At 41.6% G+C, this 266,988-nt stretch overlaps 1 protein-coding gene and 1 long non-coding RNA gene across 15 annotated transcripts; one reads left to right on the forward strand and one right to left on the reverse strand.

The window, feature by feature from the left end:
* Positions 1–411: 411 nt before the first annotated feature.
* TAFA4 (TAFA chemokine like family member 4) lies at positions 412–210,957 on the forward strand. 8 transcript variants are annotated; one of them, XM_043886373.1, is made up of 6 exons: positions 412–1,882; positions 81,673–81,808; positions 86,702–86,817; positions 176,410–176,565; positions 195,188–195,312; positions 209,825–210,957. In XM_043886373.1, the coding sequence occupies exons 2-6, from the start codon at positions 81,795–81,797 to the stop codon at positions 209,834–209,836; spliced, it is 423 nt and encodes a 140-aa protein (XP_043742308.1). In that variant the 5' UTR covers positions 412–1,882; positions 81,673–81,794; the 3' UTR covers positions 209,837–210,957. The 8 variants fall into 8 exon arrangements, with proteins under 8 accessions (XP_043742308.1, XP_043742307.1, XP_043742309.1 ...); XM_043886372.1 differs by lacking the exon at positions 412–1,882 and adding an exon at positions 35,456–35,641; XM_043886374.1 differs by lacking the exon at positions 412–1,882 and adding an exon at positions 35,456–35,600.
* LOC122682967 lies at positions 185,050–198,113 on the reverse strand. Of its 7 annotated transcripts, XR_006337577.1 has the most exons (10): positions 197,418–198,113; positions 196,337–196,446; positions 196,129–196,225; positions 195,111–195,278; positions 194,748–195,008; positions 194,287–194,419; positions 193,545–193,702; positions 192,623–193,114; positions 190,289–190,672; positions 186,405–190,194 (listed from the first exon to the last, which is right to left on the reverse strand). It is a non-coding gene; the product is annotated as an uncharacterized LOC122682967 (long non-coding RNA). The 7 variants fall into 7 exon arrangements; XR_006337580.1 differs by lacking the exons at positions 186,405–190,194; positions 197,418–198,113 and adding an exon at positions 185,050–186,360 and having other exon boundaries at positions 196,337–197,411; XR_006337579.1 differs by lacking the exon at positions 197,418–198,113 and having other exon boundaries at positions 192,623–192,709; positions 196,337–197,411.
* Positions 210,958–266,988: the final 56,031 nt, after the last annotated feature.

The following is a 266,988-nucleotide window of genomic DNA, read 5'->3' on the forward strand; positions in this document are numbered from 1 at the left end:
TGAGACATGGAGCCCAGATGGGATTTTCGTTCTGCCTGGCAGGTGTCTATGCAAATAAGCTGCCTTTCAGAAATTGCTGGGTAATACTATCATATTGACTTTGTACTAGATTATATGCTCTTGGATAGTCATACTTTTGCAATTCAAATAGCAGTCTGTTGAAAAGAGTTTTATGATGGCTGCTACTTGGTGCAGGCAATAAATCTGGGGGACCAGGAATAAAAGTAATAGGCAGAAAGAGGCGCCCATTCTTTTACAGCTATGCTTGAGACTGGTGAGAAGGGCCAATAGCTGGGAAGCATCTTACAGTCTCCTTTTGTCTTTTTGCTGCTGCTGCTTTAGTTCTTTTTTCTTCTTCTTCCTCATATTTTTCCCCCTCTGCCCCCACCCCACCCCAAATATTAGCATTTATAAGTTTGCTTCTGGGGGTCTTCCCTGGTGGTCCAGTGGTTAAGAATCCGCCTTGCAATGCAGGGGATGCAGGTTCGATATCTGGTCCGGGAGCTGAGATCCCACCTGCCATAGAGCAACTAAGTCTGCGTGCCCCACAACTATTGAGCCTGCGCAGTACAGCCCTAGCGCTGCAACTACTGAGCTTGCGCCCTGGAGCGAGGACCCACAACTACTGAGCCTGCGCTCTGGAGCCACAAACCACAACTACTGTGACTGCATGTGCAACTGCTTAAGAACACATTCCCGTGCTCCACCAAGAGAAGCCACTGCCAGAAGGCCGAGCACCACAACTAAGGACTAGCCCCCACTCGCCGTAACTAGAGAAAAAGCCCACACGCAGCAATGAAGAGCCTGCAGGCTGCAAGGACCCAGGGCAGCGCCTACACCCCCTCTAAACGTCTGCACTCTTGGTGAAAGTAAAGACCGCCGGTCAAGAACCCTACAGAAAGGTTTGGACTTGTTGGTTCCTAGTGAACACAGGACCCGGGGACAACATCTACTTCCCCGGCTCAGTTGAGACTTTCTGAGATTGCCCCTCCCCCCGCATGATGTCGGGCAAGTGCAAACACATGAAGTCTTAGGACAAAAAGCAGCTTTGCAGAGCCATGATGAGGAGCAGGGTGGCAGAGCGGTGGAAGGGACGGGCTCTGACCTACCACTGACTACCCCAACGACCTAGGGCAAGCCACTGACACTCGGGGAGCCTCAGTTTTCTCATCTGTGAATGGACACTACTTAGGGGACCAACCTGAAGGTTGTTGTGAGGCTGTATTTGGTCCTTGTATCTGCAGGGCACTTCGTGGCACAAACAGCTGTGAGGATAGAGGAGCCTGATCTTAATCAGGTAATCACGCAGGTGAGGGTGTGTAAGGATAACCAGTGGGGCTGCCTGGGAAGGGGAGGAACTTGTAACCAAGAGATGCCGTGCCCTGGGGCAAGAGGGAAGGTTCCTCGCAGGCAAAAAATAAGGTAGCACACCTTGGGTCTGGCACACGGGATGGCCTCCTAAGCTGGGAGAGGAGCTGGGAGGTGGAAGAAGGAGAATAGGAGGCAGATGACGCAGACCCACAGGAAGCCTGGGTCCTCGGCCGTGAGCACGGGAGAATCCTCCACGTGATACAACTTGAGCCTGAAAGACCCTGAGGACAGTGGCCGCTGAGGTCTGCTTGATTCAGTGATGGACTGACAGTCCTATGAGGTGGAACAGCTCCTAGAGACCAAGCGGGCTTCAGACAGAAGTTGTAGAGGCTCCAGGGCTATCAGACTTGAACTTAGCTTCCCACTGAGTGGTTTTGTCAGCATCACCTGAGAACCTCAGCAACGGCAAAGGCCTGACTGCCAGCCTGCCTTCTCCTGGCCACAGGATTCTCAGCTATCTGCGTCCAAACTTCGCTTCTGCCCCTTCAGTCTGTGATTAAACGGGCAAAAGGTACGTGATGTATGCAAATATATGCAGATATGAATATGTAAGCCCAAGGATCAATTATGTAAAGTGGCCAAAGGGTCGCTCTGCCAGGAGGGAGAGCCTGGGCCTCACTCTAACATCTTTTTGCAAAATGTGTGCCTTCTGAATGCTGGGGAGGTGGGGATTCGTTTGTTTGCTAAAAGTGTTTAAGAACGGGTTGAAACTTCAAGAAATCCTAGTGTAGCTCAGAGTTTTCAATTATGTAGGAAAATGACTACTAGGAAGGTGGGGAGGGGAAATCAAATGTTGTGGTCTGTGGGTAGGTTGGAAAAGAATTTCCAGACTTGAGGCGGCATAAGAGGAGACTAGAGTTTGTTAGAGTGGGAGACGCTGTTAGGGCAGTGGGCCAGCTGGTGGGAGAGCCGACCCCTTTTGTGGGCCAGTAGCCAATTCTATAGCCTCAAGACAAAAAATTCCTACTGGAAGAGTGGCATTAGGTGATTGGTTAGGATGCTATAGGGTGGTAATAGGATGGATATTTTACCTAATATGGGTTCAGTGAAGTGGCTGGTTTAGATCCCCAGGCTCATGGCAACAGTTGCTATGGGGCTTGGTCAGTTCTGGAGATTTTTTGTCCTGTGACCTTGGTATGGGGCTCCACACCAAAGCTGTGTTTATTTTATTTTTTAAAAGAAATAAAGTGAATTGCTGTCTGTTGGAGGGAGAGGGGAACTTGAGGCAGGTGTTATTTATGATGTGATCGTTCAGGGGCACATGATTGAGAAGGGCTCTGCCTGAACTAGGGTTTGTCTCAGTGAAGCTCCAAGCCTGCTCCTCCCCCCACTGCTTTTTAAATTGAAGTATAGTGGCTGTATAATAATATGTTTCAGGTGTACAGCCTAGGGATTCACAGTTTAAAAGTTATATTCCAAAAAAGGAGTTGCATTCCATTTACAGTTGTTATAAAATATTGACTGGATTCCCCATGTTGTACAGAATATCCTGGCAGCTTGTTTATTTTATACATAGTAGTTTGTGCCTCTGAATTCCCTACCCCCAGCTTACCCCCTCCCCACCTCCTTCTCCCCACTGGTAATGGCTCTTTGGTTGCCTCATATGTGTGAGTCTGTTTTGTTTTTGTTACATTCATTAGTTCTATTCTCTAGATTTCACATATAAAGGATATGATACAGTGTTTGTCTTTCTGTGTCTGACTTATTTTAGTAAATGTAATACCCTCCAAGTCCATCCATGTTGTTGCAAATGGAAAAACTTCTTTTTTATGGTTGAGTGGTATTCTGCCTCTGCTTTAAACGTTCACCTGTCATTGGACAGTTAGCTGGCTTCCATGTCTTGGCTCTTCTAACTAATGCTGCTGTGAACATTGGAGTGTGTAGATCTTTTCGAATTAATGCTTTTATTTACTTTGGAGATATACTCAGGAGTGGAATTGCTGGGTCATATGGTAGTTTGAGTTTTAATTTTATGGAAAAATCTCCATGTTGTTTTGTACTGTGGCTGTATCAATTTACATTCGCACCAGTAATCAATGAGGGTTCTCTTTTCACCATGTTCTTGCCAACATTTGTTGTTTTTGGTATTTTTAATGACAGTCATTCTGACACTCATGAGATGATAGCTCATTGTGGTTTTGATTTGCATTTCCCTGATGATTAGTGACGTGGAACATTTTTTCATGTGCTTGTTGGCCATCTGTATGTCATCTTTGGAAAAATGACTGTTGAGATCTCCTGCCCATCTTTTAATTGAGTTGTTTGTTTTTTTGATGTCAAGTTGTATGAGCTCTTGATAAATTTTGGATGCACGTGTGTGTGCTAAGTCGCTTCAGTTGTGTCTGACTCTTTGCGACCCCATAGGCTGTAGCCTGCCAGGCTCCTCTCTCCGTGGGATTCTCCCAGAAAGAAAACAGGAGTGGGTGGCTGTGCCCTCCTCCAGGGGATCTTCCTGACCCATGGATTGAACCCACGTCTCTTATATCTCCTGAATGGGCAGGCAGGTTCTTTACCACTAAGTATCATTTGCAAATAATAGAGAAACTAGAGATTTGTCTCAGTGAAGATCCAAGCCTGTCTTTTATACATAGAAAAAGGTTCTTTACACGAATGAGAAGTACCTAATGCATTACTGCCTATGTGGCTGGTGACTTTTGTCAATATTCAGCATTTTGTCCACCTGCCCCCAACATCACCAGGGGCTCCCGTCAAGTCTGCTCAATGGGTCTGCAGGCCTTCAGAAGGTGCTCCTTGGCCAGGAAGTGGCAGTCTGAACGTGGGTTGCAAAAGAATTTCCAAACACAGTATTGCAGAAAGGAATGAGTTTATTAAGAACAAAGGGCAGAGGTAATGTGGGGGCTGCAAGCACAGCGGGCTGACCTCCTGTCAGCCTTGGGAGAGCCAACAGTTTTCCTGGGTTAGTAGCCAATTTTTATAGCCTCGAGACGAAGAACGTTCTTGCTGGAAGGGTGGCATTAAGTGATTGATTGTGGCATTGTAGGGTGAGTAAAGGGGTGGGCATTTTTGCCTAATTTGGGATTAGGAAACTGGCTGGTATGAATCAGCAACTGGGGGCTTTTGGCAACGGTTGCAATGGGGCCCCGTCAGTTCTGGAGCCGACCTTGGCTCTGGGCTCCACTTCTGCGTCCTTGGGGCAGGACTGCATAGCAGGGTTTAGATTTGGCCCACCCCAGTGATACAGGGGTGTATGATGATACTGTAAGAGCCGAGAGTAACTTGGGAACATGCACTGAACCCGTGCTGAGGACAGCACCCACATGGTTTTGATCTGGTTGCCTTGCTTGTCTCTGAGTTAGAGAAACTGAATTTTTGAATTGAATGCAGTAGCAGAAAATAGTGATCAAGTCAGAGAAAAGAGAAAAAACAAAACCCTTTCCAAGCAAGAAAGCAAAACACTATTCGGAACGGACTGTTTTGCTGCAGTCATGTTAAAATGTGGAGTTGTGTATGTTTTTAATTGAGAAATGTAGAACATGCCCCACCACCCTGACTGACAGGCTGACATTTCCCATGTCCTTGGTCCTCACCCCACCCTTCCCTCCACTCCTAAACCCTCATCCCCATCTTCAGCCAGTCCCCACACCTGACCTCACCCTCCTAGTTTGATCCACTATGGAAAGAGTGGCAGTGTTATTTATCACCCTGAAAAATGCTACATGGAGCCCAAGGGTTGTTTGTGATGGTCATGTCAGTGGGAACAATTCATTATTCCATCAACCACTTGGCATGTCAGTCAATGAAAAAATATGTGCTTTAGAAGTGACAGCTCAAAATAGTCTTTTCAGCAATTGGCATGCCAGGATCTTGATAGTATAATGAATTATTCTTTAAACCTATCATTTCATGCCATCAATTTGGCCATGTAGACTTTACCTTTTTTGAAGGGGGGGAGGCCAGGACTGAATTATAGAAGTTATCTAAAATAACAAGTTAAATAACTTTGTAACCTGGGAAGCAAAGATTGGAGTTTTGAGAAGTGGAATTAGAAAGAATGTTCCTTGGGGAAGATAGGTAAACACAATTACAACTAATAAACATGTAAGAAAAGTTCACTGAGGTTCTATGAGTCTTGGGCATGAAAAAATAGTTCATTCTCATTGACCACTGAAATTTTATCCTCGTTTTCCATAATAAGGCACCAAGAAACTGAGATTATTAATTATTCTGTGTGCAGCTTGATATATGTTCGCTGAGCAGTATATTTAGTTCCTGCTTATTTAGGAGATGTGGCTATCTTGGATTGAATTTTGAGTTCCGTCAGAAGGTCGGTTTTTCCCAGTTAATCTCCATACATAGATTTCTTTTCCCACACTTGATGTATGGTTTTTCTTATACTCCTGTGGCTAATTAATTCCATTCCCATTCTCAAGTCTGAGCTCTTCAAAGGTTTGCACCCATCTCTTCTCCTCTGAGTATTTTGAAACCAGGACTGAGAACTTGCACAGCTTGCTGGCTTTTTGGAAAATGTTTAGGACCTTGGCATGTATTTTGGGTGACTTCTGAACGTGGCACACAGCATGTCGAGGTTTCAGCTGGTCAAATTGCTTTCATCCTAAAATGTCAGCTTTATTTCTAGGAGCAGCAGCTGCCACAGACTTTTTCCCCCCCCTCAGATATCTCCACTGAATTGCTTGATGTGTCAATGGTTATTTTCCGTTCTGTTAAATAATGCCAGTTGCTCCAGCGATGGTCATTTTAATACCGTCACAAAATAACAAGCAGTGTCAATTTGTTTTCAAGATTGGGTCTTAATTGTTCACCATTGTTTGAAAATAGAGAACAGCCTCATTAATCCACTGCTGAATATTAAGCATTTCATTAAAATATTGCCTGGAAAGGAGAGTTACTTCAAATCCCCTTCACGTGTCCTTCACGGCCAGCAAAATGATCTATTCTGCATTTTTAACTCTCAACCCAGAGAAAAATTGGGGCATCTGTGACCTTTTAATTTGTGCTTCAAAGAAAACATTTCTTAATGTTATGTAATAAATCAATCATTACTTGCTTAATAATCTTAATGCATGTCTTTGAAGTCAGCAACCCACAAGAGAGGCTGGGATTTTTAAAAATTGACAACTCTCTGGTCATTTGATGTAAACCGTGTTTTATTGATCAGCTGTGGAACAGTATCAACTGCATGTAAAAAGCATGTGATCATGGGGGACAATGAAAAATGAAGACTATTTTATTTATGTGTATGTGTAAATGTATATGCATATTTATATATAGTCTCTGAAGTACATAGGAAATGTGACTTACTATTTTAGTATTTGAAATTATACTAACTCCCCTTAAGCCTTTCTTATCTTTGTACAAGTGCATCCTAACATAAACATGATTTGTGTATTTCTTGGTTTCTATAATCTTGAAAGTTTTTGTAACCATATTTTCTATGTATTCTAGAAAGCAGTTGTTTAAAATGCAAGTTTACCCACATTCCCTCAATCCTCTTTAGTCTATTTGCCTTGATTTCCCTTGTTATCTAAAGAATTTTTCAGTTCAGGCATTCCTAAACTTAGAAATCATGTCCTTGGTACTTGTTATTAATGCTCTGCTTATCATACCAAAAAAGGAAACCCAACCTTGGATTTTTGTTTCATTTTGTAGATGAGCTTCAGATAACGCAGTTGTAGATCCGCGGCTTCTTTAATGACTAACTGCTGAATTATAGGTTTCCTGATTTGAAGTGTATTTAGAAAAAGCAACAAAATGCAATTAATCTGATAGTAATAGGAACAGAAGTTAATATTGGCCTGAAGCTAGACTGCTCATTGTAAACATCTAGCCTGCATAATTGACAGTCACAGAGGCTCACTTCTGGCTCCTAAAATGTCCTCTCATTACTGCCTGCACAGCCCAGCTTGACCCCATTCTTCTGCAGAGAGTTCTGCCCAGACATTCCCAAGCTCCTGCGCTGCTCACTGACGCGTCAGCGGCTGTGCCTGTCTCTGAGCTTTCACGGCTCTCTCATTGCCCTGGCCCCGTGAGCCCCTGAAGGGGAGTGGCAGAGGGCACGCCTGGGTTCATGACCTTAACTCAAGGCTCCCAGCTCTGAACCTGAGTAAGACGTTGACCCCAGGGGCCACCCTTGAGGCACGCTTACCTTGAGAGGTGGCTATAAGGATGAGCAGGTAATGCCTGACTCCAGAGAGCTCTGACACCCCCAAAAGGGAGGGAAGATTCACTGCAGTGTTTCACTGTTTTTTTTGGGTGGGGCGGCACTTCCCACTCACAGCTCCCAGCCTTGAGTTGGGATGTTGTTACCAGTCACAAGGTACCTCTTCCCCGTTCTCTCTGCTCCTTTCCACATTACCTTTTCCATCATTTCTGTTCAATAATTAATACTGCAAGGCTTTTCTTTATTGAAACAGTGCTCCCAAAAGGTTTTTTAATCTTCTTTTATCTGAACTCTTGAAAGATGTTTAGACAGAATGTTTTTTTTTCCTTAATGTATTAACCACTATTTTTATTTCTTTTTTGTTTATGTGGCTACTAAGGTTGATTGCAGAAATATATACAGATAGGGAAAAGTCACTTAAAGGAAACCACAATATTTATTAATCCAGATCTAGGCTATACACATAATACCAAGGTGCACACACAATTCAAACACAGACACAAATTGTACACACACAGGTTTGTAGATAAAACTTTATTTGTGCTAAGCCAGTGCTGCGATTCGTGGGGTCACAAAGAGTCAGACAGAACTGAATGACTGAACTGAACAAATATATACATATTCATGGTATGTATATTTTTGGATAACCTATTATTTGCTAACAATAGGAGTTAAAGGCCACCTCCTCAGTACCAGAAAAGTATTTACATCACCATTTTTAATGTCTGCAGTTAATTTCATTAAGCTGATCTCATGTCATTGAGCAGCGAGACTCTTTCTAGCTATTGAATATTATCAAAGAAAAAAGTTGCTGTGCCTTGAATAGCCTTACACATACATCTTTATACATATATCCAACTGTTTCCTTAGGATAATTTCCAAGATATAGCGCTGCTTAATGTCAGGACATGCACATTTTTAGAGGTATCATTTAGGTTGCCATTTCCTCTTCCCGGGGATCTTGCTGACCCAGGAATCGAACCACAGTTTCCTGTGCCTCCTGCACCGGCAGGCAGATTCTTGTACCACTGGGCCACCTGGGAAGCCCCCAGAGATTTGATTACATCCTGATGAATTTCCATCCAGAAATGTGGCACTTTTCATAGAACCCTTCCGCAGATATCTAAGTATGCCACTAGCCTACATATTTCCAACACTGAATATTATAAGTTGGCAGAAGTGTCTGTAGGTGGAGTTTTAGAAGAGCTTTTACAGAAAAACACTGAGAAAAGAAAACATATTGTATCAATCTGTGTTTAATATATTGAGACAATTCTGGGCACTGTGGTTAGGAAGATGAGTTGCATTCCTGATGCTGTGAGAAGGATCATGGCCGAACAGACAGTATCTCCAGTTCTGGAGAGCTGGACCACACACCAGGAACTATTTTTTTTTGATTGAATAGACCCAACAAGGAGCAGTGACGAACACTATTTAGACAGCCCAAGAGGCTGTCACTTCTCAAACTAGGTTAAGTTAAAAAAAAGGCTACACAGGTTAATTAAAAGATAACACTGGACATAGCACCTGGGTAATTGTTTCTTCCACTGAGACAAGTATGTAATGAATATTACAGAGGTCTGGGGAAAAAAAATAAACTTGTGTGACAAAGATGAGACTCTTGTACCTAAAGCTCGAGTGCTCTTTCTGTATCCCCATATTAGGTATTTATAAGCCTGGATGCATAATAGAACTTTTTAAAATTACCTACAAACGCTGAATGGCTATCCTGGTCATTAGGTTTGGGTTGTGTTTAATTGTATGAAATAGATGACAATTACAAAACCCTTTTTATTTGATAAGTTTCAAATACATGCAGAAGTAGAGTTGAGCGATGAATGCCCACATACTCGTGACCCACTTACAATGATCATCAATTCATGGCCACTCTTGTTTCACGTACACCCTACCTCCTTTGGCACTGAATTATTTTGAAGTAAATTGTGACATCGTATCATTTTAGTCATAAATATTTCAGTGTATAAAAAGGTAATCTGTGTGATGGGTCTTAATCAATTAAGTTTTCCAAGTTAGCATTATGAGAATATCTTTGTAAAATACTGATTGTACAGCCTCCACAAGATGACTTCTCTGAGCCTCAGATTCCTGTTCTGTAAAAGGGATACCAATAATACTCAGATATGGTGGTGGTATTGTGAGGATCATGGAAGATACTCAAGATAACATAACATCAAAGTGATGGAAAACTGTTAACTCATCATCATTGCCATTGTCATCACTGGAATTCAGATTTTATAGGCAGGAGACATACGGGAGCTTTGAAAAGCTGAGTGATGATATGTAAGAAACTGCTAGGAAAGGAGATGGTGGAAAATGTGGCAAGTATATCAGAAAAAAAGCAAGGAAACTTGGAGATATATGAAGGAGATAAGCAGGAGGAGCCAGTAGCCCAGGCATGTGGGACGGTGAGGGTATGGGTCTTCTGACCTCTGTGACCACAGGATCCATTTCTTGGAACCAGGATATAAACTTGGAAAAGAGAAACATCAGTGGAAGTTGAGGAGGAGACAGAGAACTTGGGTTTTAAAATGTTAAATTCTATTAAAGGTCATACCATATTATTAATAATAAATACTATTACAGTGTAGAAGTTGAGCTATATATGGAAATAATTTTTTTAAGTCTTGGATAATGGGTCCCTACTTTCCAGAAATGATTGATATTGCAAATTTCTAAGTAACAATGCATGCAAGTCATATCATGGAATTTATGTTGGGGAGATTTGATTGACTCTCTAGCATTGGAAGATCCCCTGGAGGAGGGCATGGCAACCCACTCCAGTGTTCTTGCCTGGAGAATTCCAGGCACAGAGGAGCCTGATGGGCTACAGTCCTTAGGGTCTCAAAGAGTAGGACACAACTGAGCAACTAACACACACTTTTGCTAGCAATGGCACTTATCAAATGAAGATGGTGGAATGATTCCCTAGATACTTTTGAAATTTGGGATCAAAGGTGACTATCTCCACTCTTCTATTCCTCGAACATTAATTTTTTTGACTAATATTGATCATGATCTAATTTCTTCATCAGAAAAATAGCATACAGAATAATTTCACAATACAGTATCTCCAGATGATAGAGTTTATTTATGTATATTTATAAGTTATTTTAACTTTAATGTATATTTGTAAGTTATTTTAATTGTTATGCCTTAGAAATGACTTTAGGCAAACTGAAAACCCTTGCTTTTTTCAGAACTTACCTATCCTGTCTCTCATTCCCAAAGAATTGAATAGCCACAGAGATATGTTGATGAATGAACCCCAATAAAGGAGTTAATGGCCGATATGGTGTTAATTGGGGCTGCTACTCTTAGAGACCATTTGCAGTTGACAGAGTCTCCAGATGCCTTGGCTGGGAGGAACAGATAATGGAACCTGTTGTGTTTGCAGTGCCAGTGAGAGAAATATTTGGGGGCAGGATGGCATTCGGTGTCTTCACATCGAATCGCACAAGAATAAAATTTGTAAATCACGTTAAAGAGTGTGGATTTTATCCTTAACTGGGTGCCTCCCAGTGAAAATGGAAAATGACATAATTGTAGTTGGATTTTAGAACGGTCAGTCTGTATTGTTTGGAAGCAAGTGGCTTCGGGGAGCGGGGAGGGGGGAGCGGGCAGGGGAAATAGGAGAGAAGTATAGATAGGATACTACCTACACTGGCAGTGAGGATGGAGTAGAGTGAGGATGAACTGGGAGAGTGGCTGTGAGGGTGGAGGGAAGTGGGCTCTTAAGTGTGAGAATCCATAGACCTTGATTGTCAACTGAATGAAGAAAATGTGGGTCAGCCCCCTCGGGTTGGTGAGTAAAGCAGCTTTGGATCCTCCATCCCCAGCCGACAGCTGAATTATCACAGAGCGAGCCCTGGGAGCCCGTTGAGTGCCGCACGGAACAAAGAATCGCTTAGCTACACTCCCCCCACCCCAGTCCTGTCTCTCTAAATTGTGAGGTGCTATGCGATGTTTACTGCTTTAAGCCACGTGTGTTGGGGTTGTTCATTCGGCATTAGAAAACTGGAAGGGTTATCTGTGCCACACTCCCTCGTAATCCAGCTTTGAAACACGATATGCTCATCTGAGTGTTCTCTTAAGCCAAAGGGACCTACACACCAGACGAAAAACTGTTTTCATCTGTGTATGAAGGATGGTAATACCGGCCATCCCTTCTTTTCAGAGTTATTTTACGGCCCAAGTAAGATAATATATGTGAATGTACGTCATACATTATAAAGCCCTCGACAAATATAGATGAATTTAGATAGAATTGGAAAGCACTCTATCAATATAGCTAAATAGATTTTTATTATGGAAAGAAAGGTTTAAACTGATATCACAAACGTTAAAAACAGTATTAAATATTCAATGCTACTGACTGTACTTATAATTTGAAGTTCCGTAAGGATCATCAGCAAGACTTTGACTTTCCATAAATTGATCTAGAAGCTTTTTATCTAGTTCTCTTTGTCTGTTTAGTATTTTGGTTCTTTGTCAAAGGATGGGAGTTGATTTTCAGCTCTTCTTTCATCTTGTGTTGGTCTAAAAAGGCCTTATTTACTTAAGGAAATTGAGCAGATCCGTCTTGGTGGAGAACAGGGACTAGGATTGGATCCAAATTGATACCCAGGAGTAAGAGGCTTCCTTAGATGGCTTGCTACTAGCTACTGCCGACTTGCTTTTAAACTTTGTCACGTTACCTCTTCAATAAATTGAATTACCGAATTATCATCAGTTGCTCAGCAATCTGGTGATCTGGTACCAGTTTTCTTCAGGGTAATTGAACTATTTGTGTAATTTAAATTAACACCAATCTTGAAATTTTTCCATCACGATGACTTTGAGAAAGCGGGTGGATGAGGGTTCTAATTAAATTGTGATCCTTAATAGATACACAGGGAAGGATGCTTTCCCAGGTTTATCTTTAGTTCTTTGACACATGCCTATAATAGCCAATTCAAAGTAAAAGCCCCAAAAAAAGTCAGATGTGAGGTGGGATCATCTGGGTTGTTCTTGTAGACTACAGTGTCTTAATATTGGCACTACTGACCATCTGGGGATGGATAATTATTTCCAGGGTCGGGGGGTGGGGAAGCTATGCTGTCTCTTGTAGGATGTTCAACAGCATCCCTGGCCGCTGCCCATTTAGATGCTTTAGTCATTCCAACCCTCAACTCAGTTGTGAAAACCAAGAATGTATACAGATATTGCCAAAGTCTCCTAGGGGCCCAGTTACCCCCTTTTCTTTTGAGAACCATTGCTAGAGATGATAAAGTCTATTTCTCCTAGTAGGAAGGAAAAATATTTTGTCCCAAACTCTTCTCTACCTCTCATCCCATCTCCCTAGCCCCAGGCCACAGCTTTGTGCATCACATACATTTCTTGTTGAATCAGCTCATCTCCAGGGGTGCTTTCCCTGGGCAGTGATCTCATGTTTATCTCCTTGATGTTTGACAATGGACTGCTCTTCATCAGACCCGCTTGGAAACTGACATCCACATTTGAAGGTGATTTTTTTTTTTAAAGAAGTCATCCTTTAAAAGGTCATAAAACACTTGGCATTAGTTTCTTAGAGTGTGTGATGAATATTTGAATACTTAAAAATGTAGCCAGGCAGCAAGGAGATGATTTAATGTTGTAAATAAATCTCTTTGTGGGATTTAATGTGCAAAAATGGACAGCAATGGCTTTAAAAAATCATTCCCCAAATGATGGGATCTATACAATGGTGCTCTCTGTATGTTGAATCCATATCTGGAGACAGTGTTCATTGTATCTTTCTTAGATATTGGAGGAAGACACTAAGATTACTTTCTCTCTTGGGACCTCTATATCTTTTTCTCAAAAGGAGAAGCCCATAAGGTCAGCTTTCTGGGAAACAGTACTGATATCAGATCCCTGCAGAATGTACTGTCCATTGCACTAATTGAATTCCAATAGATAATAGTCACAAATGATAACACAGAAGTAGTGATAATGATCAAAGAGTTGTATATGTGTTAATCTTCTAATAACCCTGTGAGTTGATTGTGGAGTTAATCAACAACTATGGTCCCCTTGGCCACATTTGGCTGCTGCTATTTTTGTAATGAGAACTAAGAACATTATTTCTATTTTTTTAAGTGATTGAAACAAACAAAGAAAATCAAAGGATGAAGAATATTTCTTGACTCCCTAAAATTATGAGATTCGCATTTCAGTGTCCACGCATAAAGTTTTATTGAGATGTAGCCATGCCCACTCATTTGCGTATTGTCTGGGACTGCTTTGACAGAGCTGAGCAATTGTGACAGAGACCACACCACCCACAACGCCTAAAGGACTTAGCATCCAGCCCTGGATGGATAAAGCTGGCTGACCCTTGATGTGATTATGCCATTACTGCCCTAGTTTTATAGAGGTGGAGGCAGAAGTACAGAGAATAAGTCATTTGTTTAAAGTCATGTGTCAATAATGTGACAGAGCCAGAAATTTGAAGTTGAATACTCTGGTACCATGTGTGGTGACAGTAAAATTTGCCAGGAAAAAACACTTTTTTTTTTTCCGTTTTTTAATATTCATTTTATATTGGACTGTAGTTGATTTACAATGTTGTATATTTCAAGTACACAGCAAAGTGATTCAGTTATACATATATCTATTCTTTTTCAAATTCTTTTCCCATTTAGGATATTACAGAATACTGAGCAGAGTTCCTGCACCATACAGTAGGTCCTTACTGATTATCTATTTTAAATAGAGTATATATGAGCGTCCTGGTGGCTCAGACAGTAAAGAATCTGCCTGCAGTACAGGAGACCTGGGTTCGATCCCTGGGTCAGGAAGATCCCTGGAGGAGGGCATGGCAACCCCCTCCAGTATTCTTGCCTGGAGAATCCCCATGGACAGAGGAGCCTGGTGGGCTATAGTCCATGGGGTCGCAAAGAGTTGGACCCGACTGAAGTGACTTGGCACACACACGGTGCATATGTCAATCCCCAACTCCCAATCCCTCTCCCCACCAACCTTTCCCCTTTGGTAGCCCGGAATCATCATTTTAAACACACTAGCAGAAAGAACTTCCCATAATTCAGCTCTTTCTTATTACACTTTGCAGTCCATTCATACTTGATTTTTGTATGTAGGTCTCCAAGCAGCAATTCCTGAATGAAGTAAAGAGCGTTTTGTACTCCTTAGGCTGCACTCGTACAATATTCTCTTCAGCCTTTCTAAGAATGGGTGTTTGTACATTTCCTTTCAAGCAGCGGGATTCCTGCCATACAAGGAAGCACCCCTAAGGGGCAGAGTCCTGAGGTCTGGAAATCTAGGTGGGTAACTGATTTTCTGCTACACAGAAATTCTTGCGGAGGGAGGAAATGTCAAGGGCAGAAGGAGGGTTTCTAGGTCTGAGGTAACTGAAGTTTAAATGTCTATGTAGAATAGTTAGGAACTTAAAAAAAACAAAAAAGAATCTCATCTGTCTGGCCCAGAATTGGCCTTGCTTCATTCAATTTCTCCATTTCAAAAGATGAAAGGCTGCATCGTCTGCCAGGATTTAGCGTCCAGTCCCAGGGCATCATTGTGTTTCTAATCTGATGTTGAGGCCATGATGCCATCCCCTCTGCCTGCCGGTCAAGATCCTTTCCTTGTTTTTTTTTGTTAGATTGTTAAAAGGCCCTAGACATGGATCAGTTTCAGACAGCTTTTGGCTCCACAGGGAACCAGCTCACAGGTCTTTGGTTTTATTTTATTCCTTTTGGATTTTAGAGCAGACTTCATTCGTAGTAGCAGAGAGCTATAATCATTCTCATTTTAAAAATACAGCCACACACTCACAAATTAAGAGTGGGAGATGTTCTAGATCTTGACTGAAGTGATGGTTCTGTGACTGCATATACTTATCAAAGTGCATCCAAATGTATACTAAAGATCTGACCTTCTTAACTGCAACCAAAAGGGCATTAGGGGCTTCCCTGGTGGCTCAGATGGTAAAAGAACCTGCCTGCGATGTAGGAGACCCCGGTTTGATCCCTGGGTGGGAAAGATTCTCTGGAGTAGGAAATGGCAACCCATTCCAGTATTCTTGCCTGGAGAATTCCATGGGCAGAGGAGCCTAGAGGGTTACACAGTCCTTGGGGTTGTGAAGAGTAGGACACAGCTGAATGCCTAACACTTTGAAAAGGGCATTGGAGGGAAAATATAATATGGAAAAGATTTTTTTAAAAAGTGAGAATAGTTAATTAGAGCACCTGTGTGAGGCTGGGTAAACCCAGAATTACTCTCTAGTAATCACTTCTAATTCTTCAGATTTCCTGAATCCCAGATCAAGGTATGTCCTTGCGGGAGGCTTAAATTCATTTCCTCTAATTTGTGTTCTGCATGCCTTTGAAGGTAATCATTCTAAGGCTAGATAAGGATAACTGATATTTATCCCTATAAATAGTCAGTGTCAGAAAGGTAATCTTTATCTTTGAATCTCTTTATTATGCCACATTGGATTTACAATTAAATAAAGATACAAAATCTACTTGGGATGAAGGGCAGTGGGTGTATTTAGTGCTTATTTCCTCCAGCTTGTGAGAAAAGTGAGGTGTAAAGATGAGAAATATGACTTTAAAATAAAAAGTCTTTGGGTGGAATCATTTATCATGCCTCCGATACAGATATCCAGCCTTAGATATAAATATTTCAGGATCAAGATGCTTTCATCTCTCTCTGCCTTGCAAGAAGGGAAGATTGGAAACAATCTTCCTTAAAGTAAGCAGCTTTAATGATTGTTTCTAAATCAACTGAACTGTGTTGAAAAAAAAAAAAAAGAAGCTGTAAGAATCCTATAATCCCTAGTTTAGTTGTAATGAAATTGTCCAGGCTAAGAAGGGAACAGATGGATTCTGATTAATTTCTACTAAAACCAGCAAGTATTAGCCTCAATATTCTTTATAAACTTATCAGGGTAAATGTTATATAGTCATAAGAGGATGGAGGAAAAAGAGATATAAAATATAAATGAACTTATAACTGGGTTATGAATAGTTAAGGGGGGTATGCTTAAAAACACCATCTTTAGCAACATATCAAAATGGAGATTCATTGAATCAGGGTTTTCAGAGACCTTTTCAGATTTAATTCCTTAAAAAATAGTTATGTTGTTTTTCCCAAGAGAGGATTCATGTCTCTAAGTATCCAGCAAAGAGGCCCATTGCATATTATGGGCTTAACAGTAAGAAGAATGCAAACAGGATTCAGAGAGGAGAGAAGTTGTGCCTCGGATTCGCCATTTATGATTCCAGGATGATAATTGAAAACAAAGATGAACTTTACCAAGACATAATTTGGAATGAACTTAGATAGTTCAGTTGCCACAGTTCATTAGTTTTATGGTTGATATTTAGGATGCTGAGGGGTAGAATCTTAGCTTCCCCTGTCTTTTTTGGGACCTCCTCACTCCTCCAATCTGTCAAAGGAGATGCAGAGAGATCCAGAGGCTTAAGCTTTAAGTCTGGCATCCACTTGAAACTAGAACTGAAAATTAAAAGAGGCAAAGCGAATCTGAGGTGGCATTGGTCCCACATTCCCATAAGGTGTGAAGTATTTACCTCCAGCAGAAAAATCAATCACTTGGTCTTAGATTTAAAAATCCATCTGCTGTCTAGATTTGTCTCCTACCTATCATCAATTTACATTGTCCACTTCTCTCCCTGCTGGGCTGAGAGGTGGCCATAGGTTGTGAGCCGTCTAAGGAAATAGAATCCTAACTAAAACTTTAAACATTGTCAATACCTAACTAATGATCGATGACCAACAAAAGGCAATACACATCATCCCCAAAACTTGGAGTTCTCATTTAAAGACAACACAAAACCAGCTCTAACTTTGCTCTGTAGTATTAGGAGCAGAATGGGATCTTTCTGAGAACATACAGAAAAAAAATCTCTCCTTCACAGCTACTGAGTGATATATTTACATACAGAAACATGAGGTTTATTAATAAAGTCTCTGGTGGTTGTGTCATCAGCTACTGGAATGTGGTGAGTAGTAAATGAATTTGGAATTAATTCGACACTAGATACTCCATTTCTTTCTGTTATTATCTTGTCATCATAGCTATGACTTGAAAATAGGATCTGCTTAGGGACAAAGACACTGGTTTGCTATAATAAAAGCAGACTGTTTGGGAAATTTGACCCTAGGATCATGATTTTAACTTGATAGTAGCCTATCTACCTGGGAGCTTCTGTCCATCTTCTGCCTGCTAGGTCTGTAGGTAGAAGAGACTCCGCCTTCAGAGTCCTGGCAGAAAACGACAATGACCAACTTTTGCATGAAATAAACAGGAAGCTCCGGGCCTGGGGCCTATGAAAATGGAGCCCATGAAAATGCTTTGATTTCTTTTAAAACCAAGAGGGAAAAAGTGGCTATAATCCAGCTAGATTATATTCATCTTTATATCAGTGCTGTCATAAACTAAAAAAATAACTGTAGTAGTAATTGTAATAGTTTTTTTATGGAGGAAGGATTCACAAAGGTGGAAATGCCAGGGGCCCATAAATGTCATTTTGTGGACCTGGAAACACTCAAAGGTTTTCCACTGTAGAGAACAAGATGAAGGGGCTGTTTGCAAAGGTGTGGTTTAGATCAAGAAAACCTGCCAGGGGGAGTGAAGCATTCAAGGACTAGTAACCTTGAGTTATTAGTAACCATGATAACCATCAAGGACAAGTAACCACCATCACCCTGGGGCCTGAATTAACACATTGGCAGGTGGTGACTATTGGCCAAACCCAGCTAGAAGCCAAAGGAAAAAGTAACCCAGAGGCCATTCCACATAGGTCAGCATCATGGGACATAGAGCTAGACAGACAAGAGCAGAAAATAGACCAGAGTTGGGGAGCTGGGGTTGTCAACAAAGAAGAACCAATACCAGGACTCATATTCCAACCACTTTCTATCTCAAGAATATTGAAGTGGGTGTAACCTCTGCCTTTGTATAACATTGATAGGATCCATGTGTGAATTACAGAAAAAAGGAACTTATTTTCTGCTTCAAAAAGAAAGAAACAGATTTGAAAGGCTACTACCCCATCAAGTGACCCCAGCGTTTCTTGCTCACTTGCTGTAACTGGAAGCAGCTGTCTTTAGAGTTCTCCTCTGTTTGCAATAAGGGCTCAATCTCCTTTTCCAGTCCAGCGAGGGGGCAGTTTGGAGAACTGGCCAAGGAAAGACTTTTGAATCAGACTGTGCCTGGCCTCGTTTGGTGACTGAATAGCTATCTGACCTCCCTGTGCCTCAGTTTCTTTATCTGTAAAAATAGGACACTTGTGATACATGCTTCATAAGGTGGTAGGGAAAATTAAATGAAGTGATAGGAGCGAATATTATGAGCCAAACACTATTCTGAGTGCTTTATGTATGTTAATTCATGCAACCAAACAGAGAAAAGCAGAGATACAAGCATAAAGAGAGGCATTTGTGATGCTATTCTTTGGGTCTCAGGATATAGCTGTGCTTGAAACTCAGCTGCCACTGGACTTTTCATATATGTGAATCAACAAATATTCTCTAAATTTGGGGAGGAGTTCTAAGTCGCTGAAATGGAGTTTTTGTCACTTGCAACCAAAGCAGTTCCAACAAAGTAGATACTGTATACATATGTATGTGTATCCATAGGGGCTTCTCCAGTGGCTCAACAGGTGTAGGATATGCCTGCACTGCAAGAGACACGAGAGCCACAGGTTTGATCCCTCGGTTGGGAAGATCCCCTGGAGGAGGAAATGGCAACCAACTCCAGTATTCTTGCCTGGAAAATCCCATGGACAGAGGAGCCTGGCGGGTTACAGTCCAAAGTATGACAAAAAGTCACACACGACTGAGTGACTATGCACACACACACAAATCTATGTATATAGTGTGTTTATATAGAGATAAATATATATTCATTAGCTGAATAAATCAAGGAAGAGAAATGATAGAGTTCATGTGCGTTGTCTCTAAACTTTGGCAGATGTTGCTGTCAGTAATCTTCCATAAGAGAACTGATGAAAATGGCCTTCTATTTATTCAGTACCTATGGTGCCAGGCCACTGTGTGTACCTTATTTGAAATAGTTCTCATAGGTACTCTACGAGGGCATTATTAAAACCATACCCATTTTATGGGGGAAAATGCAAAGAACCAGAGACCTGAAATAACTTTATCAAAGTCAATTCGCTGATGGGTTGATTGAGCTAGGATTCAAACCTAAAGCCCTTGCTCTTTTCTCATAGAAGGCTGCCTCCCCGATTTGCATTCAGCATGCAGTGAGGGATGGGTTTGAGCCAGGGTGGTTTCTGCCATCTTCTCGTTGCATCAGAGAAGGCGGGGATAACCACAGCACAGGGTAAAGGATGATGGGGTGAGAATTGTGGTGAAGAACAGATTCATGATGATAAATGAACACCATGCATCCTCTCTGAAAAGGCAACTCTCTCTCCTACAGAGTAGCTGAACCAGTAGAGGCTTTCCTCCACCTGTTGCCCACCCTGTGTGTGCATTAACAGCAAAGCTCTCTGTTGTTTATTTCTGCGGCAAACCATCTTACTGTGTTATGTGTTTTGGCAACAATAGAAGAGTCTGAAGTGGTACTCACTGGCCCAGATCCAGAAGCTAATTCCTTTCTAATGATTTCTATGCGTTAGCAATCTTCCTGCTCTTATTGAAACAAAAAGCCCATCCTAATGGTGGATGGAGATGAGTGGGTGGCTGGGGGGTGGTGGTGGATGGTAGTTCCCAGGCCCAGAGCCTGTGGCCCCTTGGTTCCCCCAGAGTGGCCCTGGGGTAGGGATTGGGGGGCTGATGAATCTTGAAGCCCACTCTGGCAGGCTTCAGCCTCTGAAAGATTCAGTCCTTCTCATGTCCTGCTCATCAGGAATGAAGAATGGAGAAACAGATTCCTCTAAGCCCAAGAGATGAGAATCTTGGATTACAAAGGATTGCCCGTCAGACTTGCTCTGATTTTCCTCAGCATCAAATATTTTCTCCTTCTTCTGTATTTCTTCACTTTAAGAGGGCACTCATTATATTTTTCTCTACTATTTTCTCCTAATAATTATTTCCCTCTCTTTCTAATATAAAGCCATTATATTCTAGAGCACTAAAAAAAGAAAATACTCCTAATTCCATCATCTGAAGAGAATAAATTTTAACATTTGTACTCTCTTCCTTTATTAAAAAAAGATATTTCATTTTCTAGTTAAAAGCTTGTGACTTAAGAGGACAGTGCCCTTTAAGAGGACTCTTTATATTTGGGGTGGCTAGTGTATAGTAGATGCTGTGAAACGTTTGCTGAATCTAGCTGGTTGAGATGAACACAGGTCCAGGATTGATTCTTATCTTGTTAAAATTTTTTTTCCAATTAGTCACCTCAAAGTTGCCTGGAAAGGTCATCAGTCAACGTAGACTGATGAGGAAAGAAGTTTCTTTAACAACTGAGGTTCCTGCACATCTTAGCCCTCTGGGTCTTTTCTTCTGACTCCTTTCTGTCTGCCTACTTTTGTTGTTGTTGTTGTTTCTAGAACTTTATTGAGATAGAGTTCATATACCATAAAATTCAACTACTTAAAGTGCTTTCAGCTTATTGACAAGAGTTATGCAACCATCACCACTACTTATTTGTAGAACGTTTTCATTCCCTAAAAGGAAACTATCCATTTAGCAGTCACTTGCTATATCCCATTCCCTCAGCCCTTGGCTACTGACCTACTTTCTCTTTCTATGATTTACCTGTTCTGAACACTTCAGACAAACAGAATCATACAGTATGTAGACTTCTGTGACTGGCTGGTTTCGTTTGATAATAAACTCAAGCAGTGTTCTAAAGATTCATCTGTGTTAGAGCATGTATCAGTACTTCATTCCTTTTCATTTTGCTCTGCTTGCATTTTCCTGTCGATTGACTGTTCCCCGTCTCTGAGAACTCTCCCCCTAACGGTGTGTGTGTGTTTACCATATGTGTATAGATGCTCTCTGCTCCTTGGTACTTGCCTTCTTGACCCAGGCAGTGTCAGGTGTAATGTTTCCCTTTGCTCCAGACTCCAAGGATCAAGTAACAACCATCTTAGAGTTTGCCGGACTGTAAGAAACTCTGTTTATCCCAAGTTTATGTAAGGTACATTTACACACTTACATGTCTAACTATTGCTGCTGCTGTTGAGTTGCTAAGTCTTGTCCGACTCTTTGTGAGCACGCCAGGCTTCCCCATCCTCCTTTATCTCCCACAGTTTGCTCAAGTTCATGGCCGTTGAGTCGGTGATGCTATCAATCTAGTCAGTGCTAGTTGGTCTATTAGAAAGCAAGTATGTTTGAAGGTAGCAGTCTTAGAGAGAGACAGACTGGCATATACAGAACAGTTCCCTAGGACTAGACAGGCAGTCAGGAAATGTAAAATAAAATTTATAGATGAGTCTGTTGAATTTTGTTTTAAAAAAATTATGAACTTGCAAGAGTTTAATTATCTGGAGGAAGGATTGGTGCCAACCAAATTTTAGAAAATAGAAAAGTTATATGATGTTCTAAATTGTGCTCATTTTCTAGGTATTACTAGAACCAGAGAAATTGGTTCAAGGTTTACCTGAAGCTTTAAAGTCTAGCTGTCAAATCAGTGAGTGTCAATTACCTCAACAGATGCTGCCAATTGTTATCACTTAATATTAATGGTGAAAGTGAGGTGAAAGTCGCTCGGTCGTGTCCAACTCTTTGCAACCCCATAGACTATACAGTCCATGGAATTCTCCAGGCCAGAATACTGCAGTGGGTAGCCTTTCCCTTCTCCAGGGGATCTTGCCAACCCAGGGACCAAACCCACGTTTCCCACATTTTAGGCAGATTCTCTACCAGCTGAGCCACCAGGGAAGCCCAAGAATACTGGAGTGGGTAGCCTATCCCTTCTCCAGGGGATCTTCCCGACCCAGGATTCGAACCGGGGTCTCCTGCATTGCAGGCGGGTTCTTTACCAACTGAGCTACTAGGGAAGCCCAATGTTAATGGTAGTGAAGTGGATCTCTGTGATGGTGGGATAATTCTTCCTTAGGAGATCTGTCTCTGAGTACAATTGAGTTGTTTTCGTTTTGTATTTCAGAGGTCTCAGATATTTCTGTTACCTAATCAGCTCATCGCCTTTTTCCCTCTGCATATTATTAAGGCATTCATTAGCCTTCAGTGGCACTGTAGAAGTTGGCTTTGGTTTAAAATTGTGCCCATGGTAGAAGGAATGTTTCTACAAACCACTTAAAACATTATTAAGCTGTACTCTTTTTTCCCCCTCAGAATTTATTTAATCTCATTAGACCTAAAAAATGGCTAAGCAGTGGGTAGCATTTTCATTTTTTGTGTGAATCAAAACATGAAAAAGAATGCAAGCATTAAGAAGTAATGAACATTGGCTGCACTCTGTATTCTAACTGTTTCGAGTTATAGCAATGTAAAATACTTAGATGTCATTGTCTCAGATACTTATGATGGGGTTGTTTTTCCTCCATAAGAAATTAATCAGTCATAAATCTGTGTTAGAGTATAACTGAAAGTAAAAACAGACTGTACCAGCATAATTTGGCTTCAGGGATAAAAAGGAAGCAGATGTTGGAATTAGCATCTTTAAATATTATCCCTCTAAGTCAACACTGTGAGATGAGATTGGTTGTGAAATTTTGCATGGAAAGTGGTAGATTCAGTCATCCACAGTCTCATGGCCTTGCCTATGTTTTGGGACCTCTGGAATCCACTGTACTCAGAGACAGAACCCATAATCAAGAATTATCCTAATGTCCTCGTGCTCACAAAATTGCACTTCATCCGTGAATGTGGGACATACTGATCTTCTCTGGATTATTTCAGTTTTGGCTGTATACGTGTTGCCACTGTGAGCAGTAATAAAATCCCAGGGCTCAGGTGATACAGTGTTGCTCAGTATTGCCTTGGGCAAGTCATTTAACTTCCATGAATATTAGTTTTCATATCAGTAAAAAGGAACAGTTGGAAGCTGCCTTGCATACTTGGCAAAGTGGGAAGCACTGTAGAAAGGTAACAGCACTAGTGGAATAAGGTAAATTTTAAAGCAGCAAATTATGACTTAAACCAGTGCAGAAGTAAGTATTATAGATGTAGCCCTCATTTTCCCTGTCCAGAACATTCCTTAGGAATTTATCCTAAGAAAACAAAGGAATATATGGAGATGTTCATCAGAGCATTACCAATGACGGTGAAATAGTAGGAGTAATCTAAATGTCCAGAAATAGGGGATGGCTAATTAGGTTATATAATGAGCATGTTAAGGATGCTATACCTCTAAGAAAATCCACGTTTAAAAAAAAAAAGTGCCAATTACAAAACATATGGTAATATGGCCTCACCTTTGGGTTATGTGGAAATACATATATGTGTATGAAACTGTGTGTAGACAGAACTTGAATAATAATGATTTCTGAGTGCATAGAGTATAGATGATTTTAGGGATCAGTGACTTTGTGTATTCTTACAATTTTCTGTATAAAGAACAAATGACTTTTTTAATTAGAAAGATATGTATGTGTATGTATGTGGAATCTCTCTCTTTCTCTTTCCCTCCTTCATTGGTTCTCAACCAGGAACGATTTCTCTCCTCTTCCCTAGTAGAATTTTGGCAATGTCTGGACTTATTTTTGGCAGTCAAAACTTGGAGGAACTACCTGCTTCTAGTAGCTGGAGGCCAAGATTCCTGCTCAACATCCTACAGTGAAGTAGCCCCCACAACAAGTAATTTTCCAGCCAAAATGCCAACAGCAACAAGATTGAGGAGCTCTGTGAATTTCTATTCTAGGTCAGACGTTTGGTCAACCTCACACAACTCAGGGGCTGCTGTCCGCAGTGGTCTTTCTCGGTAACACTCACCCTCATCTGACTTTCTTTTTAAACTATCTTCTCTTCCATCCAGCCTGTGGAATCTGTACTTCATCTGAAAACCAGAGGGGAGGCTATTTTTTCCCCAGTCTATTGTTCAGAGTATGCTGTGGCTTTTTGATATTCAAAACCCTGGCTTTGGAGGCTCAGAAACCCTTTTAAAGCTATTATGTCTGGCATGGGTTTCAGCGGCATGTTTTGAAACTCACAAGCTATGGTTTTATCTCTTTGTTCTCCAAGTTTTGCTTTGGTATATTTTTCCCTAGGGTTGTAAGCATATTGTCTAGCTGCTTGAATTTGTTATGGGTGAGGCTGGAGAGTCATAGAGTAAAAGGAAGCAAAGGGGATATTTTAAAAATCATCTCAGCACATTTATTTATTCCTCAAAATTTATGTCACAGTGTGCTAATAACCTTACAAAATAAAGCACTGACATGACGAATCATAATTTATTTTGTGTCTTTTTAAAAAAATCCTATTAAAATGCTAGAATAGCCTAAATTTACCAGGGGCAAAATCAACTTGGTATGCAACCTTGTTTATCAAGATAGGGTGGAAGAATGGCCTTGGATGTCTCCATATTCAACCTGACACCCAGTCCTTGATATTCTGCTTCATTTTCTGCCGTTCTGGCCCTTCAGGCCTGTGCTGATTTGCAAGGTTTATTTAGAAATTCATGTGTAAAAGCGAGATTGTCTTGAATTTTTCAGACTGGACAAAATGTGAGGATGAAGCCACTTAAGCATTGACCGAGTCTTTAAAAACAAATGATTTGAAGTCCCTTTCATCTTATGGTGTCTAGAAGCAAGATCACTGCCATCTCCCCTAAATCTGCATGTGTGCATGTGTGCATATGTGGTACATAGACGTGTCGTTGCAGTGGCTTGTCTTGTGGAGCACAGATCCTAGGGCACATGGGCTCAGTAGTTGCAGCTCCCGGGCTCTAGAGTCAGACTCAGTAATTGTGGCACTTGGGTTTAGTTGCCTCATGGCATGTGGGATCTTCCTGGACCAGGGATCAAAGCCATGTCCTCTGCATTGGCAGGTGGATTCTTTACCACTGGACCACTAGAGAAGTCCCCTTCTGTGGCTTTCATGAGTATCACTTGGAGTCCAAGTAGATGACTGCCAAATCCAGGTCTCCAGGCCAGATCTTTCCCTGCTGCTCAAGGTTCTGAAGCAGCTTGGAGCAGGGGTAAACATTCTCAACCCAGACATTCTCTAGATTGACAGATCACATTAAAAAAAAATCCAATAGTTTCAATGAACTTCGGGTTTTCATCTTTAAAATGGAGAGAATAGAGACTTTCTAATGGAGTTGCTATAATGGGGAAATGGGATCGAGTGAGTAAAAGCACGAACTGTGTTAGCCAGTTCTTACCTCATACCACAAAAATTTCAGGCACTGGCATTCACAGTAAACTGAGAAATGCAACTCCCTGAATGTCCTTTCTGAGGTGATGTGGTCTCAGAGTCAGTGTTTCTCCCTGATCTCCAGTTTCTGTAGGCTGGCTTCTTTATAACTTCAACTGCACGTTGCCTATAATTGTCTGTCACGTCATTTAGTCCAACTGCCCCAGCTAAAGACTCAGTCTATTGGGCTCCCATTTTCAAATTTCAGGGAAAAAGCCTGTAGGCCCATGCTCCTTTTCTAGCCAAGCCGCACAAGTCAGATGGATGGCTAGTTCCTGGTTTAGGAGTCCAGTCTAATCTATAATTATTAGCTGTTGTTATATGGGTCAGTCCACCAAGGCATTGGATAGGGCAGAGTCCTGCTTGGACATTAGTTTTTATTATCCTCTATTGGAGGAATTTATAATATGATTAAGGTGGGAGTGCTATCTTCTCTGCCCAAACTGGGCATGTAGATGAGCTTATGAAGTGAGTGGGACAAGATTTCTTTAATTAGAAGCCGAAAAAGAATTCTTGTTGCGTTTAGATTCATTTGGCTGATTTTAAAAATATGGTGAGAACTGTTGAAGGACTTCTTCCCTGCCTTTGGGAAGAAGCCTCCTTTTGGTTGGAAAGAATGATGTCAATTCATGCAAAAACAAACAACAAACAAAAAAAAAAGTGAAGAAATGGGGAATACCTAGGAACAAATTCATGCACTCAGTGAGCATGTGTGTGCTCAGTCATGTTTGATCGTTGTGACCACATGGACTGTAGCCCGCCATGTCCTCTGTCTGTGAAATTTTATAGGCAAGAATACTGGAGTAGGTAGCCATGTCCTCCTCCAGGGAATCTTCCTGGCCCAGAGATTGAACCCCTGTCTCCTGTGTCTCCTGCACCGGCAGATGGATTCTTTATCACTGTGCTCTCCCTTGAGTGCTAGTATCCAATAACGCTTCTGCAATGTCTTAGTTATATAAAGAGGCAGTTCCCCCTTTCAGCCTATTGTCAGTTTGTGTTGAGTTTCTGTCACTTGCAATTAAGGGTTCTGGCTAGTATGGTTTCTCTGAAGGGGTTGTTTGGCAGGCAGGCAAATATCCAGTCCTTTACTTTCTTGAAATCCATGGGATTTGAGATCTGATAGATTAGGCTTCCCTGGTGGGTAAATCCCTGATCAAGAGTCAAATGTCAGATGTCCAAGTGAAGCCCTTTAAATCCTGCTTTAACTTTCATGACATTTTACTAAATAATGCTCTCTTAAGGTAGAGGCAAAATCTCGTCCAAAAATTAAAGTCAACTGGCATGTGGTTTTTGTTGCATGTATTAAAATAGGGCAGATACAAAGAAACTTGGAATAAAACCCAATACTTATTTTCCTGCCTTGCCCCAGACTTTGCACTAGGTCTCAAAGAGAGTAAAAGGGACAGATGAGGACTGGAAATGTAATCATTGTTTCCACTGTGAGTTTGCTACGGTAACAATTTGCATGATACACACTCAGCGGGCTTCCAACCTAAGCACCAGAGACAGCTGACCATCTTTCATTCTTCACCACCATCCTCCTCTAGATTTATTAGTCTTTTCAGAAGCTGAGTTGGTAAATGGGGAAGGAAAAGATTCTTAGAACATGTCATTGCTCAGTGTATTGTGGGATGGCTGCCTCTGAGTTACAGAGTTAGAAAGGGAGAACATGAACTCGTGGTGGAACATAAAGGTGACTTTTTTGTTGCTGTGTCTCTCAGCTGTGTCCAGCTCTTTGCAAAACCATGGACTGCAGCACGCCAGGCTTTCCTGCCCTTCACATCTCCTGGAGCTTGGTCAAGCTCATGTCCATTGAGTCGATGATGTCATCCAACCATCTTCTCCTCTGCTGTCCCCTTCTCCTCCTGCCTTCAATCTTCCCCAGCATCAGGGTCTTTTCCAATGACTATAAAACCTGTATTTCCTGATAATATCATTCTCATCAGCCTGTCATTGGTCAAGCATTTCTGCCAATAGAATCACTCCTATTTTTATAAACATCAGCTCTCTTCCTGGTTTTTTTGGGTCTCACCTTCTTGATTTTCACCAAATGCCTAAATTACTGTTATCATAATCTTTTCTTCAACTGGAATCACCTTTTAATTTAACCTCATTATCAATAACAATTTCATGAAAATCACAGATTTGATACTATCATTTATCTATTTTCATAATATACATTAAAATAAGTTACAGATACTAAAAGAAACCTTCCATATTTTAGCTAAAATTATTGTATACACCATCTTTGGAATGGAAGCCACATTTTAGAAGAAAATTGGATTACTATATTATTTCTAATCTTATTGCCTGTATATGTTACAAATATGGAAGGGGTGACAGAAGCTTTATACCTCGATATCATTAGTAGACTTCATAAAGACACTTGTTAGAGAGTCTAGTTGAGAATCAGTAAATTCTGATGGAGCAGGGAAGTTAGAGAAACAATAATTTCTTGTTTGTATCTTTCTCTCCTGCTAGACTGGCAGCCCTGTGAGGACTGAGTCTGTGTCTTATTTTGTTCACTGATGTATCTGAGTAGGTAGCAGAGAGCCTATCACATAGTAGAAACTCAGTAAGTATTTGTTGGGGAAAGAGTATAAACTGAATAACAGACTCCATCAGGTCATCATGGTATTCTTTCGTTAAGGTTTTTGAGGTCAGGGATTATGAATGTCCTTTTTTTTTTAATTTGGCTGCATGGGATTTATTTAGTTGTGGCATGCGGGATGTCTAGTTGTGACATGGCAATGCTTAGCTGGCAGCATGTGGGATAGAGTTCCCCAACCAGGGATTTGTCCCGGGCCCCTTGCATTGGGAGCATGGAGTCTTCGCAGCTGGACCAGCAGATTAAGTCCCGTGAGTGTCTTTTAAACAGCATCTTGAGTGCCTGGTACAATGTCTAGCACACATGCAAAGATGAAAACAATTTTTTTTGTTGTTGTTTTGTGAAAGTGTGTTTAGTCTAAGTCTGTTAAGTTGTGATACAAATAGAATCACATTGTAAGCTTTTCATTTTTTCCATTTTCAGTTGATTTAGGAAAATTTCCACGAGATTTGAAAAATGTTTTTAATTGTGGTTAAATACACATAAAGTGAAATTTCCTCACCACCATTTTTAAGGGCACAGTTGGGTGACATTAACTCCCTTCGCACTGGTGCACATCCATCTCTGCCATCTGTCCCCACACACTTCTCTTCTTGCAGAGCTGAAACTCTGTACCCATTAAACACAAACTCTTTTCTCCCCACCACCTCTCCACACCATTCTACTTTCTGTTTCTATAAATTTGGCTGCTCTAGGTACCTCACATGCAAGACATTATACAGCTCTTGTCTTTTTGTTAGTGGTTTATGTCACTTAGCGTGATGTCCTCAAGGTTCATCCTTGTAGCGTTTGTAGCAATTTCCTTCCCTTTAAAGGCTGGGTGACGCTACATGGTATATCTGGGCTACGTTTTGTTTATCCATTCATGGACACTTACTTGGGTTGCTTCTCCCTGTTGTGCATAATGGTGATGTGAACACGCAGATACAAATACATCTTTGACAAAGCTTTATATGAATTAATAAAAGAATCAATGAAAGAATGAATTAAGGGATGACAGCAGCAGTCTTCTGCGTCACTAGGGAGGAGTAAGACCCTACTGGGAGATGCTGGGTGGAAGGGACGAGAAGAAGAAAGGGTCCCAGAAGGAGCCTTATTTCTCTGGTGACTCTCCCTGAGGCTGGTCCTACTAGAAATGAGCTCACAGTGCTCCATGCACCAGCTCTTGTGTGATCTCTCGAGATGCTTTCCCACTGTGGTTTCATAAATCCTTCTTATGCTGATTTGCCCTGAAGTGCTCTGCCCAGGGCATAAATTATTGAAGCAGTTGTGCTCAGCAAAGGGGAAGATAGGGAGACCTACCTGAGCCTTCCAAAGTGAAGACCAGACACCTTGTCTGAGTTCCAGCAGTTCAGAACAAGCCTGACCACACCATCCCAGGCAGGAAGTCATGCAACTGCCAGAACGGCCACCCGCTTCCTTAATGTGGCAGGGGAATCGAGGATCCAAGGAGGCGTACCTCTCATCTCTTCACCTCTGCAAGTTCCCCAGGCTTTCTCACTGACCAGGACTGGGAATGGAAGGCGATTCACAAAGACCAGCTGAAGCCATTTTTAGGTCTTCACTCTCAGGCAAAAGGATGTGTTAGTATCTGTGCAAAGAGTCTCAGAGCTAGCATCACACACTGTACACTGCTTTGGGGCTGGCAGGGGGCACGATGTTCCCTACGAGTTGAGTGAGGGGAGGGACTCCCTTTGTGCTCGGGAGCTGTCAGCATGTGTGATACGGATGTCTGTCAAAGTAGACTGATGTCTAAGAAGCTTGACTCCCATTTCCTCAGAGGATGCTGAAAAACAGACAGGCTGAAAACAAAAAGTGTATCTGTCGTTTCATTTATCAAAGTTCTTGCAGTTCCCGGTTTGAAGCCAGGGAAAGCAAAGCAAATATCTGGTTAGAAAAGTGAACTTGAAAGCTCAAGGGCTGGTGTGTAAAAAAAAAAAAAAGTTAGAAAACAGTGCTATGAAAATCTTAAAGACAAAAGCAAAAGAATAGACAAATGCTTTTTGCTTTCAGCTCACCCACCCTAGTAGTGCAAGCCTTCTAGGGAAAGAGACCAGCTTGAGCTCTAAGTCTGCCATTTAATAGTGGTTTCAGCCCTGGGCCTATTACTTCATTTTTTTGAGCCCCAGTTTTCTCATTTGTGAAGAGGATGTCATAGAATTTCCCTTGTAGCGTGGTGGGGATAATAATCCATGAGATGCGCTTAGCAGAGTGAGCCACACACAAGCCTCTGATTAATATTAGCTGTTACTCTTATTAGTCTCCTAAGTAAAAATTGCCTTCAAAGTACATGAGCATTACAAAAGCTGAAAACTGAAGCTTCCCTTGATAATCAGAGGATTTTATAAATAGGCCTTGGAGAGTCGGAATGTTATTTTGAAGGCACAGTCACTCATCAGTGTATTGATTAAGCACTAGGACATTCCCCAGTTGTATTCTGGATGTTAGACAAATGAGAAAAATAAACACAGCGTCCTAGTCATGTGATGTCACTACCTGCAAACACAGAGGCACATCCTGGGATGTTTTGTGAGAGTGTGTGAGCATCTAAAACCTGTTGGCATGACCTCCCCAGGTTTTTACAGAAGAAAATTAACACCTTGGCCCCATTTTTATGAGGAAGACATTAATTTTGTACAACCTCAAGGGATGCAGCATGGGTAGCAAAGAGAGAAAGGAAGGGTGTTAAGAAATGGATGGCAAGGATATTTCCTTACAAGAGGAGTTGTGGTCACAGGTTAAGAGTCTGCCTGCCAGGGCAGGGAACATGGGTTTGATTCTTTTCCAGAAAGATCCCACATGCCCCAGAGCAACTAAGCCTGTGTCACAACTACTGAGCCGGTGCTCTAGAAGAGCCTGTGCTCCACAACAAGAGAAACGAATGCAATGAGAAGCCCGTGCACTGCAATCAGAGAGTAGCCCCTGCTTGCTGCAACTGGAGAAAGCCCAAGCCCAGTAATGAAGATTCAGTGCAGCCAAAAATAAAAATAAATAAAATTCAAAAAGAAATGAGCAATTGTTATCTCCGCCTGGAACTGTTTTTGCCAGATCTTTGCTTGGATGGTCTTCTGTTATGGAAGTCTTTGTCTCAAGTGTCACCCCCTCATAGGACCCTTCCCTGGGCAGTCATTGGAAATTAAACCCATCCTCCCATCCCTTTATTCCTCTAGCCTTACTGTCTTGTCTTTTAAGCATTTATTCTGGTCTGAAATTAGCTTGTTTATATGTTTGTTGATTTGTTTACCATTTGACTCTCTCCATAATGATGTCACCTGGGAGCAAGGACCACATCCATCTTATTTGTTACTGTATCTCACTGCCTGACATATACTAGGCATTTGATAAATAGATGAGAAATGATTGAATAATTGGGCCTTTAAAAAAAAAACAACTTTGGCTTTTTAAAAAACATAATTTGTCTTTTCTTGTGGTGATTTGGTTGGTAAATCTCATCTCAGATCATCTTGGCTTCTTGCTATATTACACAAAAGGCATCATCGGTCATTGGAAATTTATAATGAGTCACTTAAACTGTAGCATCCTACCTTAGAAACATACTTTTGTTAGTTAGTCCTGCTGTAACAAAGTGCTACATTGGGTAGCCTAAACAACACAAATTTATTATCTCACTGTTCTGAAGGTAGTCATTTGAGGTCAAGAAGTTGGTCAAGTTGGTTCCCTCCGAGGGCTCAAAGCAAAATAATCTGTTCCACGCCTCTCTCTTCTGCTGGAGGTTTGTCCGCAATCTTTGGCATTGCTTGCCTTGTAAAACCATCATCCCATCTCTGTGTTCACCTTCATCTGGTGCTTTCTCTTTGCATCTATCTCCAAGTTTCCCCATTTTATAAGGATACTAGTCATATTGTATTACCTAATCACCTCATTTTATTTTTTTTTCATTTATTTTTATTAGTTGGATTTTTATTAGTTGGAGGCTAATTACTTTACAATATTGAAGTGGGTTTTGTCATACATTGACATGAATCAGCCATGGAGTTACATGTATTCCCCATCCCGATCCCCCCTCCCACCTCCCTCTCCACCTGATTCCTCTGCGTCTTCCCAGTGCACCAGGCCCGAGCACTTGTCTCATGCATCCAGCCTGGGCTGGTGATCTGTTTCGCTATAGATAATATACATGTTTCGATGCTGTTCTTTCAAAACATCCCACCCTCGCCTTCTCCCACAGAGTCCAAAAGTCTGTTCTGTACATCTGTGTCTCTTTTTCTGTTTTGCATATAGGGTTATCATTACCATCTTTCTAAATTCTGTATATATGTGTTAGTATACTGTATTGGTCTTTATCTTTCTGGCTTACTTCACTCTGTATAATGGGCTCCAGTTTCATCCATCTCATTAGAACGAATTCAAATGAATTCTTTTTAATGGCTGAGTAATATTCCATGGTGTATATGTACCACAGCTCCCTTATCCATTCGTCTGCTGATGGGCATCTAGGTTGCTTCCATGTCCTGGCTATTATAAACAGTGCTGCGATGAACATTGGGGTGCACGTGTCTCTTTCAGATCTGGTTTCCTCAGTGTGTATGCCCAGAAGTGGGATTGCTGGGTCATATGGCAGTTCTATTTCCAGTTTTTAAAGAAATCTCCACGCTGTTCTCCATAGTGACTGTACTAGTTTGCATTCCCACCAACAGTGTAAGAGGGTTCCCCTTTCTCCACACCCTCTCCAGCATTTATTGCTTGTAGACTTTTGGATAGCAGCCATCCTGACTGGTGTGTAATGGTACCTCATTGTGGTTTTGATTTGCATTTCTCTGATAATGAGTGATGTTGAGCATCTTTTCATGTGTTTGTTAGCCATCTGTATGTCTTCTTTGGAGAAATGTCTGTTTAGTTCTCTGGCCCATTTTTTGATTGGGTCATTTATTTTTCTGGAGTTGAGCTGCAGGAGTTGCTTGTATATTTTTGAGATTAATCCTTTGTCTGTTGCTTCATTTGCTATTATTTTCTCCCAATCTGAGGGCTGTCTTTTCACCTTGCTTATAGTTTCCTTTGTTGGTAATCACCTCATTTTAATTTGATTACTTTTGTAAAGAACTTTCTCCAAGTAAGGTCGCATTCCAAGGTACTGGGGGTTAGGACATTAGTGTTTGAAACCCCTAACAATCCTGAGCATCCAGGATGGAAAAATATGATAGTGGGTTGAGCCACATAAAATTGCTTACATGTTTTTCCTCTACCAGACAAGAAAACTTCAGTTCAGGGAAACTTGGACGTATGAAATACAGGAGGGCTTAAATAAACACACAGACCCATGCCAGAACCATGCTTAGCACACATGGCTGGCTTAGTGCTCAGTCGATCAGTATTTGGTGATTGAATGGCTGTAGAGTTCTTCAAAACGACTTTCACCCTCAGCTCTTCCAAGTCTTTGTCCCCATATTGCCGTCTCAGTGAAAACCAGCCTGATTCCTACATTTTGAATCATGACCTCTCGGTGCTCACTTCCCTTTCTGCACTTTATTTCTCTCGGTTGCACACCTTCTACCATACTCCGGACTTCACTTATGTATGGTGTTTATTGCTGTCTCCCCTCACTAGAAGGTATGCTCTATGAGGGCAGGAATTTTTACTGTTTCATTTACTTCTGTTATGTCTGTATATACCAGCACTAGACCCAGAGTATGCCATCAGTTTCACTGAGTGAATGAATGAATGAATGCCATCAGGAGAATTCTGGCATCTCTTGGCATGTAGTTTCAGGTTTTCCTTGGATCTGCCCTTGACCTTCATAGAATCTCAGCACTGAGGAACTCCTCAGAGATCAAGTTTCTGTCTCTGATACTTGAATTCCCTTTTAGACTGATGACAACTTAGTAATAATCTTGGCTTACAGAGCCCCCAACTCCAGGAGTGAAAGAACAAAGGATTGAAAAAGTTAAATGATACATAAAATAATACGGCATGATGACTGTCTCGTAGAACAAAGGAATGGGAGCAGAGGCAGGAGGCTTGTAGTGGCACAAGCAGTAGGCTCAGAGAAGGGCAAATATAATCTGGTGTACATCTGGGGCAAAATGATGCATAATGATCACTGCAGGGTGAAAGGACCAGAGGATGATAAGGCAAACCAATGACAGTGAACAGCACAGTGATTTAGAACAATGTTTCTCAAACTTTATGCAGATACCAGTCACCTGGGGATCTTGTTAAAATGAAGATGCTGTTTCAGGGTGGGGTCTGAAAGTCTTCATTCTTAACAAGTTCTCAGGGGATGCATCTCCAGGATTGCACTTTGAATATCAAAGAACGTGGATTCTGCAACCAGACTTCCAAGGTTCAAATTACACAGTGACCACTGATTAACTGTGTGATCTTCAGTAAATTATGTAATGTCTCTGTTTTCTGGTGTATAAAATGAAGATCAGATGAGGTATTCTCTGTAAAATGAATACTGTGTAAATATTAAGTCATGGATTGTGACTGTCACTTGGGGACGGGAGAAGGAAGAGGATTTGGTGTGGGATTCCAGGCAAAGAAGCCTTAGCGGTACTTTCATGATTTTTTAAAATAGTGTTCAGGTGATCACTGTGCAGATTTCCCTCCTTTTCCTTGCAAGCAAGTTACAAAAGAAGGTGGATTAATTATGCATGTGCTATGCTGAGGGCGGTTAAGGACAACTGTTTGCAAGCTGCCTTGGGTCCTCCGATGGAGAAACCATGTGAGGGGATTGTTACAACTGGGAGCTGAGCCCTAAATTCCTCTCTGATGCAGGGCTCCACGAGGCGCTCAGCTCTTCAGAAGGAAGAGCTTTCCCTAGCACCTGCTGAGTGATGGCCACAGCGAGGCGCTAGGGAGAGGTGCGCGGAGTCCGACGCTGGGAGCACCCGGACGGAGCGGTAGTGCAGGCGGGGTAGAGGGCCGACCCACGTGGACCACCAGGCGGGCGGGGGCGGGGGCAGCCAACCGGCCTGGCCAATCACCGTGACCCGCGGCGGCCCTGCCCCTCCCAGTGGGCTAGCTAGCCTGGCTCTGCTGCACTGCTGGCCGCGCGCCGCCCTGGACGGGGCGCACCGAGGCTGTGGCCAGACCCCAGGAGTGGAGTCGCAGCTGCTGCTTCCGCAGACGTTTGTTCTCCAGATGCAGTTTCGGACTTGTCTTCGGAGAGACTTGGGAGTTTCCTTTGAAAGCGAGCATGTGGAGGTGATGGGCCTCTGTGGGGATGTCTGCGGGGAGGCGGCACGGTGAGCGTCCTCTGGCTCGGATGCGGAGGGAAATCTGTGTGTCGCTCTGCACGCGCAGTTTCAGACTTGGCTGCCGGCTTTAGCTGAGTGAGGAAGGTTGTAAGGGCAAGGGGGAGGCGGGAAGATGGGCTTGGGGTGACTTGGGACCGTTTGCTCACGGTCTGTCTCCGGGGCAGCAGCTGCCTCCTCCCGCTCATCCTGGCGCTCTGGACTGCGGGAGTGACCTCCTGTGAGGAGGCTGCCGTGCACCCCGAAGTTGGAAGCGGCGCTAGGAAGCGGGGTGTGTGTGTGGCAAGCTTCCAACTTCAGCGTTTGTGTCTGTCCCTCAGAGATCCCGAGGGTGCTCCGTGAATGGCTGCGAGGTCACTTGATGGATTGGTATGTAGAGGCAGAGGGCGAACTGGCCGTGAGTCCTTGTTTTGAAGAAGTCCTTAGGTCTGAGGCGATATCTTGATAGGAGCCTGAAGGAGAGAGCGGGTTAGCCTACAGCTGATCTCCTGTTTGCCCGGCTCTTGCTGGGAAGATGCTGCGTGATCCGGGGCGCAACTTGCAGCTGTGAGCGCGAAGCTTCCCACTCAAGGGGAGAAGCGTAGCGGGTCTAGAAGTACCATCCCTTCCCACGTTAGGTATCTAGCATTTGTCCACCAAGCCGGCGCACTTGAATTTCTTCCTGTCTTTTTCAGTGTCGTCCCCGGTTGCTTCGTTTGCTCTGTCAGTCAGCCCCTGGAAGGGAGGGCATCTTTAACCTTAATGCATGTTCTCTTTCTCGGGGGACGATGAAGTGGAACGCCCGATAACCCGCTCCTAGGGAGACAACCCAGGCCAGACACTGTGCTACTGGTGTGTTTTCCGCCTGAATCAGCGTCATTTAACGTTTGGGATTTCCACGGACCCCCGTGAGAACCTTAGCTAGGCTCTGAAGCAGCTCCTCAGCCAGATGTGTATACACGAGTTCATGGTTATTCGCTGAAACCTACCCCTGTGCTCACCCCCTACACAGGATTTTAGGACCCCCTTTGAGGAAGCGTCTGTATCCGTGTCCTCGGTTCCTCTTTAACTTTTCAACCGCCGTCCCTAGGCTGATGTGATGTGACAAGTGACCCTGGAGCGTGGGAACGGAGACGTTCAAAGCCGTGGTCTGATTCTTTCCGTAATATCCGTGGTCTGGGGATTCAACAACCTGAAGCCCGCACCTGCAGACCCAGATGCCCAAATTGGTCCACGACGATGGTTCAGGTTCCTGGTCAGACTTGCCCTCCTTCCAGGCCACTTGCTGAGGGACAATGAGTTTGTGTGTCTGAGTCCTGTTCAGGCAGGACCCGGGTTTCAAAGGAAACAGAAAAAGGCTAAAATAATTTAAGAACATCCATTTCCTGATGTAATCTGTGTTTTGCACTCAGTCATCTGAGGACAGATGTGTGACTTGGAGAATTCTTCAACAGCTCACTGTGGGTTTTTACAATGAGGAGCATTTCTGCTGTTTGTGGTTGTGAATCAGTGTGTAAGCCCAGCGTTGCCTTTGGATTGGAAATACAGATCTTAATAAGGCGGTATGAGAGCAGTGTTCAGAATCATTATGACTAATGATGACTTATGTCCTCCCAAACTGACCGTGTGAGTGGACATTGCTCATTTGTGCAAAAAGCTTTCTTCATCTGTGTAGGCATTTCCTGATCAATATTCTCATGTCCGAAAAATGGATTTCAAGATTTTCTTCCTCAGTTCTTCTCATTTTTCAGCTTTAGATGACTTTGTTTTCCCACTGTACCATCTTAACTCCCCTTTGACACTTTGAAATGTATTACAAGGTTGTAAGTCATGATTTGATGTGGCCGGTTTTCTCTGTTAAAAGATAAGAAAATTGCTCTTACCAGATAAGCAGTGGCTGCCAGTTCACTTATTTTTGAATGGCTAATTTTTTTTTCTTCTCCCACAAACATGCACACAAAAACCCTACAAATATCTCAACTTGATCACTGAATGTTTTTTTCATTTGAGGCAACTTTTCCATATATCTGGTTCTAGAATTTTCTGAGTCACTTAAATTTCAATATTCATTTTTTGACTCCTTTTAGAGATGTGTTTTGTTTGATGACCTAGTTCCATTTAATCACACACAGACACAGAGATTCTTTATCCCCTTACCTACTTTTCAGTGGCACATAGCCTTTCTCTAATAGCTGCTTTTATTATCTGCACAGTTCATTTGTTGGTACACTTAAATTAATACTTTGTTATGTAAATGATGTGTTGGTGTATATGGTATTAAAACTGCATTCAATGGAGATTGACCCTTGGGTATGACATCATCACCAGCCAATCCGCTATCTGATTTGAACATGCATTGACAAAAGTCACATTATCATATTCAGCAAGGGTTTCTATATTGCCTGTGATGAATCAGAAAAAGAGGGAAGTTCTTTGGTTCTTCCTCTCAATTAGCTGCCCAGTTGGAGAGTTTTGGGGATTTGTACACTAAGAAGCTTAGCTTAATAATAAAATTCTCAGATTGCAGTTTTATAGATCTCTTTAGAATTTGCATAAGTACATTTTCCCCCATTTGCTTTCTTCTTTGGAAATTTTTCACCCTGCATTTTGGCTCTGTTTTTTTTGTTTTTTTTTTTTTTTACTGATGGAGAGACATCATAGTAAATGGACTAACCTTTTTTTTTTTTTTTTTAAATAGGTGGAACATCTAGGTGATGGACTCACTTGTTTGCATACATGTATACTTTTCATCAAGTGTTGCGTATGAATCTGCTAGGATTATCAGTGTACCTACAAATCTTGAAGTCAATCATAAATGACTGGGAGAGCAAATAGTGTTCTTCATTCTAATTTGTCAAACAGATTCAGGATTGAGGGTAGGGGGACAGGCAGTAGAAAAAGATGTCTCTGAAGGGGTTGGTGAAACAATTTTGGCTACCTTAATGACTTCATAATCATTTGTTTTGAAAACACTATTAGAAAGAGCTCAGATCCTTCCTAGGCAGCCCTTATATAAATAGGCTTGAATGGGTGTGTGGAGTTTGGTTTTACAATAATAGCCAACTCACTTTGTGAACTCTGGCAACCCGCTGCTCACAGCGTAAAATTAACTTTGACTTCCCATGTTTTTAATATCTATTGAAAAAATAAAAGTAACTCTTTCTGTTTTGCAGTAGCCATTCAAGTTAAATCTACTTTCCTCCATAAAGTCAGTTAAGAGGGTTCTTGGGTTTTGTTTTTAACATAAATTTAACTGTGCAGTGTGGTTTAAGGGGAAATTCAAAGGCAAGCAGGATTTTGAACTTGTGAAGTATCTGAGTTCCATTTTCCAGAAGATCAAAAGTAGGAGATGTTGTGACTTGGATCCACTGTGGGCTTAGAACTCCCGAATCCTTACTCCTAGCCCACTGTGCTTTCTGGTGAAAAGCTGCCAGGAATGGCTTTAGTAATGTGCTGGGACCCACATTTTAGCTGTCTCCGTGGAGGGAGGACTACTTCCACTTCTTCCATTGTTGAGTCTTAGTTACAACGTTAAGTTTGTTGAACCCGACTCAGAGATTTGATAACTGTATGCAGCAGTTAGCTTGGGTCACTTCCTGGTAGCTTAGTATTGTAATTATAAAAGAGACATTTAACAGAGAGATGATGGTGGAGGAGGAGTGGGTAAGGTGACTCAGTTTGGACCTATCTGAGGTCCTATTTGGACCTATTTGGACCCTGAGCACAGGGAAAGACAAGGATGATAAAATGATGCTGAGGCATCGCTTCAGGTCTGAGAGCTCAGAACATTGATTTATTGTGTGATAATCTGTTCCTTCATACTTTGCACTTTCTAGCTGCTGTGCAGCCAAACCGATAATTTGGAATAATACTCTTTTTTAAGTATGATCATGAATATTGATAATGGCATCTTACCTTTGTTGAACACTTAGTGTGTACCAGGTATAGGGTTAATAAATGCCTTTCTCTGTATGGATGAACTACTGATTTTCAAAGAGTCATTCATGTAAAACCACATTGACTCTTTCCTTGGCATTCTTTTTAATTCAAAAGATGTCAGGATCATGCAGTAGCAAGTTATTAGCATGAGCATAAATAATTTTCATTCAGAAATACAGCAGTGTCAGATGTTAGGGAATTCTTGTTAATACAATGCCAAATAAAAGGAATATGGTGTATTTAGAAAGATAGTAAAGATGTGGCTAATTTGTTTCATTTTAAGAGATTGTTCATAGTATTGTTAGTGCAGAAGAGTAGCATAATCCCTTTTAGAAAGATAGGAAGATATGTTTATATTTCTTTTAAAGAGAGAACAGTGGGATTCTTTTAAAATAAAAATACGCATTGCAGAAAAAATAGTCTATGTTGGCTTTGTTAGCACTGTAAATTCATTCCAAACTAGATACTGGTCAAACATTTCTGCGGCATTTCAGTTGTCTTAACTAAAAGTGGAACTGTCAAAAACTAGCATTGCTTTTATGATTAGTTTTTTGATGACCATTAATTATGTCTGCTTGAATTCTCTTAGTTTTACATCTGTGTTGTGTATCCTAAAGTTTTCTCTGAAAATTTATGGTTTTATTCCTCTATTTAATTTCATATTATCCTATGCTTTAATGAATCATTAAAATATTGGCATGTCCTTGTTATAACAAAGGTACTTCCTTGTCCATCACCTAAAACCTCAGACTATAGACACAGCTCCTCAGATAATCAAGGAAGTTTTCCAGCAAGGAAGAAACTGAAATCATCTAGGGCAGTGGTTCTCAACTGGGGGGCAGTTTTGCCCCCTCAGGGACATTTGGCTATGTCTGGAGTCATCTTTGGTGTTCCATATTGGGGTGGGGTTATGTGGGTCTCTAGAAAGTAGAGGCCACGGATACTGCTCAGCATCCTATAATGCACAACATGGCCTCTGCAGCAGAGAACACTCTAGCCCAAAATGTCAAGAGTGCTGGGGTTGAGAAACCCTGCTGAAGTACAATTTTCTGGGCCCAGCATCTTGAAATGGCTTATCCAGTGTCCCCAGCTCACTGTTACTGGCAGGGAACCTAGATCTCTAAATGCAAACCCAGGATTCTTTTAATCACTCTAGGCTTCCCTTTCATACAGTTCTCTCTCTGTTTCTCTCTAATACGTTTATAAAGATAATACATGTTTGGGGTAGAAAATTTACATACTATAGAAGGGTATAAAGTGGAAAGAAAAAGGAACCCAATTCTGCCATTGAAATAGTTCCTTTTCATATTGCAGTAAATGTATTTCCAATTCCCTCCTCCTGCTTTTCTCCACATACAGACATTTAGACCAAATCACTTTAGATAAATGGGGTCATCCCTCATATAAATTGTGTCCTGGTTTGTTTACTTGGCAAAGGTCTCCTGGAGGGTCCTTGGTGAATCCACTGCTGGGGAAGGAGTCTGATAGGCATGTGGTTGGGCGATTTCCCCAACAGTGGAGACCTCCGTGCACTGTAACGGTTTTACACACAATCGTAGGGGACCCGTGTGTGCTTTGCAGCCATTCTCAGAAGGACGATGAATCAGTGAAAAGAGCTGATCTGTGTGTATGCCATTCTTTTTCATGGCTGTATCTTAGTCTATTTAAAAATTCATTTTAAAATGCATTCCTCTTTGCCAAAGGCAGCAAGTTTCATGATATTAATATTAGAATAAGTCCTTGAGTTCTACCTTTTTCTTTCCTGACGTCTAGTTTGAGATTTAAAGCACCTTGAAAGCAAAAAAAAAAAAAATGTGTGTGTGTGTGTATATATATATGTGTGTGTGTGTGTGTGTATACATATATACATACATATATACACCTCCAAAGAGGTGTTTAATTGGGGCCATCCAAAGAAAATATTATTGGGGTGAATTCTCTGAATGTATCAGTGGGGACAAGAAGTCACTGGGGCCTGGTGATCTTGCTGTCTTCGTTACTATTTAAATCATTTGGCAGCTCTTCCAGAAGCAGCCAGATTGTAATGTAAACATCTGTTACCTTTTCTCTGCTTTCAGAACTGATTATGCAACCGGGCTTCACATCAGAGACCCACAGCTTTCTTCATCTGTATTCCTGGATTAATTCCTTCTCTCTCTCTCTCACACGGACACATCCACAGACTCAAATCAAAAGAGCCATAAAATTGGTTACCAGGGGCTCAGTCCTCCCAGGATAAAACTCCTATCATCTTTGTGTTCTGTCCTGCTCTTTGCAGACTGTCGGGTCAGCTCAGGAGCGCAGAGCTCCATTAGCCAAGCTGGAGAACGACTGTGAGTCTGTCCCCTGGTACCTCTCATTCTCCATGTGTGCTGAATTCCCACCACCTCAAAGTCTGGGGGTGATGCTCGGCTAAGGAAGTTTGGGAAACTAGCAGGTTAATATTTAAACATCCCCAATAAGGGCACATAGGGCTAAGAGTGATGTACAAGGGGTGTGCAAGGAAACATTTACATGGAGTTGAACATTTGATAGTAAATGTCTCTTTCACTAGTTTCTGCTGGTATTTGCCACATTTACATTAAGGGATGGTTGAACTATTTTCTTTGTTGGCCTTTTAAAAAATGATAGTAGCAACAATGACTATCATTTGCTAAATAAGGATATTGCTGGCTACTGCATCAAGCATTTACAAAAATTGTGTTAAAATACAAATAATAGAAGTTTACCTATTTAATACCATTGAACTGTATGCTTTGAAATGTGTAAGTCCATTCACGTTGTTGAGCAGCCGTCCACCACCATCCCTCCTCAGAACTCTGTTCATCTTGGAAAACTGAGACTCTGTACTCAGTAAACAACATCTCTGCATTTCCCCTCCCTCCCGCCCCTGGAAGTTACCATTCTGTTTTGTATCTTTACAAATAGAGCTACTCTAGAATCCTACAATGTCCTTCTGTGACTGCCTCAGTTCACTTAGCATGATGTCTTCAAGGCTCACAGGTGCTGTAGTATGTGTCAGAATTTCCCGACTGTTTAAGTTTGGATACTCTTCTCCTGTGTATATACCCCACATTTTGTTTACCCTTTCATCCATCCAGGGACGCTTGGGTAGTGTCCACCTTTTGGTTATTGTGAATAAAGGTTATGCACCTGGGTGTACACATATCTGTTGGAATCTTTGCTTTCATTTCTTTTGGGTAAATACTCAGAAGTGGAGTGCCTAGGTCATATAGTAATTCTATTTTAAATTTTTTGAAGACCTGCCATCCTGTTTTCCATAGAGAATGTATCCTTTTACTGCTCTGAGAATTTTGATGCACTGTCTCATTTAATTCCCGTACACCAGTACCCGCCCCCCCCACCTCCCGCCACACACACCAAGCCCTCCAAGGTAGCCGTAGTCATCGTCCCCATCCTGTGCATGAGAAAAGTAAGGCATGTTGGCAGGAAGCCACACTGGTGGCTTGTGAAAGAGCCAAGGTTTGAACCCAGCAGGACAGTAGAGCCAATCTCTCACTAGAGTATCCATTTTTCCAATTGAGGAAAGATTGGCTGGACTGCTCCTGCATGGGGCCCAGGGATGGGAGGTGGGGGCAGCTAAGAACGGAGTAAGAAAGACGCTGATTCCAAAGAGAAGCTGTGAAGGTCCTCATCCTGCCACACGGAGGAGTTTGATTGAGGCGTGGATCAGATGCTCATTGAGAAATTGATCTTTGATCAGAATAACCAGAGGGCAGTAAATACACACCGTGGTTATTTTGGCTGCAAATAGTGGTGTTGCTTCCAGTCCTCTGGTGGTTAGTAACCGTGCAGCCCATGTTTCTAAAAATGCCACGCCAATTTCATTCCTTGCTGGAGGTGGGGGGTGGTAGTGGGTTAAGACAGTACAAGGAAATGATCAAGTAATCCTTAAGCTGGCTCTGAGTGATTACCGTATTTTTACTTTACAGAGACAGTGGGCAGAGGACTTGGGCATTCCGCCCCCCTGCCCCCGCCACCAAAAGCACAGCTTAATGAAGTGACTGCAAAAGAAAGCACGTATAGTCACTTTAGAGAATTAACAATTGATCAGTTTTGTGGTACCTGCGTCCTTTATAAGCACCCCATGTTTATTCATTATTGTGATCACACAGCGTAAGCGGCCTGGCTTGATGTGATGAGCCAAAGCAAGATGCGAAGACATTTAAATATACTTGAAATTAAAGTCTGCACAAATAGGTATCTGAAGGGATATTCTAATTTGATTCTAAAGGCCTAGAAATAAGCCTCCATCTGGGGGTGGGGGTGGGGGTGAATCCTTCTGGAATCCTAAATCAGATGTGTGTAGTTCAAATATTTCTGAACCATAGCATAAATAGACATGAACTTACAAGTGGTTGACTACATCCATATATGAGTTGCACTGCCTTCGTTTACTGAGAAGTAAGTGACAAGGGAAGATGAATATTGGGTTCATGCTGATTATAGTTTTTAAATTTTTTGTCCTCTGCAAATCTTGGATTTTTAAAAAGTCTATTTCATATTATCACTCTTGCTTGGTGATACCCTCCATTCTGGTATGATTGCAGTTCTTAATATTATTACTTGGACCAGTGCTTAAGAATCACCTGGCACAGTTCAGTCGCTCAGTCATGTCTGACTCTTTGCGACCCCGTGAACTGCAGCACACCAGGCCTCCCTGTCTATCACCAACTCCTGGAGTCCACCCAAACTCATATTCATCGAGTTGGTGATGCCATCCAACCATCTCATCCTCTGTCGTCTCCTTTTCCTCCTGCCCTCAATCTTTCCCAGCATCAGGGTCTTTTCCAATGAGTCAGCTCTTCGCATCAGGTGGCCAAAGAATCACCTGGAGGACTTTGTTAAAATACAGATTCCCATGTGCTTGTTCAGTGAGTCTGGGCTGGAGCCTGATAATGTTCACTTCTGACAAGTCCCCATAGAGCCCCTCAGACCATACTTGACTTAGCACTTCTTTTTATAGCTCATCTTTTGATTTAAAATTTTTAATATGAAAATTTTTAGAAAAGGGACTGTGTTATTAGGTGGTAGGTTTTTTTTTTGTTTTTTTTTTTTTTTTAGGTGGTAGGTTTTATGTTTTGTAATACATTGATGTTTGTCTAAATAGAATGATTCTGGAGATGAATTTAAATTCCTGGGCCCAAAATACAAATTAGATGTTGGTTAGATAGGTGTTATAGGTGAGAAACTGATACTGATTATGTCTGTAAGTTTCCTTTAGAGCATAAGATGCATTTTCTGTGGCTGAGAACTTTTCTTAAAATTAATTAATTTATTTTAATTGGAGGATAGTTACTTTACAATATTGTGGTGGTTTTTGCCATGCATCAACATGAATCAGCCACGGGTGCATGTGTCCCCCTATCCTAAACCCCTAAACCACCCTCCCACAAGAATCCATTGTTTAAATGGATGGTGAGGAAATTTTGTTGTGTGGAGCACATAGCATGCATATTGCCTCTTTCTGTCATTGGACTGATGTCTGTATTGACTAGGGAAAATGTGGCTTCTAAGTACATATACTTCTGAGTCTGATTTAAATTGTAAGCCTGTCTGCAGGTGACATACATGAATTTCGTCTCTGTATAGTTAAGACTCAGCAGATGTTAAAAGCTGATGTGGATTTAAGATTTCATCCATTCTGGGGATAATTGAAGGTTCAGTCAGGACCAGAAGACGGAGATGGAGATGGAGTTATGGGACTTGAGGGGATATGGAAAGTTTTTGCACAGATGCCTGGCTTCTTGTGTTCTCCTACCACTTGGAGGAATAACTTATCTCCTGTGTTTGCTGAAGTGAAAAGCTTTTGGTAGATTTGACTTTTGTCTTGCACTGTTAAAAAAAAATGTGAAGTTTGCAAACTGAAGTCTCTTCTGAATAAAAGACAAATGAGAGGAGGTTGATTTTTAGAAAATCTTCAGTCTTTTTTTTTTAATTGGGGTTTTATGAATTTTTTTTTTCAGAGATAGCTCAACTTACAGAAACTTGTGGCTGTTGGCAGGAAGGGAAGAACTGGCAACCACCAAGAAGAGGGGTCAAGGTCATTTAATCTCCTCTGTCTCGAGAGCTGTGTTTTAATTGCATAGCTAGTTTGTGGAATGGCGTTGGTTTCTTCGAGGCTGTGGCACATTGCATGTGGCTAGGTTTGTACTAACATTTTCTTGGGACCCATCAGTCACTGTTGTCCCTTTGACTGGTTTTTACTTTGGTCATCTCTGCCCAACTGTCAAGATGCTATGGCTCTCCTCCCTGGCTGCCTGCCACTGTGCCCTTCGTCCCCTCCAGCACTCAACTCCAGACAGTTAGAAGATGAGGCTTCTGAGCTGAAAGGCAGCTGAGGGCATGACGGAAGATAGCTTACATGGAAGATTAAATGGTAGAAGCATCCAAACAACAAAATTACCTGATTTTTTTTTTTTTAAAGAACAAATATCCACTTAGGAAAAAACATGGCATTTGGTTTACTGTAGAGCCTGGTGCATGTAGATATATTCTCTGCTGGCTGAGAATGGCTGGTTGGTCAGTGTTATAACTGCTAGCGTTGAACCTCATGGACAAGGGTGACATCAGTTGTAATATAGGATCATAGCGACCTTGTGGGAGTCCCGCTGGTTAACTCACAAGTTCTGAAACAGTAAAAGCAAAATTAGAATAAAATGAAAGGTTCATTTCAGTTCAGTCGCTCAGTCATGTCCAACTCTTTGTGACCGCATGGACTGCAGCACGCCAGGCTTCCCTGTCCATCACCAATTCCCGGAGCTTGTTCAAACTCACGTCTATCCAGTCGGTAATGCCATCCAACCATCTCATCCTCTGTCATCTCCTTCTCCTCCCGCCTTCAATCTTTCCCAGCGTCAGGGTCTTTTCCAATGAGTCAGTTCGTTGCATCAGGTGGCCAAAGTATTGGAGTTTCAGCTTTAGCATCAGTCCTTCCAATGAACACTCAGGACTGATTTCCTTTAGGATGGATTGGTTGGATCTCCTTGCAGTCCAAGCGACTCTCAAGAGTCTTCTCTGAAACCAAAGTTCAGAAGCATCAATTCTTTGATGCTCAGCTTTCTTGATAGTCCAACTCTCACATCCATATATGACTACTGAAAAAACCATAGTTTTGACTAGCCAGACCTTTGTTGGCAAAGTAATGTCTCTGCTTTTTAATATGCTATCTAGGTTGGTCATAGCATTTCTTCCAAGGAGCAAGCATCTTTTAATTTCATGGCTGCAGTCACCATCTGCAGTGATTTTGAAGCCCAAGAAAATAGTCTGTCACTGTTTCCATTGTTTTTCCATGTTTTTCCCATGGAGTGATAGGACCGGATGCCATGATCTTAGCTTTTTGAATGTTGAGTTTTAAGTCAGCTTTTTCACTCCTCTTTCACTTTCATCAGGAGGCTTTTTAGTTCTTCACTTTCTGCCATGAAGGTGGTGTCATCTGCGTTTCTGAGGTTATTGATATTTCTCCCAGCAATCTTGATTCCAGCTTGTGCTTCATCCAGCCTGGCATTTTGCATGATATACTCTGCATATAAGTTAAATTAAGAAAGGTGACAATATACAGCCTTGACTTACTTCTTTCCCAATTTGGATGAAAGGTACAGATCACATTTAATTATCTCTCTAACCCCCTTCTATTCTTCACTCCTCAAATTTTATAAAGAGTTTGGCTTATATTTTTCTGCACATATTTATAATATTTAGTATGCTCTATCCAAATGTGAAGAGAAAGAATGTACTGATCACGTCTCAGAAGACTCTCTGTAACCATTTTAAGTTGATTTGTCAATGCTCACTGATCAACAGAAGTAAGAGGCCTACCTGGCATTTAATTTGATTTAAAGTTTAAAATGCAGAAACATCAAAATATAGTAATTTGCTGTATTTATGTTATTTACATTGTATGTGTTTTAAAAAATATCATATGTGTGTGACTGTTTATTTTTTATTTTGCTTAAAAAGTAACATACAATAATTTGTGTCTTTCACTTACTGTTGTCTTCCAGGTCTACCTATATTGATACATTCGTAGTGCTTGTCCATTTCTTAATTTACTTCTTAAAATTTTATTTTTGGCTGTTCTAGGTCTTCATTGCTGTACCCTAGCTGCGGAGAGAGCTGGAGAGTTGTAGTCCATAGGCTTCTCATTGCAGTGGCTTCTCTTGTTGTGGGGCATGGGCTCTAGGGGCTAAGTAGTTGTGGCTCATGGGCTTAGCTGTCCCATGGTATGTGGGATCTTCCTGGAACAGGGATCCAATTGGCATTCCTTGGCATTGCAAGGTAGATTCTCAGTCACTGGACTACCAATAAAGCCACTTGTCCATTTATTTAACTGCCATTAATGTTCACTTATGAATCTACTGCATTTTAATTAGCCATTCTCGTACAGACAGGCATTCATATTTCCCCCATTTTTTTCTATTACAGTGAGTATAATGAGAATATCATTGAGCAAATTTGTACCTGACACCGAGACCCAGTGTTTACTGTTGAAAGCCCTCTCATAATTACACATCTCTTTGTAGCCATGTGTATGTGTTTTTCTGGAGTGGAAGTGGAATTGCTGGATCAGAGGATGTTTTAGAGCATCAAGTTGCTTAAGAATGCATCTGGAAAATGTGGGGATGCAGAACACCCCATTCATTATTGTGTTCTCTTGGAATCAAGATGTTCAAACTCCAGAAGAAGTCAGGTCCTGGACTTTCTAGATGAACAGTCTTTTAATTTCCAATAGAACTTTCTGTGATGAGGAAGAGTGTTTTAAAATCCATGCTTTCAGCTCTTATAGCCACTAAGTGACCACTGAGCACTTGAAACGTAGCTATTGTGACCAAGAATCTGAATTTTAAGTTTTACTTCATTTTAATTAATTTAACTTTAAATTGAAATAGCCACATCTGTTTAGAGACTCACGTTTTAGACAGTTACAAGTAGGAGGTACTCACCATCCAGGGAGTACAGTTACTGTTTTACTTTTCAGTGCCAGAATGTTTTAGAAAGTGACTCATGCAGAGGTGGAAATGTAGTCTGTTTTGTTAAATAAGAGGCTTAAGACGTGTTAACTGAAAATAAACAGATAAATAATCTAATGAAAGCTAGATGCTGCTGTTAAGATTTATTGGGCACTTTTTCCCCTCGTTTAGAGACTTGTCTGCTCTACGTGGTTGGGCTGCCTGGTGGGAGCTGTGCAGTTCTGTTGGGGCAGTTCTTTGTAAAGTGAATTGATGGCTATGTAAATACAGCCATTAACCTTAAGCACCTCGGACAGCTCCTTGGGCGCGGCAGCTCTCTTGCCCTTGAAAATGTCAGTTGATGGATGTCAAGATATAAAAAAAATTTTTTTTTCCTTTTCCTCTAACTGGTTGAAGCAGTGGTCCTTGCATGTCACAGCTAAAGGAACCAGTGAAATTGAGGGCCTACTAGATGTAAATATGGTAACAGGGGCTGGGAACTCTTTTCTTGCAGAGGGTTATTTTAAAGGCTTACTCTCAGTATGAGAAGTAGGACTGTGTATTTGTATGTACGTCTTATTTTTAAAAATACACAAACCAATGTTAAAGGAAATTTATGGAAAACCTTGTCTTAAAGCAAATGATGTTTTATACTTCTGGAATTTTTATGTATTTTAAAACTAGGCATACTTTGCCATCAAAACGATACCTTCTTTTCCTTCTCTTGGAAGATAGATTTTGAAATAGATTGAGTGGGGGTGATGGAGACAGACAGATTTTAGATAAGAGTCCCATGTTGAAAATGTATTTGTTTGCAGGAAAAGCCAAAGTTGTATTAGAGGTAGTGGCGAAACATGATGATTACCAATGTCTTGATTTTCTGTCTGATCTCATCTGAGCCCTTGCCCCCTTGCTTGCTTTCCAGTAATGACACTGGCCATCCCATCTTTTCCCTAGAATGCACTAAACTTATTACTTCTTCAGTGGCTCTGTACTTGCCTTGGAATGTACATCCTCTGTTAGTTTTCCTTTTCTTTCCTGATTGGCTCCTTCTCACCCTTCAAGTCTCATATGTTCCCTCGAGTACTTATGTCTTTTACCTACTCGAACCAACAGTGATCTGCCCTGTATAAAGCAGTGGTGGGCGTTTCCGGTTGTTACTATGTGGAAATCCTTGAAAAGCTGCAGCTCTGTGTCAAAACGCATTGTCGTTACTCCTGAAGTTCTGCCAGAGGCCACGTTCCTTCTGCCAAGTTGTAGTGATCTTCCATAAGGCTGGGCATTGGAGTGAAAACTCAGAGGTGTTGAATTCAGTTTAGGTTTCTGCCATCTCATTCCATGTTACATAAATGCCATCGTTTCTCTGAACTCTTAGTCTTTTTTGCATTGATACACAGGGGTATGTCAGCAGTAGAGGGCTTTAGTTCTTCTCTTGGGTTCAGTAAGCTACATATACATATGGTTTTTTTTTTTTTTTTTCTTTTTCGAGATACATATACATATGGTTTTATCTATAAATATCACAGGAGGCAAAGCCCTAAAAGTTTAAACTGTAAAATACTTTGGTCTCATGATAAGTGCAATTGAGGTACTATTTATGCCTGAAGTCTTTTTATTATGTTAACAAGATAAGGAAGTATGTGATACTGACCAGTCTGAGAAGAAATACAGATAGTGGTGAATGTTACCTTCTAGGGTGCTGAAATGCAGTCTTCTGGGAGGTTCCCTGAAGTGATGAAAGGCAGCATGTTGGAGACTCTTCATTTCTTTCATTTATTTGATCCTTGATGGTCATCCACACAAAGTGCACATATACAATACAGGCTTATGGAAGAGATGCTACTTGCCTTTATCTTTCCACCTCCCTTCATAATGGAACCCTGATTTCTAGCCAGGCACCTGCTGTGTGGAACCAAGACCAGATTTTAACAACCTCTCTCATGGTGTGAAATAAATGTAGAAACACTGGGTGGTGTTTCTGGGGTGTGTTCCTAAAATCGAGAAGGGAACCCTTCTTGGATATCTTAAATCCTAGAAAGTGAAGTAATGGTTGATCCTGCAGCAGCCATCTTGGACTGTAAGGTGACTTTGAGAATGAAAGGCAGATGGCTGAAGAGAAAAATGGAAGTAGCCTGAGACCCTGCTATGTGGAGCTGAGCTACCTGCCCTGGCCTGCCTACCATTTGATGAAATTTTTGTAAAGGAGCAAGCCTGTACTTTTTAATGTCATTGTTCCATGCAGTGAGATGAAATGATACAAGTGCAATGCAGTGACAAGTGAGGTTAGAACTTCCCTGAATGAGTTCATTATGTGGTAGAAGAGTTTATAGTCTGTCAGTCCAGAATATGGGTTTCCCTGGTGGCTCTGTGGTAAAGAATCCACCTGGCCGTGCAGGAGATGCAGGTTCGCTCCCAGATCCAGGAAGATCCCCTGAAGGGGGAAATGGCAACTCACTCCAGTATTCCTGCTTGGAAAACCCCACAGACAGAGGAGCCTGGAGGGCTACAGTCCATGGGGTCACAAAGAGTCTGATATGACTTAGCGACTGAACAACAACAGCAAATCCAGAACACCCTTTCAAGTTATGTGTAGACCTAGCTTTAGTTCTTGAAAACCCATTGAAGGGAAGGCTACACTGTGCAACAGATTTGGAATGAAAGGAGTGAATACTACACAGGTGGATCCTGAAAACCATTTCTAGCAGAGCCACTCAGAGATAACTCTATGGTTTGGGGGCAAGAAGTGAAGAAAACAGCCAAGGCTATTAAAGGCCATCAGAGGCTTCTCCAAATTGCACATATTGAAGTTAGTTACAGCTCATTCTCAAATAAATTGAAGCCTGACCCATTTGATGCATTTTGACAGGAAATGTGTATTTACTGCCTGAAATGAGTCCAGTTGCTGAGCCACAGTATTTCATAAATGATTAACATTAGACAGAGGCAGTAGAAACCTCATGCCTTTTCATAAATAGCATTCCACAAGAAAGAATTTTTCACAATCGCAAGGTTTTTACCCTGTTTCCAAAAGGACAAATTCACCCTGGTAGATTTTGAACTTGTCTGTCATAAAAGAGTTCCTGCTTTCACGCATGGAGGGATAGTCACTTAAAATCTAAGGACATGAGCAGATACATTCAGTGTATCTTGATCAATTCAATATTTATTGAATGAGGATAGGACTTTATAAGTTTCTTCCTTTCTCCGTGTATTTCTCACATGCTTATTTTGTATAAGGTGGTAGGTGTGATTCTTGATTTTAATATGGATTTCATATTCAGTGAGCTTTCAGTGTAGTAAGGGAGATTGAGTTGTAGTGGAGCTAGAAGGAAGGATATTCCATGTGGAAGAAATAGGCCTTTTGAAAGTTCAGAGGTGGGAAAATTCATGTTCCATCACCCTTTCTCAGTTACTCTTTCTTATCAGCCAATTAGCACCTCAGTTATTTTCTATTGGTGCTGTTCCAACAACAGTGTTAAATGTTTATACTTTGAAGATACACTAGTGGCTTGAAAAAAAAAAGGTCTGTAGAGTTGGTTGGTTTTTAAGTAAGAACTAACCTGAGGGCAGAGTAAACATTCTGGAAAAAAAAATGGCCACTTACACAAGAAACTAGCTTCTAATATTAGCTCCTGATACGTTGAGATTGCATTGTCTTTTGTGGCTAGGATCTTCTGATAATACTCTAGCTGTCATTGGATCAGACCTTAGAGTTTAGACACACACTGTGGGCTTTATAAACTCAGGATTTGGTGCCAAGAATCTTATCATATTGGGTGTTCGAGGACAGCGTCTGAGTGAGGAAAGATTAGGAAAGTAGGTAACTTTATGGGCAACATCAGTGGCAAAGATGGAAATTAGCTGCTAGAGCCAGGATCCACCAACTTTTTCTGTACATGGCCATATAGTAAATATTTTAGGCTTTGTGGGTCATGTGGTCTGTGTTACAACTTTTCAACTCTGTTGTTGCAGCAGGAACAGAGCCAGAGACAATATATAAATGAGTGAGCAAGGCTATGTTCCAATAACATCCTATTTGTGAACATTAAAATTTGAATTTCATACGACTTTCACATGTCAAGAAATATTATCCTTTAGATTTCCCTCAACTATTTAAAAATGTAAAAAACCATTCTTAGTTTTGGGGTTTTAAAAAACAGACAGTGGGCTGGATTTGGTCCCTGGGTGTAGTTTCTTTGTTTTTTTTCATTCTAGGCTAGAATAAAGGTTCTTTTGACTTTCCTCTTTAGCTAAGGTGTGTGCTGCTCATAGTTTAGTGATTTCCAAATTTCAGTCTTTTGCATACTGCCTTTGAGCGGTTTGTTTTGTTTTACCATATTTCCCCATATTTTTATTGAAACAGACATGTCCATTCTCATCTAAACAGTAACAGTAATGAAATAGTCTAAATGCATCCATGTTTGAATATTAATTACTAAAATGGAATATAATATCATATTACATACCATACTGACTCAGTACTTTTTAATTTTTAAAAATTGAGGTGCTGCTTCTAATAAAGTACCCAAAGCTTAACCATTAGAACTTAGTGAATTTGCACAGATGTACTCCTGGGTGGCACCCCACAGGCCTGCAAGCCTTGGAGTTGCCCAGCCCCTGAGGAAAGAGCCCAGAGACAGTGACAGAGACATCAGTAGCTTATTGGACAGGGGATCTTTAGCAGAAGGTCCTGGAGTAACACTCCATCATTGACAGCAGATGGCAGGCAGGGCATGGCTCCAGTTTACTGAAGAGGAGGAGGCTAACATTTATAGAGGGAATTGACATCAGGTTAGCTCACTAGTTAGCAGGGAAACTAGCAGCTGGGGCAGGGGCAGCATGCAAGCAGTTACTGATGAAGCCCTATAATTCAGGGTGTTGGATAGTCATGTGAATGAAACAAGGCCTGGTTGAGCAGGAGCAGGAAATGTACAGAGAGCAAGAGAGCAGCCATCTTGAATGGCCTGACCATATACATACACTCTCATGAAAACAGTATTCAGAAAGACTGCAAAATTCCAGCTCCCAGGTGGGTCCCTTGTATCGCCTTCTACTCATACCCAGCCCCTCTTAGGTGACCTCTAGTTCACTTCTGCCAGCAGAGCTTAGTTGTCTCTCTCCTATAGCTTTGTGTGAACAGAAATGTACAGCTTGTATTCCTTCCTGTCTGAGTTGTTTGGTGCGCCTCATGTCTGCTGGTGCATGTAGGGGTAGCTCTTTATTGCTGTGTAGTATTTTGTTGTATGAACAAATCACTCTACTCATCCATTCTAGTGTTGAGCATACAGGCTTCTTCTAGCCTATGCTTTAGGCTGCTGTGAACTCTCATCATGTTTTTGGTTGACACACACACTTCTTTCTGTTGCATATACTCATGTTTTTCAGACTGATTGTTTGAACCAGGGCTATTTCTTGGCAGGATTGTTATAAAAGTAAAACACAGTTAACACTTAAATAACAGAAATTTTCTTTAACTAATCTGTACCAAGTTTTTAAGTAGAGTTATAGAAGGAAATGGCAACCCACTCCAGTATTCTTGCCTGGAAAATCCCATGGATAGAGGAGCCTGGCGGGCTACAGTCCATGGGGTCGCAAAGAGTCGGACATGACTGAGCGACTTCACCTTCAATATATAATGTTGCATTAGATTTAGTTGTACAACATAATGAATGGGTATTTGTATATGTTGTAAACTGATCCCCACAATTCTCCTTACTGTACATGCATCCCTCGCTACACGGGTACAGATACTTTCTTATGATAAGATCTTTGAAGTTTGAATCTCTCAGCATTTCCAAAAATGCAACACAGTGTAATTAACTCTAGTCACCATGTTGGACGTCACATTCCCATGACTTACTTATTTTGGACGAGCCGAGCTTTCTTTTTCAGGCTTCACAGGTAGCTCTATTGGTAAAGAATCTACCTGCCAATGCAAGAGACTTGGGTTCGATCCCTGGGTTGAGAAGATCCCCTGGAGAAGGAAATGGCAACCCATTTCAGTATCCTTGCCTGGAGAATTCCATGGACAGAGGGGCCTGGTAGTCCATGGGTCACAAAGAGTTGGACATGACTTAGTGACTGAGCACACACAATGCTTAAATCACACTTACGCTGTGTGAAATGCTATTCTGCAGCCACTGGATTTATCAGCCCCTCTTGCTGGGGTGAGTAGGGTTGTTGTCTGTGTTTTACAGGAAGCTAAGGAACAGAGTGATGAAGCATTTGGCCAGGGTCACCAGCTGGTAACTTAGAGAGCTTGAATTTATTTCTGTCTCTTTTGGTCTTCCCATCTCAGTCTGTCTCTCATTGAGAAAGTTTTTCAAGCATTGATCAGATTAATTACACCGATTTTTTCCCCAAACGTAGGAACTACCATGTGTCGGACCCTGTGCCAGAGACAGGGTAAGTGAGGAACAGTATTGCAAGTTGATCTCCAGCAGCTCACAATTTGAGCTGGAATTTGAAACCAGGTGTGACTCCAAGGGCTTTGCCTTTAATGATTCTGCTAAGTAAAACAAGCTTCCTTTTGGCCAGTTTTTCCCTGTCCTTTCCAGCGCCTCTCCCCATCTCTTCCTGGGCTCTTTGCTGCCCCCACTGGCCATGCTGTGTCCTGCAGGCCCCTTGTTCTCTTCCTGGTTGGCCAGCTATTGTTTTGCAAACCCACCTAGCCACCACATGTGACAGGGGCAGAACTGGACAGTCTTTAGAAATCTGGGCTCTGGTGTCACTTGCCTGGATTTAAACCTTGGCTTCAGTTGTAACTCTCTGTGCAACCCTTTCAGGTGTCCTTGTCCATAAAATGGAGAAAATATCACCTGAGCAGTATGTGGGAAATGTGTATACAGCTCACAGCACAGAGTTTGACACACAGGAAGTTTTCATTAGCAAGGATCAGCTATTGTGTTTATTGCTATTTATTTTGGTTGTTGTTATTCAACATGTGTGTCATTAGGGCTGTGTCAAATGCATGGGCAGCTGAAAGCCTTCCCATATTAATTCCTCTAGGACAGACAATTCCTTAATAACCCCAAGAGTTGATCTTTAGTAGGATAACCTGGCTGGGGAGATATTTGGGGGCAGGGTTCCCTTCCCCACTGCCTTTGATCATGCCTTTGCCAGCAGCCAGCCAGCCTGCGTTAATACCTTGAACCTCCAAAGTGAGCTCCACAAGTGGTTTAACATCCATTTTAACATCCACACAGAGGAAAATACCTGACAACTCTTTCCTTTCAGTTTTGTTAATCTCTAGCGGTTTTCTGAAGCCCAGAGAGGGTTTCCATAGGGCTTTCCAATTTTCAGGGTTTTAACAGAAGAACAGTGAGTTTGAGCTCTTGGGGCTTAAAGGGACAGCCAGGAATCCCAGAGCACTTGAACGGGAGCCAGCAGCACCTTGGTCCTCCTGTTTTCAGCTCAGCCCGTTGTTAATTCTCTCTGAATGCAGCGGCACACACACAGATGAGGAAGGTTGATTAATGGCATCCTGCTTGCTTGCTCATCTGGTCCCAAACACTTTGAAAATGCAGTGGGAAGAGGGTGGGGGAAACCAGGGGTGTTCACTGTGCAGAAAAAAAGAAATACCCAGTATAGTGTTGAATGTCCCATTTTGCACTGATGCTGCTGTTTTGCATTTAATTAGTGGCCAGTCGTTAAGTCAGGCATGTAACATTTTAGTTGTGTCCTTGAGCGGCTACAGTCTTTTAATCACAGGCCCCCTGCCCCACTTCTTTTGATGTACTATTCTGCAGGCAAATAAAAAGACCCATATTTGATTCCACGGGACTGGTAAAAGTAGAAGGGGGGTTTGGGTTTGTAGGTCTTTCCTGATGTTTCATGATTAAAGGGGCCCTGGCAGGTGAAGAGAAAGAAATTGGCTTGTGTAACCCTTTAGGAGAAGGTTTCTCTTTAATGTCTCTGGAAGTGGAAAACAGACGATGGGGAAAATAATAGAATGGCAATAATGGAATAAAGGTGCAGGAAATATTCTGTGAGCCTGGACCAAAAGAATGAACGAGAAGGATCAGTGATTCACCCAAACGTAGCGGATGAAACATTGATCCAAGGGAGCTTACCAGGAGGGGACTGATGCCTCCGAGGTGAGGTGCAGAGAATTGAAATGATTTCACGGAGCTTGGGCTGATGAGTTGGGTGCTAGAGCCCTTCATGTGGGTAAGAAATGTATTACTACTAATAAGGGTTTTGAGCCAGGATAGCCCTATCTGCTGACACATACATCCCAACATACAGACACCCTCTCCAGGAAGGTTTGCGGCATTTTATTTTTCTGTTTCACCTTGTTAGACATACTGTATATACATCAAGCCATCTTCCTTCCCTCTCCCCCTCTTGCTACCCCCCGAGATTACAGGTATTTCTGGGTCTCGCCTCTTTATTGGTCCTCTGGTTTATTTACAAGTCATGCAGTGGGTGGTGGTGTCCAGCATATAGAAGACTTTCAAATATTTGTGGAGCAGATGATTTGTTTGAGGGATTCTCCTCTGTTAGAGACGTCCTCCATATTAGGGAATCCTCTTCTGAGGGTCTGGCTTCCAGTTGCTGTTTGGTATATATGTGTGTGTCTGCACGACCTGTGTGACCTCTCTCTCAGCTTGTTTCTCCCACTGTGAAACAAAGTTGATCATTTCCATCACCTAGGGTGAATGTGAGGGACACGTGACCTCACATAGGGACCTCGTCCGGCACTGTGTCCCACACATGATGCCTCCCCTTTCCTTTTTACTCTCTCAGTCCAAAATCTACAGGGAATGTTCTTCTTAAAAAAAAAAGAGAAGAGGAACATTAAGTTCTAATGGACAACAAGCTCTCAGTTGTTGATGTTTTCTCTTTATTTTATGAGAAGATGATAGAGGTGTGGGTGAAAGCAGCAAGAAATGTCCAAATGCAGGCTTCTATAGGAAAAAAGAAAAAGGATTGTAGAGGATTAATCTTTGCAGTTCATTGTATTGATTGGCTTGGCATAATTGCTCATCTCTCAAACATCATCTGCCTCTTTGCTCTCGGCAGCAAGCTGCTAGGAATATGAACAGTGCCCTTACTGGGTTTTGAGGTTACCGTTATTGAAATGTAAATTGTGTGGGAGAGAGAGATATGGAGTTTGACCCTCTTTTTGGGAATGTGAAATTAAACTGAGCCAATATTTCAGGCCAGATCTATCATCAAATCTTTTTTGCATGCTTAGTAACTTAATGGGAGGTAAGAGGATGTTCACCAAACAAGTAAGTACGAAGCATTAAGTTACCCTTTTAATGATGTTTTATTAGGACAAACCTATGAGGTTTGGACAATGAAATCTGATTACACGTGGGATTTGGTGCTTAATTAAGTGTGTAAAACAAAACTCATAGATAGTCAGAATTGCTCTCTGAAAAATCCTGTAAGATATTTTTGTGTCAAGAGGAGTATCTCCATGGAGAAGTCTGGGCATTCAAATATATTGAATAAATGAATGTTGAGTGAATTCTGCTTAGAACTATCAAAGTTCTATAGATGGGTGATGGGTTGAGAGGTCTTAAGTATTTCTCTGGCTTAAAGGGTTGCCTTGCTTCTCTTTTAATCTTAAGCCTCTTTAACCTAAATCTATCCTACTAGATTTGTTGTTGTGAGGTTTAAACAGTATCATGGAGACAAATCTGACCTTGGTTACATTCTAAAGTGAGTTTGTATAGTATATGTGTCTGTAATGACTCCATTGTGCTCGTAGGGCCTCATTTTTATAGAGGTCAAGCTGCTGTGTGCTGAGTGACCTGCCAAGGTCATTGTCACAGACATTAGGTTGTCCCACAGGATCGCCACCTCCTAGTGTTCACACCTTTCTATAGTGGCCTCCTCTTGAGTGTGGGCAGGACTTGATTTGATTCTAACCAGTGGGATCCAGCAGAGGTGATGGGGTGTCACCCATTGTGATTATGTTACTTTATGTAAACTGTTTGCTAGCAAACTCTCTTTAATGCCTTGGATATATAAATGGAATGTTGGGGAAGCAGTGTGGCAGAGAAATACACATGACCTTAAGGAGCTGAAGGCACTCAGCCTGAGAGGCGGCAGACAGTCCGGAGGCTGTCAGTCCTGCAACCACAAGGACGGAGGAATGAATGCTGCCAACAGCCATGCGAGTGGAAAGAGGGTTCTTCCCCAGTCGAGGAGAACCCAGCCCTGGTTGACATCTTGATTAAGCTTCATGATACTCTAAGCAAAGCACCCAGCTAACCTGTGCCCAGACTCATAGCTTGAAGAAACTATGAGATAAAAAGTGTGTGCTGTTTGAAGTCACTAAGAAAACTCACATGTAGAAATCCGTTATACAGCCATAGGTGTCTGATTAGTCCCACAAATAGCGAGTGTCAGGACTTAACGCAGTTTCATCTGATGATAGACGTGAGGCTCGTAGCAGATCTGGAAGGACCTCATATGCTCCGGCTGCCTTTTGGTGGATGTCTGGCTCTTGCATGATGTCCCTGGAGGTGGTCAGCCAGCTCCTGTGGGACTCCTCCTGAATGCAGGAATTAATTGTCTTTTGAAGCATTTGTATTCCATTTGGATTGCTTTCTATTTTGATTGATTGATTGCTTTACTTAAGAGAAGTATTTCCTGAGAGCTTCCTTGGTGCCAGGCAGGGTGCTAGGCGCTGGAGGTGGGTTCAGTGGCCACAGGTTCTGACGTTGTCATCCTTATTAAACACTTATTTCTACACAGCCATGAATTTTATCTTACTCTGATTTCTGTGTGTCCTAGTTTTGTCCAATGGACTCCAAAGAATATTTCTAATCCCTTTTCCATGAGACTGCACTTCAGAGATTAAACACAGTTGTCATTTTGGCCCCCTGAGTATTTTTTTCAGGGTTGTTAACCTCCCAGTCTGTTCTACCATTTGACATATGGCTCTGTTTAAGGTTCTGCAGCCTAATACGGTAGCCAGGGGCCATAAGTGCCTACATAAATTTGAATTAATTAGAATTAAGTAAAACTCAAAAAAAATTCCGTTCCTCAAGCTATATGAGCCACATATCAAGAGCTCAGTAAGCCACATGTGGGTAGTCACTACCGCACTGGAGAAAGTCAAAGTGTGAGTTGCTCAGTCATGTCTGACTCTTTGTGACCCCATGGACTGTAGCCCACCAGGCTCCTCTGTCCATGGAATCTTCCAGGTAAGAATACTGGAGTGGGTAGCCATTCCCTTCTCCAGGGGATCTTTCTGGCCCACGGATTGAACCTGGGTCTCCTGTATTGCAGGCAGATTCTTTACCACATGAGCCACCAGGGAAGTTGGAATAGAACATTTCTTCAAGGCAGAAAGTGGTCTGGGTCAGGGCTGGGCTAGAATTCCTTCTCCATCCTGAGCGTAGATGCTGAATGAACCCTGGCATTCTCACACTGAACTGAGTACTATAATGTCTTTTGTTCTGTTACAACTAAGAGTACAACTGAACTATATGTTTTTCTGATTGTAAATGATATACTTTTACTAATGAAACATAAGATCAAAGTAATAATTTTAGCAGCCATTTTGTATTCCTCGTTTTTAATTCAGAACCCATAAGACATTTATGAGCAGTCTCTGCCCGGGTGATATGAGAGAGCAGTGTTTCTTTTTTTTTTTTTTTCCTGTAGTGTAGTTTGTCTACTTCTATTTTTAGACCCAAGCTTCATATTTAGCATTTACCTCTGGAGAATGTAATTTTGTTAGATTTCAACGAATTGGAATTTCAAATGTATTGGAATTTTTTTCAGTTTTGCTTCAAACGTTTCAGAATCGTTGTTATCCTTCCAAGCTTCAGTTCACCCCCAGATTTGACTGGAATGCCAGCAACATTGGCATCCAAGTTATTGATAAGAAAGATGAACAGGATGGGACTTTGGATGGAGCCCAATGGCATAACATTAGAGGCTGCAGTCTAAATTGACATAGATATAATTAAGCAGAGGAAAACTTTGAGCTGTTCAACCCACTTACTTTCATTATGTCTAGCCTATAATTCTTTATTTTTACACTGGAATTTTATGAAAAACCTGGTCAGAGTATCTTGCAGATTTCTGAATTTTATGACCCTTCCAGGCTCTTTTTGTTATAAATTTAAAAAAAAATGAAGTATAGTTGATTTACAGTGTTGTGTTAGTTTCAGGTATATAGCAAAGTGATTTAGCTACACATATATATTCTTTTTCAAATTCTTTATCATTTTAGGTAATTACAAGATAATGAATATAGTTCCCTGTGCTATGTAGTAGGTCCTTATTGTTTACTTATTTTTCATAGTGTGTGTATGTTAATCCCCAATTCCTAATTTATCCCTCTTGCCCCTCCTTTCCTATTCCGTAAGTTTTGTAACTGTCTCTTGATTGTCAGTTTCTGTGAGGATGGCGAAGGGGAATGAGCATTGTCTGGTATTAATTATTCTTAGTGAATCCATGCACATTCCAAGTAATCCTCACTGTTCCCTGTCCCCCCACCCCCCACCCCATGTTGCTAATGGCATCTGAAGAATTTCAGTTGTGAGATTCGCAGATGCTTACTCAGTTATCATTGGCAGAACCTCTGTTTTCCTTCCCTTTCATTCGCTGGTATGTTTCCTCTTCTCCAATGTTCTTCAGAGTTTGCCAGCGATGTTTTTGCCACCTCCCATCTCATGCCGTCAGTGGCATGGAGTTTCATTCATCAGGGCCAGGAAGCTCGGACTCATTCGGAGAAGGGGCAGGCAGTCTGACAATTTCTGCACTTGTTTTGAACCTCAATCCCCTCTGACCAGTGTCCCCTGTACTCTTTATGGAAAGCATCTCATCCCTCTTGACAGAACACGGACGCAGAGTGGAGGTTGGGTAATTACGCCTGCTGTCACCGTGAGCATTGCAGCACCCCCTCTGTGCGGGAGACCGATGTCTTGGTGGTGTTCTCCTTGCCCTGAGTGTAACAGAAATAGCCCTTTTGTTGTGCTGCACATTTTCTGCTGGGCTCAGCTCATTCCAGCCTTTTGCCTTCCTGACACTCATATCAGAGGCTCGAAGATTTTTCATTTGAGGATCGAGGCATTCTCCAAAGCAGATGACTTGAAAGAATCCAGCTGGATAGAAAGGTATTATATTGAGAATGGCAGTTGGTGCATATCTTTGCCTCCACCTTCAATTTGAATAATGAGCATTAATTTCTTGGACCACTTTGGATATTAGTGGAGGATCAGTTTCTCTAAACTTTCTCTCCCTTCGCTCTCTTTTTTCCCATCTCGTTAAATCACTCAGACAGTAAAAACAATCTGCCTGCAGTACAGGAAACCCGGGTTCGATCCCTGGGTGGGGAAGATCCCCTGGAGAAGGAAATGGTAACCCACATCAGTATTCTTGCCTGGAGAATTCTATGGACAGAGGAACCTGGTGGGCTACAGTCCATGACGTCACAGAGTCAGACATGACTGAGCAATTCACAGTTTCACTTTCAGATCACTTTATTGAGACCCTTTTCTGGTGGGTGTAATATACTCTGGGGAGTGGTTTTCAGATGGCTGTCAGTTCTCATGAGACACGGGGTTTTCTTTATAGGCAGGCTTCCAACACATTTGATGTGCTGCCACCATGGCAAGTCAGCCGTGAGGTGCCCGCGGAGTTAAAGTCCTAGAGTTCATGGTTAGGAGACGGACTCTGGAGTCAGACCCTGACTGGTTCAAATCCCATCTTCCCTAATAGTCTTTATGATCCTGGTCAGATGATTAACCTTGTTGCATTTGAATTTCCTCTAAGGAGGTCCCTACCTCAGAAGACTGTTTTGAGACTCAAATGAGTTCATGTATAGAACAAGTTTTCAGTACTACATTTGGCACATGAAAAAGAAGTCAAAGTCGACTCTGGCCCCATGGAATGTAGCCCGCCAGGCTTCTCTGTCTATGGGATTTCCCAGGCAAGAATGTTGGAGTGGGTTGTCATTCCCTTCTCCAGGGGATCTTCCTGACACAGGGATTGAACCCAGGTCTCCCCTGTATTCCAGGCAGATTCTTTACTGAGCCGCCAGGGAAACCCATAGTTAATGCTAAATAGAAGCTCTCTAATGGAAGCAGTTAGGATTTGCATACTGAATCTTTCAAGACTAAAAGTCTCCAAATAATTGAAATTAGAGGGCAGTCAGGTGGCATGATCTTGAATTCTAATGCCCAGAGAGGGACACATGAAATCAGTACCTGGTGTTTTGTTATGTCCATCAATGTATCATCAGCCAGGACAAGAGAAAGGAAAGGAGATGCAAAGCTGGCTTGGCCACTTTGAGGAAGGACAACCTATCCTCTGATGTGCGTCGAGCCCGCCACCTGCTTCCTTATCTGGCTGACTATGTACACAGAAGGTTACTTCAGTTCAAGATACGGAGCCCCACTGCTCCTCATCCCCTGTTCTTAAGATGGGAAAGTACTTCTTTATGGTTTGCTTTTGTTCTTTTCTTTCCCAAAGCCCTGGGACCATAGGCCCTTGGGGACTTCCTCGTGGGTTCAAGCCTGATTGATGCTGTGAAGCTCCAAGTTCAGTGATCTGTGGATGGAAAGGTGGAGAGGAAAATTAGAAAAAGGAAAAGAGAAAAGAAACACTTTGGTATGGTTGGAAGTCTGCCTAAAGAGAGGGTCCTGTGTGTTGTCTAAAATTCGTTACCATCTGAAAACAGGTTTGCTTTGCAAACAATTGGCTTCCTCTCCGAGGGAGGAAATCTCTTGGCTGAATAAATGCTCTCCTCCACCCACCCAGTGGAAGGATGCACTGACTTGAGCTCTGATGGGCTTCTTTGCACCTCAGGGCCTTTGCCCCTGCTGTGCCCTCTGTTTAGAAGCTCTTCTTTGCCTGTCCCAAGGTAGATGCCTCATCTTTCAGGCTCTTAAGTCAGAATGACATTTCCTGGCTCTCCTTGCTGACTTATCCTCTCTGCCTTCTCCCCTCTCCTCCTCATCCTTTCTCCTGTCATTTCTGTCAGTATCTGAGATACCCAAGTTTCAGATGGCTACTATCTGAATACAAGGTGGAGGAGGACACAGACCTCACCTGTCCTGTTTATTGCTAGGTGTCCATATCTGGAGACAGTGCCTAGCACGTAGCTGGGGCTCAAAAATAGTTGGTGAGTGAGTGGGTTTTAAATTTTCATGCAGACATAGGTGAGTGAGATTAAAAGGTGCAAACTTTCAGTTACAAAATAGATGTCACCGGTATGAAATATACAGTGTGGGGCATACAGTCAATAACTACATCATACTTTTGTACGGTGATGTACTGTAGCTAGACTTGTGATCATTTAAAATTGTGTGTTGTCGTTCAGTCACTCGGTTCAGCCCATGTGACCTCATGGGCTACAGCATGCCAGTTTTCCCCATCCTTCATCATCCCCCAAGTTTGCTCAAATTCATGTCCGTTGAGTTGGTGATGCTATCTAACCATCTCATCCTCTGCCGCTCCCTCCTCCTTCTGCCTTCAATCTTTCCAAGCATCAAGGTCTATCAAAGTACCATGTTGTCTACCAGAAACTAACATAGTGTTGTAAGTTAGTTGTAATTCAGAAAAGTACAAACTCAGAGAAAAAGAGGACAGGTTTGTGGTTACCAGAGGCAGGGATTAGGGAGGAGGGGAGTGTTGGAGGGAGGTAGCCAAAAGGCACAGACTTACAGTTGTAAGATAAATAAGTACTAGGGACATATAATCCCATGGACAGAGGAGCCTGGTAGGCTACAGTTCATGGGGTTGCAAAGAGCCGGCCATGACTGAGCAACTTCACTTTCACTTTCATTTTCAGGAATGTAATGTACAACATGATACACAGACTTTTCACTGCTGTACGTTATATCTGGAAGTTGTTAAGAGAGTAAAGTTTTAATAGCTCTCATCTCAGGAAAATATATTTTTTTTCTTTCTGTAATGTTGTATCTATATGAGATGGTGTATGTTCACTAAACTGTGCTCACCATTTCATGATGTCTGTAAGTCAGAACATTGTGATGTAAACTCTACATGTGTGTGGTGTCATATGTCAATTCTATCTCAATAAAACTGGAGGAAAGAAAGTTAATGCAGGGGAAGCTACTCCAGGAGAAAAAGGCTGACATCCCACCTTCACTCCGGGTAGCAGGTAGCTCTGGGACCTTATGTCCTAACACTCAGCTCCCGCAAGTTGCAAAGGACCGTCTGAGCAGGTGGAGAGGTGGATCAGTGTGGAGATGCGGACACGAGGTACCAGCGAGAACAAGTAGCTCATGCTCTGTCCCTGGCATTCGCTCAGCATCTTTTCCACCTTTGTCGTGGGGCCTTCTCTGATGTGATGATGTATAAGCAGAAGTAGCCCAGGAGAACTGGGGCATGGATGCCTCCGATGGAAAGCTGAAGTGTCAATGCCCCCACCCTCTGCTTGGGTGGATGATTCTGGGAGTGATTCCCTTGGCTTCTTGGGAGGCTCTGGGGAACCTAGCTGCCCTTACTCCTTCAGTGACCTCAGTCACGTGCTCTCACCTTATGTCCTCGTCTCAGGCTCTGCTTTGGAAAGAACCCACCGGAAGACCCCATTCACACTGATAGCTTCACTTCCTTGTTGCCTGCCCTCTGTCAGAGCCTGCACAGATATTTACAACCTTTTATGAAAGTCTCGATGAATGTTTGCCTGGGAATGTGTTTTATCTCTTTCAGGCTGACAAGGGTCTCTTGGACTTCTGAGACTTGTTATCCTAGAAACCTAGAAGCTTTATAGTTGTTCACTCTGCTAGCCCCTCAACTCTCCCAGTTCCTTTCCTGAAGACACAGTCATGAGATCCAGCTCACTGTTGCTTTCCCATGCGTATTTATAGCACTGGCTTTTAGATGGTGGGCCAACTTTTGAGTTGCTTGCTTTGAAATAGACTTTCTGAAGGACTTTTGGAGATAATGAGGCCATTTCTACACTGGCAAGTTGGAATATGTTACAGATAGTGGTTGCAAGAAGTACTTGAAACGATGGTGCTGTCTATACAGGGCAAATCATTTTTTTTTTTTTTAACCTTCCCCAGATTATTCTGCAACTGTTACCTGGTGCTTTTGTGACTGGTTTATGTCCTATATGGAAGTCATTGCATCATCTGTCAGTTTTCTTCGAGACTTCTGAGGCAGTACCGGAAGAACTGATGGGTGAAAGGTTTGGCTTATGTAGGGTGGTGGTGGGGAAAAGCGACAAGGCAAATGTGATACAGCACATTGAACTTAGAGTTTTGCCAGCTCCTACGATGGAAAGCCTGTAAGCTCTTCTTTGCCGTGGGTTCCCTGGGAGGCAAAGAAGAGGTTAAGCCAGGGGATCCTGTCTCAAAACAATGTCTTAAAACACGGAAAACAAAGTTCATAGGATCACAGAAGAAGTCAGTTCTACAGAAATGTAGTGATCGACACATTAAAATTGTTCATGACACACAGCAGGCATGCTTCTGTAGGAACGCATGCAACAGCACGATCTCCAGGCAGATCTATTAACCCTAGAATTATAAGGTGTGATGGACACGTTTTGAGGTATTTGCAACAGACCGTCGTGTGACTTGAAAATACCTGTGCTTTCGGCTTGTGATCAAGTCCTAGGAACTGCTAAATACCCCTCTGGTTTGTTGCAGACCTTTATAATTGAAGGGAATAATGAGGCTCAGGTAGGAGTAAGTAAAAATGAAGATGTCATTTTCCCCCCTCATCCCAGGTCATAGACCCCAAATTCTCTCCAAGGACCCCTGATTCAGAAGCCCTGCTCTCCGGATGGCAGGTGCTTTATGGTCTGTGCCAAAGCTCTTGTTTGCCAGGTGAGTGGTGGTCTTTTGCTTTAGCATCTGCCTCGTGTGTTGGCTGAAGGAAGACATCGCCCAGCACCGTGCCTGCTGCTCTTACAGGTCAGGTGAATGTTAAGGACGAGAGTGATGATGCTGGCTTCTTATCTCTCAGGATTCTGGTCTCTGCCTTTTTTTTTTTTTTTGGTTCCTTTCATCTATTATAGAAATGGCCATTGATTGGGAGAACCAATGGTGTCTGAAATTACTTATTAGATGGAAAATACTTTAGAAAGGGATTTTACTAACTTGGTTTGTCAGGTTTTCCCTGCTGATTGCTACTGTGCAGAATGTCGTAGAGTGAAGAGGCCAGCCTGCATCTTGTTTTCCTTCCCCCCACCCCTTTTATGGCTGCACTGCACAATTTGTGGGATCCTAGTTCCCCGACCAGGGATCGAACCCATAACCCCTACAGTGGAAGTACCAAGTCCCAACCACTGGACCTCTGGGGAATCCTCTACTTTTTGTTTTGGTGTTGTGTTTTTGTATCCAATAAACTTCTCTTTATTGTTGTTTAGTTGCTAAATTGTGTTGGACTCTTTGTGATCCCATGGACTGTAGCCTGCCAGGCTCCTCTGTCCATGGGATTTCCCAAGCAAGAACACTTGAGTGGGTTGCCATTTCCTTCTTCAGGGGATCTTCCCGACCCTGGGATTGAACCTGTGCCTCCTGCATTACAGGTGGATTCTTTACTGTTGAACCACGAGGGAAGCCCAAGCTTCTCATACCCATATATAAAAATATATAAGAACAAGGGAAGAATATTACAAGAGAAAGCCCCAAAGACAAGATTATAACTGGAATGTGCATACACAAAGTGAGCTGTCTAGGTATTGACCCAAAGAAATGATGGTGGGGGTAAAAGGGAGGGAGGGGTGAATGCCTGGTTCTAGACATTGGAAAAGTGTGCCTCACTTGAATCCCCCAGTAACCTGAGAAGTTATTTTTTAAATCCATATTCAAGATGAAGAACCTGAGGTTAGGAAAGGTTGAATGATTTGCCCATTGAAAGGCTATGAAGGGGTGCAGATGGGAACTCAAGGTTTGGGATGGTGAGACATCTGTCCACCTTCCAGTGGGGTCCCCCTGCTTTTAGTAGAGCGGCTGAAGTGAGCTTTTGCAGTTTGTTTCAGATTTTACATATGAAGAACATGGTTCCTGGAACTTCCTTGGCAGTCTAGTGGTTAAAGAGTTTGCCTTCCAACCCAGAGGATGTAAGTTCCATCCCTGGTCGGGGAGCTAAGATCCCACATGTCTCCTGGCCAAACAAACAAAACATGAAACAGAAACAATATTGTAACAAATTCAATAAAGACTTAAAAAAAATCTTAAAAAAAAGAAAAACATTGTTCCTTCAGGAACCCAGCCCCATCACATGACACTTTGTGCAGTGGTGGGAATGTTCTGTAAATTTGACTTCACTTAAGTTCATTTAAACTTTAGTGACCTCACATGGCTAGCAGTTACCAAATGGACAGTGCAGACAGAGTGGCTCTTGCGTTAGAAGGCTTGGGTGGGGAACCCAGCTCTATCACTGATTAGGTTTGCCACCTGGACAAGATAATTCCTAGAGGTTCAGTTTCCCTATCTATGAAGTGGGATAGTTCTCTTTGGATTCAATTAAAAATTCATTCCAGCAAGGTCAAACAAAGATGAAAACTGTTATTGTTTTTTGAAAAGTTATAGCCATTCTTGAGAAACCCAGGAGAAGGGAAGAAGGCAAGCCAAGGAAAGGCTAAAAACAGAATGACTTTCAGGGTCATGATCACGCTCTCCTGGGTCATGTCTACTCTTGGCACATCACGGGCTTTCTTTGTCCCCGCTGTAGGTGATGAGAGAAGCCTGACCACTCCCAACCTCCAAATGTGTGTCTCCCTCCTTTAGCAGCCTGTTCTAGAATGATCAGCTGTCTCTCGGTCTCCATTCTAAGTTCCAGGACAGGAAAGTTCTCTCGGCTCATGTTAGAATTCTATTGTTTCTGCTCCCTTGGCCCCAGTTACCAAAAATACTTTGGCATTGACTATAATTGATGGGTTTTCAGGGAACTCTGTCATTTTAATTAAAGGATGAAGGTCCTATAGGTCACAAAGATAGATCTGCAGCTTTGTGCATTTTTATGTTAAGCAGCAGGTGATGGTAATCTTTATTTTCACCCACATTTCTCCCTTCTGAGGGTGAAGAGTGCATTTGATACCTTAAGGGCCTAAGCTCGTCCCTGGAAAGAGAAATCATTCTTGTTCACCGCCTGTGTTTTTCTGCTTTAAAAGTCTGCTAATGTGTGTGTTGTGTCTCTTGTGATTGGAATTATGGGATCATGACCTAATATTTCATTATATGAGTGTCCTTGCTGCCAGAATGTTTCCCCGATGCCCAAATGAAGCATGATCAGTGAATTCTTACGTGGAAATGTGAATGCAACATAGAAATGTCTTAGAACTCAGGTTCTGACGACGGTGCATCACATCTGGCTCCTTGTGGGCTGTGTCTTTTTTTAGAGCCAGAATAAGAGGAATGGCCTCACAGACCTTTTCTAAGTCAGTGATGTCAAACCATAGGAGGAGCTTAAGATAGCTGCTATGAAAACGAAAAGATTTTTCCAGATGAGGAAAAAAAATAATCCAGAATCTATTGTCTGTAGATAACAACTTGTGACGACACCTAGAAGCCTGAATTTTGCTTTTAAACTTCATAATAGATTTTATTTAACCCACCGTATCTAACATACTATCAATTCAACAAGTAATGGATACTAAAAGTTACTAATGAGGGGCTTCTTTTTTGGTTTCAAATGTTTATGATTCTGTGTGGTTTTTTGTACTTAAAGTGCGCATTAGGTCAGATGGTAAATTTTTCCCTGGAAATGTTTGCTAGGCATTTCATTTATTCTGTAGTGTTTACATAAGAAAAAGTGGATACGTGACTGAAATTATGGGACCTTCCTCCAATATGGCCAGTTGTTAGGAGGACTCTTTCTTAGCAGCTCCAGTATTGAAATGGGAGACACTCTGGGTTGGACTTTCTGTACCGTGAAAATTCGAGTCTTGAAACAGCCTTGGCTAACTCCTTTCCACTCCAAGCCCTGTCTCTGGCGTCCCAGACCTTTTTCTATTCTACCTTCCCCTTTCCTCCCATACAGGACTCTACCTGTTTCGTTTGGAACCCTGGGCCCACTACTTACTTGCCTTGTGCTCATGGGTAAGTAGAATTACTTTCATTCCCCCCTGTTGGAGATTTAAAACAAAATGAAGTAAAACCGCCCTGTGGGTTGTTCTGAGGGTTCTATGAGATGGGAAGTGATGGTGTCTGTTCTAATGTTAGCCTTGGTGTACCCAGCGCTCAATTCTTATCTCTCTGTCAGATTCCTTGATTCTCTTCTTTAGACTTAAGATACCAAATAGATAAGACTTTCTAGTGTTCTATAGGTCCTGTGAGCACTTTTCTGGATTCTTAGATTATATATTATATATGTGTTAGTTTCTCGGCTGTGTCCGACTCTTTGCGACCCTGTGGACTAAGTAGCTCACCAAGGCTCCTCTGTCCATAGAATTTTCCAAGCAAGAGTACTGGAGTGGGTGGCCATTCCCTTCTCCAGGGGATCTTCCCAACCCAGGGGTCAAACCCAGGTCTCCTGCATTTCAGGCAGATTCTTTGCCATTTGAACTACCTGGGAAGTCCATGAATGTAATATCAGAAGGAGTGATTGGTTATGAGTACTACTGGCTAGGACTGATCTTTGTTAAACATGTGTTCTTGGGTCCCTTCCCCTCCCATCCTTTATCATCTTGTCTTCTGAGTCCCTTGACTGCACTCACTTCTCTGACCTGCAGGCACTAAAGCTTATTTCTCACATTCTTACTCACCTTAAACCAAACCTTATGTCCGTTGTCCTGTTTGCTCAGACCCTGCAATCTACCAGGAAATTCATCAGTGAATCCCAAAGTGATTTACCGCCTGTTAGTTTCTATGCTGTGGAAGTCTTGGTAACATTTTTCATTTTATTATTTTGAAATAATGCTTTTCCCTGAGGTAACCATGCCATGGTGGAAATTTTGAGTTTTGGTCTGGTAAGTAGAATGGGTTGAAAAAAGGGAATTACAGGAAGAGACAGTTAGAACATGTTGGACCTGTTAGAGCATATGGTGTCTTGTTTATATATTCATGTATTTGTATCTGTCTCCATCAAAGCAGATTTGAGAAAACTTATACAAATATTTTATGAAATCGGACATAAAGGGAAGATAAGGACAACTAAGCAGAAGGTTTGCCTATGATATGCTTGGTGAACGGTCCTCTTCACTTACTAAAGGTGGACTCTAAATTTGACTCTGAGCTTCCTAGTAACCAAAGTGAAGAGTAAAAACAATGGATTATAGGATGTACAATTGCATAGATAAAAACTAGTATTCTTGGTACCGAGACCTGAGACTTGAACCTTGCACGTTAATTCAGTAGTTTGACTGCACATGGAGTGTCTAAGATACCCAGCAGTGAATGTGAGCAAAACTGTTCCTAAAGAGGCCTGACCTCATTATTGCTCTGTTCTCCAGACATCTGGCCAGATTCATTCTCTTGTATTTCTAGGTTGAGACCTTAGTCTGCAGTAATCTCTCATTTTTCTACTTTTGCTCCCCAGAGGGCCTTCTCCACCCAGCAGCTTGAGAGCTCTTGTGCAAACCTAAACCATCTCCCAATTCTCTCCTGCTTACAGCTCTCACATTCCATTTGGAACCAAATCCCAACTCCACGCTGTTAACTGCAAGCTCACTTGTGATCTGCTCCTGGGACCTCCCTGATGTCACCCTCTACCCTCTTTGCCCTCTCACTGTCCTCCAGCGCCTCTGCTTCTGACCACAGCCAGCTTGTTTTGACTTTAGACTCCTACAAGGCAGAGCTGTTTCTCTTCCTGGAACACTCTTCCTCCAGAAGTCACAGTCTATCATTTGTCATCATGTCAAGATGACCTTCTCAGAGAGGCCTTCCCTAAGCACCCGGTCCATGGAGCCTCTCTTCCTCCAAACGCAGCCGGTTTCTGTTACACTATTGACTGTTGTTTTCTCTGTCATACTTAATCTGAACCCACAGTTACCTTCCAATGAAGATTCATTGGAAGGACTGATGCTGAAGCTGAAGCTCCAATACTTTGGCCACCTGATGCAAAGAGGTCTCATTAGAAAAGACCCTGATGCTGGAAAAGATTGAAGGCAGGAAGGAGAAGGGGATGACAGAGGATGAGCTGGTTGGATGGCATCCCTGACTCAATGAACTTGAGTTTGAGCAAGTTCTGGGAGATGGTGAAGGACAGGGAAGCCTGGTGTGCTGCAGTCCATGGGGTCGCAAAGAGTCAGATACGACTGAGTGAACAACAAGAACAGTTCTGTTATTCATACTTGTTTACCTGTCTGTCTGTCTCCCCACACTATAGTGCAAACCCCAAGGTACCCGGGACCTTGTTCATCTTCCATGCCCGGCACCCCACACACGACCTGGTCCAAGAATTGATCAAAAACTACTTGTTTAAGGAGTCATGACGAGGTGACCCATTGAGTGTGGGATAGGACCTGGGAGACTGCTGACTTGTTCTTTGTGACTTCCGCATGGGGTCCGCCCACCACACCTACCTCCTCTCCCTTCCCCCTTTCTCTGTGTGGTTTCCTTTAGTGACCCTTTCTTCTCTGCCACCAGATCAAATGAGGACAAGACAAAACAAACTCGCACACATGTGCAGATCTTTTCCCCTCAGCAATGACCAACCAACCAAACCAAATTTTTAAAATTCCTGAACACCTCTTTACTCTTTTCCCCAAACATTCCTTTTTTACTCCTGTGTGTTGTTATCTCTTCTAGGAAGTCTTCCTGGATTGCAGCAGTCCTCAGTGATCTTATTCTTCTGTTTTCATTATTCCAAGAGACAATAGTAAATTTTTTTTTAACTTTTTATTTTGTTGGAGTATAGCTGATTGACAATGTTGTGATCATTTTAGGTGAATAGCAAAGGGACTCAGCCATACATAGACATGTATCCATTCTCCCCCAAACCCCTCCCATCCAGGCTGCCTCATAACATTGAGCACAATTCGCTATGCTATACAGTAGGTCCTTGTTGGTTATCCATTTTAAATACAGCAGTGTGTACATGTCCATCCCAAACTCCCTGTCCTTTTCCCCCATCCTTCTCCCTTATCCACCATAAGTTCATTCTATAAATCTGTGTATCTGTTTCTGCTTTGTAAATAAGTTCATATGTATAATTTCTTTTTTTTTAACTTGGACAAAATATTTTATTCATTTTAACTATGACTTCAGTTATGATTGTTCCCAGCAGGATTTGTATATGTGTAAATAGTCATATAATACAATCTTTGAAAAAATGAGATAGGTGATCTCGTTATGTTATTATTTTTTTTAATCTTAAAAAAAATTTATTTATTTGGTTGTCCTGGGTCTTTTTTTTTTTTTTTAAGAGTAATACATTCATCATTTTTATTTTTTTCCCCAATTATTTTTATTAGTTGGAGGCTAGTTACTTTACAGTATTGTAGTGGTTTTTGCCATACATTGACATGAATCAGCCATGGATTTACATGTGTTCCCCATCCTGATCCCCCCTCCCGCCTCCCTCCCCATCCCATCCCTCTGGGTCTTCCCAGTGCACCAGCCCCGTGCACTTGTCTCATGCATCCAGCCTGGGCTGGCGATCTGTTTCACACTTGATAATATACATGTTTTGATGCTGTTCTTTTTAGAGTCCACATGTAAGGGTTGTCATACAATATTTTCTCTTTCTCTTTCTTACATCACTCAGTATGGACAATCTCTACGTCCATCCAAAGACAATGGCAAATATTATTGACCTGCTCTCTTGGTTGCCCCATGTATGTCTTTTGCAATTGGTTTGTCATTTTTGGATAGACAGGAATTAGTTTTATTCTTGATTTCCCTAAGCATATCCTAGTATTAAGCCAGAACTCAGTAGGCTTTTGTATATATAAGCTGAATGTTTAGAGTATCTTTAAGTAGCTTGGAGAGCTTTGATAGATGATATCATGGATTTGTGTTATAAAAGCAACAGGGAGAACCAATAAATATTGAATCTCATTAGACTTGTGTTTATTATGTGTAGTTTTCTGCATAAATAATTACCATTTCATTTAGAAGCTTTTTACCATATTTTGATTTGACTTTTTTGTGATGCAATTTAAATTGCTCTTTAACTTATTTAGTATCTTATGCTTCTTTTAGTTTGGTTTGCATACTGTTTTTAAATGACTTTATTAAAACATGAAAACATGCACTTATAATAAAATATCCATTATAAATCCGGTAACATGTTAGCACTTTCAGAAGACTTCCCTTTTTGCCACAAGAGGGCACTGTTGTCAAACAAAAGATGAATTTTTAAGGTTGGAAATTTAATAATGGTTCTGATAAAGCTTTTACGAAGCATTTATCTCACTAATGGATTAAAATGGTCAATATTGCCTGCGATGGGCATTGTCTTGCTGTGCAACCCTTTCAAAGTTGAATTTACTGTGTAGATATATTCATGAGCTGTGTGTTATCAATAGCTGAATCTTACCATGTTTTCCCTACAATGCTGTGAGTCATAGTCATAGCTGGTGGTTGAACATACATTGGTAATTGTGTCATTGAACTATATTAGTTTACAGGTGAGGAATTAGGAAAGCATAGAAGTGAGATGACCATTCATTTGGGAGTGAAACTAAAGACTTTATTCATTTATTGAACAAAATGTATTTAACACCCGTGGTGTGCAGAGTATTATGTTAGGGGTTAGCATAAAAGTGAAGTAAGATAACACTGCCTCCGCTCAAGAGGGTTGCATTCAGTTTGTAAATGGCCAGCTCTGACCTGAGCAATATAACTATTGAATAGTCATGGAATTCTATTTTTGCATTCTATTATATACAGCTTAGGGCTTCCCTGGTGGCTCAGCTGGTAAAGAATCTGCCTGTAATGGGTTCGATCCCTGGGTTGGGAAGATCCCCTGGAGAAGGGAATGGCTACCCACTCCAGGGTTGCAAAGAGTTGGACGCAACTGAGCGACTTTCACTTTCATTATATATAACTTGCTTTATTTTTTTATAATATAACGTAGAAGTTAGATCATATCACACAAAAACTTTTTAAATAAAAGTTCAGGTGCTTGGCAACTTGTGAGTCGCCTCCAAAATATTATGTTAGTTATTTATTATGCTAAATAAAATCCTTAGACACTGTTTTGATGCTTTGAAAAATGAGAAACGGGAGGAAAATTTCCAATTAAAAACTGGTCCAATTAAAAGAAACCCTTAGACATAAGGATAATTGGGCCTTGAGAGATTTATGGCTAAATTGCCATTACCGCTCACATTAGTTCAGCCCCAGACCTGGGCAGTTTCACTTGGACAACAAGCTGTGGAATTGTGTTGAGTGTCCCTGAATTTGGTGAGTGCGTTTTATATTTTATGTCACTTGCGGGTTTGTTTTCTGTGTCTTGTATAGACTGACTCTCAATGGACCATCGTCACTTAGTGATGATTGCTTTTGGACAGTCCATAGTCACTTGTAGGCTAGAGTTTTTCTTCACTCACAAAGGCACTGGCCGTACTTCCATTAGAAAGGACCACGTCACTGCATGGAAATAAAGATGCTGCATGGTTGTAAGGAATTTCTCAGTTCTTACAGTGATAGAGTGTGAACCTTATGAGATCACAGTGTGTCTATTTAATTTGTTTAAATCATCTCTGACCAGAAGGGCCCTTTTGAAGAACTCTACCACCTAATTTAAACAAGATGGTATTGGCAACACTTGAAATTAAAATGCCACGTGTAAAATTTTACACAATTCTGTACCAGACACAGCTATTGTCTTTAATGACTCACTTAGAACCTTTTGAGTTCTAAACATGTTTATAGCATGTTGTACGATGAAGTAAGTTCCTCATTGATATTTTTAGGCAGCAGTAGAAAAGCAACTTAATGGCATGAGTATACTGCACTTTGACAGAGAAACCTGTCCTCTTGAACGTGTGACAGTAAGCATGCTCTAAATTACAAAGTAATTCCACGCATCATGTGATAGTTATAAGTGAGAGCTCAGCTGAGGCTTTAGCCGAGTATCAGGGCTTGAAATACATTCATAAAAGTGTCGATAACCTATTAAGTTATCGAGCCTTTTAAATATAAAATGTTCATTAATACTTGTCTTGTTCCTGCGTAAATTTGTCAAGAGAGAGGTTGCACTTGGTTTGCATACTTTTGTGGAAAAGCGGTTTGAGAATTTTCTAGAAGACAAATCAGTGTGCTTGTATTATATAAACAACTAGAAATGGAAACATACTTCCTCCTCTCTGTCTAAAGGAATGATTAATTATTTCATGGAGACAACTTCTCTTTCAAAATTTCCATTGGTTGTGAGACAAAATTCTTGCTTAATGGGAACCATGTTTTTAACCCCCTTTCCACTCATAAAACTCTGTTTTATTCGTCCAAAACTCAGGTTGCTAGTTTCACCTCTGGAGGATAGAGGTGAAATTTCTCACCTCTCTCATCTTCTACCTTGACTGGTTTGAAATTAGTGTGAAAAAATGATTTAATGTGATGTTTAAACTTGTTTAAGGGTGTCACCGGTTACATCATTAGCTGGAAAAATTAGTCCTACTTGTTCCCTGATACCCAAGGGGCTGAGAACCACAGTTACCAGGTCATCCCAGTAGATCCCACTCCAGGAGGTCAGCTGCACTAATGGGGAATCTGAAAATAGCTCATTATTCAAGCATCCATACTCTGCTGGTGAAGCAAGATGGGGCTTGGAAGCCTCCTAGATGAGTGGGCAGGCAGGAAAGGGCAATGGTGCGAGAGTGTCTATTTGGTTTTTCAGTGAGAATCTACCTTGCTGTACTGTCAAAAATTGCTTCTGGATTTCTTGGCAGGAAATGAGCCTACGTGGATGCACAGACAGAATTCCACTTTGGTTTGTGTCAGTGCTGAATTCCGTCATAGAAATTGACAGAAGTCATTTAGGCTTATGTTCTGGCTCTGCTCTGTTTTCACCCAAGTGTCTTTGAGGAGTTCTGATCTAAAGTGTGGTTGTTTTTCCATCTGTTTGAAAAATGGCAGCTTAAGTGCTCACAGTCTTCAGAATTCTTGCATGTTTGGTCTTAATTTGGAAAGTGACCTTAAGCCTTGAATAAACCTGTAGTAAGACAGAACCCTGCAGCAAGTCAGAATCACTGTTATTCACCAGCTTTTCAGAGATGAGGCAAAAATTATTTAGGGGTTAATAAAAAATAACAGAGGCTCCAAGCCAGGATCTGGTCCTCATTCAGTCCAGTCGTCTACTCATGTGGGTCCACAGACAAAATTTTTACTTTGAGCTTGATGACCATTGTCTTGAATTCCTGAAGGCAGAGTTATTTTCAGTCTATTTAAAAAAGCATGAAAAGGACTAATACTCTTTGAAAATATGTTGATAAGAATTGAAACAGTAGATTCGTCGGTGCTAGATGGCTTGCATTTGAATCATGGCTTAGCCACTTTCTAGCTGAGCGACCTCGGGCAAACCCCTTGACGTATCTGTGTCTCACTGTCTTCATCTGCATAGCAGGATAGAAATAAATCCTACTTTTAAGTGAGTTATTATTTTAAGGTACTTGCACCATGAATGAACCATAGTAGACACTATGAACGTGCTATTTTTTCTCATTGAATACATTTTTAATTAATAAGAGAAGTTAGGAGCACATAGTATCAATCTCCTATACTTCTATACAACTGATAGACTTTTGACCAAAACAACACATCGAATAGCAACAGTTTTTCAATATTATTGAATGTTATATTCTATTAAATGTCCTTGAAGATATTTTAGTTACATGAGAATATTGTATGAACAGGTTGAGAAATGGTAAACCAGTATGACATTTTTAAAGTAATAGCAAAAGAATACACCCAAATGTGTTTACAGAAGGTGCTTCTATGAAAGTGCTTTTTAAATAAAAACAAATGAACTTCCTCTGGGGTCTTCAGTGAGTATTAAGAGAGTCAGATGAGCCAGAACATTTCAACTATCAACTCCTCTTATGGTTTAAGAATGGTAATAAGTTCTGAATCATTTTAGTATATGTGATAAACTGGTCTTTTTAGTGAACATCTATTGTCTTACTTTGATATGATTTCTGACATAATGAAAAGTTGGAGGAATAGTACAAAGAATTCCTAGATGCATCAGCTGCTTACATTTTGTTCATTTGTTTCTGTGTTCATTCATGCATTCGCTTTTCCTTCCTTCCTTTCCTCTTCTCTCTTTCCTCTCAGAATCATTTGACAGTAAGTTCGAGACAGTTGCCCCTTTATTCTTAAATATCTCAGGGTATATTTTAATAACAGGAACATTCTCTTAACTAATTTAATATTGATATGACACCGTAGTGTAATCTATAGGCTATATTCAGAAATTGTTATTTGTCCCAGTAATGTCCTTTGTAGATAAATGTGTGTATATATATGTGTGTATGTGTGTGATTGTGCATGTGGTTCATTTGAGAATGACTATGCATGTGTATTTTTTCAGATCTAAGATGCAACATAGGATCACCATTTCATTTGTTTGCCGTGTATCATTCCTTAATTTGGAACAATTCCTAAGATTATTTTGGTCTTTCATAACCTTGACAGTTTTTAAGGAGCATTTACTTTGCAGAAAGTCTCTCACGTTTGAGCTAGTCAAACGTTTGGCATTTTTCCTCGTGATTAGGTCTAGGTTTAAGGTCATTGTGTATGGTGGTTTTAAAAGGAATGTGGTATTTCATCACTGTAGAGTTTTAGAATGAAAAGATAAGAACGTGATGCTGCATAAACTGCCATCTGTGGAGTGAGGTGGGTATAGCAAAACTGACGTAAGAGATATTCTGAGGGTGCTTATCTACAAGTCAATACCTGTATCCCCCAAAATAATCCTTTTAAGGAATTCACTCTGCTAATAGTGGAGGCAGGTAGATCGAGAGAAAAGAAAGGCAGAACCTCACTATGTCCTTGATAAGAAATCAGGTGTAGACCGACTTCTTTCTTGGGTACAACAGAAATAAATTAAACATCTGAAGAATGGTCTCCTCTGCCTGGGAAGCTCAAAGTTTTTTGGTGCCAGGAAACATGAACAGGCATCCTGCTCTTTTGTAGAAGAGTGACTGTCTCCACATAAGACCAGTGTGTAAGGTGAAAGATGAAAAATGTAACCCAGCACGCAAATGCTGTTTTTTTTTTTTCTCATTTCAACAGTGACCAGACACATTTAAAATTGTTCTTAGTCTAAATATGGCAATGTCATTCATCATCGTAAACACCCAGACTCTTTAAAAATGAATGACTTTTTTAAAGTTTGAATATTTTTATTTTAGTATTATATAATATAATAATATTGTATCAATAAGTAATAATATACTTACTGAAGTATTGCTGATTTACAATGCTGTGTTAATTTCTGCTGTATAACAAATTGATTCAGTTATGTGTGTATGTGTATTTACACACACACAGAATATATATTCTTTTTTAGATTCTTTTCCATTATGGTTTATCACAGGAGATTGGATATAGTTCTCTGTGCTGTATAGTAGGGCTTCCCTGGTGGCTCAGATGGTCAAGAATCCGCCTGCAATTCAGGAGACCCAGGTTCGATCTCTGGGTTGGGAAGATCCCCTGGCGAAGGGATAGACTACTCACTCCAGAATTCTTGCCTGGTGAATCCCATGGACAGAGGAGGAGGAGGAGGGGACGACAGAAGATGAGATGGTTGGATGGCATCACCGAGTCGATGGGCATGAGTTTGGGCCAACGCCGGGAGTTGGTGATGGACAGGGAGGCCTGGCGTGCTGCAATTCATGGGGTCGCAAAGAGTCAGACACGACTGAGCGACTGAACTGAACTGAACTGAGGAAAAGGAAGGGCTTAAAGTGGAATGATAGAAAAGACTGTGCCATTGTTGGAAAACAACCTAGAGGGAAGTAGAGTGACTGGAAACTCATGCTTTTGGTGTTGTGCACAAAAGCACCGATGGTCTTGAATGTACTAAAGTTCAGAAATGACAGGAAGGAGTTAATCCTTTTAAACAAGTGCCTAGGGTACACTCAGGGAAAATCTGACTGAATGAGTTACTGCTCAGCCTAAAATTAAACTCCTGGCTTTTTGTCTAGCATGTGAACTATTGGATCACATTTGTTTTCACTGATGGATCCTTTTTTTTTTTTTTAACGAATTGAAAAGAGAATCCCCAGTGGTTCCCTTTATGTGAAGAAAACAAGATAAATATTAGCTAGGAAAGGTCATTTTGGTTTCCAGTATGTGGGGGAGTTCATTAGGATGGGTTCTGGTAAATTACACTGTGTATTTCTTTCCGATAACAGAAGGTCATGTTGTGCCCTTGGGTGGATATCAGGACAAACATACTTAATAAAGTTGGAGGATCTGGGAGATGAACATTATCCAGTGATTTCTTTTCCAAGTATCTTACGTTTATACAGTTACTCAAAGCTGCTTCTCTCTCCTAGAGCTAATCACTCACAGCCTCCTCTGTGTCTCCTGTGGCCCCAAAAGGATGGATCTCAAGCCTGTCACCTAAAGAGGCCTCTAGACAAACATCTGTAATTACATCTAGGGCATCCAAAGAAGAGAAAACTATCAGTTGTATTTTGTGGTGCATTTGCAGTGGGTTCAACAGGATTCGATAGTGATTAGACTGTGGAGCAAGGATCTTTTGTAAAAATAATTTTATTTATTTTTGGCTATGCTAGGTCGTCATTGCTTCGCAGGCTTTTCTCTAGTTGCGGCTAGTTGGGAAGACTACACGTTAGTGGTGAGGCACAGGCTTCTCACTGCAGTGGCTTCTCTTGTTGGGGGGCACAGGCTCTAGGAAGCGCAAACTTCACGGGTGCTTTGACTCTGGAGCACAGGCCCAATAGTTGTGGCACACAGGCTTGGTTGCTCCATGGCATGTGGGAATCTTCCCTGACCTGGGATCGAACACGTGTCTCCTGCATTGGCAGATGTTTTCTTTATCACTTAACCAGCTGGGAAGCCCACAAGGATCATTTGTATGTCACATTTGCAGCTTAAAGATTTAGTGTTGCCCATCATTATTTCTCTTTGATCTCCATCCCTTGGAGGGATGTACTTAACTCAGTAATGTTAAAAATGGGTAGTTTCATGTTCCTTTTTTTTTTTTTAATGTCTTTTGCTTTGGAGCTATCTGAATCCTTCTTGAAAAATGTTTTCATTAAGTAGAAATGAAGGTTTGTGCATTAAAGGAGCATGTTGAATCTCAGTTATGGTGTTAAAAAGTGTTTTTTGTATTGTTGTGTGTTTTATGTTGGAAAAATTTTTGCCTTCTGTATCCCATCAGCATTTTTCAAAAAGCATCCTTGCAAATTTTTTTATACCTGTGTTAGTGAATGAGAGAAAGTTGCTCAGTCGTGTCTGACTCTTTGCGACCCCATGGACTGTAGCCCACTTGGCTTCTCTATCTGTGGAATTATCCAGGCAAGAATATTGGAGTAGGAAACCATTCCTTTTTCCAGGGAATCTTCTCAACCTGGGGATCAGACCTGGGTCTCCTGCATTATAGGTGGATTCTTTACCATCTGAGCTACTAGGGAAGCCTGTATATATAAAGCCCATTCATTAAAAAGCAATTTATTTATTTTAATTGGGGGATAATTACTTTACAATATTGTGGTTGTTTTTGCCACACATCAACATGAATCAGCCATGGGTACACATGTGTCCCCCGTTATAGATTATTATATAATATTGAGTCTAATTCCTTGTGCTATACACTAGGTTCTTCTTGGTTATCTATTTTATACATAGTGGTGTGTCCTGCAAATTGTTTATCATCATCAGATTTATGTCACAGAACATTGAAACTTAGGTCTGCATGCTAGCTTTTCCACTGCTCTGTGAACTTGGGCAGGTTGTGGAACTCTTGAGATTGGAGTATCTTCAATTTCATTTTCATCCCGTGGTTGATGAGAGAGTGAAATTTTGCATCATGAATGGTTTGGTACCCTCTGTCAACTTGATCATGCCTTTGCTGCAGAGGGAACTTCTACTTTAAAATTGTATTCTGTTAACTACTGTGTGGCTAATTAATAAGTGCAGAACTCTGTATTTCCTGCCTTCCCTCCATCCCCATCTATTAGGACACTTTACAAATGTGGAGTGTTTGTCTACCACTTGCCTGAAAACACAGTTGTAAAAAAAAAAAAAAAATTGCTTCTGAAAACCTGTATCATCTCAACATTAAAATGCTAATGGCTTCCTGTCTTTTTTGTATTTTAAATAGGTCTATGAAGTTAAGATAATTTTTTGGAACTGTCGAAATGGTTGGTCCTTGCTACCAATGGGAACTTGGAGTCACTCTGAAATCCATCCTGGAATAACCGTGTTTGACTGGAACCAAATTTTATGAAGTCTCCAAGGTAAAATGATTTTAGCACATACCTAGAGATGGTATCTTTATGAAGCATAAAAAATTTAGGCAGATGGAATATCTTAGAATTGATGACCCTTTATAAAAGCTTTATTTTGTGTTGGATTTTTGGAAATATGGAGAATTTTTAAAAAATTAGCTCTGATCTTTGAAATTATTTCAGTTGATAAAGCAGTTGGCTATTCAACAGGGCCAAAGGTGATATTTTTAAGATAAACTAATTCTGTTTTACATTTGGACAAAAATGTTCAATGTAGGAGAAATTGAAGTATCACAGTAGGTATGAAAGTGAAAAGTGAAAATGTTAGTCACTCATTTGTGTCCTATTCTTTGTGACCCCATGGACTGTAGCCCACCAGGCTCCTCTATCTGTGGAATTCTCCAGGCAAGAATGCTGGAATGGGTTGCCATGCCCTTCTCAAAGGGATCTTCCCAACCCAGAGATCAGATTTGGGTCTCCTTCACTGCAGGCAGATTCTTTACTGTCTGAGTCACCACAGTAAGTGTAGTAGGTGAGACATCTTTTTACTGGGGCTCTGGATTATTGAATGAGATGAAGAATCATTGCTAAGGAGCTGCCCACCTAGCCATAGGCATTTCTTCAGGGAATCATAGCTGTTGTTAAGTCAATACTTGTTCTAGGCAATACTTGTTCTCAAACTCACCCCAGACCCTGATACATAGAATTTTCCATGAAGAAGAAGTCAGATCAGGGATGATCACCCGAGATTTGGAACAGGGGCCCATGAGACTTTTGATTTCGGGTTTGTTTTTGGAATCCAACCAGGAGAACAGAAGCCATCCTAGAGCAGAAGAACAGGGAATTGAATTCAGGAAACTGATTACATGTGTGTGGGAGAGTCAGAGAGGTTAAGCAGAAGACACAAAGGCAGCCATAGATGAGCAACAGCAGGCAACAGCTCCTGCCATCCTGAGGCTGGTGGGACAGAGGAAGGCAGTCCTGCTGGCCAGTGGCCTTGGTGGGAAAGGGCCTTCCGTGGGAGCTGGAGCCATAGTGGGCCCTTCGGGGGGAAGTTGACACCATGGAGGAGAAGTGGCCACTCCGTTGACCCTGCCAAGACAGAGAAGGTGGGAAAAAAATACCATGGCCTTTTCCTTCCACTCTGCAGGCTCTAACTAAGTCAGGTAGGAGCCAGATCATTCAGGAGCCTGGGGAATGCAGTATAGAGGTGTCACCCAGTGGAAGTGGAAAGAATGGTGCTGAGGGCAAAGCAGGCCCAGGCTGGGTTAGGGTTTATATTTGAAGTCTCTTCCCATCACATTTTAATGAGCATGATGCCCTGCCCAGCATCCCCTTCAGGAATGAAGGATTCATGCCCTCAACTGTCAGAAGCATTGCAGAAGATGACCTATAGCATTTTTGAATTGTCCGCAATCCAAAGAGCCTCCTTGCCTGAGATGAAAAGTTTTTCCTGATGTTCAGGTGTAAAGGCCTGACCCCTCACTACAGTTTGGGACCATGGAGAAGGGACATCTCAGCTGTGTAGTTCAGGCACTCACTCATGTCTGACTCTTTGCAGCCTCATGGACTACAGCATGCCAGGCTTCCCTGTCCTTCACCATTTCCTGGAGTTTGCACAAACTCATGTTCATTAAGTCCGTGATGCCATCAAACCATCTCATCCTCTGTTGTCCCCTTCTCCTCCTGCCTTCAAGCTCACCCAGCATCAAGGTCTTTTCTAGTGAGTCAGTTCTTCGCATCAGGTGGCCAGAGTATTCTGGAACTTCTGCATCAGTCCTTCCATTGAATATTCAGGGTTGATTTTCTTTAGGATTGACTGGTTTGATCTGCTTTGAAACTCTCCAGAGGGTTATCTGAGGTCTCTCCCTCTTTCTGTCTTTCCTTCTTCTTGTCCCTCCCCTTCCACAGGTGATACTCCCTAGAACACTCCTTAAGTCACCCGCTGATCATCAATTTGTCTTAGAGTTGACTTCCTATGGTACCCAGGGTTTGGGACTCAGATCATCTCAGACATACTCTCCCAGTTTGGTTAACTCCATCGAGACAGGTTTAGGACTTGCAGTGACTGATAAACACATGGAAACTGAACTTCACTGGTAAATTAGGTGGGACAGATTATAGCTCATCTGATAGACTTCATCTGAATTTGGAGACTCTAAATCAGGTGGAACACTGTGGTTAGAGGCTGAGGAGCCAGCCCATGAAGCAGGAAGAAGTGGAGGATAGAACAGTGAAGAGGCCTTTGGAGACCTATTGTTTTAAACTGTTCAGTTTGGCAGTGTTTATTACACAACAGTAGAAAGCTAGTACTCCATTCATCTGATTCCTTAAAATTTTCCTTTTCTGGGCCACTAATTGCTACAAACCAGAAGTTAGGGTACCCAAATCCAGTTTGCAAATGTGTTTTGTTTGATCTCTACTCTGTTTTTAAAACAAGTGGAATCCCTTGCTGACTCAAAGTGTGCAGACAGTGTATCAGAAAGCAGCTTCTCTTGAAAAGTCATTCCTGGCATTCCCTTGGAGCAGCTGCCCCTAGACAGGACTCTACCTTTCCTACTGCTCTCCGGAGCCTTGGGCCCAGCCAGCCTACACTTTTATTGGGAGAGATTTGAAATTTTGACCCTTGGGTAAGACTAAGCCTTTGTGACAGTTAGATCAATAATGGATATTGGAGTTAACAACTGGAATTTTAAAACATAGGAAAGGGGACAGAGCACCTCATTCAAAAACTCAGCATATATAGAATTCTGAACCTCCATACTTGCCCTGTTGAGTAATAAATTAACAATCAATTTCCTGAAGTGAAGATGTAATTACATACTGGCACCTCAAGCTCACATAGACTCACACATATTCTTTGCCACCTTTTGAGCTGATTCCAGGGTTTCTACCCACCGTGCATGGAGGCTGAGGCGGGGGAGACGGAGGACATGCTTTGCAAAATTAAGGTGCATGCAGGTCTTTCAAAGCAGAGGCATCTAGTGTTTTTGTCAGTTTCAAGTGCTCGGAATTTCCAAGGCCAAGGGCAAAATGATGTCAAGCTTCAAAGCTTGACATCACTTTTGCCACCATGGTCTTCAAAGATAATCTTAGAATCTTGTATTACTGTGGCTGTTTCAGAGTTACACTGAGTCTCAAATCAGTGGCAATACAAGATCTTTCAACAGGATCTATGTGACTACTTTGTGAGAGGCCAGTGCCTGCTCCTGGGAGTGTGGTGTGGCCACCAGATCCCCAAGGCTGCATTTCCTCTTGATCACGGAGTCAGGGTTCTGGTTGAGACCCTGCGGGGTTGGCAGTCATGGGCTTGTTAGGCCCTTCCTTCAGGATTTCCTCAGAAGCTTTGCCTGTTGTGTTACTCAGACAGGAATCCACGGGCCATGTCTTTATCATCTGCCCATGAGTGTCTATACATCTTGTATATGAAAAGGGAGTTCCTTTGATCCTCTGTGGTGGATCTATTATCCTTGAAGCCAGTCTGAACCCAGTGTATCTGGAGTTTCAAATGCCCAGAGCTTGGACTTTCACTTGAAAAAGTTAATTAAAAAAAAGAGCAAAGTATTGTAAAGTAATTAGCCTCCAATTAAAATGAATAAATTTATTAAAAAAATAAAGTTAATCTAGTGCTATCTGAGATCAGAAAAGCAGAAAGTTAGGGAGGGAAGTAGAATGCATATTAGCTATTTTCTTTTTATTTACTTATTTTGGAAAGGGTAGTGTTTTAGAATAGACCACACAGCCACATTTGTAAACTGAATTGTCTTTGAGCAACTGTTTGGATACTGTCCATTCATATGAAGTGAAGTATATTTTCCCAGTTTTTATTGAGATGTAATTGATTCATAACACTGTGTCTATTTAAGGTGTGCATTGTATTGATCCAGTATGGTTATCAATTGCAAAATGATTCCCACCATAGTATCGGCTACCACCTTCTTACTGTTGCATAGTTACTGTTTCTTTCTTGTGATGAGAACATTTAAGATCTACCCTCTTAGCAACATTCAAGTATATGGGACAATGTTATTAGATTAGCTATAATCACCATGCTGAACATTAGATCCCCAAACTTGTTAATCATGTCACTGGGAGATTTGACCTTTGACTAATACCTCCCTATTTCCCTCACCCTCAACCCTTGGTGACCGCTATGCTACTTAATCTGTTTCTCAGAATTTGTCTTTTTTAGATTCTACATCAAGTGAGATTATGCAGTATTTGTCTTGATCTGACTATTTCACTTAGCAATAATGCCCTGAAGGTCCATCTAAAATTTTGTTTATGGCAAGATTTCCTTCATCCTCATTGTTTGATAATATTCCATCTTTATCCATTTATCTATTGACATCTATATGAAGTTGTTTATATACTTATCAGTACTTGCCCATGTTCTCATCAAACTCTGAGATTGGATTAATAAACTATTCAGCCAGTATTCTAGGCCAAAGGGCATTAATATGCAGTGAGAGAAACCAGGGGGAAGTTCTCAGGCCTGGTGTGTGAATTTCTGTGGTTTCTTTCACATGCAGAAACCACATATCTTTTATTTGAATCCTGCTTAAAGTATGTCGCTTTTTAAATTTTGTGCTGTAAAATAGCATATAACCCCCATGTTCTATCAGGGCCACTCAGGCTATGCTCTAGGGGTTCATAAATAGACTTCTCACTGAGGCATGTAGTTAACTTGAAAAACTTTTAATTATAAAAGGCGTGTATTGAGAACTGAGTGAACGCCCAGTGTGTGTAGGGTTCGCCTGGCCTCCAGTCTCTTTGGTGAGGTAGGGGTAGGGGTGCATTGCCCAGCATCTTCCCCTGCTCTCCACACCTTCTAAGGACGGCGTTGGCTCAGGGTCTCTCTCCACCCATCCATCGCTGACTTGCTTCCTGCTTTCCCTCCAGGATGGGAGCCTGTACCAGGTCCGTCTTGCTGTCTCACTGGCTCTTCCTGGCCTACGTGTTGATGGTGTGCTGTAAGCTCCTGTCCGCCTCCAGCCAGCACCTCCGGGGACACACAGGTAAGCCCTTTAAACTCGTCCTGCCCCACTGAGATCAATTAATAAAATCCTTGCAAACGTCAAAGCCCACATTTCAGGCACAGGTAATTGACAAGAGCCTTGGATGGTGTGTAAATAACCAGAGGAAGCATGAAATACAGCAGGGTAAAGCAGTTTGATGGTTTGATGCTTAAAGGGACTTGTTCTAGATATCTTTTAAAGATTTCTCCAGGTTTTCCTTTTCCTTTCCTAAGTACACTTCCATTCTTTGGAAGTGATTTTTCTCAGAGAATCGTGGAAACCCAGCAGCATTTTATGCTTATATATTCCAGCTTCCTTTGAAGGCAGAACATCTTTATTGATAAACTTGAATGAACACTGAAGGCAGTTTGCACATAATAGGGTTCTTTTAGGAAAAGATGGCGAATGATTTAAAAAGAAGAAAGAAAGGAAAAAAAAATGTGCCATATGACCCAGCAATCCCACTTCTGGGCATACACACTGAGGAAACCAGATCTGAAAGGGACACGTGCACCCCAATGTTCATCGCAGCACTGTTTATAATAGCCAGGACATGGAAGCAACCTAGATGCCCATCAGCAGATGAATGGATAAGGAAGCTGTGGTACATATACATCATGGAATATTACTCAGCCATTAAAAAGAATTCATTTGAACCAGTCCTAATGAGATGGATGAAACTGGAGCCCCTTATACAGAGTGAAGTAAGCCAGAAAGATAAAGAACATTACAGCATACTAACACATATATATGGAATTTAGAAAGATGGTAACGATAACCCTATATGCAAAACAGAAAAAGAGACACAGAAATACAGAACAGACTTTTGAACTCTGTGGGAGAAGGTGAGGGTGGGATGTTTTGAAAGAACAGCATGTATATTATCTATGGTGAAACAGGTCACCAGCCCAGGTGGGATGCATGAGACAAGTGCTCCGGCCTGGTGCACTGGGAAGACCCAGAGGAATCGGATGGAGAGGGAGGTGGGAGGGGGGATCGGGATGGGGAATACATGTAACTGCATGGCTGATTCATGTCAATGTATGACAAAACCCACTGAAATGTGAAGTAATTAGCCTCCAACTAATAAAAAAAAAAAAAAAGAACCCGCCTGCCAATGCAGGAGACTCAGGAGACCTGGGTTCGATCCTGGGTTGGGAAGATCTCCTGGAGAAGGAAATGGTTACCCACTCCAGTATTCTTGCCTGGAGAATCCCATGGACAGAGGAGCCTGGTGGGCTACAGGGCATGGGGTTACAAAGAGTCAGACACGACTGAAGCGACTTAGGATGCATATGTATACTAAAATAGATATTGTTTAGTTTGTGTGTGCTTTTGAATTTTATATAAATGGAATCATTCTATACATTAAAAAAAAAAATGTGGTGGTAACTTTTGCACAGGACCTAAAATAGAACGTGTGTGAAGTCTTAGAGATGCGTTTTGATACTTTCTAGTGAGACCCATGTCTGTCCTTCGCTTATTTCTAAAGACAGATCAAAATAATCAGTTAAGTATCTCTGTGTGTATTATGTGTTTGTCTTCACCTTTCCCCTTTACATCTACATTTAAAGTGATGCAGATTTGAAAACTCCCCAGTGAATTGTGTTTGCTGAATAATTCCTATTTGTCAGCAAACTCGTTGCTAAACAATTAATTTACTGTCAATGCTTCAGTGATTGGAGGTGTGGCAGCAGCAGGCTTGTTCTGAGTTTTTAGTGGAAGAGTGAAGCTTGAACCCTAAATCGTGTATGTGTCAGAATTGTAAAGTCTGTGTCTGAGAAAGTGTGCTGGTCACATAGCCTTATTCTCAGATATACAGCAGGTCAACATTTCGCCTTAGTTATTCTGATAATTTAGGACTAAGACTTAACTTTAGGCTGAAGTTTTTAAACTCTCTCACAATTCAATTTTCCTTAAGCGACAGTTTCAAGAAGACAAGAAAAACAATTATTGCAATTTTAATAAATCAGTGTAAAATCGATACCATTTGACTGCTGTGAAAGTGCCCAGGGCTAGTTGGTTATTGTGCTGTGTATCTTTGGGTGAGCTTCCTCTCAGGAATAGGGTATTTGAAGTCATCGGTCTTACCCGTTTAATACGCATCTCTTTTCTTGGGTTGCAGGTAGAGAGTCAGTGTAGTACAGAACCAGAACATTTCAGTGGGGCGGGTTAGCCCTAGCACATTCCAGACTTCTCAAAACTGGGTTTGAGATTGTGATCAACAGTGATTAAACCTGAGGGAAACAGGGGCCATGACGGACGCTTCACTTCTTCATCTTTGTGTGGCAATCCTCATTTCATACCATAACCTTTTAAATTTGGAAAAGGTGAGACCATAAGGTGTCTGTGTGAACGTGAAGTTGCGTTCGGTAATGTATTATACGTGAGCAAAAAAAAAAAAGAAATCTGAATTAAATCTAAATTAAGATTAAAATCGTGAACACAAGAGATGCAGTATTTTCCATATAAGCCAAGACTCAACTGTAACAGGGAGGGTAAGAAGTCTGAACAAAGCCTTCAAAAGTTTTGCTTAAGAAATGAAATTTTCATCATGGATTTCTTTCAGTGATTTTATTTGGATTTTTGGTCTTTGGTTTCTCTTTGACTTTTGGGGGATTCTTCCTGATTTTGTTTTTGGAATTTAAGTACCTATCATCCCTCATTGTTTTAAATTTATTTATTTTTAATTGGAGGATAATTGCTTGGCAATGTTCTGTTGGTTTCTACCCTACATCAACACGAATCAGCCATAAGTATACATACATCCTTCCTTCTTGAACCTCCCTCCCACCTTCCACTCCATCCCATCCCTCTAGGTTGTCCCAAAGCATCGAGTTGAGCTTCTTGTGTCGTACAACAAATGACCACTGGCTATCTATTTTACATGTGGTAGTGTATATGTTTCCACGCTAGACTCTTAATTCATCCACCTTCTCCTTCCCCCACTGAGTCCACACATCTCTATGTCTGTGTTGCCTTGGCCGCCCTGTAGGTGGGTTCATCAGTGCCATCTTTCTAGATTCCATAGATACATCTCGCCCCTCATCTCGGTAACCATCAAAGCAGTCAGGATGGCTCCTGCCCACGGGGAGCTCTGTCCTCTCCCTGGGGCTGCAGGCTGTATGTGAAGAGCCATCTTTGCAGAAGTACAGGTGAGCTTTGTTTTATCGCTCTTGGCTTCTTTCTTACACTTTACTGTTTTTTTTTTTTTTAACAAATCAAATGTTTGTGGCAACCTTTGATCCAGTAGGCCTGTCGGCTCCATTTTTTCCCAGCTGTGTTTGCTGTCTTTGTGGGTCTGTGTCGTAGTTTGGTAATCCTTACACTTTTTCAAACTTTTCCACTATTTATTTATTATGGTCTGTCTGACCTGTGATCTTTGATGTGGCCATTGCAAAAAGATTATGACTTGATGAAGGCTCAGATGATGGTTAGTGTTTGTAGCAATGAAGTATTTTAAAATTAAGGGATGTGAATTCTATTTTAGACATAATGCTTTTGCACACTTACTAGACTACAGTAACATCACTTTTATATGCACTGGGGAACTGAAAAAACTCACGTGTCTTGAGTTATCGTGATATTCACTTTATTGCAGTGGTCTGGAATCACACTGGCAAAGTCCCTGTGATCTGCCCATACCCTTTGTTTAACCGTAGTTGAAGGCTCCTGAATCCTACTGTGAAGTCTTACTTAAGCTGTGTCCTTGATGCCTGGAATATAATGGGTGCTAAATGAATATTTATTAATAGGCTGATTTTACCCATTTGTCACCATGGAATCAGTTATGTAATTTTCTGCTGGTGCTAAAAATTCCAGACAGTAACAGGCAGGTGTGAAAAAATATCCTGTTAACTTTTTGTTGATTATTAGGGTTCTCCAGAGAAACAGAACCAATGAGATATATATACATACACATGTTGTTGTTTAGTTGCTCAGTCGGGGAGTGTCCTGCATCCTCTGACAACCTAATTAAGGTTTTAATACTGGGAGTTTCCTGGTGGTCCAGCGGTTGAGTCTGAGATTCCTCTGTAGGGGGCACGGGGTCTATCCCTAGTCTGGGAACTAAGATCCCACATGCTGTGCAGTGCAGCCAGAGAGAGAGAAAGATTTTAGTAGTGCCAAGCACACTCCAAAACTTCTGAACTTAAGCTTACAGGAGCAGTCGTAGTAGGATAACTCCCCTTTCCCCACACCCTCATCAACTCTGGGTGCTATCAGATCTCACTGATGTGTGAATATGGTAATGAAAACTACTGTCAGATTATTGTGACTTGCAGCTCTTTGCAGACTCTGTGCTGGGGGACCATTTGTTTTCCTTGTGCTGTCCTATCCGTTATCTGTTTTTGTCTTGGCTGTATTGTTTACTTGTCGATTTGTGAGAGTTCTTTATAAACTGAGGACCCAAGTACCTGGACTATCATTTCCTTGTATCTTCCTGCTTTTTCTTTGCCCACGATTCTAGCGAGGCTGTGTATTCTAGTTGGCTGTGTGTGTTTATGTATGTATGAGAGAGAGAGAGGGGGAGGGAAATGGCGATGGGAGGCAGGTGTTGTAAATGTCTAATGACCTTGCAGTGGACACGTGGATTTTCTCCCCAGAATTGTGCTCACCTGATGACACAGTCAAGGGTCAGACTTGAGACACTCTGGTCAGGTCTTTGGGTGTATCTGAAACAGCCTGAGAGTGGGAGCAAGCTGTAGAGAGTTAACTGCAGAAGACAGTGTACTGTGTCCAAAAGGACTCCTGACATCGTCCCAAGAGCTTTGTGGTTTGTGCTGGCCAATTAAAGAAACCGTGGCCCTAGGAAACCCTAGCTGGACGTTTATTAGATGCTTTTAATGGCTCGGATTAGAACTTGCAGAAGGTTGTGTATAAACAAGGAGATATTTTCCAATCCCATCTCCTCTCATCCCTCTAAGACAGAGCCAGAGGGGAAGAAAGTGGGACCCCATCCCTGATTTGGGCAGATCAGATCGGGTGTTAGGTGTGGACCGAAGTTCACTTTAGTTCAAGTGTTAGAAAGCAAAAATGCACCCAATTCTCACAGAACAGGGAGCGGGAATCTTTAAGGCATTGATCATCTTCCACTAGAGTACAGAGGTGGTATTTTTAAGGAATTAGAAAACATGAACGGCCACTTTGTTGTTTTTTAAAATTCTGCCTGACACAGTGATTGAGTAGCAGACCTTGGGGACACGAAGAGTCAGACACGACTTAACAACTGAACAACAGCAAAGGAGACCATGTGGGTGTCTGTAGCCCCGAACCACAGAAGAGGTGCCTGGGGCCAATTGGTAGGTTACATTCTTTTAAAAGGAAGCCGGAGGTAACTCTCTTATTTCTTCAAGTAGCAGTTTGTCCTTTTGTTCCCTGTCCCCCACCCGCTGCCGCCCTTTCCCCGCCACTGCACGTAACACCATTTCCCCGCAAGAGGGCAGCACATGTAATGCAGCAGAAAGATGCTGACCGTTTCACAGACTTCAGAGTCATTTGAAATTAACCACTTAGGGATGTTTGTGACAGTTTCATTCGAGGTTCATGTGATAAGTTTGGGACACAAAACATCCTACATCCTGGAGGTTTATCCCTGGGTATATTTTGTTGTTGTTCCGTCGCTCAGTTGTGTCTGTCTCTTTGCGACCCCGTGGACTGCAGCATGGCAGGCTTCCCTGTCCTTCACAAGCGAGCCTAAGAATGAATATTTAGACACTTTAAATTTCCCCTTTGAAGACAGAATCATAGCTACTTTTCCTACACAGCTGAGAGAGTTGGAACTTGGGTGCTGTTGCTTTACAGGTTCATTTTAATAGTCCCATTTCTCCAGACAGCTTTAAATATGAATGACTTCGGTCACATTTAATTCCTGCAGATGCCATGGTGCCTAGCTGCTGCTTAATATACTCCGTTTTGGTGTAAAGTCTCCTGTTTAATACATTGTGCCCAGGTGTTAAGGCCCCAAGAAATGGGCGCACAGCTGAGAATGAGGCAGCAGAGCACAAGCGGATCTTCAGTAAGCCTAATCCTGGTTCTGCCACTTCTCAGCTGTGTGACCTTGTCTAAGTCACTTAACCTCTCTGAACTTGCTTCCTTATCTGTAAAAATAGAATGATGTAGTTGCCTACCTTATGGGATTATTGGACTGACTCAATGAAAAAGTAGGTGAAAGGATTAGTATATAGTAAACACTCATTAAATGGTAGCTGCCTTCATATTTAGAGGCATTTAGAATGAGCAGGAGTCTGGAAACTTTCAAGGAATAGTTGAGGGCTCCGTATGGGTGGGGATATAATCAGTGACATAACGTTTGAAGCTTTATCATGTACAAGAGAAAATGCTTGTTTTTCATTGTTCTAAAGAGCTGACTGTAACGAAGAGAATGTCTTTATGAAGACTGGTGTTCCACTCAACCTTAAGAAAAGAACAAAGTTCTAACAAGGAGGATTTCACCACTGTTGGGGGCAGAACAACCCCAGGGCGTGCTGAGAGTCCTTTTACCTTCCAGCCTTCAGCCAGGTCTTCTGTAGAGGGAGGCACCTCACTGATGGGGAGTCGTGTCAAGAACTGTGACGGGTCTGAGGCTGAACCTTCCTTCTGAGGTCTCAGGGCAGCCTATTGGTTTCCCGGATGCTGGTGGAAGACAAGAGATCCTAGGCCAGAGACGAGGGGTTTCTTCTTACCACACAGCAAGAGCACGTGTTCAGGTTAGCTACTGCTCTCCTTTCATATCTGAGCTGGTTCCAAAATCTCTCTGGGACTCCACTTCTGGAAAGTGGAGGTAATAAACAGTAAAAATCATCCTTAAGGAGTTGTAAAGAGGAGTCAGTTAATGTCTGGAAAGTGCTAAGAATTGTGTTTGTGCTGTGAATGTTCAATAAATGTTGGTCATCTTTATTGAAAACTGCCTTCTCCTTATGAGGGCATTCCATTTTATAGAGGTTCTGTGATGTTTACGTTTATGAAGTTTAGATTTTCTGTTTTTCTCTGTGATACAGGATAATTGCAGAATATGAATGTTGCACATGGGTGCCTTGTGTTGTTTGCAACTTTGGTTAAATTGTTTGAAAAGTAACTGCACCTAAATTTGGGCTCATGTTTCTGTCCCCTGTAACAGCTGAGATTTTATAGGAACCCTGCTGATGATTTTGATTGGAATGACTACTTTAGCCCCCATTTACAGAAAGGCATTTCTTTCAAAGATAATACAGATAGTTTTGAAATATAATTAGTCTGCATTGTCAGAGTTCTGACACGAGGGGGCAGGCAAGGCTTAGAAGAGCTAAACAGCAAGAAGCAGTATTCTAGCCTGATGTAGATGTTGTCTAGTAGAAACAGGAGAGCCACGTATGCAATTTTAAATGTTCTATATAACCACATTTAAAAAGTAAAAAGAAACACGTGAAGCAGTAATATATTTTATTTAATCCAATACATCCAAATATGATTATTTCAACCTGAGGACCAAGCCACATTCTAAGCACTCAGTAGCTACACGCAGCCAGAGGCCAGTGTAATCTGCTTAAGTGCAGGGGAATGAATTGCGTCTTAGCATTACTTTCTGAAAGATTAGACTTATGAGTTATTTGTATTTTCATGGGTCAGTCCTAGGGCACAGTGTTTTATCTTCCTTTTGTTCACTTAATTTCTTTTTAAGTTTTTAGTTTTAGTTCTTTTTTTTCTTGAATGACTGCTTCTAAATTTAGGTTAAGTACCAGGTACGTGGGGTGTGTAGCCTTCATAAAGTGTGGAAAAGATGGCTGCATTTCCTGATGAACTGCCTATATGATCATTCCTTGCAAGTGTATTTTTTTCAGGGAAAGAAAAATGGCAGGATAGTGTGTGTGTGTGTGTGTGTGTGTGTGTGTTTGTGTGTGTGTGATGGCTTCAGCCATTTAGTCTTAAAGTTAGCCCCTGGAAGTTTATTTTGACCAATAACTGGTATTTATCCACTGGAGTGAAGTCCAATGATACAGATGTAATATGGTTTCTCCCCTAACTGTTTCCATCTTCCTGCTCTGCCCCCAGTGAATGGTTACTTCTTTAACTGTATGGGTGTATTTCTATGTAGGCAACTCCACAGGAGTATCCTCTATTTTACAAACCAGAAAAGGACTCTGGAATGGCCCCAAAGCCCATGTTTTGGTAGTAAAGAGGGTATCCATGTGATGATGCTTATTTGATTTCTCTGGGGAGCTTTTACATGAAGGAAACAGAGAGGCTCCACCACAGCTATGTTATATCTGAATCTTGCACGGTGGAGCCCAGGCAACTATATTATTTAATAGTTTCCTGGTGAGTATCAGAACCACTCATTCAGAAGAAAAAAAATCAGAAGTTTGACTCAAGCTCTTGTCATGCTACAGTTTGATCCCAGTGGTGATGAGTTTCCATTTCAGGCTCACTACACACGATCAGGCTTGAAGAGAGGTCTGTTTGCTCCCTGTAGCGATGACCTCCATCTCCACTTCTTTGGAAGGACTGTGAAAATATTTGGTCATTTTGCACTGGCATGACTGTTCCTGGATGCTAAAAGCTCGTAGCATGAGGGATTCCATTGACCTCCCTTGGACTCTTCATTATTTTTGCCCAGTGCCATTTGATGGGCTCCTCTTAATCTCGGTGTTCATAAGAAGAAAAAGGAGCCAATTATATGAGGTGTTAATATTTGACTTCTTCTCATCTCAGCTGCAAGTTCAAGTCCCAGTGCCACAGACAAGGTCCCCTTGGCAAAATATCTGACAAATGAGCATGCGTCACATTGTTTTTTGTGGGGAGGAAGGGGTGTTTCACAGAGAGGGGAGTAAAGCATTTCAGCTCCTTAAAGGAGCTTGTGAGCCCCCGCAGGTGGCAGAGCAGGTTTTTTTTCCTGATGCATTTTTGTGCCTTTGCGGCAGAAGAGGCAACCCAAGGCCTTTGAAGAGTTCTCTGGGTAGTTAGGCCAAAGATTCTCTTTACCCCTGAGAAGAAAGCTCCTCTTTCTTTCTTCAAGCCATACCTTTGAACTTACCTAAACAAAGCCTACAGTTTGGGGTTTAAAAAGCCCAAGATCTCATCTGTGTGTTGGCTTTATCCAAGGAAAGCAGAATCTTTTCTATAAGGAAAACAAAATCATTTGGTAAGAAGAATCAGGAGGGTAGAGATGGGCATGGGAAGAAAAGTGAGGCTTTATGTTTTTCTAGGTGTAACTTGAATGCTGGAAATAACTTGGCCCATATGGTGATAGTAATATTATTGAAGGGATGTTCAGAAACCTATTAAAACTTTAATTCACTCTGAGAAGAGAGGGTGTACAATAGTTAAAAACTTTCCCACTCCTTATGGCATGTGCTGTCAGCGCATATGTCTTGGGGAATGTCTGAAATCAGATAAAAACTACAATCAATTTAAACTGGGCTGAGAGGGCCTGACTGGGTGGTTCAGTGCTTAAGAATCTGCCTGCAATGCAGGAGACGTGGGTTCAACTCCTGAGTCAGGAGGATCCCCTGGAGCAGGAAATGGCGTCCCACTCCAGTATTCTGGCCTGGAAAATCCCACAGAGGAGCCTGGAGAGCTATACTTCTTGAGGTCACAAATAGTGGGACACGACTGAACATACTTGCAATGTGTTGTGGAACAGGTAGTGAGGGATCCAGAAAGGGAAAGAGTAGAAAACTTTGTTTCAGGGAAAAGTAATATGGGCATGAAATAAAATGAAAGAATGACTACCAGTGGGCCATCTTTCTATAGTTTGTTACTGACTCTTGCATAACTACTTGCTAAAAGGCTAGAAGTAAATACCAGCAATCCAGGCATGTGTGTGGCAGGAGACCGTGAACAGTTTGAACTTGGTACAAAGTTAAAGGTGTGTGTCTTCTTCCCTCAAGCCAAACATAGTTCTGAGCTTTGCTGTTGGGAAAGCATTTGCAAGGCATAGTGGTCCAGGAAGTCATTTCTTTCAAGGGAACCATTGAAAGGCCTGGTTGGATTTGAGACACAGGTATGAATTTATTGCTGTTTTCTCTACCTGACCTTCTCCAGATGTCCTGCAGTCATCTAGCCAATTTCCAAAGTGCCAACCAGTGGAGACCAGTGACTCCTATTTGGAGAGATTCTATGTGTTTGAGCTATTACTAGTCAATCCTATTCAATCGGAAATATTGACTGTATATAAAGTGAGCAGTGGCTTATAAAGTAAAGTGTATGTAAAGTAAACAGTGGCAAGTAACACTGAATATTTTTCTAGTTAGTGGACATCTAGAAATTTGAAACATCCACACAATGGCTAGCTCAGCATTTTAGTTGCCAGATCTGTGTGTGTGTTTCTATTCTCCAGAAGAAAAATTATGGTGTTTGATTTTTCCAGGTGGGAGCCTGTCTCTTCTCTGTATGTTGTGCTGGTCTTGAGTTTGTTTCCAATGAGCCTGACTTGGTGACTCTTGGCTGTGTGACATGTTAGGACCTGGATTGTTTCTCTAAGTCACTGAAATCTTAAATTGCACCCTATTAGTTTTAGAATTTGTGATGATCCTGAAACGATGGGGTTGACATTTACCCATGCTCTGTCTATGAGAGGAGATTTGCTAAGCAAATAAATAGTGTAAACAGTGGGAGCTGTTGAAGTTACCTTTAAAAAATATCAAGTGCTTTGAAAGCATTTATTTAACAGGAAATCAAAATGCTTGCGCTTTGGCTCTGTGAGGCCCTCACTGTGTGAGTTATTGAAAAACAGTTATTCAGACTCTCTGGAAATGGGACTGCACCCTCTATCTAAAAGTTTTTTCATGAGGTTTAAATTAAATAGTGCAAAGTTGGGTATTACATTGGGAATTTAATGTATTTTTTAATTTTTTAAAACAGCTTTATTAAGGTGTAATTGACATGCAGTAAACTTTGTATAAGTGTGCAATTTGGTTAACTTTTAGCATACACAATATATGTATGTATATATACACACACACCCACACACTCATACCCATGAAAACAGTCTCGATAGTCAAAATAATGAATATACCCATTACCCCTGAAAGTTCTCTCGTGCCCCTTTGTAATCAATCCCTCTTGCCCCTACCTGCACCATTGCCAGGCAACCACTGATCTTTTTTGCCATTATAGATGAGTTTCCATTTTCTGAAATTGTGTTTGAGTAAAACCATACGGGATCTATTCTTTTTTTGCTTGATTTCTTTTTCATAGTTGCTGTATGGTTTATCTGCGGTGTCATATGCATGAGTAGCTCATTTCTTTCCTTCATTTTAATTGGAATATAGTTGCTTTACAATACTGTGATTTTTTTCCTGCAGTACAGCAAAGTGAATCACCTCTATTTTGGATTTCCTTTCCATTTAGGTCACTACAGAGTATTTAAAAAAAATAGTTTTATTTATTTATTTTTGGCTGTGCTGGGTCTTGCTGCGTGAGCTTTTGTCTAGTTGCAGCGAGTGGGGTCTATTCTCTAGTTGCAATGCAAGGGCTTCTTACTGTGGTGGCTTCTCTTGTTAGGGAGCAAGAGCTATAGGGCACACGGGCTTCAGTAGTTGTGGCTCTTGGGCTCTAGAGCAGAGGCTCAATAGTTATGGCAGATGGGCTTAGTTGCTCCATGGCATGTGGGATCTTCTTGGATTGGGGATCGAACCTGTGTCTCCTGCATTGGCAGGTGGATTTTTTACCACTGAGCCACCAGGGAAGCCCATGATAGAGCTGAGTAGAGTTCCCTGAGCTATACAGTAGGTTCTCATTAGCTATCTATTTTATACATTGTAGTGTGTATATGTCAATCCTAATCTCCCAATTCATCGCGTCCCTCTTTCCCTCCTTGGTGTCCATACATTTGTTCTCTAAGTAGCTCCTTTAATTGCTGAATAGTAGCCCATCCTATGTCACACACTGTTTATCCATTCACCTGTTGGTGGGCATGTGAGGGTGTTCCCAGTTTTGACTATTACAAGTAGAGGTGTTATGAACATTTCTTACAAGTGTTTATATGGACATATGCTTTCATTTCTCCTAAGGAAGTTCCTAGGGAACAGAATGGCTGGTTCATACGGTAGATGTATGATTGACTTTTCAAGAAACTTTCAAACTGTTCTCCAGTGTGGTTGTACCAGCTCACGCTCCCCCCAGCAGAGTAAGACAGTCTTAGTTCCTTTACTTTCTTGTCAGCACTTGGCATGTATTTTTAGTTTTAGCCCATTTACTAGGTGAGTAATGATATCATATATTGGTTTTAATTTGCATTTCCCTTATGACCAGTGACGTTGTGCATCTTTTTGTTTGGTTTTCTATGTATCTGTGAAGTGTCTATTCAAATCATTTGCTCATTTTTTAGAAAGTTGGGTTATTTTCTTAATATTGAATTTTGAGAGCTCTTTACATATTCTCAATACAATTCCTTCATCAGAGAAGTGAATTGCAAATATTTTCTCCCAGTCTGTTCATTCTCTTAACAGTGCCTTTTGAAAAGCAGTTTTTTGTTTTGATGAGATTCCATTTACCAGTTTGTTCTTTTAGCTACCATGCTTTTGATATCTTTTGCTTCTAATTCAAGGTCACAAAGCTTGCTTTCTATGAAATGTTTTAATTTTAGTCTTGACGTTTAGGTCTGTGATTCATTTTGAGTTAATTTCTGTAGATGATGTACTTGAATGCATTTTGAGTAGGTAAGAAAGTACTACTCATTATAAATTCTCCTCCTGTTACCTAGGTGAAGTTGCCGAGAGTACTTGAAAATAATACAATCATAGATTTATTCTCGAAAGACTTAGGCATTTTAGTAAGCCAGACTGATAGTCCCACACTAATTAGTCTGAATTAGTGAGTTAAAATAACGATGTCCAATAATGTAAACAATACAGCTCTACAGATAAGGATATTTTAAACAGAGTACATTTGTGAAGCTGCTGACAGTGAGAGGACTGCCATCCTGGAAGCCAGGAGACCAGCTCTTCTTCCAGACTTGGGCAGTGACCAGCTGTATAGACCATGACAAGTTTAATCTCTTGGCCTCTGTTTCTGCAGCTGTTAAACACAGAAGTTAAATGATCTTTGTTCACAGAGTGTGGCTCTGTTCACTAGCGGTGGGTTGGATTCTTATGGGTCTTTATGTTCATCCCAGTACCAGTAACTGACTAGGTTGAATAGATGTCCCTCAACTGTGTGCAGCTTATTCGTCAAGCTTGCATTGATGGCATCTGATGGAAAAAATAGAAATTGACTTAAAGGGGCTTTGACTTCCTATTAATGCTGTGTCAAGTCTACATTTTCATAATCAAAGACTTATCAACAGGGCAACCACTGTTTGATTGGAAATACATTGTAAACGTTATTCTTAGTAGTAGAATGTAGTGGCTCAGCTGGTAGAGAATCCGCCTGCAATGTGGGAGACCTGGGTTCGATCCCTGGGTTGGGAAGATCCCCTGGAGAAGGGAAAGGCTACCCACTCCAGTATTCTGGCCTGGAGAACACCATGGACTGTATGGTCCACGGGGTTGCAAAGACTTGGATACGACTGAGCAACTTTCACTTTTCAAAATAGTCTAACTCATTTTAGCTGGGAAACCTGTGTCCAAATGATCTGCTAAGGATTTTTCAAACTTGGAGGTGTAATGAGGCTGTGAGGTGCTACTCGTTCGTCGTTTGTGGCTAGTGGCTTTCAGCTGAGATGGCAGTTTGTTCTGGTGGCTCCAGCCCCAGGTGGGTAAACGTCTCGGCTCTCCTGCCTGGCCCATGACAGTGTTGCTCACCCTGCTCCATCCACACCACTGGTGGCTCAGAAAATGGCCTGTGTGGTAGGTAGAGTGATATATGTATCTTCATAGCTCAGACTCAAGGGTGGAGTTAGAACTTCTCTCTGTGGGCATCCTGTAACATGTGCCAGCTTGGAAGCCCCCAGGAACATGTTAATAAACAGGTCAGTTAGGGGGAAATGAAGCATCCTTGTAGGGACGGTCATGTGAGCTGTATGTTGCTTTCTGCTTATTTTTAGTAACTGTTTCTTATCTATGGCCTTCCCTGGTGGCTCAGTGGTAAAGAACCCGCCTGGCAAAGTAGGAGACATGGGTTTGATCCCTGAGTCAGGAAGATCCCTTGGAGAAGGAAATGGCAACTCACTGCAGTGTTCTTGCCTAGAGACTTCTATGGATAGAGGAGCCTGGCGGGCTACAGTCCAAGGGGTCACAAAGAGTCAGGCGCATCTGAGCAACCGGGCAACAGCCGCACATGTCTGTATACACACACGTCATACATGGCATTTGCAAATCGCTTGGGCTTTTAACTTAGAGTATTTTATTTTTGTTTTATATTCTTTTCATTTATTAGTTGGAGGCTAATTACCTTACAATATTGTAGTGGTTTCTGTCATACATTGACCTGAATCAGCCATGGATTTACATGTATTCCCCATCCCGATCCCCTCTCCCACCTCCCTCTCTACCCGCTCCCTCTGGGTCTTCCCAGTGCACCAGGCCCGAGCACTTGTCTCATGCATCCAACCTGGGCTGGTGATCAGTTTCACCCTAGATAATATACATGTTTCGATGCTGTTTTCTCGAAACATCCCACCCTCACCTTCTCCCACAGAGTCCAAAAGTCTGTTCTGTACATCTGTGTCTCTTTTTCTGTTTTGTGTATAGGGTTATCATTACCATCTTTCTAAATTCCATATATATGTGTTAGTATACTGTAATGTTCTTTATCTTTCTGGCTTACTTCACTCTGTATAATGGGCTCCAGTTTCATCCATCTCATTAGAACGGATTCAAATGAATTCTTTTTAATGGCTGAGTAATATTCCATGATGTATATGTACCACAGCTTCCTTATCCATTCGTCTGCTGATGGGCATCTAGGTTGCTTCCATGTCCTGGCTATTATAAACAGTGCTGTGATGAACATTGGGGTGCACGTGTCTCTTTCAGATCTGGTTTCCTCAGTGTGTATGCCCAGAAGTGGTATTGCTGGGTCATATGGCAGTTCTATTTCCAGTTTTTTAAGGAATCTCCACACTGTTCCCCATAGTGGCTGTACTGGTTTGCATTCCCACCAACAGTGTAAGAGGGTTCCCTTTTCTCCACACCCTCTCCAGCATTTATTGCTTGTAGACTTTTGGATAGCAGCCATCCTGACTGGCGTGTAATGATACCTCATTGTGGTTTTGATTTGCATTTCTCTGATAATGAGTGATGTTGAGCATCTTTTCATGTGTTTGTTAGCCATCTGTATGTCTTCTTTGGAGAAATGTCTGTTTAGTTCTTTGGCCCATTTTTTGATTGGGTCATTTATTTTTCTGGAGTTGAGCTGCAGGAGTTGCTTGTATATTTTTGAGATTAAAGAGTATTTTAATATAACTGATTTCCTTTGCCCTCTTGTGAGTTTTATTTCATGCATTAACAGTATTCGGAGAGGAAGTTTGTAGAGTCACCATGACACAAAAAAGATGAGGAATTTCTGTGAGCTTTGGGAACCTCATCTTAGCCTCCCCGCCCTTCACAAGTCTGGTAGGTGGGTAAGGGCAGCAGGTAGCACAAGCATCTCGCAGCCTCCTCAGAGAACTCTTCCCCCCCAAGGGAAGTGACTCGCTGGTCACGTGGGAAGCTGCTCTATCATGATGTCAGATGTCCAGAGAGGCGAGCTTCCCCTCGGGCCAGCGGGGAGAGGGAACAGCAGCAGGCAGAAGTGAGATCACTTGCACCATCAGGCAGAGTTGGGACATGGAGCTTGTGTGTGACTAGTTCTGGGGGAGCATCAGTAAAGTTGTCATTGTACCAGTCCCCTCCCCACACCCCTGCTCAGGTGTCCAGTAGTGAATCTCCATTCCTGACATCTGTCATGTCGGTCCGCTTTTCTAGCAGGTGGGGGAGATCAGATGATAGATCATAGATGGCTTAGTTTCCTGCTGAGTCCTTGTGCCCTTTTTCAAACCATTTGGTGGTGGTTCAGTAGGCTCTGAAAATCTCCCATCCTTTATGTCTTAGCACAGAAAGAATTTAGCGAGAGACAAAGTAATAGATAAGAAGTGATTTATTAGACTAAGATGCTTGGGAAGCTTACAAGCCAGGCAGGTGAGAGGGTGCCATGCCCCACGAACTTTGTGGGCTACAGTTTTATAATCAAAGGAAAAGTGGGGAGGAGGGAAAGACTGCCTTCTTCCTCATTCTTGAATAGATGTCACACTTCCATCATAGGGGCTTCCCTGGTGGCTTAGACGCTAAAGGGTCTGCCTGCAATGTGGGAGACCCGGGTTCAATCCCTGGGTTGGGAAGATCCCCTGGAGAAGGAAATGGCAACCCACTCCCGTAATCTTGCCTGGAAAATTCCATCGACAGAGGAGCCTTGTAGGCTACAGTCCATGGGGTTGCAAAGAGTCAGACACGACTGAGTGACTTCACTTCTTCACTTCTTCCATTATCAGTTCTTTGACTGGTATGGGCAGGACAGTTTTCTTGTCCTTATATGGCCAAGCCAGGATTGTCATGACACTATGGAAAAATTAATTTAGCTCTCTCTGTTCAGTGAGGGTATTTCACTTTGAAATGTCACCTTTCCATAAAGCATTCCTTCTCATGTGCAGAAAGCATGTCCTAGGAATCATTAACTCACTGAACTCACTGGGCAGGACGTGGGTCTCATGCTACCACTGGTTTAATGTTTAGGGGCATGTCTCATGCTTCTGTTTATGAATTTTGTTGGTAAGCAAGCCTGCCTGATTTTGTGGTTAAGCAAACGTGCTTCCTTGACTAATCATTAACTTATTAACCATTGTTAACCATTAACATGTTAATGTTATCTCCCATACTTTTTTTTAAATAACTTACAGTGCCCCAGTGGGATTAAATATTTAATCCTTTGTCCCTTTACTCTGTTCCTGTCCCTTTCTCTTCGTGGAGAGAGGAGGAAGTGGGTGCTGGAACACCTCCAGGGCTATGGGGTCCTCTCTGAGTCTGCGGAGCTGGGCCGAGGGGAGGCGGGCGCTCTGTCCTCCTTGGTGAGTTCCAGCACGTGTCCTGCACAGGTATACATGACTTTGTGGCCCTTATTGTTGTGTATGAGCACGATTTGTGTGTGTCTCCCTTTCCAGGCAAGAGTTCCAGCAGCGTAGGCACAGGGGTCTTACTTTTGTTTCACAAGATACCTCACACACTGATTAAAAAATTAACAGAGTGAGTGAATATTGAATGCAACAGGACATTTTCTATCCGAAAGCACAATTTCCCAAGGCCTGTCATCCTAGCTTTTTGGGATACAAGTGGGAGAGAGTTTTCACGAGTTAGTTCCTGAGAGTGAATGAAGAAGAAACCAAGATTCCAAGTGCTGTGGAATATTCCATTGTGAATGCTCATCACAGGTGAATTCTTCATTTGCTTAGTCAGACAGTTAGATTGTTCTTGCTCTCTGCCATCCCAAACAGAAAGAAAACAAACAACAATGAAAGTGCCCTGGTGATAATCCATGTGAATGTCCCTGTCTGGAGCTCTTCTGGAATTTTGGGGATATACGGATGGGTGGGAGGAATTACTAGGTAGCCAGGGACGAGGGTGAATATGTAATATTACAAAATGCTAACAGGTGGGCTGGCCACAGCAGTCACTCTCCTTTGCAGTCCCTGAAGCTGTGTGTGAGATATATTCTGTGAAAGGAAGGAATTTGAAGGCAAAGATTGTAGACGATAATATCTCTGCCTCGCTTGATGAGTTTTGGGGTCTTAGCCCATTGATTAGTATATATGATTAGCATTTTGGGTCAGGGGCCTAAGTGCTACATAAGTACTTGAGGACTTAAAGTATTCTTTGCATTTATAGGATTCAAGCGTTCTACATAAACATTTGTTGTTGTTGCTAAGTTGTGACTCTTTGCGACCCAGTGAAATGTAGCCCACCAGGCTCCTCTGTCCATGGGATTTCCCAGGCAAGAATACTGGAGCAGGTTACTATTTCCTCCTCCAGGTGATCTTTCTGACCCAGGGATCGAAAACCCACGTGTCCTGCATTCGCTGGTGGATTCTTTACCTCTGAGCCACCAGGGATGCCTAGATACATATTCAGTTCAGTTCAGTCGCTCAGTCATGTCTGACTCTTTGCAACCCCTTGAACCACAGCACACCAGGCTTCACTGTCCATCACCAACTCCAGGAGTCCACCCAAACCATTGAATCGGTGATGCCATCCAACCATCTCATCCTCTGTCGTCCCCTCCTCCTCCTGCATATTAGGCATTCAGTTTTAATTATGTAGTATTGTAAGAAAACCTGGTGCTAGGAATAATTGAAAGGTAGTTTTTGGCCACTGGTGATTGAAATAGTTCAGTTCACTTCAGTCGCTCAGTCGTGTCAGACTCCTTGAGACCCCATGGACTGCAGCACGCCAGGCCCACCTGTCCATCACCAACTCCCGGAGTTTACTCAAACTCATGTCCATTGAGTCGGTGATGCCATCCTACCATCTCATCCTCTGTTGTTCCCTTCTCCTCTCACCTTCAACCTTTCCAACATCAGGGTCTTTTCAAATGAGTCAGTTCTTCGTATCAGGTGGCCAAAGTATTGGAGTTTCAGTTTCAGCATCAGTCCTTCCAATGAATATTCAGGACTGATTTCCCTTAGGATGAACTGGTTGGATCTCCTTGGCAGTCCAAGGGTCTCTCAAGAGTCTTCTCCAACACCGCAGTTCAAGAGCATCAGTTCTTCAGTGCTCAGCTTTCTTTATAGTCCAACTCTCACAGCCATACACGACTACTGGAAAAACCATAGCTTTGACTAGACAGACCTTTGTCGGCAAAGTAATGTCTCTGCTTTTTAATATGCTGTCTAGATTGGCCAAAACTTTTCTTCCAAGGAGCAAGCATCTTTTAATTTCATTGCTGCAGTCATCATCTGCAGTGATTTTGGAGCCCCCCAAAATAAAGTCTGTCTCTGTTCCCATTGTTTCCCCATCTATTTGCCATGAAGTGATGGGACCGGATGCATTGATTTTAGTTTTCTGAATGTTAAGTTTTAAGGCAACTTTTTCACTCTCCTCTTTCATTTTTATCAAGAGGCTCTTTAGTTCTTCTTCACTTTCTGCCATAAGGGTGGTGTCATCTGCATATCTGAGGTTATTGATATTTCTCCTGGCAGTCTTAATTCCAGCTTGTGCTTCATCCATCCTGGAATTTCGCATGATGTACTCTGCATATAAGTTACATAAGCATGGTGACAATATACAGCCTTGATGTACTCCTTTCCGGGTTTGGAACCAGTCTGTTGTCCCAAGTTCAGTTCTAACTGTTGCTTCTTGACCTGCATACAGATTTCTCAGGAGGCAGTTCAGGTGGTCTGGTATTCCCATCTCTTTAAGAATTTTCCACAGTCTGTTGTGAGCCACACAGCCAAAGGCTTTGGCATAGTCAAAAATAGATGTAGCAAAAGTAGATGTTTTTCTTGAACTTTTTTGCTTTTTCGATAATCCAGTGGATGTTGGCAATTTGATCTCTGGTTCCTCTGCCTTTTCTAAACCCAGCTTGAACATCTGGAAGTTCGTGGTTCACGTACTGTTGAAGGCTGGCTTGGAGAATTTTGAGCATTAGTTTGCTAGCGTGTGAAATGAGTAGAATTGTGCGGTAGTTTGAACATTCTTTGGCATTGCCTTTCTTTGGGGTTCGAATGAAAACTGCCCTTTTCCAGTCCTGTGGCCACTGCTGTGGATTCCAGCTTTGCTGGCATATTGAGTGCAGCACTTTCACAGCATCATCTTTTAGGATTTAAAATAGCTCAACTGGAATTCCATCACCTCCACCAGCTTTGTTCATAGTGATGCTTCCTAAGGCCCACTTGACTTCGCATATCAGGATGTCTGGCTCTAGATGAGTGATCACACCATCGTGGTTATCTGGGTCATGATCTTTTTTGTATAGTTCTTCTGTGTAATCTTGCTGCCTCTTCTGAATATCTTCTGCTTCTGTTAGGTCCATACCATTTCTGTCCTTTATTATGCTCATCTTTGCATGAAATGTTCCCTTGATGTCTCTAATTTTCTTGAAGAGATATCTAGTCTTTCCCATTCTACCTTTTGTTAGAGTCATGAGTCCTTGCTGGTGGTTAAGCTCTTGGCAAAGCCGTGTGCTGGGCTGACTTGGTGCAGCTTTCACTGGACGGATGCAGCGCGATGCAAGGTTGATGCCTGGTTGGGAAGTTCTCTGCCTAAATTATTTCCATTATTTCCCAAGTCTCAGTCCATTAACTAACTTGGTCAAAAGGCCAGGAAGAGAAATGGCATTCTCGAAATATTATTAGCATTTGCGGTGAATGCTAACTACTCTACATTTACAGCCGATTAAGTTTTGCTCTGTGTTTTATTATAGCGTATGACAGGGATTTTGAGACTGAATTCTGTTAAATAATAAATAGAACCAGCAAGGTCATTTTCTACCTGACCAAAGGTAAACTTTGCAGCAGGAAGACATGAATGAAGAAACAGGTCGAGCTAAACATCTCAGGAGGGTGGGGTGGGGTAGGCAGGGATTCAAGATTTTCAGAATCAAAGAGAATCGAACAGATGCTGGGGACTTGGTGGTGGTCCAGTGGCTAAGACTCTGGACTCCAAAGGCACAGGGCTGAGGTTTGATCCCTGATCAGGGAACTAGATCCCAAATGCTGCAACTCATACCTGGCATAGTCAAATAAATATTTAAACATAAAAGAAGTTTCTGTAACTGGGAAGAATACTAAAGGACAAGAAAAAAATTGATCAAATGGATGCCAAATAAACACCTGGAATGAAATGTGAATATTGCCAATTATTTATTGCCAGTGATTTGATGGATTTTTTTTTTCTCACCAAAATTGTTAGGGCTTGAAGCAGGGGTCTCCAAGTGACAGCCCACAGGTAAATTAGGCCCATGGGTGTGTTTTGTTTGGCCCAGATGATGTTTAAAAAGCATCTTCAAAATCAGTTGTATTGTTTGAAAATCACAGGGTTGCACACATAAATCCAGATTTGGGGCAACACTAGGTTTTCCCCTCTGCTTTGTAGCAGCTTGCTGTAGCTGACTGCTGGCTGCTCTCAGCAGATGGGCCATTTTTCATCCTCTTTGTCACCTGCTTCCCTCATTTATGTTGACCCCCTTGACTCTGAAGTATAAGCAATTGAGTTTGAGAGCCTTGACTCCCATGTTTCAAAATGAAGACAAAGATAACTAGAAGATTGGGTTTCAGGTTTCAAGCCTCTTTGTTATTTTATAGCGTAGTGGTTAAGAGTTTGGGTTCTGGGATCAAAATTGCATGGAAACATGTGCCGGTTTCTTCCAGTTTAGCTGTGTGACCTTAAGAGGGTTATTTAACCTCTCTGAATACCAGTTTTCTTGTTTAAATTGGACCGCAGTTTTATCTGCCTCCTAAGATTGTTACAAGGATTCCATTTGCGTCTGTGTGGATGTGTTTCCATTCAACACTATCACACACATAAACACACACACCACTTAGAGTAGTATCTCGTTCATGCTAACTCATATTTTTAAGTAAGGTTTGGTTGAAAAAGGAAATTTAATTGATAAATAAAAGGATAATTTCTCTTTTACTCATCAGTTGAAAAAGGCAAAAAGTGATATTTTTCAGGCTTCATGTGATTTTCCTTAAAAGGCAGGTGTGCTAGGTTGATGGTATTATTAACTCCATTCTAACTTGACTACAAAAAAGAAATTGTCAAAGCTTATGGATATTATCCTGCTCTTGATATTCTGCCCAGCAGTGAGACTTGAGAAGATGGTGCATTATATAAAGGATGCCAAACATTTCCACAAAGCGTTTTTGTTATGTATGTGAGCCTTGTACCTTGTACATGAATCAGATGGCTCTAGTGATGGCTTCCATAATCCACTTGAGGAGGTGGAGATGATTCCAGGCTGATGGATAAAGTGAGCAGGATCTGACAGTCCACAGGGGGCGGAAAAGCAGGATCAGTCTCAGAGACAGTGTCTCATGCAGGTAGTTGATGTTTGATATGCAGATGGAGCATCAGAAATCAGATTTAAATTATTGGATGATGGAAGGAGATGGAGATAAATTGGCCTGCTTTAATCATTATGTCCTCTCTTGACTAGAATCAGAGCTTAATATATTCTTTTTCTTCAGCTGCTTCTTATTCTAAAAGATGATGTTGGCTTCCAAAGCTATTTAGTGCTAAAACTAAGTGCTATTTCTGAGTGTTTTCCCCCTCTCTGGAACTCTTAACACTCAAGAAAATTAGTAACACATAACTATAGTACATGTATGTGTGTGTGTATGTATATGCTACATATATGTATATGGATTTACATTTCACTTCTATATAATGTATTTTAGGTAATGATAAATTAATACAGCAATCACAGTAGGTAAAGTGAGGTGAAGTGAAAGTTGCTCAGTTGTGTCCGACTCTTTGCAACCCCATGGACTATACAGTCCATGGAATTCCCTAGGCCAGAATACTGGAGTGGGTAGCCTTTCCCTTCTCCAGGGCATCTTCCCAACCCAGGGATTGAACCCAGGTCTCCCGCATCTGCAGGCAATTCTTTACCAGCTGAGCTACCAGGGAAGCCCTAGTAGTCTGTAGAAGTCATTTTTAATCTCAGTGATTTGATGGTAATTAAGAGCATTATCTGGGTGATAAAAGACTACCATCTGTGGGTTCTAATTAGCTAACACCTACCATTATTTCTTGTCGATCCTTTTATCCCGTGGAGTACAGGCACTGTTTCCGTCCTTCCAACACTGTGTATGCAGACAGTGCTCGGCGAGTCAGCAGGTTATGATATTTCTTTTTTAAGAGGGACTTTGTCCTTTAACTGTGCCGTGTTGTTTAACACGTGTGCCTCCAATTTATCTGAGTTTTCAGAACTGGTTATGTTACGGTATTTTGACAATTTGCATAAAGCGGAGCATCATTGAATGCCATGGTGAAAGGGAATGTGCTTGTCACACTTGGTACCGATAACAGGTACATGGAAGCTGACAATAAGAATGCTCAGGAATTTAAGCTTAATTCAGAAGGAATGTTACTACATCCTAATGAGCTTAATTAATATTAATACCTAGAATGATATTATTAACTAATCAGTATACTGGGCCAAGTCCTCCATGCCGTGTGCATCCCATTTGACTTACTGTCACTCGTGGAGTCTGTGTTGTTACCTCCTCACATGCGCGCTGAGGCTCAGACCTGTTCAGTGAGTGGCCCACCGTCACACAGCCCGCAGATGGTGGAGCTGGGGCTGGAATGGTACTGGTTTTCCCCCTTCCCTCCGTATCCCAGTGCTTCACCAATGATAGGTTTGGTTTCTGGGTTGTGGTTCTCACCTGCATCTCCCTGAGAATGGCTGAGGTGGAATTATCGTATATTCCATCCATAGGGATGCCGACAGCTCCATCGTGGGCTGAGTGAGTGACTTTCTCAATACTGACGTGTGCTAGGCGTGAGAGCGGAACCGTGTCTTGCTTTCCAGCTTAAGCTTCCTGCCATTCTTAGGAGTTAATTTGAAAATCACATGAGGTTTACGGCTCCATTGCCAGTAAAGTCTGTTACCCCAAGAGGTTGCCTAATGGGTTGAAGCCACAGGTCAAGAGAAGTTTTCATAGACTCTGGGAGAATGTTCTGAGAGGAGTGAGATAAGTTAGACATGCTTGGGACCATCTCAGACTTTGGCGATGGATGCTATATGAGGCAACTGTAAGTGGCTGCCTTATTCCTCTGTGCCTCTTTACACATAGGCTCTCGGAATGATCCTCTGTTTTATTATTATTTACTTTTATTGAAAAATGATGGCTTACAATGCTATATTAGCTTCAGATATACAACAGTGATTCCATATTTTTATACATGAAGAAATGATCACTATGCTAAGTCTAGTCACTGTCTGGCATCTATTTTTAAATTAAGTATGACGTAAATAACAGCGCTGCTGCTTCATTGCTAAGTCATGTCCAACTCTTTGCGACCCTGTGAACTGTAGCCCGCCAGGCTCCTCTGTCCATGGCATTTCCCAGGCAAGAATACTGGAGTGGGTTGCCATGCCTTTCTCCAGGGGATCTCCCCGACCCAGGGGTCAGACCCTAGTCTCCTGCTTGGCAAGCAGATTGTTTACCACTGAGCCACCTGGGAAGCCCTGACATAAATAATACAGAGTGTTATTTTAAAACCTTTAAAAAGGTAAAGCTGCCTGAATCTCCCAGTCGTCTTCTCCCATCGTGCCCTTACTTGGTTTTCTCCTTAGGGTAACCACTTTTGTAAGAGTGGTGTATGAATCTGCTAAGATTGTGTCATCTACATGTAATCAACTAAACGTAATAAATCAGTCTATTGTGCCCTCTTAACAAGGAATCTAGGGGTGCATAGTCCAGAGAGGCACAACTGTTCAAAGATGCAGACTCCTCTCTTTCTGCCTCACCATCCTTAGTTTGCAACTTTTGTTTTCATTGTGGCAAGTTGGCTGCTCTAGTTGTGGATAGCCTGCCTGCATTGAGGGCAGGAAAAACAGGAAAGGGCAAACAGAAACAGGTGCGTGGCCGCTGATTCTGGTCCTTTTTCTAGGAAAACAGTAACTTTTCTGGAGACCAGGGACATCTTCTTATATTTAATGGTCAGAATGTTGTCACAAACCACTTGGGAAAAAAAAAAGATGTTTCTCATAGTAAATAAGATGGGATAAAGGGATGTTGCGATGGTATTTATCAGTGTCTGCTTATTCATTCTTTCTTTTTTCAGAGAATTTATGTATCTGTTTAAGTATGTATAGAGTCCCTCTCTCCTTTTTTAATGTAACTGACGTATACTCTCGATATTGTTCTGCAACTTATTTTCCCCACTTGTCAGTTTGTTACGTTAGTAATTTATTGGGCTTCATTACAGAAATAAAATTTTCCTCCCATTATGAGTAAAATACAAGAGTAAATCAAGCTGTTTCTATCATACAGCAAAACTTTGCTGATTTTAACCATTTTGCATAGAACTCCATCTAGATGATAATTTACTGTTTACTTTCTTGAAATGAAAAGATACAGAACATAATTGAAATCTTTGGTGTCAGCCACTTTAGAAATAACTAGTTTGGAGTTTGGGGAGAGCACCCAGCATAGTTCTGTTATAATTTAGATTTTCTTTCTTACTGAGCTTTTTTTTCTTTTAATTTTATTTATTTTTGACTGCACTGGATCTTTGTTGCTGTACGGGCTTTTCCCTAGCTGTGGTGAGTGGAAGCTGCTCACTAGTTGGGGTGTAGGGGCTTCTCATTGTGGTGGTTGCTTTTATTGGGGAGCATGGGCTTCAGTAGCTATGGTACACAGGCGTAGTTGCTCTGAGGCATGTGGGATCTTCCCAGACCAGGGATCAAACCTGTGTCTTCTGCACTGGCAGATAGATTCCTTACCACTGAGCCACCAGGGAAGGCCTTTACTTAGGTTTTCTAGAACCACCTTTTACTTATCATTGTCAATTTTCTGGCCCCTAAGGACTCCACTGTTCGCTGTTTATGAGTTTTATTCTGTTAGGAGTTTGGGACCAGAGGTATTGGAATTGTATGTCAACCAAGAGTGAGTTGGAGTGTGTCCAGATGGTTACAAGTAAAATACAGACATAGTGTGTTGGGAAATGATGATTGATTCTTGGAGAGTTCAGTAGACTGTTTCTTGTTTTTCAAGACTGTTCGAGAAGCTTGGGGTTGTTGGAAAATGGACTTCAGTGAAGATGAAATTGTTGTTCAACTGTCTTTAGAAAGTTGGTTAGGAAAAGAGGCAATCCACTCCCCCTGCACCCGACTCCACACATATACACAAAAACAGAACAGAGAAAAAACATACTTGAAGATACTTGGTGACTTTTTTTTTTTTAAACTGTGTCAACTGAGAGGCAAAGATCATTCTTTCAGTGAATAAGGCTTTTATCATGAATCTGTTCCCTGCTCCATGTGAACTATATGAGCATCCAAGAATTTTAAGACTTGGTGCCTGCCAACAAGCAGCTCAGAGCTCACAAGAGCACCTAGTGAACAGATAGAATTGTTTTGACAATTAGTGAAAGTGTATGATTCTAGCATGTCCTCCACATGGCAGATGATGTCACACCCCCTCCCCTACCCCCCACCCCACCCCCGGCTTGTAACCCTCGAGCAGCTTCCTGCAATTCTTAGAATAAAGCCGTCATCTTTCCTGTCACCTCTAAGGCTGTCTTCAGTCTGGGCCCTGGCTACACCCTTGGCATCATCTCCTGTCTTTTTCTTTATTACTCACTTTTTCTGACTACGCTGGGCCCCTTGCCCTTCCTCACAGAACATTCTCATCAAGGGCTTGAGTTCCCGCTGCCTTGAACCCTCTTTCTTGTTTACTGTCCCATTTCACTGAGAACTTTGCTTAAATGTCATCTCTTCTGGGATTACCGCTCCTGCTCCATCTCTCTCCCCGCTTTCTCTTCTTTATCATTCTTTATGGAACTCATTGTTATCTGATATCCTGGTATGTCTTCATTCATTTTTCTCCTGGTTCTTGTTTTCCTTTCTCATTGAAAAAGAGAGTTTTCACACTCATATCCCCTGAATAGTGTCGGGCACATAGTAGGTGCTCAGTAAATCTTTGCTAAATCAGTGAATGAGTTCTAAAATACGAAACAGACACCTTGCCGTATTTATTTGTGTACTTCCTGGGCCTGGGGATATGATCAGGAGTAGTGCTAACAGTAACAGCTAACGTTGACTGAAGCTTTCTAAGCTCCACGCCCTGTTCCACGTGCTTTGCAAGTGTTAATTGATTTGAGGACTCTGAGGTAGGTCAGACTGTTAACTCTCTTTGTAGAGGAGGAAGCTGAAGCACAGAGGTTGACCAGTTAGCCTGAAGTTAAGCAGGTAGTAAGTGGAGGATCCTTGAATGTGGGCATTCTGTGATCCCTTAACCACTTCACTGCAGTGTCTTTGCCTCCAGAAGACCTTCAGTAAGTAGTTATTGCATTGAAATGAATAATAAAGAGCCATATTATGGAAAATGACTGATAAGAGACTAAAGGAATGTGTAGAGAGGCAGTTTTTGCTTGTACAAATTAGTAAGAGTAGGATTTAGCCAGGGTAGGATCAGGGAAGGAAGGGTTGTGGCCCAACCCATCCCTTGAAGGAGAGATGGGGCTTATCTGGATTTTAAGAATAAGTCTCTTTTAGTAGGCAGAGAGGGGGAGAGGTGGTTTTCCAGGGGAAATGAATAGAAACAGTAAATCATGCATTTAAAACATTATTTAAAATAGGCTTGAAGGTAATGGAAGGAATATGGGTGTTTCAGAGTCACACTCTCCTGTATTAAAAACACAACTGAGTCATATCTATTAACAACTCAAGGTTTATTTTTAGAACACTGGCAAGGGAAAATTTTTTTTTCCCTTTAACTCTGTAATAGATAATGGTAATAATTAAGACTATTAGATGTATAAACATTGTGACACTCCAACTTTATATCTATTTGACATTGTAAATTAAAGTATAATTTACTTATGCAGCGATCACATTGCTTCATACGCTCTTACCATGTTCTTGCAAAAGATTCGGGGGAATCACAGCTGAACCTTCGCATTTCTATGGAATCTAAGAAGTACAAAAAAAAAAGAAGTACAACAGAATTCTGTAGTGACTATAACAAAAAAGAATCACAGATATCCAGTGAGGGGGGCAGTAAAGGAGTGAGGGGATGGGAGATACAAACTATTGGGTGTTGGATAGGCTCAAAGGTATATTGTCTAACACAGGGAATATAGCCAATATTTTGTAATAACCATAATTGGATTGTAACCTTTGAAATTGTATATCAAATTAAAAATTAGATTTAAAAAAGCAGACAAAAATCACAGAAGGAAAAAAACCCCTCAGTTTTTCTTTGAAGGGAGAAGAGTTTATTAAGTAGGAGTTATTTCAGAACACTTTTGGGAAACATGTAAGGTTTTTAGATTCAAAAGGATTATGTAGTCTGATCATGAATAGGAGATGAGGGGATTTTTTTTTGTCTTGTTTTATACCTCCCCGCCACAACCCTGGGCCCTCAAGAACCAAGGAGCTCAGTCATGCTAGTTAACTTTCTTTTTGGTCGATGACAGTGGGAAGTTGAGGGTGCCCTAATGGTGTTTGGGACCTTTGATAATGACTTTCAGTGACTTAAGGATCCAAGCTTAATACATCTGAAAGGAAATTGATGACCATTGTGTATTGACTTTTCTGCAGAAGCTGGAGCTTGGCCAGATCATTTTGAAACTTGTGATTGGAGTTTCGGGAGGCTTGGGAACATGCACCCCTACTTTGGGTCTAAACTGGTTGAGAGAGAGCTACGAAGTCAGGCAAATGGAGATGAGCACATTGCCTTGGGCACTGTTCAAGCTGGTTGGAGAATGTGCCTTCATGTCTGTGGCCAGGGGAGCTTGCTAATGCTTCTGCCTGAAATTAGATGGACTTCTCTACCTTGTCGCTGGCAGGGTTGGACAAGCACAAGCCCCTGACATAGGAATAGCCCTCAGATGACTCAGAACTGACCAAATGCAAGCGTCCTGCAGGAATGCAAGTCCCAAAGTAGGAAAGGGAAGGAACTGGGCTCAGTTTATCCTTCAAAACTCAGTATTTCAGTTAGTTGCTCCTCTTCAGATGTCTGGTCCCTCCTAATTGTATCTGACATGAAACAGTCACCCCCCTTGAAACCAGCTGCTCATCTCCCTATTTCTGTCTTAGCTGTTCTAAGTCTTGAGACTTAAGAGTCACTGATTCATCTTTTCCTTTCATCTTTGTCACCCATCAGGGGATTAGATCTCAAGTAGGGATTTTCAGAGTGGTCTGTGGCCACTGTATCAGAATCCCCAGGAAGCTGTCAAAACACACGTTCCTGGGATCCCACTCAGATGTACTGAATCAAAGTCTCTTGGTCTGAGCCTGGGAGTCTGAATTTTTAAGGTGGTCGTCTGTTCCTTCTGAGGCATGCTGAAGTTTGCTTACCCTGGTTTGACCTTAACACTGCTTCCTGAAATGCTTTCGTTCCATTTCTGCTAATATTTCCTCAGGATCCAGGCTCATTTATCTCTACCGAGGTTGTTTCCCCCTCACATCTTGCCAGATTTTCTCCTTTCCTTTGATTTTTCTGCACCTACTATGACTATATAGTGAGTTTTGAAATCAGATAACCCAATTTCTGGGCTTCCCTGGTGGTACTAGTGGTAACGAACCCACTGCCAATACAGGAGATGTAAGAGATACAGGTTCGATCCCTGGGTCAGGAAGATCCCCTGGAGGAGGGCCTGGCAACCCATTCCAGTATTCTTGCCTGGAGAACTCCATGGACAGAGAAGCCTGGCAGGCCGCAGTCCATGGGGTCACAAAAAAATTGGACTTGACTGAAGCAACTTAGCACACACACACAACCCAGTTGCTAAAGCCTACCCCTCAGGGTTTAGTAGTAATGAGTTGCATTTATGTAAAGGTATAAGAGCCCTTAGCAGATCAGATGAGCTTTGAAAAGGAGGACCTAGATCTGCTTATTCTCCAGTGAAAGAGACAACTTCGGACCATGGTGGTAAATGACAACCCGCACACAAAACACCCTCCGGAGAGGCAGAGGAGCGGGAGAAGAAAGGGACCTGGTGAGGGCTGGTGAGTGAGCTGCTCAGTAGTGGAGGAGAGGCAAGTGAGGCATCATGAATGAAAGCTGGCGTTTTGTGAAAGGACTGGTGTTCCACTTGTTGAATGCAACCTAAGAAATGACTTCCCAAATTGTGACTTAATGTTTTATCTTAGATCGTGATTTCAGATCAGGACTTCCACACACTTGGTTAAGGGTGGTTCTCCACAGGGACTGGGTTGCTTGGCGATATTCACATGACATCTGGGCTAGTTTGAAGGATTCAGGTACTTTAAGTCACGTTTTTGCCACTTTGGTGGAGAGCTGGGAGGTTGGAGGCACTCAGCTGGGTCTCTCTGCATGAGTCTCAGGGCCTCACCATGTTGCCTTCTGGGAGGTGGTGCTTATTGTACTTGTTATTGTACTTGTATTGGTTATTGTACTATTGTATTGGTTATTGTTCTTGTCAACAGTGGCTCAGGGCTCAAGAACAGACTTCCCCAAAGCCAAGGAGTGGAGCTGGCAGTCTCTTAAGGTCCAGACCCAGAAACTGGTGCAGTGTCATTTCTGCCACATTCTATTATTCAGAGTGGTCACAGAGCACATCATCTTCAAAGAGGGGGCAGAGACCCCACCCCTCCCTCAGAGGAACATCAAAGGCTTCGCAGCCATCTTTCATGTGTCACAGTGATTTACTGCCTCTTTCTGATGCATCTCTTGGCCAGAAGAAAGTTAAGAGATATGAGAAGAAGGAAATAGAGGTTGGAATGCAAGAATCCTACTAGGATAGCCAAGGAAAGATACATGTAGAAAAACTATATATGCATTATATTCATCAGCTGTCATTTCTCTTGCACCCGTTTTTCTGGAAGGATAACTTGTCCCAGTGGTCATGTACGGTTGTGAGAGCTGGACTGTAAAGAAGGCAGAATGCCAAAGAATTGATGCTTTTGAACTGTGGTGCTGGAGAAGACTTCTGAACAGCAAGAAGATCAAACCAGCCAACCTTAAGGGAAATCAACCCTGAATATTCACTGGAAGGACTGGTGCTGAAGCTGAAGCTCCAGTACTTTGGCCATTTGATGTGAAGAGCTGAATCATTGGAAAAGACTGCCATGCTGGGAAAGATTCAGGGCAATAGGAGAAGAGGGTGTCAGAGGATGAGATGGCTGGACAGTATCACTGATGCAATGAACATGAACTTGGGCGAACTCCAGGAGATGGTGAGGGACAGGGAGGCCTGGCATGCTGCAGTCCATGGGGTCACAAAGAGTCAGACACGACTAAGTGACTGAACAACAACAACTTATGCTAAAGGTGGGAAATCGATTGCAGAGAGAGTTAGGAGTGTTTTTATTTTTCTTCCTAGGTATTTTTCTTTTTGTAAGTTGGCATTCTCCTTGGCAAACACTTCCAATGAGTCAAGATGACATTTATGTGGTGCGCTAATGAGGTGGAAAGGAGACAGTCTACCACATTCCATGTACTATGAAATGTGTATGTTCCCATCCTAAAATAGTCATGCCAGAGAAAGTGGCAGAGGGGCAAGGGACATTGGAGTTGGGATTGGGAGTGGTGTAGAGACTTTATTTCCTCTGGAGATGTCCATAGAAAATGTTTGTCTGAGCCCCCAGCACTGGGTCTGGGTGATGTTCAAAGGGCATGGAAGAAGCAATGCAATTAAATACGTGTGTCCATTTTTTACCTTTCATCCAAGTTCGTGGTATGTACCATTGCCACCAAATCATTGGCCTCCCATGATCTGTGGAAAGGCTGAACAGTAGGATGAATGGGCTATTGAAAGTTCCCACCTTATTGATTTAGGCTGCCTACTTCCTAGAGAAAAGGTATATGGTTCATAGGAAAGGCCAGTTACATCTTGTGCCTAAAAAACCAAACAATACAAGTGGAGACCATTATTTATATTTGCTGATGCATGGCTGAGCGTAGGGAGAAGATAGTGTCCTATTCATTGTCTCTAGTCTCGTGTCTAGAAATAGAGTTGTATAGAGCCTCAGAAAATCCTGGACTGGTTACTTTTGTGTCTTTTCCATTGAAATATGGAGAAGACAGATCTCCATAGATGTGATGAGCTGGTATGGGGGGAGCGCTTAGTGCTGGTATGGTGCGGGGAGGGCTTAGTAGCATAAGCCCTGGGGTCATATTTCTTGTGATCTGATCATAGTGCTGTAGACACTAAGATTGTGATTTAATCTTTCTTTCCTCAGTTTCCCCACCTATGAAGTGAGGCTAACAGTAGCATTTCCTTTTTGGTAGAAGTGTGAAGATTAAAATACATGACTGTATATAAAGTGGACAGAGAGCTATAAAAATGATAGCTCTTAGCAGTAGTGGTGGTTATCTTTTCTAGAGCAATTCCTGACATCAATTCTTGACAAAGAGGAGGGTGAGTGAATTCTGCATGTGTTTCACTTGGCCTTTGGAGGCCACATGTTCAAAGCAGGAAGTGCAGGAAAAGTTAGTAAATTTTTCCAAAACATGCTCTACACCTGGGAAATTAATGTGCATTTCATGACCGAGTGATTTCATACCTTACTGTGCTCAAATCTGCCAATCTGGAACTTGTGACCTTTGAGAAGTTCAGTTCCTCTGAAACCCCTCCGGTAAATCAACTGGAGGTGACATCACATGAATTGTGGAGGGTGATAGTCACGCCTTGCTATTTAGCTCAGAGCCTGGGGGCCTTGTGCTGTCAGGGAAGAAAGGCAAGGACTCTGGCAGTCAGTTGTGGAACCACAGAGATTTAATGCAGATTAAAAGATTTTTTTTCTTTTTTTTGCATGTGTGTATTTTTAAGACCACCTTCAATTTAGACTTGTGAAGAAAGGATGAACGCCTTGGAGTGTTGTGAGGTTTTCACACTGCAGTGTTGCAGACATGGGGAGTGGATGATGGAAAGTCCAGCATTAGTTCAGTATTTCAGGAAGTAACAGTGACTGAAGCAAGGGTCATTCTCACCATAGTGGGGGCAAGTGGTGTTTGGCAGGCATGCTGGCACCTAGGGACAGACTATGAAAAGCTTGTCATGCAGGCAGAGTGTTTGCTAAACCAACTGTGAACCTAGGATTTTTTCCCCATGGGGAAGGGCTGGGGCTCTGTTTTCCCTTCTTTGTCACTGTATTGGGTACATGTAAATGTCACCTGCCCACTTCTCAGCTTCTGTCTTTGTGTGTTGAAGAAAACAGAATGTTAGTTTTAATTTTGAGAAGTCATGTGTATTACATCTCTCCAGCATTTCTTAGAGAGACTACTCACCTAGCCTTACAATTGCTCTTTCTTATTCTTGGCAGTTCAATTTTTAAAAAAATTTCATTAAAAAAAATTTTTTTTAAATTTTATATTGGAGTATAGTTGATTCAAAATGGTATCTTAGTTATAGGTGTACCACAAAGTGATGCATTTATACCCCTACAAGCATCCATTCTTTTTCAGATTCTTTTCCCATTTAGGTTATTATAGAATATTGAGCCAGGTTCCCTGTGCTGTACAGTAGGTCCTTGTTCATCTGTTTTAAATATAATGGTATATACAAGTCAATTCCAAATTCCCAGTCTATTCCTTCCCCCTACCCTTTCCTCCCAGTAACCATAAGTTTGTTTTCTAAGTCTGTGAGTGTTTCTGTTTTGTATATAAGTTCATTTGTACCAAACAAATGGTATTCCTCAAACCAGTAAGTTGCGAGAGCTGGATTCTAGTCAGGGAAGGTTTACTGATGGAGCCCGTGCTTGCCATGGGGTCTTTTGTCCCACAGTCTTCATCTTTTCTTGAGATTTTAGCCTCAGGGAACAAAAGCTGCTTTTTTGGAGGAAAGACAGAATTGTATCACAGCGTCTTCCTGAAAGCGGAAGGACGTGATGAGACTCTGAGGAAGCTTTCTGATTGTGTATTGAATCTGTGGCCAGTGCTACATGTTCATGGGCCCACCAGTGGTCCTTTACATTTTCTCCTTCCATCTCAGCCCAGTGCCTCTGTGACTGTAGTTGATGGTCTGTCTGACCTCTGAAACTTGCAACCAGCTTAAGGAGTTGCCCTCTCTAGATTTTCCTCCTTTAACTGTAACTTCCCAAGGCCCTCCTTTACAATAAACTGCTTTGGTGAGGACCCACAGACCTCAAAGTTAATACTTCTAATGGATTACCATGAGGCTGGAAAGCAGAGCGGCAGGCCATGTGTCAGGGAAAGGAGGAATTAGAATGGTTTTCTAAGAGGCAGGGGAACATTTCTCAATATGAAAAGGTTGTGAATTGCATCAGGGTGTTAATGAAGCTTGGCTGGTACCAACTTTTTCAGGTCCCGTTTGAAGCATTTGCTTCTACATCATGTGGTAAAACTTTCACATTCCACCTTGATGGTGTGTGCTTGTGTCCTGAGGCCCATTTCATAGTGCGTGACTTCCGTGTGTGTTTTGGACATTGTCTCTACCATTCCCCAAATGGTGTTATTCTTCATGATGATAATTTTTTTTAAAGCTTTTTCAAAATGATTTACTTTATTTTTGTCTGTACTGGGTCTTCATTGCTATGAGGACTTGAGTTGCAGCAAGTGGGGGCTACCCTTGAGTTGTGATCACGGACTTCTCACTGCAGCAGCTTCTCTTGTTGCGGAGCGCAATCTTCAGAAGTTGTTGTTCCCTGGGCTCTAGAGCACAGGCTGTGTAGTTGTGGCGCACAGGCTCAATTGCCCTGCAACATGTGGAATCTTCTCAGATCAGGGGTCAAACCCGTGTCTCCTAAATTAGCATTTGGATTCTTTGCCTCTGAGCCACCAGGAAAGCCCCTCATGATAATCATTTAATGCAAGTGAGTCTTGCCATATCTGGAAGAGGGGTACTCATTTCCCTACTTGATTCAAATCTCTGCTTAAATGTCACCTTTCTTGGCCACCTCCTATGAACGTCCTCTTTTTCTGTCATTCTTTAATCCCTTTAGTATTTTTTTCTTCATAGAGCTTAATTGCTGTCATCATTTTACTGTCTTTGTTTATTATATGTGTCCTTCGGCTAGAGCATACTCTCCATAAGGGCAGGGACTTTTGATTGCTCCTGTATTCATTCCTATCACCTAGACTAGGGATTGAAAAACGACAACCCATAGACTACATCTGGCTCATTGCTTGTTTTTGTGGACTGCTTGAGAATCAAGAATGATTGTTGCATTTTAAAGGGTTACAGAAGGGATAACAAAGAAAGCAGAGGAATAATATAAGACACAGGCTATATGTGGCCCACAAAGCCTAAAATAATGACCATCTACCCTGTAGAGAAAACATCTGCTGACCCCTGACATAGAACAGTGCCTGGCTGTTGAGCCAACCCTCATCAAATATTTGTGCAGTGAAGGAATGTCATTTGGGTCCCCCAATTTTGTTCTCTCCATCTTCCTAGAATGATGTCTGGCTGACATCTGGTGTTGAATAAAGTGTCTTGAATATGGCCCTGAAGACTTAAACCTGGACTCCTGTCATTGAAAACAGTAATTGTAGTAAAATATTTTTTTTATAGCTCTTAGAGTTGCAGCACCTGACTCCTAGGTAGCCACAGAGGCACCGTGAGTCTTTATAATAAACTGTAGCTCTCAGGTCTCCTGGTGGTATTTTAAGTGTCCAAAAGTAAAACTCTGATAGTGATGGACACAAATGATGCTTCTTGATTTTGGCCCCAACTGTGATGGTGGTGGTTTAGTCTCTCAGGCTTTCCTGGTGACTCTGTCGGTAAAGAATCAATTACCTCCAATTCAGGAGACCTGGGTTCAATCCCTGGGTCAGGAAGATCGCCGGGAGAAGAAAATGGCAGCACACTCCAATATTGTTGCCTGGGAAATCCCATGGGCAGAGGAGCCTGGCGGGCTACAGATTCAAAAATCTACTCTTCTAAAGCAGTGTTTCCAGCGTGATGTCCCAGGCTCATTTGTGTCTGAATCTCCTCAGGGGTACTTGTTTAAAAATTCTGGAGTTTTTGACTCCATCTCAGGTAAGCTGAATCAGAATCACTGGAGGAAGGTCCCAGGACTTTATATTTCTTACAAGCTCCATACGTGATTCTGATTTTACTAAGGTGGAAAGTCATTGTTTTGAATTCCTGTGTTGGTAGGAAGGGGTGGGGTGAAATTTACATCAGTGTAAGGCCTGGGTATTTCTATCATCAGGAAACACCCCCATGGCAGTGTTTCCCAGGCTTCCATGTCATGGAATCTCACTTGGGGATCTTGTTACAATGTAGATTCTGACTCAGTTCTGGAGTGGAACCTCAGATTCTGCTTTTCAAATAAGCTACCAGGTTGGTGGTGTCTGTTCTTGAACCTCATTCAGTATAACGGGATTAGAGCAGGGGCTGTCAATTTTTTTTTTTCCCCTAAAGGATGAGGAAGTAAAAATATTAGGCTTTGCGGATCGTAAAGCCTCTGTCTCAACCACTCAACTCTGCCTGTAGCACCAAAGCAGCCATAGATTATACATAAATGAAGGATGGTGTTGCTGTGTCCCAATAAAACTTGATTTGCAAGAACAGGCAGCCAGTCAGACTTGGTCTGAGGGCTATGATTTGCCAATGCTGTGTTAGAAAATCATACCAATTAATATCACTGTTCTTCAGAATTACTGAGCATCTTCCATATGACAAGTCATTTGGTGGGTGGTTTCATTCATTTATTTCCTGGTAGCATACACAAAAATAGTTCTGAAAGGTTAATTAAGGAACATTGACAGCTACCACAGGGCTTTAGCTCTGACTTCCAGGCTCCCATGTGAGTGTTTCTTATACTGTATAAGGCAGGTTCCACATTATCAATGAATCTTGCTTTGAAAATAACTTTTCTTTTGAAGGACAGATAGAATGGAGACGTCATGAGAGCAGGAATTTATACCTTTGGTTCTCTCTGTATCCTCAACTGCCTGGAAGAGGGTTTAGAACACAGTAAGTAGTTCACAGTTCAGTGAACATTTATTGAGTGAATGGCTATTTCATGATTTCCCACTTCTAATAATAGTGTTTTATGAGAAGGGGTTTTCTATGTAAAGTGATGCAACCCATTATACAGTTAGTGACCCTGAGTGCAAGTCCTAGGAACCAGGTTGTTCAACACGCAGACTCTTTCATTCTGAGCAGTGCACTAAAGTTAGATAAAAGACAATTAGCAGGGACCTAAATTGTGACCTTGTAGCTTCTAGCAGATACTACCCCCTTCTTAATTTTACGCCTTCAGTCCCTTTTCAGCATTGGGAATACAGTTGTGTTTTGACAAACCTCCTGGTGAATGGAGGAGTCAAGGACTATTCTTGGGGCAAGAGATCCCAGACAGAACTCTTGTCTTCTTCTTATAGGGAGTTCCTCTAAAACATCAATAGTCAATAGTCATGTCACCAATCAGAAGAAAAAGGGGCCTGACAAGAGGGCCCCTCTTTTTTTTTTCTTCTTTGGAGTTTCTCCTTTTAGGACTTAATAAGATTTTTGCAGTGGAATCCATAGATCTTGCTAGAGTGGGTTTCTCAGTAACAGTCTTGCATATTGTTAGAGACTACACTGTAATTGGCACAAGGTGCTTCTGACTCAAAGGGAAGGGCAGTTGGCTTGTGTGTTGAAAGCATCACAGATAATTTTTGAAGAAGGATATGAGAAGAAGACTGAATGACTGCTTGTGGTGGAATTTACTAGAGATGCTGCTGCAAGGCTGGGAGTCAGGGTTTTGATCCTAAGGAAGCAAGAGGGGAAGGTGCACCTGCTAAAGCTACAGAGAGACTGACTTGAGAAGTTGTATCAAGCTGTTTATCATTTCTAACCCTTCTTGCTTCAGGTGACCTAATGGTGTCACCCTTGAGCTAACTTTGTGCCCATGCAATACTGCCCTCTGATGTCTAAGCTTCATAATGAGATTTCTCATAAAAGCATTCCCTTTGTACTGCACTTGAACAACTAACTTGACTAGTTTACCTTGGATGGAGAAATTGAAACTGTACACTCTGGGAATTTATTTATTCATGGTATTATCATCAGGCCTTGCAGAAGTCAGCCAACAAGGAAGAAATATATTTGTTTCTATCATATACCTTGAATTCATTCATTCTTTTCATTTATTCATTTTATGAATATTTGCATATGACTCTGGGTCAGATAGCATTCTCATTCTAGGCAAAGTCTGCCTTCAAGTTGTTTTTAATCCTAGTGCGTTAAGAGAGATGGTCAATGGACAGAAAAAAGGAAACATCAGATGGTTACCAGTTCTAAGGAGAAAAATACCAGATTCAAGGGGTCTGGGGAGCAGGGTGGGTATGGGGAGGTAGTTATTTCATATCGGGCCGTTAGGGAGGCTTTGATGGGGTACCCCTTAGATAAAGACCTGAGGATACGTGAGAGCCAGTGTTCCGGTGGGGCACACAGCCAGTGTGAAGACTGTGAGGGAGCTGGAGGAGTGGAGAGTTCAGTGGAGTGAATACGGCGCTTCCCACCCCTGAATGGAGATGCCGGCAGTATTGGGCCTCATGGGCCATTGTGAAGACTTTGGCTTCTCCCCTGAATGAGATGCAAGATTTTGGAGGATTTTTTTTTTTTTTTTAATTGGAGATTAGTTGCTTTACAGTGTTGCACTAGTTTCTGCTCTACGCAAAGTGAATCAGCTATATGTTTCTGTGAAAGTGAAAGTGTTAGTCGCCCAGTTGTATCTGACTCTTTGAGACCCTATGGACTGTAGCCTGCCAGGCTCCTCTGTCCATGTAATTCTTCAGGCCAGAACACTGGAGTAGGTTGCCATTCACACTTCTCCCGGGGATCTTCCCAACCCAGGGATCAAACCCAGGTCTCCTGCATTGCAGGCAGATTCTCTACCGTCTGAGCCACCAGGGAAACCAATGTGTTTAAGTATGCCCTCTCCTTTTTGGATTTCCTTCCGATTTAGGTCACCACAGAGCATTGGGTAGAGTTCCCTGTGCTAGACAGTAGGTTCTGACTATCTGTTTCATACATAATATCAATAGTGTATATGTGACAATCCCAATCTCTCGATCCATCCCCCACCCCTGACACCTTGGAATCCATAGGTTTGTTCTCTATGTCTTTCTCTCTGTTTCTGCTTTGCCAATAAGATCTATACCATTTCTCTAGATCCCACATGTATGTGTTAATGTATGATATTTGTTTTTCTCTTTCTGACTTCCTTTGCTGTCTGTGACAGTCTCTACTAGATCCATCCACGTCTCTGCAAGTGGCACAGTTTCATTCCTTTTTATGGCTGAGTAACATCCCATTGTATGTGGGTACTACATCTTCTTTATCCTTTCTTCTGTTGATGGACATTCCATGGTTGTTGCCATGTCCTGGCTATAGTCCTGCAGTGAACACTGAAGTGCATGTCTCTCTTAAATTATGGTTTTCTCTGGGTATATGCCCAGGAGTGGGGTTGCTGGATTATATGGTAGCTCTACTTTCAGTTTTTCAAGGAACCTCCAGGCTCTTCTGATGTAGGAGGGTTTTGATCAGGGCGACAGGGTCTGCCTAACACTTGAAAAGTATCACTCTTGTGCTGTATTGGTAAGTAGGAGGGCAAGAACCAGAACAGGGTGACCACTTAGGGGGCTACTGAAATAAATTCCCAGCAAGAAATGTGGGTAGCTTGGATGAGGGTGGGAGGAGTGGAGATATAATAAGCTCTGAAAATGTTGTGCAGTGGAGCCAACACAATTTTGCTGACAGGTGGAATGTAGATGATGAGAGAGAGGGATCAAGGATGAGGCAAATATTTGGGGCTTGAGCAGCCAGAAGGGAGGTAATGCTGCTTCTAAGATGAGGGAGTGTATGGGGTGAGGGAGTGTATGAGGGATGAGGGGTTGGGGGTGGACGTGGAAATCGGGAGTTTGACTTGGGGTATGTTGAGTGGAAATGCTGATGAGCTACTGAGATGAAGCGGTCAGGAAGGCACTCGGGTGTGTGGTGGTGAAGATCGCAGGGAAGGTCTGGAAGATGCTAGTGAGGCTGGTAAGAGCCATTAGGATTGAGAGCCTTTTATGTGAGTGTACGAAAACAATAAAGAACCTTCTTTTTCACAAGTGTCTGCATTCAGAACCAAGTGACACATGAAAACAAAAGCTATATGGTTAGAAAGTTGAAGTTTCAACTTTATTGCTCATAACAGCAGGATTAGAGAACATGGCTTTGAGTCTATGGCAAAGTAGACTTGCCCATACTTTACTTTTGGATCACGTGGGCTTTTCCACCAGGCATGGTCAAGATGGACATTTTCAGGGATGGGTCCCTTCTGGTGTGGAGGTACCGAGCAGATCAGAATGTTAGCCTGTGCTCAGGTAAGCAGATTCTAAATGAACACTTACCACAGACAGACTCTTGATGTCCACTTCCTTCTTGAACTTGCCAGGCAGTCAGTCAGCTGCATAAGTCGTTCTTCTTCCTCCAGAGAGGGGGCTCCAGAGGTTTGGGGAGAGAAGCCAGGGTGTGCATTAACTCAGGTAACGGAGTATCAGGAGTTGGGAACACATGTCTAACTGGATGTTAGATTCTTTACACTTACTGTTTCAAGTAATCTTCACATCTTTATTACCACTTAACAGATGAGGCAGCACTTGCTTAAAGATGTTACTTTACCTAAAATCATACAGCTTGGAAAGGGAAGACCTCTATGCACATTTGACACTAGTCTTTAATTCCTCGGCTATGTTTTCCAAAGAAATGAACTATCCAAGGGGTGATCATTTTATTTTTTAAACTGTAGACGTGAAAACATTTGTTTGTTGTTATTGTCGATGGGGTGTTCAGAATATATATCATTTAAGAGAAACTTGTATTCACGTCACCAAAGAATTAAGAAAAAAAACCACATTGAATATTTACATGCAATTTAAACATAAAAGACTGTGACTGTTCATTATCACTGGACTTATTTTTAGGAAAACTTTTTACTCTCACTTTTATTCCCAAGTGCCTGAATGCTTCAAAGATTCAAAATCATCTTGACATTGGCATTTTTATTGGGCCTTCTTAGAGAGACATGCAGCCGTTAAATCTGGGTGCTGTATTTCATACAAAGTCAGGTCTCAGTTGTGGAAAATTCTAGATCTCTATGTTCATCAGCTGGATCTGTGATTATTCTATGGTCTTTTGAGAAATCAGGTCCTTTAAAATGGAAATCTTCTGAAATAATAAGGACCTGTTATTTCTTCCCATATCTTGTTGCTCTCATATTACTGAGTAAGAAAGAGTTTGCAGTAGAAAGTATTGAGTCTTCAGAAGAAACATGGGTTTTCCTGACTCTTGAGCTTCTTCAGAGCAGACTGAGTCTCCTCTCCTCCCCGTGAGACTTTTCTATGGGGGTTCTGCCCTCAAATTCAGGTCAACATCTACACAGGCTTAGTTATTTTCTTTTTGCAAACCACCTCCCTGAATAGCCTTTCTTTTATCCCTTGTTATGGGTGACAGAACTTGAGATGATGGAGTGTTTGTGGTTTCACAGGTAGTGGCAGAACTGGTCCTCAAACGTCAGGCTTCCAATTCCAAGTCCAGTGTTCTGTTCCTAACTCACTGCCTAGCTTCAGCCCCAACAAAACTTCTCTCTGAACTACACCATCATTTCTGTCCCACAGCCTTCACTCAACTGCAAAACCCTCTTCATTCTGCAGAACTCCCTGCCTGTTCTAAAAGTCCTACTGGTTTGATCTGTTTGCTTATTAAAAGCCCCTTCATGATGCTGACCTAAAGCCTGGGTCACTGACTGAGACCCCCTCTATTGAAGAGTCATGTTTGCACTGGTTGATTTCTACTTATTCCCTCTCCCATCCCTTATGAGCAGTGTGTGAACAGGGACAGGTGCCTTTCTGTGTCCCCAATAGATTCCAAGACAAAGTCTTGCACCAGTGAGTGGAGATGGTCATTGAATCAGCCTGAGATTCCCTGTAAAAGGCCTTAGATATTGAAAGTCATTCTCTTCAAAGGTTGCATTTTCATTCTTATGAATTATGGGGGCCACGTTCATTGAAGGATAAAGAAGCTGCTAAGTCTCTGCTTTTGTCTGCCCCCCACGCTGAAGTCTGTGCAGTAACACAAGTTAATAATGAATGAATAAACATAAAATTCAGGGACATAACAATGAAAGTACCAGGCATCGGAGAGCCATGAAGGAAGCATTAAACTTTGCATTCAAGTGTAAATGAGAGTTGGTCTAGAGAGCCTGGGACAGCAAGTCTGGAGGGTAAAGTACAAAGGAATCTGGATATAAAGCATCTGATATATAGAAGGCAGGGCTTCCCTGCCTTCCCAGGTAAAGAAACCGCCTGCAATGGAGGAGACCTGGGTTCGATCCCTGGGTCCGGAAGATCCCCTGGAGAAGAGAATGGCTACCCACTCCAGTATTCTTGCTTGGGAAATCCTGTGGACAGAGGAGCCTGATAGGATACAGTCCTTGGGGTTGCAGAGTCAGGTACGATTGAGCAGCTAAGCGCACACACACGTCTAAGCACATGGGCAGCTCATAGAAGCTGGAGAAGGCAGGGAGACAGCTTCTCCCCTCGAGCTTTCAGAGGAAACACAGCGCTGCTGACATTTCGATTTTGACCCATTAGACCTGTTTTGGATTTCTGAGAGATCCAGCCCCGAAAGATAATGTTCGTGTTGTTTTAAGCCACTGAATTTGAGAGGATTTGTGGTACAGCAGTGATAGGAAGCCAATTCAGTAAGCATTCATCTGTGTTGTGGTTGCTGTTGTTACTATTATTTCTGCAGTAATTTACAGTAACTTAAAGCTTAAAGTTGCAAAGTAAGTCACCCTGTCCAAGCTTTGGGTGCTCACCTGTACTCGGATACCGTCACTGTTCTGCACTTCTTTTGGTTCTTTCTCTGAACCATGCACCCCTTTGGCGGCACATTATGTAAAGCCTGTGGGTGATTCTCATAATTCTTTTTTTAATTCATGAAGTCAGTACTGCAACCCAGAAAACCCATTATATTGAATCATGCTTATCAAATATATATATATATGAAACTCATGTTGCATTAAAGTGATGTTTGAACCATAGTATCACATCAAAAAAGATCTTGTGTGAGGCCTTAGATCTACTGTATGTTTGAAATAGTAATGAGCATAAATGGTATTTCAACACATCTGCACAATCTGACAAGTGAGATGAAAATATTCATGATTTCTTTTGGTGATAAAACCTCAGGTACTTCTGATACTATTGCATTTCATTGCCTCATCGTTGGAGGAACCGCTAGATTGCAGTTCAAGATGAGTGGAATGAAAATGTGATTTTCCCCCTCCCCCCACCCTGGTTCACTTGCCGAGTCTCCCAAGCTCCATCTCTGTCCGTGGACCTCCTTGGGGCCTGAGGACCTCAGGTGAGAATCCCTGGGAAGGACAGTGCTGAAAGATCAGAAGGCAGGAGAGTGAAACTTCAAGATCTTAGTACTTCTAGTAAGACCCAGTGTGTGTGTTCTGTAAATGCTTGAGGATAGAAGGGGTGCTGGGTCTCTTAGAATGAGGAAATGACTGCTCTGTTTCATTTGGGAAAGGCCAAAACCATTATTGTAAATCCAGCTGAATTTATTTGGGCTTCACGGTTTGAAACATTTTTTTTGTAAAGTTAACTTACCAGGAGAGAAGACCTATCAATAAACAGTAGGATAGGGAGATGAGAGTGAAATTAATTGCAAATTAGCAAAGCATGAAACACAATGAGAGGAATGAGTAGTGTTGCAAGAATTTCAGTGAAGTTGCCTCTTGGAGGAAATTCTGGGTATATAACAGTGGTCAGGGAAATATTCTTGACCAAGAACGAGCAGGATAGCCTGGAAATGTACTGACCATTGTCACGGAGCAGTATCCACAGGTGAGCTTCAACCAGAGTTGAAGGAGACAGCTCCAATCAGAGAGAGGAGCAAATGGGATAGCACATCAAATAGCTTGTTTGATGAGAGTTTCAGGCTTAAATCTGGCACATGGCTTTGCATAGAGTAGGTGTGCTCATGGTTGTCAAATTGGCTTGACTCAGGAACCTTTTACCCCCTTCTCACCATTTGGATTACACTTTTGGAAAAGTCAGTATCCTCACTGGATGATTTAGAAAGACAGCTGTGGCAGCCACAGGTAAACATGTAGCTTTTCAAAGCTGTCCACACCTGCCTTATAACAAGAGCGAGCATAATACATTTTTATTTTGTTAACACGAGGCTCAACGGGATTGCAAAATTAATAACAGTAGAGCTTTTCTGCAGGCAGTTTCCATTGCAAATTGACTGGAGGAGGACTTGCAAGTATCTTTGTAAGTGATGGATTTGACAGCCATGTCTTGAAATAGAAGACAGAGAGCTGTTAGGTACTTAGCATGGTTTAAACAGTCAATATTTTCTCATTTGTCTTTCAGATAAAAAGTTACATAGGGGCAAAACACCCCCAATGAAGCATAGTTATTGGGACTATGCCTTCATGGATTCACTGTTTATGGCAAGGTTTAAAATTCAGAGTGGTGGTGGGGTTTATTGTGAGGAGTGGCACCTAAAGAAATCACATAATTCATGATGCACAATGCATCCAAGCCTTATTTTCTTCTGGAAAAAAAAAAAAATCAAATGGGGTTGCCTTCATGGACCATAAATCTACAGCCATCATGTCTTATTGTTTTGATGCTCTGTGTATTTCCTCAGCATTATTTCTAATGGCTCAGAGTTTGTTCTTAAATTTACAGCATGGTATATATTGGCAGTGGTTCAAAAGCTATTGATTTTTTGCCATGTTTTTCAGCATCAGTGAATGTATGGGTGACATTATTATAGATTTTTAAAAAATTTAATCTGTAAGTATTGACTGTTAAAAACAACAGCCCCGATAGTCAGTAAAATAATTTGCAGAATTGGTTTCCACAATGTTAACAAAGTCTGTGTATTGGCAACTTTATGTGGTGTAGTGCAAACTGTTGATAGTTTCCATAGCTCACCAACTTTGAAATGAAATCCTTTACCTTTAATTGTGAAGGATTTATGTTGTTTCTAACTTTGTACATAGAGTGAGATTTAATAATATATCTTACCATATAAAAATTGTATATTTCAGAACTGCCTAAAAGAAGCAACCAGATTATGTTGGCAACAAATTATTTTTCTGGATAGATTAACTCTAAATGCCATAGTGTTAATAGTGAACTTCAAATCCATGTCCATTCAAATTATTTTGTTGTACTAGAATTTCATTGCATTGGTTAACTGAGTTCATAAACTGGCAATCCAAAAGAGATGTTATTGGTTGTTAGTCATACGGATCAACTGTGTTTTTGGGGTTTCAGTTGATACTTTGAAATATACAAATCCACTGCGATCATCATATTAGAACAGAATACAGGCAAAGCTCAAAGATCATGTAGGTTTAGTTCCAGACCACTGCAATAAAGATTGCAATTAAGAGAGTCACACAAATCTTTTGGTTTTTTGACACATATAAAAGTTTTGTTTACACTGTACTGTGGTCTGTTAAGTGTGAAGTAGATAACATTGTCTAAAAGGAATAATGTACATACCTTAAGTTAAAAATATATACTTGCTAAAAAACTGCTAACCATTTTCTGAGCCCTCATCGAGTCATCATCATTTTGCAATGGTCACATCAAAGATCATTGTTCACAGATCACCATAACAAAAACAGTAATAATGAAAAAGTTTCAAATACTGCAAAAATTACCAAAGTGAGACAAAAATACAAAGTGAGCAGACGCTGTTTGAAAAAGGTGCCTATAGATCTGCTTCATACACAGTTGCCACACGCTTCAGTCTGGAGAAAGAACAGTGTCTGCAAAACGCAGTAAAGTGAGGTCTGCCTCACAGAAACTGCTTTTTGCTGACCATGGGACTTGTACAGTCATCTGGAGAGTCGAGGGATGTCTCGGAAGTGATCCCTAGCTATGCAAGTTGATTCAGTCACCATTGATTTTAATGTTATTTGAAAATATTTTTTGCCCCTCTTTTTCCTGTCTCATTGACATCATGTTTGATAATGTGGTTTTCTCTGGCCAGTAAAATCTGAGTGGAAAGGACTTGTGAACTTTGTGGGCAAAAGCTTTAAAATTTACGGAGGCTTTCCATGTTCTCTTTTCTTGATTAGCAGCAACCTTCCAGATCAAAGCTGGTTCCCTCTCATCCCCAGTTCCCAGAACAATTTCTGATACACATTAGCACTCAGTGAACAACTACTGAGTGAATATTGGTGACATTTGTATATCTTCAGAGTGTTGTATACTTTTGACCAAGTCCTGGATGGTAAGCTTCTTGTAACGAAAACTTAAACACAGAATATATAATGTGAGGTTTAGCTAGGTAACCTGGAATGGCAAACAAAATCCAGAGGGATTGTGTCTTCTTTAGAAAAGTCACTTGAATTAAAACAGTTTTTTTCTCATTTGTTGCTTTTGACATTCTTTGAGGTTTTAGAATTTTTTTAAAAATTGAAGTATTGTTGATTTACAGTGCTGTATTAATTTCAAGAGTAGAACAAAGTGATTCAATATATATACATATGTATCTGATTGTGTGTGGGTGTGCTCAGTCATGTCTGACTCTTTGTGACCCCATGGACTGTATCCTGCCAGGGCCCTTGTCTGTGGGATTTCCCAGGCAATAATATTGAAGTAGGTTGCCATTTCCCCTTCTAGAAGATCTTCCCAATTCAGAGATTGGACCCGTGTCTCTTGCATCTCCTGCGTTGGTAGGTGGATTCTTTATCACTCTTACCACTGTGCCACGTGGAAAGCCCATATATATGATTATGCATATGCTTTTTTTCACATTATTTTCTGTTATAGCTTGTTATAAGATATCAAGCATATCTTATGTAGAATATATACTTATATTCTTTTTCAGATTTGTTTCCCCTATAGGTTATTACAAACTGTTGCATATAGTTCCTTGTGCTATAAGATAGGTCCTTTGCTGTTTATTTTAAATACAGGAATGTATATCTGTTAATCCAAAGCTCCTAATATATCCATCCTCCCCTTTCCCCTTTGGTAACTGTGTTTCCTGTGCCTGTGGGTCTGTTTTTTTTTTTTTTTGTCTTTGTCTTTTCTGTATTGAAGTATAGTTGGTACCTAATCCTATGTAAGTTACAGGCGTAAAATACAGAGATTCACAATTTTTAAAGGTTATACTCCAGTCATAGTTACTGTAAAATATTGGCTGTATTCCCCGTGTTGTACAATATATCCTATAGCTTATATTTTTATTGATTTTATAAAAAAATTTATATTTGGGTGTGTTAGGAGTATTGCGACTCCTTCTTTCTTTTGGTCTCCGTTTGCGTGAAATATTTTTTTCCAGCCCTTCACTTTTAGTCTGTATGTGTCTCTTGTTTTGAGGTGGGTCTCTTGTAGACAGCATATATGGGGGTCTTGTTTTTGTATCCATTCAGCCAATCTTTGTCTTTTGGTTGGGGCATGCAACCCATTTACATTTAAGGTAATTATTGATAGGTGGGGTCCCGTTGGGTGTGTTAGGTTTTCCTTGCTGTGCGTGAACTCTCTCTAGTTGTGGAGAGCGGGGGCTACTCTCTAGTTATGGTGTGTGGGCTTCTCATTGCAGGGGCTTCAGTCGTGGGGCATGGGCTGTATGGCATGAGCTTCAGTAGTTGTGGCATGTGGGATCTTCCTGGACCAGGGGTCACACTGGTGTTCCCTGCATAGTAACCACTGGACCAGCAGGGAAACCCCAATCATACAGTTTTTATTCCTCAGTTTGTTAATGTGGTATATCACATAGATCGATTTGCATATATTGAAGAATCCTTGGATCCCTGGGATAAATTCTGCTTGATCTAGGTCTGTAATCCTTTTAATGTGTTGTTGTATTTGGTTTGCTAGTATTTTGTTGAAGATTTTTGCATCTGTGTTCATCAGTGATACAGACCTGTCATTTTGTGTGTGTCTGTGATATCTTAGTCTAGTTTTGGTATCCTGGTGATGATGGTCTCATAGAATGAGCTTGGTAATATTCCTTCCTCTGCAATTTTTGAAACAGTTTCAGAAGTGTAGGTGTTAACCCTTCTCTAAATGTTTGTCTGTGAAGTCATCTGCCCTGGATTTTTGTTTGTTGGAAGATTTTTAGTCAGTTTCAATTTCAGTACTTGAGATTGGTCTGTTCATACCTCCTATTTCTTCCTGGTTCAGTCTTGGAAGGTTATATCTTTCTAAGAATTTGTCCATTTTTCTAGGTTGTCTGTTTTTCTTGGTGTATAGTTGCTTGTAGCAATCTCTTATGAGTCTTTGTATTTCTGTGGTTTCTGTTGTAACTTCTCCTTTTTCATTTCTAATTTTATTGGTTTGAATCCTCTCCCTTTTTTTTCTTGATGAGTCTGGCTAAGGGCTTATTAATTTTATTTCTGTTTTGTATATGTTCATTTGTATAATTATTTTAGACTCCATATGTAAGTGATAATATTTGCTTTTCTATGTCTTTTTGACAATTTTTAAAGTAGACAATTATTTGTGGAAACCAGTAGAAAAGTGTCTTCTACTGACTAGTTGAATTTGAGCAAAGCACTTTTTCTCCTTACTTGGAAAGCACAACATTTCTGGTGAAAGTGTTTTTTTTCTCTGCCCTCTGATTACCAGGTCATAAACTCTATAATAAACTACTGCTCAGGTCACTGGCATATGAGTTTTTTTTTTAATTTTTAACAGTGTTCAGATTGTTTCTGAGTGCTTAAAGCCATCTAAATCCAAGACACCAAGTACTCAATTTTCTGTTTTTATTTTCTTATATAATATTTTATATGTAACTAATGCCCTTTATGTATTGACTTAATCGGAGACCGTGTTCTTAGATGTCTGTAGGTGTATAGACTGGTAGTTCCTTTAAAGGGTTGAATTGAATTCATGTTTCTTGGAAAAGTGGGCTGGATTTTCTTTTCTACTCATGGTTTAATTATGTATAGTGTATATGAAAAAAAAAATCAGAAGTAAAGATCCTGGAAGGCTCTGAGCTTCTTGAGGGCAGGAATCTTATTTGTTGGGGTTTGATAGCTGTAAGGAGTCACATTCATCTTTTTTTTTGACTTAATGAACCTTCTGAAAAGCAGACACAGGCAGAGAAAAATCAAAATATCAATTTCACCTCTGATGCTAACAGAGTAAAACAGTGGTGAAGAATGAGGCTGAGCCCTCTAGCCCAGGCGGATTTCTTCAGCCCTCTATTTCACTTGGCCACACTGCACAATATGTGGGGCCTTGGTTCCCCGCCAGGAATTGAACCTGTGTCCCGTGGAATGGAAGTGTGAGTCTTAACCACTGGATTGCCAGAGAATTCCCAGACGGGCTTCTTGATTCCTCGCTCCTGACCCCGAGTTTCTTCCGTGGGACTCACGTATGGGAGAACAGCCATCCCGTAACCCAAGGGCAGCATCTTGGTGGATCATGGCCTTCACCAGCACAGCAACTGTGAATCAGTCAGCCTTGCCCAGGACCAGGTGGCAGACCAGGGATTTGGGATTCTCGTTATTTCACCAATCAAATCAGTTCCTCCTTTTCGCATTTGGGGGGCTGCGTGTGAGAAGGCTGCGGTGTCAAAACCAATTCTGTGGGAACACAGGGAGAGGAGTATTGTTCTCTGTAAATTCTTCATCCCTGTATTTCCTGTGATCTCACACAGCACATAATAGGCATTAACAAATAGATAGCTGGATCTCACATGTGTTTATTTATTGAAGCCTGGTGACTAGAAAATATTATGGCTGTAGCTGCCACAGATACAAAGCGAGCTACTTTTGTAATTCATCAGTGAAGGGAATTTTCAGTAAAGATCTCTTTGGGTGGCATCTCAGGTACTCATTTAGGCAGATGGGAACAAGGCGGGAAAATCACAGTGCCTAGAGAAGGGTGGAAAGTTCCTCTTAAGCAGAAGCATACCATCCTATTAGAGTTCTCCTTTGCAACGTACAGCTCTTCATCTTACTAGTAAGCTGCGATTTTGACAGCAAGTTAACAAAGAAGAAAGCACTTGAAATTCTATTTCAAGTTCTTTGTCACAAAAATGTGGTAATTTAATTGAAAGAAAGGCTAACTTCCTTGCCGTGGAAGCTTTTAAAAATGGGGCTGCTCTCTGCTTTACCGCTGTGTGGGAAATCCAGGTGACGTCTCAGAAGCTCTGCTTAAAAATCGTACTCTATGGGAGCAGGATTCGCCTTCTTCTATAGGTGTCAGACGCTTCTCTCTGTGCTGTGTGTTGTTCAACAATGTTGTGTTTTGGCTGCTCTTCAGAGCACTTCTGGGGCTTCCATATTTATGATAACTTCAGGCCATCTGCTGCTCGACTGCTATCAGAATGAAGAAGAATCTTCAACTTAAACAGAGCCATACTCCTCATGCCAAAGCACTTTCCATAGTATTTATCTTCCAGTGCAGTAGATTTTGTTGTTGTAAACTCCCATTGAGTTCACATTGAGTATGATTTGCAGCCTTTTTTTTTTTTTTGGAATTATCTTTCATGCCATCAAAAAAATAAAAAACAAAACCTAAACCAACATATTGCCTTCTATTTCTGGGCCTGTGTATGGGGCTCTAAATATGACAAAGATTCATTCTGACCTTCTGATTCAGCATGTAAATTAGGATACTTGAAGCAGAAGGCTCCGCATTTTCTTCCAGTTCATGTGTAATGCCAACAGATTGGTATGAATCAAAATGGAACACTTAGAAGCAGCTACCATTTATAAAATGTCAATTAGGGAAGGCTAAACTGCATATAAAAGTTAGCTAACTGGTGATATCAATTAGAAGAGCTTTCCGTGTTGCTTAATACTGCTATCATCATTTTGCAATAGAGTAAAAATATAATGTAATCCCCACCCTGTTATTTTGAGAAAAACATCATGGATGTAAGTGCGCATCAATATTCCTTAATTGTATTTACCTGCAGAAAATCCTGAAGCTCCCAATGGCTGCTTTGCATCTAATACACACAATTGATCTCTGGGCTCCAGGAAAACACTCACACACACAAGTTGCAGGGATTTAATGTAAAGAATTTGAATGATTAAGAGAACAGCTCAAAATTCAAACTCCAGGATTCCCACCCCTCCACCTGTGAATAGACTTTCTTAATTATCTAGATTCTTGTTGTTCAGTTGCTACGTCCTGTCCAACTCTTTGTGACCCCATGGGCTGCAGCATGCCAGGCTTGCCTGTGTTTTACTGTCTCCTGGAGTTTGCTCAAACTCATGTCCATTGAGTTGGTGATGCCATCCAACCATCTCGTTCTCTGTCGTCCCCTTCTTCTCCTGCCCTCAATCTTTCCCAGCATCAGGTCTTTTCCAGTGAGTCAGCTCTTTGCATCAGGGGGCCAAAGTATTGGAGCTTCAGCATCAGTCCCTCCAAGCTAATGCTGGCCCGCTGCCTATTTCTGTAGGGTCTGTGGGCAAGAATATTCTTTACATTTTTAAATGATTATGTTTCAAATGATTGTTTAGGCATGGATATAATAGCCTTAACTCTGCCTCTTGGCCCTCAAAGCCTAATGTATTTACTGTTTGGTCTCTTAAGAAAAAGTTTGCCAACCTCTGGTCTAGATTATGGTGGTAAGACTTTGCATAACTGCATTGCTGTGATAGGTAGATAGTAGGTAAAAAATAGGTGAAAGCAAAAGAAAGTGTTAGTTGCTCAGTCATGTCCAACTCTTTTTGACCCCATGGACTATACTCCACCAGGCTCCTCTGTCCATGGAATTCTCCAGGCAAGAATACTGGAGTGGGTGCCCATTTCCTTCTCGTCTGTAGTAAACTTTAAAAAAATGCCTTTCTGAGCCACATTCACGTTGTGGTCACCAGAACATTGTCGTAAGCAAAGCACCAGTGCGGTTGGTGCTGAGTGGAGAACCTTTGTAAACTAAGAAGGTTCTTAATCCCAGCTTTTCACATAAGCCACTGAACAGCCATCAGTGGAAAAGAGATGAGAGTGATTCCTAACCTGGATCCGATAATCGCCCCGAAGCCTGCCGCAAAATCCATGGGATCCTGGAGCTTATTCAGAGCTATAAGGGGAAGGTCAATCAGGCAAAGACAATTCAACCCAGGGATACATCAGCAACATGGCAGTGCTTCCTCGTATTTCAGCCGGTGAGGATATGGTGTGAGTTTTCACTTAGAAATCTACATGCCGGTAGCAGTAACTGAATATCATATATAGTAAATTTACTATTTCCATAAAACTCATGACCTTAGGGGTTAGGGGTTGGAGGGAGTCACCTTTCCTGGAACTTAAGTCCAAAACAGATCTGGCTGTTAGACTCTGGGGCCTTGAGGGGTCGGTCCTGCAAGTGAATGGGGGGCTCTTTCGTACCAGGCGGCTGTGGCCATTTGACACTTGCAAGCCCAATTAGCTTTGTGGCTGTGCGAGGGCTGCCGTCTGCTCTCTTCGCCTCGATGCTTGGCACACACCCGTGGCTTTGCTAACAAAGGTGGTGTCCCATCGCTTTGATCTGACTTTGTCCCATCCTGAGCCTTATTTTCAATCCCGCATCTTGGTAGTAATGATACCAACTGACTTCTTCACGGGCTTCAGTTCTCATTAAGTTTGTGGAATATACACCTGGCAGAAGAACTTGCTTTTCTTTCTCTCTTTAAGTGGTGGCAAGTCTTTCAAACATGCCTTAATGACACTCTTCAAAAACAGCCCTTGTGTTCTCATGCCAGGCTCGGAGAGCTTGAAGAAAGTGTGGAGCAAACCTGTTACAGAGACAAGGGTGAGCTGGGAGGCCGAGAACTCACACATTATGAGTTTGGCAGGTTGCCTGGAGGCATCACGGCTTACTTTTTTTTCATATAAGTCAAATTGTGGAGTTGAACAAGAGCCACTGCATGTTTCCATCTGTTTTGAAAAGTTTGACTTTAGGACAGAGTATCTCTATGAAAATGGGCTTTCTGCCACACACTTGATTTCCTAAAACAACACAAATTTATTATTTTATAGTTCCAGAAGTGAGAACTCCTAAAACCAGACTTCCACAGGGCTGTGGAAATTTGAATTTGTATGAAAGAAACAGTGAAAGTGTGAGTTGCTCAGTCATGTCCGATTCTTTGCGACCCGATGGACTGTAGCCCGCCAGGCTCCTCTGTCCATGGAATTCTCCAGGCAAGGGTAGTGGAGTGGGCTGCCATTTCCTTCTCCATGAATTTATGTGCTTTACTATTTTCCTGGGTTCTGTTTTATTTTGTATAGGTTAGTTTTACTAGTTCTGCTTTCCTGGAAAAGTAGTTGATGATTTTTTAATTTTTTGGTAAATGGAAAACTCACTTTTCTATCTCTCTGTCTAGGGGAAACCCACTTCTTTCCTGTTATGTGTTTCTTCCCTGTGTGTTTCCTTTCATTTAAGAGAATGCCTCACTTTGACACTGTTCATCTAATGTGTGGAGGTATTTACACCACATCAAGCAATTAATTCTCTGACATCAGCTGGCTGTCCTACAATTTAATGGAGTTTTTGTTAAATTTTATTTTGTACTGGGGTTTAGGTGATTTACAATGCTGTGTTAGTTGCAGCCGTATACCAAAGTACACCCGAATAGTTTTCTCTGAGTGTACACCTTGGACTGCAGTTTACAGATCATATGGTAGTTCTTTTGTTAGTTTATGAAGAAACCTCCATACTGTTCTCCACTGTGGCTGTTACCAATTTACATCCCCCCAAATACTGTAGGAGGCTTCCATTTTCTCCATGCCCTCTCCGACATCTACTGTTAGTAGTCTTTCTGCTAACGGACATTCTGACTGTTGCAATGTGATACCTCCTTATAGATTTGATTTTCAGTTCTCTGATGTGGCCCATGTGGAGCATCTTTTCATGTGCTTAAAAAAACCAACACACACAGTGCATTAAGTTGACCTCTTGCGATTGGCTTCTTGAAGGTCTGCCGTGTTTTGAGGTGTTTTTCTGTTACCTACCCCAGGACATTTGTTGAGGGCAGGTGTCCTTTACAGCCCCTCAGGCCTCGTGAATTTGAAGTGCCGCTAGCTGCGCTGTGCTCAGCGGTGTCTGACTCTTTGCAACCCCCCTGACGCACGGATCAAACCCACATCTCTGGCGTCTCCTGCATTGGCAGGTGGATTCTTTACCTGTAGGGGCACCTGGGGAGTCCCGGCGAGCCCCAGGCGCTGGCTGTAAAGTTGTTGTTACGCGAAATGTCCACGCGGTGGCAGCACTCCCCATGCCCTTCTCGGGTTTCTCTGGCAACTGGAACCCTAGAGAAAGGCGTGTTCCTGGGTTGCAGATCAGAGTGGACTGTGCCAGAGCTGTGTCTCATGACTTCTTCCCCCTCCCCCTGAGCCCCCCAGACAAATCCCAGATCCTGCCAAAGCTGAGGCTGAAGGTGCTGTCCTAGTTAGGTGGAGGGACTCTGAGGGAGGAGGCGGCCGCTGGGAACCCCACCACTGGGAGACTTGTTGGAGACCAGGTAACATTTCAAAGCTCTTTCAGCGCAGAGGGTCCATTGTTTTGGGTTGTGCTGGGCTTGGTTGAGCTGTGTGATGGCCTGCCTGGATCTGGAGGTCAGGGTCCCTCCATAGGGAACCAGGCACTCCAGTTCCAAGAGGGGCTCATTTGCTGACACATCCTCCCCAGTTCCCTTGGCTCCACCGGAGTCCAGCCTTGGGATCCAGGGCTGTCAGACTTTAGGGATGTGACAGTAGCCTAGGTCCCCGAGGCATTTCTTTGCTTTTCTTTTCCATTTAGTTTTTATTTTATATTGGAGTCTAGTTGACTTAAAAAAAGGTTGTTTGTTTTGGGTGGGTGTACAGCAACCTGATTCGGTCATACATATATTCTGTTCTTCTTCGGATTGCTTTACATATAGGTTGTTAAAGAGCATTCAGTAGAGTTCCCTGTGGTCTACAATAGTTGCTTGTTGATTGACTTTTTTACATATGTTACTGAATTTATGTTGATCAATGCCTCCTCATTTATTCTTTGTGCTGCCTCTAGTGTTTTGTAACCATAAGCTTGTTTGCAAAATTGTTGAGTCTGTATTTGTTTGGTAAATAAGTTCATGTACCTCGATGTTTAGATTCTCCCTGTAAGTGATATCATAGGTTATTTGTCTTTCTATGTCCACTTCCTTCGCTTGGTATGGTCATCTCCAGGTCCACTCATGTTGCTAGAAAAGGCATTATTTCATTCTTCTTAATGGCTGAGGAATATTTCATTGTATGTATATACCACATTTTCTTTATCCATCCTTCTGACAATGGATATGTTGTTTGCTTCCATTAAGGTTGAAGTGCATGTATCTTTTCGAATTATGGTTTTTCTCAGCATATAGGCCCAGAAGTGGAATTTCCAGATCATGTGGCTGCTCTAATTTTAGTTTTCTAAGGAAGCTTCATGCTGTCCTCCATTGTGGCTGTTACCAACTTACATTCCCCCAAACAGCACAGGACATTTCCCTTTTCTCCACGCCCGCCCCTGCATGTTTTGTTTGTGGACTTTATGGTGATGGCCATTGTGCCCAGTGGGAGGTGACACCTTGTTGTACTTTTGATTGGCATTCCTGTAATGATTAGGGATGCTGACAGAGGATGAGATGGTTGGATGGCATCACCAACTCAATGGACATGAGTTTGAGTAGGCTCTGGGAGTTGGTGATGGACAGGGAAGCCTGGCGTGCTGCAGTCCATGGGGTCACAAAGAGTCGGACACGACTGAGCGACTGGACCGAACTGAACATCCTCTGCTGTGGTGGTTTTGAGTTTTTTTTCCCCTTCAAGAATGTGAGGAAAATTTACCTGTTGTGATTGGCTTCTTGAAAATTGGTTGTCTTTGGAACTGATTTCTGAAATAACCGTCCCAGGAAACTTGCTGAGGGCAGCTGTCATTAGCAGTCCCCCAGGCCTTGTGATTTGGAGGTGCCAGTAAGCCGCAGTGGCCAAGCTGTAGTTACAGGAAATGCCCACAAGGCGGCAGCACTTTCCCGTGCCCACCCTGTTCCTCAGGCCACCAGAGCCCTCAGGAAAGCCGGCTTCCTGGGCTGTGAATTAGAGTGAGCCGGGCATGAGCGAGCACCCGGGGCTTGTGTCTCACTGCTTCTTCCCCCTAAAGATTCACCACCCCGCCAGCTCCAGGCTCATCCCGGCCTGAGCCCCAGCACCCTGCTGAGGGCTCATAGGTGCCTAGAAGGCTGCATTCTGAGGAAGGAGGCTTGAGCTGGGAAACCCAGGATCAGGATGCGTGGAGGCAAGGTGACTTTTCCAAGGTCTTCGAGGCCACAGGGTCGGGCCAGCGTCATTCGGGTGCACTAGGGACTCTGGTTCCAGCGAGAGCAAATCAGACACTCGAGGTCTAAGAGGGGGCTCAGTTAAGGGCACCCCCTTGGCGGTCTCGACCATAGCACAGTCCAGCCGTGGGACCCAAACCTGCTGAGGCTCTAGGGATGTGATAGCAGCCCAAGTCAAGGAAGTCGGAGAGTAGAAACCACGTATTGCTTTTCAGTCCTTTTTTTTTTTAAACTTCATTATGATGCCATGCTGGAGTAGTCAGTTTGCAGTTTAGCTTGTTGTCTATTTCAGTTATGACGTGTACATACCCACGTGTCTTCTTTTTAGGACTCGTTTGCCCTCGAGGTTATTGGAGAAGGTTGAGCAAAGTTCCTGTGCTGAACATCAGTTCCTTGCTTCTGGCTTATCTAGTACAGTTGCAGATTTCTGTGTATATGTTAATTCTGACCTCCTAACTGATCCCGAGCCCTTCAACATTCTTTTTTTCTTTTTCTGTAACCCTGTGTTTGAATTCTGAGAGTCTCTCTTTGTTTTCTAAATCAGCTCCTTTGTATTTCTTTTTTCATTTTGTCTAGAAGGGACATCTTACACTATTATCTTACTCTCCCTGCCTGACTTCACTTAGCGTGTGATCCTGCAAGGTCCATTCTTGTGGCTTGGAGGCATAATTTCATTCGTTTTTTTATGGCTGAGTAATAGTCCATTTTATGTATGTACCACATCTTTTTAAGCTTTAATCTGTCTGTGGACATTTTGCTGGTCCAGTGTCCTGACTATTATAAGTAGTGCCGCAGTGAATGTTGGGGAGCATGTGTCTTTTTAAATTATGATTTTCTTGGGCCATAGACCCAGGTGTGGGCCTGTCGGATCCTAGGCTTAGCTCTCTTGATAGTTTTTTCTGGCATTCAGAGACTGTCCTTTATAGTGGCTGTTGCCGATGTCTATTCCCACCAGCAGTGTAGGTGGGTTCCCTTTCTTGCAGGCTGTCTCCTGCATTTACTGTTTGTCGACTTGTGAGGATGGCCATTCTCACTGGTGGAATTTGATTTCTTGTTGTAGTTTTGATGGGCATTCATGTAATAAGAGAGGTAGGTCACACCTCACAAGTTGAGGGCTCAGTTTCACAAGACGACCCCTTGGCACTAGATTGGATGTTCCAAAAACCGTCTCACTAAGTTCAATTCACTTGCTGTAGCAGATCACAGAACTCAGAAGCACTTACCTACGTCTACTAGTTTGTTAAAAGGTATGAACGAGGACACGCATGAATGTCCGGGTGTGAAGGGTGTGTGGAGCAGAGTATGTTTTACGGGCCAGAACTTCCTTACCCTCTGTTGGCCGCCACCCTCCCAGCCCCTCCAAGTGTTCCGCAACCAGGAAGCTCTGTGAACCGCATCATTTAGAGTCTCTATGGTGGGTTCATTCCACAGGCACGATAGGTTGAAGCATCAGCCGCTGATCCTTTAACTCAGTCTCCAGCCCTTCTCCCCTCCCCCGAGGTCAGGGGATGTGACTGGCAATTCCAACCCTCTGATCACAGGCTTGGCCCCACTGGCGGCCAGCCCTCTTAGGTCCTGTCCCAAAGTGACGTCAGTAACGTAACAAAAGACATCTTTATCACTCTCTTCACTTAGGAGTTTCCAAAGGTTTGGGGAGCTCTGTGCCCGCAATCAGGAATGAAGATCAAATGTATATTTTTTTATATATCACTCTATCACCATTCTGTACATAGATTTCAAAAATATTGAGGCATACCCCTGTATTCTTTGTTGAAGTCATACAGTATCTGAACCTTGCAATCAGACCTTTGCTCCTCTATAATTGGCCAAAAAATATTTTTCATAATCTCCATCCCCTAGTCACCAACCTATAGACCTCCTGCAACCAACATGTAGTTTATTGAGGGTCTGGATCTTTCATAAGTTTGCTCATGTAATTCCTTATTCTACTTAGTTCTTTTTCCAAGTGTCAGGAACTCATCCACTTTGTCTCAAGCCCAAGGGCAAATATGGTGGCTCTTGTGAGGGCAGAATTTGCTCTAATTATAGCTTGAATAGCACTGAGATTCAGTTTTCCTCTATCTTTTGCCTCTGCTTTCCTCCAGATTTTATTTTTATTTTTGGGGTCCCTGTGGTAGCAAGATAGTAGCAGTAGTTCCATCCTTCCATCCTTTTGAGTTTCAATGTCGTGGGATAGAGTGAGATATTTGTTAGTTTGTAAAAGGCCAGGCTAGCTTTATCTAGGTAGACTTGAACTCATCACTAAAGCAATAGTTAAAAAAATTTTGTTGAAGTATAGCTGATTTACAGTGCTGTGTTCATTTCTACTATATAGCAAAGAAATTCAGTTATGCATATATATGTGTTCTTTCTCATATTCTTTTCCACTATGGTTTATCACAGGATACTGAATATATTATACTTTCCTGTGCTATATGGTAGGACCTTATTGTTTACTAAACCAATTATTGTGACTTGCGGGAAATAACAAGGCACTGAAATTTGGGTCTGGATCATAAGATCTGTAAGAGGAGCTGGAAGAATCATGAGATTGAAAATGGGGAAGGCTTTTGCTGAAGTAAGCTCGGCTCTTACTAGCCCTGAAGGCGGCGGACGGTGCTGGGTGGCCCCAAATTGGCAGCTGTTGGAACTCTCTTCTCCTGAATGCCCTCTGCCCTCCCTGTTATTATTAGGGTCTGCCTCTCTTCTTTAACATCTAGCTAAAACTCTACCTCTTCTTGGAGTCCTTCCTGTAAGGTTCCCAGTGCAAAGTGATCTCGAACTTGCCCGATTATGGAATGTGTCCGTTTACTTAATAAATACCTGAAGTATGTTCATCTTTCAGCATCTGTGTTCTAAGCATTTGAAAGGTTGATTATTTCCTCTGAGGGGTTTAGTATGTAGTGGAGGTGACTGGCATTTCACAGGTAATTGTAGGTGCAATGAAAGTTTCAAGAGGAAAAGGGGGTGTGAGAATTTAACAGGAACAGTTAGTCTGTGGGATCAGAGAGGGCTTCCATGAGGAGGTGTTCTTTAATGTGAATCCTGGATTTACCGAGATGCAGATGAGGATAGTTTAGGGTGAATGGAATGTTGTAGATGGAAGGAGGTAGAAAGGCCCAGAAGCTGTCATACTTCCAGGATCTCAGACTCCTCTGTCTGGGGGGAGGATGAATAATCGAAAGAAGTCCACCGTCATTAAGACAATACAGGTTGGCAGGGTTGTGAGTCAAAAGGCTATTTTCAATAGCTTTATCCTCTCAGCTCTAGTTCAGGTTGCCAGATCTGATGTTTGAAGAGTTTTTATTTCACATTTGCCAATTCAAAAATTTTGGCAGTGGATTAAAATTTTCTAAACTCTGTATGGGAAAAATAAAACTCTGCTGGCTAAAGTGACCCTTTGTCTAGTTTGTAGTATCTGCTAATCCTGAATCTGTTTAGGTACATACAACTTGTAATCTCTGGATTCTTTGCCTAAGAAGTTCTAATTTGAGATAACTCGGATGATGCTTTGTTATCCCAATTTTTTAAGCCAATCTTTTATGTATTATTATTAGCCATGCGGCACAGCATGTGGGATCTTAGTTCCCCAACCAACAGTCAAACCCACCCCCTGCATTGGTACCATAGAATCTTAACCTCCGGACCACCAGGGAAGTCCACTTTGTTATTCCAATTTTTAATTAGTGTTCTTCCCATGAGATTGTTTTAAAAGAATCAGATTATAGAGTTTGAGAAGGAAAGAGAGGCAGAATCTGGTCCTACAAACCTTCTAGGATTTGGCACGTAAAGTTTGGGTTTTATTCTGAGTTTAATGGGGTACCTTTGTAAGTTTTAAGGAGAGAAGTGTGTTGTGCTAGGGTGAGTTTCATACTGGTCCATGAGAGCTGGTTGTTCTTTTTTCAAAATTTGGGCAAGCAAGTGGTTAAATAGTTGGTAGCTTGAAAATAATTGGTAGCCATGAGGGGCTGTTTACCCCATGGAAATTGGCAGATGCTGCAAATGATTGTTCCTTGCCCTTGTGAGAATCACTAAATATTTATCATACATCATTGAGTATGTTTATCAAATGTATGTATGTTCATATGTATATGTATATAAATCTGTACATTATATATTTAATATACAACATGTATTTATGTAGTATATACATAATACATATGTACATATACATGCACACACATACAGGTATAATTTCAAAGATCGATCTGGATGCATTGTGGAGAGTGGATGGGACGATGTAATAGTCTGGGTGAGAAATTATGATAGCAGAGGACAGAGATGAGTAAGTTGCTATATGAGCTTTTGCCTCAAAACTTAAGGCTTAAAACAATAGCATTTATTCGGCTCACAGATCTTCTGGACAGTTCTCTTGGTCTTTGACTAGGTTTGCTTGTTTGTCTGTGGTCACTTAGAAGGTCAGCAGGGGGCTGACTGGTCAGAACGGTTCCACTTACATGTTTGAGGAGGGCTGCCTGCTGGCTGGGTGAGGGGGTGATGGCACCCTGTGTCTCTCGTCCTGCAGAATTACCCAGGGCTTGTTAACGGGGCAGCCAATTATAAAGAGCAGCAAGAAGGCAAGTCTCCACACCGAGGGCTTTCCAAATGTTTGCTGAGCTTGTACTGGCCAGAGTAGGTTACAAGTCCAACCCAGGTTCAGATGTAGAAAAAGTCTTTTGTTTTTTTTAAACTAAAGGCTGTACTTTATTCAGATTTCCTTAGTTTCTACCCAGTGTTCTTTTTCTGTTCCAGAAATCCTGTCCCATATGTCACATTGCATTTAGTCTTCATGTCTCCATAGGCTCCTCTTGGCTGTGACAGTTGCTTAGACTGCCCTTGTTTTCAATGACCTTGACAATTTTGTTTCTGTTTCTCTGTTTGATTTTTGGCTGTGCCTTGTGACTTGTGGGATCTTAGTTCCCCACCCAGGAACCAAACCCCTGCCCCTGCAATGGAAGACTCCACCTTTTGACGGGAGAAGTTACCAGATTACAATGCATAGATGGAAGAGGGAAGGAGTCTGTGGCCAGTCTGGCTTTCCACCATGACTGATTATGAGATAGGACACAGTGTTATCAGGACATTGGTGACCGAGTGTGGAGGTGAGGGAGAGGTAACTGAGGCATCACTGGTTAACCTGTTGTGTGTGTGTGTGTGTGTGTGTGTGTGTGATCTGCTGCCAACCAGAATTTAAATACAGGACAGCATTAAAAAGTGTAAGAAACTATCGCCCAACACTTTGAGCGACGGTCTCTACCTCTTAGGCACGTATTTGTTGTCTAGTGAAGTAGAATCATCCTCCTCTCAATTTCGTCATCTGTCTGAATTTGACCAAGTCACAGCACCAGTTTTGCTACATGTTCTTAATTTCCTTACAGATAAACCTTACTCCAGACTTTCTTGTTCCAAAAAGTCCTCCCTGAAGAATAACATCTACACATCCTGGTTCTTCCTGCCACGATGCGCTTGATAATCATGTACGTTCAGACCTGGCTCTTCAGCCTCGGTCCAGTAGTTCGTAATTCCCCTAACAATGTACAGTGCTGTGATGTCTGTTGTTACTCTCAGACTCATCCAGTGAGCAAGACAGAGAAGCTTGTATGCTCCATGGGAGTGGGATCCTTCCTGTTCAGAGCTGCAGCCCTAATGCTCACAGGATGTGGACCCACGGTCGCCTTCAAACACCTAAGTATTAGAGAAGGAAATGGCCACCCACTCCAGTATTCTTGCCTGGAGGATCCCCTGGACAGAGGAACCTGGCGGGCTGCATACAGTCCATGGGGTCTCAAAGAGTCAGACACGACTTAGCAACTGAACAAGCACAAATGGATAGAGGAAGCCCTTGGAATCTTTTCTGTAGTTCATGAACTCATATACCTGACTTTCTTCTCTAAACAAGACGTGTGAAAGCACGTCAGAAACCCAAGCTTCCACTCAAAGTCTATTTCCTTTGCTCTTTGCTCTGATTCCTCAGGACATTCCACATCCAGAGAATCGCTTCTGCAAGCAAAGTGTGTTTTATGCTCATTCTTTCTGTAACATGCTATTCTTGTCCAGGTCGCAATAAAAATCCAGGTATGTTTTTAACTGCTAGTAAAGTACTTATAGCACTCTGAATTTAATTTTTCAAAATTAATTGTGATATTCCTATTGAAGCATAAACGCGAGTCAAAAGCACAGGCTTAGTTTAGACTTTATAATAACTCTTGGTAGCATATGTTTTTTCATCTGTATAGCACTTGGTTCTGCTGAGGTAGAGATCATTGCTCAAGTAGCTATATATTTTTTCTCTTTGTCTTTGATGAGGTCAATTCCTGTTCGTCTTTGCCTTAATGGAGTTAAGTGGATGATCCTTAAAAATAGTAATAAAAAGAATCAGAATCGTTGGGCCACAATCAATAAAGGGGTGATATATATACACCCCACACTGATGCCACATGGTTAGCAAAGGCATCTTTCTGGCCTTCAGTTGCTCTTACAACTGCAGGTAGGCCTAAGCTGGTCAGCGAAAGCAGTATATGGTGTGGAATTTTGAAAGAAATGTGAAGAAAGGAGGGCACTGTGGAAAACAGGAAGAAGTGATAAGGAAATATAAGGAGAATGGATAGCAGACCAGTGGCCAACTGGGGGAAGAAGAAAATGTCATCTGAAGGCCAGAGCTGTCCCTGTTGTTTTTATTTCATAGAGAGTGAGGGTCTTTAAAGTTACCGTGTGTTACTTGATAGTAATCCAGCATGTATTTAACACAAGTCAAATAGGAAGATCTTTATAGACATTATAGCTTTTCAAAGTACAAGGAAAGAAAGAAACACAGTCAGGGTAGAAAACAGATCTCCCTGTGTTATTAATGAGTTCTCCAGAAGGGGGTAAGTGGAGGAGAAAAAAGTGGCACAAATTAACTGGTGCCATTTCCTTAGCTTGTATTCATGGATAGCCACTCCTTGTACCGTGAAGTCTATATTTTCATCAATGGAAAAATAAATTGGCATATTCCTACCAGGATTTGTTAAGATCTTGAATTTTGAAGAACACCTTTTCTTCCAAAGAGAGGATTGTGAAAAAAAAAATAAGGGGTTGCACTGGTCAGGATCCTAGCAGATCCTCAGGGAATAAGAAGTGTTTATGTTTCATTGCTTGTGACAACCTGCCCACTTTTGAATGACTCACTGGGGACAGTTTGTAAGTGGAGCAGCTTTGCCATTCCAGTGTCTTGACTTTTTATTATTACTATTCCATTAAACACAGAGAGACCGCATCTTGGGTGATTAAATAGATTGGCAGGTAAAGATGGCATTTTCTGAGTTTCACTTTAACTGATTTGGAATCCCTTGTTATGTGTCTACATTTGATTCATTATTACAGAGTGAATTAAACGTGCATCCGAGATGCAGTTTTCTAAAATCCAAACCTTAAGCACAGCAGTAAAAATGGCAGCTCCCCTTAAAAAAAACCCCCAAAACAAAAACTGGCTCTGAGTTTTATTCATTGCTTTTGCGCAAAAGATCATAATGGTTACTCTCCGAAGTTCAGCTAACTGTTACCGGAGGAGATTGGTTCACACTCAGTGTTCTTAATGTTCTCTTGCTCAAATGTAAGCTCAAAATTAAAATGCCATTTTTGCCATTTAGCTTTATGTCTAATCATTATCTAAGTGGCAGTTGGATTTCTGAGCTGGGCTGTCTAGCTCTGAACCACCAAATAGGATTGCTTATCTGAAACAGTTTGCTGCAAAACCAAACCCTGCAACGAATTACAAGCGAGCAATTAAAACAGAGGGTGTTTTTCAGTAGAGCAGTGATCATCTTAATGTACTTATTGGACCTATATTCTCTTAATGATGAAATCTGCTTGTGCCTGCTAAGTCACTTCAGTCATGTTCAACTCTTTGCAACCCTATGAACCATAGCCTGCTAGGCTCCTCTGTCCATGGGGATTCTCCAGGCAAGAATACTGGGTTGCCATTTCCTCTTCCAGGGAATCTTCCCGACTTGGGGATCGAACCCACGTCTCTTAAGTTTCCTACATTGGCAGGTGGGCTCTTTACCACTAGTGCCTCCAAAGGTCCCGTCTCCTTTTCTGTTTAGTAAATTCTGGGGTTGTGTTCATGGACCATCCTATTTTTTCTGAAATTTTCAAAGGATCTCGTTTGAAAATCTATGTCCCAGAGGGAGATTTGGATAAGTCAGCTTCTACTTCCCTGACCCCAGAGAGCGATTGATTGCCTGTATTTGCTTGCCAAAGTTGGGATGCTTTGCGAAGTTAAAAATAATGAAAGCAGAAACACAGGAAAAACATAATCCCACTATTAAGAGACGATATAACCCACTGATCTCCCAGAAGCAGTAGCACAGGTGTACAAGGGTAATGAAGAGAATGAGGAGGCTTTTTACGGGTGTGTAGATGGCCAGCAATTTGATAGAAATATAAAAGTATCAAACTCATTTCATTTTAGTGTTTGAGATTCTGCTTGAATTTAAGATGAAAGGTCTGAGTTTCATTAGAAATGGAGGCACAGTTGCATCTGTCTTCAGAACACATTTTGTTCATAATAAGTGGCATTTCTTTTAATCTAGTTAATTTGAAAACATTTTAGATGAAAATTACTGCTGCATGAAGAACAATGATGATAAAATGGCATGGGCAACTTAAGAGAATTTGAGGAAACTAGAAGATTTTCATTAACCAAAAATCAGAGCAAGAGATGGCATAAATCAATCCTTTTTTTTCCCCCCTGAAACTTTGAAAACTTTGAAGGGATTATCTTTGGGGTATGAGTGCATATCATATTTTGAATTTTAAACAGAGTGTTATCTCAGTGTTAGAAATGCCCTTCATTCTACTGTCTGTTGTAGAGGTTTGCAAACTTTGCTGTATGCTAAAATCATCAGGGAAACTTAAAAATCCTGGTACCTAGGCCATATCCCAGACCATGAATTGAGGATGTGTGCCCCCAAATTTGAAATTTTATTTCTGTCTCTTCCAAAAAATTTCCTTGACTTGTAGAGGAAGAAAATTATTGTGACTGGATCAGTCCACATGTATAGTTGTAGCTAATGTTCCCAACCAAACATAAGAATAAGATTATATTTAATATCTTCCCTCTACTAATGATGATGAGTTAAGGGTTATTTTTTGTCCATTAAGCTCTGTCTTTGATAAGTACTGTTTAAGTACTGTTTAATAATGTATCAGCCCAACATTTCATTTTCTGAAAAAGTAGAAGGAGCTTGCTGGGACCTCTCTGGCGGTCTAGTGTTCAGGGCTTCACCTTCCAATGTTGGGGGTGGGGGTTCCATCCCTGGTCATGGAGCTGGGAGCCATGTGCCTTGCAGCCAAGGAGCCAAAACACACATGCACACACAAAATAGAAGCAGTATTGTAATAAATCCAATAAAGATTTAAAAAAAATCATGCAAAGATGGATGATGAAGGTATTTTTCTAAGAACAACTAAGAGTATTTAATACTTGGGAAACTCTAGACATCTCACAAATTCCATCGGTAGGTTGTGAAATTTTGTAGGTGATGTGACTTTTCTGCTGATCTTGTGAATTTCTGCCTTGAGGTGCAGGGATGTGACTATAAGGAGATATTATCAGCTGGTGGCTTGTGGGACATGTTCAGCCCAAATATGAGCTGTGTTCACTCTGCAGTGTTTCAGTGTGGGAATATCAAAATCCTAATCTCTAGTTTTAAACAAAATATTAGCATATCTTTGTTACATTAGGTAGACTTCACAGATATATACAAAATATTCCATCCAAAAACAACAGTGCAGATGGGACATTGTCCAGGATAGCTCATACGTTAGGCCACCAAACAAGTCGTGATTGAAATCATGGATAGCCACTCATTTAAGATTGAAATCATATCAAGCATCTTTGCCAACCACAGGGATACAAGACCAGAAATCAATTTCAAAAGAAAACTAGAAAATTCAGAAGCATGTGGAGATTAAACCACGTGCTACTGAACAATCAATGAATCAAAGAAGAAATCAAAAGTGAAATAAAAAAAATACCTTGGAATAAATGGAAATGGGCCTACCATTTTGTACTTTGTTTTCTGTTTGTAACTTCTGTTTTTTGTTTCATGTTCCCCTTCTTGCCTTCTTTTGGGTCATTTGAATAATTTTTAATGTTTTATATTGCATTGTCTATTGACCTTTTGGCTATAGCTCTTTCTTTTTTTTTTTTTTTAGAGCTTGCTCTTGGGCTTGGAAGGTACATACTAATCTTGCCCAGTCACTTTAGAGTAACATTTTGACAGCCTGAACAAAATGTAAAAGCCTTAAATGCATATAGATTCATTTATCTTCTTTACTTTTTGTATACATGATACATTGAAAACCCTACCAGATAATGTTATAAATTTTGCTTTCAATAGTCCTCCATATTTTTAAGAATTGAAGAGGAGAAAAATACACTCTTTACCTATATGTTTACCATTTACCTGTTGCTTTGCCGTTATTGATGAAAGTCGAAGTTTCCCTCTAAAATGATTTCCCTTCACCCTGAAGAATATTATTTAGTGTTTGTTTTAGGGAAAAATCATCCCTAATAAATGGTACTCTTCTTTTAGAAGTATGCAACCAACATAGTTTCATTGATGTATGTGGGTATTTGTTGAATGTGTGATTTTCTTTTGTTTTCTGATGAGAAGCAAAGTTAATCTGTCCCATGAGGTTTTTTTTATTCCCATTCCTCTTCTGTACCCAGTACTGATATTCATCAGAAAAATGATGACAGAGAGGTGAACAAAACAGATAAATACCTTTGCTTTCTTGAGGCTTATTACATAATGTGTGAAGGGAGACTGACAACAAATAAGGAAGAACAAACATAGTGTATCATATGTCATGAATTCTAGGAGAAAAATGAAACCAGGGTCAAAGATGGAATTTTATTTATTTACTTTTAATTTTCTTTTTTTATTTTGGCCTCACTGGGTCTTAGTTGCAGCTCACAGGATCTTTAGTTGTGGCATGCAAACTTTTAGTTGCAGAATGCAGGACCTAGTTTCCCGACTGGGGATTGAACCTGAGCCCCCTGCATTGGGAATGTGGAGTCTTAGCCACCGGACCACCGAGAGAGTCCCCAGAGATGGACTTTTAAAAAAGCGTGGTCAAAAAGATAACCTCTCTGAGAAGGAAATATGAGCACAAAGACTCAGATGAGGGAACCAGCCTTGATGATACCTGGGGGAAGAATGTTCCAGGTGAGGGAACAGCGAGTGGAGATGTCCTGAGACAGAGGGTGCCCAGCAAGGGTGAGGTCAGCATGGAGCCCAGTGTGGCCTGGGTACTGGGGGCAAAGGGCGGTGAGGCAGCAGGAATAGGGCCAGACAGGGGAAGATGTAGCCATAGAGATGGTAAGAAGACCAGCCATCTGCTATACCACATGAGACTGATGTATGGAAAACTGTTATTTTTGTTTGCGTTTTTAGTGCAAGCTTTATTAATCTCAGTTTATTCTTGCAACAACATAAAGTTAGAACAAGCTCATATACTTAATTTAAATACATTTATCACTAAACTATTATGCGGTCATGTGCAACTACACCTCAGGTCTGCCCCAGCTTGTTAGGCATTGTACATAAAATAGGCTGTTGGTGTTAATCGCCTCAGTAAAAATAACATTTATGCTAGTGTTGGCTCATTAGGTGCCAAGCACTGTGTTGGAGGATGTTAAGAACCATTTCTCCTCCGGAGAGACAGCTGGAGTGGTGTCTGTTATTTATAATAATTCACTCTTCTGGGGCCATAAAAAGGGTAAAAAAGCTCAGATACTTAAAACTAGTCTTATCTCCTCTTGAAATAGGCCAGTGTGGGCCTAGCATTGCAATCTTCTGGTTTTGCCGAACAAGCTAGAGAGAGACTGTTCAGGGGCTTCTCTTAACTTTTAAATATTGACAGCTGAAAAACGAGAGAATTTTGGGGGCTTTGAGCCAACATAACACCCATGGGTTAGAATGGGGCTGCGAATTGCTTTTATACAAGTGCTGGTCTGGAAGCTTTATCAGCCAACAAGCAGCTCCTTTCCATGACTCTTTAAGGAAAACAGTGGTTTGTGCTCAGATAGTTTTGAGTCTCGATTTGCACTCTGTATCCACTTTTGTTTAATGCATGTGCATGCTAACTCTCCAGTTGTGTCCAGCTCTTTGCGACCCCATGGGGGGCCCGCCAGGCTCCTCTGTCCACAGGATTCTCCAGGCAAGAATGCTGGAGTGGGTTGCCATTTCCTCCTCCAGGGGATCTTCCTGACCCAGGGATCGAACTCGTCTCCTTCACTGGCAGGTTGATTCTTTAGCCAGTGAGCCACCTGGGTACCCCAGGGAGTGTGTAGCACAGTGAATAACTTGGTGAAATACATATTTCCTTGCAGGTGTGTCTGCTTGTGGCATAGATTAGACGTGACCCTGCGGGGTGGGTGGTCGGGCTCTGGTGTGTAAGCGGCGCAAGGGTGAGTCCCCTGATGTTACTGGGTGTCCACTCTGCCCTTCCGTCCTCCTGACTCAGCAGGTTGTGGACATTCATCTGACTTTATTGCCCGAGAGGTTCATTATACTTCGCACAGCTTTCTCCACAGCCTGGTGATATAATTATGATTGTTATCTTCTCCTTATCTTTCCCCTCTCTCCCTTTTATGAGATGAAAACCTCTGGTATAAATATGTGGCAGTGAGGGCATGCATTTTTCCTTCCTCTCCGCCTAATGGATGAACAGCTGGGAGTTAATGAGCTTTTAATAGTAAGTGTAGGGGGTGAGTTTGTTGCAGTTTCCGTCTCCGCAGAATACTCTGAGGTCTCGTTGTTTTTCTGTTTCTCTTTAACGTTAGCTTTATTGATACCTGCAAACACCTGTTTAAAATGCACTCAGCATGGAGGGAACATATTTCTCTTTCGATCACCTTGGCCTCCACTGACTCTCCTTTAATTATAAGGCTCCTGTGCAACCTCACACAAGGTTTTTAATCTTCGTTTTAAGGACCTTGAAAATGTTCTATAGGCCTAAGTTTTTATTTAGCAATTTTTTTTAAGTTTACATGAACATTTGTATATGTTTTTTGCCCCTTTTTATTTTTCTATTCTAACCTTAAAGGCAAATAAAACCAAAGCATTTTTCCACTCATATTTTGTAGCAGGGTTCTTAGCCTTTCTCATTCATCCTTTTCCCTAAAAATTTTCCTCATACCTAGCCATTGTAAATCCTGGGTTATAAAATGATTTCCTGTAGCTAAAAAATCATCATTAGCAATAATACCTAACCTCTATGCATTACAGGCTTCTCTAGTGGCTCAGTTGGTAAAGAATCCGCCTGCAATGCTGGAGACCCTGGTTCAATTCCTGGGTCAGGAAGATCCGCTGGAGAAGGGATAGGCTACCCACCCCAGTATTCTTGGGCTTCCCTTGTGGCTGAGCTGAAAAAGAATCCACCTGCAATGCAGGAGACCTGGGTTTGATCCCTGGGTTGGGAAGATCCCCTGGAGTAGGGATAGGCTACCCACTCCAGTATTCTGGCCTGGAGAATTCCATGGACTTTACAGTCCATGGGGTCACAAAGAGTTGGATGCGACGGAGCTACTTTTACATTCACTTTCTATGCATTACGCTGTAAAGCTGATAAATCTCTTTCAGTGCACCTGTATTTTCTCTTTGAGTATTCCAAATATCATCTGAAGTTAACTAGACAAGTATTATTACCATTTTACAAAGTAGAAAACCAAGATCGTTGGTCAAGGTTAAATGCTTATAAAAGCTACAGGTAAATGGTAAAATTTGAAACAGTACAGAGGATGCACAGAAGTTTCCCTACCAAGAGATAACCATACTTAATCATTTTCTTATGCTTCTTCCTGTAGTTTTCCAGTTTTCCATGCATGTTCAAACTCGTGTCTGCTTTCTTTTTTAAACACAAAGAGGATCATGTTCTCCATAGTTTTGCAACTTGCTTTATTTCCTTGTGTGGATGAAAAGTGAATATATATGATCACAGGTCCTGCAGCTATCCCTGTTACACTGTAGGGATTTAACAGAGTTTATTTAACCAGTCCCCTATGGGTGGACATCTAGGTAATTTCCACTTTTTTAGGACCATGCAAGCTATATTGCAGATGCCTGTTCCTAGACAAATAGGCAAATTCCTAGGAGTAGAATTGCCACGTTTTCAGGTAGATGTGTTTAAAATTTTGATGCATGTTTCTAAAAGTGTCTTAATACATCCTTACAATATTTACACAGTAAATCAATTTTCATGAAAGGTTATGTCTTCACTTTGTTGTTGTCGCTTAGTTGCTTAGTTGTGTCCAACTCTTGCAACCCTATGGATTGTAACCTGCCAGGCTCCTCTGTCCATGGGATTTTCCAGGCAAGAACACTGGAGTGGGTTGCCATTTCCTTCTCCAGAGAATCTTCCAGGCTCAGGGATTGAAGCCGGGTCTCTTATTGCTGAGCCAGCAGGGAAACCAACCAGTCTAATACCCTAAATCATAAACCTTTTTAAAACTGACAGTCTGTTTTAATCTGCGTTTCTTTAATTAGTGAGATTGGTCATCTTTTCATAGAATTATAGGCAATTTGTATTTCATTTCCTGTTCTCTGTTCTGTTATTAATGTTTTTTTTTTTAAATCTTAATGCTTCTAAGAACTCTGTATTGAAGAACGTATCTGTCCTGCTGAAAACATTTTTCCCAATTTATCATTTATGTTTTGACCTTTTTAAATTTTAAAGACCCACTTTTTATTACAGTAGTAAACATGGCCATTGTAAGATAATAGTTGGTAAAACCTGGAAAGCAAAAAGAAGAAAATGATAAGCATAATAATTCCGTCACTTAGTGACAACCACTTTTGTCATTTTATTGTAACATCTTCTAGTCTTTTTTGATAATGTGTGTATGTGGTAATTGTTTTTCAAAATTTGTTTTAGCTTGCAGTTTCTGTAGCCCCGTGGGGGTCAGGGGGCTAGGTGGTAACTTGTGTGTATCATCTCCCTTTCCCCATTTTCTTTAGGGAGGGAAATCCTCAGTGCTCATGAGGATCCTTCTCTTGTTTCTCTAGGGAGGGTGTAAAAGGGTTGCTCCATTTACCTTTTGCTCACATTGCTGAAGTTCCCAAACTGGATGGAGCTCCTTTGTCCATATTTGTCTGTCTGATTCTGAGACTGTCTTTGTTTTGGCTTGTTATTAGTGGACATAATTATTAAACTTTAGGATCACTCTCTGCTTCTCAGCTCACTTTTTTTTTTTAGAAGTTAGATTTATTAAGACATAATTTACATATACACAGTTACCCTTTCCAATGTACAGTTTGATGAGCTTTGATAGACATATATATCTGTGTATATATATATTATATATATAGTAAGTTTAATCCTCATAATCACAGATACAGAAAATTTGCATCACCCCCAAAATTATCCTCAGAGACTTATGCAGTCTGCCCTCTCCTTGACACCCAGCTCTGATTTCTGTCTCTATAATTTTCCTGTTTTTAGGTTGATATATAGACAGAATCATACAGTATATAGACTACTGAGTTGGCTTCTTTTGCTCACATATTGCACCTAGGATTCATCCATGTTGTCGAGTGTCAGTGATCATTCATTTTTATTGTTCACTAATAGTATTGCATTATATGGATATACCACAGTTTGCTTATCTATTCACCAGGTGATGGACATTTGGGATGTTTAGACTTTTTGACTATTATGAAAGAAAGCTGCTATAGCCATTCATATGTAAGTCTTTGTATAAAAATATGTTTTCATTCCTCTCCTGAGGAACTAGATTGCTGAGCTGTGTGGTGATTGCTTGCTTACCTTTGTGATCAGCTGTGAACTTGCTTCCCATAGTGACTATACCATTTTGCATCCCCACCAATAATGTTTGAGATTTCTAGTTGGTCCTCATTCTCACCAGCAGTTGGTTTTATCACTTTTATGATTTCAGCCATTTTAGTAGATACTTAGCAGTTTCTTCCTGTAGTTTTAATTTGTGAAAGCTTCTCTTTTTTAATTTGGGAGAGTACTTTCATATGCTAAATTGTCTATTCATAAATTGTCTTTGATGAAATATCTCTTTAATGCTGTGCCTGTTTTTTGGTGAGAGATGGTGTTTATTTTCTTATTGGGTTGGAAGAGTTCTTCTTATATTCTAGATTAAAGACATTTATTAGATATGTTTTCCAAATTGTATTTCCCAGTGTGTGTCTTATAATTTAATTCTTAAATGTCTTTTGATGAATTAATACATTTTAAATTATCATGAAGTTCATTTTATCTTTTTGTGGTTTCTGGCTTGTTATTTCAGTGTCAAATACGTATCTAAGAATCCACTGCTAAATCCAAGCTTAAGAAGGTTTACTCCTATGTTATAAAAGTTCTGGTTTTAGCTCTTATTGATTTATTTGATTTTAAATGCTGTGAAAGTGCTGCACTCAATATGTCAGCAAATTTGGAAAACTTAGCAGTGGCCACAGGACTGGAGAAGGTCAGTTTTCATTCCAATCCCAAAGAAAGGCAATGCCAAAGAATGCTCAAACTATCACACAATTGCATTCATTTCGCACGCTAGTAAAGTAATGCTCAAAATTCTCCAAGCCAGGCTTCAACAGTATGTGAACTGTGAACTTCCAGATGTTCAAGCTGGTTTTAGAAAAGGCAGAGGAGCCAGAGATCAAATTGCCAACGTCCGCTGGATCATCAAAAAAGCAAGAGAGTTCCAAAAAACATCTACTTCTGCTTTATTGACTATGCCAAAGCCTTTGACTGTGTGCATCACCACAAACTGTGGAAAATTCTGAAAGAGATGGGAACACCAGACCACCTGACCTGCCTCCTGAGAAACCTGGATTCAGGTCAGGAAGCAACAGTTAGAACTGACATGGAACAACAGACTGGTTCCAAATCGGGAAAGGAGTATGCCAAGGCTGTATATTGTCACCCTGCATATTTAACTTATATGCAGAGTACATCAGGAGAAACGCTGGGCTGGACGGAGCACAAGCTGGAATCAAGATTGCTGGGAGAAATATCAATAACCTTAGATATGCAGGTGACACCACCCTTATGGCAGAAAGCGAAGAAGAAATATAGAGCCTCTTGATGAAAGTGAAGGAGGAGAGTGAAAGAGTTGGCTTAAAGCTCAACATTCAGAAAACTTAAGATCATGGCATCTGGTCCCATCACTTCATGGCCAATAGATGGGGAAACAGTGGCTGACGTTATTTTTTTGGGCTCCAAAATCACTGCAGATGGTGACTGCAGCCATGAAATTAAAAGACACTTGCTCCTTGGAAGAAAAGTTATGACCAACTTAGACAGCATATTAAAAAGCAGAGCCATTACTTTGTCAACAAAGGTCTGTCTAGTCAAGGCTATGGTTTTTCTAGTAGTCATATATGGATGTGAGAGTTGGACTATAAAGAAAGCTGAGTGCCAAAGAATTGATGGTGTTGAACTGTGGTGTTGGAGAAGACTCTTGAGAGTCCCTTGGACTGCAAAGAGATCCAACCAGTCCATCCTAATTCCTGGGTGTTAGTTGGAAGGGCTGATGTTGAAGCTGAAACTCCAATACTTTGGCCACCTGATGCGAAGAGCTGACTGATTGGAAAAGACCCTGATGCTGGGAAAGATTGAGGGCAGGAGGAGAAGGGGACGACAGAGGATGAGATGGTTGGATGGCATCACCGACTCAATGGACATGAGTTTGAGCAAGCCCCGGGAGTTGGTGATGGACAGGGAGGCCTGGCGTGCTGCAGTCCACGGAGTCGCAAAGAGTCGGACACGACAGAGTAACTGAACTGAATAGTTCTAAATTAATTGAGACCTATTATATGGCACATAGTATGGTCTTTTCTGATTCACTTACTATATGTGTCCAACATAATGTATTTCCTGTCGTTGAGTAGAGTGTTCTTTACATCTTGTCCAATTGGTTGATGGTGCTGTTTTGATTTTCTGTGTCCTTGTCGCCTTCATCCTGTTATTCTAATAGCTGTTGAGAGAAGGGGATGAAAATCTACCCCCCCTTTTCTTTTGAAGTCATACTGCTCCTGTTAGTACTGTTAGGTCTTTGTCCCTTGAGGTAAGTCTTTGTTCCTTGTGTTTAAACTTTGTCCTCTAGTTTTATTTTTTCTATTTGTTTATTTTGCTCATTTTCTTGTTGGAGACTTTCTGTCAGCGTTGCACCTCCTTATAGAAGAGTGGAATCTCTGAGTATGTACAGGACTTGGTGATCAGTGGCCTTTGGTTTTGAGTGTATGGGTGGTCAGTCAGGCCTCCTCCTCTGAGCACCATGCCTTGAAGGACCTATTGAGGTCCTTGCAAGTGAAGTGATTGCATCCTCTTCCTTCTCCTGTCTCAATCAGTCACTTCTAATCTACCTGCTCTCCATCTCCCAAAACACGATGAAATGTTTCTCACTTGTTTGATATGTTAACTTTTATTTTTTTGCTCTTGTGAGTTTGACTTTTTTGTCTTCCTCAACTGTAGTATTGGTTGCATCTCAGGAGCACTGACCTAAGTGGTTAATTTACCATCTTCAACTGGAATTTAAAAAATTAAAACATTTATTGAAAACTGCTTCTGCTGAGTTGCCATTCAGAAAAGGTTCATGGTGACAAGTCAGATTCAGAATGCTATTTTAATTCTGGGCTTAGATACTTAGTGACATGCTTATAAGAGAGTTTAACAACTAAAAATTGTTGAGGTTTTGTTAAAAAAATCATTATGCAGTATTTCTGTTCTAGTCTATTTTAGCCAGAAGTAGAATGGAACAAACTTTTCTAAGAGAAAATGTGAAAAAATCATATATTTTTTATGTTTGAAATGTACAAGTGGAAGCTTATTGCTAGTTTCTACATGCATATAGATTTATTTATTTTTGTCTACTGAGATGGTTCTGCATATAAATTTAGTAGAACGATTAAGAAATCTATCCAACTGTGCAAGAAATGCTGAAATCACAGATACAGATATTGAAGGGACTTGCAGGGACTAAAACAACTCCTTTTGTTTATTTTTATCTTTTAACTCTCTGTTTGGCTTTATTCTGACATTAGCATACACACACACACACACACACACACACACACGTTGTGTAACAGGTTCTTTGAAACTGAGCTCAACAGTTACACTTCTTTTTTTTTTCTTTTCTTTCTTGCACTTACTCCTGATTTGTGGGAGTGCTAGGAATGGGGAGGAATGTGTCTGGGGCTGGGAGGGAAGGTGCCAGTAAATCCTAATGTCAGTTTTCTACTTCATCAGCTACCGCTATGGGAGAGGCGTTTTGCAGTCTTTTCCATGTCTCTGCAGTCATGTTCCCCTTTCAGAAGAAAGCAGCTCAATCTGATCATCTGAGCCTGCTGAATTTTAAACCTTTGAAGGTACTAGGCAGTGATGAAACCAGGAACCAGAGAGACAGAAAGTGGAGCGCCCAGAATATAGTCCAGTGCAGTAGGGATAGGAGTCGTGACTCTCACGGTTGGAGATGCCCTAAATTTGGCAGCAGCTGGCTTCTAACGGGAGAGTTAGGGGTTTAAGGAAGCACTGAAGGAAGATTTCTTAAGAAATAAAGGAATTAATGCACCAGGTGAGGGCTTCCCTGGTGGCTCAGCTGATAAAGAATCTGCCTGCAGTGCTGGACACCTGGGTTTTATCCCTGGGTTGGGAATATCCCCTGGAGAAGGAAATGGCAACCCACTCCAGTATGCTTGCCTGGGAAATCCCATGGACACAGGAGCCTGGCAGGCTACAGTCCATGGACTCGCAAGAGCTGGACATGACTGAGCGACAAAACCACCACCACACACCAGGTGCGAAAAAATTAAAACAGAGGTTGCTATTTCAAATATTTAATAAATATCAGTTGAGTGAGGGGAGCCTTATTAGGGGGATGTTTTGCTAATAGAAGGCATTTACTTTTTCCTTATTCTGAGAAGTATCATTTTAAAAAAATGATTTTAATTCAGTTCTTTGCATTTCTTCCTAGATCTTCCCAGTGTGACAGTTATTTAAGTAGTTCATCATCATTAAAGCAGTAATGTTATTGTTGTGGGTGTGTGTGGGTGTGTGAGTCGCTCAGTCGTGTCCGACTCTGTGACCCCATGCACTGTAGCCCACCAGGCTCCTCTTGTCCGTGGGTTTCTCCAGGCAAGGTTACTATCATACTTACTGTTATTAGCAGTAAAAATTTTATTGAAGTTGAACATTGAACAATGTTATGTTAGTTTCTGCTGTATAGAAGAACAACTCAGCTATCCACATAATTATTCTTTTTCATATATCTTTCCATGTAATTTATCAGAGGATATTGAATATAGTTCCCTGTGCTATACAGTAGGACCTTATTGTCATATCCTGAGTATACTAGTTTGCATCTCTTACTTCCCATATGTATTGAGCACTTATTGTATCAGGCACCGGTTTTACCACTTCACCTGTATTACTGTTTATCCTCGACCCACCCTCTGACGGTTTATTATTTTGCAGACATGGAAACAGAGGCAAAGACGAATGAAGTCACTTGTTGAAAACCTCCCAAAAGTAGAGAGATGGCAAGCTAGCTATTGAAACAGAGGTACCTGGAGTCTTTAAAGACTAGAATGACTTTGAATTTTTTCTTCTACTGTTAGCTTCTCCCGACCCCAACTTATTATTTGGGAACTCCTCAAATCTGGAGAAAGGTTGAATGAAAAGTATATCTTCATATCCCTTACAAGGCATTGTAGACAGATTGTTGACCATCTGAGCCACCACAGAAGCCCGCCTATCATATTAGAACTGCCAGTTATGCACTCCTATGCCTGTGTAGCTATTCCTTTTTTTTTTTATTGTTTGAAAGTAAGTGGCAAACTGCATATATTTTCCAAGAATAAGACCAGTCTCTGAAACAATTTACTTGTGTAACAAACTATGCCACTATAAACTAAAGCAAATAATGAATTGGGCTTAAAAATCCAATTTACCACACAGAGACACACACACACACACACTTTTTCAGGAACGCAAATGATCCCAGACAATGTATTTTGCCCAGTTGTGTTAGCGCTGTGATACCCCTTGATGTGAAGCTCATCACCTTCTTGTAGTCCATGAAGTGAGAATCTGTATGACAATGTATGAGTCATCTCAGGCTGCCATAACAAATTAGCACAGACTGGGTGGTTTAAACAACAGAAATTTGTTTTCTGCTAGTTCTTGAAGTTAGAAGTCCAAGATCAAGGTGTCAGCACATTCATCTTCCGGTGCGATCTCTTCCTGGCCTGCAGACTTCCCTCTTCTCACCGTGTCCTCACATGGTCTGTTCTGTGTGCGTGTGCAGAGGGGGCCAGGTCTCTGGTGTCTCTCCCTTTTCTTATAAGAACACCAGTCCTCTTGGGTTAGGGCTCCGCCCTTAAGACCTCATTTAACCCGAATACCTGCCGAAAGGCCCTATCTCAAAATACTGTCATATTGGGGATTAGAGATTCAGCATACAAATTTTTGTGGGAAGAGGGCATAATTCAGTCTATGACAGATGCCTTGAAGGAACACTTCTGAAATATAGGAAGATTCAGTTCAGTCGCTCAGTTGTGTCTGACTCTTTGCGATCCCATGGACTGCAGCACGCCAGGCCTCCCTGTCCATCACCAACTCCCAGTGTTTACCCGAACTCATGTCCATTGAGTTGGTGATGCCATCCAACTATCTCATCCTCTGTCATCCCTTTCTTCTCCACCTTCATTCTTTCCCAGCATCTTTTCCAATGAGTCAGTTCTTCAGTTCTTCACATCAGGTGGCCAAAGTATTGGAGTTTCAGCTTCAACATCAGTCCTTCCAATGAACACTCAGGACTGATCTCCTTTAGGATGGACTGGTTGGATCTCCTTGCAGTCCAAGGGACTCTCAAGAGTCTTCTCCAACACCACAGTTCAAAAGCATCAATTTCTCGGTGTTCAGCTTTCTTTGTAGTCCAACTCTCACATCCATACATGACTACTGAAAAAGGTACATCTCAGTGTAACATGTGAAAGTATATGTTACTAATTAAAGACAACTTTCATGTTATGTAATAATTAATCTGGGAGTTTTTAGTTGGTATATATAATCAGAAATACTATATGTGAAATGTACATTCATCGAATATTGAGATCCTCTCAGAGCACTTATTCTATGCTGCTTATCGTCCTCTCTGTATATGTGTCTTCTAGTTGATGGTATTCTTAACAAAGAATGACAAAGGGATAGTAGCCTTGATTAAGTGTGGAGGGAAAGTCTTTAAAATATGTGTGTTGTTGAGTAGTGAGAGAAAATTTTTGGTAAGAGGAATTAAGAATGCTGAGTATGGGAAGTTTGTAGATACTCTAAAAACTAAGGAAAGTGACTGAGTTGTGTTGAGTTAGAACATGTTATTCTTTTGACTTTTAATCTGTTATTGAAAATCATATTTGTAATACCCATTAGAATAGGATAGTAATAGTTTTCTCCCCAAAAATGGTATTGCATTTTTTGAGTACAGGAAGAAGGTCTTGAGGGGGGAGAGAGCAAGTAGGTGGGATATAATTCTTAGACTGGATTAGATATGACTTTATACAGGGAAAAATAGTATAATGTGTCATTTTTTATTATTGCCTTCTGCTGTATGATTATAAATGTCTACGAAACCATTCAGGAGCTTCACTCATTTCTCTATGAGCTTCTCTTTAGCCCTTTGACACTTCAGTCAATCTCTCTCTTTTTTAGAAATATGTTTATTTGTTTGTCTGTGCTGGGTCTTAGCTGTGGCACATGGATCTTTAGTTGCAGCATGCGAACTCTTAGTTGTAGGATCTAGTTCTCTGTGGGAACTTACATGTGGGATCTAGTTCCCTGATGAGGGATTGGGGATCGAACCCTGGCCCCCGGCTTTGGGAGCACAGAATCTTAACCACTGGGCCACCAGGGAAGTCCCAGCCACTCTCTTCTGAGAAATCTTTCCAGGTGACTTTCTTCTCTTGACCTAAATCTGCCGTATTCTCAGTAAAGTGGCTTTGAGTAGTATTCAGGCAGCTATACTGTGCCACTGGCAATGACTTTATGAAATTCTTCAGCCTTCGTCGTACTTGCATCATGGGGTGTTTTGGACCATCACCGAGAGGCTGCTCTGAGACCTGACGGTACAGTTCCTGGTCTTGAGAGGGGACTAGATTTGTGTGACCAGGTATAATTTTTTATCTGATGATGTCAGTGAATAGTCATATAGCAGTAAACACAGTTTCCATATAGAACATCCAGCACAATGGTGACACCCAGAAAACGGGGACAAGGAAGGTTATAAATGAGCTGTGTGTGCTCGTATCAAATGCCCACCTCTTCACATAGGTTGCGCCCATTATCTCCTACCTGCTCAGATGTCTCTATAGCAGTTTTCTGTATCCAGTTGTCTGGATACAGACCTAGGCAGCATATTAAAAAGCAGAGACATTACTTTGCCAACAAAGGTCCATCTAGTCAAGGCTATGGTTTTTCCAGTGGTCATATATGGATGTGAGAGTTGGACTAGAGAGAAAGCTGAGTGCCAAAGAATTGATGCTTTTGAACTGTGGTGTTGGAGAAGACTCTTGAGAGTCCCTTGGACTGCAAGGAGATCGAACCAGTGCATCCTAAAGGAGATCAGTCCTGAATATTCATTGGAAGGACTGATGTTGAAGCTGAAACTCCAATATTTTGGCCACGTGATGCGAAGAACTGGCTCATTTGAAAAGACCCTGATGCTGGGAAAGATTGAAGGCAGGAGGAGAAGGGGACGACAGAAGATGAGATGGTTGGATGGCATCACTGACTCAGTGGACATGAGTTTGGGTGGACTCTGGGAGCTGGTGATGAATAGGGAGGGCTGGCGTGCTGCAGCCCATGGGGTCGCAAAGAGTTGGACATGACTGAGTGACTGAACTGAACTGAACTAATACATGTTTGTTGTAAACTCTCCTACCTTAAAATTGCTAACATCTGTATACCGTATGCGTTCTTATTTTTCTTCTGCCTTTCACAGCACAATTTCTAGCTGTAATTATTTCCAATTTCTCACTTTAAATGTTTTCTTGAAACCTGTTCCAATCATGATTTGCCTCCGCTCTTCTTCTGATACTTTTCTTGTAAAGGCCATCAGTGGCTTTAATTCTGTAATATCCAGTGGTCCTTATCTTATTTCACTTCACAGAGCATTTAACACAATCACTCACTTATCCTTGAAACCTCGTCCCCTGGGCTGCCAGAACACCCCTCATTCATCCTTGGTTCTCCTTTTAGGCTGCTGGTTACTCCTTTTCTTCCAAATTTGTACCATTAAAGTGAGCGTTTAAAAAAAATTCTTGAGGTCCAGTTACTTCTTTTGGGGATTTGACCCCGTCTGATGGCTTTAAATACTATCCACGTATTCTAATGATGGACAGACTTAAGCCAACCTTCTCTCTTAATCTTTAGACTCAAGTCTCACACCTCACCACCTGGTTGGTGGTCCTCAGTTAGGCATCTAACCAGCACCAAAAACCGAGTAAGCTCCTGGTTTTGCTCTCATTTCTTGGAGGGTCATCCCCACCCTTCTTGTTGTTCAAGGCAGCAGCCTCAGAGTCTGCTTTGACAACTCTCTTCCGCTCACACCGTACGTGTGACCCCTCCCGTCACCTCTACCTTCTAACTGTGTCCAGAGCCCCACCTTTCCTTTTATCACCAGTGCCACCACCTGCTCCACGCCATCATCACCTCTCCCTGGATTATGGTGACAGGAGCTGTGTCCCTGCTTCCGTCCTTATTCCTCTTTAGTCTGTGCTCATCACAGTAGATCCTTTATAGACGTTTGTCATAGCAGGTCACCCTAAGTTCACACTTCCCAGGGGCTCTGAGTCATATCGTCAGTAACGCCCAAGCCCCCACCGTGACCCATGAGGCGCTGGGGAAGCTGCCCACGCACCCTGCATTATCTTCCTGGCATCACTGCCTGTGAGTCTTCCCTTCTCTCACACAACACCAGGTGTCAGGGCCTCTTGCCCTCAGATATCTGCAAGTGTTGGTCTCTCGCCTGCTTTGATGTCACGCTGACATGTTAGGTTCTTGGGCCCTCCCGATTTTAAATTCCATCTTTGCTGCTTTGTGTTTCTTCCATCACCAGAATATGAGAGGTCCTTGAGGAAGAGAGTTCTTTATCCTGTCTTGGTCAGTGTTACGTTTCCATGTGTCTGGCACAGAGCAAGTGCTCAACAAATAGTTGTTGAATAAATATGTAAACAAAAACCCAAAGTCATTTATTCAACATCTGTGGTGTTCGAAGTAGCTCACGATATCATTAAGCACTTTAATTGAAACTTCAGAACCATCATGTGTGATAGATAACAGACTAGTTGCAGAGTCAGAAAAATGAGGTTGAATTACTGAGTTGAATTCCCCAAGTCTGGAAGCTGGCATTCAGCTCAGTAATTCTGACTCCAAGTCCAGTGCTCTCTCCTTGGTTACCTTCAGGGAAGAAGTCCATTTCCATGTTGGGAGAATGGTCAGATATTGCCATTTGTTCTCTCTACTTGCTGAGGCCAGAAGCATCTCTGTTCTTTACTACTGTCTCCTCAACCCCAGCAGAGGGCCTGGAGCATAGCAGGGGCCCAGGGGGTACCTGTCTGCACAACTAAATTATGACTTTTGTCCAGCTGATGGTCCCGTGGCTACCACAGTCTTAATGTTCATATGTCACGACTCTCGTTTCAACAGAGAGCGAAGTTGGGGCCAGGACTGGGGAAGAAAGTTGAGAGTTTAGATGGGAAGTACAAGTAGGCATAGTGAGCTTGTGTAAGGCAAGTGGCGCGCCAGGGCCTCATTCTCTGCTATCATTTCACAAACTCTTGTTTTCAGCCTTCTGTTTGCTGTATTTTGCTCCCATGGAGGGGGAGGCTGAGAATACTGTAGAGAAAACCCTGCTCAAATCAAAGAAACACTTGCTAAGATCACTGAAGTGTGAGGCTTCCCTCTGAGGGTGTATTTTCCTGTGCTGGGCTGGAGGAGGAAGCAGGAAAAGGATTTAAACAAAAGCAAAAGGATGCGAGGGAAATAATAGCATCAAGAAACTCACCCTGATCGGATGCCTTCTGTCTCTCCATCAGCTTTCAAGTAGCTTCAGCCAATCAAAGTAGAACTTTGATTGCAAATGAGGTTTTGCATTTTATCCCTTTTATCCCGGGAAGACCCTGACTGCACTGAGACAAATATGCATTTATTTACCCTGCTGTCAACTTTTCTTAAAAAAACATATTTAATAAGAAAAACAGATATGTATTTAAGCAGATAATGTTAATCTATCCTCTGTAGCAATCCCAAAGCAGTGAATTTTTGTTGTAAGGATTGTCATAACTCTTTTAATGGCATATACATAAATTATTCAGGTGAGGGAGAAGCCAGGCATATTAGATTTTACACTTCTGCCAGTATGTTATGTCAGCTTTTGGGAAAAGACATATACAACTTGATTGTAAATTCACAAGTGTGGAAAAGAATAAGAAGGTGAGATGATTTGAGAGAGTAGCACTGAAATGTATATATTACCGTGTGTAAAATATATAGCCCGTGGGAATTTGGTGTATAACACAGGGACCCGAAGCCTGTGCTCTGTCACAGCCTAGAGGGGTGGGATGGGCTGGGAGATTTTAAAAGGAGGGGACGTATGTATACCTATGGCTGATTCATGTAGATAGGTGGCAGAAACTATCACAATATTGCAAAGTAATTATCCTCCAATTTAAAAAAAAAGTAAAATTAAAAATAAATAATGTTTCAAGTTTCCCCAGTTTAATAAAATATGCCTCTAAGAGCTCTGAGAATAGTGTCTGGCACATAGTTCATTGTATGGAAGTGCTGGTTAAATAAATAAATACACTTCCATCCACCTATCCAGAGAAACCTGGAAGGGGTGGCTCAGAAACTGACAAGGATTAATGGCGTAAAAAAGGATAGTGATTTTTCTTTTCTTCTGCCTTCTTTGGCCAGTTTCTGTCCAGTGAACTTGGCTCCACTTCTGGATAACTCATTCGTCCATCCTCCACTCCACACCTTGAAGCTCTAAAGTAAACCTCACATGAGAAATTTCAGCACAACTTCGCACTTACTGCATAGCCCTTATATTATTATATGTATGTAGCTGTAGTTTTCAGGACAGATCCCCGACCAAAATGTTCCTTGCTGTTTAACAGAGAAAATGCATCTTTGTTTTAAGTGAATTTATCTGAAGTGGCTAATTCCTGGTACTAAGCTTATTGAACAAGGCATCCCTCTTGTACATCTTTATAGAGAACTAGGCCACTAGTTTCTTGTCTGTTTTCTACTCTCATTGTTTTCCTGTCTAGCAACTTCATAGATAGATGTATGATGTTTATGATGATTACATTTATATGTCAGCTTGACTGGCAGGGTGCCTAGTCAAACATTATTCTGGGTGTTTCTGTGAGGGTGTTTTGGATAAGATGATCTTTTGAATTTTAGGTTAATCTATAGACTAAGTTGACCTCCCCCAAATGAGTGGGCCTCATCCAATCAGTTGAAGGCCTAAATAGAGCAAAAAGCTGTATGTTCCTCTTGAATAAGAGAGATTTCTTCCAACCTTTCCTGTTTTTAGACTCTGACTGAAACACACGCACTTCCTGGGTCTGGAGTTTGTCCACCTTTGGGCTAGAATGACCCCATGGCTCTCTCGCTTCTCCGGCTTGCTGACTCACCCTGTAGATCTTGGGAATTGCCAGCTTCCATAATCACTTGAGCCAGTTCCTTAGGATAAATCTCTTTCTGTGTATATACACACGCCCCCAACCCCCTGTCAGTCCCCTTTCTCTGGAGAACCCTGCCTAATACAGGGTTAAAACATGAGCTGCTCAAGCATGTATAATCAGTGAATTCACCCACACTGGATCCTTATCCTCTGCCGGCATTCCTTCATCTGTATTAAGTACCTGTTTCTGAGTGCCCATCTCCAGTGCCAGGAACAAAGATGACAAAGAAGCCAGGCACACCTTATTATTGAATGTCAACAGTACACATATTTCTAGAAACTCAGTGGAGCCACGCAAACACTGACCTCAGGTAGAAAAGATGTTTATTTGGGGGGGCTGAGCCATGTCTTGTGACTTGCTGAGGTGGACACACTATTTTGGTTGTACTTAGTGTAAATATTGGGCTTCCCAGGTGGTTCAGTGGTAAAGAATCTGCCTGTCAATGCAGGAGATGCAGGAAATGTGGGTTCATTTCCTGTGTCGGGAAGCTCCCCTGGAGGAGGAAATGGCAACCCACCGCAGCGTTCTTGCCTGGAAAATCTCATGGACAGAGGAGCCTGGCCGGCTACAGTCCATGGGGTTGCAAAAAGTCACACATGACTGAGCAACTGAGCATACACATGGTAAAATATTTGCTACCATAGCTACTACACTTTCCACCATCCTCTGACATCATAGACACTATGTAGGTTTGAATCTTTCCTCTTTCCATTCTCTAGTTTTGTTAATGTGGGCAAATTAATTTCTGGATATTTTGTTAAATGTAAAATGGAAATGAAAATAGTACCTACATCATAGCATTTTTAAAGATTACGTAGGACAATATTTATAGGAAGTTTAGAACAGTGCTTGCAACCTGCCATAGTTTATCAAGTCAGAAATGCTGTCCGTTGCGAAATACACTGCTATTTTGTGTATTTCAAAGAAGGGAAAGCAATGCCAATTATAATGGTAAGATGGTACCAGTTGTGACATCTCCTGACATGTTAAAAGATGAAAAAAAAAAAGTTTCTTAAAATCAATAAAGTACCAGAGTTGGTGCTATATAAATGAATAAAATCTACACCAGGCAAGCTGATTATTCCGAGACAAGACTGAATAGAAAAAAAATCTATTTGCACTTGTGGATGGTTATCTAAATAGCAACAAAACTCTCAGCAAACTATATTATTAATGAATGTTCACATCACTTCTTGGCTAGTCTAGGAAGTTACTAAAGCATATTTCTTTTATTTTCTTAATGAGGTTTAGAGCTGCTTTCATTATAGACTCTCTATGGCCATTTAAGACCTAATTAAGGCATGATGGCTGTTACAGACTTCCCCCACCAAATTCATATGTTGAAGCCCTGACTCCCAAATGTGACTGTATTTGGAGACAGGGTCTGTGAGGAGGTGATAAAAGTTAAATGAGGTCATCGGGTGGACCCTAATTTAATAGGGCTGGTGTCCTTAGAGGGCAGAGGAAGCAATGCTCTTGTGCTATCTCTGCCGTGTGGGGACACAGTAAGAAGGAGGGGGACTTCCCTGCGGTCCGTTGGTTGTGACTCTAACCTTCCAACTCAGGGGGCGCAGGTTCCATCCCTGGTCAGGTGAACTAACAGCTTACCCACATGCTGTGTAGCCAGAAAACTAAAGTAAGTAAATTAAATTTTTTTTTTTTTTTTTTTAAAACAGACTGTCTAAAGCCAGGGAAAGAACTCTCACCAGGAATTGAATCGCCCAGCACCTTGTTCTTGGGTGTCTAGCTTTCAGAACTCTGAGACACAAATGTCTGTTTTTGAGGCCACCCAGCCCGTGTTCGTGTGTCGTGGCAGCTGACGGGGAGGGGGTCACTGAGAGAGGATTGGCCAGCCCTCTCCCCCGGCCCCCAGTCGTTACCTGTCTGGGGTCGTTTGACCCGAAGGTGCTTACGTGCAGCTGGAAACTGGGGAAAGACTCTCCCCCTGAACTCTTGCCCGTCGTCACTTCTCTGCTCACGTGCTGCTGAAGTTCCGTGCTACTTTACCGACACTGTAATTACTCTTTATTTTTTATTTATGTGCTTTCTTACAGTCATACACAACTACCTATGGGAAATAAACACTCTTCTTGTGAACATTTAATTAGGTTTATAGTTTTAATTATGTCTTTCGTATTTATGTGCTCTTGTGTTGTGGATTGAAAGCTGTCCCTCATGTTGGTGGTTTGACTCTCTGGGTACTGGTTCCACTTTTATGTATTTTACAAATGAAACTGCCTTAGTGTTTGTTCTTACTGTGATTTGGATTTCGTTTTTCACCGTTTAAGATGGTATGACAGGGAAGGGCCAGAAAATCATTCAGCATGATACAGAGATTGTTTTGTAGAAGGCCTGTCTTTATGGACTGAAAATCTGAAATATGGAATTTTTAAAATGAGTTTTATCATTTGAAGCACATACACCAAGCAACAGAGACTGAGCAACACATTAACCCGTGGGACTCCTTGGGGAAACCTGTTTTAATGAGTAGATGAGATTTCTTGTAATTCACAGAACAATTTATATGTAAATGGAATCTGTGAAAACCATGAGGTGAGTGCTCTGAGGGTGCTCAAAAAACTTGCCTTTCATTAATAATTTCTGAACACTACCTCTGCAATCTTGTTTATATTCTTTTTTTTTTTTTAATCAGAGCAAAGCTAAGTCTTTCCATACTAGTTATAACCAGAGTTAGTGTATTAGTTATCTGTTACTGTGTAACAAATTAGCCCTGATCTTAGGCTTGAAACGACATACAGTTGACCTTTGAACAACACAGGCTTGAACTGTGCAGGTCCAGTATACTCTGATTTTCCTTAATAAATATGCACTATGGTGCCACATGACCTGTGGTTCGCTGAATTTGTGGATGTGTAACTATAGGTAAGGAGCGCCAACCATAAGTTATACTCAGATTTTCAATTTTGTGTGGGAACTGGTGCTTCTAACTCCTGCATTGTTCACAGGTCAACTGTATATTATTTTACTCACTTCTGTGGCTGGTGGCAACAGACTTTAACTCCTGGCCACCAGACCCTCTCCAGAGAGCTGCTTGCAGCACGGTTTCCACAAACCACTGCTTCTGGTGTTGGCTGTTGTCTTGGTACAAAGACCAGGGCTGGGGCAGCATCCGAGGAAATACACCTAGAAGCTCACTCACGGGGTTTAGTGGCAAGAGTCTTAAGTTTCTTTATTATAAGGGCCCTCTTTATAAGGGCCACTTACGCCATGGTTTCCCTCGAGTGAGTGATCCAGAGGGCACAGAAAGAGCGGCCCCCTAATTTTGGACGTGCCATATTACTACGGCAGGCTCTTGGTCCTGCAGACCCGCCCTGGTCCCACATGGGAAGGGACTGCACCAACGTGTGGGCTGGAGGAGGCAGGGCTGACTGGGGATCGCCCTAGATGGTGGTTGCCACAGCTGACCTGACCTTGAACAGAATGGCAGAGTCATTGAGTAGAATCATTTCCTCAGGGTCACTCATGAGAATAGGTTCAACTATTATTAACCTGGACTTTCCCTGCTGGCTCAGATGGTAAAGAATCTGCCTGCAATGCAGGAGACCTGGGTTCCATCCCTGGATTGGGAAGATCCCCTGGAGGAGGGCTTGGCAACCCACTCCAGTATTCTTGTCTGGGGGAAATCCCATGGACAGAGGAGCCTGGCGGGCTACAGTCCACGGGGTCACAAAGAGTCAGACACGACTGAGTGACTAAGCGCGCACACATTATTAACCTAAGTTCTGTCTTTGCTCTGCACTCTCCTGATACTTCTCCAGTAAATCCTCTTTGAATTAAGTGAGCTCAGATCAGTTTCCGTTGTTACAACAGAAGAGTTCTAACTGATAAAATGAACTCCAAAGTAAATTAAACTACTTTTTGTTTGTTACAGGACTATGGAAGTCAGGTTTGTCATTGTTGGTGTCAGGAGATACAAATAGAGAATTGTGGACAGAGTAGTGAGAACCTGTGGCGCTAGGTTGAAATTGGAGATATTGGTAGGAACTTACACTGTACACACACATGCACACACACACTCCTAGATCTATCTGTCCTTTCAGCCCCAAATCACTCCCTGGTAGCAGTGAATAAACCTTTGTGCCAAGACCTTGGTTTCTAAATCTGATGCCCCACTGAAAACAAACAGGTCTCCTTTGAGTAAAATGATGACGGCAGGGAAAATAAAGGGTGAGTTTGGCACATCTTTGAGTCTCCATTTGAGCCAGAAAGTTAGTAAGAACTCAAAGAGTAATGGGGATATGTCAAAATGACAGAGCTGCCAATGTGAAGGGTCTCCTCCTGTCTAGATCTGAGATAATTTGAACATTAATATAGAATCAGTTGTGCAACCATCATGTTAATAACTGGCTCAGATGGAAATCATCGATGGATGCTAAAAATAGTGGATGAACATTTGATGAAGAATGGGGTGTTGCCATCATTTCAATATATATCCCCTTAAAATGCTTATTAATTACAAAGGGCAAAATAATACCTTTAGAAATGGAGAAACATGGTAGACACCACCTTAAGCAAGTAATTAACAGTTACAGCACCAGTAGTGGAATAAATGGACATTAAGTGCCTCCTGATAGGATGCACAGAGGAGAACATAGTGTCACTTCTAGGGTAATCTGCCAAAAGTGCATTGCCTGACACTCATCAGGAGGAAACATCAGACAAATCCAAAGTGAGGAACATTCTACAAAATAACTGACATGCATTCTTTAAAAATGTCAAAGTTGTGAAAGATAAAGCCTGAGGAATAGTTCTAACAAAAGAAGACTAAAGAAAAGTGAACTGAATATAATGCAGGATCCTGCATTAGATCCTGAGGGAGAAGGAAAACTGCTCTGGAGAACATCTTTGGGAAATTACTTTGGCCACCTGATGCAAAGAGCTGACTCATTTGAAAAGACCCTAATGCTAGGAATGATTGAAGGTGGGAGGAGAAGGGGACTACAGAGGATGAGATGGTTGGATGGCATTACCAACTCAATGGACATGAGTTTGAGCAAGCTCCAGGAGTTGGTGATTGACAGGGAGGCCTGGCGTGCTGCAGTCCATGGGGTCGCAAAGAGTTGGACACGATTGAGCAATTGAACTGAACTGAGGATTGTCGATTATATAATAGCTTTGTGTTAACGTTCATTGTCCTCAATGTGTTAATTATGTCAGAGAATTAATTAATTATTCTTGGGAAATACACAGTATTTAGGGGTGAAGGAATTGCACGTCTTATACTTACTCTTAAATGGCTCAGAAAAAAATATATGAAAGAAAGTGAATGATGAAGCAAATGCGGTCACATGTTAATGATTAGGGTGTCTTGGTGAAAGGTCTTATATCAGTTTGCTATTGCTGCTGTGACAAATTACCATAAATTTAGTGGCTTGTTTCTATGAGAAGACTGGCACAGTTGGGCTGGTTTATCTGGGTTAAATTCAAGGTATCAAGAGGACAGCATTCCTCTATGGGGTCCCTACGGAAGAATCTGTTTCCAAGCACATCCCTGTTTTTGGCAGAATTCAGTTCCTTGTAGTTGTAGGACTGAAGTCTCCATTTCCTTGACTCTTGACCCCTCTGTCTTGAAGCCAACAAACATGAGCCCTCCTCATGTTTTCAACCCGACTTCCCCTTTTGATTCTCTCTCTCTGCTTTGAAGGGCTCACATGATGACATTAGCTCCACAAAGGTAATCGAGGATAATCTCCCTCTCTGAAACTCAACCAATTAATAATCTTAATTACAGCTGCAAAATCTCTCTACCATGTAAATAACATAACATAGCCATGGGAATGATACCAGGGGACTAAAGGTCCCAGAAGCCAAATTTCTGTCTACTGCAGCCTCATAGGAGTTCATGCCACTATTCCTGTTATCTTGATCTAAGTTTAAGATTGCATCAAAATGAAAAAGTTACATAGACTCATAAATACAGTACATGGAGTTTGAAAGCTGTAGTCGTGGCATCGTCGATCCTCTTGGTAGTTCCATTTCTTCTAACAGTACCGGGTCTGTTTTGTTCCCTGTTACCCACCAGGTCACCACCAGATCAAGCAAGGGACCTGCGAGGTGGTGGCGGTGCACAGATGCTGTAACAGGAACCGCATCGAGGAGCGATCGCAGACGGTCAAGTGTTCCTGCTTCCCGGGACAGGTTGCTGGCACGACTCGGGCTCAGCCCTCTTGTGTTGAAGGTAAGACCTTTACAGTCAGCTTCCCTAATGTTGCCAAAGGGCCTGACACTATAAGAACCTTTTGGCTTCATCGTCTTTGCAACTCCAAAGAAAAGCAGGCTGCACCTCGGTCAACTACATCAGTGTCATTTTTAAAATGAACATATAGGGACTTCCCTGGTGGTACAGTGGTTAGGAATCTGCCTGCCAGTGCAGGGGTCACAGGTTTGATTCCTGGCCTGGGAGGATTCCCCAGGACCCCCCAACTAAGCCCATATGCCACCAACTACTGAGCCTGCGCTCTGGAGCGCATGCGTCACACCAAGAAGCCGGTGTGCAATGCAGCTAGAGAAAGCCTGTGGGTAGCAATGAAGACCCAGTGTGGCAAAAAATAAAATTAAATAAAAATGAGCATAAATATAACCCCACAAATTTCTTGATGAGGAAGGCATTGATGATGTCTCTCAAAAGGTACCAACGAGGAGTTCTCTTACTGGAGAATTAGGAAGATATGCTTTGATTTCTTCTTGCCCGGATGTCTCTTCAAATATCATCCAGTGGAGCAGTCACCTCCCCAAACACACTCTTTTCCCTGCTCTCAAATGGTGCTCAAAAAATTTAGCAACCTGGTTTTCTCACCTCCCCTTTAATGTTACAGACTAATACCCTCTCCTTTTTTTTTTTTTTTTTCCTTCTAGTTTACTATTTGTGAGACATCTTTGGAGCAGGTTCCCTGAGAATAGTCTGGGATCATGTATCATTTATTTGTTGTTTCCACATCCCCTAGCTGAGTACTGTGTCAGTAGTTTAGAAAAATGAATGAGGGCTGATGGCTCTAAATGGAGGCCTGGGACTGATTCCTTTTATGCCCCTGGCTCGTTCCAGCAGACATCTTGTTAGACACAAGTGTCAGTCCCCAGGGGAACACACACAATCAGGAGGTAAGTCTTGTAGCTGTTTCTCTACAGCGGTGTGGGAACTCTGTGAGACAGAACACTTCCTGTCTTACCAGATGCATCTCTAAAGGTAAGTAGTTAAAACACACAAATGCATTCTTATCTCTGGAATTATACAGTTGACAACAATAGCTGACTTACACGTGCCAACTCCCCTACCAAACGCAGACACAGATTTCTAGGTTGGACAGCATACTTGTGTGGTATATATGCCCCGTGGTCTGTATCAGCATGATCTTAGCCACCTTTCAAGCTGGAAGGTGAAAGTGGAATGTTTCCCGACTACGGTTCCTCACCAGAAACCGGGTGAGTCGCCAAATGCAGATTTCATCAGATTTTCTCAAGGTAAAGAAGTACATATACCATCTATTAGCTAACAGTCCTGAAGTCGTCTTCAGTTGCACCCCATAATCACAGATACTAATATTTAAGCAGTGAAATATATGAATGTTCATGCAGGATGGGATAAGGCAAGATGAAGAGCCTCATGTTAATTCAAGTCAGGTATTGCTACCATCCTAAAGAAATTCTTGCCATTTTCAGAGCTTTTTTGATTTGGGGATTAAAGATAAAGGATTGTAGACCTAAGTAAAAAAAAAAAAAGGAACGAGGAGCTTTAACATTTTTTTAAAAATTGCTAGTTTTGGCTCTCCAGCTGGAACAGTCTGTTGTCTTCGTCATTGTTGCTCTGTAGTCGCTCAGTCGAGTCCGACTCTTTGCGACCCCATGGACTGCAGCATGTCAGGCTTCCCTGTCCTTCACCATCTCCCGGAGCTTGCTCAGACTCATGGCCATAGAGTCGGTGATGCCATCCAACCAGCTCATCCTCTGTCGTCCCTTTCTCCTCTTGACTTCAATCTTTCCCAGCATCAGGGTCTCTTCTAATGAGTCAGTTCTTCGCATCAGGTGGCCGAAGTATTGAAATTTTAGCTTTAGCATCAGTCCTTCCAATGAATATTCAGGACTGATCTCCTTTAGGATGGACTGGTTTGATCTCCTTGCAGTCCAAGAAACTCTCAAGAGTCTTCTCCAACACCACAGTTGAAAAACATCAATTCTTCAGTGCCCAGCCTTCTTGTTGTAAAAACTCCCTGAATGTTGGTCTTCCCATTAGTCTACAAGTTGCTTGAGAATGGGAATGGGATCTTTTATTTACATCTCTCTGCATTGGCTGATGCTTGCTCAGTTTTAGCATGGCAGAGAATTATTTCATCTTCACTAATCACAGATTCATTTCGAAAAGTAACAACAGTGTTTGCTTGCCTCTGTAGATTTTTAATTTTTTAATTAAAATCACGTCGATTTTTATTGTTTTTGTTGAATTATAGTTGACAGTATTATGATAGCTTTGAGTGTTCAACACAGTGATTCAACATTGATACACATTACACAGTGATCACCATGGTGAGTCTAGTAACTATCTGTTGCCATACGAAGTTATTACAGTATTACTGATTGTGACCCCATACTGTATATTATATCCCCATGGCTTAATTTACAACTGGAAGTTTGTACTCTTAATTCTCTTCACCTGTTTTGTCCAACCTCCCGCACTTCTCCCCTCTTGGAGACCACCAGTTTTTTTTTTTTTCTGTATCTTTGAATTTTTTTTCTGTTTTGTTTGTTCATTTATTTTGTTTTATAGATTCCACATACAAGTGAAATCGTATGTTATTTTTTTCTTTATCTGACATATTTCACTTAGCATTACCCTTTAGATACATTCATGTTGTTGTAAATGACAAGAGTTTCATTCTTTCTATGGCTGAGTAATATTCCATTGTGTGTGTGTGTGTGTATATATATGTGTGTGTGTGTGTATGTTTAGGGACTTCCCACATGGCTCAGTGGTAAAGAATCTGCCTGCCAATGCAGGAGACATGGGTTAAATCCCTGGGTCAAGAAGATCCCCTGGAGGAGAGCATGGCAACCCAGTCCAGTATTCTTGCTGGGATAATCCCACAGACAGAGGAGCAGGGTGGGCTGCAGTCCATGGGGTCTCAAAGAGCTGGACACGACTAAGTGTGTGCGCGTGCACACACACACACACACACATATACACACACATCTCTCACGTCTTCTTTATCTATACATAAGCTCTTGTAAATAATGCTGCAATGAACATAAGGTTGCATATTTCTTTTCCAGATAGTGTTTTTGTATTCTTTGGATGAATAGCCAGAAATGGGATAGCTGGATCATATGGTAGTTCTATTATTAGTATTTTGAGAAATCTCCATACTGTTTTCCATGGAAAATTGGCTGCACCAATTTAAATTCCCACCAATGGTGTATGAGGTTGACTTATCCCATGTGGAATCCTTTTCTGAATTTTTCTTTCTGATAGTTTGTTACTAGTTTATAGAAATATAATATACTTATGTATATTGATTTTTGTATTCTGCAACTTTACTAAGTCCATTGATCAGTGTTAACAGTTTTTTGGTGGTATCTTTAAGGTTTTTTAAAATATATACTATTGTAATATCTGCAAACAGTGACGGTTTTACTTCTTTCTTTCTAATCTGGATAACTTTTATTTCTTTTTCGTAGTAGTAGGACTTCAATACTGTGTTGAATAAAAGTGGTGATGGTAGGATCCTTGTCTCGTTCCTGATCTTAGAGGAAAAGCTCCCAGCTTTTCACCTTCGAGTGTGGTGCTACCCACGGTCTCTTGTATGTGGCTTATATTATGGGAGGTGTGTTCCTCTATACTCACTTTGTTGTGACCTTTTAAGCAACTGGATGTTGAATTTTGTAAAATGCTTTTTCTTTACCTGTTGAGATGCTCATGCAGTTTTCTCCTTTATTTTGTAAATGTGGTGTATCACGTTGATTGATTTGCAGATACTGAATCACCCTAGAATTCCTGGAATAAATCCCACTTAATCATGGCATCTGGTCCTTTTAGGATTTCCCTGGTGGCTCAGTTGGTAAAGAATCTGCCTGCCAATGCAGGAGACCCCAGTTCTATCCCCAGGTCAGGAAGATCCCCTGGAGAAGGAAAAGGCAGTGCATTCAAGTATTCTTCCCTGGAGAATCCCATGGACAGGGGAGCCTGGCAGGCTACAGTCCACAGGGTCGCAGAAAGTTGGACACGACTGAATGACTGAACCACTGCCATGGTCTTTTAAATGTATATTGTTGAATTAGGTTTGCTAATATTTTTTTGAGATTTTTTTGCATCTATGTTCACTATGTACCATGGTCCGTAATTTTCTTTTCTTTTTTTTTGGTAGAGTCTTGGTCTGTAGTTTTAGTATAAGGATAATGAGTTTGGAAGCATTCTTTCCTCTTTAAATTTTTGGAATCATATGAGAAGTATAGGTATTAACTCTTCTTTAAGTGTTTTATAGAATATATCTGTGAAGCCATCTTGTCCTGGACTTTGTTGTGAGTTTTTTGATTACTGATTCAATTTCAATACTAGTAATCAATTTATTCACATTTTCTATTTCTTCTTGATTGTCTTAGAAGGATGTGTTTCTAGATTTCTTTGAGGTTGTTCAAAGTTGGTATATAATCATCTGTACTAATCTCTTACTATTCTTTGTATTTCTGTGGTGTCGGTTGTAACTTTTCTTTCATTTCCAATTTTACTTATTTGGGCCCTTTTTTTGCTTGGTGAGTCTAAAGGTTAATCAATTTTGTTTATCTTTTCAGAGAACCAGCTCTTAGTTTCATTGATCTTGTCTGTTTTCTTTTTAGCCTCTATTTCATTTGTTTCTGCTCTGATATTTCTTTCTTACGCTGACTTTAGGCCGTTTTTGTTCTTCTGATTTCTTTAGATGGTGACTTAGGTTGTTTCAGATTTTCCTTGTTTCTTGAGTCAGGCCTGTATCACTATGACTTCCCTCTTAGAACTACATTTCCTGCCTCCTATAGATTTTGGAAAATTGTATTTTATTTTTATTTTTGAGATATTTCTGACTTCCTCTTTGACTTCTTCATTGACTCATTGGGTTTTTTTAAGTAACATGTTATTCAGTTGCCTCATCTTTGTGTTTTTTCCAAGTTTCTTCTTGTGATTTGCTGTCTTGTTTCGTTCTTTTGTGGTTGGTAAAGATGCTTGATTTCAGTCATCTTAAATTTATTGAGACTTGTTTTATGGCAATAAAGTGATCTATCCTGGAAAATGTTCCATGACACTTGAAATGTATGTGCTTTTTCTGTAGTTTTTTAAAATTATTTTTATCGGAGTATAGTTAACAGGATTGCGTTTCAGGTGTCCAACAAAGTGATTCAGTTATACATATACATGTATCTATTCTTTTTCAAAGTTTTTTCCTATTTACTAAGCAGAGTTCCATGCCGCTATATAATAGGTCCTTGTTGGTTATCTATTTTAATACAGCCGTGTGTAATTTTCAGTTTTACATCAATAAAGAAGTTCTGAATTTATATATATAACATGCCATTATATATTAACTATCACACACATATGTATATATGTTTAATCATTTTAAAATGACCTCATGGTTTGGGACATATACTTGTAACAAATACATTTACAGATAAAAGAAAAATATAGCAGTGTGTAAATGCAAATTCCAGACTCCCAATCTAGACTTTCACCCCTGGGAACCATTAAGTTCTTTTGCTAATAAGTTAATAAATAAATAAATTATAGTTTTTAAAAAAGATTCCACATAGAGGTGATATTACATGATACTTATTTTTCTCTTTCTGATTTTATTTGATAATCTCCAGTACCATCCATGTTGCTGTAAATAGCATTATTTTTCCTTTTAATGACTGAGTCATATTCCATGTGTATATATACAACATCTTCGTTGTCCATTCATCTACTGATAGCCATTTAGATTGCTTCCCTGTCTTGGCTAATGTAAACAGTGCTGGAGTGAAACTTGGGGTGCATTTATATTTGTGAATTACTGTTTTCTGTGGATATATATGCCCAGGAGTGGGAGTGCTAGATCATATGCTAGCTCAGTTCTTAGTTTTTTAAGGAAACGTTATACTTTTCTCTATAGTGCCTATACCAATTTACACCCCCACTAAGAGTGTAGGAAGAGGGTTCTCTTTCTTCCACAACCTCCCCAGCATTCATTCTTTGTAGGTTTTTGATGATGGCCACTCTGACTAGTGCAAGGTGACACTTTGCTGCTTTGATTTTCAGATGGTTAATGATGAGCCTTGTGGAGAATCTTGTGCTTTAAAATAGCATGTGTTAAACTGACCTCTTCAGATTGGCTTCCTTATAGTCTGACCTGTTTTGAATTCTTTTTTTTTTTTTTTTGAATTCTTGATTTCAATTACCTACCTATCCCAGCACATTTCTTGAGGAGAGATGTCCTTTACAGCCCTGCAGGGCGAATATGAGGTGCCCGTAAGCAGCGATTTTAAAGTTGTTATGGGAAATGTCCACAAGGCGGCTGCACTGTTTATTAATTTGTTCAGTTTCGGCTGTGCCCGGTCTTTGTCACTGCATCGGCTTTTCTCCAGTTGCAGAGAGCGGGGACTCCTCTGGTTTGCGGTGCTTGGCTTTCTTACTGCGCTGGCTCCTCTTGTAGAGCACACGCTCTAGAGGCCAGGCTTGGTATCTGTGGTGCCTGGGCCCATTTGCTCCACGACATGTGGGATCTTCCCAGACCAGGGCTCAGACTCGCGTCCACTGCATTGGCAGGCGGATTCCTATCTGCTGTGCCCCCAGGGGATTCCTGGCAGCACTTCCTGATGCTCCAGTCGGTTTCTTGGGCAAACAGAACCCAGGGAAAGTCGTGTTCCTGGCTTGTAGATTGTAGAGTACGCTGTGCCGGGGCTCGTCTCATGACTTCTTCCCCCGCTGCCCTCCACCACCCAGACAGATCCTGAGCCCTGTCAGAACTGTGATGCCGAGGGTGCTGTCCTCGTTAGATGGGGGACTCTGAGGAAGCAGATAGCTGGTGGGAACCCCAGCACTGGGAGACTTGGAGACCAGGTGACTTTTTAGAGCTCTTCCAGCCCAGAGGGTCCATTGTTCTCTGGGTGTACTAGGTTTGGTTGAGCTGTAGGAGGGCCCGCCTGGATCTGGAGATTGGGGTCCTATCCACAGAGCTTCCCTGCTGGCTAAGACGGTAAAGAATCTGCCTGCAATGCTGGAGACCTGGGTTCGATCCCTGGGTTTGGAAGAGCTCCTGGAAGAGGCCATGGCAATCCACTCCAGTATTCTTGCCTGGAGAAACCCATGGACAGGGGAGCCTGACGGGCTACAGTCCATTGGTCACAAAGAGTCAGATACGACTGACTGAGCACCTAACACTTTCACTTTCCGCAGGGGACCAGGCATGCCAGGTTTAAGGGGGGTTCATTTGCTGTCACATCCCTCCCCAGGTCCCTCAGCTCCACCCCAATCTAGCCTTGGGATCCAAGGCAGCTCAGGCTTCAGGGATGTGACACCAGGCCAGGTACCTGAGGTCTGAGGGGAATATTGATGGCATTTAAAAAATTTTTTAATTTCTATTTTCTATTGGAATATAGTTGATTTATAATCTTGCGTTTGAGTGTACAGCAGCTTGATTCAGTGATACATACATGTGTATCTATTCTTCTTTGGATTGTTTTCCTATTTAGGTTATTACAGTGTTCTATCGAGTTCCCTGTACTGTACAGTAGGTCCTCGTTGATTAACTTTTTTATGTATGTTAATGGGTGTATGTTCATCCCAGCCTCCTAATTTATCCCTCCCTCCGCCCCACCTTTTCTGTTTGGTAACACTAAGTTTGTTTTCTAAGGTGTGGGTCACTGGTTTTCCTTTGCAAATGAGTTCATTTGCATTGATTCTTAGATTCTACCCATGAGTGATCTTGTAGGCTATTTGTCGTTCTCTGACTTCCTTCACTTAGTATGGTCATCTCTGTGACCATATGAACATAGATCCATCTATGTTGCTGGCAGTGGCCTTATTTCGTCCTGTTTTTATGGCTGAGTCACATTCCACTGTAACTTTGTGCTGCATCTTCTCTGTCATCCATCTGTCCATGGACATCCTGGCTGCTTCCCTGTCCTGGCTACTGTAAATAGTGTTGCAGTCAATGTTGGCCTGCAAGCATCTTTTCCAGTTTTTCTCTGCCTATAGGCCCAAGGGTGGAATTACTAGGTTGTGTGGTAGCTCTGTTTTTATTTTTTTAAGGAACCTCCATACTGTTCTCCATTGTGACTATTACCCATTTACACTCCAAAACAACGGAATGGGGAGGTTCCCTTTCTCCATGTGCTCTCTGGCATTTATTGTTTGTAGACTTTATGATAATAGCCATTGTGACCGATAAAGGGTGATACCTCATTGTGGTTTTGATTTGCAGTTCTCTAATGATGAGCCACGTGGAGCATCTTTCCATGTGCTTAAAAAAAAGGTATGTTAAATTGACCTCTTGAAATTGGCTTCTTGAAGGTCTGCCTTGTAAATTCTTTTTCAGTTGCCTATTCTTAGGACATTACTTGAGGGCAGGTGTCCTTTACAGCCGCGAATAGTGAATTCCAAGTCCTGGTTTTCAAGTTGTTGTTACAGGCAAAGTACACAAGGCGGCAGCACTTTCTCTGGCCCCACGGGTGCCTCAGGCAAGCAGAGCCCCAGAGAAAAATCTGTTCCTGAGTTGTCTCAGGACTTCTTCCCCCTTACGCTGCACTCCCCACACAAATCCCAAGCCGTCCCCTAACTGTGAGCTGAGTATGCTGTGGTCCTTAGGTGGGAGGACTGCGAGGAAGGAGGCTGCTGGTGGGGACCCCACCACTGGGATTGTTGGAGGACAGGGTACTTCTTTAAGATCCCGGCCCAAAGGGTCACCATCGTTTGAGAGCACTGGGTTTGCTTGAGCTGTAGGAGGGCGCATCTGGATGTGGAGATCGGGGTCCCATCCACAGGGACCAGGCCCTTCAGGTTTAAGGGGGCTTATTGACTGGCACATCCTCCCCAGCTCCAGTCCAGCCTTGGGACCCAGGGTGCCTCAGGCTCCAAGGATGTGATCCCAGGCCAGGGGTCCACGGCCTATATCGTTGGCATTTATCTTTTTAATTTTGTTTTATGTTGGAATAACATTGGTATACAATGTTATGTTTCTTTTCAGTATATATCAACCTGATTCAGTTATACATATGCATATATCAATTCTTCTTCTTCAGATTCTTTTCCCATACATCTTACTGCAGTGTGTTGAGTGGAGTTCCATCTGCTATACAGTAGGTCCTGGTTGATTTTCTAGTTTAACATATATACAGTAATATATTTAATTTCAACCTCCTAATTTATGCTTTCCTCCCACCCACCTTTCCCCTTTGTTTTTTAAGTCTACGAGTCTGTTTCTGTTTTGCAAATGAGCGCATGTGTATTGATTTTGAGGTTGCAGGCATCAGTGATACCATTGCTACTTTGTCATTCCTGGTCTGACTTCCTTCACTTAGGATGATTATATCCAGATTTACCCATGTTGCTGGAATAGGCATTTTTTCATTCTGTTTCATTGCTGAGGAATATTCCACAGTATCTATGTACCACATCTTCTTTATCTGTTCATCTCTGGATGGAGAGTCTCATTGCTTCCATCCCTTGGGTTTTGCCAGCAATGCTGCAGTGAACATATGCCAATTCCAGTTATGGTTTTTCTTTCCATATGGACCTAGGAGCGGTCATGTGGTACTTCTTTTATGAAGGAACTGCCATACTGTTTTCCATCGTGGCTGTTACCAATTTTCATTCCCGAAATGAGTGCATAGGAGGGTTCCCTCTTCTCCATGCTTTCTCTGGCGTTTATTATTTGTAGATTTTTGACGTTGGTCATCCTAACTAGTGGGAGGTGATACCTTGTTGTCATTTTGATTTCAGTTCTGTAATAATGAGCCATGTGGAGCATCTTTTCATGTGCTTAAAAAAAAAGGTGTTAAATTTACCTCTTGAAATGGCCTTCGTGAAAGTCCCCCATGTTTTGAATTCTTTTTCGATTACCTACCCCAGGACACTTCTTGAGAGCAGATGTGCTTTCCAGCCCCACAAACCTTGTAAATACGGAGTGCCGGAAACACTGGGTTTAAAGTTGCTAGTACAGCAAATGTCCACAAGGCGGCAGCACTTCTCCATGCCCCACCCCGGTTCTTCCGGTGACCAGAGCCCTGGAGAAAAGTGCTCCAGGCTTGTAGATGAGAGGACTGTGCCAGGGCGCAGGTCCCATTATGTCTTCCCCCTTACCTGCACTCCCAGACACCGCAATCACCGGCGTGGGCCGCGTGCACCGTCCTTTTAGGGCTGAGTCTCTGCTGCTGCAGACACCCTGGTGGGCAGGGCTGACGCCCCGGCTGGCTGGTTGCGTGGGTTGGCCAGGACTGTTTATGGCTCGTCCTGATGGATAGAACCCGTCTCTGGGCCCACTGGCTGTGAGGCTTGATCACGACTTTGTGAGAGGGCGGTTGTGCGGAGTTCCCCGAGTGGGAGCTGGCTTGCAGGGGCGCCGGGGAGCTGAGGTGCCCACCGGGTAGGGGTGGATCTCCTCGGGAGGGACCCGCGGCGGCGCAGGGCACGGTGCTCGCGCGGGAGACGGAGCTGCAGAAATGCCCCACAGCAGCGCTGGGCCAGCGAGGGGAGAAGAAGGTGCAAGAAAACAGTCCCTGTCAGCACCTCTGTCCCTGGAGGTATACCAGAGGCTCGCCTCTCTGGTCCTAAACGTAGGAAGGAATTTCCTTCCCGTGTAACAGGAGCACTTTCCAAGCTGCTGCCTCTGTCCTGGGACTTGAATGAGTGTATGTGTGTGTGAATCCTTCAAGAGCGGAGTGTCCGTTGTCTGCGCTCCCCCAGCTCTCCTCGCCGTGAGTCCCGCTGGTTTTCAAGGCCGTTCTAAGGACTCACCTTCCTGGTGCGGGGCCCCTGGGCCGGGCCCCCCGCTCCCGGGCTGCGGGCTTCCCGGTCGTGCCGTCTCTCCCGCCCTGGGTCCCGCACCAGGGCTGTGGGTTCTGACTGCCCCGCGCCTGTGCCCGGCCTGCCTGTTTGGACAGGACGGTTTCTTCCTACTCTGCCATTTTCTCCAGACCAAACATGACCTCTGCAGATTTCACACTTCTACAGGAAGTCATGAATGATTACATAAACTGTGTTCATACTCTGTCTGGTTTGGAATACTTGAATATAAAAATCTTGTATGTCTAAATCATGTTACAATTCTGAAAGCACTTTTATTGGGGCCTGGACAGTACAGATAAAGGTAGTAGTTCGGAGAAGCATGTGTCTCTTAGTAAAGGAAATGCTAATACCTTACCATAAACTAGCTTGTTTTACATTTGCTATGTGGGAAAATCCTTTTTGGCCTCTACTCTGGGTAACTACATCTCTCTGTTTGGTCAATATATATACTTGTGTATTTAAAACAGGTCTGTAGAAAACGTGGTTGATCTTGGTAGGAATGGGTATTACACAAATGGACATCCCAGTGGTGATTCGTAAGTCAGGAGGCAGGATTCCTGTTAGAACTAGGTTGTGTGCTAGGGCCTGATGACCTGTTTTCTTTTTAATTGCTCCCCAACATTCCTTCATATGGGCAGGTTGTCATTTATTTAGCTGTTCTTCTACTGAAAGGCATTTTGGTTCCATCTGTGGCAAAGAAAACATGCTCACAGGCTACATGAGGGCCTTGGTGGGGAGATCAGTGAGTGATGGGAGACCAATTGTCTGGTCTCCGCGCGGAATCTGCGCAGTAGAACTTTCTGTGATGCTGCAAGTAGCTCCATTGCTGAGTGGCATCATGTATGTGTCCAGTGTGATCGGGAGCCGCTAAGCACGTGCACCTCCTCCTGAGCATTCCAGAGGCGGCGAGTGTATATTTAAGTGGGAACGTGGGACCTGAAGCGTCTGTGTTGGGCAAGTGCAGGATAAGCTTTATGCCATTGTGTAAGTTTAGTGTAACATTTGGAGGCCAGGGCATCCCAAAACCCCGAGAGAGAGGATTGTGTGTCTTCGTATCTGTGTCCCCTGCACTGCCTGGCAAATAGTGGGTGTTCGGTCAGTGTTCACTGGCTCAAAGTCATGGAGGCGGTGTTGGAAGTTGTACTTTAGACTAGTTAGGATGTGTGTGTGGTCTCATATGTTCTCTGATCTTCTTTTCCTTATTTGAATATGTTTTGAGTCGGGCTTTTTTAGCTTTACCTGCTTAATCTTTATCCCATAATAATTATGCAATATCATGCTGCTAACTGGCATGTGGGGAGACCTAGTGTCTGCTGATACCTTCCTTTTATCTTATTTGTCAATAAGGATAGAGAGGATGTAAAATATAAAATTTACTTGAATTTACATTTAAATTAAAGGCGAGAAGAGGGGCATTAATTTTGGTACAGACATTGGACTATCTTTATGAATTTTTGTTAATCCATATCACAGATACTTATCTAGTGTTTTTTTGTTGCTTTTCTGGGAAATCACACCTTTTAGTAGTTAAAAATAGCTCTTTTTTCCTCCCATCAAGCTTTTTTTTGTTATAATTAACTTACAAAATCCCCCTGAATTATTGAAATGTGTCTGTAATACTCATTTGGGATTTGGGAGAAGGGATGAGGAATTATTTGACTGAAGCTATGATTACTTGGATCCTGAAACAAACAATTTAGCTCTTAAGCATTCTTCCTTTTTGCATCTTCTACTGGCATAGACAAGGTTGTTTTGTGGTAGGAACTGTATTCTACACATTTATCAAAATATAGCCCGATAGAGATAATGCTGGATTGTTTTATGATAAAATGAGATAAATGAGTAGTTCAATGAAGCCTATTTTGTCAAACTGAATGCTCTCTAAATATCAGGTTTATAAAAGCTTAATAAGACAAAAGCCTAGGACTAGAAGACAGTTACTTTCCAAAGGCGTTTTTTTCTTTCTTTCTTTCAGTGATGTCCCAATGCCTTTTCTGAGATGTCAGACTTTGCTTAGTTAAGGATAAGAGTTACTGCGTGTCCTGAAGACATCTTTTGTGGCTTTGTGGATTGTGTGGTGATGTGGGGTCTGTCTTTAAGATTGAGTTCACACGGTTTCGTCAGTAGCTGTGTTCTCATCATACCACCCGAACGATGAAGCACTTTTCTGAGTTTTTCTCGGTGTTGGTCAGCTAAGTGACAATGAAGTATCCTTTACTAAAGCACTTTGAAAGTCGGGAGGATATGTGTGTGCATTTATCTAGTTTTAATTCAGCTCTTTTGTGCCTGGCAAGTCCTAGATGCTGGAGGTCCTGTTTTCAACCCAGAGTTTGCTAATAATAAGCAAGAGAGATAATTAAAGTCTAGTAAGTGAAGGACTCTTGGAGAAAGTAGAGAAAGGGTGGGGGTGGTACCCATGCGAAGCCCTGGGGCCGACTTTGCTATGCAGCAGGAGGAGGGGCAGGGGTGTAGGGCAGCCGAGGATGAGCGGGGGCAACCTTGGGAAGTGGAAGCAGCTTGTCTGGCTCAGAAATGGTAGAAGGCAAAGCTGAAGGTGTACACAGGGCCTGTGATAGTAAAGGTCTGAGAGCAAATCAAATTTTCGGACTTCCTGCCTGCCGTCTGGGAATTTGTATTCAAGGAGAGTGGGTGAAGCAGGCTCTGCCAATAAGAAAGGTAGGAAATGCTGTGAGCGAAGTTCATATCAAATACCCTGAGATTTCTCAGAAGGAAAAATGTGCTTTCTGAATTTGACAGGTCAGATGGATTGTCAGCATAGGTGTCATGGTGAACCCAGGATGTGTGTGTCTGTAGGGGACAGAGAAACATGCAGATGTTAGACTTGTGGAATTACCTTTGGGGGAAGAAGGGAGACGGGGACTAGAGGTGACATGATACTTACTTAGAGTGAGTTGTGTTTTCACCCGGCAAAGCTTTGATGAACTAGCAAAGCCTCTCATTCTGGGCTGAGGACGTCTGATCATAACTGTAGGTGACGGGAGACCATTGTTGCTCAACCACAGGTGGTTTTCTCCAGCTTGGGAACATGTGACAATGTCTGGAGATGCTTTTGGTCTTTATGCTGGGGGACAGGGTCGTGCTGCTGAATATCTTCACATGCATAGGCTGTACCCCTGAGGTGAAGGATTAGATGGCTCCAAATGTCAGGAGTGCCAAGCTCGAGAAGCCCGGCCTTCAGGGTCTCTGCTGTGTGGGGTGGCATTTAGATGCATCTTAGATCACAGAGGAGGAGTGTGTATCTTCATCCACAGCCTCACTTCATACTCTGTGGAAATAACAATACTGGGTCATAGGGGAAATGTGTGAACAAGTAAAAGATTCCTTAAAAAACAAAAAAATCATAGTCCTCCAGCTACTGCTTTTATGTATGTTACCTGGGTCAGCTTCTAATAGCTTCCTTTCTTGAATATCAAGCAATATCTATTGGCAAGGTTTTCCACCTACCTCTCTTAAAAGTTAATCAGTGGCTTAATATTTAAGGAACATGTCAGGTGTCTTGAAAGAACACAGGTAAGAGCAAAATAGCTAAAGATGAAATACATCAAAGCCTCTTCTTGTTTTGATGTTCTTGTGACTTGTTTCCAGTAACTGTTTCCATTTTCCAGGGGATACATATCCTGGGGAAGATGTATTCTTAAACCTTTCTGTCCATAGTGTCAGGGTAGAAACACACTTTTCTTTAGAAAAGCCTTAACACTTCGTAAAAACAATCAAAACAAATCAACAAAGGAGAGACCAGATATAGAGAAGTGAGCCTTTTAGTCTTACTTGAAGGTGGGCTTATCTAAATAATTATGTATTAAAGAAAACAGAGTATGTATTGAGTAATATTTATTTGGAACAAGGGCAAGAAACCAAAAACATCCATCTATTTTATACAACAGAGAAAAAGACAGTACATCAGCTTTACCTAGCTACGTAGCCACCTTGTCACACTGTCCCCCAAAAGAGAACATACAGGAAGTACTCGCTGCTACCATAAAACGGGAGCATCACTGTCTTTTTGAAAATTTCCTTTCCTGCATAAAACCAGAAATTTGTTACAGCTCGGCAGCTTGGAGATAGGGATATTTTGTGTTTTCCTAAGTCAGGAAGGCATGGGGCTTTTTAAAGAATTTCATTTTAAAAATAGAAGTGACAAGATAACGTTCTCATTTGAAGTATATTACAGTACTTGGTAACAGGGAGGAAAAAAAATGTATTCCTCCTACAAACTTATTTTCCTGCGGAGACAAGACTCAGCTAAGTGGGCAGATGTTCTCAAGAGTTATTTTAATAGAATCCTAGTTCTGAGTCCTTTGTCTCAGCTTACAGCCCCACCCATTGTGCACTCCAAGCTGACACTGGCAAGCTGTTCAATACTCTCTTCTCTGTTAGGTCAACCCCCCGCCTGGTTTTCCCCTTCACTGGGAGTTCTTTCCTCAAGGCTTAACTCCTAAAGGAATTTGAAACTTGTATTTTGGCTACCGGGGTGGCCCTTACTCTGTCTGTTTTCTGAAAGAACACTGGGGATTAAGTCTTTCACAGAAACCTTTCTCCTGGATACAGCGTGTACTTAGGGGACCCCCTCCCTCTTTGTGTTCTATCAAATACGAACAGGGTTTCTTTTTTTTTTTACAAGTAGCAGTGTTTTACATTCCAGGACAGCTTTGCTGTTTTCAGGAGTCAGCTGTGAATCTGTCTTTAGAAATTCCTCTCTGTGTTTTCCAATTAAATGGAAGGATCGAGGTAAAGGATTTCGTAAGGTCTTGAGGGTATCAATATATGCTGCTTTTATTGATTTAAATAAATTACAGTTCAATCTTAAACAAAACACTAGGCAATTCAGTAGTTAGGAATTGGCCTGTTTGTCTGTGATGAATGCCTGCATCCATCATCTTTCCCCCTCAAGACCCTTTCTTAGATTTGTCATCAGCATTGTCTTGGATCCCCATGATCCAGTGAGGAGGTACTAGCACTTCTCTGCTCTGAAGGGAGTTTATTCCTGGACGTCTCACTTCACCTCAGCTGGTCTTTTCTCTCAGACTTCTTTTTGTTCTGCATGATCTCTCATCTTCTAGGGACACAGGTTTCCTGGCTGAGGGAAGGTCACAAGCTTTCCAGAGCTTCCTACTGCTGAGAAAACCAAGTGTTCACTTGTCCTCCACAGCCCCTGAAGCTTGTTTCCCTGACCACCCTTCTCAGCTGAATGTCCACCCCTCACCGTCCCTCTTACCTTCACTTAGGTCTCTAGCCACCTGTCAGAGCTTCTTTCGAATCATCCATGGAGCTCTGATACCTGCCGGGAGTACACAGGTCTCCACTGCTGAGTGGAAGAAAGTTTGTCTGTGGAACAGTTTGAAAGATTTTTCTGAACAGTATTTCATGTTCAATGTTAACTCTGTGTAAATATAATGAAGTCTGTCAACATTTCTATAACTTTTCTGTCCTGAAGATGGTATTTTAAATTGAAGGTTGGGAACCCCTTCTTACTGATCTTTATACCTACTTGGGACCAGACTAAGGCATTCAGAAAATAAGGAATGACTAGTCAGCACTATGAATATGGTCAACTCTGTGGAGCGCTTACTCAAGTATGACCTTAAACTCTGGTGTAAGCAGAAAGATTGATGGATGGCAGGGTCTAGATTCAGATACTACTCATGGTGTGGAAAGCTCTGGTGTTTTATCTGGAACCATCTGCCTCCTCGTCTTGGTTCTGAAGGTTCTGGGGACAATCACAAGAAGAACAGTACATAAAAGTGCTTTCAAAATGACCCAGCTCTGTACAATTTTAAGGTGAAACTGTTGTGATATTGGGGGCTGAAAAAAAATACAACTTTCCGAGACTTGACCCCACTGTGTCCCTCCACTCAAGTTCAGTGTCTGACACAATAAATAACCCATTTAGCGCTATGCCTTTCTCAGTGTTGGCACCTTCTGATTTCAATAGCAGTTGGTTGTTCTAGACCACAAATCTGCCTTACTCAGGCACTACTCTGGGTTTGGAGGGGACTTGCTGGGTAACACCTCAGTGTTGGGTCAGAACCTGGCATGGTGGCTGCATGCAGAGAAGGTACAGTAAGTCGTCACTTCAGCCAGTAATGCAATCACTCTGTTCCCTTGTCATGCCACATCGCGTTTGCTCTATTACTTACCGTTGTTGCTGCCTCTAGTAGAGACCTCTGCTGGGGAGGAGGTATGTACTCCGTAGCACTCGGGCACCTCTGCTGAAATGCCGTTTGGCTACTTGCAAAAACAGGGACTTTGGGCAGGTTGCTTCTCACCACTGGACCTCAGATTTCTTAAGTGTATGCTGCCAATAAACAACACATTAAAAAAAAAAAAAAAAAAAAAAAAAAAAAAAGAAAAAAAAAAAAAAAAAAAAAAAAAAAAAAAAAAAAAAAAACGCAGGAAAAAGGTAACCACTGTTAACCTTAGAATTGTAATGAATTTGAAATTACTAAGAGTCTTCCCTTCATTTTTAAGGTGTCCTGCATTCACGACAAAGTAACTGTTAGGATTTAGTCATGCCTCATTTTATTGTACTTCACAGATCCTGCGTTTTGACAAATTGAAGGTCTGAGGCGACCCCGCATTGAGTGAGTCTATCAGCACCAGGTTTCCAACTGCCTTTGCTCACTTTGTGTATTTGTCTCACAGTTTGGCAGTTTTTGCAATGCTTCAAAGCCTCTATCAGCGAAAAAGAATATGACTCACTAAAGGCTCAGATGATGGTTAGCAATTTTGAGCAGTAAAATATTTTTTTAATTAAGGTATATATACATTGAGGATTTGCTTTTTTAAAAAATAGATACAGTGTCATTGCACCCTTAATAGACTACAGGATAGTGTAAACCTAACTTTTATATGCACTGGGAAGTCATAAAGTTGTGTCACTTACTTTATGGTGGTGGTCCAGGTTCCTCCAAGCTAGGCTTGTGTAATGCCTGCTTTTTCTTGAACTTGACTTTCAGAGTTCTGAGGCAGTGGTAGAATCCATTGGGGTATTTTTTAAAAAAGCAACCTGTTACTGTTTAAACAACACTGAAAGGTTAATCTACTTCCACCCCCAATCCATACACACCACCCCCAGCTTTGTCCTCTACCAGCCTACTGCGTGGGGGTCCCCTTAAAAAACCTATCACCATCTTTACCTGCAAACTCAGAGAGCTGGGGTGCTAGTTTCTGATTCATGGGCTTCCAGCATGAATTACTGTATTGGCCGCCTGCTGTGGGCACGGTGAGGTGAAGGGAAGTCACAGGTAAGCCGGCTAACTGGCCGAGAATGTGGGCTTGTGAAGGGTTACCAATGCTCCCCCTCTTAACCTGGGGCCCAGCTGACTCAGGGGGTTACTCACCTAGCTGGAATGGCATGGAGAGATGAGCACCTTCTGGGATGAAACTATTGTCTGTTCCCAGTCTTGACACAATGACAGTTAACATTTCCTGACAACACAGTCAACTGGTGCCAAGTCAGCCAGGACTTCTACACAGATCGGCTGTATCCTCTTGCCATCCTTTGGGGAGGCTCTATTTCTCTCCCCATTGTACAGGTGAAGAAATTAAAGAAGGCTGCACAGTTTGAGACCTTACTTCCTACATCATAATCAGTTAGCCAACTGCATAAAAAAGAAAGAGTATTTTTCTGTTAAATATATGGGTGGTTGGATTCTTTACTTATGGTGACACCCATATGCAGTCTTGGAAGCCAGTGTACCAACCTGCATTGAGCTTTACGTTGCCTGTATTTGGAGGGAAGAAACGGCGTCACAAATGTTACATGGCCTTTGTCTTCCAGCTTCCATTGTGATTCAGAAATGGTGGTGTCACATGGACCCTTGTTTGGAAGGAGAGGACTGCCGAGTGCTGCCCGATTACTCAGGCTGGTCCTGTAGCAGCGGCAACAAAGTCAAAACTACCAAGGCAAGTATAGACAGAACACGGCTGTACCTCACAGCCTCGGCCTCCTGTAACCTGCCCCCTTCATTTCATCCTGCCGCCAAGAGGGAGGGTTACGTTATGTTGGTAAAGCATTGCCCACGCCATGCCCCTCTATGACTCGGGCCCTGTGAAAAGCCCGTTTCTCAGCATCAGCCTCCATTTCAGATTTATGGAGTCATGACTGGTGGAGGGATCCCTTATCTTAAGCAGGGCTCCTGAATTCATTTGAGCTCCTTCACGGGCCGATTTAAAGTAAAGGTTTCAGAGTTGACAGTCCCGTGCATCAAACCAGCGTGGCAAGACCACACATCCTGGGGACTCACTGAAATAGAATACCTGCCACCTCGGAGGAGATTTACTCTGGCTGAATTGGCTGAAGACTCCAATTCAAGCCTTGTAAGTCGTGTTTCCTCCCCATTCATCCTCGTTCTCGTTGTGTCTCTGAAACACTCCATTTTCTACACCCAGTTCTCGAGCCAGAAACTGAACTTCTTTCTCCTCTCCTGCTGTCCACTCTCTTCCTTTGGCTTAGGGACTGGTACTCCCCACCCCCCTACCTTTCTGCATCACCATAGTTACCACCCCCGGGTGGTCTCCGCTGTGTCTGGATGACCGAGGTTGCTTCCTCACATCCACTCTTGCTTCCCTTTCTGCCTGTTCTCCATTGAATGGAGTCAGTTTTGTGAATTGCAGATCTGCTCAGCTAGTCCACCCCCGAATCTCTGAGTGGCTTCTCTGTGTTCCTTAGCTCACCTCTGCTTGTGTGGCCCTCACTAAAGAACTCCGCAGGGTACCTACCCTCATTCTTTCTGCTCCAACCATCTCAGCCTCGGTTAGTCCTTCTTCCTGTGGTGCTTTTCCAGCTGCAAAGGAAGGCGCTTTCTGCCATTCTTCTCTAGAAAGAAACCATTCTTCAGGGAACCCTTCACTGATAGGAGTCACATCCCCTGAATCTCTGAGCACATCATGTAAAATGGTTATAGTTCACACGCATTGCTCCCCTTACTTGCTTCATACTGTCTGCTTCCTGTCTGGGAGGAGAGCGGTGAAGTCAGGGCCCCTTGCTGGTCGCTCACCCAGTAGCTCCAGAGCTGGCTGAATATCTCTGCACTGTTTCTTGTACAAAAATTCATAAAACAGGTGAGTCAAGGATGCTAATGAGCTACACACACTGGAACGGAATAACTCTCTAGTCCTGGTTGCTGCGCCAGCTTTGGCCCCCCTCCCCCCAAGGAGATATAATCTCTCTTCAATAGTTTCCCACCTTGGTTACATTTTTCCCCTTTATGAGTGTTTTGAATCTCTCAAGTTCTCAGTCATCTTCAGCCACTGAAGGCTAGAACAGGTGAGTTCTCCTATGCGTGCACATCAGGTATTATAATAAATAAGATCTTATAAATATTTAAATGATTCATTAATAAAAGATTAAGTCTAAAACATACTATTGTAAAACAAGATTTAAAAATAAACTTTACATGTAAATTTTAGCTGATATTTATTCTATCTCAGATTAATAGTCTAGTAAGTTGTCTGATTTATTCTTTATTATGTAGGTAAAATAATTCCAAAATCAAGACCATTTTAACATTAATTACAATTATCAACTAAGCTGTCCTTGTTAGTGATACCATGATCACTAGATTAAATGACCTGATCTATGCTTTTTTATCCAGGGCAGTAGAAGTTCATGGAGGTGGCTGGTTGAGGAAGGAAGTTAATAACTGCCATCATTTAAAATTGCTTTACAATTTTGTGTTATTTTCTGCTGCACAACAAAGTGAATCAGCCTTATGTGTACATCTATCACCTCTTTCCCACCCCCCACCTTCTAGGTCATCACAGAGCCCCACGCTGAGCTCCCTATGTTATACCCTAAGAAAACCATAATTCTAAAAGACACGTGCACCCCCAGTGGTCACTGCAGCACTATTTCCAACACTGCCATCATTTTTATCAGCTCCTCTTCTAACCCACTCCCATAAACTTTCGATCTCGGTAAACCCAAGTGTGCCTGGTAAGCAAGTCCTGCCTTAAGATAATTCCACTGTCCTTTCCCGTGGGCCCCCATCAGCCCCTCTTCCCCTTACCTCTTCTGAAATCCAGATCTTGCAGTGGCCAAGGAGCTAGGGTCTTAAATCCGTCAACCATAAACCTTTCCTTTCTTCACGTTTCTTGTAGATGAAGAAATAACGTTTTGCAAGATTATACTTGTATTGACTCTTAACACAGAAATATAAAATAAGAGACTGAGCACCAGGCAGCTATGTCCTGGGACAGAATGCATCTCAGGAGCCGCTTGCTTGAGGGGCTCCCTGCTGTTTCCGTTCAGTTAGCGAGGCTATTTGCATGAAGTGGGCCTGGAGGGGTGTTGTACCTCTATGTGCTGGGACTAGGAGTTTGCTCTAGCGAATCCTCAATGGCAGTGACATCTCATTTAGCGCCGTGAAGAGCTGCAGAAGCATAATACAGTTCCCCCAGCCCTCATGATACATAGCTACTTTTCCTTTTTTGTGATACAGCATTGGAGAATAATCTTGGAGTCATAAAACTTTGTTTCCTTTAGTAATCCAAGTCAGTGTGACTTGAACTATATAAAACAGTTTATGTCTTTTATGGAGCTTATGCACAGAGAGTAAATTCATTTGTGGAGTGGTGACTGGCTTCGAGCTCACAAAAGCTGTGTCTTAAAATTGACACTGGACCTCACACCCTAGGTGAGACCACAGTCCCATAAAGGTAGAACACTTACCTGTCTCAAGGGGGTATTATTAACTATATAGCAAAATCGTAGATTAGCTACTCTCAGGCATCTAGGTCCAAATTTTCTTTTCCACTGAAATGCGAATGTAGCAAAGTTAGCAGTCAACCTGAGATATGAATAGTCTTAGATGAAGATAGGAACATGAGAGTGGACAGCTCCCTAACCAGGAAGGCAGACACTGAGTTGATTCTGCTTGTATTGTTTTCAGTATCCCCAGAGAGGAGGTAGGTACTGCTTTGTTGGGGGAAATCTAACTTCTCTGACATCCTGCCTTGATTTTCCTTAATTAAATTCTGAGTTTTATTACCTGAAAGAGAAAAGTGTAAGTTGCTCAGTTGTGTCCAACTCTTCGCAACCCCATGGACTATACAGTCCATGGAATTCTCCAGGCCAGAATACTGGAGTGGGTAGCCTTTCCCTTTTCCAGGGGGTCTTCCCAACCCAGGGATTGATTGAACCCAGGTCTCGTACATTGCAGGCGGATTCTTTAGCCACAAGAGAAGCCCAAGAATACTGGAGTGGGTAGCCTATCCCTTCTCCAGCGGAACTTCCCGACCCAGGAATCAAACCAGGGTCTCCTGCATTGCTAAACGTGCTAAATCATTTCTCCCTATTTGAGTTGTCGGTATTAAGGCTCCTTAAAAGTGTGCAGTGTCTTCTTAGTGCCACAGGCAATGGTTTGAAGGGCTTTTTTGTTGTTTGCAAATACAAGCAAACCACACGTTGAAGTTTGGGAAGTTTTAGATTTTTACATGTTCCTAATTTTAAGACCTCTAAGAGTAAAGAAGTATGTGTTGAGAGTGGTGATTCCCACAGAGGGACAGTTTTGCCCTCAAGGAGATGTTTGGCAATGTCTGAGGACATTTTTAGTTGTCACACACTGGGTAGGGGGTTGCTGTGGGCTTCTGTCGTTAGAGGCCAGAGATGCAGCTCAACATCCTGAAATGCACAGGGCCGTCCCCACGATAGTTATATAGCCCCACATAGTGGTACTAAAGCTGGAAAAAAAGACTACTTCATACAGTAGGGTAGTTCTTTTTCGGTAACGGTGTGTGTAAGCATCCTACCTGATTCCGTTGCTCCCTTTTGTTCTTCAGAGTTTCTATTAAGTATCCAAGCATTTGCAGTATTTCATACTGGAAAAGCTAGAGGTAGGAGGTATAAGACACTCTCTTCCACACCTCCCTCTCCCTCAGGATCTAAGGTGACCGACTCCTCTGGTACCTTCCTCACTGGTCCCTAATTGATACCTTTCTCCCTGGCTCTTGGTCTTCTGCAATAGGTCATCCTTGTCCTCTCTACCACCATGTTATAATTGTTTGATGACACCAGTGGCTGTAGAACAATCATCATGGGAACTTTTTAAAAACACAACTATTTTGAGCTTCATTCTAGGATGTTCTGGGATGGGGTTTAGAAAACCATACTTTAAAAACAAATGTTCTGGGGGAGGAGCCAAGATGGCGGAGGAGTAGGACGGGGAGACCACTTTCTCTCCTACAAATTCATCAAAAGAATAACCGAATGCAGAGCAAACTTCACAAAACAACTTCTGATCGCTAGCTGAGGTCATCAGGCGCCCAGAAAAGCAGACCATTGTCTTCGAAAGGAGGTAGGACAAAATATAAAAGATAAAAAGTGAGACAAAAGAGCTAAGGACGGAGACCCGTCCCGGGAAGGGAGTCTTAGGCGGCCTTGCTTGGGCTAGGGTCCGGGCCTGAGTGCCCTGAGGACAATCGGGGGGAGCTTCTGTGAGGTGCCAACTTGAACTGTGGGAGACCAAAGGAGAGAGAGAAAATTGACCGGCCGGAACACACTGCCGGCCGTTCGCAGAACAAAGGGACGGGGAAAGTCCCGAGAAGAGCTCGCAGGCTGCGGACCGGCCCAGCCCCGCCGGAGGCAGGAGGCAGGGGGGAGGGGAAGGTCGCGGCGAGACACAGGGCGCAGGCACCCGACCGGCGCGGGCGGGGACTGGGGCTGGGGACGCGGAGGGCGGAAGGCGCGCGCACCCGCCTGGCGCCAGCGGAAACTGAGACTGGGTCCGCGGAAGGGAGTGGGTGCGCCACACCTGGGGATAGCGCGCCCACCAAGCCCCTGGCTGCCTGGACCGCTCTGACGGGGAAGGCACAGAGAGCAGGCGCAGCTTTTCCTTCCGCGCTTTTGTGTAACACCCGAGGGCTGGAACCTAGCGCAGCGCGGGGCGCGCTCCATATAGAACAGCCGGGAGCCTGAGCAGCGCAGACGGAGAAAGCAGCGTCAGCCCCTCCCCGCAGCGTCAGCCCCGCCCCCGCAGGGCCAGCCCCTCCCCGCAGCGTCAGCCCCGCCCCGCAGTGCCAGCCCCTCCCCGCAGCGTCAGCCCCGCCCCCGCAGGGCCAGCCCCTCCCCGCAGCGTCAGCCCCTCCCAGCAGCGCAACGGAACTAGCTACCTGAATAAGAGTCCGCCTCCGGCCGCCTGTGTCAGGGCGGAAATGAGCCTCTGAAGAGACCGGCAAACAGAAGCCAAATAAACAAAGGGAACCGCTTCAGAAGGGACTGGTGCAACAGATTAAAATCCCTGAAGAAAACACCGACTTCACCGGAAGGGCCCTGTAGATATCGAGAAGTGCAAGCTGGAACGAGGAGCTATCTGAAACTGAGCCGAACCCACACTGACCGCAACAGCTCCAGAGAAATTCCTAGACATATTTTTACTTTTTTTTTTATTTTTCTGTTTTTTCTAAGTAAGGAAAAAAAAAAATTTTTTTTTCTTTTTATATTTTTCTTTTTTATTTTTTCTCTTTTATTTTCCTTTAAAATTCCCTATTACTCCCCCATTACTCCTTAACTTTCATTTTCATAGATTTTTACGATTTTTTTAATTAGGGGAAAAAAAAATTTTTTTTTTCTTTTTTTTTTTTTTTTTCTTTCTTTTTTTTTCTTCTCCTTTTTCTTTTTTTTTTTCTTTCCTTTTTCTCTTCTATTTTCTATTTTTCTTTTTCTCTTATTTCTTTTAAAGTCCTCTAGTACTCTTCTACTACTCTTCATTTTCATCTTCACTACACTATAACCTTACAAAAAAAAAAAAAAAAGAGAAGCCCTATCTTAAAACCGAAGATTATTCCCTCCCAATCTTGACTCTCTGTTTTCTACCTCAGAACACCTCTATTTCCTCTTTTCCCCTTCTCTTCCCCATCCAATTCTGTGAATCCTTGTAGGTGTCTGAGATACGAGAACACTCTGGGAACAGACAGCTGCGTAGATCTGTCTCTCTCCTCTTGAGTCCCCCTTTTTCTCCTCCTACTCATCTCTATCTCCCTCCTCCCTTTTCTCCTGTTCATGTAACTCTGTGAACCTCTCTGGGTGTCCCTAACGGGGGAGAATCTTTTCGCCATTAACCTAGAAGTTTAATTATCAGAGCTGTATAGTTGGAGAAGTCCTGAGACTACAGGAAGAATAAAACTGAAATCCAGAGGCAGGAAACTTAAGCCCAAAACCTGAGAACACCAGAAAACTCCTGACTACATGGAACTTTAAGTGATAAGTGACCGTCCAAAAGCCTCCATACCTACACTGAAACCAACCACCACCCAAGAGCCAATAAGTTTTAGAGCAAGACATACCACGCAAATTCTCCAGCAACACAGGAACATAGCCCTGAATGTCAACATACAGGCTACCCAAGGTCACACCTAACACATAGACCCAACTCAAAACTCATTACTGGGCACTCCATTGCTCTCCAAAGAGAAGAAATCAAGTTCCACACACCAGTACACTGACGCAAGCTTCCCTAACCAGGAAACCTTGACAAGCCAAACGTCCAACCCCACCCACTGGGTAAATCCTCCACAATAAAAAGGAACCACAGACCTCCAGAATACAGAAAGTCCACTCCAGACACAGCAATCTAAACAAGATGAAAAGGCAAAGAAATACCCAACAGGTAAAGGAACAAGAAAAATGCCCACCAAGTCAAACAAAAGAGGAGGAGATAGGGAATCTACCTGAAAAAGAATTTAGAATAATGATAATAAAAATGATCCAAAATCTTGAAAACAAAATGGAGTTACAGATAAACAGCTTGGAAACAAAGATTGAAAAGATACAAGAATTGTTTAATAAAGACCTAGAAGAAATAAAAAAGAGTCAATTAAAAATGAATAATGCAATGAATGAGATCAAAAACACTTTGGAGGGAACCAAGAGTAGAATAACGGAGGCAGAAGATAGGATAAGTGAGGTAGAAGATAAAATGGTGGAAATAAATGAAGCAGAGAGGAAAAAAGAAAAAAGGATCAAAAGAAATGAGGACAACCTCAGGGACCTCTGGGACAATGTGAAACGCCCCAACATTCGAATCATAGGAGTTCCAGAAGAAGAAGACAAAAAGAAAGGCCATGAGAAAATACTCGAGGAGGTAATAGCTGAAAACTTCCCTAAAATGGGGAAGGAAATAGCCACCCAAGTCCAAGAAACCCAGAGAGTTCCAAACAGGATAAACCCAAGGCGAAACACCCCAAGACACATATTAATCAAACTAACAAAGATCAAACACAAAGAACAAATATTAAAAGCAGCAAGGGAAAAACAACAAATAACACACAAAGGGATTCCCATAAGGATAACAGCTGATCTATCAATAGAAACCCTCCAGGCCAGAAGGGAATGGCAGGACGTCCTGAAAGTAATGAAAGAGAATAACCTACAACCTAGATTACTGTATCCAGCAAGGATCTCATTCAGATATGAAGGAGAACTCAAAAGCTTTACAGATAAGCAAAAGCTGAGAGAATTCAGCACTACCAAACCAGCTCTTCAACAAATGCTAAAGGATCTTCTCTAGACAGGAAATGCAGAAAGGTTGTATAAACGTGAACCCAAAACAACAAAGTAAATGGCAACGGGACCACACCTATCAATAATTACCTTAAATGTAAATGGGTTGAATGCCCCAACCAAAAGACAAAGATTGGCTGAATGGATACAAAAACAAGACCCCTATATATGCTGTCTACAAGAGACCCACCTCAAAACAAGAGACACATACAGACTGAAAGTGAAGGGCTGGAAAAAAATATTTCATGCAAACGGAGACCAAAAGAAAGCAGGAGTCGCAATACTCATATCAGATAAAATAGACTTTCAAATAAAAGCTGTGAAAAGAGACAAAGAAGGACACTACATAATGATCAAAGGATCAATCCAAGAAGAAGATATAACAATTATAAATATATATGCACCCAACATAGGAGCACCGCAATATGTACGGCAAACACTAACGAGTATGAAAGAGGAAATTAATAGTAACACAATAATAGTGGGAGACTTTAATACCCCACTCACAACTATGGATAGATCAACTACACAGAAAATTAACAAGGAAACACAAACTTTAAATGACACAATGGACCAGCTAGACCTAATTGATATCTATAGGACATTTCACCCCAAAACAATCAACTTCACCTTTTTCTCAAGTGCACACGGAACCTTCTCCAGAATAGATCACATCCTGGGCCATAAATCTGGTCTTGGAAAATTCAAAAAAATTGAAATCATTCCAGTCATCTTTTCTGACCACAGTGCAGTAAGATTAGATCTCAATTACAGGAAAAAAATTGTTAAAAATTCAAACACATGGAGGCTAAATAACACACTTCTGAATAACCAACAAATCATAGAAGAAATCAAAAAAGAAATCAAAATATGTATAGAAATGAATGAAAATGAAAACACAACAACCCAAAACCTATGGGACACTGTAAAAGCAGTGCTAAGGGGAAAGTTCATAGCATTACAGGCTTACATCAAGAAACAAGAAAAAAGCCAAGTAAATAACCTAACTCTACACCTAAAGCAATTAGAGAAGGAAGAAATGAAGAACCCCAGGGTTAGCAGAAGGAAAGAAATCTTAAAAATCAGGGCAGAAATAAATGCAAAAGAAACTAAAGAGACCATAGCAAAAATCAACAAAGCTAAAAGCTGGTTTTTTGAAAAAATAAACAAAATTGACAAACCATTAGCAAGACTCATTAAGAAGCAAAGAGAGAAGAACCAAATTAACAAAATTAGAAATGAAAATGGAGAGATCACAACAGACAACACTGAAATACAAAGGATCATAAGAGACTACTACCAGCAGCTCTATGCCAATAAAATGGACAACTTGGATGAAATGGACAAATTCTTAGAAAAGTATAACTTTCCAAAACTGAACCAGGAAGAAATAGAAGATCTTAACAGACCCATCACAAGCAAGGAAATCGAAAGTGTAATCAAAAATCTTCCAGCAAACAAAAGCCCAGGACCAGATGGCTTCACAGCTGAATTCTACCAAAAATTTAGAGAAGAGCTAACACCTACCTTACTCAAACTCTTCCAGAAAATTGCAGAAGAAGGTAAACTTCCAAACTCATTCTATGAGGCCACCATCACCCTAATTCCAAAACCAGACAAAGATGCCACAAAAAAAGAAAACTACAGGCCAATATCACTGATGAACATAGATGCAAAAATCCTTAACAAAATTCTAGCAAACAGAATCCAACAACATATTAAAAAAATCATACACCACGACCAAGTGGGCTTTATCCCAGGAATGCAAGGATTCTTCAATATCCGCAAATCAATCAACGTAATACACCACATTAACAAATTGAAAGATAAAAACCATATGATTATCTCAATAGATGCAGAGAAAGCCTTTGACAAAATTCAACACTCATTTATGATTAAAACTCTCCAAAAAGCAGGAATAGAAGGAACATACCTCAACATTATAAAAGCCATATATGACAAACCCACAGCAAGCATCACCCTCAATGGTGAAAAATTGAAAGCATTCCCCCTGAAATCAGGAACAAGACAAGGGTGCCCACTGTCACCACTACTGTTCAACATAGTGTTGGAAGTTTTGGCCACAGCAATCAGAGCAGAAAAAGAAGTAAAAGGAATCCAGATAGGAAAAGAAGAAGTGAAACTCTCACTGTTTGCAGATGACATGATCCTCTACATAGAAAACCCTAAAGACTCTACCAGAAAATTACTAGAACTAATCAATGAATATAGTAAAGTTGCAGGATATAAAATTAACACACAGAAATCCCTTGCATTCCTATATACTAACAATGAAAAAACAGAAAGAGAAATTAAGGAAACAATACCATTCACCATTGCAACAAAAAGAATAAAATACTTAGGAGTATATCTACCTAAAGAAACAAAAGACCTATACATAGAAAACTATAAAACACTGATGAAAGAAATCAAAGAGGACACAAACAGATGGAGAAACATACCGTGTTCATGGATTGGAAGAATCAATATTGTCAAAAGGGCTATTCTACCCAAAGCAATCTATAGATTCAATGCAATCCCTATCAAGCTACCAACGGTATTTGTCACAGAACTAGACCAAAGAATTTCACAATTTGTATGGAAATACAAAAAACCTCGAATAGCCAAAGTAATCTTGAGAAAGAAGAATGGAACTGGAGGAATCAACCTGCCTGACTTCAGACTCTACTACAAAGCCACAGTCATCAAGACAGTATGGTACTGGCACAAAGACAGAAATATAGATCAATGGAACAGAATAGAAAGCCCAGAGATAAATCCACGAACCTATGGACACCTTATCTTTGACAAAGGAGGCAAGGATATACAATGGAAAAAAGACAACCTCTTTAACAAGTGGTGCTGGGAAAACTGGTCAACCACTTGTAAAAGAATGAAACTAGAACACTTTCTAACACCATACACAAAAATAAACTCAAAATGGATTAAAGATCTAAATGTAAGACCAGAAACTATAAAACTCCTAGAGGAGAACATAGGCAAAACACTCTCTGACATAAATCACAGCAAGATCCTCTATGACCCACCTCCCAGAATATTGGAAATAAAAGCAAAACTAAACAAATGGGATCTAATGAAACTTAAAAGCTTTTGCACTACAAAGGAAACTATAAGTAAGGTGAAAAGACAGCCGTCAGATTGGGAGAAAATAATAGCAAATGAAGAAACAGACAAAGGATTAATCTCAAAAATATACAAGCAACTCCTGAAGCTCAATTCCAGAAAAATAAATGACCCAATCAAAAAATGGGCCAAAGAACTAAACAGACATTTCTCCAAAGAAGACATACAGATGGCTAACAAACACATGAAAAGGTGCTCAACATCACTCATTATTAGAGAAATGCAAATCAAAACCACAATGAGGTACCATTACACGCCAGTCAGGATGGCTGCTATCCAAAAGACTACAAGCAATAAATGCTGGAGAGGGTGTGGAGAAAAGGGAACCCTCTTACACTGTTGGTGGGAATGCAAACTAGTACAGCCACTATGGAAAACAGTGTGGAGATTCCTTAAAAAACTGGAAATAGAACTGCCATATGACCCAGCAATCCCACTGTTGGGCATACACACTGAGGAAACCAGATCTGAAAGAGACACGTGCACCCCAATGTTCATTGCAGCACTGTTTATAATAGCCAGGACATGGAAGCAACCTAGATGCCCATCAGCAGATGAATGGATAAGGAAGCTGTGGTACATATACACCATGGAATATTACTCAGCTGTCAAAAAGAATTCATTTGAATCAGTCCTAATGAGATGGATGAAACTGGAGCCCATTATACAGAGTGAAGTAAGCCAGAAAGATAAAGAACATTACAGCATACTAACACATATATATGGAATTTAGAAAGATGGTAATGATAACCCTATATGCAAAACAGAAAAAGAGACACAGAAATACAGAACAGACTTTTGAACTCTGTGGGAGAATGTGAGGGTTGGATGTTTCAAAAGAACAGCATGTATACTATCTATGGTGAAACAGATCACCAGCCCAGGTGGGATGCATGAGACAAGTGCTCGGGCCTGGTGCACTGGGAAGACCCAGAGGAGTCGGGTGAAGAGGGAGGTGGGAGGGGGGATCGGGATGGGGAATAAGTGTAAATCTATGGCTGATTCATATCAATGTATGACAAAACCCACTGAAATGTTGTGAAGTAATTAGCCTCCAACTAATAAAAAAATTTAAAAAAAAAAATAAATAAATAAAAAAATAAAAAAAAAAAAAACAAATGTTCTTAGAGAGATTCTGATGAGCAAACAATATACCCCCAGTTTTTGAGATCCCTACCTGCTTTCTGTTCCACCAGAGTGAAGTCCCTGGAGCCATCAATGGATCCCCCTTTGTAACTGCTAGAAGATACAGAACATAAGCATCTTGGGATGGGCTTTCACGGCCACTCACCAGACAGGCCTGTGTGTCCACACCTTCCTCTCCATCCCCTCCCACTGTTCAAGCCTACTTGTCTTTCAAGGTTGAGCCGAGGTGACTCTTTTATCCTGAAGTCTTACCTTCTCTGATCCCTAGAGCCAGAGCCTGAGCTCTTTGGGGTACAGTGTTACATGAGGGTGGAGCTAATATCGACACGATAGCAACCTTTTATCCACCAAGATAACAATGCACCTTCCACCTACAATCAGCAAGACAAAAATTTTCAAAGCAGCTAAATCTGAAAGTACCTTATCCAACCGTCAGTGCAGAAAGGTTCCCAAACGCGTTGGGTGTGGAGAATGAGCTTCCTCAAATAAGATGCTTTTGAGAATTCCATCCTAGATGTAGACTGCTACTTGGCTGACTAGCAAGATGGTTGTGTTTGAAACAGATGCATGAAAGAAAGATCCAGGAAGACCTGCCATGACAACAGTCACTGTTCTTGAGCACTAACCCCACGACAGGCAGCGAGCACACCCTCTCACAACAACTTAAGGACGGTAGATGCTACTGGTTTTCATTTAGCAGACGAGGACCCTGAGGCTGAGAGAGAGAGTCCTCCCTGCTCAGAAAATAACCAGCTTCCTCCTCCGGCTGCACAAGCCCAAGACCCGAGAGTTGTCCTTGACGCCTTTCTCGCACATCCTGTGTTGGTCACAGTCCTCTGGCTCCCCCTCTCACCAGTTCAGCCCAAGTGGTGCCAACTCTCTGAGTTGACAGCCTGGAACCACACTTCCTGTCTCATCTCTGTGCCTCCCTCAGAAAAAGGCCGAAATCCTTGCGTTTCCCTCTCCCTGGACAGGTCTTCCCTCAAGTAGTCAGGGCTCCATTCTGTCTGTTAAGTTTCTCTGTAGGTACCTCCTTCCCCGACAAGGCTCTGTGAAATAGCAGCCTTCTCCCCTCCCTGCCCCAGTCCTGGGCTCCATAGACCATATCACCTTTTGCTGTATTTTTAATTTACCTATTTGTCCAGCCCTTCTCCTCTAGACTAGCTATCAGCAAGCTATGTCTTACGAGCCAAATGCAGTCCTTAGCTCACAGGTCATTAAAACAGCAGAGAAAGAATGAGTTGTACTTTTTTTAGAAAATGGTTGGGGTAAAAACCAAAAAGAATATGTATTTCTTAACACAAAAATTTTGTGAATTTCAATTTGAACATCCAAAAATCAATATTATTGGGACCTAGCAATGCCCATTGGTTTATGTATTGCCTATGGCTGCTTTCGTGGTATAAAGCCGAGTAGAGCAGATCCAACAGTGACTGTGTGGCCTGCAAAACTGAAAATATTTTACTGTTTGGTGTTCTACAGAAAAACTATATTTACCCCATTTTAGCTGAGTTTCATGAGGAAAGGGTTTTAATACTATTTGTGCTGAGAATACTATATAGCAAACAAAAGGACTATGTTTGTTAAAAATAAAGGACTATGTCAGTTAAAAGCATACCTGAAGTTTGAATATATACCTGATTGGATGATGACTATCAAGTAGTCATGATGACTATGTGATCAGAGAATATAATTTACTTTAAAAGTATGCTGACGGTGTAGACGGGTTAACATATTATGCTTCTATTTATTCCCAGGTGGTGTATTGATTATCTAACTTGTACAATTTATTACATGATGAAATCAAACTATAGAAACTGCAGACCTGTTTTCTTAGATCCCAAGTAATGGTGAGCCTGGGTGCTTATAAGTGGAAGAAACCACACATTTTTTAATGGATGTAGATTTTCAGAAAGGGCTTCCCTCATAGCTCAGTGGGTAAAGAATCTGCCTGCAATGCAGGAGACCCGGGTTGGATTCCTGGATCGGGAAGATCACCTGGAGGAAGGCACCGCAACCCACTCCAGTATTCTTGCCTGGAGAATCCCATGGACAGAGGAGCCTGGTGGGCTGTAGTCCATGGGGTCGCAAAAAGTCAGACACGACTTAGCGTCTAAACCACCACCACATTTTCAGAAAATATTGTAGTTTTATAAAATAATCTGTTTTTGAAAACAAAAGTTAACTACCTTGCGCTTAGTGGCTCCTTAAAAATATAGCGAAGGCAGTTCTGATCGTGACAGACACGGACTTAAATCAGCACTCATCTGACAAAAGTTTAGTCCCGTTAATAAAAGCATGTCTTAGCACACATGCGTTACCTTGATGAGCAATGAATGCACCTAATCTGCTGGGATTTTTTATAAACCCCACAAGTACAGAACTAGGGCCTAATACCATGTTGTGGAATGTTTTGGGTGTGTTTTCCTCTGCAACCTAAAAGGAAGACAAATATAAAGAAGAATTTGATGTCAACAGCTGATTGGGAGAGGCTGGTTACAGATAAAGGGGCCCGACTATTAAATTGTACACATCTGACACAGACAGGGACTTCTGGGTCTGTTAAGAGGAAGGATTCCCTTTGGTGGGTCTAGGGTGCTGAATGCTAACTTTTAAAATTCATTTCAGGTCACACGGTAGCAGAGAGAGCGGGGCCTCCACGCTGGAGGAGGGGCGGGCTGCAGCCCTCTCCTGTTGGGACTGCGGCCCTGGACTCTGCGGGAGATTGTCTGAGATTTTACCCACGTCACACGGGCACATCTGTGCTATGAATGGTGGTGTTTACGTAACTGTTCCAGCTCTCACTGCCTCGCGACTTGACTACACTGAGTCACAACCATGGGCCGCCACACACACAGCGCACATCCTACCTGGATTCCTAAGGAACATACCTCCAAGAGACTCTGGACCAATAAACTGGAAGTTGGAAAAGATGGATCATCACTGAATGAAGACTAGGTCTGCAGCTTTTTCTGCATTTACACAGGAGCCCGGACCTGCTTCTGAGGCCCCTCATTCTCTTCCTCCTGTGAACTTTTCCTTCAGCCCTGTTGTGGGTCATCTGAAAGGGTCCAGATAACAAAACATTTTGGCAGAAAATTTTTTTTTTGCAGATGTAGACTGATGAACTCTGATTAACTGGTGATGAAAATTTATTTTATAAACCTTGAGGAATAGAAGGACTTATGGTGAGGTTACTGTGTGTGCACTTGTTTCCCTGCTTTTAAATTCTCTGCGTTGTAAGGCCCTTTGGCAGGGCAGCAGAAATAAAATGCTCCCGTTGTAACTTCTGTGTGCCGTTTCACCGAGTCGAAGGAAGTGTATCAACCCCAATAGTTTATAACCAAAGCCCTCTCGTGACACATACACAACAGGAAGGAAACCTGCTGGGGTTTCTATGGCTTAAGTGTATGCAGAGAGGTAAATCATTGAAAATATAGAACACTTTCTGTTTAGATCAAGGGTGATTTCTCAGATCCAGTTTATGTCAGTCAAACTGTTGCTAACTCCGAGACAAAAGTCATGAACGGCAGAATTTTTAGACTGTGACTGAGTTAGCCCTACACCTTCCCTCCTTATTTGTTAGTTATCTTATTTTTTAAATGTGAGTAAAATCGGAGTCAGTTTTTTTTTTTTTTGGTTAAATGACTTTGCAGCAGCTGTGTCTCCACACATTCTCAGATGCTGTCATGCAGAAACGTATTAGAGACAAGTGACCCAGATTTTAAATGCATAATATTATTAAACAGATACCACTATAATAATATGGGATAAATTTTATATGTTAAGAAATGCCAAAAACATACTTTCTGCACTGTTGATTATCCCTGTCCTGTCACAATTATGGGAGAAAATATTATCGTATTGTTTGTAACAATAACAGTTACGTCTCTTTGATTTTATTCTTGCAGAAGGAATGGAGAAAGGTGATAGCTACTTCTTTGCTAGATTTTGTTTGAATCTGACTGACTAGATGCCTACCAGAATTGTCATTCTCATATTAGTAAGTAAAACATTTGTTTCACTGATCGTGTTTGGTGTACACATTTTTGTGACTGTTTTATTCCATAAGACTTGGTGTTAACATTCTTAGGCTTGCAAATTTTTATTATAAATGTGAAAACTTTACATAAAGTTTAATGTTACTATATGGCAATTTATATATAGATCACTATCTTGTTTCTTCTCCCAAACCTATGTAGCAGTAAGGAGAATTTAAAATGTAGGAAGATTTAATTAAGTTGAGGCACATTCATAATGTTTTACATGCATTCTGCTGCCTTTAGTATAAGATGTTCCACTGTAAAAAAAAAAAAAGCGAGTTAAAATGAAATTTTATGGAACACGAGACATGTCTCAGTTTTTCAGTCACACATCTGATCTTTTACCCCAAACAAGACCAAGTAAAAATGACATCGTTTCACCTTGAGGTTCATTCCAGGGTATAAACTACTTCCAGGGAGTAAACAGTCCATTTGGGAAAATGGCAGGTATCGAAGCTGCCATTTCATCCATTACTGCTTCAAAGTGTTCTTTATACCTACTTCTCAAGTTAGCTCTGAAATGGGTATTTGAGAAGTATTTTAGTGTTATCATTCCTATTTTTTTCTGGTAGGGAAGTAGATAGGAGTCTTTGTTTTAAATTCTGTAAAAACCCAGAAAAGATATCAAAGGAGGAATCAACCTCTGGCTCTCTGATGGTGGCGCAAGTGGTCTCAACACCTGAGAGACATTCGATTCTTACATCTTGGGACTTTGAGCTGCCCTGCTAGGCCTGTGCACTCAGACAGGCCCTCTCCTAAGGAAGCAGCAACCTCCTCAATTTTAGAGCACTCCCTCAGGTTCCACTGTGAGAACTGCTCTGCGAGCTGCTCTGAACTACTCAGACCCCTGGAGCACGTCCCCTTGGAAAAGTGGAATTCTGCTGACACAGTAAATTCAACAACACTTAGTGAACCTTCCCAAGACCCCTCAGAGTTCTGGGGGGAGATTTTTCATCCTTTTATACACAAATAAATCTACTTAACCCTTTGTCCACTGTACTCTTTGCCACTGGATACACACATGAAAAATGTCACACTTCCAACATTAAAAACAGTTGGAAAGAATATTCAGTATTGAACTTCAACATGAGTTTACAAGAAAAACTGTATTCTTTATGTATTAAAAAAAAATATGGAAACTCACAGTTAACATCATTCTTGACGGTGAAAACTGAAAGCATTCCCTCTAGTATCAGGAAAAAGACCTGGGTGTCCATTGTCACCATTTCTACTCAACATAGCTTTAGAAGACTTAGCCAAGGTGGTCAGAAATGAAAGGAATCCAAACTGGAAAAGAAGTAAAACTGTCCCCGTTTGCAGATGACATGATACTACACACAGAAAATCATAAAGATGCTACCAGGGAATTATGAGAGCTCATCAATGACTTCAGTAAAGATGGAAGATACAACAAAATTAATACCCAGATGACACCAGCATGCCTATACGCTAACAGGAAAAGATCAGAAAGAAAAATAAAGGACACGATCCCATGTACCATTGCAGCAAGACAAATAAAATACCTAGGAATAAACCTACCTAAGAAGACAAAAGTGCTCTGAAAACTATAAGACACAGATTAGTGGTGTTAGGAAAACTGGACAGCGACATGCAAATGAATGACATGAGAACATTCTCTAACACCACACGCAAAAATACATTCAAAATGGACCAAAGACTGAAATATACAGTGGGACACTATAAAACTCTTAGAGGAAAATGTAGGCGGAACACTCTTTGAAATAAATTGCAGCGATATCTTTTTTGAACCACCTCCTAAAGTAAGAAAAAAAGCCATAAAAATAAACAAAAATGGGACCTAATTAAACTTAAAACCTTTTGCACACCAAAGGAAACCATAAATAAAACACAAAGCAACCCACAAAAGGAAGGAAAAATTTAGAAATGTGGCAGCAACAGGGGATTAATCTCCAAATTATTCAAAGAGCTCATGTAGCCTCATGTCAAACAAATAAAAAAATCCAATTAGACAATGTGCAGAAGATCTAAGTACACATTTCTCATAAGAACACATACAGATGGACAAAACCACATGAAGAGATGCTAAATATCACTAATAATGGAGGAAGTGCAAATCACAATATCAGCTCTCAGTTCAGAATGGCCATCACCAAAAACTAAATACAATAACTCCTGGACAGAGTGTACAGAGAAAGGAATATCTCCTGTTGGTAGGAATACAAGTTGGTACAGCCATTATGGAAAACACTTTGGAAGTTTCTTAAAAAACTAAAACTACAAGTACCATCTTATCCAACAATCCCATTGCTGAGCAGTAGTCGGAACACACAAGAATTTGAAAGGATACATACACCCCAGTGGTCACTTCACCACTACTGACAACAGCTAAAAGATAAAAGCAAGCTAAACTCACAGAGGAACGGATAGAGAAGACATAGTGCATATATATACACACGGGAATTAAGACAATGAATGCAATGCTGCCGTTGGCAGAAAAATGAATGGCCCTGCAGCTTATCATACAACTGTAATAAGACAAAGAAGGACGGACAGGCAGTGATATCAGTGATGCTTGCAATCTCAGAATGGACACAAATGAACTCTTTACAAAACGCAGAGACCCGCAGAGTTGAAAAAGAAACTTATGGTTACTAAAAAAGAAAGGTAAGAAGACACGGATAAACTAGGGAGTTGGGATTACACTATTTACAGTAATATATTTAAACTGGATCATCAACATGGAGCTACCGCACAGCTCAGGGAACCCCACTCAGTATACTATGATAATACGTATGGGAGAGATCATGAGAACTCTTAATATGTGCATATGCATGACCAGATCAGGCTGGTGTACACTGAAAAACACATGGAAAACCATCCATGTTCCCATAGAAAATAAAAAAATTAAATTTAAAATGAAAACATGCCAGTGATATTCCCCTCAGGTCTCGGGCACCTGGCCTGGTGACACATTTCTGGAGCTTGAACGGCCTTGCGTCCCAGGGCTGGAGGGGCTGGAGCGGAGGCGGTGGGGGGTGGTGGGGGGTTGGGGCCAGCACGTAAGCCCCTCTGCAAACCGAGCACCTGCTTCCCCGTGAGGACCCCACATCTCCAGACCCACACGGGCCCCCCTACAGCTCAGCCAAGCCCAGTGCCCTGCAGTGACTTGGGCCCTTTGGGCTGGAGAACCTTTGAAAAGACCCCTGCTCTCCGAGTCTCTTGGTGGGGGGTCCCCGGGGGTAACCTCCTTCCTGGAGTCGCCTCTCCTGCGTGTGACTGCGTCCTCTGCTTAGGGTGTAGGCAGGGCTTGGGACTTGTCTGAAGCATGAATTGTAAGGTGCAAGAAGTGATGAGACAGGAGCTCTGGACTGTTACTTCTTGCACATTCCCTTCTAATCTACAAGTGTGTCGCTTAGTCGTGTCCAACTCCTTGCGACCCCATAGACCTTAGCCCGCCAGGCTCCTCTGTCCATGCAATTTCCCAGGCCAGAATACTGGAGTGGGTAGCTGTTCCCTTCTCCAATTCACAAGGCCTGCAGGGTTATTAGAAAAACAAACACTTTGCCTTAAGGAATGTCTTGGGGAGGTAACTGAAAAAGAATTCAAAACAGGGTAAGTCTTGTAGAAGCCAACCTCAAGCGTACATTTAAAGCACAACAAGGGTGTTTTGTTTTTTAAATTTTTAAACTCCCTAAAAGATGCTCCAACATGGCTCATTTTCAGGGAAAGGAAATGAAAAACAACAAAGATGTATCATGTCCCATCAAACAGAATGGCCATCACCAAAAATTTATAAACAGTAAATGGAGGAGAAGGCATGGAGAAAAGGGAACTTTCCTATGCCCTTTTTGGAGGGGGGGTGAAAATTGGTAACAGCCATGATGGAGAGCAGTATGGAGATTTCTTAAAAGGTGAACAAAAGAGGTACCACATGATCCAGCCATCTCACTCTTGGACCCAGGTGCAAAGACAAATCACAGCCAAGAGATGAAAGGAAAGAAAATGTCTATCCAGACATAGTTTCAATTAAGATGATGTGGTACACACACACACACACACACACACACACACACATATATATACATACAATGGAATACACCTCGGTCATAAAAAAAGAATAAAACAATGCCTTTTCCAGCAACATCAGTGGACCTAAACATAATACTGAGTGACGGATGTCGGACAGAAAAGCAACAATGAGTCACTGATATCACTTATGCTTACAACCTCAAAATGGATAGAAATGAACTCATTAATAAGACAGACAGACACCCAGAGATCAAAAAGGAATGTACTGGGACCGGAAAACAAAGGTCAGGAAGCAAGGATCACCTAGGAAGCTTAAGTAAACATATACACAGCTACATGTTTAAACTAGATAATCAACAAGCGCAGAATGTATAGCACAGGGTTTCCACACAACACACTGTTACAACATGTGTGGGAGAAGAATCTGAAACACAATGGATACATGCATATGTATGAAGGAATCGGGTTGGTCTATACTGAAAAGGAACACATGGAAAATCATCTATATTCCCATAGAAAAGAAAAAACAAATTTAAAAGAAAAAACAAAATGCCAACGTTATTTCCCTCAGGTCTCGGGCACCTGGCCTGGTGACACATTTCTGGAGCTTGAACAGCCCTGATGCCAAGGCCGGACAGGCTGAAGCAGAGGCAGCGGGGGGGTTGCTGCCAGCACATAAGCCCCTCTGCAAACCGAGTGCCTGGTTCCCTGTGAGGATCAGCATCTCCAGACCCACACGGGCCCTCCTACAGCTCAGCCAAGCCTAGTACCCTGCAGTGACCTGGACCTTCTCAGCTGGAAAACGTTTGAAAAGACCCCGCTCTCCAGGTCTCCTGTTGGTGGGGGTTTCAGGGGCAGCCTCTTTCCTGGGAGTTGCCTCTCCTACATATAACAGCACCTTGAGCATAGTGGTGTAGACACGGCTTGGGATTTGTCTGGGGGTTGAAACGTAAGGGGGATGAAGTAATGGGACAGGAGCCCTGGGCTGTTTCTTCTGGCTCATTCCATTCTAATCTATAACCCAAGGAACAGAAGTTTCTCTTTAGCTCTCCTTGCCCCAGCAACCCGAGTGGGGCATTCAGAAATACTGCCCCCTTGTGGACATTCCCTGTAACAACAACTTGAAACCTAGTGTTTCCGGCACCACATACTCAGCACTTGAGGGGCTTAAAAAACTGCCATATGACCCAGCAATCCCACTCCTGGGCATACACACCGAGGAAACCAGATCTGAAAGAGACACGTGCACCCCAATGTTCATCGCAGCCCTGTTTATAATAGCCAGGACATGGAAGCAACCTAGATGCCCATCAGTAGACAAATGGATAAGGAAGCTGTGGTACATATACACCATGGAATATTACTCAGCCATTAAAAAGAATTCATTTGAATCCGTTCTAATGAGATGGATGAAACTGGAGCCCATTATACAGAGTGAAGTAAGCCAGAAAGATAAAGACCAATACAGTATACTACTGAATATATGTGGAATTTAGAAAGATGGTAACGATAACCCTATATGCAAAATAGAAAAAGAGACACAGATGTACAGAACAGACTTTTGGCCTCTGTGGGAGAAGGCGAGGGTGGGATGTTTCGAGAGAACAGCATCGAAACATGTATATTATCTAGGGTGAAACAGATCACCAGCCCAGGCTGGATGCATGAGACAAGTGCTCGGGCCTGGTGCACTGGGAAGACCCAGAGGAATCGGGTGGAGAGGGAGGTGGGAGGCGGGATCGGGACGGGGAGTACATGTAAATCCATGGCTGATTCATGTCAATGTATGACAAAAACCACTACAATATTGTAAAGTAATTAGCCTCCGACTAATAAAAATAAATGAAGAAAAAAAACCAAAAAACAAAAAACACTTGCCCTTAAAGAATGTCCCAGGGAAGAAATCGAAGAAGAATTTTAAACACAGTGGACCTTGAAGAAGCCAATCTCAGGGTACATTTAAAGTACACTGTGGGTGGCTTTTTCATTTATTTTTAAACTCATGAAAAGATGCTCCACATGGCTCATTTTTAGGGAACTGAATAAAAAGGACAATGAGGTAACATCTCCCACCCAACAGAATGGCTATCACCAAAAATCTACAATTAGCGAATGCAGGAAAGAGTATAGAGAAAAGGGAGCCCTCTATGTCCCTTTTTGGGGGGATGAAAATTGGTAACAGCCACAATGGAGAACAGTATGGAAATTCCTTAATAAATGAACAAAAAACATATCACATGATTCATGTTCCCATTCTTGGGTCAGATACAAATAAAAAGCAGAATTGGAGCAGACACATGCACCCGAATGTTCCCTGCAGCACCAGTGACAACCAGCAAGAGATGAAGCAAGGAAGATGACCGTCGAGACTTCCATGGTTAAAGAGGTCATGGTACGTAAATACAATGGACTGTTCCTCAGCCATTCGAAAGAATAAAATAATGCCTCTTTGAGCAACATGGGTGGAACTAAACATTAATACTAAGCGAGGGAGCTCAGACCGAGAACAAAATGACACTGATACCACCTGTGCCTGCAACCTCAAAATCGATAGAAATGAACTCATTTACAAAAGACAGATACCCACAGTTCAAAAACGACTGTGTCATTCCCAAAGAAGAAAGTGGGAAGGGAGGGATAAACTAGGAGGTTGGGATTAACATATACACAGTAATATATTTAAACTAAATAATCAACAAACACCGACTGTATAGCACCGGGAACTCCACTCAACACACTGTAACACCATGTATGATTAAAGAATTGAAGAAGAAATGATATATGCATAGGTGTAACTGAATCAGGTTGGTGTACACTGAAAAAGGAATGCATGGAAAATCATCTATGTTCCCATAGAAAATTAAAATTAATTTAGAAAGAAAAAAGAATGCCAACGATATTCCCCTCAGGTCTCGGGCACCTGGCCTGGTGACATATTTCTGGAGCTTGAACAGCCTTGCGTCCCAGGGCTTGGACAGGGTGGAGCGGAGGCAGTGGGGGGTGGTGGGGGGTTGCTGCCAGCACGTAAGCCCCTCTGCAAACCGAGCCCCTGGTTCCCCGTGAGGACCCCACATCTCCAGACCCACACGGGCCCCCCTACAGCTCAGCCAAGCCCAGTGCCCTGCAGTGACGTGGACCCTCTCAGCTGGAAAGCCTTTGAAAAGACCCCTGCTCTCCGAGTCTCCTGGTGGGGTCCCCAGAGGCAGCCTCCTTCCTGGAGTCGCCTCTCCTACCAGTGGCCGCTCCCTCTGCAGAGTGGTGTAGGCAGGGCTTGGGACTTGTCTGGAGCTTGAACTGTAAGTTGGAAGAAGTAATGAGACAGGAGCTCTGGATGGCCTCTGGGATAGTCCATTCCAATCTACGACTCAGTAACAGGAAGTTCTCTTTCGGTTTCCTTGCCCTAGCCTCCTGAGTTGGGGGTGGGCGGGGGGAAATCCCGACATGCTGCCGCCTTGTGGCCATTTCCTGGAACAACAACCGTAAACCTGGTGCTTCTGGGGACCACATTCTCAAGAGGCCTGAAGGGTGAAAACCTCACTTGCCCTTAAGGATGTCCTGCATAGCTAATTAAATAACAATGCAAAACACAGTGGATCTTTAAGAAGCCAATCTCAAGGATATATTTAAAGCATACCGTAGGTTTCTATTTTTTTTGAAGCACACGAATATATATATATGCTCCACATGGCTTATTATTAGGGAACTGAAATCAAAACTAGAATGAAGTATCAGGTCTGTCTGGTGGTCCAGTGGTTGAGTCTGCCTGCCAGAGCATGGGACATGGGCCTGATCACTGCCTTGGGAAGATTCCACATGCTGTGGAGTTGTTAAACCTGTGCGTTATATCTACTGAGCCCACAGCCTAGTTCCCGCCAGTGGCAACTCTTGAAGCCTGTGCACCCTAGAGCCCATCTCTGTAGTAAGGCAAGCCATCACAATGAGAAGCCCGTGCAATGCAACGAAGAGTAGCCCCCGCTCGCCACAACTAGAGAAAGCCCACACAGCAACAAAGACCCAGTGTAGCCAAATACAAATAATAAATAAACGAACCTTAAAGAAAAAAAACCCACAATGAGGTATCACATTACACAGGTCACAATGGCCATCATCATAAAGTCTATAAACAATAAATGTTGAAGCGGTTGTGGAGAGAAATTAACTGTTTGTGGGGACATAAGTTGATACAGTCATTACGCAGAACTGTATGGATTTTCATTAAAAAAAAAAAAAGTAAAATAGGTACTTTACTGGTGGTTCAGTTTTAAGACTTGGTGCTCCCAATTCAGGAGCCAGTTTCAGTCCCCAGTAAGGGGATGATTCCTGGATGTCACAAGTAAGAGTTTTCATGACACAACGAAATATCCCACATGCATCACTGAAGTTCCTGCATGCTGCTGCTAATTACAAATAAAGAAATAAATAAAGAGGATCCTCCATTCCGAAAGTAAAGATCGCTGCATGTCACAATGATGTCTGAAGAAGGTGCGTACAGCAACTAGAACCAAGCACAGACAAATAATTATTTAAAAAAAACTAAGAAACAAAAAACTAACAATAGCACTCCCATATGATCCAACAATCCCATTCCTGGGCGTAAATCCAGAGGAAACCATACTTTGAAAAGACACATGTACCTGTGTTAACTGCAGTACTGTTTACAATAGCCAAGACATGGTTGCAACCTAAATGTCTATTGAGAGATGATTGGGTAAAGAAGTCATATATGTATATGTACACACACACACACAAAGGAATACCACTCAGACATAAAGAAAATAAAGTGATGCCATTTTCAGCAACACAGATGGACCTAGGTATTATCATACTAAATGACATACTTCAGAAATCCCATTTGTTAATACTTGTATGTGAAATTTAAAAAAAAATGAGACAAATGAACTTGTTTACAAAACAGAAAGAGACTGACAGTTACCGAAAACAATCTTATAGTTACCAAAGGGGAAGGATGTGGGGGAGGAATAAACCAGGAGCTTGGGATGAACATATACACACTACTATGCATAAGACAGATAAGGGCCAGCAAGGGCCTTATTATACAGCACAGTAAATTCTACTCAATACTCTGTGATAACCTATTTGAGAGAAAAATCTAAAAAGAATGAATTTATTTCCATTAGAACTAAATCACACCCAAAACTAAGACAGTATTTTAAATCCACTATATTCCAATAAAATTTTAAATAGAAAACAACAAAAAATTGACCCCAAAGAATAATTTGTAAAAAAATACTATTGGTCTGGTATAATATGAAAAATTAAATGAGCTGCTGTGAGTATGACTTATATACTATGAGCAACTTTAAAGTTCTCTACACCGCTGTGTACCCTGGCAGCACACCAGCCCTTCTCTACGTAAGTTTCAGTCAGAGGCTGTGTAAATGCTGATGGATCTCAAGTATATGTTCCATGGATTTCTAAGGCTTTTTGAAGATGCAGTGACACTGAGCCCATATTCTTCCATGTCAGTGTCATCAGCTGGAGTGGAGACAGCAGCCCCTTCAATTCACAATACCACCCCCCACCCATCCCAGCCCAAAGCCTTATCCACTCGGCTGGCAACCCTCACTTGACTATTTGCTCACAGTATGGTATGTTGGAAAGAACTGGTTGGTGCACAAAGTTGGGAGCTGACTTCTGTCAATGTATCTGGAAACAATCTCATCGAGATGCGTGCATCCTTCAGTTCAGTTGCTCAGTCATGTCTGACTCTTTGCGACCCCATGGACTGCAGCACGCCAGGCTTCCCTGTCCTTCATGCCTGTGTCATATTAATAGGTAATTTCTCCAAGACTGGAGCATGCTTCTGCACCAAATTCTTAGTGATGGGCAATTAGGGACTCACTGACCAAGGATTAACCCACTGCTGAGCTGGTCTCTCTGAATGAGGCAAAGCGTTATAAAGAACTGTACCTAAAATTAAAGTTCTACCTGGGTTCTCCTATGCTGTGTGCTTCATCACTCAGTTGTGTTCAACTCTTTGCGACCCCATGGCCTGTAGCTCGCCAGGCTCCTCTGTCCATGGGGATTCTCCAGAATCCTGGAAGAATTCTCCAAGAACACTGGAGTGGGTAGCCATGCCCTCCTCCAGAGGATCTTCCCAATCCAGGGATTGAACCCAGGTCTCCCGCACTGCAGATGGATTCTTTTACCAGCTGAGCTCCAAGGGAAGCCCTCTTCTCTACTAGGGATTGGCAAAGTGTGGTCAAATCCAGCCAACCCGCGTTTGTTAGTAGAGGTATATTAGAACACAGTCATGCTGTGTATTTGTGGACCACTTCAAGCATTGCAGTCAGCAGCAGAGCGGACTGTGACAGAGCCCGCACGTTCCACAAATCCTACAGTGTTTACGCTGCAGAGAAGTTGGCCAATTCACGCTCTATACAATGGAAGAACATAATATTCTTTTTTGAGTTCTCCCAAACACGGCAACACAGTGGCAGAGGGCTGAAATTTTGGAGTCAGAAAAATCAAAGTCTGAATGTAGGCTCTGCTACTCATTTTTCAAAGGTTTCTACTCCATTGACTGCAGTTTCTGTATAAAATGGGGATAAGGGGATGATGATATATACGGCCCGAAGGAGTTTTTTGATAAGAATTTTATATCAACAAACTCTTGGCATGGTGGTGAGCAAATAATAAACTCTTGTAAGAGCTGTGCCTCTGTTATGAGCAACCCATAATCCAGGAGTCACCTCATACAAAAAAAGCAAAGGACTGCTCTGGTGCTCCAGTGGATAGGAATCTGCCTGCCAATGCAGGGGACATGGGTTCGATCCCTGGTCTAGGAAGATCCCAAATGCCATGAGACAGCTACTGAGCCCACCTGCCCTAGAGCCTGTGCTCTGTGCCAAGAGAAGCTGCCACAAGGAGAAGTCCATGCGCCATGAATAGAGAGGAGCCCCTGCTCATCACAACTAGAGAAAAACCTGCACAGTAGTGAAGACCCAGTGCAGTGGGGAAGAAAAAATAAAAGCAAACAGCAGGCCCTGGGCTCAAAAGTGGGGTGTAAGTTTTTTAAGTGGACACAACTGATGGAAATTGGGGTCTGCTAAGATTAGACCTTCCCCTTCATGGATCACTGCATTGGTGTGGCGAAGGGGCTTGTGTAACTCAATGAAGCTATGAGCCATGCCATGCAGGCCCATCCAAGAGAATGGGTCATAGTGAAGAGTTCTGACAAAATGTGGTTCACTGGAGGAGGGAATGGAGAACCACTCCAGCATTCTTGCCATGAGAACCCCATGAACTGTGTGAAAAGGCAGAAAGATATGACACAGAAAGATGAGCCCCCAAGGTTGCAAGTCCAGTCTGCTACTGGGGAACAGTGGAGGACAGCTAGTAATACTCCAGAAAGAATGAAGCCGCTGGGCCAAAGCAGATACAATGCACAGTTGTGGGTAATGCTGGTGGTGGAAGTAAAATCCCATGCTATAAAGAAGAGTATTGCATAAGAACCTGGGATGTTAGGTCCATAAATTAAGGTAAATTAGACATGGTCAAGCAGGAGATGGCAAGTGTGAACATCAACATCTTAGGGATCAGTGAACTAAACTGGATGGGAATGGGCGAATTTAATTCATATGGCTGTTTTATATCTACTACTGTGGGCAAGAATCTCTTAGAAGAAATGGAGATGCCCTCATAGTCAACAAGAGTCCAGAATGCAGTACTTGGGTGCAAACTCAAAAATGACAGAAAAATGGTTTCTAAGGCAAACCATTCAACTCACAGTAATCCAAGTCTATGCCCCAACCACTGATGCTGAAGAAGCTGAAGTTGGTCAGTTCTGTGAAGTTCTGTGAAGACCTTATATAACTAAAAAAACCAAACTACAAAACCAAAAAAGAAGATGTGCTATTCATTATAGGGGACTGGAATGCAAAAGTAGGAAGTCAAGAGATACCTGGCGTAACAGGTAAGTTTGGCCTTGGAGTACAAAATGAAGCAGGCAAAGGCTAACAGAATTCTGCCAAGAGAACACAATGGTCATAGCAAACAGTTTTCCAACAACATAAGAGACGACTCGACACATGTACATCACTTGATGGTCAATACCGAAATCAGACTGATTACATTCTTTGCAGCCGAAGATGGAGAAGCTCTATACAGTTAGCAAAAACAAGACCAGGAGCTGACTGTGGCTCAGATCATCATCTCCTTGTAGCAAAATTCATATAGCAGAAACCTAACATTATAGGCTTAAACTAAATAAAGTGGGGAAAACCACTGGTTATTCAGGTATGACCTAAATCAAATCACTTATGATTATACAGTGGAGGTGATGAACAGATTCAAGGAATTACATCTAGAGTGCCTGAAGAACTATGGATTCAGGTTCATAATACTTTACAGGAGGCAGTAACCAAAATCATCCCCTCGAAAGAGAAATGCAGGAAGGCCAAGTGGTTGTCTCAGGAGGCTTTACAAGTAGCTGAAGAAAGAAGGGAAGTGAAAGATACTGGAGAAAGGGAAAGATGTGCCCAACTGAATGCAGAGCTCCAAAGAATAGCAAGGAGAGATAAGAAAGCCTTCTTTAATGAACAATGGAAAAAAAATGCAGGAAAACAATAGAATGGGAAAGACTAGAGATCTTTCAAGGAAACTGGAGATATCAAAGGAACATTTCATGCAAGGATGGGCATGATAAATGACAGAAATGGTAAAGACATAACAGAGGCAGGAGAGATTAAGAAGAGGTAGCAAAAGTACACAGAACTGTACAAAAAATGTCTTAATGACCAGGATAACCACGATGGTGTGGCCACTCACCCAGAGCCAGACATTCTGGAGTGTGAAATCAAGAGGCCCTTAGGAAGTGTTGCGACAAATAAAGCTAATGGAGGTGGTGGAATTCCAGCTGAGCTATTTCAAATCCTAAAAGATGATGCTGTTAAAGTGCTGCACTCAGTATGTCAGTGAATTTGGAAAACTCAGCAGTGGCCACAGGACTGGAAAAGGTCAGTCTTCACCCAAATTCCAAAGAAAGGCAGTGCTAAAGAATGTTCAGACTATCAGATAATGTTGCTAACTTCCCATGCTAGTAAGGTTATACCCCAATTCCTTCAAGCTAGGTTTCAACAGTACTTGAATCGAGAACTTCCAGATGTACCACCTGGATTTAGAAAAGGCAGAGGAACCAGAGGTCAAATTTCCAACATTCATTCAATTATAGAGATAGCATGGGAATTCAAAGAAAACCCCCATCTACTTCTGCTTCAATGACTATGCTAAACCATTTGACTGTGTGGATCACAACAAACTGTGGAAAATTCTGAAAGAAATGAGGATACCAGGCCATCTTACCTCTCTCTTCAGAAACCTGTATGCGGGTCAAGAAGCAACAGTTAGAACCAGACATGGAACAATGGATGGTTCAAAATTGGGAAAAGAGTATGACAAGGTTGTATATTGTCACCCTGTTTATTTAACTCATAGGCAGAGTCCATCATGTGAAATGCCAGCTTGGATGACTGACAAGCTGGAATCAAGATTACTGGGAGAAATATCAACAACCTCAGATATGCAGATGATACCACGCTAATGGCAGAAAGTGAAGAGGAACAAGAGAGCCTCTTGATGAGGGTGAAAGAGGAGAGTGAAAAAGCTGGCTTAAAACTCAATATTTAAAAAAACTAGGATCATGGCATCTGGTCCCATGACTTCATGGCAAACAGATGGGGGAAAAGTAGAAACAGTAGCAGATTTTCTCTTCTTGGGCTCCAAAATCACAGTGGACGGTGACTGCAGCCATGAAATTAGAAGAGGCTTGCTCCTTGGAAGGAAAGCATTGACAAGCCTAGACAGGGTATTAAAAAGCAGAGATATCACTTTGCCGATGAAGGTTCATGTAGTCAAAACTATGGTTTTTCCAGCAGTCATGTACGGACTTGAGAGTTGGACTATAAGGAAGACTGAGTGCCATAGAATCAATGCGTTTGAATTATGGTGCTGGAGAAGACTCTTGAGAGTCCACGGGATTTCAAGGAGATCAAATCAGTCCATCCTAAAGGAAATCAACCATGAATACTCACTGGAAGGACTGATGCTGAAGCTGAAGCTCCAATACTTTGGCCACCTGAAGTGAAGAGTTGACTCGCTGGAAAAGACCCTGATGCTGGGGAAGATTGAGCAGGAGGAGACGGGGACGACAGAGGATGAGATGGTTGGATGGCATCACTGGCTCAACGGACATGAGTTTGAGCAAATTCTGGGAGACAGTGAGGGACAGGGAAGCCTGGCGTGCTGCAGTCCATGGGGTCTCAAAGATTCTGAGAGGACTTAGCGGCTGAACAACAACAATACACCTTAGACCTTAATGTGTTTTCTCCTGGCTTTTTTAGTCAGTTAAATCTCTTGAGAAAGCTGGGCAATGACAAACTCTGCAAACATCTCAAGAGGCATGGCTTCCCCCTGACTTTCGCTGTCCTTTGGCAGATACTGAAAATGCTTACGCTTTCCACATGGAGAGGTCAGTCTTGAGTCTGTAATACCTATCTGGGGGAATTCCGAGCACCAGCGGAAAGATGTACTACACAGTGACGCTGATTTGCATCTGCAGTCTGAGGCGAGGGATGTAGGACACACACACAAACACCATTCTTTCAGGCTCGTCTTGTAAAAAACTCAAGCCCCCAGCCAGCAGCCTCATGAAAGGAAAAGACCATTTCTAGTTGCAAAGTAATCTTGTAAACAGAAACTCTGAACAAAAGAGCCAGGTAAATATTTGATGACTGGTTACTGAAGCATGTTGGGCAGTCTTTGCACTATTGATTTGGGGCTGTGAACTAAGCAGGTCACTGCAGGCTCATGCTTGAGTTTTTTCCTCTTCTCTTTGGTGCCATCCATATTCACTGTCGGTTCCCGTGAGAGGAATGTGCAATGGGACTCCTTTCATATTGTTCACCTGGGCCTTTGCCCTCTGTGGATAGGGTCTGGGACCCATTCTTTAATTATCAGCTTTGATTCTCTTAATGAGGAGCTATCAAAATAGTTCAGGACACTGAATTATTAATTGAAAACTGCAATTAACAACCAAGGAATGGAAGCAAGCAGATGAACTTGGGTCCTCTATTCCAAATCTAAAATCCTACTATCAGGAGTTTAGCTTGCCTCTCTGAACTGGCCTGCCCTCTTTTTCAATTGCATCTTCACCCTTGCTTTTTGTTACATATATGAAGTTCAACATTCAGTGCTTTATCGCCTGTTCACAGACATCATAGAAAATTTAATCATGCCCTTATTATTTTAGCACTGCAATAACTGAAAAGAAAACATAAAAAAAAAAATCCATACAGTCTCTCTTCACACACAAATCGACAGGGTGGACTGCTGAGGTCAGCTAGGTGGAGGCATGGGTTGAAATAGCAATCAGGACAACACTTTGAAACATTTAAATATGTATGAGCTCTACGTATCTGACAGAGGCCTGAAACAGATCCTTAATGCCGCAGTGAAGAGGGGAGGAAAGCCACTAAGCCTCAGCTGGAGAAAAAAGTCAGTGACAACTCTTAAAACTGTCAGAGTCAGAAAAACCGCTATCTGACGATGCCATATGCCGTTTCAATCACTGCCTCTCCTGATTCACTACTAGAGCCCAGATGATGAGCGGCAATAGGGGAGTGGATCTTTACAAGACACCATGTCTAATGTTCTCACGGGAAAGGGTCTTTCCTGTAGAAAATCAGTTCCGATGGCTCTGATGTGGTGATGTAGGCACCTGGGCTGTGGCCAGACGGAGTCAGGCAGAAAATGGGTTTGAGTGTGGTTTTGGACAGCTCTTATTTCACTTTTGATTAGACAGAAACCTACCGGAGAAGGTCTTCCCATTTGTCACTCCACTCATCCTCCTGCACTTTAAAGAGAGCTGTATCTCTTTCTCTTCCCCACCCTGACATTTCAAATGTAAAAAGGGGTCAAAAGGGGGAAGGGGATCTCTTCAGGTTCAGAGTAGGACCTGGAAGGCCAATCTCCTCAGCAAGAAAAGATTTGTAAAAAGTGATAGATTTGACTTCATAAAAAGCAAAATCTTGGGCATGGCCAGACTACAGAAACGCAACTGAAAGTCACACCAGGACAAGTATTTGCAACTTATATAGGCAAACAAAGTATTTATACCCATATGTGCAAAACTTATACAAACCAGTAAGCCGAAGATGAGTGCCTCAATACAAAAGCAAACAAAAGGTGTAATAATTCACAAAAGAAGAAATACAAGAAGGCCAAATGGTTTGCATCTTTGATGAGAAGCTGATGTTGAAGAACAGTCTCTCATGTCAGTTTGGCTGATATTAAAAAGAAAGAACATTTAACAGGAGCTGCAAAGGCTGTGACACGACCCAGTACATACTGCACTAAGGGTCTTAGCAGTCAGCCTTCTTGTCTCAAGGTTTCTACTTACAGAAATGTGAGAAAGTAAGAGGCCAAGTGGCACAGGCAAGATTATGAATCTCAGAACTGTTCAGAAGGGCGAGCAATCAGAAATCCTATATTACCATCAATCCTATATTACCATCTGGTTTTGAGGACAGTGCATTCCGTTTTACTCCTGCTGACCTCAACAGAAATCCCTGGACAAAACCCACTAAATATCTGGCAGGGTCAAAGATGGATGACAGAGACTAGCTGGAATTTTGGGACTCAGGGGTCAACTGAAAACTGTCACTTGCCATCTGGTTATGCAAGCCTGAAGTCACTGGCCACTGTAGCCTTCAACACACCCTGATGGGAGTCCATGGAGGAGATGAGGAAGGAGGTACTCTGTACTATAGGAAAAAAAGGCATAACAGAGCTTCAGATAGAAAATTTCAGGAAAAGATGGTATAAGCCCAATTTCTTGCACCTTCTCATATCTAGAAGAGCACAAAAATCATTTTCAGAGACATATGCTCCTCATGAAGACCTGCAAGACCTAGAACTGACAACAAAAAAAGATGTCCTCTTCATCATCAGTTCAGTTCAGTCACTCAGTTGTGTCTGACTCTTTGTGACCCCATGGACTGAAGCACACCAGGCCTCCCTGTCCATCACCAACTCCTGGAGCTTGCTCAAACTCATGTCCATTGAGTTGGTGATGCCATCCAACCATCTCATCTTCTGTCATCCCCTTCTCCTCCTGCCCTCAATCTTTCCCAGCATCAGGGTCTTCTCCAAAGAGTCAGTTCTTTGCATCAAATGGCCAAAGTATTGGAGCTTCAACTTCAGCATCAGTCCTTCCAATGAATATTCAGTACTGATTTCCTTTATGATGGACTGATTTGATCTTCTTGCAGTCCAAGGGACCCTCAAGAGTCTTCTCCAACACCACAGTTCAAAAGCATCAATTCTTCATTGCTCAGCTTTCTTTATAGTCCACCACTCACATCCAGACATGGCTACTGGAAAAACCATAGCTTTGACTAGACAGACCTTTGCTGGCAAAGTAATGTCTCTGCTTTTTAATATGCTGTCTATGTTGGTCATAGCTTTTCTTCCAAGGAGCAAGCATCTTTTAATTTCATGGCTGCAGTCACCATCTGCAGTGATTTTGAAGCCCCAGAATTAAAGTCTCTCACTGTTTCCATTGTTTCCCTATCTATTTGCCATGAAGTGATGGGACCAGATGCCATGATCTTAGTTTTCTGAATTTGAGTTTTAAGCCAACTTTTTACTATCCTCTTTCACTTTCATCAAGAGGCTCTTTAGTTCTTCGCTTTCTGTCATAAAGGTGGTGTCATCTGCATATCTGAGGTTATTGATATTTCTCCTGGCAATCTTGATTCCAGCTTCTGCTTCATCCAGCCTGGCATTTTGCAAGATGTACACTGCATATAAGTTAAATAAGCTTTCCTGATTTGGAACCAGTCTGTTGTTCCATGTTCAGTTCTAACTGTTGCTTCTTGACCTGCATACAGACTTCTCAGGAGGCAGGTAAGGTGGTCTGGTGTTCCCATCTCTTGAAGAATTTCCCAGTTTGTTGTGAGCCACACAGTCAAAGGCTTTGGCATATTCAATAAAGCAGAAGTAGATGTTTTTCTGGAACTCTTGCTTTTTCAATGATCCAATAGATGTTGGCGATTTGATCTCTGGTTCCTCTGGTTCTTCATCTTTGAGGACTAGAATGCAAAAGTAGGAAGTCAAGTGATACCTGGAGTAACAGGTAAGTTTGGCCTTGGAGTACAAAATGAAGCTGGGCAAAGGTAATAGAGTTTTTGTCAAGAGAACACACTGGTCATAGTAAACACCCTCTTCCAACAACACAAGAGACAATTCTACACATGGACGTCACCAGACGGTCAATACTGAAATCAGATTGATTATATTCTTTGCAGCCAAAGATGGAGAAGCTCTATACAGTCAGCAAAAAGAAGACCTGGAGCTGACTGTGGCTCAGATCATGAGTTCCTTATTGCAAACTGAGACTTAAATTGAAGAAAGTAGGGAAAAACCACTAGGTCATTCAGGTATGACCTAAATCAAATCTCTTATGATTATACAGTGGAAGTGAGAAATAGATTCAAGGGATTAGATCTGAGAGAGTGCCTGAAGAACTATGGACATAGGTTCGTAACACAGTACAGAAAGTGGTGACCAAAATCATCTCAAAGAAAAAGAAATGCAAGAAGGCAAAATGGGTGTCTGAGGAGGCCTTACAAATAGCTGAGAAAAGAAGAGAAAGGCAGAGGAGTAAGAGAAATATATATCCAACTGAATTCACCATTCCAAAAAGTAGGAAGGAGAGAGAAGAAAGCTTTCTTATGTGAACAATGCTAAGAAATACAGTAAAATGATATAATGGGAAAGACTAGAGACCTCCTCAAGAAAATCAGAGACACCAAGGGAATATTTCATGCAAGAATGGGTACAATAACAGATAGAAATGGCAAGAATCTAACAGAAGCAGAAGAGATTAAAAAGAGGTGGCAAGAATATGCAGAAGATCTGTACAAAAAGTTCTTAATGACCCAATAACCATGATGGAGTGGTCACTCAACTAGAGTCAGACAACATGGAGTGTGAACTCCAGTGGGCCTTAGAAAGCATTACTACAAAGCCACTGGAAGTGATGGAACTCCAGCTGAGCTATTTTAAATCCTAAAAGATGATGCTGTTAAAGTGCTGCACTCAATATGCCAGCAAATTTGGAAAACTCAGCAGTGGCCACAGGACTGGAAAAAGGTCAGTTTTCATCACAATCCCAAAGAACAGCAATGCTGAAGAACTGCACTCATTTCACATGCTAGCAAGGTAATGCTCATATTCTTCAAGCTAGGCTTCAACAGTACATGAACCAAGAACTTTCAGATGTACAAGCTGGGTTTAGAAAAGGCAGAGGAACCAGAGATCAAAATGTCAACATCCGTTGGATCACAGAAAAAGCAAAGGAATTTCGGAAAAAATATCTACTTCTGCTTCATTGACTACGCCAAAACCTTTGACTGTGTGGATCACAACAAACTGTGGAAAATTCTTAAAGACATGGGAATACCAGACCACCTTATCTGCCTCCTGAGAAACCTGTATGCCGGACAAGAAGCAACAGTTAGGACCAGATATGGAACAATGGACTGGTTCAAAATTGGGAAAGGGGTATGACAAGGCTGTATATTGTTACCCTGCTTATTTAACTCATATACAGAGCACATCATGCCAAATGCTGGGCTGGATGAATCACATGCTGGAATGAAGACTGTTGGGAGAAATATCAAAAACTTCAGATATATAGATGATAACAATCTAATGACAGAAAGTGAAGAAGGACTAAAGAGCCTCTTGGTGAGGATGAAAGAGGAGCGTGGAAAAGCTGGCTTAAAACTCAACACTCAGAAAACTAAGATTATGGCATCTAGTCCCATCATTTCAAGGCAAACAGATGGGGAAAAAAATGGAAACAGTGGCAGATTTTATTTTCTTGGGCTCCAAAATCACTGTGGACGGTGACCGCAGCCATGAAATTAGAAGACACTTGCTTCTTGGAAGGAAAGCTATGACAAACCTAGAAAGCATACTAAAAAAAAAGCAGATGAATCACTTTGCTGACAAAGGTCTGTAGAGTCAGAGCGATGGTTTTCTCAGTAGTCACGAATGGATATGAGAGTTGACCATAAGGAAGGCTGAGCACCGGAGAATCAATGCTTTTGTATTGTGGTGTTGAAGACTCATGAGAGTCTCTTGGACAGCAAGGGGATCAACCCAGCCAATTCTAAAGAAAATCAGCCCTGAATACTCATTGCCAGGACTGATGCTGAAGCTCTAATGTTTTGGCCACCTGATGTGAAGAGCCAACCCGTTGGAAAAGACCCTGATGCTGGTAAAGACTGAAGGCAAGAGAAGGGAAGGACAGATGATGAGACAGTTGGATGGCATCAATGACTCAGTGGACATGAGTTTGAGCCAGCTCTGGGAGTTGGTGATGGACAGGAAAGCCTGGGTGCTGCAGTCTATGGGATCTCAAAGTCAGACACAACTTAGTGATTGAACAACAAAATGGTCCTCATGCCTAGCAACAAACTTTTTATGATTAGCAGTAACTTTCTGCCAAAATCTGAGCTTGAATTCCTGTATTCCCTTTCACTAAAATCACACATATGCTACCTTTCCCCTCACCACTTCAGAGCAGTTCTTCAGAGCTATCAGAGAGGTTGGTTCTTAGACTGTAGTCCTCATTTTGCACCCTCAAAATGTAACTGACAACTCACATTGCACATTTTTTTTTCAGCAATGCAAGAACAACCCAGAAGTGATGTCTGATTTGTATTTTCTTTTCCCCTTGTATTCTGTGTAACCCAGATGGGTTTGGAGAAGCCTGAAACCCAGAAATGCCAAAGGGTGCAGACAAAACATAGCCTCCCCCAAAACCTGCTTTCTTTCACACAAAGGACTGAGAAAAGGGCAATCCAGCAGAATAGAAACTTTTGGCCTTATCTGCTTTTTCTTGATATTAGATTGTGTTTCCCTGATAGCTCAGTTGGTAAAGAATCAGCCTGCAATGCAGGAGACCCTGGTTTGATTCCTGGGTTGGGAAGATCCCCTGGAGAAGGGATAAGCTACCCACTCCAGTATTCTTGGGCTTCCCTGGTGGCTCGGTTGGTAAAGAATCCACCTGCAATGCAGGAGACCTGGGTTCGATCTCTGGGTTGGGAAGATCCCCTGGAGGAGGGCATGGCAACCCATTCTCGTGTTCTTGCCTGGAGAATCCTAATGGACAGAAGAGCCTGGCAGGCTGCAATCCATGGGGTCACAAAGAGTGGGACACTGAACTCTTCGGACACTGAACACCTTGAAAACTCTCTATAGCCACCCCTCCCCTGGTGGGTACTGCAGCTGGGGGTCTGCAGGAGGAACTCTGTCCTTCATCTCTGTCTCCAAAAGTGTGCGTCCCTCCCCTGCAGGGATAGGGGATGAACTAAGACTTCCTCCACTTTCTTGCAGGGGCAAGGAGGTGTGTCCCCTTCCTGTGCAGGCTTTGGTCAGACCCCTGCCTGCCACATCCCTGTAATCAGATAGCTCTCCTTTCCTACTAAGCCTGCTGCAAAAACCTGAATTCCATGATTTCCCCTCTGAGTAATAAGGCGACTTTCCTCTCCTGCGGGCAGAGCTCTGACGTGTACCCCCACTCTACCACAACGATGATGAGGGACACCCTGGCTTTGCGGAGCCTGTGGGCAAGATTTTGATCCAACCTTCTCTGCAGAAACAAGGTGGCCCCTCTTCCCCTAGGTCTGTCACTGCAGAAGACTCCGCTCTCTTTCCCCATCCTGCAGAGATGAGGCGTCTCTCCCCTTCCCACCCCCAGCCACCACTGAGGACACTGGAGTGTCGACTCCTGTCATCTAAGTAGCATGCAAGTTGCGGGAAGAAAACAGCATTGTGGAGGCTTTATAAACTAAACTGATATTTGAACCATGAACCACAAGAGTGAACCAGGATATGTATTTAGAATAGGTTGATTAGAAGATTTAAATAGGAACCAAATCCTAATAGTGTAATATTCAAAAACCTAGGATGCAGTCCAAAATTACTCATCATATCAAGTCAAAGGAAAAATCTCAAGTGAGAAAATGTGAGCAACAGATTCCAACACTGAAAAGACACAGATTTTGCAATTTTCTAACAATGTTTTTCAAGCAGCTGTCACAAAAATGCTGCAACAGGCAACTATGAACACTCCTGAGCAAATTTAAAAACAGCCTATCTCAACAATAAAACAGAAGACACGAAGAAACAAATTAAACTTTTAGAATTGAAAAATACAACACACAAAATTTTTTGAAAATTTCACTGGATGGGTTTCATTGCAGAACTGAAATAATGAAAGACTCAGTGAATTTGAATATATGCTAATAGAAATCATCTAATCTGAAAAACAGAGAGGAAATTGATTGAAATAAAATAAAATGAGCCTTAGAGGCACATGATACAATAACAAGAGATCTAACATTCATGTCCTTGGAGACCCACAAGGAGAGGAGAAAGGATATGGAGTTCAAAAAATGTTTTAAGAACTGGCTGAACATGTCCCAAATTTGCCAAAAGATATAAACTTACAAATTCCAAGGTACATATGTGAATGTAAGTTTTTGTCTCTCTGGGATTAATACCCAGGAGGTACAATTACTAGGTTGCATGGTACATGTATAACTTTATAAGCTTCCAAACTTTTACAGAGTTGTGGTACCACCCTACATTTCCACCTGCAGTGTGCAAGAGACAGATCGACTTACTCCACCTCCTCACCAGCTTTGTACAGATGATGCTGATTATTCATGGTGGCTATGGTCTATAGCACCGTAGGAACACGGAATGAATGAATGCTGAATCATTGCTCCCATGGGAAACACAGGACTGTGTTTCTGTGGGCTTCCAGGGACAATACTTCATCAACTTATTAATATCAGTACATTACCTTTTTCAGTGCATGTTTCTGTTTAAGGACACCATATGTAATCATTAATGTTGAGTGATTAACATTGGACTTATGGCCAACAGTACTATAACTTGTGTTTGCACTGAAGTTTTTTTAATACACATATTTTCTCTGTAAGGCACACAGCAGCCTTCCTGTACGTAGAAGCACTAGTCAGGAGGCAATCTTAATGGTGAATTTGCTGACAAAAAGCACAAAAATGCAAGAAAACATGGTGCTAAATAGACTGTCTAAAAGGAACTTATTTATAGAATGAGAGCTGAAACAGGAAGGCAGTGTCTCCATGGTTAATCTCTGCTGTGAACATTTACATTGAGCAACTAAAAACTGTCATCGCCCTGTGCAGACACATATCCAAATAACTGTGGAAGGACTGAGATTGTTGATTTTGGTTTTACAAATAAATTCTGGTCAGTAGACAAGTTCACAAATTTGAGCACCTCATTATTCAGAATCCATGAAAAATGAGGACTGATTATACCGCCATCATTTTTCTGGTTTTTGACATGGTATTATACTTATGTAAGATATTATTATCAGGAGAATCTGGTTAAAAGGTGCACACAAATTCTGCTGTATTTTTTTGGTAACTTTCTGTGAGTCAAATGAAGGTTTCAAAATGAAGTTATTATAAAGAAGAGGTGGCTAAATATGTTATAGTGTTTCCAAGTAATAAACTTTATAGAACCATTAAAATGGTATTGATTTATACTGAACTATCTAGTATAATCCTGTTTTATTAAAATACCGGCAGAGATCTCATATATAAAGTATTAAGGGGAAGGAGGATGGGTGGTTTTAGATTCCTTCTTTACACAATCTTTTTTTGAGACAGATTCACTTATATATTTAATCTCTGACGGATCTCCCTTTAGATATCCTCTGGGTTTACCAAGTCATTCTAACTTAAATAACTGAGTTATTATTCCATGTCAGGCAGGACAATTTCCAGATAGCAAGAAATAACATTCTATTGACTATTGAAACTCCCCAAGACGATCAGTCTTTCAACTTGATCTCTCAAATGTGAGTCTCACCAATCCAGAGATGTCATGTGTCAGAATGTTTGGAGAGAGATTTGTATAGCCATCAGAATTCATCTATTACCTCTCCATCCAATCCCTCACATTTTAGATTTTGATGCAAGCCTAAAACATCTTTGGCTCCACGGTACAAAAATCGCTAGAGAGAAAAAGAGAACTGATATTGACCAGACACCAAGGATATGTAAGGTGCAACATCGTAGCTCTCCAGTGTTTTCCAGATGAAAAGACTGAAAGAAAGAATGACAAGCCACTCGAGGACACAGGAAGTGTTTGAGCTAAGAGTCACACCTTTTGCCACATTCCTACCTAGTCTTTCTAGTCTTTCTTCAAAGTGAAAGTGATAGTCGGTCAGTCATGTCCAACTCTTTGCGACCCCATGGACTGTAGCCCTCCAGGCTCCTCTGTCCACGGGATTCTCCAGGCAAGAATGCTGGAGTGGGTTGCCATGCCCTTCTCCAGGGGATCTTCCCAACCCAGGAATCCAACTCAGCTCTCTCACATTGTAGGCAGATTCTTTACCGTCTGAAGCCCCTAGTCTTTCCTAGAGGTTTGCAATTTGACAGTAAATGTTAGTAAATAGTAACCTCAGGACCTCAAGGCTTCAGCAAATCCAGCTCTCCTCAGAGAAGGCATTGTAAAAGCAAAGCCACATCAGGGTGGTGATAATGGAAGTCTAAAGGAGAGAGATTTGGAGCCTAATGCTATAATTAATTTTCTAATTACATAAAAGACTATCCAGAATTGGGAATGTGAGCTCTTAGAAAGTAAGTAAATTTAAATGAGAACTGCTTAACTAAAAATTTGATAAGACACTAATTGACTTTAGTAAAAAGACATTATATGAAGTATTGTCATCAAGACTGCTGAAATGAGAAAGAACGCGTCTAAGAGTTTAATGGAACATCATCCTGATTGCTGAGACCCTGTCTCAGCAGAAAATAGGAGCCAACAGGGTGTAATTAGCTAGAAGGAAGTTGTCAGAGGAGGAGCAAGCAGGGCCTGGAGAAAAACAAATCTCTTCTGGTTTTGCAGTTATGCAAGTGCTGACCACCTACTCTGTGCTCTGAACATCAAGCTCAAGATTTCCTTGGTCAGTTGAGCATTTCTTTCAGTTAGAGAAAGATATCCCTTCTATCTGGGCTGCTACTCCATGCACGAGTCCAGGGTGAAAGTGAAAGTGTTGTTCGTTCAGTCGTGTCCGACTCTTTGTGACCCCATGGACTGTAGCCCACCAGGCTCCTCTGTCCATGGAATTTTCCAGGCAAGAATACTGGAGTGGGTTGCCACTCCCTTCTCCAGGGGATCTTCTCAGGGATCGAACCAGGGTCTCCTGCACTGCCATGCAGATTCTTTACCATCTGAGCCACCAGGAAACCAGAGAAACAATGACAAAATAAAACCATGAGAGAAAAAGAGGCGTATTTTCTTTTTTTCTCCCATGAAGCCATAATTATTTTTTAATAAACATCCTCATTCTATTTTATCATAATCTTTGCCTAACAAAAGGAGAATATCTTTTATCTTTTTATCTGAAAAGTTCCCCTCAAAAAGATACTTTTTTACCATGGCTGATATCAAGTCAGTTCTAATGACTGCATTTGAAAAGAAATATAGGTATTCAAAAGGACAAATGACAAAACCAAGCTCTGTTTTACAGTATCCCCAGGGAGGACCCCTAGAGAAGGTTGATTTAATGAATCAGAGTAAAGCCTTTGTAGGTAAAAGTGCCTAATGATCTATTTAGACATTTGATCACATGTCATGTTTGAACTCTATTTTAGTATTTCAATGGACAAGGGGAAGCAAAAGTAATTCCCTGGTTTCACAGTTAAAAAACAGGAAGCGTCAATAAACAAAGAAAACTTTCCTTTTGTTTTCTTCTGATCTCTGGAACATCTGTGGTGTGGTACACATCAATTGCTAGAGATTCCTTTCTCTGTGACATGCATTCAACAGGTACATTGATTTAATCATTCAGAATAATTCTGTGCTCCCTAGGAGTGGTTAGGATCCTAGAGTACTTCAGATTCAGTGTTTCTGAACTTATCATCTTCCACTTGTATGTGAAATGTAGTTGTCCAGACAGCGCCAAGACACTGTAAGGATACATGTACTCAATTTGCCCATCAGAATCTGAGAGGTATTGAAGGGGAGGTAGATTAATCTCAGGGAACTTGACACTTTAAACAATGGAGACAGTTGTTAGGAAAATAGCAGGTTGACAATCTTGCCCCTCCAGTGTGAATGTATTTCCTTTGGGTTTGTCAAGTTTCTATTTGGAAATAATTACGGAAGTTACAGAGATAGCAGAGATATGGGTCCCTTGTACCTTTCTCCCAGATCATCCACCGGTTCCATTTTACATAATCCTAGCACAATGCCAAAAGCAGGAATTTCACATTGATACAATGTTTGTGTGTGTGCCACACAATGTCAGATATAAACCTATTCAATTACCCTAGATCTCAAGCATGGTGCCTTTTTTAGTTACGCTCCCCTGTGACCCACCATTCCTGATCCCTGATAACCACTAATGTTGAATTCTCTCTCTATAAAATTTCAGCCTGATGTCCTTGAAATTTACCTTATGTCAATATTTTTTTTTTAACTGCTGAGTAGCATTCCATGGTAGGGATAAGCCACAGTTTAGTCTACTCTCCTATTAAGGCATATATTGTTTCCAGTTTCTAGCTATTATAAATATGTTTTCTCTGGACAACTATGTGTAAGTTTTTGGGTGAACATTAGACTTTCATTTCTCTGGGAAAAATGCTCAGGAGTGCAATTGATGGGTCAAATGGTAATTGCACGTGTAATTTTTTTTTTTTTATCAAGAAAATGACAGATTTTTTTTTTTTCACCATTTTACATGTTGAGTTTTAAGTGTTCTTTACATATTATAGATATGAATCCTTTGACAGGAATGTAGTTTGCAAATATTTTCTCCTATTCTATAGCTTGTCTTTTAACTGAGTCTTACACAGAGTAAAACTTTAAAATTTTGACGAAGTAGAATTTATCAATTTTTCTCTTTGATCATGCTTTTTGTGTCCTCTTTAACAACATTTCAACAAACCCTGGTAGGTCCTTAAGACTTTCTTCCATGCTGTCTTCTAAAGTTTTATACTTTTACATTTTATATTTAAATCTATAATCCACTTTGAGCTAATTTTTCTATAATACATAAAATTTAAGTCAAGATTTATTTTTTGCCTATGGATGTTCAATTGCTAAAAAGGTTAAACTCCTCCATTGAGTGGCTCTTGCACCACCGTCAAAAACCAACTGGCCAACAAGGAAGTAGTACAATTTATCTGAAGTGATGAAAGGTAAAACCTGCAAGGAAGAATACTCTACCCAGCGAGGCTCTCTTTCAGATTTGATGGAGAATCAGAAGCTTTACAGACAAGCAGAAGCTAAGAAAATTCAGCACCACCAAGTCAGCTTCACACAAAATGCGAAAGGAAATCCTCTAGGTGGAAAACGAAAAGTTACGAACAGAAACAAGAAAATTACAAATGGGGAAGCTCACCAGTGAGCTTTCCAGGAAATCATCCACGCACAAACACGGTATCAAAACCAACATTCATGAGGAGAGGAGAGTAAAAATGCAGGAGACCGGACATGTATATGAAATTAAGTGACCAGCAGCTTAAAACAATCTTGTTTACATACAGACTGCTACCTCAAAACATCAAGGTAACCACAAACCAAAAATCTACAACAGATACAGGCACAAAAAGGAAAAAACAATCTGACCACAACACAAGCAACAGTCATCAAGTCACAAGAGAACAAAGGAGGAAAAGAAAAAGAATCTACAAAACTGAATCCAAAACAATGAACAAAATGGCAACAAGAACATACATATCAATAATTACCTTAAATGGAAATAGATTAAATGCTCCAACCAAAAGACAGACTGACTGAATGGATACAAAAACAAGACCCATATATATGCTGTCTGTAAGAAACCCACTTTAGATGTAGGGATCCACACAGACCGAAAGGGAGGGGATCGAAAAAGGTACTCCAAGCAAATGGAAATCAAAACACAGCTGGAGTAGCAATACTTATATCAAACAAAATAGACTTTAGAGACTGTTGCAAGAGACAAAGAAGGATACTACATAATGAGCAAGGGAGCAATCCAAGAAGAAGTATAACAGGTGTAAATATATACAAAGCTGACACAGGGGCACCTCATTATATAAGGTGAATGCTAACAGCCCCAAAATGTGACAGTAACACAATCATAGTGGGGGACTCTAACACCCCGCTTTCATCAGTGAACAGATCATCCAGATAGAAGATCAGTAAGGAAACACAGGCCTCAAATGACCGACTAGACCAGATGAACAGTGTGGAGGTTCCATAAAAAATGAAAAAATAGAGCTACCATATGACCCAGCAATCCCACTCCTGGGCATAGGTCCTTGGAAAACTAGTTCAAAAAGATACAAGCACCCTGTGGCTCAATGTACCACTATGTACAACAGCCAGGACACCGAAACAAGCAAAATGCCCATCGACAGAGGAATAGATCAAGAACGTGTTGTATATATACACACAATGGGAATATGACTCAGCCATAAAAAAGAATGAAGAGATGCCATCGGCAGCAACATGGACGGACCTAATGATGATCATATGAAGTCAGAGAACAAATGTCGTAGGATTTATCACTTAAATGTGGAATCTAAAAAGGGATACACATGAACGAATTTACAAAACAGCAACAGACTCACAGACTTAGAAAACAAACTTATGGTTCCCAGAGGGGAACATGGGGAGAGGGATACATTAGGAGGATGGCATTCACATGTACACATTAACATAGACACAACAGACAATCCACAAGGACCTACTGTGGAGCACGGGAATGCTACTCAACACTGGCAGGTCCTATACGGGAAAGGAACCTCAAAAAAGAATATATATATATATGTACATGTATATATATATGGGCTGGTGTCACAACCCTGGAGCCTGAGCAGACTTGGGTCAAGCTGAGGGAGCTGGGGAGGGTGGGCCAGCAAAGGAGCCCCTTTGGACGCAGAGTGCCTGGTCCCCTGTGGATGGGACCCCGATCTCCAGATCCAGGTGGGCCCTCCTCCAGATGAACCAAGCCTACCACACGCAAAGGAGGGAGGACCCTCCAGGCTGGAAGAGCTCTGAAAAGGCCCCTGGTCTCCAAGTCTCCTGGTGCTGGAGTTCCGACCTCCAGCCTCCTGCCTCATAAATGTCCCACCCATACAAGGGCAATGGAATTGTGAGCATTGCTCTATTGCAGGGGCTGAGATTAGTCTACGGGGATGCAGGGTAAGAGGGAAGAAGTATGAGACACAAACCCTTGGGTGTTTGTTCTGGCACATTCTACTCTAACTTACAACCCAGCAAGGCTATTTTCATACGGCTCTGGTTGCCGCAGTAACCCTGGTGGGGCATGAAGAAATGCTGCCACCTTGTGGCCATTTCCCATAACTACAACTTGAAAACCAGTGCTTATATGAGATGGTTGGATGGCATCACCTACTCAACGGACTTGAGTTTGAGTAAATTCTGGGAGTTGGTGATGGACAGGGAGGCCTGGTGCTGCAGTCCATGGGGTTGCAAAGAGTTGGACATGACTGAGCGACTGAACCGAACTGAATAGACACTTCATATTCACAAGGTCTGAGGGGCTGTAAAACATAACTGCCTTCAAGAAATGTCCTGGGATATGGAATAAAAAAAGAAATCCAAACAGGGGAGACCTTCAAGAAATCAATTTAGACAGGTACGTTTTTTGCACGCAGTTGAAAAACCTGTTTAATGTGGCTATTTATTAGAGAAAGGCAAATCAAAACCATAACAAGGTATCGCCTCACACAACTCCCAACAGCCATAATCAAAAAGTCTACCAGTAATAAATGCTGAAAAGAACGTGGGGAAAAGGGAGCCCTCCTACACTCTTAAGGGGAATGTAAACTGGCACAGCCACTGTGCAGAACAGTATGGAGATTCCTTTAAAAATGAAAATAGAGCTACCATTGTTCAGTTGCTCAGTCGTCTTTGCAACCCCATGGACTGCAGCATGCCAGGCTTCTGTTTTCCGCTATCTCCCAGAGTTTGCTCAAATTCACGTTCATTAAGTCGGTGATGCTATCTAACCATTTCAACCTCTGCCGCCCCCATATGATCCAGCAATCCCACTCCTGGGTGTATATTCTCAGAAAACCATAATTGGAAAAGATACGTGCATCTTGTGATTCACTGCACGTGTGCTAAGTTGCTTCAGTCACGTCCGACTCTGTGTGACGCTATGAACTGCACCTCACCAGGCTCCTCTGTCCGTGGGATTCTCCAGGCCATAATACTGGAGTGGGTTGCCATGCCCTTCGCCAGGGAACCTTCCTGACCCAGGGATCAAACTTGCGTCTCTTACGTCTCTTGCACTGGCAGGCGGGATAGGATCTTTACTGCTAACACTACCTGGCTGACTCACTGCACCACGATTTAAATAGCCAAGACAAGGAAGTAACCAAAATGTCCATCAACAAAGGAACAGATAAAGAGGCTGTGGTACATACACACAATGGAATATGACTCAGCCCTAAAAAGAATGGAATCAGCCATTCGCAGCAACATGGATGGACCTAATGATGATCATACAAAGTGAAGTCAGTCAGATAGAGGACAAAGATCACAGGATATCACTTACATGTGGAATCTAAAAATGGATATAAATGAACTAATTCACAAAATTGATATAGATTCACAGACTAAAAAACACACTTATGTTTACCAAAGGGGAAAGATGGGGAGGATAAATTAGGGAGTTGGGATTAATATATAGACACTAGTATATATAAAACAGATAATCAACAAGGACCTACTATACAGCAGAGGGAAATCTCAATATTCTGTAGTAACCTATATGGGAAAATAATCTGAAAAAGCAATGGATATCTGGATTCAGTGAATTCAGTGGTATCCAACTCTTTGCAACCCATGGACTGTAGCCCCTGAGGCTCCTCTGTCCATGGAATTTTCCAGGCAGGAATACTGGAGTGGGTAGCCATTCCCTTCTCCAGGGGATCTTTCCAATCCAGGGATCAAACCTGGGTTTTCTGCACTGCAGGCAGATTCTTTACCGTTTGAATCACCTGGATGAGTAAAACTGAACCACTTACCTGTACCCTGACACTGATACAACACTGTGAATCAGCTATACTCCATTATAAAACTAAAATTAGATAAAAAAGAGGAAAAAATCAGTTGGCCATACTTAGTGACTCTACCTCTGGATTTTCTATTCAGTTCCATTTATCTGTGAGTTTGTCCCTCCAAACATAAATCAAGAGTACTATATAATCTGCAAAGTGATGGAGTACTTCCTTCCATTTTATTCTTATTTTTCAGAATTATTTTTAGTTATTCTAGTTCTGTTGCCTTTCCATATAAATTTTAGAGTAGTATTTTCTATATCTACAAAAATATGACTGTGTTAAAATCTGTATATTAATTTTGGAGAACTAGTTTTTACTAATGGGAGCCTTCCAGTTCATGAACATGGAATCTCTCTTCATTTATTTAGATTCTCTTTGATTTCTTTTGTGGCATGGTCACGTTTTCAGCACACAACTCCTATACAGATTTTGATAGATTTATACAGAAGCCATTTCATATTTTTGGAGCAATTATAAGTCATATTGTATTTTTAATTTCATTTTCCATGTGTTCTTTGGTAGTATATGGAAGTACAATTGATTTTTGTGTATCAATCATGTTTCTTGACACCTCACTGAACTCATTATTCTAGGGGACTTTTTTTTGGTAGTTTCTTTGGGATTATTTTTGTTAAATGGCACACCATCTACCAAAAAAAAAAAAAAAAAAGCAGTTTTACTTCTTCCTTTTTGGTATGGGTGCCTTTTCTTTTTTTTCCTTATCACCGAGGATAAAACTTGTGGTACCACAGAGAATAAGAGTGGGTGAAATCAATCATCCTTGCTTGGTTTGTAGTTTTAGGAGTTCAGTCTTTTACCGTAAAGTATAATATTAACCCTATTATGTTTTTTCTGTGTGTGGATTCTCTTTATCAATGTGAGGGCTTTCAACTCTATTCTTATTTTTCTGAGAGATTTTTACAATAATAAATAGGTACAGAATGTTGTCAAACACTTCCCCCCCCATCCCCGCCGCATCGACTGACATGATCTTATTCTGTTTATTCTTTCGTAGATTAATGGGGTGAGCTATATCAATTGAAATCTGAATACTTCGACAAACTTGCAGCCCCAGAATAAAACCCAATCTGCCACAGTATATAGTTGTCTTCATAAATTATTCAATTCTATTTGTAAATAGGTTGTTAAGGATTATTGTGTCTATGTCCATGAGAGATGCTGGTGTGGTTTCCCTTTTTCTCAGCATTGCCTTTGGCTGGTCTGGATTTAGAACAATACTAGTTTCATAAACTAAATTGAGAAGTGTTCCCTTCTGTCTTCTGTCAGAGACTTTTTAAAGTTGGTATTAATCCTTCAAAAATTTGGTAGACTTGTCTAGTGAAACCATGTGGGTCTTGAGATATCCCTGGGTGTTTCGAGGTTGCTGGTTTCACCCAACACCCAGCCTGAGACATCCCTGAAGCAGAGAGAGGAAACAGGGAACTCACTACCATGTTCCCTGGATCCCAAACTCCTTAGCTCGTCTGTCTTCTTCTTTCGACTTTTTAGACGTCTGTTATATTTTATATACTTATTGGGAGAAATAAGGACCTCTTTCCAGAAGTAGAAGTTTCCCACAGGATTTTAACCTGATGGATATCTAAAAAGAAATGTGTTTAGGAGAGAGGGGAAAAATGGCAAATTCTACAGAACCATTCTGTCTTAGACACAAACGAATGTGAGGCTTTGCGTCTAGTGATAAACCACCTACTCCATCTGCCTTGTGTTTTTTTTTTCCTTTTTCTACTGACATATAATTCATGTACCATAAAATTCACTATTTTAAAGTATGTAATTCAGTGAATTTTTAGTATCTCCAGAGTTCTATAGCCACCACCATTATCTGATTCAGAACATTTTTGTTACCACAGAATGAAAGCTCATACCTATTACTGTCACTCCACATTCCTCCCTTCCTCTACTCTTCATAAAGTTACTTTCTGTCTTGATAGATTTGACTATTCTGGATGTTTTGTATCTGTAGACTCATATGTATGTGTCAGCATTCTTTCACTAGCAATGAGACTGTTGGGTCATGTGGTACTTTTGTTTTTAAGTTTTTTAGAAACCAGCAAAAGTGTTTTCTAAAGTGACTGCATTGTTCCACATTTGCATCAGCAATGGATAAGGATCAAGTTTCTCCATAGTCTCATTTTATTTTATTTTTTATTATTAAAGCCATACTAATTAATGTGAAGTGGTATCACCAAACAGTTTTATTTGTATTCCACTAATAATGGGAACATCTTTTCATGTACTTATTGACCATTTGTATATTTCCTTTGGAGAAATGTAAATTCAAATACTTGGCTGGCATAATTAAAAAGAATTTTAATTTTTAACTGAACTACAGTTGCTGTATAATATTTTATAAGTTACAGGTGTATGGTATAGGGACTCACAATTTTTAAAGTTTAAACTCCATTTACAGTTATCCTAAGATACTGGCTATATTCCCTGTATTCTCCAATATATCCCTATACTTCATTTTATATTATATGTAATAGTTTGTGCCTCTTAATTCCTTGCCTCTTCCCCTGTTTCCCTCTCCCCATTGGTAACCAAGAGTTTGTTGTGTATCTGTGAGTCTGTTTCTCTTCTGTTATATTCACTAGTTTTTTCTATTTTTAGATTCTACATATGTGACATCACACATTTTTATCTTTATCTAACTTATTTCACTTATTGTAATACCCTCCAAGTCCATTCATGTTGCTACAGATGGCAAAATTTCATTTTCATGGCTGAGTAGTATTCCACTGTGTGCATATGTGTGTGTGTGTGTGTGTGCGCCCGCACGCGCATGCATATGAACACATACACTCACACACACATCGCCTCTCATCCATTCATCTCTTGATGGACACTGAGGCTGCTTCCATAACTTGACAATTGTAAATAATGCTGCCATGAGCACTGGGGTGCAGGTATGTTTCCAAATCAGTGCATTTTTTTTTAGATATACACCCAGGGTTAGATGACTGGGTCATATGGCAAATCCAGTTTTAGTTTTTTTGAGAGAGCTCCATACTGTTTCCCCCAGTGACTGCATGAATATATATTCCTGCCAAAAGTACCCTTTTCCTCCACGTCCTCATGTAAGGTTATGCTATTGACTGGAGATTTTTCTTTTCTAACACAGGTGTTTACAGCGATACATTTCCCTCCAAATACCATATGAGTTGCATCCCCTAAGTTTCGGCACACTGTGCTTTTCTTTTCATTCATCTCAAAGTATTTTGTGACTTCTTTTGTGATATCTTCTTTGACCTCTTAGTTATTTAGGAGTATGCAGTACACTATCCATGTATTTATGAAGTCTCTGATTTCCCTTCTGTTAATGAGTCCCAGTTTCATTCCATTGTGATTGAAGAATATACTTTATATGATTTCTGTTCTTTGAAAAAATTTTAAGGCTTACTTTATTGCCAAACATATGGTTTATACCATGGAAGTTTTCATCTGCACTTGAGAAAAAGGAGTAAGCTGGTGTTGTTGGAGAAAGTCATCTCTAGATGTCTCTTAGCTTATTTGGTTCAAAGTGTAGCTCCAGTCTTCTGTTTCCTTATTCATCTTTTGTGTAGTTGTTCTATCCATCATTGAAAGTATAGAATACTGAAGTCTCTAACTATAATTATTGAAAATATGGCATATTTCTTACACTGTCAGTTTTTGCTTCACATATTTTGGGAATACATTGTTAGTTGCACTGTCTTCTCTTGACACCCTTGCTATCATAATTGACTCTATGGTGGGTTAAATGGATACAGAAATAGTCTAAATGAATTTTGTATGTAATGGTCTTTACAAAGATAATTTAATAGCCAGTGTTCTAGACCAGGGGCCTCCAAAACTTTCTCAGTAAAGGACAAAGTAATATTTTAGGTTCTGCAAGCCATATGGCCTCTGTCACAACTACTCAGCTCTATAGTTGTAGTGACAAAATAGTTGTAGATAACATGAAAGCAAGTAAGTGTGATTATGTTACAGCTAAACTTTATTTAAAAACACAGGCAGTGGGCTGGACCACTCCCTGGTCTGATAAGTGTTTTTGGCAGTGTGATTTATTAACCATGTTCTTTTATCACTATCATTCTCTGTGTTCTTTGGGGACATTTCCTCTGCATAATTCCAACAAGTAATTTGATTCTGTAAACTTTACTGAATTACAGAGATTCTAATCTACCAATCCGTGAAGAGTCTATTTACAAGAACAATGCTTCTTTCTACAAGGTCTCCAGCTCTGAAACAGGGATGTGAAAATATACGTCCATTTTCGTTACCGGCCATGTCTGCATTACTGGAAAGTCACATATTTACAGTTGACACATAATGAGCCTCAGAAAACATAATATTCTCATTTCAAACCAAGACACCCTTATGTGTGGACTTGAATGAGTCGCATCTGCTTTCACAACAGATGCCTGCAAATCAATTATAAAAGAGCATTCTAAGCAGCATCATATTTAGCTGAGAATGCATGAAACTACGTGTCAGAAAAGAGCTGGCCAGTATTGAGTCTTCAAGACTCCACGAATACTCCTGAGGTCTCAAAGGTGCCCATTCCAACATACAGGTGTGACAGCAGGAAAACTGAGCGCTAATTGATTACGTGCTGCTCACCAGTATGCAGCAGTCTGTAGCAGAGTCCAAGTGACTAAATAATCAAATTCCAGCTCTAAAGTAATGGGATGATAGATTGCCCAGGAAGGTTCTGTTACCCAGCCATGTTAATCAGAGCGGCAAGAATACCTTGATACTCTGGGGAGGAAACAAGAGACCTGGAAGCAAGGTATTTATCACCATATAATTATCCCATGACATGTTTCTTCTACAAACGTCGATCAGCAGCCACATACCTCCTCAACCGAAGGAGGAGGAGGGAGAGGTTATCTCGGCTTGACAGAGTTGGAAATGATGGCCCAGAGTGGCTCAGTGAGACACGGGTAAGCTTGTTCGTTTCAGCTCTGTAGCTCCTCCTGGGACAAAGCCTGGCAGCTTCCCAGACTGCCTGCCTTCCCCTGTGTTATGGCAACAGGTATTTGTCTTTCTCTGGCAGTGCCTGGTGATGGGGATAAGAAGGACAACAGCAGCTGCCAGCTATTGCTCCTCTGGTGCGAGGCCCTGGGTTAAGGGTTTGATGTATGTTATCTCACTGTTTTTTCACAGATAATACTGTATTGCAATGAAAATGATCCCCATTTTAAAGATGAAGAATCTGAGGCTATGGACTGTAAAAGGACTTGAAGATGTTGCATCTTCTCTCTGATTCCAAAACTTTTGAAAACACTTTCTGCGGTTTTCCTGGCCAGCACAGTTGTTTTAGTCTTCCTGGCGGTGTTATTTTGTGCCAAAAGACAGTGATGTCATTCCTTGAAATTAGAACATTCTCTAACACTGTACACAAAAATAAACTCAAAATGGATTAAAGACCTCAATGTAAGACCGGATACTATAAAACCCTTAGAGGGAAATATAAGCAGAACACTCTCTGACATAAACTGCAGCAAGATTTCTTTTTGATCCACCTCTGAGAGTAATGAAAATAAAAACAAACAAATGTGACCTAATTAAACTTAAAAGCTTTTGCACAGCAAAGGCAGCCATCAGCAAAATGAAAAGAAAACCCACAGAATTGGAGAAAATGTTTGCATATGAAGTGACTGACAAGAGATTAATCTCTAAAGTATGCAAACAGCTCACGCAGCTCAATATCAAAAAACCAACAACCCAGTCAAAAAATGGGCATAAGATCTACATAGACATTTCCCCAAAGAAGACATACAGATGGCCAAGAGGCACATGAAAAGATGCTCAACATCTCTAATTATTAGAGAAATGCAAATCAAAGCTACAGTGAAGTATCACCTCACACCAGTTGTAATGGCCATCATCAAAAAAGTCTCCAAACAGTAAGTGCTGGAGAGGGTATGGACAAACGGGAACCCTCCTACAATGTTGGTGGTAATGTAAACTGCAACTATGGAGAACAATATGGAGATTTCTTTTTTTAACTTTTATTTTGTATTGGGGTATCGCCAATTAACAATGTTGTGATAGTTTCAGGTGAAAAGTGAAGGGACTCAGCCATACATATATAGGTGTACACTCTCCCCTCAACCCCCTCCCACCCAGGCTGGGTTCCAAGTGTTATTCAGTAGGTCCTTGTTGGTTATCCATTTTAAATACAGAAGTGTAATGGTATGGAGATTTCTTAAACTAAAAACAGAGCTACCATATGATCCACCAAAGCCACTCCTGGGCATATATCCAGAGGAAACCAACATTCGAAACAGTATACACATCCCTATGTTCACTGCAGCACTATTTACAATAGCCAGGACATGGAAGCAAGCTAAACGTCCACTGACAGAGGAGTGGATAAAGAAGATGTGGTCTATATATGTGATGGAACATTGCTCAGCCATAAAAAAGGATGAAATAATGCCATCTGCAGTGACATAGATGGACCTAGACATTGTCATACTGAGTGAAGTAAGTCAGGAAGAGAAAGACAAATATATGATACTGCTTATATGTGGAATAAAAATAATTGCACAAATAAACCTATTTACAAAACAGAAGTTGAGTCACAGATGTAGAAAACAAATTTGTGACTTCCAGAGGGGAAATGATGGGGGAGGGATAAATTGGGAAATTGGGATTGATATATACACACTAATATATATAGAATTTTGCCAAGAGAAGGCACTGGTCATAGCAAACACCCTCTTCCAACAACACAAGAGAAGACTCTACACATAGACATCACCAGATGGTCAATATCGAAATCAGATTGATTACATTCTTTGCAGCCAAAGATGGAGAAGCTCTATACAGTCAGCAAAAACAAGACCAGGAGCTGACTGTGGCTCAGATCATGAACTCCTTATTGCCAAATTCAGACTTAAATTGAAGAAAGTAGAGAAAACCACTAGACCATTCAGGTATGACCTAAATCAAATGCTTAACAATTATACAGTGTAAGTGCCAAATAGATTCAAGGGATTAGATCTGATAGAGTGCCTGAAGAACTATGGACGGAGGTTCGTGACATTGTACAGGAGGCAGTGATCAAGACCATCCCCAAGAACAAAAATGCAAAAAGGCAAAATGGTTGTCTGAGGAGGCCTTACAAATAGCTGTGAAAAGAAGCAAAGTGAAAGGCAAAGGAGAAAAGGAAAGATATGCCCATTTGAATGCAGGGTTCCAACAAACTACCCCACAATTGCACTCATCTCACATGCTAGCAAAGGCATGCTCAAAATTCTCAAAGTCAGGCTTCAACAGTATGTGAACCATGAACTTCCAGATGTTCAAGCTGGATTTAGAAAAGGCAGAGGAACCAGAGATCAAGTTGCCAACATCCATTGGATCATCAAAAAAGCAAGAGAGTTCCAGAAAACATCTGCTTCTGCTTTATTGACTAGGCCAAAGCCTTTGGCGTGTGGATCACAACAAACTGTGGACAATTCTTCAAGAGATGGGAACACCAGACCACCTCACCTGCCTCCTGAGAAATCTGTATGTAGGTCAAGAAGTAACAGTTAGAACTGGACATGGAACAACAGACTGGTTCCAAATTGGGAAACGAGTATGTCAAGGCTGTATATTGTCACCCTGCTTATTTAATTTATATGCAGAGTATATAATGAGAAATGCTGGACTGGATGAAGCACAAGCTGGAATCAAGATTGCCAAGAAAAATATCAATAACCTTAGATATGCAGATGACACCACACTTATGGCAGAAAGCAAAGAAGAACTAAAGAGCCTCTTGATGAAAGTGAAAGTAGAAAGTGAAAAAACTGGCTTAAAACTCAACATTCAGAAAACTAAGATCATGGCATCTGGTCCCATCACTTCATGGCAAATAGATAGGGAAACAGTGGAAACAGTGGCAGACTTTATTTTTTTGGGCTCCAAAACCACTGCAGATGGTGATTGCAGCCATGAAATTAAAAGACGCTTGTTCTTTGGAAGAAAAGTTATGACCAACCTAGACAGCATATTAAAAAGCAGAGACATTATTTGCCAACAAAGGTCCATCTAGTCAAAGCTATGGTTTTTCTAGTAGTCATATATGGATGTGAGAGTTGGACTATAAAGAAGGCTGAGCAACGAAGAATTGATGCTTTTGAACTGTGGTGTTGCAGAAGACTCTTGAGAGTCCCTTGGACTGCAAGGAGATCCAATCAGTCCATCCTCCAGGAAATCAGTCCTGAATATTCATTGGAAGGATTGATATGTTGGAGCTAAAACTCCAATATTTTGGTCACCTGATGCAAAGAACTGATTCCTTAGGGAAGACCCTGCTGCTGGGTAAGACTGAAGGAGGAGGAGAAGGGGACGACAGAGCATGAGATGGTCCTGGCATCACCGACTCAATGGACATGAGCCTGAGTAAACTCTGGGAGTTGGTGATTGGCAGAGAGGCCTGGCGTGCTGCAGTCCACAGGGTTGCAAAGAATTGGACATGACTGAGGGACTGAACTGAACTGACACATAGAACAGACAACTAATGAGAACCTACTGAATAGCACAGGGAACGCTACTCAATATGCTCTGTAATAACCTGTGTGGGAAACAAGTCTAACAAAGGTGGACATGTGTGTACATAAAACTGATTTGCTCTGCTGTACGGCAGAGACTAACACAACACTGTCAATCAACTCTACTCCAAGTGAAGGCGAAAGTCAAAGTCGCTCAGTCGTGTCCGACTCTTTGCGACCCCATGGATGACACAGTCCATGGAATTCTCCAGGCCAGAATACTGGAGTGGGTAGCCCTTCCCTTCTCCAGGTGGTCTTTCCAACCCAGGGATTGAACCCAGGTCTCCTGCATTGCAGGTGCATCTTTACCAACTGAGCCACAAGGGAAGCAATACTCTTGCAACCCCATGGACTGTAGCCCGCCAGGCTCCTCTTCTCCTCTGGATTCTCAAGGCAAGAATACTGGGGTGGGTTGCCATTTCCTTCTCCAGGGGAGCTTCCTGACCAGGGATCAAACCCGGGTCTCCTGCACTGCCGGCAGATTCTTTACCGACTGACCTGTGAGGGAAGCCCAGATGAAAGTGAAGTGAAAGTGAAAGTTGTTCAGTTGTATCTGACTCTTTGTGACCCCATGGACTATACAGTCCATGGAATTCTCCAGGCCAGAATACAGCAGTGGGTAGACTTTCCCTTCTCCAGGGGATCTTGCCAACCCAGGGATCAAACCCAGGTCTCCTGCATTGCAGGTGCATCTTTACCAACTGAGCTATCAGGGGAGCCCATACTCCAAGAAAATTAATTAACTTGATAGGGATTGCATTGAATCTGTAGATTACTGTGGGTAGTATAGTCATTTTCACAATATTGATTCTTCCAATCCAAGAACATGGTATATCTCTCCATCTGTTTATGTTGTCTTTGATTTCTTTCATCAGTGTCTTGTTTTCTGTACATAGCTCTTTTGTCTCCTTAGGTAGGTTTATTCCTAGTTATTTTATTCTTTTTGTTGCAATGGTGAATGGGATTGATGCTTTAATTTCTCTTTCTGATTTTTCACTGTTAGTGTATAGGAATGCAAGAGGTTTCTATGTATTGATTTTATATTCTGCAACTTTACTAAATTCACTGATTAGCTCTAGTAATTTTCTGATAGTACCTAGAAAGGCTACCCACTCCAGTATTCTGGCCTAGATAATTTCATGGACTGTATAGTCCATGGGGTTGCAGAGTTGACCACGACTGAATGACTTTCACCTTTAGGGTTTTCTATGTATAGTATCATATCATCTGTAAGCAGTAACAGTTTTCATTCTCTTCCAATCGGATTCCAATAGCATTTTGCACAGAACTAGAACAAAAAATGTCATGATTCATATGGAAACACAAAAGACCCCACATAGCCAAAGAAATCTCGAGAAAGAAGAATGGAGCTGGAGGAACCAACCTTCCTGATTTCAGACTATACTACAAAGCAACAGTCATCAAAACAGTGTGGTACCTGCACAAAAATAGAAATGTGGATCAATGGAACAATACAGAAAGCCCAGAAATAAACCCACACACCTATGGGCACCTTATCTTTGACAAAGGAGGCAAAACTGTATAATGGAGAAAAGAGAGTCTCTTCAATAAGTGGTGCTGGGAAAATTGGACAGCTACAAGTAAAAGAATGAAATTAGAACACTTTCTAATATCATACAGAAAGGTAAACTCAAAATGGATTAGAGACCTAAATTTAAGACCAGAAAGTATTCAACTTTTAGAGGAAAACTTAAGAAGAACACTTTTTGATGTAAATCATAGCAAAATCCTTTACGACCCATCTCCTAGAGTAATGGAAATAAAAGGAAAAATAAACAAGTGGGACCTAATTAAAATTAAAAGGCTTTGAACAGCAAAGGAAACCATAAACAAGATGAAAAACACAACCCTTAGAATGGAAGAGGATAATAGTAAATGAAGCAACTGACAAAAGATTAATCTCCAAAATATACAAGCAGCTCATCAAAAGAAAAACAAACAACCCAATCAAAAATGGGCAAAAGACCTAAACAGACATTTATCCAAAGAAGACATCCATATTAAACATGTGAAAAAAATGCTCAACATCGCTTATTATTAGAGAAATGCAAATCAAAACTACCACCTCACACCAGTCAGAATGGCCATCATCAGAAAAATCTACAAACAATAAATGCTAGAGAAGATGTGGCGAAAAGGGAACACTCTTGCACTGTTGGTAGGAATGTAACTTGATACCACTATGGAGAACAGTGTGGTGATTTCTTAAAAATCTAGAAATAAAACTACTGTATGACCCATCAGTTCCACTACTGGGCATATACCCTGAGAAAACAAGAACTGAAAAAGACACATGTACCTCAGTGTTCACTGCAGCACTATTTACAATAGGCAGGACTTGGAAGCAACCTAGATGTCCACTGGCAGATGAATGGATATGAAAGTTTGTGGTACATATATACAATGGCATATTACTCAGCTGTAAAAGGAACAAATCTGAGTCAGTTCTAGTGAGGTGGATGAACCTAGAATCTATTATACAGACTTAAGTAAGTCAGAAAGAGAAAAACAAATATCATATATTAATGCATATATATGGAATTGAGAAGAAACGCTACTAATGAACCTATTTGCAAGGCAGTAATAGAAACTCGAACTTCCTTGGTGGCTCAGACGGTAAAGCGTCTGTCTACAATGCAAGAGACCCGGGTTTGATCCCTGGGTCGGGAAGATTCTCTGGAGAAAGAAATGGCAGCCCATTCCAGTACTCTTGCCTGGAAAACCCCATGGATGGAGGAGCATGGTGGGCTATAGTCCATGGAGCCGCAAAGAGTTGGACACAACTGAGCGACTCTACCACAATAGAAACTCAGACGTAGAGAAAAGACATATGGACACAGTGGGGAAGGAGAGAGTGGGATGAACTGAAAGAGTAGCGCTGAAATATATACATTACCATATGTAAAATGGATAGCAAATGGGAAGTTGCTGTATGGTGCAAGGACCTCAGCCTGGTGCTCTGTGACAACCTAGAGAGGTGGAATGGGGAGGGAGGGGTCCTGTGTATACCCTATAGCTGATTCATGTTGATGTATGGCAGAAACCAACACAACATTGTAAAGCAATTATCCTCAATTACAAATAAATAAATTTAAAAAATTAACGTAAAAAAAGAGTAATGTCTTTCTTGCTTATTGATTAGTCTCTCGTGAGCCCGGGTAGCCTACATTAGGCTCTCAGAGCTAAATAGATGAGTAAATTAAACTGCCACAAAATGGCAGATTGTGGCTTCTTATGACTCATACGAGTGAACTAGTTTTTAGGGGTCAAGAGCTGCCTAATTTTGGTTCTCTTTCCCCTCCAATACAGATAATAACTTCTGTGGGAGGTTCTCAGAGGCTAAATGCTGTGTGAGCTCAAAAGACCACAAAAGTCATGGGGAGCAGAATTCTCAGATGGCACCTCAGGTCCCAGCTGAGATTCTTGTCTCTGGTATACACACCCTGTGTAATCTCCTCCCTTAGTCTATGAACAGGACCTGTGAAAATAATGAGATGTCATTCCTGTTATTAGATTATGTGTCAAAGTGAAGAGATTTTACAGATGTAATTAAGGCCCCAAAAATGTTGCTTTTAAGTTGCTTTTGTTTACAAAAGGGAGATTATCCTAAGTGGGCCTCACTTAATCAGGTGAAAGACCTTAAAAGAGATGCTGGCCTGTTCTGAAATGATTGATTCTCCTGCTGGACTTGAAGAAGCATGCTGGCATGTTGTGAGAAGGCCAACACAGCAAGGAACTGCATGACTGAGAAGGAAGCCCAGCTGACATCTATTGAAAGAATAGGGTAGGGACCTCAGTCTTAAAATCACAAGGTATTGAATTTTGGTAACAATCAAATCAAATCAGAAGAATGTCATGAACTCCAGAAAAGAATGTAGCTCTGCCAACACCTGAATTACATCTTGGTGAGACGCTAAGCAGAAGACTCAGATAAGGCATACGGGGACTCCTGATCACGTGTGTGTCCTTAGTGGCCAAGTTGTGTCCGACTTTGTGACCCCATGGATCATAACCTGCTAGGCTCCTCTGTCCATGGAATTTCCCAGGCAGGAATACTGGAGATCTTCCCAACTCTGGGATTGAACTCACATCTCGTGCATTGGCAAATGGATTCTTTACCACTTGAGCCACCCAGGAAGCCCTGAGCCATACAAACTGTAAAATCATAAATGAAGGTTGTTTACAATCACTATATCTACATCCTTTTTGTTATGCAGCAGCAGATAACAAGTAGAGGGATGTCTTAACTAAGAGGCCCCAGAGAAAGTTCGACGATCTGTGTCATACAAGCTGGAGAAGCAGGCAAGTTGATGGTATAATGCAGTCTGGATCTGAGGTCTCAAGAACCAGGAAGTCTGAAGTCCTAGGGCAGGAAGAGATAAATGTTTCAACTGGAATAGAGAGTAAGTCTGCCTTCCCTCTACATTTTAGTTCTGTTCATGTCCTCAAATGGGTTGGATGATGCCTACCCACATGACTGACAGTCATCTTTATCCAGTCTACTGGCTCAAGTGTTAATCTGTTCTGGAAACATCCTCACAGAGGGCACCTGGAAAGAATATTTTACCAACTGGGCATCTCTTAGCCTCATCATGTTGACACATAAAATCAACTACCACAAAGAGCTTTCTCCCTTCTCTCATCCCTCTTCAAATCCATTGTCCAAGTAGCAGCCAGAATAACCTTTCAAAACTGTATAGGAAATCACGTCTCTCCTTACTTAAAACTCTTTAACAGCCTTCCTTTGATGAGAGTCAAGTCTCAACTTCCACCACAGCTTACAACATCGTGTATGACATGGGCCTTACATGGCCATTCCCCCTGGGCCTCCACTCCAACCTCCAAGGCCTTCCTTCACTTCCTAAAAGGCACCACCACATACTTTCCAAACCCAGAGACTTCACACTGGCTCTTCCCTTTGTCTGAAACACTCTTTACCTCACTGTGAATCACTTCATACTTTCCTACCACACTAGCTAAATTACAAGCCTTTATTTAGAAGCTACTTATTCTGTCCCAAAGATGTGTAATCATGTATTGTGGGTGTGTTTTATTTTTATTGATTGTTTAATTGTTTGTACACAGTGGAAAAAAACTCCAGTTTGTTACATAAAGGTAAATCTTATCCATAAAATTATATTTATACATAAACATGGACACAGAATCATATAGTCTGAATTAACAATAATTGTTGGAAAGCTTATAAATATAATTGCTTTGAATGTAATCACTCCCGTTTTAATTAAGACCAAACCAGGCTTTGGACTTAAGTGTATCTGCCTCAAGAGCCACTCATATTTGAAGCTTGATTAAGGAGGGTGTGTATTTTAAATGCTCACTTTATTCTCCTTCCTTTATTAAACTCTAAGCTCCATGAGGGCTTGGCACATGACTATTTCATTTCACACTGAATTTTCAGAACACTGATCAGTGGTGTTGTCAGAACAATCAGAACATTCGTCAGTGTGCCTCACTGATACTTTTTTTTCTCCTCCAAGGACAAGATGAGATAGCTCTATCTGACCCCCAGAAGCTCTAGTTGGACATGGGACTTTAGTGCATTAAATGGCAGAGTGTATGGCAATCATTACTTCTGAGTAGAAGCTTTTAAGGACCAGTGTGTCAGCATCTACACACTGTTTTTGCTCTCCCCTAGCAATATATGATGATTTGGACCTACACTCTATAGGACAGTGGCTATTAATCAATTGTGGTCACTGAAATTAAAATAGTTAAAATTAAATAAAAGTAAAAACTCAGTTCGTCAGTCCCATTAGCCACATTTCAAGTACTCAAGTGCCACCTGTAACTAGTGGGTACCATTTTGGGTAGTTCATATACAGATCATTTCCTTCACCACAGAGAGATCTATTGGGACAGAGCTGCTATAGATGCTGGGGACTGCTCTAAGTGAGGAAGCCACGAAGCAGAGCCACAAGCTGACTCTAATACGCATGTTATATGAGTATGAAATTTGATATGATAATTGAGGAATTTGTATATACACAGTACTGTGTATAAAACATAACCAACAAGGACTTACTGTCCAGCAGTGAACTATACTCAGCATCTTTTAATAATCAATAAGGGAAAAGAATCTGGAAAAAATAGATTTATATGTACATACAACTGAATCACTTTTCTGTACACTTGAAACCAACACAACATTAAAAAAAAACCAACTATACTTCAATAAAAAAAGCCAAAACCCCCCTCCTCCCAAAACAAACCTCAAACAAAACAACCACAACAACACAACAAAAAAAGAGCTATTGCCTCTACTTCTCACCAGGGGTCTGTAGTGCAAGGTACCCTCCCTCCTGGGAGTCAAGAGTCAGTCCTCCAGGAAAGTCACTTTTAAAGCTTGTGAGTGACAGAATTCCTTTCTTTGTAGGTTGCGGACAGGTTAGAGACAGAAGAGTCAGGACTAGGGCAAAGAAAAGGAAAGCTGAGAATGAAGTTTAAAAACAACCAGGACTGTGTATCAATACAAACTGCAAAGAGACCACTGGGGTAAGAATAAAAGAGCTCAAGCTTGGTGAATTGGGCCTCAGTACTGAGGGGGATGTCACTCAGCTGAGAAATACTACAGGAGGTTTTACACACGTTCCTTGGACACTACTATTAGAAAATTAGTTTTTTCCCTGAAAGTTACCCCAACAACTTGTGACTCTTCAATAAGCCCCTTTACTTTAGGATGATGCTTGAGATAGGGCAACTACTGACGACCTTCCCAGGTGCTGGAGTTGGAAAGATGCTTTAAAAATTGTCTCTCGATAGCTTTCCACTCCCATTCTTTAAGCTCTGAGTTGATGAAACAAAAAGCTATGTGAGGGATACAATTTGATATTCTTAGTGTATTTCTAGTTTTACAATTAATTCATGGATGAGAGAGTCATTATCCAATAGCATCCAGAAAAATGGAGACCACTCGTTTCAGACAAATACCCCCAGTACTGTTACAGGTTTTGATTAAAATGAAAACTTACCAAGTTTTATTCCTCAAAATATGATAGGTTCACGGGCAATTGAAATCAGCTAGTTCCATTGTTGGGTTTCTAATTCCAGGGCTTATAATAATATTTTTTGGAGTCAAACATGACATAATGCTAGGACTCCTGGAGCTAGCAAAGATGATAAAGCGTTTTAGCCCCAGCAGGTGCTCAGCACAATCCTTTATTAAAAAGAGCTGCCACACACGGGCTCTGGGTGTGATGGATTGTATAGGAATTAGGAGTGACATGCTACGAATTTACAACATTAAATTTTTCCCCCTAATTAAAGTGGTGGGAATGGCCTCCAAACACAGTCTGGCTGCAGCTGGACAAGAATGACTATATTCCCCAGGACTCCAGAAGGAGGATTCTTGACCCAGTGCTTTCACATGAGAGTGCTTGAATTAAACCACGAGCTGACAGCCAAAGATAACTGATATTACTGAATTAAAAGTCTCTCTTTTCTGTTATACTTTGACTTCTATTCCCAGCTTGATATGTGCACATTTTCCTTTTTTTATGTGTATAATTAGACCTGGAAAGGTAGCTGTCCTGTTGACAGAATAAACCCACCATAACAATAAGGGTGCTGACTTCCAAACATCAGAAGGACCCAAAGAGTACTGCAAACTGTGCTGGGGTGTGTGTTAACAGTGATGAAGAAAAGCTCCACAGAAATATCTCCCAACAGCTCCATGATTGCCTGGGATGGTGTTGAAAGGCCTGACTTCATCTGCACATTCTTGCACAGAGGGAAATGATGGTGTGTGTGTGTCTCCAGGAGAAGGTACTGAATTAGCCACAACTATGATGCAAGAGCAGATGAATATATTTTTCACAGGTTTTTGGAAGAAAAAGAATGAGTGGCCATGTACCTGTGCCAAATGGATCATGTCTGGGACAAAGAATTATTCAGAAACAATAAGTTTACCCAAATGAATACTAGATTCTGTGGCTAAATGAGCTCATTCCCCTTCCCTGACATTTTAGTTCATCTCCTGTCACTAAGGTTGTTCCCAAATGGATGCATTTGGGGGCACCTAAGTGCTTCCTTCATTCAGCAGATTTTTAGTTTTCCTTCCCTCAGAACTCTGAGAGGAACATGAAGAGGAAAACATTTCCTTAATATTTCCACCCATCCCCAAACACACACACACACACACACACACACATACACACACACGGAAGAAGTTGTCTCACTGTTCCTTAAATACATCTGTATTTCTCATCATGATAAATCATTTATTTGAATTATCTTTCTCTACTAGGATGAACAGCAGTGTTATTAATAGCATGGATTTCAGAGCCAGGCATCTCCATTATTTCCCAACTAGACGATCTTGGGCAAATTACTGAACTAAGTCTCTTTTGCAAAAGGGGGGTGTTAATACTAATTATCCTCAAAGAGTTGTTCTGAAGATGAAATGAAGTTATGCATTTATGTCAAGCATTGGGGGATGTACCCAGTAAATGTTAGCTCTAAGTATTTACCATTATTATATTATCAGTAAACTGAGACCTGAAATCACTGAAGAGAATAAAAAATTACATAGGCAGAATGTTGAAATTGGTAATCAATTCTAAAACTAGTTCAGCAAGACAAAGAAAGGCTTCTGATTTTATTCTTATGTTCCTTTCAACAGTCTGAGTCTTAGGGGTGGGTACTTTTAGAAAGAGAGGGCATATGGAAAAGGTGAGACAGTGACACAGAGAAGGAATGTCAGGATGGAGGAGTAAGAAAGAAGCAGCAGAGGTACATAATTTTAAGACTCCATTCTGACATTTTCCCCAAACTTGCAACTTCTCTGACTGTTCCACTTAATTTAATAAAGCACCAGATTCCTGCTCACATGCTTCTGAACTCTTCAAATACTTTCCATTCACTATGATTTTATGGCGTCAGACTCAGACCTGAAATATCCTTCTTGCTACCCAAACATCTTCCACCCATCAGTCTATTCTCTCCAAACCTATGTGACTTCTGAGTCTCTAGTTTAAGGTTGGCAACCAGTAGCATCTCAGACACCTTCTCCCACTGAGTTGTTATGCCCACTTGCATTGCTATACTGAAAAGATTTCAGAGTCCCTGTCTGGGTACAGCAGGGAAGAGTGATACGATCCATCTTATTTCTGCCCCAAGCAAGAGAGTGGGGAGTGGAGCTGAGATTGTCTGGTATTATTGTCCCTCTTGTGAGTTTTGCCGTCCCTTATCATCACCCTCTTGTTGTTTGGTCGCTAAGTCATGTCCAACTCTTCTCTGACAGCAAGGACTCTAGCCTACCAGCTCTGCTGTCCATGGGATTTTCCAGACAAGAATACTGGAGTGGGTTGCCATTTCTTTCTCCAGGGGATCTTCTTGGATCAGGGCTTGAACCTGCATCTCCTACATTGCAGGTGAAGTCTTTTCCACTGAGCCACCCAGGAAGCTTCATATTGGTTATAAATCCCAACCTGCCTTGAGGTTGCTCTTGTGGAAGATCATTTCACCTGCCCCCCAAACTTTTGGAGGAATTCAGAGAAGAGGTTTTTTTTCCTCCTTTGTATTAACAGTTCCACATGAATGCTTTGTATGTTGTAAATATTTGGTAATTACGTGTTGGATGATTGGCACCCAGGAGCAGAAATAAATGTGTTTGAGATAGGAGAGGCAGCCACATGACAGACCTTCCTTTCCTTTAGAATTTTTTCTCTCTCCCCATCCTGAGTGTAAAACATTACAAATTCCCTTGGTGTTTTTCAAAGAAAGGCACTCACACACACACCCTATACGTGGAAAGAAAGGCGTGTTTGCCACATGCTGTAGAATTAGTCTCTGGAACACTGAATTACTGACTCTGAATAGCTCACTATTATCTTTTCTGTCCTGCAAGTCATTGGGAATGGCAGACTGCAAACAGTAGACCTATTGAAAGGGAAGTCATAGCCACTCGTCTCCACAGGAACCACATTGAAAGGGTGTTCAAAAGCCAGGCACACAAGAGCTGAGGCTTGGCAAGCATCACAGCTAGCTTGGAGAGCAAGTGACTATTCACAGTGGTGCTGCCTAACTGTCCGTATTCCCCACTGCTTCTCTCATTGGTTCATCAAAAAGCCACAAGAAACCAACATGGCAGGGGTGGGCTGTCAGCAAGTCAGAATAATTGTTGACAACTTTTGGGCTGCCTGGATATAGGTAAGGGAGACAGGCTGTATGTTGAGATTCAAAGAGTGGTGAGTGAGTGAGTGTGTCTGAACCAGTGAAGGTTGAGATGGGATTAGCTCAACCACCTCAATTTCTCAGACTCTAGCCAATTTAGATCAAGTCAGAGAGGTAGGCACCATCAAGTATGTTTGGGTTGCTTTGACAAGGGCTAATAGCTAGAGGAATATGGATGATCACCCTTAAAGGATATGAAGGGGATTTAAATTCTTCAGCTCAGACACGAGTTTCTCATCCTTGGCACTATTGGCAGTTTTGGACAAGCAACTCTTTGTTAGTGTGAGGGGCTGTCTGGCGCACTGTAGAAGCTGAGCAGTATCTCTGGCCTCTACCCCTGGATGCCAACAGTACCCATCCCTCAGTAGTGATAAGCACAAGTGTTTCCAGATGTTACCAAATACTTTCTGGGGGAAAAAATTTTCCCTGTTGAGAACAACTGAACCAACTGTCCTCTTTGATTAATTATTAATAGTTAACCGTTAGTGAGAAAGACATCAAATCAACACAGGATCCCTTGGTGATACTTTCATAAATCATATACACATATCTTGTGTATTTTATCACTCGGTAGTGCTTTAAGAGAAAATTCTGTCTCAAGCAGCTATTGTGTTAAAAATGTCTTTAGTGTATTAAATACTCGCACAGAACACAGCATTTTAATTTGGCAACATATCAGCTTGCATTTATCAGAGCATTTTCATGCAGATAGAAATATATAACCAAAACAAAGAAGTTATAACCATAAATCACGGCAAAGCTGGCAGTGTAACTAAATTGGAAATGAGTTTACAAAATAAATGAAAACACAAAAACATATTACAGAATAAGTGTGCCCCTTACTACATTCTTTTTGGGATTGCTATAAATTGGAAAGAAAAGAGAACTGCATACAGTGGGAGTTAAATTACAATACATTCTACCTGTCAAAATACACTAACACAAATAGATCTATGAGCAGGTGTAGCTAACTGCTGTTGTCATTAGTCTGGATTTACAAACATCTTGACTTTCCAATGAAAAGGTGAACAAAAATAAACGAAATCCTCATAAGCCTTAATTGAATGACAAAGTAATATTTAAGTCATACTGTATCACTAGCTTTCAATCAAAATCTTTACACCTTTCATTACAAGACATTCCTTCTATTTGTTTGTGAGTTGGCTGCTATTAATTAACTTGGTAGATAAACATGATGTGAAGAGTACAAAGAGAGACAGATGACTTTAAGGAAGCTTTCTAGTTCTGATATATATTCTTTAGTACAAAGACAAGCACTTAACCAAATTGTTTTGGACCAGTAAATTGACTATTAATTTAGCAGATTCAAGGCTTGAATGAGGGTTGTTTCAAGTATAGTTCTTATCACTAAAAAAAGAAAAAGGAAAACACACACACAAAGTCACTTAGACATTATACTGAGATTGGATAATTTAAGCAAGAAGCAATTTTATCAATGCTAATCATTACATTGTTCTTTCCCATTCTAAAATCAAGACATTTTTTTAGTCTACATTAAAGTTTTTCTTAAACTCCCAACAACTTTCTTACCCATACTTGAAGTCTTAAGGGAAAGTCTTCCCACTTTACCTGACAATAGTATTTGGTATTTTGCTTGATAACCAGGCATCTGCAATAGAATAATACCTGTACCACACTGGTAATTTGTTTATGCTTTTATTATGAAGTTTGCTAAAGTATCTCCCATGCCTCCATCTCAGGTATCAGTGTGTGAAACTACTTTGTAGCAGTTTGCTCTCTTTCCAAAAATGCAGCTGGCTAGTCCAACTGAACTGCTCACATATTTGTGAAAATGCATTTTGCTGACTGATGTTAATGTCTTTCATGAGTCTCTCTACGTGATCAAATGACTAGAGACTGCCGTCTATTCAAACCACTAGTGTCGGGGAGATCATCTTTACTAGTCTCCTGTAGCATTTTGAATACAACCTGTGTTAGCATTTAGCCCATGGTACTAGGACTATTTATTTTCATGCCTTTCTCCCCTAACAGGCTGTCAACTACTTGAGAACAATGAATATATATCTTATTCATTGTGTCTCTCTCAGAGACTTCCTAAGAGTTAGCATAATCATAGTAACTTGTCAGAGTCCATCCTCCCTGCAGACTGCTACAAGGTAGCAGACATTGATAATAATAACTTATACCTGCATGGTATTTAAAAATCTGCTAGGCATTGACCAAAATGTGTTGTTAATTATATTTAATTTACTACAACATATGAGGTGAATGCAACTATAACCTTCATGTCATTGTTGAGAAACCTGGACAAGAGAAATTAAGTCTAAAGTAATTGCCTAAAGTAATTCAACCAGTGCGTGACAGGGCTAGGATTTGAACCCATGCAGTCTGGTTCCAGAGACAATTACATTTAATCATTACATCATCCTGCCTATCAGGGCCTCAACAATACTTGGGAAAGAAGGGAAAATAAAAGAAATACTATGAAGGGATGAAGAAAGGAGCATATGAACTGGAATTAGACAGCAATCAAATGTTTGTTGAATAACTGAAGATTTCCTCCGCAAGAAAAAAATGTGTCATAAATAATATTTAATGGAACAATAAAAGACCCTGAAATGCCAAAGCAATCCTGAAGAAAAAGAACAAAGCAGGAGGCATAACCTTCCCAGACTTAAGACAACACTATAAACTACATTGATCAAAACAGTGTGGTATTGGGGGAACAAACAGACGTAAGCATCCATGGAACAAAATAGAGAGCCCAGAAATAAACCCACACACCTACAATCAGCCAATCTTTGACAAAGGAGGAAAGACTATACAAAGGAAAAAAGGTAGTCTTCTCAGCAACTGGTGGTGGGGAAGCTGGACAGCTGCATGTAAATCAATGAATTTGGAACACACACTCAAAGCATATACCTAATCAGAAATAAACTCAAGATGATTTTAAGACTTAATCATAAGACACCATAAAACTCCTAAAAGAGAGCATAGGCAAAACACGCTCTAACATAAATTGTACCAGTGTTTTCTTAGGTCAGTATCCCAAGGCAGTAGAAATCAAAGCAAAAAGCAACACGTGGGATCTAATCAAACTTACAAGCTTCTGTACAGCAAAGGAAACTATAAACAAAACAAAACAAAACAAAAAAACAAGCTATGGATTGGGAGAAAATATTTGCAGATGATGCAACTGACAAGGGTTTAATTTCCAAAACATACAACGAGCTCAAACAACAAAATGCCCCAGACAACCTAAGTGAAAAATGGGCAGAAGACCTAAACAGACATTTCTCCTAAGAAGATGGACAGATAGCCAAGAGGTACAGTAAAAGATGCTCAACATGGCTAACTATTAGAGAAATGCAAATCAAAACCCAAAAAGAGGTACTACCTCACACTCGTCAGAGTGATCATCATTAAAAAATTTACAAGTATCAAATGCAGGACAGAGTGTGGAGAAAAGGCAACTCGCTACACTGCTGGTGGAGATGTAAATTAGTGCAGCTACTATGCATAGAGATCCGAAGGGAACATTTCCTGCAAAGATGAGCACAGTCAAGGACAGAAATGGTATGGACCTAACAGAAGCAGAAGATATTAAGAAGAGGTGGCAAGAATGCGCAGAAGAACTATACGAAAAAGATCTTCATGACCCAGATAACGACAATGGTGTGATCACTCACCTAGAGCCAGACATCCTGGAATGTGAGGTCAAGTGGGCCTTAGGAAGCATTTGTATGAACAAAGCTAGTGGAGGTGATGGAATTCCAGTTGAGCTACTTCAAATTCTAAAAGATGATGCTGTAAAAGTGATTGCATTCAATATGTCAGCAAATCTGGAAAACTCAGCAGTGGCCTCAGGACTGGAAAAGGTCAGTTTTCATTCCAATCCCAAAGAAAGGCAATGCCAAAGAATGTTCAAATTACCTCACAATTGCACTCATCTCACAGGCTAGTAAAGTAATGCTCAAAATTCTCCAAGCCAGGCTTCTACAGTTATGCGAACCATGAACTTCCAAATGTTCAGCTGAACTTAGAAAAGGCAGAGGAACCAGAGATCAAATTGCCATCTGTTGGATCACCGAAAAAGCAAGAGAGTCCCAGAAAAACATATACTTTTGCTTTATTGACTGTACCAAAGCCTTTGACTCTGTGGATCACAACAAACTGTGGAACATTTTTAAAGAGATGGGAATACCAGACAACCTTTCCTGCCTCCTGAAAAATCTGTAGGCAGGTCAGGAAGCAACAGTTAGAATTGGACATGGAACAACAGACTGGTTCCAAATAGGAAAAGGAGTACATCAAGGCTGTATATTGTCACCCTGCTGATTTAACTTCTATGCAGAGTACATCATGAGAAATGCTGGGCTGGAAGAAGCACAAGCTGGAATCAAGATTGCCGGGAGAAATATCAATAACCTCAGATAAGCAGATGACACCACCCTTATGGCAGAAAGTGAAGAAGAACTAAAGAGTCTCTTGATGAAAGTGAAAGAGGAGAGTGAAAAAGTTGGCTTAAAGCTCAACATTCAAAAAACTAAGATCATGGCATCTGGTCCCATCACCTCATGGCAAATAGATGGGGAAACAGTGTCAGACTTTATTTTTTTGGGCTCCAAAATCACTGCAGATGGTGACTGCAGCCATGAAATTAAAAGACGCTTGCTCCTTGGAAGGAGAGTTATGACCAACCTAGATAGCATATTAAAAAGTAAAGACATTACTTTGCCAACAAAGGTCCGTCTAATCAAGGCTATGGTTTTTCCAGTGATCATGTATGGATGTGAGAATTGGACCATAAAGAAAGCTGAGCACTGATGAATTGATGCTTTTGAACTATGGTGTTGGAGAAGACTCTTGAGAGTCCCTGGGACTGCAAGGAGATCCAACCAGTCCATCTTAAAGGAGATCAGTCCTGGGTGTTCACTGGAAGGACAATTGCTGAAGCTGAAACTCCAATACTTTGGCCACCTCATGCGAAGAGTTAACTCATTGGAAAAGACCCGGATGCTGGGAGGGATTTGGGGCAGGAGGCAAAGGGGACGACAGAGGATGAGATGGTTGGATGGCATCACTGACTTGATGGATATGAGTCTGAGTAAACTCCGGGAGTTAGTGATGGACAGGGAGGCCTGGCGTTCTGCGATTCATGCAAAGAGTTGGACATGACTGAGCGACTGATCGGAACTGATTAACAATGTTGAACTAAATCTATATGCATCATCAGGGAAACTGTTCCTAAGTTTTAAAAATCAGGTTAACAAATAGTATGAACATCTTCATGAAACATACATTACATACATATACAAAGTCAAAAAGTGGATAATTTTCAAATATAAGAAATATTTGGAGTTGGGAAAAATAAATATCAACAGCAGCAATTATCACTATGACGCTGTGTTGAGTGTTTACGTTTTCTTTTCTTGTATTTTCTGATTATTCTTTAATAAAACATGTAGCACTCATAAAAATTATAAAATATATAAAAATGTGTTAAACAGTAAGAAAGGCAGTGAAAGATGATAAAATATCCTAGGAAATCAGTTACTGCAGAATGTAGCAACCTTGTTAAATACACTCAGAATGCAGGCAAAAATACATAAAACTAATGGGAGGAAATGTCAGAAACATGGAAAAATACATATGAGGAAAACCCGAAATACAACAGAATTGATGGAGCAGAATAAGTAAAAAAGAAAACAACAGCAGGCAATTTTTCTGTCTTTAAGAAAGGCCTGAAGAAAAATTAATGAGAAGAACAAAATGTCTAAGCTTATCCTATGACAACTTTTGAGTTTTATGGA

This window comes from Cervus elaphus, chromosome 24 (genome assembly GCF_910594005.1).
Source record: "Cervus elaphus chromosome 24, mCerEla1.1, whole genome shotgun sequence".
In the NCBI taxonomy this organism is placed as follows: domain Eukaryota; kingdom Metazoa; phylum Chordata; class Mammalia; order Artiodactyla; family Cervidae; genus Cervus; species Cervus elaphus.

Coding starts and splice junctions, on each gene's coding strand:
- TAFA4 (XM_043886373.1), top strand. Junction 86,818..176,409: donor GCACCTCCGGGGACACACAG/GTAAGCCCTTTA, acceptor GTTACCCACCAG/GTCACCACCAGATCAAGCAA. Junction 176,566..195,187: donor TCAGCCCTCTTGTGTTGAAG/GTAAGACCTTTA, acceptor TTTGTCTTCCAG/CTTCCATTGTGATTCAGAAA.